Here is a 274,141-nt window from a genome sequence, read left to right as displayed (position 1 = left end):
GAGGGGTAACGGTAAACATTGTCTGCAGTTTGAAATGAAATCCCCTCCCACTTATCCTCCCTCCATTCCTCCTCCTCCTCTTCCAAACTTTAATTTCCCTCCCTCCCAGTCTCCATCTTCTGCACTCATGAAATCACTGCAAGACAGACCTCCTCCTACAAAGCAAATCACTGAGCTTTGAAGGATTTATGGCTCCCATTTTCAAAGCTCCATAAATCCTGAATTAAAACATGCACATGTTTGTGACTCTGCTTAACAGCTCGTTATAACAGAATAGCCAAACTAAACTGAGACAATTCTGTTATTCTTTCTACATAAAAAATAATATTTATTTCGGGTTACAAAGTGTGCTCATGTCTTTTTCTCTTCCCTCGTGCCTTAAGTCAAAAATTAACAATGACTCTTTTGAGATCCCGTGTCAATTATTAATTTATGACAAAGAAACCCTTGTCCTATAAATGGCAGCCTAAGCTGGCGAGTTGCTCTTTTATGACTTCCTGTCTGAAGCTCTCCTTAGATTGTTACAAATAGTCCATCTCTGATAAGTTTTAAAACTTATGGACCTTAGAAACAAGGAAAAGCAAATAAAGCTATTACATTTTGAAAATGTGCAGTTTTAACATCAAAATAGACAATATTGCTTGCTTTCATTTTATTTAGAGCTCAAGCCCTTTTTTTGGGCTTCCTAAGTCTACATATTTTTCATAAACTGCTTAAGGAATAAACTGAGTAGATAAAACACCCCTGTTTTAAAAATGTAAGTAAAAAAACCAACAAAGCACATGTTTTTTTTTTTACAAATGTATTTAAACTGAACACACCTATGTTATTCTTCAGTAACCTACCCGCAGGATTGATGCTGACAGGATTTCAAAGCTGCAGCTTTTCTGCAGGTCTCTGGCCAAAAAAACATTGTAACCTGATAGTTATAAGTGTTGGAGCCTTTGGTTAATATCACATATGAAGCAAAGGCAAAGCCAGCATAGTAAAGTTTAAAGCAAAGGAAAAAGCCTAGGCCTAAATTACCAACATGGGTCCTTACAGAACTGAACTGTCTCTGCTCCACATGTGTACAAAAACAAGCACATGGCAGCAATTTTATACATACTGGGGAAATGCTGTGACTTTTTCTCAGTAAAATAGTTTCAAATTTAGAAGTACAGTGTAATATTTGGTTCACAGCCAAGCACGATGTAGTTACATTAAGTCAAGGTGTTATAAGGTGCACATAAAACACAAGCAATGTTCATTTCTTAAAAAATGTCAGCCTTACTCAAGAACACTTGAAAAAGCAACTTTTTTTCATCCTGAAGTTTAAATTCATTTGATCCAAATTTTTGCAACTTTTCTTATATTCCAATGATAATTTTCCTCTGCATTAAACCTTTCCCTTAGAGATCAGTGGGCTGCCACTGTGGGCCACTGAGGCAAAGGGACCCAGATTGGCAGCTCTCTGCTCTAACCACTGGTTCACCAACCTTAACAATGGTCATGCACCAATCAGCCACTAATAGGAATCAGCCAGTTTTCCTTTGATCAGCTCAGATCTATACTTGGCAGGCAAATATGAATAAAATACGACTTTTTCCTGTTCATTAAATGCATCAAAGCTCCCTTTTCTTCTGGTCTTTATGACCATAAAAGAACAGCATGCTCACATACCTGTTCAGAAACTAGAGCACATTTTTAATGGTAAACATATGCAACTTTAGAATTGCAGGATTTTTTAAATAAACCTATGTTACCATTTTAGTACCTACAAACAAAATCGAAATATTTTAGTCAGAAAAATGAATATAAATATATATATAAACAAATGACATATCTTTTGAATAACTGGGCACACTTAAAATCTCACTGAATTTCCCAAACACCGTTGAGGTTTTGTGGCATGTATTCAGAGCTGCAAAGAAAAACATTTTAAAATAGCATTTTAATACCGTACAAGTTTTTGGGGATGTTAGCATTTGTTACATCTCATCCCTACTGGATAAAGGCTTGAGGTGTTCGCAAACTCTAAGCAGGCTAGGTTTTTGTTAACAACATGTAAATGAGAACTGATTGCATGTCCCAAGCTTTCTCTGAGGTCTTGTTTGCTGTCTGCATCATCACTAATAACGTTATTCTTCCCCGATGATATAAAAAAAAAGTTGCTTATACGGAGCTGGAAAAGAGTAGCTGCCACCTTACAGACTTCTTCAGTATTAATGTATTTGTAACATATATGTTTTAGAACTTGAAACCAATATCAGACAAATATAATCTATGTAAATTTCAAACTGCAGTTTTCAAATTATGATTAGATTTACTAAGGGAAAAAGGCCATCCAAACATAAATAGAATGTGTAAGAAAACCCTTAACAGAAATCAAATCTGCAAATATTGACATAGTTGCTCGTCCTACGGGACTTTCTGTCGAGACAGACCCAAATTTGGATTAAGTGTGAACACTATACACAACCTGCCTATATGCAGTCAGTGTGACATGGAAAGAAATCGGAGATTAAAACATTGTATAGTGTCACCCGGCCTTAAAGGTGCTTTAGGAGATCTTGGAAAAATGGTTCCAGCAAGCTATATTTTTGAACATACACAACCATGCCTCTCCCTTCAGGCCACCACCTGAAACCACCCCATCAAAACACGAACGCGCATGCTGTCTGCAGTGTGTCTAGAGCAGCTGAAGCAGCGCGTCGCTGATCTCGGAGCTGGCAGGGAGACAGGCAGCACTGATGATGCAGTACACTATGATCACTCCTCTGAAACAGTTTATTAACGCCTAATTTAACTTAAAATGCAGAAATCTGCAGGCAAAACATTTTTTGCTTTTATTATCCTGTTGCCTGCAGTTTTGGATTACGTAAAATGAAAAAGGGCGAATGGGCCAGAGGTTGCTGATGAAAGGGATTCCTAGCGACAGCGCACCGCCAGTGTACGGGGGTCTGAGCGGCTCTGACAGAAATTATTTTTAAAGGCAGGATGGTAATCTGGATGAACTGACTGCATTGAAGATGTTTTCAGGTGAACTTTCTCACTTCAATATATTTTCAAACTACTTTACCCACTGATCAGAGCAAATATGGCTGCCATTGTTACAGGCAAAGAAAGGATAGGGTAGCTCCGCCCAACGCGCAACAGACTCACTTTTTCCACAGCGCAGCCAGAGCAGCAGAGATGCTTCAGCCGCGCATCAGAACGAAACTTCTACAAGCATCAAAAATGAAGCAGCACACTTGTTTTTGCTGCTCTTGCTGCTTTAGGTGTGAATGTTGCATAACAATGGCTAGTTTCCAGCCATGGCGTCCTGCACAAGCATTGGCGGGTCGATTAGTTCATATGTAACGGTACGTGCACAGGGGGGAGGGACACCATGATTGACATGTCATGGAGCCATTGTTGTACAACGGACCGTCTTTTGTGATTAGTTGGGGTTATTCCTTGATTTCTCACTATAGCAGGTACAATTTATTTTAGTTTCACTTCCAGACCTTAATTTCATTAGTTGCTAAGCGGCTGTGGGGAGATCTTTAAAACACATGGTAAAAAATGCGTCAGAATAGATCTCCTACTGCACCTTTAACTGTCAGTGGGCTTATTTTGGTTGGCGGAGCTGCATGACATCTGTTGAGTCTCTGTCAGCTCCATTAATTATCTGAAGAAACCCCAATGCTGTTACTTTCTGGCTGTTTATTTGTAGCATTCACAGAAAAAGCCTTGTTTTAATAAGAAGAAATGGCTATTCAATCGAGGCTGCATGAAGCTAAACCAACAGCTGCATCTCTAAAATCAAATTAAAACTCTCGGTTTTTGTAAAAATAGTCTTGGTGTGTTGAGATTATTTTTAAACGGCTTAAACAGAAGAATTAAATTTTTTAATTCTTGGAGCATGAACATACGTTCTGAAACCGACTTCACCATCATAGCCTATAAGACATCAGATCTGGATGTTTAATTTCAAAGTGTATTTGCTCCCTCTTAACTTGCTATGAACATACACTATATTGCCAAAAGTATTTGCTCACCTGCCTTGACTCACATATGAGCTTAAGTGACATCCCGTTCCTAATCCATAGGGTTCAATATGACGTCGGTCCAGCCTTTGCAGCTAGAACAGCTTCAACTCTTCTGGGAAGGCTGTCCACAAGGTTTAGGAGTGTGTTTATGGGAATTTTTGACCATTCTTCCAGAAGCGCATTTGTGAGGTCGCACACTGATGTTGGACGAGAAGGCCTGGCTCTCAGTCTCCGCTCTAATTCATCCCAAAGGTGTTCTATCGGGTTGAGGTCAGGACTCTGTGCAGGCCAGTCAACTTCATCCACACCAGACTCTGTCATCCATGTCTTTATGGACCTTGCTTTGTGCACTGGTGCACAGTCATGTTGGAAGAGGAAGGGGCCAGCTCCAAACTGTTCCCACAAAGTTGGGAGCATGGAATTGTCCAAAATGTCTTGGTATGCTGAAGCATTCAGAGTTCCTTTCACTGGAACTAAGGGGCCAAGCCCAGCTCCTGAAAAACAACCCCACACCATAATCCCCCCTCCACCAAACTTTACACTTGGCACAATGCAGTCAGACAAGTACCGTTCTCCTGGCAACCGCCAAACCCAGACCCGTCCATCAGATTGCCAGATGGAGAAGCGCGATTCGTCACTCCAGAGAACGCGTCTCCACTGCTCTAGAGTTCAGTGGCGGCGTGCTTTACACCACCGCATCCGACGCTTTGCATTGCACTTGGTGATGTATGGCTTGGATGCAGCTGCTCGACCATGGAAACCCATTCCATGAAGCTCTCTGCGCACTGTTCTTGAGCTAATCTGAAGGCCACATGAAGTTTGGAGGTCTGTAGTGATTGACTCTGCAGAAAGTTGGCGACCTCTTCGCACTATGCGCGTCAGCATCCGCTGACCCCGCTCCGTCAGTTTACGTGGCCTACCACTTCGTGGCTGAGTTGCTGTCGTTCCCAAACACTTCCATTTTCTTATAATACAGCTGACAGTTGACTGTGGAATATTTAGGAGCGAGGAAATTTCACGACTGGATTTGTTGCACAGGTGGCATCCTATCACAGTTCCACGCTGGAATTCACTGAGCTCCTGAGAGCGACCCATTCTTTCACAAATGTTTGTAAAAACAGTCTGCATGCCTAGGTGCTTGAATTTATACACCTGTGGCCATGGAAGTGATTGGAACACCTGATTCCAATAATTTGGATGGGTGAGCAAATACTTTTGGCAATATAGTGTATCTTTGAAGTCTATTTCCAAATGTGCTGTGTGCACTGCATTACATTTTTTTTCTGCATTCTTAAACCCTAACTATGTTTTTATAGCACAATTTCCAAAACTATTAATGCTTGTACCAAAACCGTACACTGAGTTTGCAAAACTAAAAGGACAAACACTGCTTTGCACTCAGTTTGCAATTTTGTAACACACTTTTCAAAAACTGTAGGTACAATCCACTCTTTTTGCAGAACTTTGAACACAACTCATTGCTTTACACTCAATTTCCAAATAATCATTACACTCCTAGCAAACTATACACATATATGGCTATTATTTACACTATTTTGCCAACTTCCTGGCACATTGTCACAAGTTAAAACCATTTTTATATCATAAGTTCACATTGCAATCAGTCCAAGCACAATAAATAAGCCACAGGCGAGCTGTCAGTGTGGAGTACAATGGGTGGAGCAAAAAGAGTTAAGGCCAATTTATGCTTCTGAAGCATAGCCTCTGCAACCGTCAAACGTGTCTCCGTTGTCGGGCACCTCAAAAAAATCCTGACTAAGCGTCAGCAGCAGTGTGTCGCAGTGAGCTTGATGCAGACATTTTTGATTTATGCTCAATTTTGAAGAGTGGTCTGCGCTATACGCTGTGGGTCTAGATTAGGGGTGTGCAAAATAATCGTGATGATGATGCATCGTGATTCTAATTTTCGTGATCTACTGCATCGATTCTTGATGCCAAGAATCGATTATTAATTTTATAAAAATGAATAAATAAAATTGCATGAATGGTTGGCGAACATCAGCCAAAAACAAGTGTAATACAACTTCCAGTCCAGTAGATGTCGCTGCAAATGTGTTGACGCACGCTGCCTTGTGTCACAAGCATTTCCGGCCACGGGATACTGTGCCGAGGCATTCAAAAACAAAACATGGAGGATAAAATATTGCAATGCATCGCAATAATTCAAGTATCGTGATGCATCGTGATACAATCGCATCGTGGCCTGTGAATCATGATTCGAATCGAATCGTGACTTCTTTGGCAATACCCACCCCTAGTCTAGATACTGCTGAGGCAGTGAGAAAGTGGGGGCGAGTTTGTCCGACAACGGAGGGACATGAGGGTGAAAAATAACAAGGATTCAGGTGGAAAAAGGCTCTCAGCATTCTTGCGCACCTCGCTGTTCTAGCTGGTCCATCTTCACGAGTTGTTTTCCTCAATTTCAAAACAAACAAAAGAAGCCGGCCTCCTGTTTGCAGCTCTGTCTGCGTTCACCTACAATTTGGGGAGGTGCAGCAGAGTGTCTGTGGAGGGGGCGGAGATGTCTTTTTGTTCACTGCGACACCTACGCAGATGACCTGGTTTCAAAGTATAACTCAGACGGTCGCAATACCGCGCAGATCTCAAGCGGAAGTGCACAGACAAAAAGCAGCTGTGATTGATCCTTGGTATGCCTTTCCTGTGTGTTCGGTGGTCCTTCTCGATTCGGTGCGATCCGCCGAAGTTCTCGCAAGTTCTCTAATAGGCTCCCCCTTGCGCTTTTGCAGAGGCATACCAGCAAAACTGGTTCACGACATTTGATGTGTGAGGATGCAGAAGTATAATCTGCCCTTAAGACTTAAGGCTGATTTATACTTCGAAACAACTAGTCGCTGGGACCTTTTTTCCACCTGGATCCCAGCTATTTTTTCGCCCTCATGTCCCTCCATTGTCGGACAAACTTGCCCCCACTTCTTTACTGCCTCGGCCGTTTCTAGACTCACAGGGTATAGCGCAAACCACGCTTCAAAATTGAGAATAAATCAAAAATGTCTACGTCAAGCTCACTGCGACACACTGCTGCAGGGAGTATGACCAGCCCTTTAGAGCAGTACAAGGAAGAGGATGTGGAGGTGAAGAAGAGGGAGGAAGAGGAGAATGTTGGTTCAATGTTGCAATGTTAGTTTCCATAGGACTGCTTTGGTCAGCAACCGGTTTACAGATCAACCCATCCTTCAGCCCCCTCAACCTCCCACCGTGCTCTCCATTCTTGAATCAGATTGAAGAGTCTCTCTGCCTGGCGCTGGAGGATCTATAACTGTAATCCCCATCAACCAACAGCCCTTTTAAAGGCAATGGTGGACGCATTTCAGGATATTGACCAGGCATCATGTCAGGCCTGAATATGCAGAGGGGGTGAACAAAGAATTTGTGAATTTGTCATCCCTGTGTGTGTTGTATACACATTGATTTCTTATGGTTTCTTGTGTGTCTTGTGTTAACTGCTTGATAAAAAAATAACATAATTTTTACAAAGGTTTTAAGAGTTACTACAATGTTTTGCTGATTTTGAAAAAAAAAAAGTTTACTTATTTGTGTGTAGAGTTTTTCAATAATAGCCATTAGTTACAAAAATTGTGCAATCAGAAAACGCTGTAATAGCCATATATGTATATAGTTTTTCTAGGAATACGTTGATCATTTGGAAATTGAGGGTGAAGCAGTTGCTTGTGTTTACAGTTCCTCAAAAAGAGTGTTGTGCAAAGCAATGTTTTTGCTTTTAGCTTTGCAAACTTAGTGAATGGCTTTGCAATAAGTATTAATAGTTTTAGAAATTGTGCTAAAAAAATCACTTTTAGGGTTTAAGCATCAGAAAAAAAAATGCTACTAAGGTCAGATATTGGTATAATCCCTGTTTTTGTCAGGTCTTCAGAGGTGACTTCCTACTCTCCATCTGCCTTTATTTTTTTTTATAAAATAAGTACAGCAAGCTCCTGCTTGTGCCAATAATTCACGCTAGCTTCTTGCTTTTCTAGCCATATTGGGGTCTGGATTGCAATCTTCTTGTCAGAGCTCTCCAAGTCTGACCAAGATTTTTATCTTATGGGAAAGTAAGAATAATAAAATGCAAAGTGCTGTTTAACCTGTATTCACCCACTTGCTACTGAATAGCTGAATGCTATATATCTTCAGTGGTTCACCTTATGTAACACCTAAGTGCTCATTGGAATTCTTTTATAATAAGTATATTTAAGTGATTCTTGCTTCAAAAACGTTTAGTTTTCAGCTTAAGGATTTGGCAGCAAAAGAGCTACAATGTTTATGCTGTTTTGTGGAGGAATTAAGGGCAAACCTTTTTAAATTAATTGTATTTAATTACTTGGAACATTTTCATTATGAATTACCTTTAAGGTCAAGCCTGTCTATTTGTCTGTCTATGTATCTACAGTCATATGAAAAAGTTTGGACTCCCCTATTAATCTTTATTATTTTTATTCCTAAATATTTGGGTGTTTGCAAAAGCTATTTCAGTTTGATATATCTAATAAACAATGGACACAGTAATATCTCAGTATTGAATTGAGGTTTATGGACTAACAGAAAAGGTGCAATATGCATTAAAACAAGATTTGACAGGTGCAATAATATGGGCACCTCAGCAAAAAAGAGACATTAATGTTTAGTAGATCCTCCTTTTGCAAAAAACAACAGCCTTTAGTAGCTTCCTGTAGCATTTAATGAGTTCCTGTATCCTGGATGAAGGGATTTTTGACAATTCTTTGCAAAACTATTCCAGTTCAGTTAAGTTAGATGAATACCTGAGATTAGAGCAGTGTTTTGGACCATTGTCTTGCTAAAACATTAATCTCCGGCATAACTTCAACTTCATAACTGATTCTCGGCTGATTTTGAATGGAATCCATGCGACCCTCAACTTTAACAAGATTCCCAGTGCCAGCACTGGCAATGCAGTCCCAAAGCATGATGGATTCTCCACCAAATTTTACAATTGTTAGCAAGTGTTTTTCTTGGAACGCTGTGTTTTTTTTGCCGCCACTCATAACGCCTTTTTATGACCAAAATGTCTGTCTGTCTGTCTGTCTGTCTGTCTGCCTGTCTAAATGTTGGCTCTATTTGGGGGTTAATAGCTCTTGCTGTAGTTCGTTTGACTTTAAAACCCTGGAAAAGTCTTTGTAACCCTTTAGGGAACATATGAATACATTTTTATTTATTTATTTAAATTTAATTAATTAAATTTTTATATACATTTTTATATAGATCAGGACATGATTTTTTTGATTTTCGTGATCTTGCCCTAATTGATTTAGTCACAGAAGCTTTCTTTATGTGATGTCTTAATGCTACAGGTAAGTCAGTTATCAGTGCAAAAGAAACAAACAGAAAAAGTAAAAATCTGGAAGAAAAAAAAGTCAAATAAAAAATTACCATTATGATTTTTAATACTAACAAAGAGCAATTATTCAAAAGAACTTACAAAGCAGAAATGGTTAACTAACCATCTAATGTGTTACAAGTTTGACTGGAATAGGCACATCGGTGCTTTTTTTCTTAAGGATTTTAGCTGAGCTCATCTTAAATCACAGCCAGGAGCCAATTGCCCACCTAAACACCCTGCTGTTTGAGCAGCATCTTGATAAAGGGCTCATTTAAAAGAAACAGGAGAACTAGGAGGAAATACGATGACGGGGGGAAGGCCGGGGCCAAAAAAGGGGTCATGGGCATCAGGGTTGGTATTAAATTACATTACTGTTTCCTTAAGAATGTAGCACAACTCTTTTGGTACTGTTTACTACTCTGCATTTGCTGTTGGTTTCTTTCTAGAAAAGGGCGGGTATTTTCTTTTACAACTCATTTAGCATACCTTCACCAGTGGTTCCAGATGTGTAATTTATAGGGAGCATGAGAAGTGCAAGCACAATGGTGAACAAAGGCAAAGCTGAGATCCTCCGGTTTCAGTGGGCTGCTTTCAGGAGTCTGTAGAAGTGTGAAGGGTTTAAGGGGATCCTGTGGTGTCCGAACAAATGCCGTTGTTGATTGATGGCCCTGCTGAGGGACTGGGGGGGGCATCAGGCTACTGAAATGGATTAATACTATTAGCATAAGAGTGGATTCCACCTTTGTTTCGATTCTGATATTCTATGCTACGGTCTGTTTCCATAAGCCTATTAAGGAGCTGAATGTCACAGCTTATTGTCTGCTATCACCTATTATTGTGCGATGGATTACAGCTCACATCATATCCCAGCCTGCTTAAGGGAAGAAACAAGAAGCAGTGCTCAGCACACATTTTCTGTCACTTACTTTTGGACGACTGAGACACTGGAAATTCACCCACCAAGCAAAAAATTGGTTGAAAAGACATTTTAAGGAAAACATTATTTAGATTCAAACGATGTCTACATTTGGTTGAAAAGTGAAAGGGGAAAAGCTGTAATTTTAAGATAATTGAAAAGACGTTGAAGCCGGGTTTGCAACATGTTTTCAACTTCTATCGGATCAAAGTGGGACAAAATCAGACTGACCAAACCAGCCCAATTTTCAACAAGGATTTCTTTACTAAATCGAGATTATGAGGGACCGACCAGATCTCGCCTAAAAACTAATGTCTAAATGATGTGTGGTGTTTGGGGGGGACAATTTCATGTAAACCTAAAAAGGGAAAGTAATGCAAAGCACGAAAATATTTTTAAATAAGAAACACCCAAGGAAGAACTTATGTTCTTTCTTTACATTTTCATTGCTTCTTTTTTTCATAAAAAGGGTGGTGGCATAGAGGAAGGGTTAACGTAAACCAGTGGAATAAGGGGGTGTAGGGCTGGGTCTTTGTAAGAGAGGAAAGAGGGGGGGTGGCTATATAATAACTGACAGAACACAAGTGGTGCTTTATCCAGTCTTTCCCTCCCTGGGTAAGAGGAAACCCTAAACTGCTCTGGCCCTTTTCCTTGTGCTCTTTCTTCCCTCTCTTTTCTCTCACTACCCGTGAGTGCACTCAGGAAGAGAATGGCAGCATCATCTGGACAGAGAAAAAACAGGCCGTCCCAAATGTTGGCTTTAGCTCTGCTTCTCATCACCCAGCTTTTGAGCGGTAAGTAAAAATAACCGGTTCCAAGATGGTCAGCTCTGAGGGATTGAATAGCCATGCTTTAGGAGAGGGGGGCTTGGAATGGGTGGGGCTGGAATGGAGTAGTGTTTGTTTATATGGTCAGTTCAACTCAAGTTTTAACCCTACAACTATTTCACTCTCTGAAATCTGAGACTCTCTCAACAGATCATTTAGGGAAAAAAATAAAATAAAATTCAATCTTTTGTTTTGAAAGAAAAAGATTTACTATGAATTTCAAATTTTCATTTCTTTACAAATTATTTTATAGCAGTATTACCATTACAGGTTTTTTTAAAAATGTGGATCTAGAATGTATTGTTTGCTAACTCACTAAATGTTTTATGATTAGATATGTACAATTCTTTCCTGCCTGTTTGCAATTTTTTTTTTTATTAAACTGTTTTCTCATGACCTTCAAAGAAGTTAGAGGAATGTGTTTATATTTAGCTGGAAGGAATATGAGGCTGGCTGATGCATGCAAGAGAGAGAAGGGCGTGGAGCCTGGGTGTTAACGTTCATCTTGAATATGCCTGAACTGATGCAGAAGGAGTTTTAGGAACAAAAAGGATGCACACAAAGAAGACCTGGCTTACATAAATATGCATATTGTTTATGCATAATTCATTTTAAAGGAACAAATATCTATTATGAAAATAATAGAAATGATAGTATATGTTTGTAAAGTTAATGATTAAAAGTCATTTATATTTAATAAAAGTGTGATCAATATGTGGTCTATCAGAAAATTGGAAAAATAACTTAATTTGAAGAGAACTAAAAATAACCACAAACTCTCAAAAAAGTTATTAAACTATCTGACTTATACTTTTAATATAAAGCAAAATGTAAATGGGTCATTACAAAGGCCACCGCTCTGCTCTTTAAATTGCCTCCAATGGCAGAAGATCAAAAAGTCTGACTGGATGGATAATGGATTCAGAGACCCTACATATTACCTGAAGCTTATGATGTCCACAAAGTCATTATAAAAGTAAGGAAATATAGAAAAACAAAAATGTAGTGTTTAAATGACGGTGCAATTACAATATAGTTTGCAGCACTCTGTTGTGGCTGGAAATAAAAACATATCGGTCTCCCTAATTCAATCCTCCTGTCTTTTTCATGGAGGGTAGGCTGCAATAATGAGATCATCAACCAAGAGAGGCAGCTGTGTTCGATTTGTATAATGAAGCAGCACAGATACAATTACAACCTAAAGATTCATAATCAGCTGCAGAAAAACTTTTATATTTCTGATCAAATACATATTTTAAAAAATCTTGAATAGCACTACAGTTCATGTAGTTCCAACTATGTGACACGCCCCATCTGCATCAAATGTGTGGGAAAAATGCTGGAGGAGAGAATGTGAGATGTTAGGGCAAAGTATCAGTTTCCTTTAACTGAACATACCACAGGCTTCCCTCAATAGACACCGAGAAGCTATGAAAAGAGACAAGCAAATTATGTTCCTTAGGAAAAATGTTTTGTACAACTGGAGCAGGATTGAACCAAAGATGAAGATAAAATGGAACAAATGGAAACTATGTTGTTCTTAGTTTAAGATGCTGTTATGAAGTCGTTATAAACTCAAGACATAAAACAGTGAAGTACAAAACAACACAGAGCTTTATAAAAAGTTACCTATTTGCTGCCTTTGGAAAGCAATCTTGCTTATTTTGGTTGGTTGCTGAAAGGTTGTTTTCCTTTTTCCCCTTATATCCAAAATGCTTTCCACACACTCCCAAATTTAACTAGCGGTTCTGACAATGTGATAAAGGGCAATTATGCAATTTTAACATTTTACTTTATCGACACTTAGCTTCAACTTCCTTTTGTTTTCTAACAAGCTGCTGATGCATTAAGTGAAAAGTCATCTGAGTCTAAAAAGAAAATGCAGCTCTAACATAAAATAATGGATGTAACTGGTACCAAGTAATTGAATTAGGTTTGTCCAAGTTCATTTAAGTTTTCAGCTTATAAACTTAATGAAATAAGTTGGATCAACTTAATTCAATTACTTGTGACTTATTGAAGCCATTCATTTAAGTTGGATTTGCATTTTTGTTTTAGTGTATAAATCTCTCAGTGTATAAAAATGAATAAGCATCTTAACTCTGAGTTAGAAAATTCAACAGAAGCACAAATTAAAAACTATGACGTTCAAAGTGCTGACATTAAATTCATATTTAGGATATTGCTATCTGGAAAACTTTAGCATAAACACATGTGGACTGTACATAAACCAGCTTCTGCTCTGCCTATGCTGTGAAGTGGTTTAAGGAATTTCTCCAGTGAAGCAATGAACCCTGCCCAACCTCACTGCCAACCCCTGGGCATGTAATTATGGAAATCATTGTTTTCATAGCAGCCATTGAAGTAACAGATGTACTGAGGAATTACAGAAGAAATGTCAACAACATAGTGCTCATTCCATCGCATGAGGGAAAGAGCTTGTAATGCGCAAAGTCGAATTTCAGGTTCAAGCTGCAGAGGAGAGCACGAAAGTAGACAGAAACATCTAAAAGAAAATCTTTATTCACACCAGTGACTGTTTTTTTAGTTGCAAATAAAAATTCTTACTTTGAAATAAACTCAGTCTGTTTTCAGCAACTTCTTTGTGTTTAGTTCATTTTCTTTACGTACATTCAGCAATCCAGTATGGAAGTGTCTGACTCCATAATTTCCTATATAAACACGAGTAATTGCAAAGTCTTTCTCTGGATTTTGAGACAGATACAGGTTAGATAAAAATCATTTCTGGACATAATTAGTGTGGAGCCTCTGAGCAGTCAATGCGTGACTGCAACAAAATCTCCTCACTATCTACCAGCACACACTCACACAAGACAGGCTCATTCAGAGATAATGCATAAGGCAGTGAAACTTTAGGACTCAATTGTAAGTTTGTGTGTGTTTGAGCAGGAGAGGGGCGAGGAAGTGATACAACCCCCTCCCCCAAATTGAAAGCAGATGTCATGTTTCCTGATTGTGGCTCCTTAGAAACAGGCATCACGCTCTTGATAAAGAGCTGCAGAGGCCTCAGGGTTGGGTCGGGTGAAATCTGCAGCTGGGTAGGCGCTGGGTGAAGTCAGCTCTGGCTTTTTGGCCTGATTGAAACCATAAGATGAAGTTAGTTTTCAACCATTAAAGAAGAATAGCCTTGGTCCTTCTATTAATCGCTGTGACAGGAATGACAGGGGAGGGGCTGCGGGGGGGTTGGGTCGGCGCAGTGAGATGGTCAAGATGGCGAGGTCAGTGGTCTGTTGTTTCAAAGAGGGCAGGATTCCACAGCATGTTTAACCTCACGAAACCGTTCTCCAATGTCAAATTCCTCTGCACACTCTTAAAAATAGACTCTTTAAGAAGGCTGAGGTTTTAATTTATAGAAAACAGTCATTCTTTTAGAATAAAACCCCAGACATAAAACTTAATATAGTTGGGATTTTTTTGCAGGGAAAATAATAAGCTCTTTATAAAAAGTGATTAAAAATAATTATGTTAATCGTTTTTTATGGAATGGATCTTTCTTACTTAATTAAAGAAAAAAAATACTATCATATTTTGGTGTTTGTGATGATCTAGAACTGGTCCAGGGTATACCTTCTTACCTAGTGACCACCACCACCTTCAATCATCTGAAATATGACTGCAACAAATCAAACTCTCTAAAATGCTCTTTGGTATGAGTATACCTATTTGCTGCTCAAAGAGAATTGTTTGCCTTATTTTACCCTCAAAGTAAGGTGATTTTGGGAAAGAGGGGAAATTTTGGAGGTCATCACTTTTTTCACAATGTTAGTCATAGGAGTATGAGGGTCTAAGAAAGGCCAAAGAAATGTATGAAAAATGAATGAAAGTCTGTGTTACCTTGTGATGGGTGTCAACCTGTGATTGGTGCACCTGCCTCTTGCTTAATAATAAAGTGAGTTTTGTAGGTGTCTTTTCTGACACACTTTTCTAGTTCTACCTACTTATTTTCTATAGAATTTAATCAATGCTTTGTTATGCTCAATGTAAACTTTGCCTTGATTTCTTGGTAACTAATTTGACAGTATGTTTGGGACGAGTATATTTTTGTGGTGACCGTTGCTCAGTAGCAACAGTAGATACTTGCAAAAGTTGTAGGTTTGATTCCAGGCCTCCTTCCATGTACTTAGGTTAGAAAAGGTGACTATTGCTTTAGCCATTGGTGTCTGAATGTGGGCGTGTTTGAGAGTGAGATTGGGTGAATGCGGCTATAGTAAAGTGCGTTAGGGGGCTACGAATATGACTAGAAAAGCACTTTATAAATTCATTCATTCCATTTACAGTTAGGAAAAACCTATTTATCTCCAACCTTTGAATGGACCTCATGTACTATGACTGACCTCCTGGATTATTTTTTGAGACATTACTTTTATATTTCGGTGTAATATTCTTTCATAATGATTTCATCCAATCACCTTCCACTTCCTATATCTCACAGATGAGATGGTGTTTCCCAGGTTGCCAACTGCCTCTTTTTTCCTCCAGATTAAGTCATAGTTGTGGTAACACTTAAACTCTAGTTTTATCAGACCACAGAACATTTCTTATCTACACGTGTATGTGTACGATGTTGAATGTTAGCTATAAGCGAAATAAGTAAAACCTGCTGACAAACAGACTGTTTTATGGAACAGGCTGTCGTGTCGTAACCTTTGCAAGTTAGATGCAGCCATAAAGAGGAGTAGTTGCAAGGACTTTGACATGGTGGTCAGTTAATGTGTGCGGGCCATTATCACCTCACTATGCCCAATTACAGAGCACAGCTTGTTTTCTGTCCTGTAAAGAACCAGTTAGGGGCTTTGACCCTCGGTGACATCATGCACACATGGTGCAAACATTTGTCCCAGCTGATTACATCACAGTAGATAGCACTAAACGGAGGTGTAAAAGCATGTGATCCAATCGCTCAACCAAGATTCATAGGAGAACTAGATGTGTTTGTTTAGTTTAAAAACCAGGACTTCCGAAGTCACATTAAAGGTTTCCCTGCTGACCTGAGGTGGTTTGATTCAAACATTAAAGTTACTACGTTTTCACATGTTCCTAGACTCAGATAAAAATACATTCTGAAATGGTAATAATAGTTAATCTGAAAAGATGTAAAAGAAATCTGTGGGAATATTTCAAGGACACATTTTGAAATGTTTGGATTTTTTCAATAGTTATCATATTTTAACCATCCATCCATCAGGTGTTCTGGTTCATACAATATATATGAACCAGAACACCTTTACCCATTTATAAAGAAAACATCTTGGTAATCTAATAAGTGATTATTTAATTTAAGTGGTATTTGCCCACATTACCCAGATCAGGAAAAAGGCCAAGGAATAAAATAAACTATAGAAGCACCTAAATGCTGACCTACATGCTTCACATACATTCACTGACTGGTGTTAGGATTTTAACTGTAACTCTTAGCTAGAAAATATTAAATAGATGCCTCTTCCTACTTACTGAATAAGGTAGATCATATAAAGTAGATGCAGATGTATATAGATTTTAAGATGTAGCAGACATAGAAAGCATATGCTGCAGGGAAAGTAGAGTTGTGTATTAAGCAGTGAACACACCCTGAGAGGATTTTATGGGGATATTTTTATGGGCGACTCTGTGTGTTAGCAGTTGCTATCTCTTGGCTTTATGTTACAGGGTAGTGAGGAAGGTGTGAAGCCTGAAGACCATATCTCACTTCTATAGGCACTTTGGATTAACTGTTCTGTGCCTGACTGGGATAGGGTAAGGAGAGACAGGGAGCTGGGAGGGCGAAGGGTGTGGAGCAGAGAGCTTCTTCATTCTTCCAAAGTCTGTCACATTCCTTCATCCAGAGTCCCAGGAGATGGGGGGTGCAGAGGTGGAGCATTTCCAGACCACAGCCGATATCAAGAGGAATCTGCTGGGAAAATATTTAGGAGAGCAATAAAGTCAGGGCCTGTGACAAATAAACATATGAGGTTTTGTGTGTTTAGGACAGTTGAAGTCCTGATACATTCTCACAACTGCACAATGCCTCACAACTGGTACCTCAGCTGTTTAAAGCTTGGGTTGTTGGATTAAAATATGTGGCATGTGAATGTTCATTTCAGTGGAAACACCCTGTTCAATATTGTAGCACTTATTGAAGCAGAATTAAAAGGGTGGAGTGAAACTCTACTCTTTGCGTGGTGATTCATATAAGCATCTTTTTTTCATTTCTGGCTGTTAGAAGGGCTTTATGTTACAAATAACGAGAGGTTGCTTCATGCAGACTCTTGTTTATTTATTTTTATTTATAAGGCCCTCAGGCTACAGGAGCATGCATGGTCTTGTGTAAATATTGGAGTTTGGTTTTATTGTTGTTTTCAGTAACAAGACATTATTATTAGAAAGACATATAGTGAAATAATGTGGGAAGGTACAAAACTCCACATATTGCATCGGTAATATGCCCCAAAACAACAGATTTAATCATTAATAATAATAATAGACTTAATTTGCCAAACCACTGGCTGAGGTTTACCTTCCATTCAAGTAAAATTCCCCTAGATTAAAGATTAGTGAGCAGAAACTAGAGGTTTCAGACTCAGCATTCTGGCTGTCTTAGACGTCACTTTTGTATAAGAAACCTTAATTTACACTTAACAACATCACCCACTGTAAACCTTATCCATTGTAGTAAATAAACATACAGTCCACCAAGAATTCGGTAGGGATAGTAACTGTAACTCCAACAAAGAAAAGTCTTCCCTTTTCACTGCATCATAGGGAGCAACTGAAAATAAAAACTTCTGTCTCTAATAGGAAAGGAAATATCTATCATCTTATATTACATTAATTCTTTCCTTATTGCAAACTTGAAAATAGCATCATTATGTTTATTAAAACCAATGGACATTTACATTTTCTAGATTCTTCTTTGCAAAGCAGAGAAGACATTGTTCACTTTTTAATTTTTCACCTCTTTTTGCCTCCAAACAAATTAATCAGGAGCTTTTTAAAATGCCTCTTGGCAAAAAAAGGGGGTTCTTTGTACCTGATGTTAAAAACCAATTTTATTTTATGTGCTCTTATTGACATGTAAAGATTCATGAAAATTTCAAAGAACTATCTGAGACACAGTGCACATCTGCCATAAGAACCACAACTCTGATGTGTTTTCTGTCAGTATAAACAGCAAAGCTGCAGAGAGTTGCTCTCAAACACAAAGGATGCCAGTAGGCCCCCTGGAGATGATGTCCTGTATGATGATATGATGATAGGCACCATGTTTGCTCTATAGCTGTGGCACCTGTCTTTCACAATGATTTATCTAAGAAAGCAACTGGATATGTCTTTCCATATGTCTCACTTGTAAAGACCAGAAGTGATGACAGATACAGATATGCCTTTATGATGGGACTAGAGTGAATTCATGGAGAGAAGAGAAAAAAAAACAATTGGGAACTTATTTTTTGTTGAAGAAACAAATACTTTCAGTGATCAAAATCATAGAAGCTGTGAGGATTAATCAATTTCTACAACTTTTTTTGGTTTGTTTTTAATGTATAAATAGGAGTTCCTTGAAAGCATAATTAGGGCAAAATCATAAGGTTATTTCCACCAAGACAACAGCACACCGCGCCGATTGTGTCTGTTTTTTTTTTGTTGTTCCTGAAAAATATTCTATACTTATTTCCTTTGATTTGCTGGTCAAAATTTACATAATTCAAGAGGTATAATGGAGTTTTCTAATGATACTGCCACCTGTTGCCAAAACTCAGAACTGCAGCACTCTTCTTCTCATTCTCATAGTTCGCACTCATTTAGAAGTTTATTTATTTTTATTTTTTTTCACTATGCCTGAAGTTGCCACTGGTGTCTGAGTATAGTTGGATGTCAGGTGTTTTTGATTATCCACAACATCCATCTTGAATCTAAAGATTTGATCATTTGCCAGGTCGGACCCATTCAACATGGACGCGCATAACATCTCATCCACCGAACAGATAAAAATAAAAAGGTTATTTCAAAAATGGTTTTCAGTAAAACACTTACATAATGTCTCTTTAAGTACAATAACAGTTTATATCAATTTACAAAAGACAATCAGTCAAGTTGTTACTGACCCTTTTCATCTTGCATCTCCTAAAGCCTTTTCAAGTGCAATAGGAAAATGGTTAATACACATCTTATGCTGCTTAATTGTGATTATTTGTATTCAGGTGCAAACACAATATATTCTTTCATGCGGTGCTGTGCTTAGAGCTGCAGGGACATTAAAAGTAATTAAAACCTGGTATTTTGCATGTACTGCTGCCTTGCGGCAAGAAGGTTTCGGGTTCAATTCCCGACCTGGGGTCTTTCTGCAAGGAGTTTACATGTTCTCCCTGTGCATGCCTAGGTTCTCTCTTGGTATTCCAGCTTCCTACTACAGTACAAAATAATGACTTTTAGGTTAATTGGCTTCTCTAAATTCTCCTTAGGTGTGAGTGTTTTTGAATGGTTGTTTGTCTCTGTGTTGCCCTGTGATGGACTGGTGACCTTTCCAAGGTGTACCCCGCCTCATGCCTGTTGACAGCTGAAGATAGGCACCAGCACCCCTCGCATCCTCAGAAGGGATAAAACGTGACAGAAAATGGATGGATGGATTTAACCATTAAGACTTGATGACCATCTTAGGATGAAATACTTAACACAAAGTCAGAGTGTCCCCAAATAGCTATTAGATGATTTAATCAAAACTACACTTTGTTGCCAGAGATATTAGCTAACCTGCCTTAACTGACATATGACCTTAAAGGAATTCCCATTCCTAATCAATAGGGGCTTAATATGTCGTCAACCACCGTTGGCAGCAAGAACAGCTTCTACTCTTCTGGGAAGGCCATCCACAACGTTTAGGGGTATGTTTATGGGAATTTTTAGAGGCATATTTTTAAGGTCACAAACTGATGCTGGACTACAAAAGTCTGGCTCTTAAATTTCATCCCAACTGTGTTCAATCGGTTTGAGATCAGGTTTCCATGCATTCATCTTCACTCTGTCATCCATGTCTCTATCGACCTTTCTTTGTGTTGTGGTGCACAGTCATGTTGGTAGAGGAAGGGGCCGTTCAAAGCTGTTCCCACAAAGATGTTGAAGCATTCAGAGTTCCCTTCGCTCAAACTAAGGGGCCAAGCCCAGCTCCTGAAAAAACAACCCCAAACCATAATACCCCATCCACGATGCATCAAAAATACTTCCAGATGGAGAAGATCGTTTCATCAGACCAGAGAAAGCATCTACTGCTCTGGAGTCCAGTGGTGGCCTGCTTTACACCACTGCATCCAATGCTTTGCATTGCTCTTGGTGATGTATAGCTTGCTCGACCATGGAAACCTATTCCATGAAGTTCTCTGCTTACAGTTCTTGAGCTAACCTGAGGGCCACATAAACTTTGGAGGTGTCTAGTTATTGAATCTGCTAAAAGAGGACTTATTCACTCTATATGATTCAGCAACCGCTGACCCTGCTCCGTCAACTTATGTGGCCGAGTAGCTGTCGTTCCCAAAGACTTCCAGTTTCTTATGATACAGCTGACAATTGACTGTGGAATATTTAGGGGCTAGGAAATTTCCCGACGGTATTTGTTGCAAAGTTCCACACTGGAATTTACTGAGGTCCTGAGAGTGACCGATTCTTTTACAAATGTTTTAACGCTTAGCTGCTTGATTTTATACAACTTTGGCCATGGCACTGATTGGAACACCTGATAACAAGTTGGATGGATTAAGCATGCTGATGTCAGTGATGTTTATTATGCTGATGTCTGCATGGTGTAGCACTAGATTTGGCAATGGACATGAATTTAATTATGTGTTTAGGCCCATGTACACCTATAAAAAAAACAATATACTATGTATATATGGTACTGTTTACTCAAATGTTCTGTGTAATCCTTTCAAAAGACAAATGATGGCTTTGCATTTTGTACATATCGTACAACAACTAATTATCAAGCAATTTAAGTAAAACTTGCTCTTCATTAACCTTCTGTAGAAACTCTTCCACAGATCTCTTCTAATCATGTATGGGAGTATACGCTAATGTTTTTATAGCAATTAACATCCTACAACCAAAAAGAAGAGAAAATAAAGCAGAGGTTTACAAAATTACACAAGATTACCTTGGTTTAACATGAAATAAGGAATAACATAGTGAGAGAGTAGAGGTAATGTAATTTATGGAGGAAAGAGATCATGGGCATTTTTTGACTATGAAGTAATGTTATTTTCCTGCTAGGCAGAGTGAAGGAAAAAAAAAGGTTTGAATGCGACGGATCTGGTTCTGTTTCCTTGATCCATCAACTGCAACAGGACCTAAACAGTTCTCAGCTTTATTAACACCGGACTTAACAGAGGAAACAGCATGAATTGGCATATTAAATAATTACTTTACCCAAGAATCTAATCTATTCCTCAGGTAACTAAATATATGGCAGATTAAGACATTTCCCTTATAATAAAAAAAAAAATGAGAAAAAAAGAAAAAGCTGCCCGAGGACTTTGACCAGTTTTAGAATGTCCGCATATTTGATAGTGAAACCTAAAACAAAAAAAAACAAAACAGTTTTATTATTTCTATGGAGTTTTAAGTTCAACTGACTTGCAGAAAAAAATCCCAGGTCCCGAATTACTCCAGCGTAAAAGTCATGGGGTCCAAAGTGCAACCTTGTGACAAATTGATAAAAATTTCAAGAAATTGATTGCAGTAAGTTACAACAACATAAATTAATACCATTCGGCGATATATTACTGTTCACACACTAGGATCTCACAAATACAAATATCAAAAATACCTGTTTTTTAATCACGATACTCTTCAATCCTGGTTACATTATATAGTACTGATTTGACTCTATTAGTTGTGAAATATTTATATGCTGTAAAACAATCTATTTGAGCACATAAAATAAAACCATGATCTTAACCACACAATCAATTACAAATGTTATACATTATCAGTTACACTTTCTCATTATTCCAAGAATGATGTAGCACAATGAATTGTTCCCAATATTTTGCAATGATATGAAATTATCTAAAAATAAGCTATTCTGTCAGAGTTTGGTGGAAGTTGTTAAGGACTCAAATGCAGTAAAGAGGAGGCAGAAATGAGTTTGCTGATTAAATGGGAAATTGATGGCAACAGAAGCACAAATCAAACAACACTAAAAAGAAACCAAAAAAAAAACAGGAGATATCAGGGAGAAAAAACACACAGGGAGCAAAGCAATGAAGCAACAAGACACCTGCTCTGAGGAACTGCACAGGGAGAGTATATATGGGAGACAGAACAAAGACTGGGGTAATCAGCTGATATGGAACAGGTGTGGATAGAAGGGTGCCAAGGGGAAAGGAACCTGGCACAAGAGGAAACACAAAAATCACCACACTGCCAGAACACAATGACAAAGTCACAAAATTAAAGAGAAACTAAAAATAAAACTAAACAAAGGGCAGAACCCTGACATATTCTTTATATTATCCTAATTACAAGCTGTATTTACAAATGTGCATGCAAAGTCTCATTAAATACATTATATTTTTCCAAGTTTAAAGAATGTGACGTAGCTGTGATTTATATTTACTGTGGGTTCGAAATTAATACTTATGACCAGTTCTATGGTTGTGTATCTATGCATATTTTACATCAGGTCGATATTTCTAACAATACTGTTTGTTCTTATTTTATAGCAGGAGTGATGGCACAGGAAAATGTAAGAGGAGATGGAGTCCTGAAGACGACTGGAGCCCCTGGTAAGTCATAAGATATATTGGAAAAACAAACAATGAAAGAAAGAACGTTTGGTAGTTTCAAAAAAGGTGTTCCAAGCTGAAAATCTTGCCAAAGTGTCTCATTAGGCATACTTCAGTTTTTTTTGTAGACATATAGGGTATGTAGAGCTAACAGGACAACAGTAGAGTTGTCCTGTTAGCTTCTCTTAGAGGACCATAGCAAGGGGTGAAGTTGGAGTATAGCAGGGAGAGGATTAGCTCCCTAAAAGCTATTTGCTTTAGCTACAAAACGATGAATTTATCTCTCCAAGGCATTGATCAGTCTGTGCTTTAGGCTCAAAAATGTAAGTATATTTGTCCCTTTTTCAAAAGTGACAATAGGATGGAGAGAGGGATGGATAACAGGCCGGACCCTCATAAAAACTCCAAATTTACTTGTTTATCAATCGTCAAACACTCAGCTATTTTCAAAACATATTATATAATATAAAACATATTAAACATGACAGAAGTTATGAGCTATTGGTTATAAACAGATGAAAGAGGTTCCCTACATAGGCATGGAGATAGAAAGGAGGAGCACTGTTGTCCGAGGGACGGTGACGTAGAGCGGCTACTCCCATGCATCAAATGAAATCATAGGAAGCCAAGCCAACTTTCTTGAGGAAGGTTTTTTTGTGAAAAAGAAGGCACTGACCAAGGTTTTGAATATAAATTATAATATAATTTATATTCTTTACTACTTTAATATACTATAAATTATATTAAAGTAGTAAAGACAATAAAAGTTTTAAAGGGATGCAATGTACCTGTAGATGTCTCCCTTTGGAACGATTATGGATGCCACATCTTAAGGGGAGCTTAAGGCAGAGCCCAAAAAACTCTGGAAGAACAATATATAGGACTCGCATAGTAAGCACTTTCTGTGACTTTTTGTGAGGTTATATTTTTATCTAAGTAAAATTTGAGATATTTTAAAAGTTTAAAGTGGTTCTTTGTAACTCTTGCACTCTGCTTTAACTATTAGCTCAATTTTAGATATAATAAATGATTTTCTAAATCAGTATTCAAGTTTATAGATGTGTGGGCGGCCTTTATCAAAAACAGGCCTATGTAACTTGAGAGGGTGCGATTTGTTGCTGAATGGGTCATACGACCTAGAATGCTCTATGGCTCCCTTTAGACCAGTGGTCACGGATTAGCAGAGCGCGGTCCGGATCCGGACCCACCTGCTGGATAATCCGGACCCAACCTGATTTAAAGCATTTATAAATGACCGCACGTTGTCTGAAGGCAGCATCTATTTTCACTTGCACCGCCTCTCCTGTTTGTACGATAAAGCCCTGCAGAGCATCCAGCACCAGGCTGCACGTGATACAAATCAGCCAATGAGCTGTTAGTCAGGGTTGCTGCTGCGAGCCACTTTTTACACACAGCACTCAAACCTGTGGCAAGCCGGGAGATGGGAAAGAAGGAGAAGACGATGAGAAAAGGTGAAAGAAATTGTGGACTGCTGGAAGAACTGCAGTGAAGTGATAGAAAAGTGAAATGGTGTGCTCAAAGATGACCCTGCACATTTTGAGTATGTTTGACTCAACCTACTGCTGTACAGCAGGATTTCCCACCATGAACATTATCATAAATAAATATCGATCCTGGCTCAAAATGATATGTGCTTGAGAATGGCTTTTTCAAACCCAGGTTTAAAGCCTTGCAGGGCAGCTTAAAGCCCACTTCTTTCACTAAGCCATAAAAAAGAAAAACAAATAACAATCAGTTTAGCTGTTTTATAAAATATGTGAAACAGGAAGTTGTCTATATACCAAGCTGAACAATTGTTGTTCTCTATTTAAAAAAAACACTTTAGATTTTAAAATGGAAACATGTTCTTTTTTTTTAAGTCAATATATATACACTATATTGCCAAAAGTATTTGCTCACCCATCCAAATTATTGGAATCAGGTGTTCCAATCACTTCCATGGCCACAGGTGTATAAATTCAAGCACCTAGGCATGCAGACTGTTTTTACAAACATTTGTGAAAGAATGGGTCGCTCTCAGGAGCTCAGTGAATTCCAGCGTGGAACTGTGATAGGATGCCACCTGTGCAACAAATCCAGTCGTGAAATTTCCTCGCTCCTAAATATTCCACAGTCAACTGTCAGCTGTATTATAAGAAAATGGAAGTGTTTGGGAACGACAGCAACTCAGCCACGAAGTGGTAGGCCACGTAAACTGACGGAGCGGGGTCAGCGGATGCTGACGCGCATAGTGCGAAGAGGTCGCCAACTTTCTGCAGAGTCAATCACTACAGACCTCCAAACTTCATGTGGCCTTCAGATTAGCTCAAGAACAGTGCGCAGAGAGCTTCATGGAATGGGTTTCCATGGTCGAGCAGCTGCATCCAAGCCATACATCACCAAGTGCAATGCAAAGCGTCGGATGCGGTGGTGTAAAGCACGCCGCCACTGGACTCTAGAGCAGTGGAGACGCGTTCTCTGGAGTGACGAATCGCGCTTCTCCATCTGGCAATCTGATGGACAGGTCTGGGTTTGGCGGTTGCCAGGAGAACGGTACTTGTCTGACTGCATTGTGCCAAGTGTAAAGTTTGTTGGAGGGGGGATTATGGTGTGGGGTTGTTTTTCAGGAGCTGGGCTTGGCCCCTTAGTTCCAGTGAAAGGAACTCTGAATGCTTCAGCATCCCAAGACATTTTGGACAATTCCATGCTCCCAACTTTGTGGGAACAGTTTGGAGCTGGCCCCTTCCTCTTCCAACATGACTGTGCACCAGTGCACAAAGCAAGGTCCATAAAGACATGGATGACAGAGTCTGGTGTGGATGAACTTGACTGGCCTGCACAGAGTCCTGACCTCAACCCGATAGAACACCTTTGGGATGAATTAGAGCGGAGACTGAGAGCCAGGCCTTCTCGTCCAACATCAGTGTGCAACCTCACAAATGCGCTTCTGGAAGAATGGTCAAAAATTCCCATAAACACACTCCTAAACCTTGTGGACAGCCTTCCCAGAAGAGTTGAAGCTGTTCTAGCTGCAAAGGGTGGACCGACGTCATATTGAACCCTATGGATTAGGAACGGGATGTCACTTAAGCTCATATGTGAGTCAAGGCAGGTGAGCAAATACTTTTGGCAATATAGTGTATATACAGGTGCTGGTCATAAAATTAGAATATCATGAAAAAGTAGATTGATTTCAGTAATTCCATTTAAAAAGTGAAACTTGTATATTATATTCATACATTACATACAAACTCATATATTTCAGATGTTTATTTTGTTTAATTTTGATGATTACAAATGACAACAAATGAAAATCTCCAATTCATCATATCAGAAAATTAGAATATTGTGAAAAGGTTCAAAATTGATGGCCCCTGGTGCCACTCTCTAATCAGCTAATTAACTCAAACCACCTGCAAAAGCCTTTAAATGGTCTTTCAGTCTAGTTCTATAGGCTACACAATCATGGGGAAGACTGCTGACTTGACAGTTGTCCAAAAGACGACCATCGACACCTTGCACAAGGAGGGCAAGACACAAAAGGTCATCGCTAAAGAGGCTGGCTGTTCACAGAGCTCAGTGTCCAAGCACATTAATAGAGAGGCGAAGGGAAGGAAAAGATGTGGTCGAAAAAAGTGTACAAGCAAGAGAGATAACCGCACCCTGGAGAGGATTGTGAAACAAAACCCATTCAAAAATGTGGGGGAGATTCACAAAGAGTGGACTGCAGCTGGAGTGAGTGCTTCAAGAACCACCACACACAGACGTATGAAAGACATGGGTTTCTGCTGTCGCATTCCTTGTGTCAAGCCACTCTTGAACCACAGACAGCGTCAGAAGCGTCTTGCCTGGGCTAAAGAGAAACAGGACTGGACTGCTGGTGAGTGGTCCAAAGTCATGTTCTCTGATGAAAGTAAATTTTGCATTTCCTTTGGAAATCAATGTCCCAGAGTCTGGAGGAAAAGAAGAGAGGCACTTCATCCACATTGCTTGAAGTCCAGTGTAAAGTTTCCACAGTCAGTGATGGTTTGGGGTGCCATGTCATCTGCTGGTGTTGGTCCATTGTGTTTTCTGAGGTCCAGGGTCAACGCAGCCACATACCAGGAAGTTTTAGAGCACTTCATGCTTCCTGCAGCTGACCAACTTTTTGGAGATGCAGATTTCATTTTCCAACAGGACTTGGCACCTGCACACAGTGCCAAAGCTACCAGTACCTGGTTGAAGGACCATGGTATCCCTGTTCTTAATTGGCCAGCAAACTCTCCTGACCTTAACCCCATAGAAAATCTATGGGGTATTGTGAAGAAGAAGATGCAATACACCAGACCCAACAATTCAGAAGAGCTAAAAGCCACTATTAGAGCAACCTGGGCTATCATAACACCTGAGCAGTGCCACAGACTGATCGACTCCATGCCACGCCGCATTGCTGCAGTAATACAGGCCAAAGGAGGCCCAACTAAATACTGAGTGCTGTACATGCTCATACTTTTCATGTTCATACTTTTCAGTTGGCCAACATTTCTATAAATCCTTTGTTTTTATTGGTCTTCAGTAATATTCTAATTTTCTGATATGATGAATTTGAGATTTTCATTTGTTGTCATTTGTAATCATCAAAATTAAACAAAATAAACATCTGAAATATATGAGTTTGTATGTAATGTATGAATATAATATACAAGTTTCACTTTTTAAATGGAATTACTGAAATCAATCTACTTTTTCATGATATTCTAATTTTATGACCAGCACCTGTATATAATATATACATGGTTGCATAAACACCTAATTTTAGTGTTAAATGCTGTTTAAAGTGATGGATTATAATTAAAAATGTCTCTGGACCTTTACTGGTTGTTGATATTCTTTATTCAGACCCTACTGATTTCTAATTGGTTACCCCTGCTTTAGAGCTTATTAAGAGGTAGCTAAGCTTAATGTTGCTGTGAGGCAACAAAACTGTTTTATCATTGTAATGAACTCTCAAAGTTCTCATTCTAGTGGTCAAAAGGATCTGGCCATCAGATCCTAAACATGGAGGGAGATTCTTTCATTTTGTGGCAGTGTCGTGTTGTCAATGGCCTTCAGGGCTTCTAAATTGAGAAGCTCCAATTCCATAGTGGCTTAGAGTCACATAGTGCCACTTTGGTGAAGGTGATCGACAGTAAGACTGGGGGTAAATTTCTGGCCGACTTTTCACTGCTTGAATAACAATTTCCTCTGAATTAAACCAAAAACTATGTAACCCTTAATAAGAATGCATTGTTTCTATTCCTGTTCAGACATTAATTAGGCATTTTCTTTCAGCAACTACAGAGCCATCTGGTCAAGTGCTTATTTATCCCACCATGGAGGAAAATGAAATTTCTACAAAGACACCTGAAAGTCATGTCAGCACCTATCTTCATACAATCCAGCCCAATCCTTTAGAGGAAACAACAAATGAAACATTTCAGACAAAACTGCCTGTTCAACACCCAGATACTCCAGCACCCAGTACTACCAGAGGTGACAACCTACTAGAGGTAAAATAAGCTATACTCAGATATTTCACTACAAAGAATGAGCACTATTTCTGCATATGTGGACATGTTAAATACTCTCAGTACAAACTTAAAATCCACTACCTCTACACAACAGTAACATACTGCAGTAATATGTCTACTTGTAAGAAAGAGGTGTGATGAAACGTTTTGGTTTGCAGCCTCGGGACGTGACGTGTGGGAGTAAAGAGACCGTGGAGGGAAAAAACGCTGTTCTCTTGAAACTCAAGAGATCCAGCAACTGTGTAAGTTTAAACAAACTTCTTTTTAGTCTAAATTTTACATTTATTTCTAAGTGAAGTTGTTTTATTAGAAGCTAAATGACATGTATATATCATCACAACCTAAAAACCGGCACATAAATGAGAATTAATGCCTAACTCGCTTTATGTTTCCTAGCTACCAAATCGTTTTATCAAACCTAAACTAAAATATTCACCAATGGCTCAGAAGCCAGTGACCCAGGGATGTTATGCATGAATGTTAATTTCAAAGAGCCTGTGCAGTCCAAGAAATTTCTGTTGCATGTACTGTAAAGCTGGGGCACAGGCTGAGAAGACAGTGGGAGGGCAGCACAATGGGTGGGCCCATTGCTTCTGTAAAATATGTAATGTATAGCAGCCTGGGGGAGAAATGTGGACGTGTGTGTGTGATTGTATGTTTCTGTTTATAACAATAAATTCCTCCGTATCTCAGAATGACAGCTTTGGGGTTTGCTGCTTTCTTTTGTGGAGGTTTAAAGTTACCTCATATGCTTTCTTTTAGCTTTAGCTTTTATTTAGCATGAGGACAAAATGCATTATTTACTCTTTGAACAATGGAAACACAAGGAACAAATTCAGGAGATTTGTGCTGTTGAACAATAGATCAAACCACTGACATTGTTCTGTAAGTAAAACAGTGATGCCCATAGCAAAACATATTTAACTCTTCAAAAAAAAAAAACCTAATTGAATTTGAGAATCAGGATTTCCCAAGTTAGAGAACAGACATAAAGGAAATTGCTTTTAGATTCTAACTAAATCTGTAGGAGTATTCCTGATAGGATTCTCTGACATATGAATAAGTACACGTGTTTTTTTTTTCCTTTTTAAATGCAACTAGCTATGAATGTCCTGCTGGTGTGAATGATTTAAATCATTCAGACACTGTGATAAAAACACATCTGGATATAATGTGATACATTATTTGCAGGAAGACACACGGCAGGTCATTATAGATCATCTTCCACAACTGTGTCATGTAGACTGTAAGATGGAGCTTTATCAAGAAGACAACACAGATAGCGTCCTGGTGTCTGGAAAGTATGTGGAAGGTCAGTATTCTGAATAATGATAATCACACGCCTTCAAACTTTTTCATTGCTTTAGGCGGAGATAAATCATCTCTTTCAGGAATGTTTAATATGTGTGTGTCTTTTAACAGGAAAGCTGTGTTAACACAACCTGCATTCATGCATCCCTACTTTCAGATTTCTAATAGTTATGACTCCTTTGTTTAGATAATACTTTGAGATTAATTTAACTTTTTAGTTTTTACTGCACTAGTGGCTCGTTTTTTGGACAGTAGGCCGACAAGACAGGGGTATGAGAGAAGGGGAGAGACATGTGGCAAAAGACCACTGGTCAGATTCAAACCCGCATCTAGGACTAAGGCCTCCATACATGGGTTATGCGTGCTAACCACTGCTCCACCGAAGCGTGCCCCATTAATCTGACTTCTTTATTTGTTTACATTTGCAGATGATGTGACAGAAATGGTGGACAAATTCAACAGCCTCATCGGAAAAGATAATGTAAGCTTTTTTTTTTAAAGAGATCAAATTTATTTGATGCTTTCAAAAGGACTTTATTCAGCTCATCAAGCTGAGTCATAAGTTTGTCGCTATGTTTCTCCAACCTCTTTCCTGCTGAGAAGACCAACGCACAGCCAGAGAAATTACACATTTCTAACCAAAGCCGTAAATTACACCATTTGTCATGAAGGATCTATAATGGAGGAGTCACTCTAATTGACTCAATGAGCTAAATGCTGGTTGATTTAGGATCAAATTTGTAACACATTAAGGAGAAGGAAAAATGCTCCCCTTAGTCTGGGAATGCTCTCTGAGGCATCACATTGCCACACTGACGGCTGGTGTTAAAAACTAAAAGCCCCAAAACAAACAACATGTCAGCAGCAAAACATTTTACTTCCACCTTAGGACCAGTTTTTAGTCACATCCATCAGTGTCTTTTCTTTTAACATCCCAAGCTTTTCCCCATTACCTGTTTATGAATAAATGTAATCCTTAAATAATCATAACAGTTCACCTGTTTTTAAATATAATCAAACCCAGGAAGGAGTGCATACTGGTTGCAGTAGTAATAATAATGGATCAAAATACTTTTATGTGCTTTATAGAGAAGCTACTAGTAATTATGTAAATATATATTTACATTTGAACCACGTGATTACACACGGAATCAATGGAAGGATAAGGAACCTTTTTCCTCTAAAGTCTGACAATAATTTTTACTGTAATAAACTGATTCATTTTCTAATTTGAACTTAAACTTAACATTTTTAATGTTTACAGGCTTTTCCTAAGTAGATGATATAGCTCCATTAAATATTGTATGGCTTGCATCATGCAATTTCAATCTAGCACACAGAACACATCTTTTTGATTAGTATGATGAATGGATGACTTCATGCTTGTAAATTATTGTTTGAATGAATAATTAGGCACTTTCTGCCACCTGGGGAATTTCACCAAGAATCCTGGGGGGTCCATAGTTCTAGCTTTGGTATCTGGTCAAAATTGTGTTAATTTCTCCTTGTGATGTGATACAGGGAAGCCGCTTGAGGTGTTACCCCAAAGCCCTCTCAGAAATCTACCTGCATTTAACTACAATAATACACTCACAAAGTCACAGCATGACCACCTGAGCTTTACCAAAATGTTTAAAGGCACAGTAATATAAGTGTTTTATAAATATATAAGTTTGAACAGAGATAGACCAAAGAAAACTGCATAAAAGTTATATATTACTAAATATTCTTGCACTAACTAATAATCTCATCTGAACCTAAACTGACTGATTTGAAACTGTAGGAAACAAGAAATGTTAGAACCAAAGCGTAATATTTAAGCTTTATAGACTAAAACACCCAGCAATATTTATATATTTTTCATGATTCTGATCATTACAAGTTAAAATGGAAAAAGTTATTTTAATTTCAAACTGACAAAAATTATGAATCTCTACAATCAAATATTCTATTACTAGAACAAGTAGTAATAGCTAGTAATAAATAACATTGTCAGTCAATCTTGTTCAAATCAACTAAAAAAAGTTAAACAAAACAACAAAAGGTTGACGACCTAAATAATTAGGTGATGGTCTAGTGGTTAGAGCAGTGCGCTTTTGCTCTGAGAAAGTTGCAAGTACCTGGTTCAAACCCAACAGCCTGCACTCTGGGTTCCTGAGCAAAGACTTTCACCTGACACTGCTCCCCGAGTGCCGTGCAATGGCAGCCCGCTGCTCCCCAAGGGGATGGGTTAAAATGCAGGGGTAAAATTTGGGTAGGAAGTGTAGAAATTATTAGGAGCTAACATTACAGTGCACAGCAATACCTTTTGGGTGAGCAAACGTATTTAGCAATAAACAAAGGCACGGTTGGTGGTTTTTGGTGATTATCGACAGCCCTTTTTAAGGTGGATTAACGATCTAGCTTTTGCATAATAGCAGTTGGATCTGTCTGAGGTTGCTAGAGGATAAACAGGGATGCTTTTACAGTTAATAAATTCATTAATATCCTGTTGATTACAACAGATAGAGAATGCAAAAAAAAAAAAAAAAAACTAGTGATTCAACAGTACCGGTACTTTCACAGACTGTGAAACACATAAAATCTTACATGAATTTAGCACAGCCATCACAGAAAATGGAGAAAATGTTTAATAATGGATAAGAGAACTTTTCAAATGTCTGAACTTGAAGACATGTCAAGCTTAATGTGTCAGCATGGAGAGAGGAGTCTGCCCCTCCTGGCTCTCTGGTTGTATTTCAATCTAGAGATGAACTCTAAACTGGGACTTTAGGGAGCAATCGGATGACGGCTTGGTGAAAAATAATTTAGATTGATAGCTGATTGGAGAAGTGAAAGTTAATCAATACACCTGATAATGTTTTCTCTTTTGGCATCACAGGGACTGTGATGACAGTAGAAAATAACATCACTTCAGCCAGAAAAGTCATTCCCTCCATCTCAGAAATTGTTTTAAAGTTTTCTATATTTTCTAATTTCTTTTTAAAATTTTCCATCTCAGAGAAACTTTTATTGTTTTCAATCTTAGAACCTCATAATAACCCAGCAAGACTGTATCCTTATTATAATTAGAAACCCTGTGTTCCCAAATGAGTGGACAAGGATTTGCTTTGTCTTAGTTGCAGACGTGAATTATTTTGATAATTAAAAGGCATAGTAATTAAAAAAAATGCTTCTCAAGTTTAACTTAAATATTTACATATATCACTTGATTTTTTTCTGTCAGACTGATATCCAGTCAGCCACTCCTCGCTGGGGGAAGAACTCAAAGACGGTGCTGGTTTCCTTGCTGCTTGTTGGCTTGTTGCTGGCTGCACTGCTGGTCGGATTGTATTACTTCAAGACACATCGCAAGAACTCCAAAGGTGTCAGATTGGTAAGTTGTTTATTATTAATGCAGTGTTAAAAAAGCCTAAATACATCAGAGACTGCCACTGGTTTCACAACTTTTATCCTCGTCTTCTCAAAATGGGACAGATTGTATAAACGATAATGTAACATTCTGAGTAAACAGTGCAAAGAAAGTGTTTATCTGAAGCAAAGAGCCAAGAGGTTCAAAATTAAAATAAAAAAATACACATGGATGTCATTTTTCTAAAGTGATCCACTCAATTCATGACTAAAGGAGGACACGCCTGACTTTTATGTGGTTCGAATCACCATTAATTCCTTTAAGCTGGTTTTACTTTAGCTCCTTGCCAGGGATTGCACATGTTTCTGCTGTTTTTTATTTTTTTATTATGTAACGTCATCTTTTTAAACATTTACATATGGAGGCACACCTGCAAGATTATTTTACAGGGATGTTATCAAATGGGTGGCCCAACTATTTTCATTAGGTGTAGAATAACTGAAATAGGAACCAATGCTTATAAACCAAACACTCATATAGGTTTTCATCTGTGCATATTACTGTAGGTTTACCAAGAACCGTGTTTTCAAAAGTTAAAACAACCTCAAAGTAATCACAGCCAAATCCCATAAAACCCTAAAGAAAGGACTTATACACTTTCCATACACTCCTTCCTGCTATAGCTTAGAATATATCTTTGCCAATCTAATAGAAGATCCACATTAAAGCTGTGGCTTTGTTTCCTCCTTAGGCTGAGTCTTTCCAGGTGGATGAGGAAAACCAGGCCAACACTCTGGTATCTGTGGCCCCGCTGCCTCAGGAGCCCGCTGACAAACCCACCGCCAATGGAGAGTCTCCCCCTGAAAATGGGGCGAACAGCACCCCAACCACTAATGGACACTCTGCTGCCCAGACTCCAGTGGCTGATACCGAGATGTGAATCACCCTCCCATCTGCAGTATCTCAATGTGCCAGTCACCTACTAACCTCTCCGTTAATCTGAGACAAATTCAGCTTGAATTAATCACAAACATCCGTATCTCCTCCTGCTCTTCTACTAAAATAATAAGACTCCATATGAAGAAGCAAATGTTGATCAAATGATGTCAATGCCTGTAATGTGAAAAGTTTGGGAACACTCGCCTTTGCTGATGTCAAAACCTGCCTACACTGACAGAGAGGCTGGTTAATAGAGACCTGCTCTAACTTCAGTGTTTGCAGAATTATGAAGTCCTGACAATAACGTATTGCCGATCTCTAAAAAAGAAGCAAAAAAAGAAACATTTTTTGTACCAAATACGAAATTGTACTGCAATTAAACCATGTGATGCCTTAGTTTTGCTCTTGAGTTAGATAGAAGGCAGCATTTACAATCTTTTGCAGTACTAAGAAATAAACAATGTGCCAAAGTTTTAAAAATGTATAAATGTAAGTTGGAAGTAGTTAGTTTCTCAGTTGTTTGTTTTGTATACACTGTTTATACGAAATTACAATAAAAGTTGTCTAAGTTGGTTTAGCCTTCTTCCTGCCGAACAACCAAACCTCTGCAGCTAAGCTTTAATTAAAACTCATTGAAAGCAGGATCTAAAGCGTATTTTTATGATGTAATAATGTGGTTTCCAGTATTGTACATTTTTTTAAATATTTGTTTTACAATAAAATAGATTTTTCATTTTTTTACTACTGTCTTAGGTAACTATACAGAAAATTAGCTTGTTTACAAAATAGACTGGGAGTTTTTTAGTTGCCAGGATAAGAAAGAACATCGTTGCTGTGACGTTCTTTCATGGCTCAAAGCAGGTTCAGATTTCAACGTAGCATATTTGTTTACTTATTTTTGTAAAACATGTTTTCTACTCCAGTGTTAAACTTTTATTTTTTATTTTTCTGTTGCTGTGTGCTCCATGTATAAATATGCTTGCTTTCTTATTCATAAACTGTTGTTGTTGCAAACATGCAGGTGGTTCTCATCATATTTGTGCTGTGATGACTTGATAGATCAATAAAAGAAGAACATGCGACCACAAGCCTGAGAAAAAAATCTGGTTTAATATTGCTTTACTCAAAAACAGACACTAACCACAAACCCTATATCATGACCTACTTTGGAATTAGGCTTAAACCAAATCTTGATACTAAAGAGCCATAGCCAGTAGCAAATAGATTAAGCAGATTTAGGTCTCTAAAAGAGACGCAATCAGGACACAGACAGGAATATTTGCATTGATTTGTAAGGACTAATCAGCTATGGTTTCTGGTTCTACATGCAAATACAGTTTTATTTAAAATTTGAGGCAGATCAACATGTCCGACATTATTTTTCTCTTGATATTGTTGGGTTTGATGCTGTGTATATATAGTGTGGTTTCCTTAATATAACTAATCTACCAAACAAACAATCACTGATAAAGATTTTTGTGCTCAAAATTGTATAAACAGGGTGTAAATTTAGATATACTTAAACATTTTTTAAACACATTTTAATCCATTCCACATTCACAACATTATAAGCTTAAAAACTTTCCCATGTCCTAGTTTAGTTTGCCTTCCAAATTTCTTTATTTCCTCAAACCCATTGAATAGAAAAAAAAAAAAAGTTATTGAGTTTGTTTCTTACATATCCTATTAATAATTAATTGCCTGTAGTATTTATTTATTTATTTCATTTTTTTTTTCTTACTTAATATGTGACATGATTCAAATTTTGTTAAAGAAACAAACTGAAAATGCAGAACTACAGCACATTTGGTCATTTTGGACAAGAAAATACTACCTGAGTTTTTAACATTAAAACAAATTCCAAAAATTAGATTTTTTTTATTTGATCAGATCATTCTGTTGTATAACACCAATATACAATATAATTGCCATTTAAATAATTTAAAGTATATAACTTCTCAAACCCAAACACTTTAGAGTAACTTTCTTTATCAAATTGACTTACCATATTGTTTTACGTCACCTCAATTATGTGTGAAATTCAGTCTTGCTCATTGACAAAATTCAGTAATTAGACAACAATCTTAACAGATTAAATCATGATAATCTTATGGAAATTGAAAAGTCTACAGTCTAGTAAAAATGACACCAAGTAATTTTTTTTTATTGAACATAAGATCTGTCTCCTCAAATAGTTTATTAGGTAATGACTTGATTTGTAATAAGGAGGATGAGAAGCAATAAACGTTTAGTTTCTTGATTGGTCCAAAGGTAATTAAAACTTACAATTCTTTTGAACATTTAAATAAACTCTTCTGTTTGCAATCCTCTATTAAACAACAAACCCTCACACTTAGTTTTTAGGTCAGTTTTCAAGCTTTGATTCAGTGGCAAATTCTGACAAGATCATCATATCAGGGGGTTTATACCGACATTAAAGGGAATAGTTTAAATGCAACCTTTGATGCTATCTCACACTCAACTGGACCCCGTTTCATCATTCTGCTTCATTTTATCTCTATTCTCACATTCTGCAGTTTTTGTTCATTTAATCTCTAATGCTATGCTCTCTCTGGTTCTTATCTAGTAGCTTAATCTGGTCTGTTCCTGTTTGGCTGTGAAACCATCCTGGAGAGAAATATCAGCTGTGTTGCTGCCATCAACACCTTTGTTTATAGATGTTCGAGATCAACCTGTTTTTCAGATTAGTTCTGTTTCTCTGACTGTGACTAAATATATGTGCTCTCTTTCATCTTCTGACATGGGAGTTGGAGCTCATCTGCCTCGTTGTGTGTTTCCTGGATGGCGCTGCCTGCGGACCTGGCTGACAGTTGCCATTTGTATCTCTGCTTCTTGAAATATATGTCTTCTTGTCATGATCTGGCCTGTTTGCTCTCCCTTAATTAGTCATTCCTTTCACCTGTCGTTTTTCCCTCCCTGCCTCATTATAATTTATTCCTCTCACCTGTCTCCTCTAGTTTATATTCAGTTCAACCTGAGCATTCAGTGCCAGATCATTGCTTGTCTTTTTGTTAGTCTGTCTGTTCACTTTGCTTTGATGGTTTATGTCCTGGATCCTAGCAGCCAGTGGAAAGAGGGTTTTAGTGTTTGTCTTGTCTCCTGATCGTCCACTGTTCCTCCCCCACGGAGTCCTCTGGGTTTTGGCTCATTATGGGGGGAGGTTCAGTTTTTATCAAAGTAAGCCTGGCTCCAGGGTGGAGACCAGTTTAAAGTACTGCTTCAAGTTCCGGTTCCTACGTCCTGTCTCGGCTACCCTCTTCCACTGTGCCTGCCTGTCTGCACCTGATCCTGTCTGCTCCTGTGCGTGACCTGGTCATGCTTCTGGTCCCAGTCAGACTCTGAACCCTCCTGGAAGCCTGTGGATGCCTGGAAGTCTGGATCCTGCCACCTGTTTCTGTTCCTGCCTGATCTGGATCCTGCCTGTTCTGTCTGTTCCTTTCTGTTCTGGATCCCTCACCAGGATCGGCTTCCAGCATGACCTCTGGGACTGCAGTGCTGGGGACATTCGTGGTCTGGACTGTTAAACCAGAGTGTCTGAGATCGGGCGGTGCCCCGCCCCCCCGCCTGCAGTGTCCGCGAGCCACAGCTCCATTTTGTTTTATTTAATAAACATTTTGAACTTTCCTACTGACTGTCTCTCCTGAATACTGGGTCCATCTGTCCTCAGTTTCCTGACACTTCTTCTGTCTTCTTGAACCCCAGTCGGCCTCAGCAGGTGGCCCCTCACACTGAGCCTGGTTCTGCTGGAGGTTTCTTCTTGTTAAAAGGGAGTTTTTCCTCTCCACTCTCGCTACAAGTATGCTTAGTGAGAGGGATTGCCTTTGAGTCCATGAGTCGACGCAATCAACTGGTTTTCCTTAGATAGAAAATTATGAATACAAATAAAGTGAATTGAAATGAACTGGCTTTGATCAAAATGTGCATACACCCATGTATTTCCATCTTCATATGATGGACCTTGAGCTGACATACAGGACCTTCTGAAAATATTAGCATATTGTGATGAAGTTCATTATTTTCATAATGTAATGATAAAACTTGAACATTCATATATTTTAAATTCATTGCACACTAACTGAAATATTTCAGATCTTTTAATGTCTTAATATGGATGAATTTGGAATACAGCTCATGAAAACCCCAAATTCCTATCTCACAAAATTAGCATATTTCATCCGAACAATAAAAGAGTGTAATAAAGTGTTATTAATACAAAAAAGTCAACCTTCAAATAATGATGTACAGTCATGCTCTCAATACTTGGTGGGGAATCCTTTTGCAGAAATGGCTGCTTCTCTGCTGCGGGGCATGGAGGTAATCAGCCTGTGGCACTGCTGAGGTGTTATGAAGGACAGGATGCTTCGATAGCAGCCTTTAGCTCATTCAGAGTGTTTGTTCTTTTGTCTCAACTTTCTCTTCACAATATCCCACAGATTCTCTATGGGGTTCAGGTCAGGAGAGTTGGCAGGCCAATTGAGCACAGTGATACGATGGTCAGTGAATCATTTACCAGATGTTTTGGCACTGTGAGCAGGTGCCAGGTCGTGTTGAAAAATGAAATCTCAATAAAGCTTTTCAGCAGATGGAAGCATGAAGTGCTTCAAAATCTCCTGATAGCTAACTGCATTGACCCTGCCCTTGATAAAACACAGTGGACTAACAGCAGCAGCTGACATGGCACCCCAGACCATCACTGACTTTGGGTACTTGACACTGGACTTCTGGCATTTTGGCATTTCCTTTTCCCCAGTCTTCCACCAGACTCTGGTACCTTGATTTCCAAATGACATGCAAAACTGAGCAACAGTCCAGTGCTGCTTCTCAGTAGCCCAGGCCAGGGGCCTCTGCTGCTGTTTCTGGTTCAAAGGTGGCTTGACCTGGGGAATGCGGCACCTGTAGCCCATTTCCTGCACTTGCTTGTGTACGGTGGCTCTGGAAGTTTCTCCTCCAGACTCAGTCCACAGGTCCCCCAAGGTCTGGAATCAGCCCTTCACAGGGTGTCAATGATGGCCTTCTGGACAGCAGTCAGGTCGGCAGTCTTACCCATGATTGGGGTTTTAAGTAATAAACCAGGCTGGGAGATTTAAAGGCCTCAGGAATCTTTTGCAGGTGTTTAGAGCTAATTTGTTGATTCAGATAATTAGATGCATAGCTCGTTTAGGGACCTTTTTCATGATATGCTAATTTTGTGATATAGGAATTTGGGGTTTCATGAGCCGTTTGCCAAAATCATCCGTCTTATGACAATAAAAGACCTGAAATATTTCAGTTAGTGTGCAATGAATCTAAAGCCTATAAATGATTAATGTTTTTTCATTACATTATGGAAAATAATTAACTTTATCACAACATGCTAATATTTTGAGAAGGACCTGTATGTCATTGATTGTGAAGAAATAATATATTCTCAAAACCCTGTCTTATCAGACCACTTTTCTACTAACCTTCAAATTTAATTCAACAGAGTTCTCCTCCCCCAAGATAAAGTTTTACTTTAACATATTGCCAGGTTTCCACTACATGAATAAATGTTCAATCTAATGCATTTGATATAACATACTGCATATTTACACAGTTATTCTAATCATAATCAGAGCTTAACATGGATTTGAATATCATGAAACATTTGAATATAGTTTATTAAAAAAATAACAACACAGCCAGTTCCTTTGTTTCTTGCTGCAAAGCTTGGTAGTACTGGTGGCTACAGTGATCTGAGCTACTCACGTTAGTGAAGGAAAACTGAACACAACAGTCTTGCAATGATTGTGCCCTGGATTAAAAAGCAGGATATAAATATAGTTTTAAATCAAGTTGCTTCTTCCTTAATAGCGGAGATTAAGTATAATCCGAGATGCCTGTGTGAGTTGCCCACAGAGCCATGACTCTTTAAGCTATCTATTCCCCCAGTTCTGTGTAGTAATGGCTTTATTGAATTATTTAAATTAAATATGATTTATTCTATTAAAAAGTTTATCATTGCCACCATTCAAAATATTATTAATTCATCTGTAGAAAGTGAGACAGCGCTAGAAGTAAGTATAGAACCTGAAATGTGTTGGACTGCATTGATCTAGTTGAGCTATCTATGCCTAACCATCAACCTAATTAACACAACCATCAGTTTGTGAAGGGGGACAAATTAAATGGCAGCGCTCTACAATGTTCTGTAAGAAGGATGATGCTATGAGTTACTGAGCTGACAATATTCTCTCACTATCAGATGTGAAATGCAGAGAAAGAAAACATGTCAGTAAATCACTTGAACCGTGTGGTTATCCAAACTGGGCATTTGTTAGGTCAGCCAAAAAAACTAAGACAGAGAAGAAAACAGAGAGAGGCCAAAACAATGTAATTGCATATGTGTCAGAAGTTTTCGAGACACACTGGATTTTCTTTAAACTTAACACACCCAACAACACACTCAGCCAAAAACTGGTCATCCCAAAGACAGAGCACCTACACCAGAGCTGAGCTGTGTTGTTTATGCAGCCCAGTGCACTGAGTGCACCATTCACGCTTCTATGTTGGAGAAACAGAACAACAACTACACAACTGTATGGCACAGCAAAGGGTAACCAATAGAGCTGGACAAGATTCAGCTGGTTACTTGAACCTCAAGAACAAAGGACACACCTTTGACGACCAAATTGTTCTAATCTTGGACAGATAGGGAAAATAGTTTAAAAGAGAAGTCAAAGAAGCCATCTTCGTTAAAAGCCATCACTGAACAGAGCAAGAGTATTGTGGTTTCAGCATCTTAGCATCTAGAATTCTGTCCCATAACTTATTCTAAAAAAGTTACACATGCAAACTCATAACGATTCAAATAGCCAAACACATTAACATCACAACTAAAGACTCCAACAGCCTAGGAGAATGATGGGTGGGTCTTTAATTTGCATCTGACTTGGATTGTGCTTATGAGAATGTTGCTTAAAACATCAGCGCTCCAACTGCAGATTGCTCTAGTGAAAGCCAACAGTCCTGAATAAAACTCCTGGATAGGTAATAAAACAAAAAATATTAAAGACCAGTTGCCTCCAATTAAAGTCTGTTTTGTAGTTGTCATAACCTGGATGACTGAGAATTTACACAGGTATGCCTTGATATAAAACATACTATAAATTGCCACTATATAAATAACCTTACTTGATTCTAAATGTCTTTTGTCAAACACTTGGGAATTAGGAATTACATTTATTTATTTTACATTTATTTAACATCTATGTAGTTTAGAGAACCTAATATATACCGGTAGTATGGGGCGAGATAACTGTCAATCTACATATCTTAACTTGTAATTGTAAGTCAAAGGTGAATACATTTAAGATTTGTAATTGTTTCTCATTGTAAACTCATAAATCTGACATCACATGTTTCATCTGTAAGGATACAAGTTTGGAAATTAAAAATACAAGTTACAAAGTTACAACTTTCAAACAACACACAAATCTGAGTACAAATTACAAATACATTTCAATTTTACAAGTACAAATGTACAGCCCATGATGAACCTGTTACACTTCTAATCATCTGCGTTAAGGAGTGTTGTTTGAAAGTTGTTTGCTGACCACCTTTGAATGATATAATAGGACTTAAATGGAACCACTGATTGAAACATAAGGTCTGAGAGTCCCTTAGGTGCTTTTTGGCAAACTCCAGATGAGTAGCAATGTGCCTTTCATGAAGGAGTGGCTTCCATCTTGCCACTCCATCATACAGACCGGATTTGTGGATTGTTGCAGAGATGGTTGTTCTCTGCATCATCCAGACTGAAGTTCTGCAGACCAGCAGGACAGCTTCCAAAGCCAATGTGTCGACTGGCCTGCGCCGGCTTTCTGATAGCTGGCTGTGGGTGGATGGGAGGTTGATAGTGAACCAAACCTAAATCATCAAGTCAACAATGGCAAAAAAATAGAAAATAATAAATAAAAATAAATTCCACAAAAAAGCCTGAAAAATATAACTTTTCAAAATTCTGTCCAAAATATTTGGCCTTAGAAGGACAATGCGAAAATTAATTGTGTTGTACATTTTAAGAGAGATCTCATATGGAATTAAAATTGTATTCTTTTCAAAAGTTACCAATTATATTAAAGGAGAATTCCGGTTTTTAACACTTTTAGCCCATTTTCTGTAGTATCCAGGATGAAATCGAATGATCGACACCAAAATTTTGACAATTGGTCCTGTCTCTGCTTTTTGGCTCATGCAGAATCCCCCCCTGGCTGCTTCAGAATGGCTTCCATTGTGCATGCCGATAATGTCCTTAAAACAACCTTAAACGTTCTTTTTTAAAAATATGCTACTCACCGGGTCGTCAGCGCTGTTCAATGACGTTCCAAAAAAAGTTTCGTAAAGAAAAAACGTTCCTGTAGTGTTTTATTTAGCATTTTGTAAATCCCATTGAGTTCTGTTGGAATAGTCAATATCCCTCCGCCACAGGAAACGGAAATGGGGCCTGTTTACAATTAGTTGTAGTCTTTTCGCAAGGCCCAAGTGTTTATGCTTCACTCTGTGTACTCCGACGTCGAGGTGCTAACGTCTCTGTTAAACACTTTAAAAAACTCTGAAAATGGAATACGAAAGGTGGATTCTTGAGGAGGACATATTGGACTTTGAGATTGACGGTAGAGGATACCGTCGCCAACTAGTGGTCTGGAGTGTGCAACGCTTCAGATTCGAACGGGAAGTGGAAGTTTATAAGCGGTTGTGATGTATCGGAAAAAATAGTTCTGGGATTTACAAAATGCTAAATAAAACAAGACAGGAACGGTTTTTCTTCACGAAACTTTTTTTGGAACGTCATTGAACAGCGCTGACGACCCGGTGAGTAGCATATTTAAAAAAAAGAACGTTTAAGGTTGTTTTAAGGACATTATCGGACATGCACAATGGAAGCCATTCTGAAGCAGCCAGGGGGGGATTCTGCATGAGCCAAAAAGCAGAGACAGGACCAATTGTCAAAATTTTGGTGTCGATCATTCGATTTCATCCTGGACACTACAGAAAATGGGCTAAAAGTGTTAAAAACCGGAATTCTCCTTTAAATTCCAGCAATTCTCCCAGTCCCAAGAAATGTGTTAGGAGTGTGAACATTAGTGACCTACTGGCTCCAGATGACTGATGAAGGGTTTAGTCACTCACCATATGGTTACAAGTTCAGCTGTCTTTCCGTGTGAGGACACACTTGGTGTGTCTGAAGCCTGACTTGTTGTTTCTGTGTGTGTGCAGTTCATGTACCCGCAGAAAATTAGGCACTGCAGTCATACTATCTAAAGTGACCTTTATCAGCCCTTACTGTTACGTTTTGACAGGCGATACACGCCTGCCATAAGCGTTCACAGCCTGTTAGGCTAAAGGCTACAACTTTAGAGGGTTCAAAGGTCAAAGCCTTATCAGTCCAGAAGCAAAAATATTAAATGTCACAATTTTTACTGTTGAGTCATCACTATCTGCACACAACATGTTAGATGGTTGGATGCATTGATGGTCAGATGGAAAGAGAGACAGAGAGAAGGCTAGATAGATGTAATATTGAGTTGTTCCACCAGTCAATTTTATCCTGCAAATCACTAATTGTACTTTGACTCCATCTACTGGACATAACTGGCCAATGAAAACTTCAAGGTACAAATTTAGAGTTTAGTCCCCAAAATGAATAATAAAGAAGGACCTTTCTAAACATTTTTCTTTGAATGGGGCTTAATAATGGCAGTTTATGGAAATATTACTGTAAATACGGGAACAAAAAACAAACAAATGAAACAAAACAGAACAAAAATGACTGACGCTTCAAAATGGGAAAAAAACAAAACAAACAAAAACTTTCTGTAGGTTTTTACCAACATGAATATAGTTCCGAAATTCAATTAAATATCCCATTAAATATTCTTATTAAAATTGGGTAAAGGCAGCGATTAAAAAAAAGAAGATGAATGACGTCTGTAACGTTAGATACCGTAATTCACGTTAAAAAAGGGGCAGTAAGTTATCTAATAACTGTAAAAATTGTAAATAAACGCAAAGTTCATTATTTACCTGCAAAAACAAAAAAAAAAAAAAGAAAAGAAAAGAAAAGAAAAGAAAAGAAAAGAAAAGAAAAGAGGACCTGATAAATACAAAAAAAGAGTCGAAAATTATCTGGATATATAACTGTGGAAAAAAAAACATCAGAAGCAATCATTTATCTCTCTTTTTTGGATTCAAGTAAAATTCATTCAAACCAAATGTAGAACTCCGTCGTCCATTCATGATTTTTTGCTGCAGTAAACACCAGGACAAGGGATAAAGGGAGAAATAAAGAACATTTCGAAGCGTCTGTGTTGCACTGCCATCTGCTGTAAAAACTAAGGCATTGGACTTTTTTTATTTTATTTTTTTTTTTACCAAAATTAAAGCATGTTGTATAAAACATGTTGGCACCTTTATGCACAATGAAACGTCATGCTTGGTAATAAAAATGATTTCAAATAAAAAAAAAAACTGAAATAATTTGAGTAAAAGGGTTTAATAGCCATATTTTGTTTCAATAAAGTACATCTAATTACATCACTGCAATGATTAGGAGATAGATAGATAGATAGATAGATAGATAGATAGATAGATAGATAGATAGATAGATAGATAGATAGATAGATAGATAGATAGATAGATAGATAGATAGATAGATAGATAGATAGATAGATAGATAGATAGATAGATAGATAGAAAAACAAATACGCAACGACTCATTTTTTTTTCATGCAGATGCAAAAAAAAAAAAAGACTCTCAGCACGACATCTGGCCATTGCGTCAGAGGGATGTAGTTTACGGTAAATGGACGCTCATTACCATGTGATCTCAGCCGATGTTTGTAAACATGCGTCAGCCACATGTGAGTCCTTCGATGAGGAAATGCTCCGAAACCTCTCAGCCAATCAGTGAGCGGGGGAGTGTCAGGGGCGGGGTCCTTATGTTGCTCTATGGAAAATCGTTAGGGGATACAGTGAGGCAGAACATGCGCCCTGAGATTGATAATAACCAGAATAAGTCCGAAACAGGAACCAAACGCAGTCAATATTCTAGGAGGGCAGGGCCTGGGAGGTGCCGACCGGGACAAGGGACACATTTCTCTAGCATAAATGGAGAAAGGGCTTGGACTAAACACGTAAGTTATTTGGGTTTTTTTCATGGCTAAAGCCACATAATGCTGCGTAGGTTGCGTAGAGAATACCACTATGTAATTCATAACCATCGGAGCGCCAGATGAAAGGTAAGAGTCAGAGTCTGGAGGCGCCTGGGAAAGAGTAACTTTAAAAAATAACCTAAGTGAATAAAAGTATTGTTAGGAAAGGCGTTTATATGTAAGGGCTTCGTGGCGGAAACGGCTCTGAAGACTTTTTAAATAATCCAAATGTTTCATCATCGGTATGACAACAGGTAAATGAAACTGCGTCAGCGCGAAGTCCGACAAGCCAAATGAAATCCAGTGGGAATTTCCACCGCAGTGGATGAAACTCACAATGATGGCAGGAAGGCGGACTGGTGTTCGCTCTAAAACTTGACTTTTGTCCGATTTGAGCGACTAAATGTGGATGTAAACAAACCGTGGGACGAGGAGGGATGGCGTGTCAAAGGAAGAGCTCGGAATAGGATGCTGCGCAAGAGATGGATAGTGCGTAATCCTGTAGTGGGAGAGGACGATGTTACGCAGTACATTTTACCACAATCATTCACCATCCCGTTGCCTTTAATGCTCCAATCGACATTCCAGGACTCCGTCATTAAACACAAACACGCATATTCCTCAGATGCGCGTTTAAACGGCCTGGTTTCGATGTGAGACTCTGCTGCTGTTATTCAGAGGAAAAAGGAAAACAAACTCAGTGATGACGCAGCTTTATTTCAGTTTCCGTTGTCTAAAATAATTTTGCTGCGTCACACAGATCTCAGGAGACCGAAATAGTAATCAGGCTTTTATAGTGCGCACTTGATATGTTCAAAACAAGATGTGTTTCCCTGATGCAGGGGGCGCTGTTGAGTAAAACGCTCGCAAATGATCAGTTGAAGGGATGTTGACACAGTTTAATTTCTCCCTCCTCTTCATTGTTTTCCTTTATGTTTCTTTGGATTATTTATAATAATTGATTTTTATGACTTTATAAAGCAGATCTGGCTTCTTTAAGTTTTTTTTTCTTTTTTAGCAGAATCGCTTATTTTAAGCATTATGCTGTTTATTTTCATTATTAACTTAGACCTTGAAAAACATCCCTGCATTGCACAAAATGGGCCAGTAATCTCTGATGCAGCGTCACCATTGTGGGTGGCACATAGGCTCTAATCTAACTTGGTGAGATCGTGATGTTGGAAGGTGTTCCTCCTGCTGCTCACCTGCCAAAAAGAAGATAGGAGGCAAAGAGCTTCATCGCTTATCAAAGACCTGGAGGTGAAGAGGAGAAAGGCAGGGGAAGTTTCTTTCAAGTGGATTTGTTCAGTCATGGGGGGAATCACTGGAAGCTCATGAGTTGCAAAACCACTGGCAAATAAATGTAAAAAGAGAGGCTGAGAGAGAAAGGGGAGGGAAGAGCACCTTTAGAGCCTTAATTATGTTCACTGAATAGAAACTTGACTCCCAGAGGGAATGTTGTAATCGTAGTTTCAAAGCAAACATATGAAGGTCCATTTAAGAGGAAATAGACAAAATAAACAATGCATTTACATGTTTCCAAACTTATATATATATATTAGACTTTATATGAGGTGAGCTGCTCATGGTAAACTTAACCGTGCCACGTTTTAGATGGGCTGTTGGGATCAGTCGTCATGTTTACCAGGAGTTTCGAGGCTGACCAGTGGAACAACTGACCCAGTTTCACAAATAAAGAAACGTGACCTCAATAGTTATTTTGTCATCCTTTTTGGGGAGAGGTGCTGCCTCACAAGTCAAACAAACAGAGGCTTTCAATTTAGTTTTAGTCACAGATTTGAGGGATTTCTTTTGTTTTTTTTGGTTTGTTTTTTTCTTACCCTCAATAGAAAACCTGCAGCAAGAAAACAGCCCCTGCTTTTAGAACAAATCAGCTGATCCTTGGGGTTTAAAACGATCAAAGGCATCAAGAAGACAAAAGAGGGAGTGTGAGTCTACTGAAAAATTTGTTTTTTAGCCTGTGGCCAGCGTCACCTGTAGCTCACATAAACGATCAGAGAAGAAGATGAGCGACCCGCTGTCTCTCAAAGCGGATCCCTCCTACACTCAGATTATAGAATGGGAAGTGGCACAGGGCCGAGAGATGACGGTGCTAAAATTAAACCCGGTGCACTGTTGGCCTCGCTACATGACGGTGTATTAATAGACAAGTGTGAGGCAGCATTTGTTTGCAGGTAGACACCTTATGTGCTGCAGAACAGTTTGAAAAAAGGTGTAATGAGACTGTGATGTAACTGAAGAGGCTTCTCTATGCTCCAGTTTTTAGTGGCTTATTTTTTTTTTTAAATCTTTCTGTAGGCATCTCTGGGTACCTGATTGCACAGCAAGAAGCAGAATAGCTAAGTAGGATTTTATATATATCTTTTTACTTCTATATTTAAAAAGGTCCTCCTTGTTTCAGAAACAAGAGACTCAGTTTTCTTTTTTTTCCGGAGATGCCCTAAAGCAGCGAGCTTAACTCACCCTCATTATCAGGAAAAACATCAGATATTTTCCAGCAGGCAGCATAGGAGCCAAAAGATTGTGACAACGTGTAAATCAGCCACTCGGCATGTGGCAGTTATTTCCATCCATTGTGCATTGGGGTCGAATAAACAGTGTCAGGCTGTTCTGAGCGTGTCGAGGTTCTCACTTCTACAAATATTTCACAATCTGCCGCCCCTAAGGAGCAGATGATGCAATTCAGGAGGTTAAACCCCAAGATCCTTTTATGATCCAAACATTTGGTGTGTTTTTGGGTTTTTTCCAAATAGGAAGAGTCATCAGAAAGTGAGGTCTGATTGGTACTTTTTTGTCATGCTTTTATGTTTTTGTTAAGCAGTCTATTTAAAACAATATCTACACATGTGTACAGCTGAACATTCGCCAGATAAGGCTTTCAGATTCACATCTTATTTTAGTTTTCTCCACTGTTGTCAGGTAGTTTAAAAGCACATTACCTTCATAAGGTTGCCTCCCTCACTCCGGATAAATTAGGACCGATAATCTATAAGAGGATTAACCACCTACACTGTTTACACGTGCAGCCATGCACATAGCTCCGCCCCATGTTGTCACGCACACGTAACACAGGGTTGCACGTATGCAGGCATTCAGGGTTGATTTTACGTCACCTGCTCCATTGGGACCCAACCCAGTGGCTCACTACCAGTGACACTAAATACCAACTAACAGCCTGCACTGCTTTATGCAGAGATAGATTTGTTCATCTGACTAACAAGAAAAAGAATAGTTCACTTCTCTATAAAAAAAAAACAAAATAAACAGAAAATGTTTAGTTTGCTTCTAATATTTCTATTTATTGAGTTTCTTTTGTTTCATTTCCATCTGGTTTCTGTTAAAAGTGAACATTCTACACAGTATGATGTTGTTCCAGATCAAACTAATGGTTGCATAAGTCTTCTTTGTTTTGATTTTTAAAGGGGCTGATGTGCCTTTAACAAGCACTGGTCAGGTGACTCGGTAGAAAAAAAATAAATAAAGCAGCTTCGATGCAGTGAGGAGCCTCGGCTCGCACAGCACACAACGGTGAAAAGGCCTTGGAGTTAAAAGAGCAGGAGAGAGAGGCAGAGAGACAAACGTTCTCAGAGCCCAGTGTTTCTCGACTCGTCAGAATAAACGAGAAGGAGATGGATGTAAGAGGCGCTTCGGCCTTTAAACCACAATGGCTGCCTGAGTTATTCTTGAAGCTGACACCGCAGACATGTAAATAGTGGCAGATTCTGTGGAAAGGAGGATATTTCTGGCCAAAGCAAACATTCGTAAAGCTGCGTGGCCATTATGAAATGCCTAATTTGATTACCGCTGCTAAAAATACATCCTTGACATCCAGGGCAATAGCTTCATCTGAGAAGCCATGACAATAACTAACATTTAAGAGGATATTAGGAAGTGACGAACAGACACATAAGGGTAGAAGTTCCTGTTACATGCAGCAGGATAGAAAGGAATGGAGGCTGACAGGCCAGGATGATACCATGCATTTCATGCCAGACGTAATGCCAGTGAGTGTTCATAATAGTTGTTTATTGTTTCAAAATAAAAGCTTACCAGAATCAGATTCTCATTGAATGGGTGGTGATTAATGGCACTAACAGTTTTATCTGTTTTTTTTTTCTTTTTTTACAACTTTCAGCATCTGTTTTTTTTAGGTTCCACTGCAGCCTGTCCTGTTTGAAACAGGAGTGGGGCTGGATGACCGAGGGTGGCCGAGGAGAGGAAACAGTGTCCCATCGCGCTCGACAAAGAAATCTGCAGGGATAATGCTGACATCCATTTTTGTTTTACATTGTGATTCACTGACTGCTTTGATCTGTGTCTCCATCTTGCCACTTTGTCTTTCCATTCTCAGAGGTTGGCCCATCTGATGCATTACCAAGCTGTTATGAGCTGAGTGTCCATTTCCTTTTTAGGTTTTAGAAACTTAGCATCATCCGCTCTCAGAGACATCTGCTCTGACTCATCTACCTTTAAACAAAGATCTCTATGCTTCTTTGCTACAGTAGATATTCTGAACCTATTTTTTCTTGTGAAAAAAAACAGTTTGGTATTAATTTATTTTTTTCGTTATGTGTCATTCTTTGATAAAATTTCAGCTCTACATATAACCTTGAAGTCTGCCTGAAGGTACTGGCAGAATGTTTTGCATAGTTTACTGAGAGAGAAAAAATAGTTTACTGATCAGATAAAATAGTGTTTTTTGTTTGTTTTGTTTTTGGGTGGGGATGGGAGGGGGGTAAATGTGATTATTATTGTACAAGCGTTCTGAGCAAAAGCAGAAAACGAGGACTCAACAGTTGCATAACAGAGGACAGCTAGTCCGCAAAGTGAAATGAACGTCATCTACATTTTCTAGAAGAATTAAAAAACTTGTCATCTTAAAACAAAAGGATAAAATCACTGTTTCTTTCTCCAGGAGCTACTGCATGTGGTCATCAGAGTCCTCCTCCCCAGGGAACTGGTTTCAGATGGTGTCTTAGAGTCTAAAATCCCATCTAGCACCATTTGAAATCGGTGTTCTTGAGCGGGAACACACTTCACACAAGTTGATCCAGTTTAGGGTTGCAGCATATTTTGAGATATTCTATTATATAATTTAAGTTAGGCCCAGCGATGGGGTGTAAACTGGTTCATCATATGTCTCCATAAAGTGTGAGCTGCTAAGTAAGAGCATAGAAATCCATTCTTCAGACCCTCTAATCAAGGCTGACCGTTTTCCTCTGGTGTTCAGAGTTTCCATCATGTCTAGCACCATTTGAAATCGGTTACAATGTGGAGGGAAAATCAACGTTTTGGTGAAAGATCCACTTCGCGCCACAAGATGGCAGCATTAGATGTTAAGTCATTAACATCTAATGCTGCAGAGATGGACTCAAACTGCAGGAAAAAGGATCATGAGCAGGTGCAAAAACAAGAAGGTGTTTATTCTCACTAAGTTGCAGTGACTCAGCTATGGATAACTGTCTCTGTTTGGATTCCATTTTCAAAAATATTTAATAAAAGAGATTTTCTGGTTTTCTGGCTGTGCAGCATTTTATAATTTAAGCATGAAAAACTGATTTCTTCCCTTTAGGACCTTGATTTCACCTTTTAACCTGGTAGTTTCATTAACTATTACGCCTTACTTGGATTTCAAGAAACACAGACCTGGTATTGTTTTGTATAGTGTCTTTAGGGAAAGACCTACTATAAAAACAGATGGGTTAAACATTTTTCAGTGATTTTTCATCATCTGGGCTGGCTGTGGATACCTCTGTGCCTTTCCAGGATCCCCCCACCCAACCAGCCTTGCTTGCCTACAGACCTCACAAGAACATTTATTATAAAGGATAAAGGTCGATATATGTATACACGCTGGCTGTTTTACAAGCTGAAAGCAGCCTTTATGGTTGAACACATATAATAAAAGTCATAATTTAACAATCATTTGCTGTTTATGTTTGAGCTTGTGAAACATTTCTTGTAACGTAGGATGGTGCTACTAGATCAGGAGGTAAAGGGCTTTTTTATGAGTGCAGTTTTGAACTTGGCACAATAACCATATCCCTTAATCCAGGCAGAACTGATGCACTGGAAAAATTGATATCTAGATAAGTACATTTTCCTTAAAATAAGTGCATTTGTTCTTGAATTTAGGAGGTAAGTGAGACACTTTGCCAATGGTACAAGACAATTTAGATTTGAAATATGAAAAAACTATTGCGTTGTCTTATTACAAGTGCGTATTATTCAATTATCTTATTTTAGTGGTTAAAAATACTCATTCCATTGGCAAATCATCTTATTAGCCTACTCAAATGAAGGGTAAATACAGTACACCTAATTTAGGACATTTTTACTTATTTCTAGATTCTTTTTGCAGTGTGTAAACTAATCCTATGTGTCAACTGCTTTGCTTACACATTGTCAGCTTCTACAACAACTTTTCTATAAGAAAATACTGACTTCGTGCTGTAGATTTGACTTCCTGGGCTGATTTTCTCTGTTGCTGCTTCAGTAACATAATGCTGTTTTCTCATGAAGCCATATATTTCATTATATGAATATAAACACACCAAAAACCTGATGGTCACCCCTGTGCTTCACAGTCGGGATGATGACAAATAGAAGCCGTGCATTTGACGTCTCCCTTTAAATGCATCAAATTGCTCATATAAATCTGCCTTTTTGAAGCTTACAAAACAACATGATCACTCTCTGTACTTTCCTATAGTATTTAAAGGGACATTATATTAATGAAGGTAAATATCTGCATGAATAATAATAATAAAAATACTCCATAGAAATCGTCTCATTGTTCTACCATTTAGTAAAGAGTAATAGTAGTTTAGATTATTTGATTAAATCTGATGTGTGTAAACACCTGGCTTCAACTTGCAGTGATCATTTCAACTATAAAACACATTTTGCTGGCGTGAAGTAGATAATAGAGACTAAAGGTAGGTGGCACTGTTGTAGTTATTGGGTTAAGGTAGTTCACTAATAAAATTCTCCATGGGCCTTGTATGGCCTTGGAATGCTGTGACGTTGATGTCTATTTCAGAATGAAAGAGACAAAGACATAAACCTGAGAACATAGTGCATGTAAAAATCCTATTATATGATTTATCAGCCATGAGATTCAATGTTAATGCCTCCTATGGACCAAACAAAACTCTTGGTTGCAACCACTCATCTCTTATTCACTGGATTACTGATAGACCGAAAAAACTGAAGTCACCTGCTGCCATCTTGTTACTCCCAACTTTCAAGGAGTTGCGCCACAGGAATGCCTGTAATGTAATGTAATTACTATAACAATGTAATCAATACATGTATATTACATGTACATCATCAATTTAGTACTTTTAACACATCATGTGAGTGTGTGCATGTCTATGTTTTATATTCTTAATATCTGACCACAGCATTATTATGTTAACTCATCCATTAACACTAATTTTGTTGTGATGAATAATATGTTATATTACATGATTTATAGACTTCAAACTGAGTATGCAATCTGATGTGCCTATTTTTTTTTTACCTTAATTGACAGTAATCAACAGATGCTATGAAACAGCCTATCTGAAAATTAGAACATCATCTTTGTACTATGCTGTAGCACACATATTGCTTACATTTGTATCGGTCTTACTAGGGAGTACCAATATGGTGGGTGGTGACTTCACAGCACCATGTACTATCAATGGCCTATCAGCAATCCAGTAATTAAATAGAGATCAGTGGTTCCAATACGCTTTAAATGTTCTACCATTTTTCTTTTGGTTAGTTGCTGTCTTCCTTGGACAGCTGGGAACTTGAAAGCTCATCATTCCATTTAATACAGTCCAACCATATGTAAACATAACTGTTAACCTGTGTTTACCTTCAGGTTAAACATCGACTGACTTTTCTCTCTTTTTGGAGAATCTTCCATGTCTTTGGTCGCAGTATCAATTCTTAAGTATTAGAGATTATTTTAGCTGAGCAGTCTATCTTTTTCTACATGTCTCAATGTAACTTCCACTTTTTATCGACTTTTTAATCAGCTCTCAGCAGAAAACAGTATGTGGGGGGGAAAAAACCCCCAAAAAAGCATATTACTTGGTTGAACTCCACCCTGTCACTATTTTGGGCAAAGTGCTTTTAGGTAATGATTTAGTTACACGGAATCAGCAGAACACCATCCCTGTTGGGCCTGTTTTTCTAACTCTACCACACATAATCGTACACTACTTACAATAGAGAAATACATATTCCTACCAAAATAAGTGACCAATCTGGTTGGTAAAGGTGGAGTGCTGTTATTTTGAACAAAGTTGTGTTTGTATTTAAGTAGTGCTGCATTGCAATAATGCTGTCATCCAAATATAATCAGCTTTTTCCAAAAGGATTGTATCAACTGTCTTTATGGCCTTAACCTCTTTAAACCCACTGGGTCGCATATCCCACAGCTCTGGAACCGTTATAGCTAGATACCTGAAATTTTCTGCATTTGTGGTTGACATGATGTAGAACACATAATACAATAAAACCTGGCTTTTCTCAAGAATGTCTTTATTACGGCTGTTCAAAAAAGACCTATCATTTCCGAGAATAAAACCCCCCCAACTTTCAATCATTTTTGAACTGATGCAGGTTGATCTGTGTTCTAGTCACCCAATTTTAATTTATATATTAGGAAACTAGAGGCGGTTAGCTTTCAAATTATATATTGCACATGTAATTTCGGCTTACAGTTCCTAAGTTATTTGCTTTGGCGGGGACTACTCAAAATGTGGTGGATGTTAAGAGGTTAATCTGTTCTAAATAACCATATATTCCCTGAAATAAAGTTCAAATCATATTCATAAATGTATGCTCATTTGGAATCACATAACTGTTCAGAGACAAAGCACCACCCATCATTTCGACTATGCTTATGTTAATTTAATAATAATAAATCATTTTATGATGTTTCATACAAGCAATGGAAAAGTCACCTCTCAGATTTTCACCTCTGAGGTTCAGCCCAAACAATACACGGCCATTATTCAAGCATTTTTCTTAGTACAGATAATTTCTCATGACTTCATTCTGCCATCTGACTTTCTTCAACCTTGCTAAAAAATGATCATAGATAAAGGTTATAACATTTCAAAAAGATTGTATCTTTACTAGAGGCATCTGTTTGAGGCAATCCCACTAAACCTGAAGGAGTTGGTCTCTATATCAACCGTAAACATGACAGTTCGATGCATTCTGACGTTTCTTGGTAGACGCTGAGTGAGTCACAGGGAGTGGTTTGTTTAAACATGACCTCATCATGAGGTCTCCTGATCTTCCATGCTGTTAATCTGTGTTTCAGCCTGTGTTGCTGAGCTCACAGGTTGGGTCATTTTTAGGTTTGCTCTCAATTATGGGAGGGGAATTAGTACATGATTAAATTATAGACTTGCTCAATATTAAAATAAGTGAAATCATAACATTCTTTTGGGAAAGCAGGGATTGAGAAAGGCTGTCAGGCAGGGGCATCTGATGTAAAAAACATTACCAAGTCTGTAAGCAAGTTGTAATGACTTTCTGTACCCCTAAGCAGCCGCGTTGTAAAATTGACTAAACCAAAGACGAACAGGAGTCAATTCAATAATTCATTTCAACTTTAGTGAATAAGAAAAGTGAACAAACATAAAGTCAGAGCTGTGGAAAAAAAAAAAAAAAAACGATGAAAACTCTTCCCAAAAGCAACAATTTGAGCTGCACCTTTTTTCAGAACTCCTTTTTCTTCTGTTTCTCCAGTATTATGGGATATATAGACCCTTTTACTTAAAGGGTCTTTAAATATAGTCCATTTCAAACCAGATATTAACATTCTATATGAAATTATAACTCAAAATAGCCCATATTGAATTAATATCCCATATAATAAATCATAAACAAATTTTGGTTTAATAGCATCTTCTTAACTCTCGTACTCTATATCACTAAGTGTAAGACCTAATAAAAAACAGAACAAAATGCTTGTAATTGTTTACAGCATTCATAGTCCTGCATGTCACTGATAGGCGCAGTGGCAAAGCTGGAATATAAAAATTTGGCCGGCAGAAGATTATGTTCAATCAACTATAATACATTTCCACACATCAGATGCAGATTATTTTCAATTAGATTGTAAATGGTTTATTTTCCAAAAGTAGAAGAGTAACAACAACCCACCATTATCAAAATACTCAATTACAGATATATATTTTAACTTATAAGAATTCTGAATATTAATTATTACAATCAAAGTAACTTTGAAGTCTATCAATTTCATATACATAATGTATCAATGAAAAGTTGCCAAATTTCTACAAAAAATGTGCAGACAAAATGACCAGCAGCAAGCAGCAGGCATATATTGCAAGAGAGCTATAGATTTAAACTGACGTACATGTATCTATCACTAATGTAGGGAAATAATTTACTGCCTCTGCTTACTCACAGCAAAAGAAGACATTGATAAATATATATGTTTCTCAAATTAAGAATATTTACCCTTCTTTTGATTGATTTTGACTTGTCAAGTACATAAATCTGACAAAAGGGTAATTGTTGTACCCAGAGTTATGGGAAAGATGTGTCGTTACACGTTTAATTATGTGGGAAAATCCCAATTAACTGAAAATTGTACTTTTTCTAAGTTTAAGTTAAAAGTACTTTGATAGTTCAGAATCACTCCATTTATGGTTAAATATTACTGATTTGAGTACAATTTGCTTATCACTATTTCTTTTTTTGCAATACTGATTTCTGACCCGCTGGTGATACACTGAGTTATTTTGTTTCCTCATCTTTTTCTAGTTGATTTCCCTGTCCAGTTCATATATGGATTTGATTTTGGCTGCTGAGCCTGGGGCTCAGGTCTGTCTGACTCTGATTAGGATCTGATGTTTGTTTTTGTTTTGTTGTTTAATAGGTGACATCACCTGTTCTGTTCATGCTATCAGTAGTTAAAGCCCTGTTATACCACATCTGATGATGTAGTGAATCCCCTCTTTTTATTATGCTGGTGAACATTCTCAGTCATCCAGGTCATAGTCATTCCAAAAAAGTAAAAAAAAAAACACTGGACTTTGTTTTCAGAGTTTGAAGAGGTTTCCCTTCTCATCTAGGAAGCTTTTTGAATTCAAAATGTCAGGAATTGTGTTCCAAAGTAATTTAGAGTTTTTTTTATTCTGCATAAGCATAAACAAAACATTTGAATCAATTAGATAAATCTGTAGACATTTTTTCTTTCATTTTAAAGACTTGTATTTAAATAGAATTATTGTAAAAAATATTTAGTTCTATTTTGTTGTAAATAATTCCAAAATGTACTGGTAAATGTGTTTGCTTTTGACATTCTCACACTGTATATGTTTACAAATGACCATAATTGAAACTTATCCTTTAGTTTGACCATTTTTCATAAAAAAGACAAAGAAATTTAAATTAGCCTAAAAGTACAATCATATGGCTCTTCATATCAGAATAACAGAGATAAAATAAAAAATAGCCATGTTTGGCCAGTGTCATGAGATCCCCTAATTAAATTGTACCCACCCAGTGATATCTTCCTCTGTGATAAATATCAGAAGGAAGTTGGTCAAACTGAACAACCAAACCCGCAAAGATCATAAAAAGTTCAAGAGCTTTTAAACATTGGTTCTCGTATTACTACTGTACCCATTTGAGAGTTTCCATGCTTCACATCTGTCCTTAATCGTAAGTTCATAGTTTAAACTGTTTATGTTTAAGATGACCATCCTCTCCTCTCATGAGAACATGTTTAAAAGAGAAAACCCAGGACCATCTGCTCTAAGGGCTTTCCTCCCATTTCCAGACCTTTTCTTTTTGTTGTTTTTTTTCAAGCCACATCCAGATCCACCCAGTCACAGACTCTTTACGGGATACTGTGCAACCACCTTAATGATTCAGCGTGGACGTATGACTCACAGCTGCATTTCTTCCAGTTAGACTGGCATACGGACTTGCCAATCTGCATAGACTGCGTAGATGCTGCGTAATCACTTTGCTATCTGTGTGTTTGCATGTGAATGTAGCATAAATCCTTTTGTTTTTCCTTTGTGTAAAAGTGCATCACTTCCTCTGACCACACTGTAATTCCCTCCTCCTTCCTCAAATGTTCAACCCAAAGAGGGTTAAATGTAATAGAGCATTTCCTCCTCTTTAAACTCCATAAAAAAAAAAAAAAAAAAATCATATTAAGAGAATTTGCCATTTCCGAGTTTTAGTTTAAAACTGGCCTATTATACTTTTTTAATGGTAAGAAAACTTTTAAACATACCAAACTATCTTTAACCCTCAACCTTTCATCAATATATCTTCATGTGACATGTCATGTCAAAACGTCTGTACTTTTCTAATTCTTAAACACTTAAAAATATAAGATAGTATGTATTATACTTTGAAATAAGTTAGACACATAGTTGCTTGCCCATCACTTAGAACTACAGCAGCTCTTGTGCTTTATGAGTGTGGTTATGAGAATTTAAAAGCATTCTTTGAAGCAAGCCTTTGTTAGATCTGGTATGGATGTTTCACAATAAGGCTTAGGTTATTGTCTCTGCCACATGTCAGACAAGTTTCTTCACAAAACTGACTCATTCATTCAGCAGAGACCTTGAACAGTTTGATTTTGGAACAGGTAGGCTTCATATCTGAACTGCTTCTACAGGTGCGCTGGAAGCTGTTTCAAGCGAGGGGGGCTGAAGGGTGGGTTGGAAAACACGTGACGTCATTATCTTGAGGGCTGTGGCTGACGTTTTTAACCTAATATTGTAGGCCTACATTTGTCGCCAAAAACTGCCATTTAAAATGCATCGGAACAAAGCATGAACATTTTAAACTTTATTTCTTCTCTTTTAATCATTCAAAACAAACAACAGCTCCCAATCAACAGGATCAGGAATACTTGAATAAAACATGGCCTAAATATTGCCTAAACTGATCATTGAACGTCTTGAAAGTCCATTCGACTATGGATATGGGGAATAATTTCATATCTGAAACAAAAAACACACACACAAAAAAAAAAACTAATTTCATATTTTATCACTAATTAGCTTAATACAGACATAATATTTAGTGATATGCAGCCTTATTCTAGCGTAGACTTCTTCAGCCACAGGACTACGACGAATAGGCACAGCATATAGAAATAAATAACAAAATAAATAACGCTAAATAAATGCTCTGCGGCAGTATAGGGGAATTAAAACCATTTCTCACCTCGAAATAGTCAGAAATACGTTTCTGCTGCCTATTGCTAGCCATGCCTAAACGAATGTGAGGCGGCGGAAGCTTCCGGGGGAGTAGCCTAGTTTTTTATGAAATTTTAAAATAATGAATCATTAGTTTATATCTTATACACAGCCCATCATTTTAATCCCATATCAAACACAGTCTTTTAAAAAATAAATACATAAATGATTTCATGTTTTTAAGTACAATATTATGTTACTCCACAGTCTCCCACCATGGGGGGCTGATGCTATGACGAGGGAGGCTGCAGCCCCCGCAGCACCCCCCTTCCCGTGCCACTGTGCTTCTACAGAGTTAGTAACAAAAAAATGTCCAAAATAAAGGTTTCATTGGAAAGTATCTCTTAGTATCTCCATTGTCTACACTTGCTTATCTTTGGAGGTCAATGGTGCCTCTCCCCAGTAGCCATTAGACACACAATGGACAGGTCGCCTGCACTGCATCATCGGAAAATCAATGATTTAGATAAATTTGGGAGAAAGCTGAAGTACCCAAAGACAACACATGCTTGTACAGGGTGAAAATGAATAAAGACTTACATTCAAATCAGTTTATTTATATTGTGCCATTTCACAACACATGTCAACTCAAGGCACTTTACAGAGACAATTCAATCAGATCATAGATTCAAATTGGTTCTATCTAAGGAAAACCAGTTGATTGTATCAACTCGTTGACTTAAAGGCAATCTCTCACACCAAGCATGCTGGTAGGGCCAGAGGAAAGGGAAAAACTCCCTTTTAAAGCCGGACTTAAACTGTGCGATTTTTTGCCCTTTTTGGGCTGACTTTCCACACGTACGAGAATTTTTGGATCGGGCCAACTTTCAGTCTGATCGTGCGTCCTGCGTCGTGTGGTGTACAGGGAGTCACGAGGGGAGATCAGCCTCTCACGACCATCTCCCAATCAGAAATCGTAAGGTCGCGTAAGCCTCATATTCCTCTTGCACTCGTTTAGCTTCCAGATAGACGAGTGCAAGTAGGGCCATCTCACTGCGGAGCTCAGTCCCACGTGGTTTTGAAGATGTACAGTGTGAGAACATGCATCGCGAGCTGTGAACTCACAATTTACGACAAAACCTGCGGTTTCGTCGTACAGTGTCAGCTGTAGCTGCATGCACGGATTGAAAAAATTTGCACAGTGTATGCCCGGCTTAACTAGCCTGATAAACCAGACTAAATGTGAGATTAAATTTGTAATTTAGCCTGGCCCTGATGAAACAATCCGTTGTTTTTCGAACCATGTCTGAGCCTATTGGCCAACGTTCTGACCAATGAGTACAACTGACTGTGACGTAGTAAGCGCGACAGAAAGCCGGAGGGGGTGTGTAAACAAACAGCCTTTCGGTAAAACAGTGTATACGTCCTTCTTAAAAATGTATGAGCATAGAGCCTCTTCCTGCTCATTATTAAACGAAAACCCCAAGTCTAATCCTTCCAAAACTGATTCCAAAGCTGAGCCAAACGAGAACTGTTCAATATTTCTTGCCATCTTCCTTGTTGTGCTTTCTCCAGCATCACACAGCTTTGTCGTCCCACCTTCAAAATCCCGACCGCTTTGCATCCAAAAATTCAAAACACATCTCTGGGTTGTGATTGGCCTGCCAGTTCTAGGAACTGGGGCATTGATCAAGGCTAGAACAAACTTGCAGGCAAAAATGATTTTGGCTGTTGGCGGGTGGGGCTAGTTTGCAATGGCTTAAGAGGAAGAAAACTCCAGCAGAACCAGGCTCAGTGTGAGCGGCCATCTGAGAGGCCTACAGGGGTTTGAGGAGACAGAAGTAGATATACAGAAAGTGTTGGGATCTGGAGATTCTCCACCTTCTCCAGCAGAGTGCGCTGTGGATCCTCCTGGGCTGGAGCCCTCCAGCACAGCTGACGCTCATCAGCTCATCAGGAGACCGGCCTTTATAAGCAGCTGCCAGACCTTGCTTCGACGCCGCAGTGTTAGCCAAGTCTGGTTAGCGAACCTGAGCCTCTGAATTTACTAATAGTTATCTTCCTAGAGAAACCTTATTCTAATTTCCTCTGTCTTCTCGCTCCTAGGAAACCAGTCTCTCGAGAGAAGCTCTGGATGAGCTTAACCTGAATCTGCCTGCCTGCCCTAGAGAGCCAAACTTGAAGACTACATTCTGGAATCCACCTGCTGCTCTTGGGAAAGAGCTAATCACTTCAACCAAGGTCTGTTCACTGGGAGTCAGAAGTAAGACGCTGCTGCTGCCCAAGCACTCTGCTGAACCAACAGTCTCTGGACCCAACCGGTTCCCTCTCTCGGAACAAACCTGGACCTCTTCAAGGTATCCACTGAAATATCTGAAAACCCATTTAACTTATTTGCATACCCAGCTAACCAACTATCCGTCTCTGCAGACGCCAGAGAATCCTGCCCGGACCAGAACCTGAATCTTGTCTTGTTTGTGTGAAACTTTAATAAACTCTGTTAAACCTTTTACCAAGTCTCAGTGGTGTTCTGCATGTGGGTTTATCTCTAAACCGATCATGACAGAACACTGCGGCCAAACACAAAGCCCAGCAGAATCCCCTCCGGAGAAGGCTTGAGGAGCAGGAAACCCAAATCCATGGACAAGCGCACACCCTCCGTGAGTTAAACCACCAGCTAGAATATCAGAACCAAGTTTTACAGAATTATGCTTTCTACATGGCAAATGCTAATGCTACGCCTGCAGCCTGTCCAGTTCCGGAACCACTTCCGCCACTCAGGTCACCGTCTGTGACGTCATTTCCTGAGTTCCGTCCGAGTCCTCCTGAAAGATTTTCAGGTAATCAAAAGGATTGTAGAGGATTTTTGTTTCAATGCCGTTTACTTTTTGAACACTCACCTGGCAGTTTTCCCAATGACAGAAAAAAGATTTCTTTCATTCTCTCTCAGCTTACTGGATGAGCCCTAGAATGGGCGGAGGCAAGGTTCTCTTCTTAATCCAGTTTTTCATGTACTTTTTCTGAATTCATCTCTGAGTTTTCTCAGGTTTTCAACCATGACTCTGATAAAACCATTGATTCCTGAGCCCTGCTAGATTTGAAACAGGGAAAATCAACAGTAGCTGAATTTTCCATTGACTTCCGGGTTAAGGCTGCAGCCTCAGGTTGGAACGAGTGCGCACTTAAGAGTGCTTACTTTAAGGCCCTGAATGACAACATTAAAGCTGCAGTCTGTAACATTGAGGAGAGAGCAGACTTCGACTGAAAATTTGAAGAAAAACAGGTTTCACGCCACTCCCCCACCCTCTCTGCTTCACTCATGCCCTACCTCCAAGCTCCACCAGAAGGGGGGGGGGGGGGGGGGGGGGGGGGGGCGATTTAGCGTGTGTGAGCTGTGATTGACACTCCATCAGACGCTCCTCTGGCTGTGATTGGTTGTTTTGAATCGTCCCGAATTATTCTTTCCAGAGTGAAATACAGGCAGTAGGCGGGACCAATTGAAGCAGTTTTTTTTCACAGGTTACATATCACATGTACTGCTGTCTGGGCGTAGGGACAGTTTGATTTTTAAAAACTTACAGACTTCAGCTTTAAAGATGAACTCGCCACATTAGACGAACCAGCTAGTTTGGAGGATTTAATCCGTCTGACTATCAGGTTGGATAACAGGCTTCGGACTAGAAATCTCTGAAGACAGAAAGACCGAAATGTTTTTGTTTCAACCCCTGCATCTGATAATGTTTCTGTTTTTCCTGGCTCCCCAGAATCCGTTTCCAAGCCGAGGTCAAAGGATCTGTCTCGCCCAGCTCCCGTCAAGGTATCTTATTTCTCTCCTTCTGAAGGAGCCAAGGTGAACCCATGCAAATCGGACACACCAGGCTATCTCCTGAAGAAAGGCAACAAAGATTCAGAGCTAAACTGTGCCTGTACTGTGGTGAGACTGGACACTTTATTGCTTCTTGCCCGACTAAATCAAAAGCCTGGGCCCGTCAGAGGATGTGAGGAGTCTGACGGGCCACCTAAGATCTGAAAAAACTCCTCATTTGTTGTTACCAGCTACTCTGTTTTTTGATAACCAGAATCTCACCCTGTCAGCATTCATCGATTCAGGGTGTGAAAGAAACCTAATTGATTCTGAACTGGTCCAGCAGCTAAAGATTGAGACTGTTCCTTTAACTAAACCTCTCAGAGTTTCTGCCATCGATGGAAAGAAATTACATCAAGTTACTCATCAGACACAACCTTTGGAACTGTTGATCTCTGGAAACCATCGGGAAAAGCTAACCTTTTTCGTTTTTCCTTCAGCTTGTTCCCCCCTGGTGTTAGGATTTGAATGGCTGGAACGTCATAACCCCCACATCAACTGGGCTGAACGCCACATTGAATCCTGGTCAACTTCCTGTCACGAATCCTGTCTTCGTTCTGCGGCTCCTACTATTCAGTCCCCTAGAGGTAGGGGGGAGATGGACTCTCCTTACCTTACTTCTGTTCCCCCTGAGTATCATGATCTGGCTCCAGTTTTCAGCAAGGTCAGTGCTACGTCTCTTCCACCTCACAGACCATATGACTGCGCCATAGATCTATTACCTGGAGCCCCTCTTCCCAGCAGCAGGCTGTATAACATTTCCAAACCTGAACGAGAGACTATGGAAAAATACATTAACGAATCCCTGGCTGCTGGAATAATTCGTCCATCCTCATCCCCTCTCGGTGCTGGTTTTTTCTTTGTGGGGAAAAAGGATGGTTTCCTGCGCCCCTGTATAGATTACAGAGGTTTAAATCAGATCACTGTGAAAAATAAGTATCCTTTACCATTACTGGCCTCTGCTTTTGAACCTGTACAAGGTGCTACAGTGTTTACCAAACTCGATCTGAGAAACGCCTACCACCTCCTCAGAATAAGGGAAGGGGATGAGTGGAAAACAGCCTTTAAGACCCCCTTAGGGCAATTTGAGTATCTGGTCATGCCCTTTGGTCTCACTAACGCTCCTGCCTGTTTCCAAGCTCTGGTTAACGACGTCCTCAGAGACTTTTTGAACATTTTTGTTTTTGTTTACATCGATGACATTTTGATTTACTCCAAGAACCTCTCTGACCACAAAAAACATGTTCGTTTAGTCCTTCAGAGACTGCTGGAGAATAAGCTTTTTGTGAAAGCCGAAAAATGTGAATTTCATCAAAAATCTGTCACTTTCCTAGGGTTTGTGCTCGAGGGTGGGCAGGTGAAGTCATCAGAGGACAAGATAAAGGCAGTTCTGGAATGGCCTACACCTGAAAACCGCAAGCAACTTCAGAGATTCCTCGGTTTTGCAAACTTCTACAGGAGATTCATCAAAAATTATAGCCAGACAGCCCTACCTCTCTCAGCTCTTACTTCTGTTAAGAGAACTTTTCAATGGACTCCTGAAGCCGAAGAGGCCTTCAATAAATTAAAGAAACTATTTTCCAGCGCTCCCATTTTGGTTCAGCCAGATCCAACGAAGCAGTTCATCCTCGAGGTTGATGCATCTGATTCCGGTGTTGGAGCTGTGTTGTCTCAGAAGTCTGATTCTGATCATAAAACTCATCCTTGTGCTTTCTTTTCACGCAGACTCTCTCCAGCCGAGCAAAATTATGACGTTGGAGATCGAGAACTTCTGGCCATTAAGCTCGCCCTGGAGGAATGGAGACACTGGCTCGAGGAGGCTGAGCATCCAGTACTGGTTTGGACAGACCACAAGAACCTGGCCTATATTCAGTCAGCCAAAAGGTTCAATTCACGGCATTCAAGGTGGTCTTTATTCTTCTCTCGGTTTAATCTCATAATTTCATACAGATCTGGTTCCAAAAACGTCAAGCCCGACTCTCTCTCTCGTCTGTATTCGTCCGATCAACCTGAGACACCAGAACCTGTTCTTCCCGCCTCATGCACTGTAGGAGCCGTTTCCTGGGAGATCACTGATTTGATCAACTCTGCCCTGGCCTCAGAACCTGACCCAGGTAATGGTCCTCCTAATAAAATGTATGTTCCTTCTTCCGTCAGATCCCGCCTCATCCAGTGGATGCACGCAGCAAAATTTTCGGCCCATCCTGGAGTAAGCAGAACCATCACCCTCATAAGCAGGCGATTTGGGTGGCCGTCTTTACATAAGGACATTAAGGAGTATGTGCTGGCTTGTCCCATCTGCGCCCGAAATAAGACCTCTCACCAAAAACCTTCTGGCCTGTTACATCCTCTACCGGTTCCAACCCGTCCCTGGTCGCATATCGCCGTTGATTTTGTCACTGGTCTTCCGATTTCTCGAAGTATGACTACAATTCTAACCATAGTTGATCGATTCTCCAAGGCCTGTCATCTGATTCCCCTCAGAAAGCTCCCTACTGCATTCCAGATGGCTCAGCTTCTGGTGAAGCATGTTTTTCGCCTCCATGGTATCCCTCAGGAAATCCTCTCAGATCGTGGTCCCCAGTTCATCTCTCAGGTCTGGAAAGCTTTCTGTTCGGCTCTAAACTGCAAATCCTCCTTAACTTCTGGTTACCATCCTCAATCTAACGGGCAGACGGAGAGGATGAACCAGCAACCCGAGTCCGCTCTCCGCTGCCTGACCTCAAATAATCCTTCCGACTGGAGTCAATTTTTAACCTGGATTGAGTATGCACACAACTCTCTCAGATCTGCCTCCACTGGTTTGTCTCCCTTCCAAGTGTCTCTAGGTTATCAGCCTCCACTCTTTCCTGCAGACGAGAGAGAGATACTGTAAGATCTGTCCATCATCACATCCGTCGTTCCCAACGTATTTGGAAGGAGACCATCACTGCCCTCACCCGTTCCTAAACCGATCATGACAGAAAGTAACAAAAAAATAAAAGGTAACTGTCTTCCAGCTCCACAGGTGGCCCCGACCAGGAAACACACAGCCAGGCAGGCGAGCTCCGAGCCAGCTCCTTGACCAGACTTATTGGATTTACACCCGGAACCTTCTTGTAAGGTCTCTACTATTTCACTGTGCAGTCACAATGCAAACTAATCCATTTTATTACCATACAGAGAAACCAAACAAAAAATATTAAAACAATATTCGAATATTTTACATTGAAAAAACATTATTATAATGTTCCAAATATATATATGTATATTTATACATATATGCTGTCTAAAAGAAGCAATTATTTTATGGCAGCAGTCTGCATAGCTGCTGTTCATGAGAACAATTTGAACACTTGAATTAATTGATTTTGAAGAGCTACTGACTCAACCACAGCTAGATTCTCCATTCAGCTGTGCTAAGAAAGTGAACAGTTTTGTTCACATGAAGCTAGTTCTGTGACTTGAGGCAGTAGTCTATTTCTGCATCTCTATGGAGATGGAAAGATTTGCATCGAGGCCTTTAGAATTTTCTTTTTTTTTCTCTCTCACACTACCCCTCAAAATTGAGGTTAGGTATTAAAACTTTAAATTTGAGACACTTTCTTCTAAGTAAGACTGTAACTATTAGCCACTGACAACACTGCACTGTCGCAAAAAGAAATAGCCCTACTTTGTTTTGGAATTTGATAGATGAAGACCCCTTTGGACGGGCAGATTGAAAGGTCATTGAGTTACTTGTAAAGACAAAACCATTACCAGGCCTCTAGATTAAATCTTACATGACAGAACCAAATTATGCCTGATCAGGTCATTTTGTTGTGTATCAACAACTTTTACAGTTTTGTAAAAGGTTTCTTTCACAGATTGTTTACACACAAATATTGGTACTTGAAACACAATGACCACAAAATGTAACTCATGCACCAACCCCCTGAACCAATTCTCCTAAACTACAAGCACAATTCGTGCTTTACACTCAAATTGCAGTTCTAAAACACACTTTTTCCAAAACTCTACACACAATTGTCATGAAGAAAATCTTTTGTTTTCACAAGGAACACACTGTTATTCAAAACTCTAAAGTTAATTTCCCTACTATGCACACTGACTCCTCACATGGGCAAACACCTAACACACATGTTTCCACTCAGCAATCAGAGGTTTAGCATAAAAGGGCAACAGGTGAGCTCTTCTGTTTTGGAGCAATGGAGGCCAATGTTGTAAACAGAGGCAGAGCCAGAGCCAGAGGAGTGAGAGTAAGAGGATGACGATGGGGTGGACGAGGACGAGGAAGGCCAAGGACAATAATTTCTGATGAGATCCGAGCCACTTTGGTTGACCGTGTGGTCAACCATGGCCTAACAATGAGGGAGGCTGGGCAAAGAGTACAGCCAAATTTGAGCAGGTACACTGTAGCATCCATCATCCGGACTTTCCGCAATGAGAATAGGTAAGAAATCTACTCTCACTACAAAACTGCAGTACTGCATATCAATACAGTACTCAATGAGTACAGTAGTACAGTATTACCTGTGGACTGTTCTGTAGGACATTGTGTTTCGAGTATTTGGGAAATGTATTCCTACACAGTATTTACAGTATTGCACTCTTTGTATTGCAGAACTGAAAGATTACCAACAAGAGGTGGACGGGGCCGTCTTCTGTCTCCTGAACAGGAAACAGAGATCATGAACATGGTTCTTGAAAATAACGCCATTACCTTACGGCAAATACAAAGAAAAACAATAGAAAACAATGAGATTTCAAAATATTGATAGGGTAAGTTTATCAACGCTGGACCGTGTCTTGCACAGAAATAAACTGAGGATGAAGCAGGTCTACAGGGTGCCATTTGAGCGCAATTCAGAAAGAGTCAAAGAATTGGGATATAACTATGTGCAAGTACGTCCTATACATTCCCACCCTTGATGCATACTTTCAACATTGTATAAATCATACATATTTCTTTCTATTATATTGTAATCATAATGATTGTGCTTCACAATAGTGACCGCTCCATGTCTACTTCTGATATTGTCATGTGTGTTTCAGAGAGTCCTTGAGCTAGAGGTGGATGCAGTGGAGCACCAGTTCTTCTTCATTGATGCTTCCACCGGGCTGCTCTGGTTCATAACTGGTTCACTGACCACCCACGCTTTTCAGTTGTTTATCTCCCTCCATATTCTCCATTCCTCGATCCTATTAAGGAATTTTTTTCTGCCTGGAGATGGAAAGTGTACGACCTAAATTCAGAAACGCGTATACCCCTTTTCCAAGCTATGGAAGACGCATGTGGAGATATAGCAGTTGATGCTTTTCATGGCTGGATTCGCCATGCTAGGTGATATTTCCCCCGCTGCTTGGCCAGGGAAAACATTGCTTTTGATGTAGATGAGGTGCTGTGGCCAGACCGAAACAGAAGAGAGGATGCAGCATAGTTTATTTTGTTTTGTTTTTTTATTACTGTAACTGTATACAGTAAAATCTTCTGCACATGTGCAACTTTGTGTCGGTTGGGATGTACACTGTGTACATTGTTTTGTGGGAAAAATAAAACATGTTTGTTACAGTATATTTTTGTGTTCTGAGTATAAAAACAATATTCTAAAATATTTTACAACACACTTATGTATTTAATGTCTGTAGTAATTGTAACACTGAACAAAAAGTAATTATGATGAATTGAGAATGGTGTTTTACACTGAGCACATCAGTGTTTAAATGCTTTTTTTAATTGTCTGTTCATATGATAGTTTGTGTGTCATCTGAACACAAAATGGCCTTTTGTGAAGAGATAAAATTGTTTTGAATGTAAAGTTTCATTTTGCAGGAGAATTGAAGGGTTTTGCCCATTGTGTGTGTGTGTGTGTGTTGGATTTGTGTGTAGAGTTCTGAGAATACGAGGCATGTTTTCAGAAATGTGTGTAAACAATCCAGAAAAACTAACGTAGTCAGCTCTGTTATTTAAGAGAAACTCAGACTGTTTCAAAGCAGTGCTCAATGGTCACATGACCCATTCAGTGATGCATCCGATCCCCTCCAGTTACATAGCTCAGTTTTTGTGAAGAGCAGCCTGCATGGAGCATTGATACCTGCCAAGTGGCGAATACTGACCTGAAAGGTCTTTTAAAGTGTGAGAGAATGATCCATCCCATAACATACCATCTTTATTTATGAAGTACTTTATAGTAAAAAGGTCTGCAAAGTGGTGTACTGAAAGTAACAGTAAAATTAAGATCTAGACAAGCTAAGATAGACAAAGAGGATAGATAAAAAACTTAAAATAGTTGAAAAAATTTGAATAAAAAAAAGTCAACTTCTCAGGATGTGCAAAATGCTTCTGCAAACGTGTGTTTTAAGAAGAGTCTCAAACTCTGAAAGAGACGAAGCCTGCCTGATATCCAAGGGCCAATTATTCCACAGCTGTGGAGCCGTTACAGGGAATGCACAATCACCTCTGTTTCGATTTAGGGACAATGAGGAGCTGGTCAGCACAAAAGTAGGGTGCCAAATCATAAGACTTTTAAAAACAAAGGAATTAAAACTGATTTTAAAACTTACACATACACAATGAAGGGAAATTAAAATAGGGGTAATGTGGTCCAACCTTTTTTTTCCAAGTTAAAAGTTGTGCAGCAGCATTTTGCACAACCTGCAGGGACCTGAGTTATGTCACACTAACCCCAAGATGGAGCAAGTCTAGATGTTACAAAACAATGAATAATGTTTCAAAGAGCTGCCTTGTTATAAATGGCTTTACTTTAGTCAGCTAAAGGGTAATAATGGAAGTTAATACCATTCTGCTACAATAAACAACAAATCAATCTTTCAATTATTCCAGGGTATACAGTAGAAATAATATATATGAAGGGAAGCCTTTTTTTCTATTGGGTTTGCATAATTAATCAGTTGAAGAAAATGACACTAAATATCCCTAAGGCTTGGAATGATTAAAAATGCTTGAACTGTGTTTTTTTCCAATTTTGAGAGAACTTCCTTTGAAATGTAAAGAGGAAGCGGGGACATAAACTCCACCAAGGTTGGACTGATATTATTTTCCTGTCCTTCACAAACAGGATACAGACTTGCAAGGTTTCAGTGGTAGACAGACACTTAGTGATAAATTTCTGTTTTTAATTTACAACTTGCCTTTTTTTGACAACTTGCCAGTTTTTGTAGTTTGGATAAAGAATACAGTCTATATCTAAACTGAATCCCATAAAAATCTGGTATCCTAGAGTGGGTTTTCATTATATTTAGGAGTAGTAAAACTGTTGAGCAGGGCGGTTGTGGAACTGTACTCCAAACTGTGGAAACTATTTTGTAATACAAAGTAGTTAAGTCAGTGGAAAAAAATAGCTGGAAATGGGAGGAAACCCTGCAAAGTTCCTGTTATCACTCTGGATTCTGTTACTCTTCACTGTGCTTACAGAGTTTAGGGAACATTTGACTTACTGTTAGATAAAACTCTAAGCCTTATTCAACACCCTTTTCAAGATAATGACCATGGTTGTGTTAAGTACCTTAAGATTTTGCTTAAATAAGAGAAGCAATAATTTAGCACTTGGTTTTAACTCAAGTAAGAATAGAAAGTCTTAATTTAAAAGATTACTCCGGTTAAAGAAAAGGGTAATTTGTACTCAAGTGAGTAAATAAAGGTTGACTTGAAATATTTGGTGAAATTTTGGTATTGTATACAGTACTTTAAAAGAAAGAAGATCAAATGACATGATTACAAAATGGAAACATTTTTTTAATGATTTTTTTAAACATAAAGGTCTAAAACAAATCTTTACAGCAGTTATATCAAATTTTTATAGAGAACTTCCAAAAATACTTTGCTCTCTCCAATACCATTACTCATGGTGGGAAAAATAATAATATACAATTATATTACTTAAGCTAAATTAACAAGTATGTTAGAGTGCTACATTTTTACTAAAAGCTACTCCAGTTCGTAACTAGTGTAACTACTTACTACCCTCCTCTGGTAATGACTAAGATAGGGAACCTGAGTTAAAGTAAAATATTATCATTAAGTAAGTATACTGTATACTTCTTATTGAGAAGAGAAAGGTCTTAAATAATGAAAAAAAACAACCTAAAAAGCTATTCTATTTTGGAATTTGATCGACTTCTTACATTTTATAGACAGTGTTGGAAATCTGTTCAAGCTTTAGTAACTTAATGTTAACATTATGCTGTTCCTGGATTTCTTCATAGAATAAATGTGAGTGCTCTGAAAAAGAAAAAAACATTTTGAACAAAGCTGTAGAGGGTTGTGGACTCAACCACATTCCTAAGGCTAGAAATATATTATATATATCCAATATTTGACTGAAGATGTCGTCTGAATGCTGAACACCTTTTGCTGAAACAACTGGGAAAAATCCTTACTATTATAAAAACAAGTCTATACAAATATCAAGACCAAATAAAAAAATATATATAATAGGAGTTTAACTTAAAATAAATGCTAACGCAAAAAAACTAAATAAATAAACGATTGGAGGAGACTGTCAGGTTGGGTGGAGGTTTTGGAAGATCCAAATGCAGAGATGAGTTTGCAGATTTAATTAAGTTTCCACAGGCAACTGTGAAATTTTAATAAATGTGAAAATCAAAATCGACACTAGACACGACAAAGCAACAAGAAACCAGCACTGAGTGAAGGCTCTGCTGCTCTTTAAAACCCAGCACTCTAATGAGACTGATGAGCTCCACCTGTGTAGACTACCCAGGTTCTCCACAAAGATCCTCTCTTGAGAGATGCATAACTCTGACACAAATACGGGACCCTGACAAAGGTAGGGTTTTATTTTTTTTAGTCGTGATGGTTAATCCACCCACCCTCCTCCTAATACATTCTTTTTCTCTTCACCTACACATAACCAAAAGAAATAAAAATAAAATGTCCTTCATCAACAGATTAAATTCTGAACAGAGTTTCAACAAATCTGAGCTTTTAGTTGAGAGACGTGCTGCCATGGTATTTCAAATGTTTCTATTCATATTCTTACATAAAATGTCATACATTCTTCTATTATTTTTGCACTATGCTACTTTAAACTTTCTCTGTTTCTGTATGATTTAATCCAACATGGTGAGGTTAAAAAATAGTTTATAGAGATAGATTTAAACTTAACATAACATATTGAATATGGGCTTTCGGTGAGCTATGCAGTCAAGATGAATATCTTATAAAGCCCTTATTTAAAATGTGAAACATGGAGGGAGATCACAGTGATGATAATTTTGAGACGGAGCGATTGTAGGAGGTGGAGGAATTCTCTTCATCCAGAATGTTATGTGGAGGAGGCCTGCAGAAATAAGCGGTACCAGTCGGAGCCCTTGGCTCTAGAGATGAGCCTCCTGACATATCTGGCCTAAAACGGAACAGATTCTGTTTGGTTAGTTGGTGTTTTAAATGATAAAATACATGTAGATTAAACTGTTAAAAAGTATGGACTAGATCTAAACTGTCTCTAACTCGCCAAAGAGGCATGGGAGAGACAGCAGCAAAGCTACTCGTGTCCATTTTTTCTAGGTGACGTTCTAACAGTGGTAGAGCCAACAATAATACTGATTGAAAATAAGATTCCATACCTACACCCTTTAAAAATGAGGAGGGCACCCAAAAGGATTTAGACACAACAGCAGGGTGGCAGAAGAATTTGCAGCAAATTGTCCAAGTAATGCCCGGGACATGTGGACAAAACTATAAGATGTTGGGACAGCTTATTAGCAAAACAATCGATTTTGGGATGTGTTGTGTTTTAAACAACTGCTGGTTTAGATATTATAAATGCTGTAAAAACCACATATACAGCACCAAAGTGAAATAGATTGCAAGGGAGTACCATGGAGTGTTTTTCAATCCTGGTCCTCAAGGCAACCTGCCCTGCATGTTTTAGATGTTTCCCAACTTTCACACACCTGTTATCAATTGATAGCAGATTATCAGGCTTTGCTGATCTGCAATAATCTGAATCAGGTGTGCTGAACCTCAGAAACATCCAAAACGTGCAGAGCAGGGTGCCTTGAGGACCAGGATTGAAAAACACTGGTTTAGAGGGTTGGGATGTAGAATTACTGAAAGCTTTTCCCAGTAGAGCTGCTGTCCTCTCCTCCTCTTTGGAAATAAACTCTGTTCTCTTAACCAATGTAAACAGTTCAAATACATGCTCAAAATATCTGTGGTTTGGCTGATTATTTTCACACAAATATTCAACATATTTTCTGACAATAAAATATGATTGCTTAGATTTACACTGAAATAATTCTCAATGAGAAACCACTAAAGAGGCAGGGTACAATAATATATAATTACATTTTTTATAAGGGACTTTTCCACTTTTTTTGGCTCACACCCTTAACAGGATAATGGCTTAACCCCATTCTGTGCGGGCAGCAATTATATTAATTGAGTGTCTCCTAAACAGAACAAAAACTTCTACTTTTTAAGATGTAAGCAATAACTAAAGTGATTCCTCTATATGTTTTTCAGTGATTTTTGCTTATAAAGAACTTCAGGGTTTGATACACATTCTGCATATACATATCTCAATGTAAACATATGCATAGAAAACATTTTTACGTTTCGTTGTAAGTTTGCTCTTACTGCATACCTGATCTTATTTTGTTCTGATCATTTCTACCTCTTTGTGTGACTGCATATGCTTCCATTTGCATTTCATTTTGTTGCTGGGATACGTGAATTTCCCTGCTGAGCATAAAGAAGGTCACTCTGTTCTATTTTCTTCTATTATACTTATATTTCCAAGTGTTTTTTTTTTTATTGTCAAGAATAAAATATTTTGTTATCTTATTGAACTGAATACATGCTAACAATACTATTAAATATGTATAAGGAAAAAGATTCCCTGTTGATTTCCTGGGTAAATCAGGAAAACCTGAAATAATAAACAATCATGAAAAGAAAGTCAAGTCAGGGGCGGAGTAACAGATAGTATCTTTATCAGCCTCCTAAGCAGTCTGTAAACTGAATTAAAGTCGTTGTGTCCTTCCTGAATAACTTGTATTATGTCTCTGTCCTGAAGAAAGAAGAAAACATGGAAACCCACCAGCAGAAGAATTCTCAAGACTCTTGAACTGAATAGTTTTAAAATAATTTATAGCTCTAGTAGAAAAAAAACGTTTACAACATAAATAGTATATACAAAAATAATAATTGTCAAAAAAGTGATTTAACAGGATTCTAAAATAATCATCAAGTTTGGCCTTCTTTGAATAGAAGTGCAAAAATGAAAGGTATAAAAGTGAGCCTCTTGTTGGTTCATTGCTTGGTAATGCTTTGGCAGTCTTTCATCTTTATCCGTATCTGTTCGGTCCAGTTCCAACCAAGCTGAAGTTGATAAGAAACAAAAAAAGAAAATCAGATTTTTATTTTCATAATTGAGCAAAAAAAAAAAAAAAAAACACACTGCAGTGATATTTTTGACAGATTCATATTCATAACTGTACCTTATATATCACTCTGAACAAGAAGACAAATTAAGAAATCAAAAATGAGGACTGGTTTCCTGTTGGTGTTAGGTTATAAAATATACATGAAATGATGTATACCTGAATGAAGAGGGACACTTAAAGTGTTTGGAAGTGTAATAATTCCGGCTTCAGGTCTTCTCCAGTGTCATATGAGCTAAAGTGTCATCAAATAAGGAATGTATGTGAGAATTATTGGGAGGGAATATTTCAATAAAAAAGAAAATGTTAAAGTCAGGTTTTATTTGATTTAATTGCAATCAGCATCACTGGGAATTGATGATTAGTAATTATAAGGGGAATATTTTAGAGGATGAAAAAAATTTAAAGCACTGAAATCAATATGAGTTGATAGGAACAATGTTTTTTTGACTGATTGTACATTAGTGTAACTTAGCAAGAAAAGCCCAGTCGGTTGCAAACCTGTAAGTTAGTTATTATTTTGTCTTCCATCACTCCCCTTCTTGACCCTTTGTTTAGATTTTTTTTTTACTTGGCCAGAAGATACTGTGCAACCAGGATGTCTTCAGCCAAACCCTACACTTCATCATTTATTTAGGCTGCTTTGACTAAGAAGTGGCCCAAAATCCAAGATCACATAAAAAACTTAGATAAAGCACTTCAGGGCCAACTGGAATCAGTAAAGGTCAGGGACCGATCATGTGAGCGGAGCGAAGTGGAAGAAATATGGTGGAGCGCAGAACGGTTTTCAATTCAAAGGCTGGAGCGAGGATTTGGCTCTGCTCCAGTTCCATATGACTTTATTTAAATTCATGTTTGACTTAAAACCTAGGCCAATGTCTATGCTGTAGTCTGTGCCTATAATCTGTTATAGTCTATGTTTGAACTTTACCACGGAATTGCCAAGATGAGGATGGCATATTGTGTGATAAAATATCATAAAAAAATACACTTACTATACTTAACAATACGGAGTGAGTTTACATAAAGTGATTGTTGTGGTAAGAGCCTGTTTTTGAAAATGGATCACATTCATGCAATATATGCTATTTTCTCATTTGCAATGGGATTGACCTTTTCTTAGGCAGTCTAGTAAAAAAAATTATAATTAAATAGGAAACGCGGGGCAATATGAATGGAGCAAGGTGTTATGCTCACAGCTGGAAAAAAGTGCAATAATTTAAAAGACAATATACATGTATCAGTCGCATCGTTAAATCAAACCCTGTGTCTCCCAGGGCCGTGGTATAATAACATAAAGGAAAAATGTCAGAAAATGCCTTTTGAGCAAGCATGGAGCGATTTCGCCGGAGCGGCAGGAAAATTAAGGTGACTGCGGAGTAGGGTTGTCACGATACTAAACTTTTCAACTCGATACCGATACTAAGGAAAATATTGGATACTCAATACCATTTTCGATACCACAAGGATAAAAACAAAGACTCCAAAAGTCTACAGAAATATATTCATTAATAAATAAACCACAATAAATAAACACAATAAAGGTTGTATGCTGTGCATAATATTAAGCAAGCTTGATAAAAAACTTATAAAATTCAAATTAAGTGGTCCTTCCTTGGCTATGCTTTGCACACATAACAATGACACTAGCCAAACCGGTTAAGAAACAAAAATAATTCTCAGCAGCTGCACCTCTTACAAAAAAAAAGTCTGAAACTGAGAAGTGCACAGAATTATTCAATCACACAGTGTTCTGGAAGTGCATTGTCCTCTATTCTGCACTTTAGATGAATGACTGCTTAGGTGCCACTGGTGACGGCACTGTATCGATACTTTTAAAAACGAGTATTGTATCCGGATACAACATTTCAGTATCGATACTTTTTTGAGTTTCGATACTTTTGACAACCCTACTGCGGAGCGGATTTTGAGCGGCGGAGCGAATGAGCGAACATCCTCCTGAGCAGGGAGCGGGAATTGCGCGGCGCTCTGCTAGGTTAATAAAGAGAAAGTGACCAAGCATACTGATATGAAAGTTATGCTCAAGTAGGCTGTTAAATAGGCTAAATACTCCACGCTAAAAATGGGTCACATTGCACCCAAAAACAACGTAAAATACTTTATGCAAATCATCCAAATGCAACCTGGACCCATTTGATTTTCTTTTCAATTATTATGTGAAATTTTCATTTAAATTATAACTTGAAGGCTGCTTTGTAAATGTGTCTTGCCTGAATGTCTGCGTGTTATTCCCAAGGGGAACTCCCACAGACAGGCAGCCTCAAACCTGAATATTATTATAGTGCACTCAGAGTCTCACTTAACTGTTCAGTGAGAAAGGACCAGCTATCTTATCGCTTCCCAGGCGATAGCTGGATGCGACACACACTGATAGCTCAGCCAGTTGCTGCTCTGTCCCCCTAACAGGTGTGCAGTTGGAGAAGAACATGCGAGGCGCCCAACTAGACAGTGTTTTTTGTTTTCATAAAGTTAGGTGGCTAACAAACTTTTTTTTCCCCCAACATACCATATCGGTGTGAGAAGTAAAAATATTTGTTATGAGAACTGTAGGAATGGGAACGCTGGACTATGAGGTTTAAAACATGAGCGCAGACTCCGTGCAAGTACGCGGGGGCCTTTACTCTGATGATCTGAATCTTTAAGAGAATGAAGTTGCTTTATTAATTTTCTATCCAATCTTATATGGTAAAAACATAAACCGAAAAGATCACCAAACGTCCCAGAACATTAAAGCAGCTTGTATTGTGTTTCAATACATGTCAGTGAGTTTAACATATAACAGAGTTATTGAAGTCTATATGAAAGAATTCATAAAGGGGTTGAAGAGGGAACCCATGCAAAGATGAATAGCAGCAAGAAAAAAGGAGAACCAGATATAAGGCATGCTATTTTTAAGTAAACATTATGAAAAAATATAGCTCACCCTTTTCTTCTAACAAGGAACTTGTTCAACATGAATATAAATATGAGGCCAACTGTGAAGAAAATACTTTTTTAATAATTTTCCTTTAATCCCAGCAAGTAGTGATATTATTTCCAAAGGCATTTGAAATTCATGTTACCTATCGTGACAACGATCACACTGACTATAACAGGTAAATGTCCTGTAAAAAAGCAAATACATTTTTTAAAAGACCAACAAATGACAACAGGTTTTGAGATCATATGCAGGCATCAAAACAAATACTCACCATTGCCCTTATTTACATTTATAGTCTGAAGATTCTGGCCTGCAAGTACATAACAATATAGTTAGTGAGTTTATATTAAACACTAAAGATCAGAGGGCTGTTTCACAAAACAGAGATAGCAGATTAAGCTGGGACTTTCCCAGATATTCTGGCTTAATTGAGCCCTTACTTTTTCACAAAAGCAGTAACAGAAACTTTAACATAGAGTTTAACTACTTTAGAATGAATTATTTTGACTTAACTAAAGGAACAAAAAGGAGGGAACTCTATATACTTCCTATCAATGCCAGGGCATTTAACTTTAACTGGAGCTCAGATAAAAGCCTCTGTGCTGTCTTTCCCTCATCATGATTTGCACGGTTTAGAATGCACCTACACTTTATGTCTTACTGGTGGAATATAAGGGGTTAACTGGAGTTTACCATTAGCTCTACTAGTCTGCGAATTTTATGGCTTACTGTGCTGTGCTGTTGGCTACCAGCTTCCGCAATACACCACATGCATCAGTCCCCCTCTCTAGTCCCTGGCAACTCTTATAAGCCATCTTCTCCATTGTATAATGTTTAAGGCACGCATTGTAAATTTTTGGGTTATGAATAAGGCAAGCTGACGGCCTTGGACTGAAAAGATGTTCCGGTCTTTTCCAGATGGACACATTTCAGTATGGCTCTGTAGTTGTTTTGGTTTCTTTTGACTTGTTGTGTTAGTGGAGGTGGCAGGCAGTGACAAGTCTATTAATGTGCCTGGGTAAAACTGTATTAAACTATACCAAACAACAACCACACAAACACATTGTTTAGCAAAGGAGAGCCAGCAGCTTAGGGCAAGAGTCAGGTATAAACTTGCAACTCAAAAACAAAGGACACACCTTCCACGACTAAAATGCTCACATAATGGACAAAGAAGTCTGAAGGTTTCAAACAGGGGTAAAGAAAGACATATTTGGTAAAAGAGAAAAGCAATCACTGAATAGACGGGGAAATATTGCAGTTTCAGCTAGTAAGCATCTTCAGTTAGGTTACACTAAAACACTCATCACGATTCAAATGACCTAGCACATAAACCCTACAAATCAAAAAAATCCAACAACTAGGAGAGCTTCATCAGCATAGATGGATGGTGATTCCATGGTGCTTAAAGGTATTGTGGAGGATTTTCGCGAAAAAAAAAAAAAAAAATTCCACTTATGAAAAAAAGAGGGAAACCAAGAGGGAATTTATTAATCGCACAAGCCCATTTCTCCTCGTGCACACACTGTTTAAAAGTTGCTGTTTGCATCGCTCATGCAAGCTTACTTTCCAAAATAAGATTTGCAATTTTTAGGTTAAGGTTTTAGGTAAGTGAAAATGGGGATGAGCACGTAGGATGGCCTTACGTAAACATATCACCAGAATGATTGACAATTAGGACGACCACTTATTTTCATGATCCACCCGTATGAAGAACATCCTCCACCTTTAGAAAACATTGGCACTCCAGCTACCAATTGCTGTAGAGCAAGCTGAGAGAATTGAAGAAGGCGTCTGGGTGTTTTTTTAGGAAAACCGAGCAAAGGGCTGGTTTCCTCTGATTTAAGCCTGTTTTGCAGTTGCATGACATGGATGACTGAACATTTGCATATGCATGCACCAGTGCTGGCACTCACTTTGTCTGCAGTCTTACATTCACTTTTGCCAGCAAGGGCAACAACAGTGTAGATTCTAGGTGGAGAAAGAGTTGGTAGGATCATACTAAGTTTGGGGGGGGATTACATTACAAATATATCACAGATGATTAAATATGCTATAATTTAGATTCGCAGTAAAAAATTAGAGTAAAAATCAGCAAGCTATACAGAAACATGTTTGGAAATCACAGTTATATGATTTATTTTGTACGGGGCAGGGGTTACTTTCTGATACAGGACTCCCTAATGTTATTGGTGTATTGGCTTGCAGACATTACAATGAAATGCCCCCCTTGGTGCACCCCTTGGTGCACATGAAGGTGATTTTGATTTAACAAAAGTCTTTCATCGTATCGCTGCTGAGGTAGAAGTAAGTTACGGTGAGGCCTGTCTCCATCTTCAGCAACAACAAAGCAAAGTGGTCTGGATCAGTCCAGTATGTTAAAAAATACTTTTATTGAACAGCAACAGAATAGAGAGCTTTTAACTTAATACTCTGAGCTCTGTGAGGGCTACATTGAAAGCTGCTGCTGCAGCAGTGCATGCTGGGACAGCTGTCAATCTCAAGAAAGAGAAGTCTGCTCTTATGCATACTCCGTGAAGAGGGAGGGGCGAGAACAACATCCGGCGACTTTGTCCATTCTCTGTCTGCTGTTCTTATGAATTGGAACAGTTCTAGGGTTGAGGCTGAAGACGTTTTTCATACGAGAATGCACAAGTAGGACATATTGAGAAACGGCTATTGACTGACTCAAACCCCAAACAATATGGATACCAAAATAGTTCAATGCTCAATATCTTCTGATTAACATTTACAGCACTTGCTTTTTATGTATTTAATTTTGATAGCTGGAAAAAATATCGCAATATATTGTCATATTTCAAAATTGCAATAATACTGCATTGTATTGTGACACGTGTCATATTACAGTACAACACCGATGCCAATACTCTTCATCAAGTCCTTTTTGGTTCAGTCATTTAAGTTGTGTGAATGTTACTAAAATGTGTATTAAAAAAACCCAAAACGAAAGATTATAATTATAAGCCATATTTGAACCCTGGATCCCTGTATTCAAGTAAAAAACTAGAAAAACATTACCAAAGAGGGTCTGTGTGGGATTTCAAAAAAGTAGTAGACATCCATCAGCTGTCAAATTCACACATTACTAAATTAGCTTTGATTTATTTAGGTTTATGGCTGTTCATGTGAGCAAAATGATGATAATGACAATTGTCAATTAAGAGAAGTAGTTTAATTTAGACTATTTAGGCCTTCAGTCAATCCATTTCTGTGATCTACATATTTCTGTGATCGACATCATAATTTCATGAACAAAGCTTCAGGCGCACATTTAACTAGATTACTTAAACCTGGCTTGACTTAGCAGCACTTGTTGAGCATAGACTGGCCTTTGTGATGAAGCCAGGATGCACTGTTCACACTAGGTCTGCCTGGCTTTATCTCTTTTTTTAGATTTTTAAACTCTGCTTTTGTGAAATACCACTTAGATTTAGTATTTTAGGATAAACATCCTAAAACATGCACAACCCTTAAGAAAATCTAAAATGACTATTTCTGACACAATTGAAATGTAACTTAAGTTTTACCATAAAAAAAAAAAAACACCACAAGCTAAACAGCTTAGTTACTATATATCATTTTAAGTTCCCTCCCAATAAATAAAACAATTTCTACCATTAGGCCTCCTTTTTCACAACAATTTTAAGGAAAAGTGAACCAAACATTTGTAGTAGCAAATACTATGGCAAAGACTTATTGTGCTGTTTCCCACTTCTTATATGAGGTTCAATATTCTTCACATTTAAAGTTTTGACGTGTTCTTTTTTTTGTCCACTAACTTGTATCAACCTTGAAGACATTTAGCAACTGTTTTTAAAAACAAACATGTAAAACCATTATGAACTATCTATTAATAGTCTGCAATATTTTCTACTACAAGCAGATGTACAGTACTAAATAGAGAATTTTCTTTCACTAGGGGATCATAAACTTTTCTGCTTTTTAACTAATTAATTTAAATTAATTAATTAATTTAATTAAAGCAGAACCACAACCAGTGGAAATAGAGTATGATAAAATGCCTTTAGTCAATAATAGTCACTCAAAGCTCATTATATATGATAATGTGATATATCAATATTTATTCTACAATCCACTAAAAATACATTATTTAAAAAGAAATAAACTAAAATACAACTGTTAGGAGTCTAGTTAATAAAATGGTTAAATGTTTAGAGGTATAAAAGAAACTGGTTAATTACTTAGTTAATTGGCAAAGGGATGGGCTGACCCTAAGCAAGAGAAATATGCTAACAAAAATACACACTTAAAAAACTTTAACTGCAAAAACAAAATGTAATATAAACCAAAACTTGCTTACCATCTTGAAATAAAAAGAAATTTAGAAGGTGTCTTAATGAAATAAAAGGAAAGGTTATATACCTTTATAAACAGAGGATGTAGAATACGGTAAAATGGTTGTACCAGCTGTTCTCTTGGGTAGCGATGATCTGTTATCTTTAAATGACATACAGTAGTTAGATTAATCCTTCTTTATTTTCTCAGTTATAAAAAAAAACTAAACAACGATTGCTCAATAATTCAAAGTAATGAACGGTAACATGCATTTATCATTAGAGAGCATGTCTGTACCTTGTTTCTGTGTGGAGCTACGCATTGATACCAAAGTTGTGATGGTTTTGGGTCTGGGAGTGGAGGTCGAAACTTAAGAAGAGAAGGATTTGGTGACAGAAAAAAAAATAATTACTTTACCTCTCTTTATTGAAAGGGGTAGACTTAAAATAGAAATACAGTGTTTGTCCCTTGAAGATTTCTGCTTCTGTTGCATTTAAGACATGTTTTAGAAACTGAGTGCAATAAAAGCGAAACATAATCGGAGTAAACAAAAAGCTATTTAAATATATATCTGTTAGGGGCAAAAATCTTTTTTTTTTAAACAAATTGTCTATTTCAATAACGACTGCCTCTTTTTCTGTCTCCATTTGCAGCAAAATTTGCATTTTAAACGTCTTTGGAAGAACATACCCAGTAACACTAAAGTATTTCAATTGGGTTAAGGGGAGTCCTTTGACTATGGGAATCTAGAACCTTGATTTACCTTTTATAGCCACTTAGACATAAACTTTTTTGAATTCTTTAGAGCTTTTCCTGCTGCTGAACTAAAAATTATTTGACCTTAAAGTCATAAACTGATGGTTGGTACATTATACAAGCCCCATGGCAGATACAACAGAACACAAATATCTTCTATTTTCATCCTATTAGGTTCTGTAACCATAACGATTTTTGCTTAGTAAAAGTAAGACATGATTTTTACATTAAATTATTCGTGTTCTTCTGGAATTTCTCCATGTTTATAACAATTCTTATCTTTATTGATGAATCTTGAATGTTGATCTAGTGGAGCAAGTTAATCTGTCGGTTAAGGTTAATTTGTCACTTGTGTTTCACAAGAATAGTAAAACCTTGGAAAAAAACCTTTAAAACTGACAGACGTTATAATTCGTTCTCTAATTTCTTTAAATTTGATCATATGTTACTTTTCGAGATATTTTAATCTAGTCCATCCTGTCAGGCAGTTTCGAATTGAATGACGTCTTGATCCTTCATATCTTGGCATCAATCAAGCCATGGTAAGAAAGGGGAAACTTTAATAAAATATGATAAATTAAGATAGTTTAATTATCTCAAAAATCTCATAAATTAATTTCCCCCATTGGGCCAGGTAGATTCTGGTAGATATTTCCTTAAAAAAGAAAATATCATATGGAAATGTCTTTTTTTAACCTGGCGCTACTTATCTTTAACTAATACTTAAAAAGTATTCAATGATGTTAAACATTTAGGTGTTAAACTAATCCTTCAGGGGGGATATACTTTTTTCATAGCTCTTTATATACTGTAGCTCCTCTTTTTATTTGCATGTGAATGTGTAAGAAAGCAAAATATTGGTTAGACATTGAACTTTGACACAATTTGTATACCTTGTTCTGTTGTTGCAGCAGAAGATGTAATAATTTTTGTTGTAATACTGTCTTCTGTGGTCACACCTATGAATGAGGATTTAACTTAAGATCATCCTGAATACATTTTTTGGCCTTTTATATAGACTGAATGTTGGGCAGCAGCATGCAACTAAATCTGACATGAAGAAGGCCTTTATTTATGACTGACAGCCATGCATTTATGAGTCAGTTTAATTCTCATTGTGAGTGAAAAGAGAACATTATGAAGGATCATCTATTAATGTTAAACGCTCTTGTGTTAAACTGCTCCTCTGTACTTAAATGACGTGTTAGCAAAATACATGTTGACAAATGACCAACATGTATTTTGGGGTATTTTGGGGTAAAGTATCTATTATATCCAAGTATTCGGAAGTGGTTTAGGAAGAAATGGATGGTTAATAAAGAACCCACAGTGGGTAAGCTCAGGCATAAATAAGTAAAACTTAATATTTGTGTAATTCTTTACACTTTGAACATAGACGCTGTTTTTTTTAGATCAGGTTTCGATGGTGATGGCAAGTTATGTTATAAAGTATTTGGACTTTCTTCAATGTAACAAAATAGACTTAACATTTTAGATGATGAATTGGATTACAAGAGAGAAAACCAAAGGTAAATGGTCTGTTGATGCCAGTTTACAACATGTTCGGACACATCGTCTGTAAACCGAGGAGACATTCCAAAAAGAACTTACAAGGAATAAACTGCATTCCATTCAGCCACTATGTTGACCACTTTTCAAGGCTCAAAGTAAACAAACTCAGAAATCCTTGAAGTGGTCTTGTATGGAACACAATCACAATTCTTAGCCTTGCTTTATTACTGTGTAGAGACATTATTGCATGAAATAAAAGTCTTGACTGGCAGTTTTACTACTTGTTAAGATGAAAAGATGTTTGCGTCTTTTAAGGAAAAAATGGATTGATATTCATTCAAATTTTTGATTTTTCTGATCATTTTGGAACCCTAATAAATGCAGTTTAAAGAGTTTTATTACAAACAACAAAATCATTCAAACTGAACTGTTAGTGCAGGTGAGGTTAAATTTAATAGTCTAGATGGAACATTAATATTTTTTTAAGGTAGTGAAATAAATGGCTGGAAAAGTTATTTTAATAATGATTTGTGTTATTTGCAAATGTATTATCAAAAAGTTAGTATGTATTTTGTCTGGCAAATCTTCTAAGAAGCCTAAAAAAAAAACATCAAAAGTGCTTACCAATGCATGTTGGAGGCAAGGGATCATATTTCCCGGTTTTGGAGCAGATAGTGCTTTTACTCCCATTTAACCTGTATCCTGGGTTACAAGTGAAGTTTATAATTTGACCATATTCTGGTTTTTTGTCAGATTTCCAAGAAATTGTTCCATTTTCCACTTCGGTTGGTTTGGGACAAGTAACAACTAGGAAAGTTAGAAAAGAATATTGCAGTTAGATATCAGAAAAGTTATACCATATTTTCACGACTATAAGGCGCATATAAACGTCTTTTTTTCCCCCTCAAAATGTGCAGCGAGCCCTATAGTGCGGTGCGCCCTATGTGTGTTGTTACTGCGGACGTTGAGACCACCATGAGAACGTTAAAGGGGGAAGTGTGGGCGTGGATTGTGTATAAAAGAACAGGTATGTGCTTTATGCAGAACTCCTCATCTCCTCATTGAGGGAGGTGTATGTAAGGAGACCAGGTGGTTTTTTCTATGCATCACCATCGCTGTAAATCTGTGACTCCATGCTTGCCCATCTCACAGGTGAAACAAATGAATGCTGTGCTGACAAAGGAACTTCAACCGCTCGACATCGGTGTGAACCGGTCGTTCAAAGTAATGCTACATTCAACCGTCTGCTGCTTCATTTTTGCTGCTTGTACCAGTTAGTTTTGACGCGCGGCTGAAGCAGCTTTGCTGCTCTGACTGCGCGGTGCAAAAGTGTGTCTGACGCGCGTTGGGCGGAGCTACTCTATCCTTTCTTGGCCTTGCAGCTATATTTGCTGTGATCAGTGGGAATAAAGTAGTTTTAAGATGTTTTTAAGTGAGAAATCCACTTGAAAACTTAATCATTGCAGTCAGTTCATCCAGATTACAATCCCACCTTCCAATATTATTTCTGTCGGAGCCGCTCAGACCCCCACATACCAGCGGTGCACTGTCAGTAGGAATCCCATTCAACAGCAGCCTCTGGCCGGGTCGCCTCCTCGCGGTTCACCGCGGCAGCTGGTAGGTGTTTTTCATCTAAATAATCTAAACTGCAGGCACCAGGATAATAAAAGCGAACATATTCTGCCGGCAGATTTTTGCATTTTAAGTTAATTTATGTGTCAATTAACTGTTTCAGAGGAGTGATCACAGCGCTCTGTGTCATCAGCGATGTGTCTGTCTCACGGCCAGCTCCCAGGTTTGATTAATACTTTGTAATAAATACATGAATAAAGCACAATCATACTCAGTTTTGCTCCCGCTCTATTTTCAAATACGCAGTAGAGGTATTTAAACGTAGTAGAGGACATGTACCTGTATATAAAAAAACGCACCCTATAGCCTGGTGCGCCTTATGTGTGTGTTAAATACAGTAATGGCACACATAACTGAGACTGTGCCTTTTAGTATGGTGCGCCTTATGGTCATAAAAATACGGTAGGTAAGACAAGAAAAAAACAACTAGTTGAAGCATAACACTTACTGTTACATGATCCCCTTCCAAACCATCCAGAAGCATAGCAATGTCTAAAGCTAGATCCAGAAATACGGTACCTGCATAAAGACAAAAGTAATCAAGTAAGAAGGTTTACTGGCACAAAAAAGGGTGTATGTACCCCTTTTAAAATTCACAATACAATGTTCCTAAATACATTTTACACTGTATTTAGTGCACATATAAACACTATTTTATTGTACTTTAGGTTTTAAGAGTGCAGAAAAGATTAATTTCACCTCTCCAGGTGCTGCGGAGAGATATTTATATTCTATCAGGGTTCAATTTTTCAATCTGCTTTTCCTACTAAATTTTTTGAGCAATAACATCACAGTATCTGCTGGGGAGCTGCTAAACAAGGACCTCTGACTTACCCACTTCGTAAAACCGCCATTTTTTATTTTCCTCAGCGTCCAATTCTAAGCTCAAGGATGCAGAGGCTCCAAGTCGATAAGACAAAATGTTTGGTCGTTGGGTGTATTGACACAATTCATGACACTGTCTACCAGTTTCAAGGCCCCTAGATAATTATATCTCTGCTATCAAATGACAAAAATGTCTAACTGGGGTGGGGCAATACTCTGTGACCTCAGGCTGCAGCCACAAAAAGTAGAATGTGGTATCCGCACAGAAGACTTCCCTGTAGAAAGAGCAGCGGAGCTGTAATAGGCTTTCTAATGTCACACAAGTTGGTAGCACACTAGCATTTCCACACATGTAAAGAAGGTAGAATAATAAAAGGAGAAGCAGGACGTGAACAATCAATGCTAGAAAAGAGATGTTTGTGTGAACCTGACCTGTGGAAGAGGAGCATTATGGTAGTAAGTGTAAAAATCTACCATAAATTCAACAGTCATTTTAGCTTCCACCGCCTTCAGTACAGCGTCCGCACAGACAGAGGAAAATTGGCAACTACAAGGACATCTGGTGGAAGTGGTGGACGAGCAACAACTACGACCAGTGAGGGTTCGCAAATGTATCTGATTTAGCCCGCGTATATCAAAAGATTGTGAAAACTCTTGTAAAGAAATTACTTTCACTTTTCAAGAAATTGGATATATAAATAAAAAAAGCTGTGTTTTCCACTTCCTCATTTAGCATGGTGTTGTTAGCTTGCAGATTGTGCTGTACACACAGCACAAACAGTGCTGCATGTCTCATTATCCGTTCAGAGGATAGGTGCGTCAAACATGCCCACATGCACAAACATGGCAGGTTGTGGACGGTTATGCAGATAGGGGTATTGTGACAGACACACTGTCTGTTTTCAAATGTGGTCAATTTTGTGGCCCCTTCGTCTGGGACCCCTACAACCAAAAAGGTTGGTGTATACATCTAAACTAGGCCTTGCCTGGACAAAATGTCAGACCTACCTCAAAACAGGGATAAATGAGGGGCCTGAGTTGCAACAATAACCGGGAATTAAGCCAGTTTCACTTTCTGTAGACAACTACATTTTTCAAATATTTGAAGGAAGGATTGCGAAGGGTTAAGGGCGCCTATATTTAGCACTCATGGGAAATAGTCAGGGAATTCTCTGAACTGGTCACCAATCCATCACAGAATATGTCCCATTGGATAGACAATATTGAAAAGACAAAAAACATTCCCTTTTTTTTTATTTTAACAATTTTTTAACAAAGATAATTACTGCTCTAAGTGGTTCTCTCTGTCACCTAAAGGCATGTTTTATAGTCTCTATGCTACATTTAATGATTAATCTATTAATAAAATAGTTATTTAAGATCAATCCAATTAATTGTTTCACCCTTGTATAATGGATTTGCTTTGGGCTTGTAGATCATTTTACTGTTAATCCAAAAAAATGGAAAAAACAAAAACAAACAACTAACTCAACAGCCACAAATTGATCTAAACAAAGTTAAATTCCACAAATATAAACAGTTGTATATATCCTGGAGGACAAGGAAGCCATATTTTAAGTATTTTTAAAGTAATATGTTTTTCAATTTGATATTTATCAATTTTAATATATAGCCCTTTTTTTCAACTGTAGGTACAGTTCCAGTTGGATAACTTGCCAGTGGGATCTGACTGAGCCGCTTCGCTGGTAGGAGATAAATGCTGGTATTGTAGCAATAAACAATAACAGGCGTCAGAACTGAACGTGACAATATTAGTGTCTCATGATAGAGCCACGTTGCAGCTTATCAAATCAAACACTTGATTTTGTGAGATAGCAGCATGGCATTTAAGAAATTAGCTATGGAACAAGAATGTGTGCGATCATACATACCCTTCTTCACACAAGGTTCTAACTTTTGAACCAAACAGAGTACCCTCACTGTATTCAAACGTCATGTGCGGCTCTGGAGGAGGGGGGCCACAGTCCTTCTCTGTGATTTGAAGAAAAGAAAAATAAATATCAATACAGAAGATAGAATAAATCAAGATGATGACATAAAGCATTTTGGGTGGCTTTAAAATGGAAGTTAGAAGGAACTCACTCTTGCAGACGATGTCGGATTCGCTCCATTTGCCATTAATGCAGTTTATGGTCACAGAGCCACTTTCTTTTTCATATCCATTGTCACATTCTAAAGTTGCCTCAGAACCCTCTGGGAAATCATTTTTTAGGAGGGTTTCTTCTGTGAGAATCCAATTCTCTCCAACTTCAGGTCTGAGGCATTGAGCTAAGAGAAAATAAGATTCATATATATATAAACTGTTGTTGTTGTTGTTTTGTTTTTTTTTATAAGAGCTTCTATAAAACAGTAAAAAAGGATAAAAATTTTAATATTTTGTTTTAACAAAAAAAAAAAGTATTCAGACAGGTCTGTGAGCAAGACCCTCAACCCCACACTGCTCCCCAGGAGTCACACAATGGCAGCCCACTGCTCCCCAAGGGAATGGGTTAAAATGCAGTTAGTTAATGAAGTTAACTTCTCCATTGTGAGATCAATAAAGTTAAATTTAAATGTCTATTTCTACTTCATAGAATTATTTGCTTATTGACTTTACAAGCTTTACAAGCATAATGTCATCATATGGCAGGACATTATAATATTATAATATTTGTATTAATACTATTATCAAAATATATTTTTAAGTTTTTGGATTCAACTTAAGTAGTTTTTCAGATGTTTTTCATTCTAATCTTTATTTATCCTTTTGTTTTTCAAACAGCAGGTTTTTCTATGTGCCTTATGTCTTCTGAGTCACATTTCCATTATGTTTAATTATAATACTAATTAATTCAATAAAAAAAACCTAAAACTTCAGGTTCAAGTTTCTCTTTTTCTATTTAGCTTCATGGATGAAGAGCTGATCTCGCTTATAAAGCAGCAGTAAATGCGCTCAATCAAATCCTTGGTTTCGCTGTAATACTGACCTGCAGCACTAAAGACAAAGAGGTGGAGAAGCAGGGCCAACCTGCATGTTTCCCGTCTGCTGATGTCCAGTAAAGCCTCCATGGCAACTCTTAGAAAACCTCTGGAAGTATCCGGTTGAAGCGCAGGTCAACAACTAAAGAGTAAAAGCACAAGTGTGAAGACGATCCCCAGACTATCAACGATTCTCCTCCCACTGACGATCGCTTTAATTCTCCACAGTCTGGTCAAGTTAACGCGTTTACAGAATACATACTGATTTCAAAATAAAAGCATAGGTTCTATTATAGAAGTTTAAATTAATATAGTTAGTTTCTTCTCCAACTTCATTGATCAATTAAATAATTATTTCTTCCGTAAATAATAACCCATATATGTTTATTGACACAGTGCCCCCTTAATAGATTTTAAATATGGGCAAGTCACATTATTTTGAAATATAAACCTACATTTGGACACATTTCGAGTTTTTTCCCCCATGCTTTTAAAGGGACGTTTTATCATCTGTTTTTACTCTATCAATAAAACAAAATAAATAAAACCAATAGTGTGAAGAATCAAATCAGTAAAAAAACAAAAGAAATAAAGAGATTTCATTAGTACTAAACTTTCCTCACCACTCAGCCCCACATGTGCCTTCAGTGAACTTTACTCCAAATGCTGTAACAGGAAAAAAAGTGGAAATCCATTGGGTGTGACCTGTCATTTATTAACTGAAAGATTTTTATTATGAGCTGCTCTTGACATGTCTGCGTGTCAACAGAGATAATATCACAATAGTTAAATCATTATTGCTTTATTATTGATTTTGGACAGAAATGTATTTTTAATGTATCCACCCTCCCTCTTCTCTTTGAACCAAAACAATTAGAGTGAGTCACTGTCTGTAGTTTTGTGATATTGTTATGGATACAGCAGATTTTTTTCCTTTTCTTTTTAAAGGGGATAGTGCCTAATTGCACACACTTGCACAGGAACACACAAACATTCCAATGAATCCAGCACCCGCTTTAAACCACAACTGCTTTGACAGGGGTAATTTTTCCCCTCCACCCACTGTTACCAGAGGAACCCTTATATAAATCCTAGAGTAACCAAGCAACAATGCATTCTGGCCTCTTGCATACACTTTAAATGATACTATTTTTCCAAAACAGCACCAAAACAGGTTTTATGTCTGTTTTTTATCTAATGTGTAATGTATAATTCTAAAAATGTGTAGAGCTAGTCTAAAGTTTAAATAGCTTGAACTCTGGTTTAGAAGTTGAAAAAATATGAGGTCAAGCAAGAAAAATGGGACCTGTAACAAACACTAAGCACTTTCTTCCATTTTTAGGTGCTGATATAGCAGCATAAGTATGAGCAGGTTGAGTTGGTCCAAGGCGGGCTTTTCTTATCTTTCTGAACCGCCTGTCCAAGTGAAGCTTGAAGATACCTCCCTTTCCCAAAAACTTACTAAAATGCAGCCGTCTCCCCTTGCCAATAGTGAGGAAAGATGTTTCCAGAGTAGGCTATTGATATCTGGTTGCTTAATTCACATGTTTTTAAGACACATCACATAAGTAACATGCACATCTAACTTAATAAACACAACTTTTCTACACCTCCCTTGTATTTTTTATTTGCAAAATGCTACATTAAAAGCTCTGTTTTTCAGATAACCATTTTTTGCTAATGCATTTTCCACAAAACAGGATAAAAAGGAAGGAATTAGAATACAAATATTACTGTGGCTGCATTCCTTTTTATCTGGGAAAACAAAAACAAGGAATGCCAAATATTTAAATGGTCTACTTTACATAAATGATTGTATTATTACTGTGATGTATTTCAAAAAATATTAAGGGTAGTAGCCTATCAACAAGAAACTTAAAGCCAGGAAAAACAAATGAATATATAGGTGCAAGGTTCAAAGGCAGCCTCAGGTTTTCCTTCCCCAAGGCTCATACACTGAACTCTTCATGGAAGTTGGCGACATCTGGAGCTGAAAAAGATAAATTGCGTGAAAAAAAAAATGAAAATATGCCAAAAGCATTTCAAAATATGATGTTAAAAAGGAAAAATACCAAAATTTTAAACCAGTAGTATCTTACACGCATGGAAAACAATTGTTGGTACCAGAGATGGCAAAAGTACTCTCTTTCCGTACTTGAGTAAAAGTACAGATACTTGTGTTAAAAATACTCTGGTAAAAGTGGAAGTACTGATTAAACTTCTTTACTCAAGTAAAAGTAACAAAGTACAGGCTTGTAAATTTACTTAAAGTATAAAAGTAAAAGTAGAAACCACTTTTTTCATGCCGTTGCCTACATTTTAAATGGATGTCTGCCAATAGGACTAGATCTCCGTTGTGTTCATTTTCAATCATCTCGTCGTCAATGCTACTATGCTAACGCCACCGCCACCAAGCTGCAATGATTTGCCGCCAATGAATACCGCCGAATCTGTCGATTCATCTTGTAGTGGTGCGTCAAATGCAACGTAGATTCCCATCCAATTAGATTGAATTTGGTATTGATGACGTGAAAAATAATAACGGTAACTCCATTGAAATGATTCAAAACTAAAGTAACGAGACAATTTTTTAAAATGTAAGGAGTAGAAAGTACAGATATTTGTGTAAAAATGTAAGGAGTAGAAGTAAAAAGTCGCCATAAAAATAAGTAGTAAAGTAAAGTAAAAATATCAGAAAATTCTACTTGAGTACAGTAACGAAGTATTTGTACTTTGTTACTTCCCATCTCTGGTTGGTACACAGGGTTTGATCAAATGAAAGCATTATTATGCATTATTTTTTCTGAGAAGTAAAAGGATATATCAGTAATGAGACATGAGAATCAACCTATATTTTCCATTTGTTTTAGGATCAAAATTTAGATTGACTTGAATTTTGCAATTGACGAATACGTTTTTACTTCATACTTTCATTGAATAAATGCATGTTTTTTTTTTAAGGTAACTTCTAAAGAATAAAACTTTAATAGTTCTAATATGATAGAAGCTGAAAATTGACAATTTTTTGCCTTGAATGCATCCCTGTAAATGAAACTTTACAAAAAAGACTTCTACACAATGTTGAACTTGCATTAGAATACATTTATTTACAACATTTCAGTATTAGACCTTCATCAGATGAAGAGAAAATGAAATTTAAAAGTAGAAACGTTATTGCATTAAATCTGAGGTCTAGTTTCTTGAGAAGATTGTTTCTTTTTTTATTTGGTTGGTGACGATGTATGTATTAACACATTGTAGCGTTCTGCCCTGCAAAGTGGTTGCATGTTTTAAAGAACTTACTTTTTCCCACAATTTTTTTTTTTGGATGTTGTTTTCCACTGACGTTTGATTCTGTGCAGCTGAAAGGATCTTTACTAGTATCTATTTAGTTTGGGACACTTGTTATGATGCATAACTATAGAAAGTTTCTTTTTCACAGCCAGGAAGAGCTAAATAACATTTCAAAATCTGAAGACATACAACATTTACATCTAACAACCAGATAAGTTGAAAGAAATGTGCAGACGATGCAGAGCAGGAGCAAGGAGAGAAAAGGGAAGTAGAAAATATCATTATATATTATGTGTGGGGCCTTCTGACTGAACAAGCAGGAAGATATTTATAGAAGGCTGGGAAAAATTATTTATACTGTGTGTGTCTTTTTACTGGGGCGTGTTCAGCACAAGCTGCAACCTGATAACACCACACTCAAGGAAGTAGAAGACACAGCCGTGTGCAACTTTACCAAAGTCTTTTTGTACTTTCTAGTCATTTCTTTCCAGAACTCCTTCCACAGTCTGTTAATAGGGCTGATAGGAGCTAAATCAAATGACGTCTTACTTGCCATGTTTTCGATGCAGACTGTCTGCATTATACCTAATAGAACTCAACTCAAAATGTTTTCTACTCCATTCTTTGCACCATATACATTTATTTATGTTTGCACTGCTCTGAACCTTCCATATCAATGCCTTTTTGCACCATTATTTCAGTCATGCCTTTTGCCTCGACTTTCTAAGGTTTTCGCAGTGGCTGAACAAAGCTTTTGACTTGTTTTATGTAAATGTCAGGGTGGTATATATCTCTAAAGCAAGACCTCCTCTTAGGAATTATATCCAAATATTTGACTCTGCTCACATTATATGCTAGCCTGGGTGCCAGTCCGAACTTAGTCCCGCCCACAAGGTTTGAGTTCGGGGAAGTTCGGTCTGGCTCTGCTCCATAGTAGCGCGAGTATTAAAGCCCACTGTCAGGCGATCCAATCAAATTGTCAGGGCGGGCTTTATACGATGATGGACAGATGATCAAGAGTAACGTTATCAACCACGTGACCAAAGTGCGCTTGGGTGACAACAATAATGGCTGCCGCTGGAGAGTTTGGGTGAGTAGATTCTGCTATTAGGTCTGTTCTAGAAGATATCGACAGCAAATTAATTTTAAAAGAGGAACAGAGAAACGCGATCAAGGCTCATCTTCTTATTCTAGGCGTGAAACTGCACGCTTTGATTTTTGTGGACAACAACTATGCCTCGCTTAAGATACGTCACGCACTCCGTTGCTCTTATTGGTTGTAGGTCTATCCAATTGAGTATAGAGGCATTTTTTTCCTGGTTCGTTCAAAACACGCCCCATAATCACAGCTCTATGGTGCAGTATCAGACTCATATTCTGACTAGAATTGAGTCGGACTACGTCAGGCTAATTATATGCCCCTTTATCAGAGGCAATGGTGCAGACCAGGAAGCAGAGTTGTAGTTTAACACACATCTCTGCAGCTTCTCTACTGTTACCCACTCTTTACTCCATCCAGACAGTGTCTTGCCCACGACCAAAATCTAATAAATTAGCAAAGATTCCGAAAGGAGTAAATCATGATAATCTAATTAAAATCAAAATAACTGAAGCATCCTCTTGGAACAACAACACAAAAGCTTCTTTAGAGCCACTGTAAGACATATAGCTACAGGGATCCTGCCGTCTTTCAGCTATCAACATCTACAACAATTACTTGAAAAGAATCTGAAAGGGCTAAGACACCATTTCATTTGACCTTGGAATCAATAAGGTATTTTGGAAAGGAATTAAATGCCAACTAAAATATAGTTCAATGTTGTTGTTTTTTTAATGAAAAAAATTATCACCTGGACCCATTAGTCTGAAATCTCAGTTCTCAACCAAATGTGATTTGCAGATGTTTTTGTGTAGAAAAATGAATCAGAAGAAGGACACAGTAAATAATATTTTCGGTAAAGTTTTATTTTTAGTGCATGAACAGAATACTATGTCAAGGTCATAGCCTACCCCTTTCAATCCATTTTAAATATTTTCTCTTTTTTATTGTTTTTATACATAAAAAAATAACAGAGCAATTTTAATATACCTCTATTTTTCTCCCCAAAAGAGCACTCAGCAGGTTGGTATATAAAGGTGCTGTACAATGTACAAACATTTACATCTACTGGTCCTACAGAATGTAGAAGGTAGCACAAGGAATATTTTTTTTCTAATGAACTGATGCAAGGCCACAGTATGATGTAGAGATGACAAAGAAAATGATCGGAACAGAATCAGCCAGTATAGGCGCAGACAGGCGCAGAAAGAGTGTTTTCCTTCTCAGGACCAGAGTGAGGAGTCTGTACCTGGTAGTCAGAGCTGGATTTACTCAAACACATTTACCAAACTATTGCACAAAACTCATAGTCTAAGCAGTACTGTAAACTGAAAACCGCTTGATACAATCAAAGTTTACCCTCCATTGGACTGTCTTTAACATTGCCTTTATCACATTTGCTACAACACTGTTCCCTGAGCTCATCTGAATTTTTTTATTAGTTATTTATTCTAATATCTCAGATTTTATTCTAACCTCTGATTTATTGTTTCTACATGCAACTCATTTCAAACCATTTTTCTTATACCTGCCTGCCTGCTTTACAACACAATATATATGCTGATGGCTTGTCTAAACACAAGCCTTGCATCAGCAGCATGGACAGTCTCTCAGTAAACAATACGTCACTCTGGCCTTTATCATCCTTCATGCTAGCCTGATGCACGACTGACCACACAGCAGGATAGACGGACAGCATACAGTAGTCAGCTTCTCAGTAGATAAACATAAACAACCAGGGACATAACTCAAATATGGTAAAGCTTTACATAAACTACCTTGAACCCTTTAGAAAACATGAAATGTAAATTTAAAATAAATAATAATACCAATACAACATAAAAAAATGAACTGGTACTAAGTGAACATCAGTAGTTAAATACAGCTCTTTCTGTTATGCTACAGGGCATATGCAGTGCAATGGAATTCAATAGATATTTGTACATTTTGACACATTCAAATATTTATATATATATATATATATAACTATATGATATATTTCACAATGAGACACATTTTGAGAGATTGCAAACATTTGGTACAGCAGTTTGAATGTCTTGAACTACTATGAAAAGTCCAAGAGAAATCCGATCATTCAAGAACATTAGGAAACAGAAGAATGCTCCAGTAACTGGGACATTTTTCAAAACCCATATTAAAACATGGGATGGTTTATTCCATAAAAACACATGAATAAATATACCCTCCATTTGCGTTTGTGTATAATTTATTCTATTTTTTATAATGTATTATCTCAATATATTACAGCCTCTGTTATTTTACACATGGTAAACAAGATATGAAACCACAAGTTTCTGGTCTTTTTTTAATGATGCTGAAGGAGTGTCTTGACAAAATCCTCCGAAACAGTCAGAAGTAACCATTAGAGTAAACACTTTGACACCACTCTTTCAACTCACCCAGTGCTAAGAATGAGAATTATAAACTAGGAAGCGGTTTAACCTGGGTGATGTGCAGAACACGTGCAGTAAACAAAATCAAGGACTAACAGCATGCAGTTAAGCAAGCCTGTAAGTAAAAAAAAAAGTCTACATGTCTCCCAATGAGGCAAAATTAATCCTTTTGACAGCCATGTGGGAAGTTAACTACAAATCAAAGGCAGGGCCTCGCTCCTTTGTTTGCATAAGAGTCATTGCATTGCTATGGGTGGAAATTGTGGTCATTGTCCGACAGGAGACTCCTAGGATTGGCACATTTTCACATTTTAAGATGTCTAGTTGTGACAAGGCCCCGAGCGTGCGGCATGTGCTGAAGTTCCACACCGAAGATGCTGAAGCAGCGAACAAGGCAGAGGGAAGTGCTACATGTAAAATGTGATATCATTCTACTCCCAAAATATAAATCTGACCTCAACCTAAAGATGATGAAAATGGTCAGCATGTTGCACATCTCTATTCATGGAAGATCTCTGAAAAAGAATGCTCTACTCTGTTGATATTGTGACGATTCAATGGCACAGTTTATGTCTAGGTGATTTAATGTTCTTTTACAGAGGGTCACGAAGGACTTCAGCTTTAGTAAGGATTTTGGCAGAGCTTGGTACTTTCCAAGGACCAGGGCCAAAAAATCCTTTTTGTCTCTGGGTGGTCCCTGGAATACTGTCTGTAGAGGCCACAAAGTCCTCTTTATTATGCTGTTTTTTGAATTTGGAGGATTTAGGTTCTCTTCCTTTTGTCTCCTGTGCTGAATCTACAGAGTCTTTTCTGCTCCACATATCTTTGAAAAATGACAACGAGTCTCTTTTGTTAGCAGTGTCTTTAGTTTTTCTCTTGTTTTCTGCAGGGTTGCCATTAACTGCTCTGAGCTCAGAGTCTTTGTTTCTACTTGTTTCACTCTCCCTTACCGTAACAGACTGCGTCCTGTGGCGGGCAAACCCTCCCTCTCTTCTTTTAAAGCTTTCTTGCTCAAGGCCTGGCCTCATTCTTTTCTCACTTCCTAGCGTGTATCTTCTGATCTGAGGAGTTCCCTTCTCACCACTTTTATTTTCATTACCTAAGCTCTCTCTGATGGAAGAGTCCTTTAATCTCCAGTGATGCCCTTGTTGATGCTCCGTCTGCTTCAGGCTTGATAGCGCTTGATGCTGGATTGGAGCCTTCTCCTGGTTCACAGTTTGAATTTTTGTATTACTCATCTGAGGCATTTTGCTCCTGCTCAGTGCTGCTTCCTCTGCATGACTCTCAGTCTTTTGGGGACTCTGATGTTGCTCTTTGGCTTTAGGAAAAGTCTCCTCTGTTATCTTTGGACTGCTTAGCTCTCTTGAGTCATTTGTAGACCTGCTTCTCTGGGAGAACTTCATTTGATCATAAAGAAGGGGAGAGAGCTGGTTGATCTTCTTTTCTGTCCACTCATCACTCTCCTCCAGTGAGTCCAAACCCCTGCTGTGACGGGGCTCATGGCCTCGCAGGGATTTAGTGCTCCCATTTCGGGAATGTTTCAGTTTTCTAGATAAAGTTGAGGAAATAAAAACGGAGGCCCCCGTGGGATGAGGGGAGGACTGAGGTGATGTGCCAGAAAAGAACACCTCCTCAGAAAAGCCTGTGGGTGAAATGAGTTTTTGACGACGTCGATCTGGAAGAGAAGCACACATTTTTACATGTCAGAACGATAACATTGCAAGCGGCAATCAATAATCTAATTTTCAGAATGTAAGGGGAATAACTTTAATCGTTGAGGTTAATAAAAGTGAGAAAATGTGAGTAAGAAAAGAATTACCAAGGTTAAAGAGAAGAGACCAGCAAAAGCAGTGACGGTGTTAGTGTTGGTACTCAGTGTAATAGCATGCAGAAGAGGAGGCTGTGTTACCTGCATCAGGAGCAATGAAAGAGCCAAGGGGAAACAAATGATTACTGGTTATTTGACAAATGAAAACACAGCAGTTTTCTATTCTATATATTTTCTGTTTAAATTAACATAAATGTTTATTTTTTCATTGTATGTCTTTGAATATTTTGGACATGCAAATGCACTGTAATTGTTTTATGTAATTAGTTTGTTAAAGGGACCCCAGGAAGAGTAGCTGTCAAGCTTATGACAACTAATGGGGATCCAAATAGTAATACCATAAACTATACAAATCTGTGAAGTATGGAGCAACAAACATATTCCCAGAAAACATTATTTTTAGCCAAATGAATGTAATATTTCCTACACCTAAGTATTATGTGCAGAAACGTGAGCAACGAAACTGAATTTGAAGTACCCTGACTGAATCTGTATTCATTTGACATGTTAAAAACATTTCATGGCATTTTAAGCTCCAGCTGATGGGCATGTATGAGCTTGCTAGATGTCATTGACGATGGCAAATTATCATCTATAATAAGTGTCGTGTAGAAGGAAAACAAGATGGGTGTGGGATAACTTAGAGCTATAGCTGTTGGCTAAAGATGCTAATGTAGAATAGGGCGCAGTCTGTTTCATTGTTTTGTGTTTTTCCATCTATCTACCTCATGAACACTTCAGCTCAAAATGTGGTAAAAATAAGTTTAATCTGATGTGAAATGTCAATCCACCAATCTTTGCTTGATTACTGTGTGGCCAAAGGATCTGGTTGTCTGAAACAAAAGGCAGTGGCTCCATTGAAATACATCAAATTTGGTCCTACCTTCTGGAACTAAACCTTAGATCAAAGATTATATCAGATATTAGTTCTTTTGCAATCTTCTATTTCATGACTGAATCTTTCATACACATTAAAATGTGAGGTTTGATTAAAAATCCTTAAAAAAAAAAGAAAACAACCAAATATCACAGTTGCTTTTTAATCTTTCTATCATAATTTTTCCTTCGCTCTACTATGCAGTCCTCTGTGGTCTACCAGCTTCTTAACCCCTAGTGATTAGTTTGCTGATGGTGTCACTGAGTCTCAGCTGGACCATAGTCAAATCAGGAGTCTTATTAGTGTGTGAGCTATTACCCAAAAGCAAAAAAAACAATCAATATCACGAAGAAGTAAAAACCTGAAATACATTACTTTGCAATGTATTAAAAAAAAAATAAAATCAGTGTTTGATACAGTGCAAACTAACGGAAATACCAAGACATTTCATTTTCAATTCTAATCCAGCAACATTTGTGTCATTAGAATGCTTCATACACTCTCTATGACCTTTATCTTCCATCTAGAGCCCAGATATCTGTATCAGGTGTAAGCATCTGGTTCACAGAGATTCTGTCCAACAGGCTTAAATGATCATCAGTAAGCTATGTGGAAATGCATGACACTGAGAGCTGGAATATAACAGCAAAGAAATACTAGATTTCAAACAATCTCTTACTATGTAGTCAAGTTCGGGGTTTATAGAGAAAGAAATGTTTTTCTGCATATTTACTGAAAATTAGAAATAAGAAAAACTGTGGTAGAAAGTGCACAGGAAAGTCAACACAGAGATATATCCAGGATATATGTGCGTAATAAGTGTCACATTCCTTGTGTTGAGCTATTGCTGAACAGGGGTCTACATCATAGGCCTTTTTTCTTTGGTAAACGGGAAACAGAAATGGACTTTCCCTCGTCTCAAATTCTCTTTTCAGGGGAAAGTGAATTTTGCATTTCATTCACATACCAGGCAGGAATTCTGTAACACATATGATTGGAAGCAGCATGACCTTCAATAAAAGAAATGCCAAAAAGCAATGGCAAAAAAAAAAAAAAAACTCTGACCACCTCCGACAGATGCAGCTATTCATGCAGAGGGGGCCAAACACTTTTTATAGTATATGGACATTATTTTTAGATGGTGATATTTTTAGTATAATGGGTTTTTTTTTTGGGTCCCTCATCTAAGAAATTTTACAAGACATTTCAATTTGTGTTTTCATTCAGCTGTAAGCTTTATCAGTCTGTGTCCAATAAATCTATACATTACCTTAAATTTTCACCTATTTCCAAATAGATATGATTTTTGACTAAAAGGTTGAAAACATTAGTAATCAGAGCACGACTGCTCCGTAAATCTTTGCAAAGTGCACAGGGAGAGAGATAACAGGGAACTTTCCCTAAATAACTCAGAGGCGGTGAGGTGGAATTTGCAAAGCTATAATTTCACGCAATTTGCAAATTAGAAGGAGATAAAAAGTTGAGCATTTATAGAGACTTTATTGAAAGCAATCAGAAAGAGTGTACACATATTTCCTGACATGCATAGGGAAGAAAAAAATAATTAAAAACTGATTTAATCCAAATGTTCCATACGTTTAAGAACATTGTCTCATAGTGAATTTATACTGTGATTAAATAAAGTGGGTTAGTACTTAAGTTTCCAAATGAACACAAAACAAAGTTCATTAAAGAGGAAAACTGAACAAATATCTCACTTCCATCCTGGGCCAGACCTGCTCCGGGTCGCAGCAGCAGGACTACTTTGTTTCCTCCAGCTTGAATCAGATCAATCGCCCGTGTATGGGAAATACCACGAGCCGGCTCTCCATTAATCTCCACTATCTCATCACCAACCTGTCACCAATGCAGAAAAACACCAATGAGCATCTAACATACTTTGCAACATGTTTGTTCACACAGAGCTGATCTAAATCTTATGTTGCGCACAGATCCTGATTTATAACACCCTATAGGCTCTTTCTTTCAGTGGTGACAAAACAACTCTGGCTAAAGCCTGAAGACATGTCAGGCTGCTTGGCTCTAATCAATGCTGACATTCTTTACCATCCTTTGAAATGCAAAGTCAAGACCAGGGATCACAGTCTGACAGGCTCTAAGGTTTGTCCGCACAAAGACCCTCATTCAAATCTTGATAATCTAATATTTTGTCTCCCTTTGGGAAATAAAATGAAGGGAGACAATATGCTGTCAGTTATGATACCAACTTCTGGGAAAGGATTTAGTCAGCTGCATGCTTTGGTAGAAAAAAATTATTTGGACCTTTCTTTTATTGAGGTTTATTATTTTATTTCCCTTTAATGGTGTTAAACAGACAAGGAATTAATGGAAACTGTAATTTCATACAGAAAACAGTAAAATCTTTTTAAAAGGTAATGTCATAAAAACATCCCCCTTACAAAGATATGTTAAAGGAGCACTTACATGGATTCTCCCATCCTGCTCAGCTGGTCCGTCTTCAGCGAGCCTCAGGATATACAAGCCCATGTTGTACTCGGTTCCCCCGCGCAAACTAAAACCAAAGCCTACGGGACCTCTCTCCAGCTCCACAGTCAGACAACCCTTCAACAGATGATAGCACTCAGAATGCACACACATGCTACACAAGATACATTCTAAATACTATGCATGCAGTTATTGCACAGCTTTGCAGTAAGTAGTGAGTTTTAATGCACTCAAAGGATTTAATAATTACCTGATTGGGTCCTGTCACACACAGTGTCCCCACCTCACCAGGTGGAAGAGTTTTATGGTCAGACCAGTTGACTGCATCCCTTTTGTCCTCCAAATCCAGGTTAAAACTAAACAGACAGTTAACAGTTATTTATTATTGCTCACTTCAAACTGAATGCATCAGCACACCAGCTAAAAAAGCTTTTATTGAAATTACAGCTTTGAATGTTCTGCTTGATGCCAGCAGGGAGGGAAACATTCATAACAGAATGTGGGTATAGTTATTTAGATAGGATTTATTATAAATGTACAACAGACTCTTATCTGACACACTCCTCAGTTCAGTGGTTACTTCCTTGCATTTTATAATCCCTCTGTGTTGTTTTGTTTGTTAATTGGGTTTTGTTCAGGTTGACATCCCAGGGATTATTATAACAATATTTCTGAGAAACAATAAAACCACAAATGTATGTAATTTAATTTATAATGATAATTTTCTTTTACTTTCTCCTCTACCTCATAGGTCCAAAGCGTGTCTGTGAGCAGAGAGTAAAGTTTTAACTCTTTCCTTTGGTTTCTTACCGTTCATCTTGCAGAGCTGACCTTTGTCCAATGGCCCTGTGTTGAAGAGCTGGACTCTGTTTAGCAGAACTTGCTCCTGATGGGGGGCCCTTGTACTCTAAAATATATAAATATTACACTGATCAATGATTTCATTTCGTAGTCATTTATTTCAAACAAATGTTAAAAGTAAAAACAGAAAGGAAAATAACATAAATAATCATAAATTTTGGTTGTACTCATACATTGACTTTTAAAATGTCTGTCTTCTCTTAGATATTAACTCCTCTCTCTGTAACAAATCAGTTTTTTCATATTGTATTACTAGTTCCTTACTTTGATCATGAATTGTGTAGTTTTAAATAATGCAAGCTCTCAAAATTTCCATATATTTGATAAAAAAAATAATGGATGTTCGTAATATCCCATTTTATGTAGCATTCTTATTATTTTTCTTTTGTATTACGTACAGTTGCAGTACATCAGTTTAAAATGTATTGTCGCAAACTTCCACAAAATAAGTCAAATACATTGAAATGAGAATATTATATAAGATAAGCACAGATTTGTGGTCCAATATAAATCCTATTCGCCTGGAAAAAAACAACACTTCTTTGCTAGTCTAGATTTTACTTGGCAGATGATGAAACAGCGTGTTTTATAATAACCTCATCTGCAGAGTTTTTAAGACATACCCAGAAAAACAGCCTGATACTATAAAGAAAAAGCTGAAGAGAAAACAAAGAGTGGAATAGCTTAGTAAATCAAATGATCCATGTTCAGGCTTATACACCAAAGCAGTTCATAAGGAAACTGATACAAGTTAAAACTTCCTGTGTCAGACTGGTGTTAATAGTGGGTATAACAACATCTGAGCTTAAAAATGAGTCACAATGAAACGTATTATGTGCACGCCGTCTTTAAGCAATGGTAATAGCATAATGCTATGAATGACAAGTCTGTAGTGAGTTTGACTGCAGCCTCCCCCACTGCACACTGAAAGGTCCTTGAACAAGATTCTGGCCCCTCAGTTTGCTCCTAATCTGCAAATCAGTGTAAGAGGTTGCATGTGAATGGGTGACTGCGGCTTCTAGTCAAAAAGCTTTTCTAATGGAAAGCATGATTAAATAAAAGGATTATTTGAATTTCTTAAAATAACTTATTACATCCAAATTACATCTTACTTTAAAAAATCCATTTATGTTTGAAAAAGACCAACACAACTCTAAGTGTATTACAACAGCATAACATGGTAAGTGCCATTCATGACTACGGTTTAAAAGATATCCTTGGTCTGCTGGAAAAGTTTAGCTCCTTATTGATTAAAACTCAACTAAAAAGGCCCACTATATAATTTTAGAAAAAATAGAGCAGAAAGCAAAAACAATTGTAGAAATGTAAAAAGTTCCAGGTTGCAGAGTGTTGTTAGAGCTAATGCAGCAGTGCTAACTTTGTAAGCTTCAAAAATCCTCCTACCAATCAGATTGATAATAAGCAGCATCCATCCATCCATCCATCCATCCATCCATCCATCCATCCATCCATCCATCCATCCATCCATCCATCCATCCATCCATCCATCATATATCATTATAATAATCTATCATATAATAATTATATATATATATATATATATATATATATATATATATATATATATATATATATATATATATATATATATATATATATATATAAACATATTAATTAATTAGCAAAACTATTAGCATATAGACATCTTAATTAGCTGTATCCCTATTATTATTATTTGATTTCTTTAAACATGTCATGATTTAAAATGGAAAACATTTTTCTATTACATTCACACACTATCATAATTAGCTTATTTGTAAAAAAATTATGTCCCACTTCTTTTATGGATGAGGTAAAGGTTAATTTTTGATTTTCTGAATACCTTGGTTTGAAATTGACCTTAGAATTTGATTTTAATATATGTAGATATTCTGATTAGACGAAAACTTGATTACCTTTTAAAACAGAAAAACCTACATCTAATTTCCAAACTAATGATTAGAAACAGACTCAAAAATGTGATTATAACAAACAAAAGTTATTATGGAGAGTACCCACCGTCCTCAGGAACCACGGTGAGGGTGACGACAGTGCCAGCTTCTTTGATAAGCTGAACAATGTCATTGTGAGAGAGCTCAATGATGGAGCGGCCATTGACTGCCGAGATACGATCTCCAACATGGAGCAGGCCGCAGCGATCAGTCGGACTCCCTTCAATGATACGTCCAATTTTGTGAGGGATAACTGAAACGACAGATATTAAGAATACTGAGGTATTAAAATTCAGCTCAAGTATCTATTTTAGATTTATCAAGATCAAATTTATTTTATTGGGATTTATATTTGCATTTTCTATAATTATGTGTTTAGGTTTCAGAAATGTAAACGCACAGGTTTCAGATTTTTACAGATTTTTCATTAAAAAACACAAACTTGGAAGTTGGATCCTTACCTCCATAAGGGGGTTTGCTCTTGGATGTGAGGATGACAAAGCCAAAACCCTCATTCTCCCTGCGGTGGAGTGTGATATCGAAGGACTCGTGATCCAGTGCGCTGGGCATAGGTAGGCGAGGTAGCTTTGGAGAACCGTTCACCAACACAGGAGCCATTTCCTGAATTTCTTCATCTGTTGCTTCTGAAATAAAAGAAAACAGTTTGTTGTTTGCAAAAAAATTGTAGTTTGCATTTTTTTTTGGTTCTATTTCACCCTTTTTTCACAAAGTGCCATATTCAATCCAAACATAGTCAAGGTGGTGAAAAAAATTGACAAATTTGTACTAAATCTCAAATCAATTGGTGTGGCTTCGTATTAACCTCTGTAGATGACCTTTCGACGAACAGTCAGCATGACTTGACCGTTACGAGCCGCATTGGTCATGAGGTCCAACACCTGCTTGTGTGAGCGACCTTTGACCATCACTCCGTCGATGCCGATCAGCTCATCTCCGGCTCTGAGGCGACCATCCTTCTCAGCAGCTCCATTGGGCACGATGGCCCCGATGTAAACCTGGGGAAACACATTCTGATATGGGGTTAATTACTGAGAAGTGGCCAGAGAGAAGGCAGACAATGCTGGAGCTATAAATAAAATGGGACAACAGAAAGTTTCCCGTTTCCACCACTAATTTGTCTTAATTTGACTCCAGTAAAGAAGATGCTTTGCTTCTAACTGTTAAAGTCAGATAAGCAACACAGCTTCACATCAACATGCATTCAAGAAATCCCTTTTTCTTACTAAGAGGTTTAGACTGTAACAATTTCATTGTATCTGAATTATTCTGAAACTCTTTCATACCAGTTAGTTTTTCATGTTTTTTTTTTATGGATTTTAAGTTGCATGACCTAATTTTAAGGTCAACTTAAAACAATGATTTCTTATCAAAAAGGTGCACTGTTTACATTTTAGTAGTGTTGCACCGATACTGTTACCAGTATCAGGCAGGGCCCCGATTCAGCACTAAAATGGTGGTATCGATTTTTGTATCGGCGAGTACCAACAAATAGCGCACTGATACAATTTAGAGAGCCAGATATTTATTCAACTATTGTCACCCATTCCAGGTAGGCAATAAAAGTTCTACTGGATTCACTTTGTATTAGTCTTTTTCCTGCTTCACAAAGGTAGGCAGCAGCTTGACATGATGGCAATTATTTTACATCCAAGTAGTATGTAGTTCTTCATAACACACACACACCCACACATCATTTTCAAACAAATGGTATAAATGGCTCAGTGGCGCAGTGGATAGCACTGCTGCCTTGCAGGAAGAAGGTTTTTTTCCCGGCCATGGGGTCTTTCTGCATAGGGTTTGCATGTTCTCCCTGAGCATGTGTGGGTTCTCGACCTGTCCAGGGTGTACCCCGCCTCTCGCCCGTAGACCGCTTGGGATTAAGCGTGTAAATAAAAAAAAATGGATGGGTATCGGTATGGTTTCAGTATCGGTCAATACTGCACAGCCAGGTATCGGGGCCAAGAAATGGCATCGGCGCAACACTAGATTTAAGATAACTAGATTATTGCTCTATTAATACATGTTTGGTCATACTTCATAAAGGGTAATTTGTGAAATGTATGCTATTCAAAGATATATACATTTTTAAAAACATAATTGGCTGCAAAGTTTTGGATTCAGGACACACCTCCACTTTTCAGGCATAACATTTTGACCACCGGTGTTATAACTGTTTTGAGGCTTTCTGCTGCTAAAACAGGCCTGACCCATTGAGGTATGTCATCCCATCCCAGTTATGTTAGTTTGGACTGATATCTGGAAAATTCTTGGACCCCTAACTGTTGTTTTTTTCTATATGGATGTTTTCATCAATTTGCAGAAAGAGGCCACAGCTGTCAGGAAACTGCAAGGTGGAATCCATACAATATAAAAAAAAAATGTGACTCATCAAAGGCCACTTTTTTAAATTCCTCAGTGATTGATTGATACTCATGTCTCCGTTGTTGCTCTCTTTTGGTGGTATACAGGGTTCTCCTAGATGATCTGCAGCTATTCAGCATCATGCAAACACCCCATAACATGATGACTATGACCTCCAGTCATCACAATGAGGAGCTTATTAGAGTTGCAATAATCTTAAGCCTTCACATTTTGGTAGAGGTTGTTCTTCTGACACAGCAGCTTAGAGGTCATTTACCATTCCAATATAACTCACCTACTTCAATAAAACGATGAAGAAATAATCATTGTTATTGCTTAAGTGGTAATTATGGGTATCCTGATCAATGTGCGGTGAGAGTCCTTATGGTAGTAGCAGTCTTTGTTTGGAGTATTTGTTCTATTAGAGGCCCAACATGTTTAAAAATATCTATTTAATCTGTTGAGGTTTATACAGTAGCAGACATATAAACAATGCCTCTAAGATCCACAATGCAATTAAAATCACAAAATTTGTTTCATCCAATTCTTTCTTTAAAAACCTTAAAACAAAAGACTGCAGCTACAAATACTGTCAACAGCTCCTATCAGTTTCAATACTCTTTACTCAGAGTAGGTGAGTTTTATGGACTTACTGGCTGTTGTGGACCTTCTCCTCCCAGAACTCGAAACCCGAAGCCCGTTTCAATGTCTCTCTTCAGAAAAACATCTATGTCTTTGGTGTGAGGCTCTGTGGAAGAGAGGAGTTTTAGCGCTACCTTTATTCAGTGTTGAAAGAATGTTAAAAGCAGCATATATCTGTCAACACTCACGCCTGCTCTCCAGCAGGGCTTTGGACTTCAGGTACATCTCTGAGGCCTCTCGCTTGGGGGAGTCAGAGGAGCGCAGTGTGCTCGTGTTCGAATGGTAAGGCAAAGCCTGGGGAGTCGCATCTGCAATGGCGTCTAAAGTCTCTGTGCTGGACGTCATTTCCTGCCGCTGACGACAAATACATAATCGTTATCTCATGCTGATTTATGCTTGGCTATTCCATGAAAGGATAAGCTCAATGCATACACTTCTTTTGTATCATTGTCTTTTTTGTATCTCAAAAAAACATTTAATGAAAGTCTGAGCACCTCGTTTTCTTTGACAAGTGTCTAAGCATCACACAGCGTTGGATAACAAAAGCTGGAAAGGTCACTTTTAATAACGTACATCAGTCCCCACCTCCCACTCCGTCCTAATATTCCTTCTATTGTTTCTGGGGGTAAGTAATAGGATCCTACAGAGAAAGTGAAGATTTCCCCGAGGCTGTGATAGGCCTTCTCAGCATGAAAAGAGAACCGTCTTTATCTAAAACTGTTGTATTAATAACACCTCCAAAACTAAACAGGCTCATCCAATCCTCATTACCCCTGCAATCCCCAGACAATAGACCAAAGAATATGAATAGCAAAAGATAGGTAATTAAGACTGTTTTTGAAAGCAGACAAAAGAAGGCGGTCTGAAAGATAATCAATATTCAAATTTATTGCTATGATTTAATTCAACTCAGCAGAGGATTAGTGGTTAAGCTGAAGGACAAAATCTTTTGATTTCAAATTGAAGTATATTCCCCCACAGGGAGAAACAAGTAAGGAAGATACAATAATTCACTTCTACTCACAGGCTTCAAAGATTTCACAGGAGATGTCTGACCTGTTGTAACAAAAAGACAGACAAAAAGAAACATGTTAAAATCTATTATGTTCCTATTTGAAACAACATAAGCTCCAGCAGATGGCACTGTCTCTCTGACTAAGACACAGCGGCAGGAAGTGTAAAAATAAACCAGTGAGCTACTTAAAACTCAAGAGCTGTCTTCACTAAAGAATGCTCCATTAGGGAATATTGAGCCATCCATAAGATTAAAGATACATATGGAATATAGTGTTAGTTCATCATATTCTGTGCTGCAGCCCAACTGTATAGCTGAGAAAGCAGGTAATGGCTTTTGTGTTTAATGCCTATAATTCCACGGCTGATAATTCTTCCCTTTGCTTTGGAGCACACCCACATGTTCCATCTAAAGCACTCAGATAGTTCCCTATAGAACATCTCACACAGCCCAGCGCTCTTCCCCCATCCTCCTCAATTCTCTGTATTAATCAAGTTAACAAATACTTGCAACCCTCAGGCCACATGATGACCAATTGGCCTGATCTGAGGTTAATGGAACCTGATGCACTGTAACGAGGGAGATATTTTCATGCATCACCATTAAAATTCCTAACCCAACATCATCACCAAAAACTGAAAATGAAACGTTTGCTTTCCACCCAAACACTCCCTACTGCGCCCTACTGTCACCTCCACCCAGCTCTCTGATCTTTTTGTTTTAAGCAAAACTCACCAACAATAAACACACAGTGCAAGAGGGAGCCTCCCATAAGCTACAGGCCATTGTCTAATTAGGGTTTAGGATGGCATTAATTCTTTAGTCTGGTGAAGCCAAGCCCATTTATGCTTCAACAGTGGTAATCATGCAGTGGAGCAGGACAAAACTATGGTGGCACAGCAGTAAGTGTTAGTAGTATGGGTGTTTGGACAACAAGGGAAGACAGTTCAGGCATAGCTTGGGGCATGGAGGACCCAGTGGACCTCCCCTCCTTAGCAGTTTAGCCGTGGATCTTTTAGAGGCCACGGATAAAGAGGCATGCAGAGATCCCCTGCGCTCTGTTGATGATCAAAGCTAATCGGGGTTCAACAACTTGCACAGCGTGTCCCTCAGGCGGCTATGGCGAGATGTAGGAGACATTTGAAGGGTGCCTCCCCTTCTCAACACTGTGGAATCAAGCGCTTCTCCACACTTATGTAATTCCCTCTCTCAGACTTGTACCTTGCATTACGCCTCTTTTACAAGTTGCCATAAACAGGCAGAAAGAGTTGAGCTGTATGGAGTGAATGTTTGAGAAATACTTGCGATGCGCCATCGGGATATGTAAAGCATTGGCAAGAAATTAAACTCATGAACTGGCTTTGAACAGCATCTACAGTAGCTAGAGTGGTGAACTTGGACTTATCCAGCAAAAACTATTCAGCTTTTCCAGTGGAAGCTTTAAAACCCACTGCAGACATGGTGTCTGCAGTGGGTTTTAAAACATGTGATATCACTCAGTGTCCCTAAACTGGCCACAGCACAACCTCACCTCCCATCAGTATCAGCACTCTGACCTCACCTCCAAGCATCACTGTAGAAGTAGTTTTAACAACTGGTGTAAATAATGTGAAAAAACAGAAAAGGAAAAAGATGAATGTGCAAAAGGTAAAATGAATGATATAATTACAAGAAAAGCCTGTTTATTACACATCAGGGATTATGGATCAGTGTGACTACACCATACTTTATTAAGCCATGTTCCCTATGCTGAGTGGAAATACCCTTAAAATTTGTTTCAGTAATATAAGAACACAAAAGGTATATTTTAAGGTAAAATCCGAAATGCAGAATCGATGCAATTTGCAAGAGACATATTAACTCCAATGAACAGATAAGAAGCATATGTCAGAAACCATGGGCATAAAATTACATATTAGCACAGAGTTTCACTGGAAAGATACATCTTGCATCATTTTTGTGTTTACACCATAAATATTATGGAAACAAAACAATGCAGATATTGCTACCTCTCTGTAAAGTGATAGCCAAGATAATACATTTTACTTAATTTTTTAGAAAGGAAAGCCTTTGAATAGCATTTGTGTTTATTGAAATGAAAGCTTAAAAGCTTTCATTTTACTGACTTTTGTTATTTTTAACATGTTTATATTGTTAAACACTGTGCAAAAGATTAAAACTATGTTTTTCTGGCAAAGAGACCCCATCCTGATCAATTTTTCTTTGACCATTGACTGCTTTCATTCTTTATCTTTTTGTTATCTTTTTATCTGTTTCCATTTACAGCTCTCCTGTCCTTGTAGACGTATCCCTCCTGTTGTTTCAGACACACACACAGTCAAATGACCTGTATGTTTGTGTTTTTGAAATGAGGAAAATTGAGAGCAGTGGATGAAAGAACTGACAGGGTATAGAAATCTATCTATAGCAGCTCAGGAGTCGTTTGTTAAAGAAAAAGGCCGGGTACTGAACTGATAATTACAATGAAAAATAATGAAGAAAAAAAAAAGAATCTGTCAAACACACCCTGTCAGGCTGTTCATGGTCGAGACCATAACTCATGGTCATTTTTAATGATTGCAGGTAAGTCTAGCTGCCTGGAGGCAAAATATAAATGACTTAAATTTCCTGTGCAGTGCAGAGCATTAAATAAAGATAAAAAAGATATCTAGATAGATGGAAGAGATGCAGAGATGTATGACTGTTTTACTCTCACCTCCTCTCAGTACCAGCACGTTGACCTCACTGCCCACAGGAAATTCTTTCAGGATGTCCACCACCTGTGCGTGACTAAGGGTTTGGACATTTTGTCTGTTGATCTCCTTGATAACATCTCCTTTTTGAAGCCCACGGCACCATTGGGCATCCAGGATCATCTTCACCTTCTGCCCCAGAGGACAGTCTGCAATGGCGAACCCAAATCCTCCAGGCCCTTTCACCAGTGGGACACTCACCAGCTCGGGCTGCAGCATACCCGTGGCCCCCTGCTCAGGCTGCCTCCCATTGGGCAAAGCAGCTACGACAGGCCGACCGCTGGCGTCTGTTGTTACGTAGTGAAGTTCCTGTGATGAGCCATGTAGGACATCACCTTTCACTAGCAGGGGTTGGCCATTAATGAGCGGCACAGCTGTCACCACTTCCCCACCATGGAGAGGCTGTGTGGCCGGTGGAGGAGGAGGAGGGGGTAGAGGGTCGTCACTTTCTAGATCTACATCCGGAGGAAGTGGGTACCCACGGCAAAGAACCATGTCCACGTATTGGTTGATGGGGATCGATTGAAACATCTGCACCACCTCTGGATGAGTCTTTCCCAGCACACATGTCCCATTAATTTCAACAATCACATCCCCTGTGACAAATGAGAAAAGACAAAAAAGAAATCAAAATATATTTTATTCATTCTTAACCCAGACACCAACTGTTCACAACTCAAAACCTTTGAATTACCGTCATCACATGCTTCCCCCAGAATCTCATCACCACCTACCCTTTTCTCATTTCATCAATTTCCTTTACTGCTTTTATTTCTTTTTATCTCATTCAGTCATGTTTTATCCCACCTACACTTTCTACATTGCACGCCTGAGCAGTGCTCTTGTTACAAATGAAAAGAACTGGAGAAAAAAGATTTCCGCCACATAATACTATTCAAATAATTACACACACCACACACCTTACCAGACTGACAGCTCACAGTGTCAAAGTAAAATCAATGTCACTGTAATCACGTAATGCGTTTGAAGACAAACATTTCCAAAGTTCTTCATAACATGAAAAAATGGCTCCTTTTTTTCTGTTTTTTTTACTCAATCTCGTCCCAATTAAGGACATTAAATTTTTTTTAAGGGAAATTAGGCCTGCAGTGCTTTTTAGATATTCTGTTTTTATTTGTGATCTCCTTGATAAATTGTGGACACACTCTCACAGTGATTTGTTAGGCTACCCACCCCTGAAAATGTATAGCACTGTTCCATATCTCTTCTATTTATAGAAGAGAACCCTTCACTTTGGTTACCCTAAAGCCTTAGAAACAGCTCTGCACTCTGCCTGACAGATGTCAGGGACTTTATTCAACATCTTTTTTGGGGAATTTCCTTATACCAGAGTAAGAGTGATAAAGATGTGTTTTTTCCCTCTTAGTAGATCTAATATTCATTTTGAGAGTGCTGTTTGGAAAATTGGGGGTTATGCATGCATGAAATAAAAATGTAGTGTTAGAAAAAAAAAAAAGCCAGAGAAAACATAAAACATCCAATTTTTATGGAGAACAAAAGGGGACTTTTGTTTTGTAAAATGTAAGTTGTAATGTACTGTAGAATATATTTAGCTTATAAATATGTGAAAGTATAAAAGACGTATACTAAACTTAAAATTGTGTATCCTCTGCATAGTGTTAAAACAGACATTCTTTAATGTAAGATGTTGAGGCCGCACATGCAATAATAAGAAGGCAAAAACAATCTTGTTGCACACTGCAGAAATACCAGAAGAGCGGGAAAACCTGGATAACAAAAACCTCCCAGTATATGCATTACTGTATGTCTAAGAAATTTTCAAGAGTCTAACTTTAAAACATTTTCTGTACCAGTGTGGTCTTCCTGACAGCGACATTGCATTTTAATTTAAAGTATTTTCCCCTTTTGCCCTGTCTTTTGAAATGAAGTTGCTCACCAGATGCCATCTTGTTGTCCTGTGCTGCAGGGCCATCACTCAGCACATTTTTCACCTGGAGAAACTCATCTGTGCGGTCTCCTCCTATGATAGTAAATCCAAAGCCTTGGGAGCTTTTTTTCAGAGCTGTGTGGTACATCTCCCCCTTCAGCTGGTTGGGGTCTGCAGTGAAGCCGAGCATACTCCCTTTACCTGTGCAAAAGTTAGACATTTCACACTCATTTCTGATAATCAACCAGCACATAATAAAATAGTGAAGAAATGCAACCTCTGAACAGTAAAGCACTCCAACTGCAGCAACAAAAGATTAAAAAATTGACATTCCTCTTGAAATAATAAACAGTGTGTACAAAAATGTAATTATACGCATTATCTGAAAAAAAAAATCAACACATTAATCAGTCATTATCCAAATAATAGATGCAATGTATATTTAAACACAATAAACCCATTGACAGAAAGGTTTTTTGCAGCCATGTTGTAAAGAAAAGCCCACACACAGATGAGGTGACAAAATTATAGCTTTAGAAGCTAATCTACTTGCCTCTATTCATTATAAAACTATAGCGCAGAACGTGCAAACAGTACCTCTGACACTATCTAATTTAGCGTATTGTCCTTTTATCTCCTACTCTATTTAATAAATGGCTTAGGAAAAGTGAAGCTTTGAGACTGTTGTGATTGCAGGCTTTATGTAACTTGAGTCAGGAACAACTAAAGGTCAGCAGCAACATCAATAAGGACCAGCATCTCTGTTGTGGCATAAGAAATACACAAAATAGCCCACTCTCATTGGTTTGCATTAAGCTGCAGCTTCTCCTTATCTTACAGTTCTACACTTTGGATCATGAAAATACTGAAACGGTAAAACATCTGATTACTTTGAGGTAATTCAGTAGTAAAATACTGTTTTCCAACTATCAGCAACAGTTTCTTGAAAAGGTCAATACAAATCCTTCTCACATTCTGTCATGGTAAGACGGCATCTACTAAATTTATTTTGGGGGATTTTCAGGTGACACACCAACACAGAGAAACTCATGATTATGAGCGCGGTTGGGGTGATATATATTTTTTATATTTAATATTTTTTAACTAAAAACAAGAAGCAAATCAATAAAACAATCAAAAACTAAATGTGTATTTATTCCCCTGTTTTTTTGTTTTTTTTTTATTACAGCAGCAAGTTTTAGGGATTTTTGTCTCTTCCAGTTTTTCACCTGTAAAGGCAGATATTTTCTTTGCATAACAGTTCAAGCTTAGCCACATTAGATTGAAAACAGGTTAGTTATCTGGCTGCTAGAACGTACAACTATACATTCTAGCAGCTGCTTTTTGTGTTTTGCTAGAATAAAGTGAAACTCGGCAACATGTTGTAGTTTTTTAGAGGTATCCATCCAACATTTATATTTATTTTCATCCATTCAATGTTCCATCAACTCGGATCAGCTCTTTTTCCTGCAGAAAATGATTATCCCCATAGCATGATGCTGTCACCGTTATATTTTCACAGTAAGGATGGTGTGTTCAGAAAATTGTGTTCTTTTGTATGTTGGCAAAAATGTAACTTCAGTCTAAATTGACCAGAACAGATTATTCGATATGTTTGCTGTTTCTCCTACATGGCTAATGGAAACCTGCAAATGTTACTTGACAATGTTATTTTTAAACCATTTCTCTTTCACTAGTTTTCAGTGAAGGTTGGCTCTATGGACTGTACTAATAATACCTATTCTGTAGCTGAGTGAAGTTGATGAAATTGTCTGATTTGAAGAAGGTGGGGGGGCTGTTTGACCTTTGATGACCTCTAGAAACATTTCCTTATATCTTTAAAATGATACAGCACAGACGAAAATATTTGTCGCACAAACGTAGCACAAATGTTTGACACCAATTTCTTCGGATTTGAAGAAGGTGGGGGGGCTGGTTGACCTTTTCACCTTTACCCTATCATTAATATCTTCAAAGCCAAAGCAGCACAAACGAACATTTTTGCTGCACAAACCATCACAAACAGAGTCGAGTTAATTGACACCCATTGTGTCTGAATTGAAGAAGGTGGGGGGGCTGGTTGACCTTTGATGACCTCTAGAAACATTTCTTTATATCTTTAAAATTATAGCGGCACAAATGAAAATTTTTGTTGCACAAACCAGCACAAACGTTTGACACTAATTTCGTCTGACTTGAATAAGGTGTGTGTGTGTGTGAGTGTGTGTGTGTGTGTGTGTGTGGGGGGGGGGGGGGGGGGGTGTCTATTCTTCCAACTTAGTTAATCCTTTTTTTTCTTTTATTTAATTACTGATGAACAGTTTATACAGATATTGCAGTAAATTACATACAGGCTTAGTTTTCACTAATTAGGTGACTCTTAAACCTTGTTCAGAACATTACTTAAATAAATTAACTACTTACATTTACTCGGTATATCTCTAAAAAAGCTAATTCTTTTTTTAGGAACACGTTCAACTGAATCGGAGGCTCTGCGCCATCGTCTCTGCTCTCAGTCTGTGTTCAACGCATGATTAACGTCAACCCAATTTACAGATCCTCAGCCAATCGGCATCACTTATGACTCTAACTCAGTTCCCTGCTTGTCACTGAAGTAAAAATCTCTCCCCCTCTACAGAGTCTGATATTAAAAGTCTCTTTGATCAATCTGTAGTAACAAACTGCATTAGAATGCAGCATTACCAATATGTGAAAAGCAATTATTTTGATTAGTTTTCAATGGAACAACTAATGCACTTTTTAACACTCCCAACACTGCCATTAAAGGTAATACGTTGCACTGATTTCTATTTAAGGTTTCAAAGAAAAGGGCTGAAAACATATGCACGCCACACTTTCCAGATTTTTACTGCATATAAAGTAGCTGTTGAAAATCATGCACTGTTTCCAATCCAGCACTAAACTATACAGTCCTTGTGTGGCTTTATCTTATAAATCCAAATAAAATACATTGTTAGTTGCAAGGGGTTATGTATACTTAATATTGCAAACCTGCCAATTATAATGTCAGTTTGTGACTGAAACTAAATTAAATAAAAAGATTAAAAGAAGTCCAATTAATCAAAGAAAATACAATAATTCTACCTAAAGACTCTAAGACCAATGTGTTTTTTCCTGATAAGAGTACAGGCTCAGGTAGTTTACACATTCCTGCACAAACAACATGAAAGGATGTCATATCACTCCTCCCTCCTTCAACAAAACCCGCATTAGTCTGTCTTAAGCCCATCGCTCCTACTGAAGATGTAAGCTTGTATATAAATGTCATAAGTATAAGAACTAAAAGGCTGAAGAATTAAAGTTAATATTTGTTATCATGCTTAGTTTCAAATGTAATAGAAATAACAGAATTTGATGCATTTTTTGTTTTCTAACAATAAGTAGTAACAAAATAATTATATATGAAGACGTTATTATTTTAGACATTATAAATTAGAATTTGTGGATAAAATTAAATATTAGGAAAAAATGCCCTGTCTGAAAATCAGCTGTTGGTCTCTGGGAATTGTAAGCTCCATGTCCTTCCAGTTTGTTTTGGGTATATCTGTTCTCATGGCCTGAACCCACTTCAAATGATTGCTTTCCCATATTTAGTTATCAACTTCCTGTTCTGGCTGGTTTAAATAAGAACTCCACACCTCCCTCTCACTTCCCCTGCCTTTTATAAACACTCCATAACTTTCAGTGTGAGAGGAATTTAAATCAAGGCACTCTCAAACTCTCATATGGTTCATCAGGCTAAAAACGTCCAGGGCAGAGTGGCTTGAAGTGTAAATTATCACAGCCAGTGAGGACTCCAGATGTCCACCGCTGGTTTACGGATCAAGCATAGCTTATTTACATAATGACATTGAAATTGCTTGATAAACTCCAAATGAAATACTTCCCTATTGCTCCTCACAGGGAAACCTGAAACATGCATTTGATAACACACGTTAGAAAAAACAAAACATCGAGATATAAAGAAAGTCAACAGAGAAGGGAACAGAAGAAGAAGGTGGTGTGGCATGTGTGTGTCTGGAAGCCAAAAGAGGGTTTAAAGGCCTCTTGATTGGAATGTGTTGATTATAAACCAAAAGGAGATAAACAATAATGTCCACCTTGGCAGCCATGCTTTTTTATGCTGTTTGTGTGTAAGAGGTCAGAGTAGTAGTCCTTCTAAGACTTTATTGATCATACATACAGTATATCTAATGACAACTGCATCAGGTAGACCTTTTCATATATCAGGCATACCTTTTAATCAGCTTGTTATCCCAAATAAATAGACCATTTAATTGCAGGAACTCAGTACATTTTGGTATATAGATTTGTAGATGGACACTTGCTAAGGGTAGGGTTGACACCATCATTGAGAGAAATACCAGCTGACCTGCTCCCGTCAACACCTTTGTTTATAGATGTTGGAGCTTGGCCTGTTTTTTTAGTGTAGTCCTGTTTCTCTGAATGTGACTAACTCTCTTCATCCTCTGACATGGGGGCTGGCTTGGAGCTGGTATGCCTGTCTCTGGGTTTCCTGGAGAGGGCTGGTTGACAGTTGCCTTTTGTATCTCTGTGTGTCTGCTTCTGTTTCCTTGAACCCCAGTCGACCTCAGCAGATGGCCGCTCACACTGAGCTTGGTTCTGCTGGAGGTTTCTTCATGTTAAAAGGGAGTTTTTCCTCTCCACTGTCTCTACAAGGATTTTTGGTTGATTGCTGTAAGGATTCAAGGATTGCCTTCAAGTCAAAGAGTCAATTCAATCGGCTGATTTTCCTTAGATTTGAACAAATCTGAGTGGTTGAATCTGGTTGAATAGTCTCTGTAAAGTACCATGAGATGACGTGTTATGAATTGGTGCTACATAAATAAACTGAATTGAATTGAAATATAAAGTAAACATAATAAAAATAGAATATTTAGGTCACTTTGAATGTGGCATGCCTGTCCCAAATGGGTAACTCCGCAAAAAGATAAATTTTCACATAGTTTAGAAAGTAAAACGAATAATATAGGTTTGTCACAGGTAGAATGATATATTTCAAGACTATATTTCTTCTAAATTGTATGAGCCTATAATGGATAACAGAAAACCAAAATTCAACACATGAGAACATTTGAACTGTAAAAGATTTAAAGACTGGAAACTGAAAACGCCAGCACAAGTTTCTAAAGTCTGTAAACAGTCTATTAGTTAAGGTGAGTATCCTTCACCATCATGGGGTAGACTGCTGACATGACAAAAGTCCAGAAGTCAGTAATTGAGAACCTCCACAAAATGTTGTCACTAACCAGTGTTCTGTTCCTGCACCTGAATCACCATGTGACATTGCAGCTGAACCATTACTGAGAGAATGGCTCTAAGGTGGGTAGTTAAGGCTGCACAGAGGGCCTTTGGGGGCAGCATTCCCTTCACCTCAGACCTCTCCACATGCACTGCACTCCAACCATCCTATTTTTTGTGTGTGCATCCAGTTTTGCATATATAGCTTTGGGAATTGATGTCCCAGAGCTAGATGATAACTCAATAGATTTGCTTTCACAATTGTATTCTATTCTATTCTATTCTATTCTATTCTATTCTATTCTATTCTATTCTATTCTAATACCAACACTGTCTTTCACCAAATAAAACACTAAGGAAACTAAAAGCAGAAAAACAGATGAAAGGAAGATTGACCTGAAATCTTGCCACATTTTATTCCACCTGGAGCTTCATAGACATCCTCAAACAACATTTGGTAATAAAACTGGCAGAAGTTCTGCTAGAAATTTAACTTTTCCAGCATTTTGTGTTCATTAGATTGTCACAAGCACAGAGCAACGAAATAAACTCTCTGCATTTAACCCATCCCCTTGGGGAGCAGTGGGCTGCCATTGTGCGGTGCCCGGGAAGCAGTGTGGAGGTTATGGGTCTTTGCTCAGGGACCCAAAGTGGCAATTCGAGAGGGGCTCGATTTCAGAACCTCAGAATTCCAAGCGCAATGCCCTAACCACTTGGTTAGCATGAAGGGTCTTGCCTAAGGACCCACACTGGCTGGTAATTCCCCCCCAGCTGGGATACAAACCCAGGACTCCTGTTTGCGTACCGGTGAGCTCGCAGCTGGCTAACTCAAGTGGTAAGTCAAATTTCCATCAGCAGGTCATATCTCTGTGATACTTTCTGCTTAAGAAACATTTTATCTGGGACTGTTAGATGCGTGAAATTACTCTCCGGGGATTGTGCATGAGCTTGAGGTGCATGTTTATGTTGAAGTGGAAGAGAAGCAGTGTTTCAGAAGGAAAAATACATTTGCGGGCGGGGCAGCTTACAGGTCTTAAAAAAAAGTATATATATATATATATATATATATATATTCATGTTTTGATGTATACAACACCCTCCTTTTATTTATGGTATTTCTTTTCAGGATTGATAATTTCCCAAGAAAAAATGTGCTTGGACTTTTTTGGAACACTAGTAGTCTGTGTTGTGGCCTGAGGTGTAACCGCTGATCATAGCAACTGTCTGACAGCTCAGCAGGTTGTGTAATCAGTAATCAGCAGTGAGATGGCGGTTTACTCTGTCCCCATACACCTGAGCAGAGAGACGCCTGATTATGCTCAGCCTCTTTAACGGGATGTTCCACCAGCTGTTGACACAAGCACCGCTAAAAGGCAGCCTCCTCCCTCTGCATGCCTTCTTTTACATCTCTGAAACCCTGCCAGCACTAGGAGCCCATCTCGCTCCACACTGATCTGCAGCTTGATCTTCCGTTATACTTCCTTGTAAGAGAAAAATGCTTATATTGTTGCAAACTAAAAGACCTAACAACTTGTTTGTATATAAGGTTTCCTAATGACTGACATTCAGCTTACTTGTTTCTACCGTGTACTTAACTCTAAAATTAAGGTTTTGATTTAAAAAAATATCCTTATAAAAACAGTTCTATGACCATAGAAAAGAGTAAATTTTCCCGCGTTGCTCAATGTTGGTAGAAAACCATAAAAAAATACCAATTCAATCTAATTTGGTTCCAATAAAAATTTAAGATCGTATGAATTGAAATGATGGGCCGCTTAGTGGCGCAATGGGTAGCACTGCTGCCTTGCAGCAAGAAGGTTCTGGGTCTTTCTGCATGGAGTTTGCATGTTCTCCCTGAGCATGCATGGGTTCTCTGCGGGTACTCCGGCTTCCTCCCACAGTCCAAAAAACATGACTGTTAGGTTAATTGGCTTCTCTAAATTCTCCTTAGGTGTGAGTGAATGATTGTTTGTCTCTATGTTGCCCTGTGATGGATTGCAACAGCGACCTGTCCTCTTGCCCATTGAGCACCCCTCACGACCCCACTTGGGATTAAGCGTGTAAAGAAAATGGATGGAAACATAATCATTCTTTAAAAATGAAATTTAATAAATGTGTCAGAATTTTATCCGTTTGCAACATTACCCAGCCCCCTGAATTCTCTATTTAATTTAAACAAACTGAGCAGCAAATGGACAGAGTCTCATTATGCTTCATCTATTTTGTTAGAGCTGTTACATTATGTCATTATCAGGATAAAAGTAACATACAGATAGTAAGGAATCAAAAGTACAAATATCTTCAGTCAAATGTAGTAAGTAAAAGAAAAAAGTCATTAAATATTCTCAAGTAGAGATACCAAAATAGCTGCTTAATAACAGCCGCAAAGTAGTTACTAATTGATACCTCTGATCAAAGGAGAATTATATTGCTGTCACTTTCTAAAAAGAGAGAAAAAAAGGAATTAAAATAAAAATGACCAAAATGAAACAAAATTACTTCTCTTCCTTTCTAGCTTAAAAAGTAAAAATAAAAAGTCAAAGACGTTTACTCATTAAAGAATTAAACTAAAATGCTTCATGCATAAAGTAGCTCTTACCATAAAAGCTACAATTAGCAGTTTGATCATCTCAGGTGAGTCGAGTCTAACAGGAATTTCTACATTTTTTGTAAAAGTGACAATGGCAGTGCACGTTTGAACTTGTGCTAAACTGCTTATTAGTGGACATGAATGTGCACGTCTTAAACGGCGAGGGTGTTTTCAGGGCTCAACAGAAAAAGTTGAAGAGTGCAGAATCACACAAAGGTCTCAGGATAACTTGTTAGACATTATTCTAAAAGCACGGGCATGCTTGAATAAGATATTTTAAATATTAAAGATTTGTTTAGTCGTTATTATTTTAAGTGTATTTTAATATAAAAGAAAATTGCAGCAGCAATTACAAGTTTTCACAAAAGATCATCCAAGCATCTTCCATTATGCTAAGCTGGATGCAGTATTTTACATATGTATCATTTACATACTTTGCCATGGTTTATATTTCCCTCAGGTGTTTTAGAGAGAAATACCTTAGCCACTGTTAAATACAGGCTAAAGGTAATGAGTCATAATAGTCGGTATAAAACTGCTTGTATAAGCGACATTTGTGGAGTAATTATATAAGGGTGCTGTTGTGTTTTTGTTTACTTCAGCAGAAAAAAAGAAGACAGCAGGTGGAGATTGCCTACCAGCATCAGCCCATGTCAAGTCAGAGTAAAAAACCTCAAAGAGCTAAGAGTCAGATAGCAGTAAGCATCAGAACCTAATCCCCTTAATTTGTGTCACGCCCCACCTCTGAAAATATTCAAGTTGGTCTACCTGTTTTTTTAAATCAGTCTGCTTACAGACAGGGAGACTGGAGCAAGCTTGAAACCGCACTGGGAATGGACATAAAATTCATGTAAATGAACTTACTTGCCTTTATTATAAGCAAAGTAAAATGTAGTACCTAGAGTCTAGGTACTACATTTTGAGAGAGTACGGTGCTAAAACAGTTTTTAGTTCACTGGTATCGTCATGTCATGGTATCATCTGCACAATCCGAGACTGTTTAAAGCCATGCTTGCAAACATCTGGCTTTTTACTGAAGGCTGTAATAACAGAAAAAAAACCCTGACAGAGTATATCTCTCATGATTGTTGCACTTAGCAAATGCAAATAAACAAATATAAATAGAGGAATAACTGTTAGAATTTGAGGAAAAATGTTAACCACCCCAAAGTTAACGATACAACAGAACTAAGATCTTGCTATTGATTAACTTAGTTGTTTTGTGTAGATTCTTGAATGTGTCTTTAAACATTTAGATGTTGTAACTGAATTGTAGGCTTTAGGTTTTCATGCAGGACTGGCATGCCCCATTTACACTACCCCTCTGGAACCGATCCGTGCTGAGTTCGGACCCATCTTTCATCAGTTAACCGTGTTGAGCTCGGTTCGTACGACCATTTACACATTACACTAGCAAGGTTCCTTGCCTCCTATCGGCGGTCCACAACATTACAACTCTTAAGGTGGAACGCAAGCAAAAATGGCACCGCCCATAATCTTCAGGAACATTCATGTACCTGGATAGTGTCTTCCACCTAGATTTCAATGAGAGCCTCGGCATCTGTATCATCCTAGGTCCACGCGATTTTGATGCCATTTATTTTTAATAGGCGGAGAAGAAGTTCATGTTGTGAACAGGTTAAGAGATCTGTGGATTACAAAGCCGGACAAACTGGAAAATCCAATTAATGAGTCAGATGACTGTAAATAGGAGATGACACGGTCTGTGGATCAGCATTTAGATATGGACTCATTTTGGTTCTCCTTATGTTCTCTCTTTAGGTTTTATTGTAAAGAGCATCCTATAACTATTTTCAGTGATTCCCTGTTAAAATTATCCAAATTGCTTTTCATGCAAATTGCCACAAATTGAACTTTATGTGCAACTGTGGAGTTCTACTCAACTACTAAAATCCTAAAAAAAAAACATTGTATTTTGTTTTTTGTCTGCCAGATAATCATTAGTCTCCCATTTGATTGGCCATAACAGTAAAACAGTTTCTTAGTTTTTTTGTCATAAAAATCTTGTATTAGTTTTGGGTTTTTCATTTTCTGAAAGTCATAATCTTTAAAGGAAAAATAAGAAAAATATAGTAATATATATCCACTTGCATTTAAAAAATCTATACAAGACACGTTTCACTGTTCAAACCACATTTTTGCCATAAATGAGCTTTCTGATGTTTTCCCTAATTTGTTGTAGGTGTAGAGGATGTAGAGACATGAACTTATCCGCTGTTGTTACCTTGAGATGGTGCAGCTGCAGCTTGCTTGGTTGCAGTCGTGTCTTTGTTTAGCTTCTTCTTTGCCTCCAGGACTGGGTTTTCAAACTGGGTCCTCTGATTGATGTGGCTAAAACAAACAGATTTGCTGTTAAATCAGGAGGGATTGGTAAAGCAGAACCAAAACATCTTAAAAACAGCTCACATACAGTATAGGAACCAACTAATAATGTAGGAAATGAAGGTCAGACAGGGAGTAGCATCTTTTCCTCTACAACAAGCTAAACATCTTGTTGCCCCTTTGGCATACAAACCAGGACCATTGTTTCAAAGGAACTCATTTTAAGCTAAACACTGGCAGCTACAAACTCCATCAATATGACATCGACTCTCTGTGTCCAGAGTGTCGCGTTTCCATCTCTTGTCATTTCTACCTTGAAGGCTTTTATCTGCAGCCTGAGCAATAAAACAACAAAAGCTTTTCCTGCACTCATTTCGTTACAGCAGTGAGCCGCTCTTCCTTCAGTCCTTATTCTACTGCCTCAATGTGTTCTGGTTAAGAATCTCTCTATTCCATTCCCTCCAAATGGCTGTAAAACATAATTGCTATTCCACTCATATCCTACTGTGATGCTGAATGCAAACACATATCACACCCATGTAAGCAGCATACACATTCAGTATTGTTCTATAATCATAAACTGCCATGAGATAGTGAGACCCCATGCGATATTGTGCTTCCGGGCAGCTTCACTTTGCCACTAACTGATAAATCAAAGGAAAATCCTTATAAACCTCTTTCAGGTAAAATATGTCTCTCTGTGTGTTATATAACTTGGCACCTTCTCACCCAAGATGATGCTAAATCCATTTGTTTTATTTTTAGACAGAACAGATTCTTGCCGGTCTGCTGATAATAAACACAAAGCAGCTAAATAGTCACATTTGCTCTGATGCTTCATATACATCTGAGTGAAAAATCACAAAGCACTAATTCAACTTACTCCACATAGTATGTGCCGTATTGTGGATCATCAATTTCCTCCCAGCCGTAGGGTAACTCTGGAAAAAGAAATCAATATGTCAATTCTTTTGTGAGAAATGTCAGTAACAAGCTGAAAGGACAAACTGAATACAAAGACAGAATATTTATGACTTATCTCGTAATTACAACCTGTAGTTTAAAGTCAGCTACAATCATACGATGTCAAATAATACATTGATTACTTTCATACTGTCTAACAAGTAATCATACACAGTGCAGACATTGTATCAGACTTAAAGTTTTGTGTTTTTAAGTCTTGTTATTTCAAAAATCATTCAAAACTGAGTTCAGAGTTTTGGGTTCCCTTCCAAAAGTTTCTCTCAACTTTGAACTAAAATTAGACCAGTTTTGTCGGAAGGTTGAGATATAAGTTAATCAGTTTTTTTAGGCAGTCTTACTGGCAAAAACCTTTTAAACATTGCCCCTCAAATGTTCTGTATGCTGGGATCAGGATTTTGAGACAACCAAGTCTGAACTTAAAGTTTGGTGTTTTGGAACCAGTCTGAAACTAAATTGGTGTTATTATTATTATTATTATTAATATTATTATTATTATTATTATTATTATTATTATTATTATTATAAGCGCCATTATCTAATTTGAAGAGCCAAGCTTTAAAGGTATAGTAGAGGACTATACATTGAAAAGACCCGTCATCTCCACTTTAAAAGTAAAATACACATGCACAACCCTGCACCCATTCCCGAGAGGGAAAGTCCATGCTCAAGCCCATTTCTCCTCGTGCACGCTCTGTTTAAAAGTGACTGTTTGCATCGCTCATGCAAGCTTCCTTTCGTAAAGATTAGCAATTTTGCCAATATGTTAGAATCACCACCGGTTAGTGAAAATGGGGATGAGCATGTAGGATGGCCCTACATTAACATATCACCAGAATAATTGACAATTAGGAGGACCCCTTTCACCAGGAAAAATCCCATCCTCCACTATACCTTTAACTTTCTGGTTTTCCACAGGATGCTGCCACTCCTGTACGTCACAGTTTGGATACTGTTGAAAGATCCCCCTCTTTGTGCTCTCAATTTAATAATAGACAAAATGGAAAAAAATGTTTTATCATTTAACTGTATAATTATCTAAAATATTAAGGTACTTGTCAATTTACAAACTATAATAGGGTTTTTAATGCTTCTGGATTTACCTATTCTTCCCTTTTAAGTGGTATCAGCCTATATTTGCTTAGGACCCATTTTATTTTGCATAGTCACTCCAAAAAAGCCACCACTGGACTTTTTTTCCCAACATTTTTGGAATGACTATGACCTGGATGACATTCCCCAACCACTTCCATCCAGCATCTTCAGTTGTTCTTCTGGTTCTGGTGCAAATACAGACATCCACACCAAAACTGGAATCTCTGGGGCACAAAAGCTGTCTTTTTCCTGATTTCTAGTATTACTGAGGCTCTATAATTCCTATATTTTCATGTAACTTCTTAAACAGATGAAAATAGCAGTTCAGAGTGAAAGCCAAAATTTTCTTTGTGATATTTTGTCATATTTCTTAGATTTCTTTCTATTATGTCACGTAAACATTGCTTAAACAGAACTAATGTTTAATATGTCGAATGTTGTAATGTCATGGTATACTCTGGGCTATTTGAGACTGTTTAAAGCCATGCATGCAAACATCTGAGGCTGTGATAACAAAAAAAGAAAAAGAAAACCCTGACAGAGTAAATCTGTCATGATTGTTGCACTTATCAAATGTAAATAAACAAATATAAATAGAGGAATAACTGTTACAATTTGAGGAAAGTTAATGATACAAAAGACTTCCTGTAGAAAATAAACAAATGAATGTTAAACTCGCCTGCGTGTTCACATTGAATTATTGCAGAAACATAAATGACACATCAGAGTGTGCTGATGACTTGTGGCATTCGCTGGTTGAAAACGGTGCCATTAGGAGACAGTTTTCTTTTTCTGAAAACAGCTACTAGATAAAATGCTGCAATTTGAACTCACCATGGCAACCTGAACTCACAGCAGATGGACAGTTGATAATCAGCGTCTCTCAGCTATGTTTAGCGTACACAGAGTTCAATTGTTTTTAGGTGAAACTTTTAAGCACAGAGCAAAAACAAATGGGTAATTCTTCTTATCAGAAATCCCATCTCCCCCAGGTATGAAGGCTACCTCTTTTATTCTCTAGATTTAAAAGATTAGCATAAAAAGCTACACTTATGTAGAGTGCATTTGTGTGGCTTTTAATAAACAATACTTCACTGAATGATACTCATCATTTCCTGTTAAAAATATCAGGCAGACGGAGAGAAAAAGGGGGAAAAAAATAACTTAATGCAAAAGAAAGCTGGAGGAGTTGCCTTTCACGAGCACCATGTAAGTTTTGTTGTAAAAATCCATTAAAAACTTGCTGAAGGGTCCCACTCTGTCAGAAGAGGCCACTCTTGGTTTCTGTCTGCACTTAAACCAACATTATCATCCTTAGGATACAAAAGAACCAAATATATGACATTCCTTTAGGGAGATACATGCTTCCAGATTTCATGCTATTTAGGTCAAGATCCTAAAGAGTACTTTAAGAGGTCATGAGATTTCTCTATTAAGTACCGATATTGTATTATTATATTAAAATATTAGTAATGGATTATATAAATATGCATAAGAGCATTTAGACAGATATTGGCTACTGCATTTTTCAAATCCTATAATGGTTTACAGATTATAATATGCTTGAATAGCACACAACATACCGCCATCCTCGCACTTCTCTGGGGGCTTTGCCTTCTTTGCTAAGCGGGGGTCCAACCATGTAGTTGTTTTCGTATTGTGACTGTGGAGCACAAAAGCAACAAACATAAAATATCAACAGTATGGACTCATTCCAGAGAGGATATCAGAGCAGATGCAAAATAGTTGGATTCCCCACTAAAATATGGACAAGAGTTGGTGCCCTTAGCACAGGGAAACGCACTGGTCTCTTTTAAGCTTCCATTGTGTTTATGGTAAGATGGCCTTTTCTTGCAAAAAACAACTAAATCCTCTAAATGTGAAACATGTCTTGTTTATCCTCAAATGGATTAGACATCTGGAGTGTGTAATCAACAGGAAAATCACAATAGTCTTCTGATATTTCCATAGATAAGCAGCTTATAGTCCAGTTTGATTGAAATACGATTGAACACTAATAACTACGCTTTAGAAATAGATGTTTACTTTTTAATAACATCAAAAGAAAATAAACTGTTTTTTTTTTTTTTTTTACAAAGAGCTTAAAACTTATCTTCCAAGAAAATCATTTATCTAAACCCTAACAGAACAAAAAAAAAAAAACACTGAATGGTTGAGCTATTTGGTTTAAATCTATCAAATTCTCAAAGATATTTCTTTGCTATCAAGAACGAACAAAAGCAAATGTTACAAAAGTGACCTTTTTTTATTCTTGGAACTCCAGTAATGTTAAAAGAAATGAAATAAAGGTGACTAAAATATAACTATACAGTTAGAATTAAACCTTACATTTCATGCCTTCTCTCGCTGATCGAAAAAGTTATTCATACTGAAAAGTATGACTAATGCCCTTTTTATTCATATTTATTTTATTCATAGTGTTTAAATTCATCCAAGTACTAAATGAGATTAAAAACATAAAATCCATACAAATAACATAAAATCCATATGATTTTTTTTATTTTTTTTTTTACATCACATCTTGTGCAGAACTCTATTATTTCACCTTGACAGAAAGTCTATCCAAATATCCTTTCATTATCAGTTACACAAACTGGGGTTGCCTGGTGTAAGTTAGGTGACTGCAAAGATTGTTAAGTATTGCGAAGTTCCCATTAATTAACTCACATTTACCATAATCACAAAGGCTCCTGCACTCACCATGACTTTTAGCATCTAAACCACTATCATCTAAATCGGTTGTAGAGAGTCCATATAACTGGTCAAATGTATTTACATCTAGACAGTAATAGTTTTTAGAGCTCTTTAAATACAACGGCAGACAAAATGCTGTTTCCAAACAGTTCTTTGCCATTTATATACTGCATTCATTGATATTACAGTGATAAATGGACACTAATGTACAGACACTGACCACTTTTTAAGACGCACATTGCTAGTGGTAGGACCAACTTATTATATTATTAATGGCATAGATAAACAAGGTTTTAGATACTATATTTTTACTGTTGGATTTAAATCTGGTGACTGTGGAGGCAACATAAGGGATCAACTCAGAACGTTTAAGAAAAAAGCTTAAAATTATCAAAAGGTTTCAATGAAAACTGCATGTTGGATTTGACCAACATGCAATTTTCAATTATCATTCAGTAGACTGGGCCTGCACCTGCCGTAGCCCCAGCTTTCCTATCTTTTCTGATGACACCTGGTGTGGTCCTCTGCAGCTGTTAATCTCCTTCAAGTTTTGATGCACCGTGTGTTACGAGGAAGTGATGTACATACCTTATATTTTACTGTTGCCTTCCTATCATCAAAAACTGGACCCTTCTCCTCTGACATCAGAACTACAATTTTGTTCACACAACAGCTGCATACCACATATTCCTATGGCTGCATGCGGAGATCCCATAAATCACTTTCTGTAATGCTCAGAATAGCACATCTGTCATCAAAAACCGTTGGTTTAAAATCACTTTAAAGCTTTGAGCAAGCTTCTCTCACCATGTCTACATACCCAGATACATGTATTGCTGCCATATAATGGGTCGATTACAAACACTTGAAGAAGTGAACCTTAATAAGTAGCAATACATTTAGTGACGGTCTTTATTACAGACTGAATTACTGAGCCATCCTTGTAATAGACTTAAGCATGGATTTCTCTGATAACAGCTTTTATTTTTCTAGATTAGTTGATCTATAGCAGGAGTTTTAAAACACAGCCTTTTTCTGTTCCCTGGAATGTTTTTGAGCAGCACTTTACTGAATTAAAGAGTGGTATATATTTAACTGACTCGCACAGTTAACTTAAGAAATTAAACAAGACTCTTTCAAGACTCATGGACCTATCCTGATATTGTTGAGAAAAAAGTAAACAAAAACTGTAGCTATATTTTTTTTAATTATATGCCTCTTTTTTATTGAGAAAAATTATGAGGGCATTTTTAAATATAAGGATCCAACACAACTTATACGTACTTCTTAACCATAGCTGTATATAAACTGTAACTCTTTCATCTGCTATTATCTGTCATTATATATCTTGTATTATAACCCCACTAATACATATATATTATCCATATCCTAACCTTCCTGTATAATCTGTATATAGTTTTTCATATTTATTTATTTTACAGCCTCTTATAATTTTGTCTCTGTTTATATATTCCATTTATAGTCAATACATATATTGTGTCTGTGCACATGTAAATAAATATTCATATCCCATATAGTATTTCTGGATAGATGCAAACTACATTTCGTTTCTTTGTACTTGTGACAGTGTAATGACCATAAAGTTTAAATCTATTCTATCTGTTTTATATTTTGGATATAACATAAATAACCATTTTTTTGTATTAATATATAATGGGTTTAGTTTGCTGTTGAATGTGTTAAAGAGAAAAAAGTAGCAACGAATATGCATATTTTTCTTTATTCCATTTTTTCAAATCCATTTCTACCTCAAAATTAGCAATTTTGCCCCTTAGTAAAAAGTTTTGGACACCACTGATCAACATGATATGAATAAATAACATATTCAAATGTCTGAGCCTTTGTTCCAGTGTTACATTTGCAAATGGATACTTATAGCCATGTTCTGGGGCTGACACATTGAACAGAAATAATTATATTAGACTTTTAATGAGATAATTAGGGCAGATCTATTCACTCTTAAAGCAACTTAATAAATGTGTAGAGTTTCAAGTTAACCGTACATTTTACTACAAGAAGAAGCTAGACTCCGCTTCTCTAATCTAAAAGACCAAATTCTGAACCAATGACATTGTTGCTATGAGCCAGCAGACCTGAACATAGTTCAACCATGCAGCCCTCAGCTTGAAAGTGTTAGGACAAAATGTTTATATTAGTTATAACTGTTTCCATGGGCGTAGGTTTGCATAGGGACCATAGGGACATGTCCCTACCAAAATTTAGGACGGACCTATTTGTCCCTACCAATAATTGGATGTAAACAACATGTTTATAATTTACTATACAGCAGCCGCTTCTTTTCCTCTCGCAGCTTCTCTGCCTGGTAGCTGCAGCTCCCTGCTCTTTCCTGTCCCTTTCACATAGCAGCGCATCAACTGTGCTGCGCGGTTTAACTCTCTGATTATTCTGCCTTAAGTTCCGCCTTCTCTCTTTCTGATTGCGTGTTTTCTAGACTGTATGTGCGCGTGCGCGGGTGCTTGGAGCGCGAAAAAAAAAAGACGCTAAAATAAATGAATATTGGGCTACGAAACTAGTCCAAATTAAAAACTATATTATCTACGATAAAACAGGCAAAAGCTTCTGATTGGAGTTCTGTAAAGAAGCAGGAGAGAGTTTTTTGATTTGACGAAACAGAAACGTTTAAAAGTTTCCTTTGGAGGAGTTCTGGATGGAGAATATTGACAGACAAAAACTTTTTTTTTTTACTTCTTAAATGCAAAATGTTTACATATTTTTTTACAATCTTGGTATAATTCCTGCTCTAAGTGGGTCGCTCTGTCGGCTAAAGGCACATTTTAGTGGCCCTATACTCCAGTTAACGATTAATCAATTACATAGTTCACGATTATTTAAATAATTTGTTAATATGATTAATTGTTTCAGCCATAGATAAAATACATGAAATTAGCTACACAGAGTAACTACAGCCCAGATGTACAACTTCTAATATTAATATTTTAAATGCTCAGTGTCAGTTCCTCTTATAGTTCCAGTGCACATGTAAATACAATACATTTATTTGCTGTCCCTTGAATGTATTATTTTGCATGATCCAGAGAGAGCATATTAGTTAAAAAAAAATAAGAGTCGGTTTTACCTCTGCACAATTCTATATCTTCAGAAGAAAACACAGGATAAATCCACATATTATAGACTATGTTTGGTTAAACAGACATTGTCTTAGTCGCAGGTAAATTTAAATGCAATCCTTTTCAAAGTGGAACAAGTCCTAATTCCACATTCATCAGAGCCAGTGATGCTTTAAATATTGATAAACAGCATCTAGTGCATGTAGTGCTTATAAGATTTGTATTAATGTAGCAAGAAATGCTGCTGTTCTCTTTAAACAAAATGAGCCTTGAAGCTCACATTAAGCATAAAAAAGAGCATGCATATTTTTGCAAAGGACCAATGAAACTGAAGAATAGTGTCCCTACCAAAGTTGAAATCAAACCTACGCCCTTGACTGTTTCTAATTATATGAAAAGCAAAATAAAATCAATCCTGTGTTTGTGACTTTTTTAATGAATAATCTATTTATATAAATTAAATACTTTAGTCATTTTATCATACAGTCTTTTAAAATAGGACCACTTATACTGACTCTCATCAGTATGTAAGATGACAGCATTTTCTCAGCAGCCAATGTCTCCTAAGCCCTGTCTCACTTACTCTATGAAGTAGACCATGCCAGTCTCGGTGTAAGCCATCTCCCAGTTGTAAGGCAGGGGCTCCAGGCTGTCATCGCGGGGAAGAGAGCTCCATGTACGGAAGTCCATGGTGCTGCTGGACTGAGTGTAGCTGGGCACTGTTTTCCTCCAGTCTTTGTGCTCTAGAGAGAATGGATGGACATGTTAGAAAAAGGGATAAAAATAGAAAAAGGCAGTTAGAGGATATACCTCCAAAGTACAGGCAAGCTACGTTATAACACCTGCTACAGGGTCAGTAAAGGAAGAAGATATTCTGCTGATTGAATTTGCATGGAAGTGATGATGTAGGTGTGTGAGTAGGTCTGCCAAAGGGTTGTTTTGCATTTCCTACTGAGAAACTACACTATAAAGAAAATGAAACAAGCAACAAAGACACAGCTAATTCACTTAGCACTAAATCCTTTGTCTCAGGAGATGGTTATAAAAGATGAAAGACAAGAGCTTTTCTGCCTTTCCTTTTTAACCTCCCAACAATAGCAAATAATGTTGAAAGATTTAACGTCCAACACACACACACCTCAAACAGTTCTACAGCATTAGTTTTTGCAAAATAAATTATTTCTCCTCAATCCTAAGATTATTTTTAAAACTCTCAACACGCTGTTTTTCAGCTGCATTCTGGTAATACGCCACTTTTTTGAACGGCCTTCTTTTCCCTCTTAAGATCAAAAGCACACCCTCTTGCTTCATCTTTACAGAGACAAAATGCGCATGGCATGTTTGAAGATGCACGCTTGTCATGTAGACACTTTGAAAAGCAGCCTGAGGGAACGGCCCAAAGGAAAGCTGAGTTCATCAGCAAGGTTCAAAGCAGGGTGAGGGCCCACTTGACAGTAGGACTGTAGTTGATAACGACAATTTGAGCTCTGATGAGGAGTTTAGAGACAGAGAGCTCACATTTTCCATTAACCCTCTTTCTTTTTATTCCACCATGCTTGTTCTGTCCATCTATGGTTGGTCTGGGACCGCTCTGCAGCTTCCCCTCAGCAAAGCAGTCATTTGTAACTAGTCTCCTTCCATAAAAAGAACTCCTGGATCATTTAGTGTTTGATTTCAATATGATGGAGCCGTTGGGTAAACAGACATTGGATCCCTGTGAATCCTTTGTGCAGCTGAGCAAGTAGCGCTTGAGCCTTGTCTGTCAAAACAATGTTTCATTCAGGAGAAATTATTTCAGCTTGGACTTGCTTCACTGTTAACCCCCATTCTCCTGCTAAAAAAAGGCTAGGTATGTTGCAAAGCATGTAACCTACTTCTGTCATAGAGGTTTTCTCCTTGAAAGCTTTAAGGGGATATTTACTCCTCAGAGAGACGAGAAGCTGAGCTGATTGAACTCTAAGACTCTGTCAAGGTGACCTGTAAAAAAGCTGCCTGGACACAGTAGCAGTTTTATTCCGTTTGGAGATGCACCAATTATATGTTTTTGGCGAATACTGATTTAAGCCAAGGCTGTTCAGTGGTGAAGTGGGTAGCCCTGCTGCCTTGCAGCAATAAGTTTAGGGGTTCAATTCCATTCTGGGGTCTTTCTGCATGGAGTTTGCATGTTCTCCCTGAGCATACGTGAGTTCTCTCCGGGTACTCCGGCTTCCTCCCACAGGCCAAAAACATGACTCTTGGGTTAATTGACTTTCCTAAATTCTCCTTAGGTGTGAGTGTGTGTGTGAATAGTCGTCTGTCCTGTTTGTCTCTGTGTTACACTGCGATGGACTGATGACTTGTCCAGGGTGTACCCTGCCTCTTGTCTGTAGACAGCTGGAGATAGGCACCATCGCGACTCCATTTTGCATAAGCGTGTAAAAAATGTGTTGGATTTAAGCTAGTGATTTTAATTCTATGATTTTTTAAAGGAGTAATATTGACAAAAGCAGAAAAAAAATGCTCCAGGTTTTTTTTATAGAGGTAGTATTCACGAATTAAACAGAAGTTCAACCAATCTATATCAACTGCTCTTTTGTATTTGACTCCATATAACAGGAAATGTTGCTGTGAAACCATCCTGGATAGAAATATTAGCTATGCTGCTGCCATCATCATCTTTGTTTATAGATGTTGTAGCTTGGCATATTTTTTTATTGTAGTCCTGTTTCTCTGACTGTAACTAACTGTTTGTGCTCTCTTTCATCCTCTGACATGGGAGCTGGCTCGGAGCACCTTTGCCCAACTGTGTCTTTATTGGACAGGGCCACCTGTGGAGCTGGTTAACAGCAATCTTTTCTATCTTGGCTTCTTTCTGTATTTCTGCCTTTGTCTCCCCGAACACCAGTCAGCCTCGGCAGAAGGCAGCTCTTACTTAGGCAGGTTTTTCATCCTGTTAAAAGGGAGTTTTCCTCTCCACTGTCATTACATGCATGAGAGGGATTGGTGAAGAGTCAATAAGTCGATGCAATCAGCTGGTTTTCCTTAGATAGAAACCTTTGAATCATCTGACTGTATGATCTGGTTGAAAACATAGTTCATAACAGAAAAAAAGGCTTAAGAAGACCATCACAACAGGTGAACAATAGCAGAAAGATTGCTGTTTAAGAAAAACAGTCTGTGGTTGAAATTGACTGACCGGGCAATCCATTGACCAGCGGGGGCCTCTCATCATCATCCTCCTCCTCAGGTACGGCGCTATCCTTCCTATCCATCTTACTGACTGAGGTGGTCCGCTTCCTGGGGACTTCACTGTGGAAATCCTCATCAAACAGCACCTGATCCACCAGGTCGGGCTGCACCAGATTGGGCTCTGCAGGCGGCTTTGGGGTCCCATAGTAGTTACCTTTGAGAAAAAAAAAGCATGATGGAAAAAAAACATGATCGATGGTGCAACCATGAATACGGAAAGATGGGTTCAAATGAACAATTAAAAAGGGTCTATAAATATATTGTATTTACTGTATATATATATATATATATATATATATATATATATATATATATATATATATATATATATATATATATATATATATATATATATATATATATATATATATATATATATATATATATAGCTTACTGATCTGACATTGATCAAATAAACCAATTATATTGCATTATACAGCCAAGTTCAATGTTTTGGGACTCCCTCCTCTGCATGATTTTCACGTCTCTTAACCTTCTGCCTTGTTTTCCCTCGATAACTGCACCACAGGGCTGTCATGACTCATATAACATTAAAATCACTTCACTTAAAATTCTCCAGCAACTAATTACACTGATCATTGAATACAGCAATTATCTATCTTTCTGTTTTTTCCTTAATGAAGAAGGACCTTGTGTATGATGAGTATAAATATTCAAAGAGAGCACAGCCCGCTGAAAAAGAAAGGGATGGAGTGCAAAACTTTGTTAAATTATTTTCTCATTTAACTCATGGGGTGATCCATCTATCTATGGGCTGGTGAGCAGTATGCAGAATGCAATTTGGGCACAGAATAAGTAATTATTGCACCTCCATTAGGACTATAAATAATGTGCCTACTAATTTATATGCCCACCATTTATTATGATTATTTGCTTTGTAAATGTTGCTCTGTCAGATGTGTTTACACTAAAACCACCAGATTATTTTCTGGCAATCCATTTGCGAGATAAAATATTTACATAGTTCATACAATAAGTGATCTCAGCTAAAACAAGAAATGTAATTGGATTAATTAAAGTATGTAGAGTAATACCATAGGGAAATATGAATCTCTGGCAGTTTAATTAGCTCCCATAATTTTGATCATACTTCAATTTAGTCCCAGTTGTTAATGGAACGATGATATTATGTGCTTTTGATGTACTTAAGCGTTAACACACTATCAAAACAAAATGCATTTTTTTTCTTGGAAGCAGCATTTATTAGATCTAGATCTTTTTTATGGCATGGAGGGGAAGAATAAGAAAATAAAGCCATGGTGTGCAAAGAACTGTGGAGAACATCACAGTCATTCCAATGGCTTTACAGCACTAACCCTGACACTTAAACAGCTTTTCTGAAAATTGAGCTCATCTTGAAGCCGGCCTCATTTCTAAAAGCATGCTAACAACAACACCCAGCGTACAAGGGTAATGCAACGACAGCAGATCTCCCTCAAAGCGGCAAGAAGATTGAGGAGGAGAGAAAGGCTGGATGAAAGCCGGCCCCTCCCTATTTGACATGCAACTCTGTGTTTACCAAATGACACTCATCCGCATTTGTCAAAGATGGCTTCATTAACAGGAGTTGCATAATGATAGCAGGGAGAGATTTGGGTGTGCTGCCTAATCCCTGACTGCCTCCTGCTGCAGAATGACATTTATCAGCCAGACGCTACCTCTGTGATTAATTACTTACAAACATGTGTCTTGGCCCCTGATGAATGTGTGCCGTACATATAGAAGCGTGTGAAAGCAGTGTGTCAGTGAAGATGTGTGGCACCATTTGCCATTACAACCGCCGTGAAGCCTCATACACAGATGAGCCTGGGAAGCTTGTCCTGCGGTACGTGTGAACCTCATATCAGAGGGTTGATGAGCCAGGGTAGAGTGAGCCGACTCTTTCAAAGGGTGTGCAAGCCATTTTATGGTGGTGGGCTCAACTACAGAAAATGAAAAGATTCCTCTTGCCAATGTCACTCTACAGGCTAAACAAGGTCATGTGCTCCTTCATCCTGCTACAGCCACTCAGAGCAGACAAACACAGGGAAGGAGACGTTGGGACTTGAAGCTCCATTCATATTCTAATCAAATTTAGTCTCATTCTCCCTTTTTTTCCTTATAAAATGGCAAGAAAATTTCATCATGGGGGCTCCAGAAGTGTTTGATTGAATTTTTGTATTTCTAGGCAACAAAATAGAGATTATTGGTGAAAGGAACTTTCTCTGTCTTATCAATATCATCTTTTGGTCCATGGACATGTTAGAAAAATCAGGTACACAGCAACACTGAGATGGAGAACAGACCAAAACATCTAGAAAAGCCCAATATGAGTGCCAAATTTTCCATGTTATTAACTGCTGCTCGTTTGACATCTTGCCAGTAGTTTGTGTGGAAAACAGCGACGGGCTAGGTTCACCAGGACCTCAAATACGATAAGCCTCTCTGTGCTTGCCTGTTGTCTAAACAGGGTTGACTTTTAATGAGCGAATCATGATGAAGTATTTATGGCAACGCTGTGTATATTTAACCCAAGTATAATCTGAATTAGAGATATATGAAATTATCTTTTAGGTCGGTATACAACACTTTTTTTTGCTTTTCAGTTGGCTGCTCTTCTCAAAAATAATCATATGTATCTTGATTTGGTCAAGAGTGCCAATTTAAAGCAAATCAAGTTTCCCTTAAACACAACACCTAAATAAGCTAGAAGTTGTTGCTGGCCAACAAAGCAGATATGATATTTAACTCATAAGATATATCTTTGGTTCTGTAGTTAAGATTTTAATCTAGAGAGATGAATGTGGCTTTGTCTTTACTACGACTTCTCAATCTGCTTGTCTACGGTGTTTGAGTTTGCATTAGTGCAGTGTCAGCCTTTAGGGGTGCTAAACCTGGAATATGCTGGTGAAGATTCTCAGTCATCCAGGTCACAGTCATTCCAAAAAAAAGAAAATGAAAAACAATCCACTGGACTTTGTTTCCAAGTTTGAAGACATTTCGCTTCCCATCCAGGAAGCTTTCTCAATTCAAAATATCAAGAATAGCGTTGTGTTCGAGGTTTCATACAGTAACCCAACAAAGCCTTGTTTTTGTTTAGAAAAAATGCTAATTGAAACAGTCGAAACAGTGTTGCTTTAATGCAGAAAGCCCAATAATGGCATTTGCATGCCTGGGTCCACCAGATCCTCCAGAGATTCAAGTCCAGGAGCCACTGTTGAATCACGATTATTTCCTGTGGTACTTCTGTCTGAAAAGGGCCCAAAACTATTATCCGTCTTTGGGGATGGATCACCCAGACAACAGATGTAGACAAGGTACTCTGACAGGTAGAGCAAAAGCCCTGACACAGGTGTCAGGCCAGGACCAGCTTTGAAACTACAAGAGGAGGACAAATGAAGATTAATTTAACAGTCTTTGTAAAGGGCTAAATCAAAACAGATTGTTAAAAAGAAACCAGCCTCTACAGAGCATTCATAACTTCATCCAATGTTAACATTTCTCAAATTTCCATTTTGATTGAAAAAAGCTTTGTCTTCACTGCGCTCCTTCATCCTACCCCACAACCATATCCAGTCCTTATTTGTTTGATGCAACATAAATTGACAGCGGATTTCACATCACGTCCACCCTGGGTTTCGCTTCACATTGCTTCACTCCTGAATACGCCTCTAGATAGTGACAACATGCAACTCACTCAATCCAATTGCCATTTTGAACATTCTGTATGGATGCATCTTTAGAAAGTATTTGACCCTTTGGCCGAAACAAGCATATACGAAAAAACCAAGTATATTCTTTATCAAGATCAGCATGGAAATCCAAAGAGCTTCTCTGAATAGGCACGCAAAGTTGTATGGGCTGGATGGTATGAAGAAAAAATGACATGTTGATTTTATCAATGAACATTTTGAATAGGAATTTTCCTCTTGCCTCTGTCTTTCATTAAATTATTAAGATCATTACCAAGCACAGGTGTAAGTCACAATATGGGGCAAAATGTAGCGCTTGGCAGAGGTCTGCGATTCTTCTAGTTTACACTAAAATTATTTAAAATGACACAAATTAATTTTGACAGCCCACCAAGAATTGAATCTAATCAGTCCTTTGTTGTTGCCAAATTATTACTCACACTGATTTGCAATGACCATTGTGGTTTAATACATTTTGCAGCCCAAGTTGTATGCCTGACCGTTACTTCAAATAAAAGATGAATAGGACCATTTATTACAGATTCATTGACCACGGTAGGTGAAAAAAAAATCTACAAAATTACTGCAATAAAATTTTTTTCAAGTGAAGAAAAAATGCAGGATCTATTAGCATAATAAGCATTCAGGCAACTCATTTGGGACTATTAGTGAAAGCATTATGATTAGTTAAGCATCCCATTAGCTCAGTACCTTGAGCACAGCTCACTTACTGTACACTAATAAACTGAAGGTAATTCATGAGCTCTTCAATGAAGAACTGAAACCCATGTGAGCCATAAAAGGGGACAAATGACCTTGTTTGTTCTTTCCTTTTCACAGAAAAATAGGCTGCACTTCAAGCCCTACCAAATTAAATAAGTACCATTCTGTGGTTCGATTACTTCCAACTCCTCGCTTGGTTCCCTGTGCAGCTGGAAGATCAACCACAAAAGCCATTCAGTGCCTTCTGCTGACTGGGCTTAAGCGGAGTAGCGACTGCTATCAGAGTATTCCCTATGGAATAGTGTACCAAAACCTCCCAACTTTGAAAAGCTAATCCACACGCCTGCACTGAGCCAGCCGGTCCTGCTTACACTGCAAAGAGTGTGTTCAATGGGAGCTGAGAAGCTCAGTATGCTTTTATATCAACTACTGTATTATTGTCATCTGCTTACTCTTGATTTATCTTCCTCTGCCGAAGGTCAACATTTTAAACCCAGACTGGCTCTGGTTAAAGAGGACTTGCATCCTCTTGGTAGTTTGTCAATTCCTGAAATATTTTCCTTTTAGCAGAAAAAGAGATTTCTGATAAAGATTATGTGGGATTGTGTAAATTACAAGTGTCTATAGGAAAAAGGTTTTGGATTGAAAATTACATTTTATGAAATACTTTTAGTAGATTTCATCCCAACATCTTACAGTTGTATCTCAGGTTTCGATAAACTAACAGAGATTACACAGTACAATTACACAGCAGCCTAACACACCTGTGCAGACCAAGCAAATAGCAGATCTCACTTTTAAGGCTTCCTCACTTTGGAAAAGGATTACACTTCATCTTATAAATCTTATAGGAACCAGAGGATGCAGAAAAAAGGGAATGTCAGAACAGCGCAATGATGCTAGATTTGATGCAACCAGAGATTTTCCCCTCAGACTTTTAGCAAAATCCCTTCCCATTTTAAAGTAGTTTGGATTTGCCACAAAAAAAAAAATGCTTAAAGAGAATGGGGAAGATTATTGTTTCATTGCCATAATCACTGTGCAATGAGATACATCCCCCTTTCCAGTTCCTTTATGACATAAAAATATTTAGACCCTCTTACTTCCTAAGATATACCAATGAAGAGAAACAGCTCATGCTCCTTTGTATCAAAAGAAAAGATTATGATGTGGTCATTCTGAGAACAAATATCTATGGCTATTTAAACTTTTTATCAAAAATAGCTCTAAATAATACGGGTGAATTTTTAAGATACACTGCTTTTCAAAAACATTATACACATTCAAACTTTTTTTAATTTATGCACATAACACCCAAAAATGCTACTATAATTGTTTTATCTGTATTTTGTATCTTATCTTTGTTTTTAAGTGTTTAAATGACCTTACCCCATTTGACCTCTCTGCGCTTCTTCCCCCCTACTTGCCTCCTCAGTCTCTCAGGTCAGCAGAACAGCAGCTCCTGCAGGTACCGCAGTTTAAGAGGAAGCTCACAGGGGAGAGAGCTTTCTCTATCGCTGCTCCTCTTTTATGGAATAAAACATTTTAAAGCTCGGCTTAAGACTTACTTTTATTCGCTGGCTTTTAACACTGGCAGGACTTAGTTGTTGTGACCTTGTTTATTTAGCTCACATAAATTCTTATTATTGCCTTATTCTAGATATTTATGGTGTATTTTATTTTCTTATTGAGTTTTATTATTCTTAGCTATGTTCATTTGCTAGCTGTTTTAAAGCGCTCTATTAATAAAGTTGATGATGATCATGAAGTATATATTTTGGATTGTTTCTGACACAAAATAGTGTATAATTAAGAATTAAGAAAAAAAATATTTCATTTTTTCTTAATAAAAACCTTAAATGTTTGATGATTTTACTCCTTTTGATCCAGTGCCTTTAAAAGTCACTTGATCAGAAAAAAATGTCCACTTTGAATGAATTAATCTCAGTATAAAACACCAGAAAAATCAAGGACGAAATGAGTGGTGGAATCATACAAGCTTTGATTATGAAACAATCCATTCACTCATTTCAAAAGGAAAAAAACTCCTAATATACTAAGATAACAGCAGCGTAGCTAAACGGGCAAAAAGAACATTCATTTGAAAGGCTACCAAGTGGTCCAAGGTGACTTCAGGGATGTAGAGATCAACACCTAATGAAGGGCAGTCTGTTGACTGGACAACTATTAGCTGTGACCTCTACAATCGTTCCACTCTAGAAGAGGGAAAAGACTTTGAAAATGTCACAGAAAGTCAATATATTTCACAGAGGGATTTCCCCACTAGTGTTGGACAAAGCAGAAATGTGTAAGAAATTGCCCTGGTCACATGCAACGTAAAGAGGCACTCTGAGTGCACACAATGTGTCATGGTGGTGCATCCATCATAATTATGGGATCCTTGATTTCAGTATGTACAGAAAAAGGCTGTCTTTCTGGAGGCTGGGAGATTATCTGAATGTGAAGGAGGTTCAAGCCCCAAGACGACAACCCTACATGGGAATGGAACCAAAAATATTCAGCTGATAGAATAACAAAAAGTCCATACAAAACTCTGATTGAGAATCTGCAGCAATAACTAAATACAATCACATAAACTCCATCCACGCATCCATTCTTACTGGATCTAAGCTGTTTCTTTAAAAAAGGAGGGGTAAAGACTTCAGCCTGTAGATGACATGCTCTGGAGACACAAACTTCCCAGAAATGCTTTTGTTTCTCCTGCAAAATGTAGAATAACTCCTTTCCTTTTTTATTTGTTAAAGAAAATAGTATATGTGTACTTTAATGCAAATCTATGACACATTGTCTTTACACTTAAAAAATATGTGCTGTTTTGTGTTGGTCTGTCACAAAAACTCAAATTCTGTTGTGGTTAAATAAATCATTTTGCACAGACCTCCACCTTCTGTTTACCTCATTAAAGTGCTGCTTCATAAACATTTATAAACAGCTTAAGATGGAAAAGACGGGGTACCACTCTTAAAGCTGCTGTTTTGGATGCTTCATGATGAGCTAAGCATACTGGTTGTGTCTGTGAGCTGGGAAGAAAAATAAGGCTGCTGATTTCTCCCATGAATAAAGCATGACTTGAAAGTAAGAACACAAGTCTGTCCTCCTGATGTGTGGCTGTGTAAACAGCCGCTGGGATCAAGGGGTTGGCTGGTTTACAGAAGGTCACCAGCAGGCTCTACATCTGCTTACACTTTCTCACATTGTTGACTGAATGTTAATAGTTTATGGGCAAACTTCCACCTGAATATGCCGACAGAGACAATAAGTGTACAAATAAGGGCTCAAACCTAAAGATGAAATCTCAATCTACAAAGGTACCACGATACAATGAAAGCACTAGTAAATGTGCATTGTGTCAAGCAGGAAATAAAGGATTTCTTTTCACCTTCTTTATGAGATGGTTTTGCCAGGATTAAGAACAACTGATTAACATGCAACAAACATCTTCCTCCGCTGTTGGCGGAAATTACTGTTCCACCAGCACAACGCTTTCATCATATTAGAATATTTCACCCCAGCTGTCGCAGAGATTTTACAGAGGTCATGCAGCGCTGTTGACAACTATCGTGTTTGCCTTGGGGTTATGACTGAAGGGGGAAAAAGGGTGAAAACAACTGAGAGAAGAAGACGTGTTTACTCTCGCACTGTGTCATCATCTGTAAATGTGGTGTTGTGAGAAAGGCACGGCGAACCTGAGAAATGGGGAGAGAAAAAAAATATTCTGATCACGGAGTGATGCACAGAACTGCTAGCATTATGGGATGTTATTTCCCGTTACTTATGCAAAATGACAGCACCTTATTTACCTGTCTCTTATTTGTTCTCAGTAGTCCTAAATACATCTACAAAACCATCCTAGTTGATTTACCTAAAACTTTTCTCACCCATATTCTAAATCTGATAGTTATAATTAATGTGGGATTAAATTTGTAAGGGTGTTGCTTTAAATTCAAGTAACATAGTAACTCAAACTATGTTCTAAACAAAGGTGCTCACAATACTTGAAGCTGTGACACTGTCAGTGTTTTTTTCTAAAAGGACCATAGCAGAATAGATGGCTGAAACAAACACCCTAAAGCACCCGAACAATGCAGTGTCCTTTTCAAAGAGAGAAGCCTGACCTTCCAGCTTAGGAGTGTGATGTACTGTAGTTATGATCTACCTTCTGTGTAATCAGCTGACTGCAAGATGTGAAGAAGAAAATAATAACTGTTGAGTTAAACTCAGAGAAAAAGAAGATTTTGTTGTATTTATTTCTTATGTGTGATTTATTCATTAAGCGTTTGGATTTGAAAGATGAAAATCAGTTTTTATTTTAATATCTAATGATGTACTGATTTTGCTTTCATACTTTCTAGGTCGGAGGTCTTCAACAGGGGGTCCGCGACCCCTAGGGGGTCCACAGAGGTACTGCATGGGGGTCGTGAAAGTTTTGGTTGATTTGACTTTTTTTTCTTTTTTTATATTCCCCCCTGCTATTTTTTCTTACTAATTAAATGTCTTTAAATCCACATTAACATGAATTCAACACACTGTAGTAAACAGATAAATGGAGGCAGAAGATAACTTTTAGTCATCAATGCACACATTCAGTGACACACAAGAGCCCTTTCAAGCCGGGCACAGTTTCATTCACAACACCTGTCCCATCAACCAGGAATCAGAAATACTTTAATAATCCCAGGGAAAATTACTTTTGTGACATGACTCCATCTGTAATAGACTGACTATAGGACCACTGATGGCCAGATGGAGTAGGAACCCCCTAATTAAATATATATATATATATATATATATATATATATATATATATATATATATATATATATATATATATATATATATATATATATATATATATATATATATATATTTTAGGGCTGCAACAACGAATCGATAAAATCGATAAAAATCGACTTTTAAAAGCGTTGGCAACGAATTTAATCATCGATTAGTTGTGTCGCGCGATTAATGCGTCATCCTAGGGCTGGGCGATAATTCAATAACGATATATATCGATCGATAGACGTGTGGCGCAATAGAAAAAAAGAGGGTCGATAAAAGTTCGATAAAAAAGAAACGCAGTTTTCCTTCCTTTTCATTGTAGCCTAGCATGTAGGTTTATGCTAGTCACTGCTTCCTCCCAACCAATCACAATCGCGGACCAAGGCACGCCGTCACAAAGCCCCGCCCTCTCAAACCACAACACAGAGCACATGAAGATGCAGCAAGGAGAGGCGGAGGAAACTGTTACAAAGAAAGGTTTTTGTAGTTCGGCAGTCTGGCAGTATTTCGGTCACGGCAAGTCGGACAAAAAACAAACCACAGTCATCTGGAAAATGTGTCGGGAACCAGTGAAAACCAAGTCTGATAACACAACCAACTTTTTTTTTTTTTTTTTTTTTTATCATCTCAGCCGCTCACAGCCGCAGGAGTACGAGCTGTGTAGGCCCCGGCGCGGCTCTCCTCCGAGGAATCTTCGGAAAATATATATATATTTTCAGTTCTGGGCAGTTTCCCACGTAGTTCTAACAATTGAGATAAAAATGCTGAGGGGCCAGAAACTTCAAAGTAATAACTCAGGTTAAAGCAGGAACAGGGGTGGCGGCGGCGGCGGTGGGGGGGCATTTATTTATTTGTTATATTTATTTTGGTCACTTTTCTGTTCACTTTAGTTTATTCTTTGTCAGTATTTAATAACATAACTCAGGTCTCTTAAGTTATTTTTCTTTAAAACAATTCTGTTATGGTTAAAAAAGTTGGTTAAATAAAGATTTAATTGGAAGTCTGTGTTTGTGTTTTTTATTAAAATTAAATCATTTAGCATTATAAAAAGTCCAGGCAGAGCTGCACATAAAATATGGTTTCAAATCTTTTCAATAATTATCGATATCGATCAATATGCATTTTTTTTTATCGATAAGCTTTTTTTCTATATCGCCCAGCCCTACGTCATCCGCCGCCGCCGTCATTCCGGGGAAGAAAAAAAAATATGGCGGAGCGAGTCAGAGCCGCAGTTGCAGTGTTGCCAACTCAGCGACTTTTCAGACCCCTCCAGCGACTATTTTTTTAAAAAGCGACTAGCGACAAATCTGGCGACTTTTTACGGTGTCACTGGCGGCTTTTGGAGACTCTTACGTGAAAGCATGCATCATTCCTACTCTTGTCCTCCAGCGGCAGCTGCTGCCGTGGGGCGCCTCCCCCATCCCAACGCCTTTCTCCCTCTCCCACATAGGGTTGTCACGATACTACATTTTTCAACTCGATACCGATACTAAGGAAAATACTCGATACTCGATACCATTTTCGATACCACAAGGATAAAAACAAAGACTCCAAAATTCTACAGAAATATTTTCATTAATAAATAAAATACAATAAATAAATACAATAAAGGTTGTATGCTGTGCACAATATTAAGCAAGCTTGATAAAAAACTTATAAAATTAAAATGAAGTGTTCCTTCCTTGGCTATGCTTTGCACACATAACAATGACGCTAGCCAAACCAGTTAAGAAACAAAAATAATTCTCAGCAGCTGCACCTCTTACAAAAAAAAAACTCTGAAACTGAAAAGTGCACAGAATTATTCAATCACACAGTTTTCTGAATGTGCATTTTCCTCTATTCTGCACTTTAGATGAATGACTGCTTAGGTGCCCCTGGTGGTAGCACTGTATCGATACTTTTAAAAACAAGTATTGTATCCGGATACAATGTTTCAGTATCGATACTTTTTTGAGTTTCGATACTTTTGACAACCCTACTCCCACAGGAATCCCTCTCAGCGCTGCAGTCCGAGCCGCAGGATTTTAGTGAGGAGTTTACCCTCAGCGTCCAGACTGCTAATGAAGCGCGCATGCCCCGGGATTGACGGCGCAAATTGATCACAATAATTAAAATAGCCTGCGCTTTGTAAAGTGAAAAAAGTCGTAACATGCAACTTTTGTAAAAAACAAATGAACATGGCACGGAAGCACCACTGTTATGACGCAGCACCTGAAAAGAAACCACGTTGGAGCCTTCAATGGCAGTGAAGAGAGCTGATCAGCAGGATGAGTAACCATGTTTGTTTCATTTTAAAGTGGGGAAACGTAAGTTAGTTTCTCAGGTAGCTCATCTGATGCTTTCCTTACCGTGTTAGTAGGTTACAGACAGTGATAAGGTCGGCTTCTTATTTTACTTTTAATTTCATTTGAATTAGCTTAAGCAGCGTTTATATTTTCTTTATAAATAAATTAATTTGCAAATTATGAGGGCAAGGCTTTTAAAGTTTAAATCTTCTGGCAAAGATAAAGTAAAGAAGATCCTGCAATTTATGGAAGTAAAGCAGAATAAAATCCAGCAAGATCAGTAATATGTCAATAAATTATATACCACATTTCCATGTAAATATCTGTCTTTGGAGGATGTGTTTTTTTTAACACCCCTAGTTCTCTCATTTTTATTCCAAAAACAATTTATAATTTGAATCACAGGGCTATTTTTATCTCTATGGTTCAGTATTTTCTCAAGTAGCAACTTTAACTGCTATACTTTCCTGTCTTAAAAGGCAGAACTCTTCTAGTCTAAAAAAAACAAATTTGTTGAAATGGGGGGACCTATTGTTTGAACCCCTTAGGGGCTTTTAAAAACAAAAATGCCTGTCTTTTTTGCGCTTTATGAAACAAAGTACCCTATATTTTGTGGATGTACAGCTACATTTCTCATGTAAGTTTGCGTAGTTTTAAAACAAACATTTATTTTTCATATTGCACCAGTACAGTTAATGAGAAACCTGTACTTGTGTGCTTGTTTGTTCTGTCTAAAATGTTTATTTTGGAATAAAGAAGTTAATATAAAAAAAATATTTTGTGTCCGATTCATCGATTAATCGAAAAAATAATCGGCCGATTCATCGATTTTCAAAATAATCGTTAGTTGCAGCCCTAATATATATATATATATATATATATATATATATATATATATATATATTTAATTAGGGGGTTCCTACTCCATCTGGCCATCAGTTTAGGGGTCCTTGGCCTGGAACACGTTGAACACCAATGTTCTAGTTGAAGGTTCAACTTTAATTTAAAGGTATAATAGGACTTCAGCACTAAAAGTAAATGAGGAACAGCTGGGATTGTCTGAAGGAATACACCCCATGGCTGATTAGTTACTTCTAATTCTTATACTCAAATAATATGAGTTGCCATTAATGAATAATGTATAATGACATATAGAGAGACATGAGAATGACTGTATACAGGATTGCATGCCTTTATTTATAAGTGTCTCTAGTATCAGCTGCCTACCATCATAGGTCCCACTCTCCAAAAGGAGTCCACTTTCCTCCAGGATCCTGAAGTCTCCAACACTTATAAAGTTGTAATCTACTCCTGGCACCTCCCCCTCTCGAGGAAGCCGTGTGGTACCTGGGAAAGCATAGAGATAAGAGACCGGGTTTAAAAACACAGCTCCTAAGAAACAACCGTGCATTCAAGTGATATGATAATACAAAAAAATGCTGCCGTTAGATGCAAAGATTAGCTCGTGGTATTTTTTTGTACTGTGTCACTTCTCAGCTTCTGAAACCATATATAGTGAGTCTGAATCCAAACATTTAAAAGTCACAGAAAATCAAACATTCAGACATCTAATACTTCCTTGAGGTCTGTCTCTCTTGCCACGAGATGTGTATTAATTCTTTGTTATCTGTTCGCTGTGTAAATGCAAAGTTGTTTGTCACATTTTGTTTTGCAAATCTTTGGCGCTCAAAGAAAAGTTATGAATCTGTCTAAACTTAGATTAGATTAGCTTTATTGATCTCACAGCGGAGAAATTCACCGGTCACATATTGGCCTAGTACTTAAAGAAGGTGCAAACAAGGAAGAAAAAGGTGCATTAAGTCCATTTTTTCTAGCTGGTGGACTCTGGCTTTGATTTCAGACCAAAATCCTAGGAGTTTGGAGGCATTTTCTAAATATGAGCAGCCTGTTGAACGCTAATAGATCCAGTCTGTCATCTCCGATGAGTGCCTGCAGCTTTTATACATTATAAATGGGACTCTCTTGATGTACATGGCAACAGCTACAATCAGAAAACAGCTATGTTAATTATAGATGTGAATTATGATGGAAGTAATGAGTTGTGTAACCTCCCGGAGTGATATAGGTTCACTCCACAACCACAAAGAACAACCTGAATGCAAATGATACGAGGCCCTCCTGCAAGCAGCTTTTCCTCCCGTGGTGAAGCCACAGCCTGTGTAAGTACTGATAGGAGAGATATTTTCTTCTAGGATGAACTTCCAAATGTGATCATGATTTTTTTTTCTACGTATTGAGCAGAACAATAAACAGAGCACACAAAATTGAACTGTGAGGCCATGTGGCTATTTTTTTTATTTGAATAAAGGAAAAAAAAAAAAGGTGTCCTTTTGACTATGGACCAGGATAGGCTTTACTTAACAAGGGATTTTTAACACTTAAGACAAAGTTTCAGGAAGGATAATTACAGAGGGAAACATTCATTAATTTGGAATTCAGTTTAAATACAAGAAAAAAATGTGGTTTTTAGATCTTTAAAATATAAGAAAATACATCTTCTAACCTTCCGCTTTTAAGTCCCTCTTCAGACAATACGACAAAGCTACATAACAATACACCAGAGGGTAGATTGTCTATGAAGAGTCTCTGAGAGTTTTTTTAATGTACACCATTGTGCTGTTAATAGAGTGTGAAAGATCCTTGATGGAACTGATTATGGCATAAATTTGATTCTCCGTCACTGTTATGCTCAGCGTGTGATTGGTGTTTTGAGTTTTCATTTTATGCTTTTATTTCCTGAGTCTCAGATTTATTTCTTTTACCTAGTCCACACAAAGATAATCACAATATCTTTTCAAAATCGGATCAGAAAAACATTGCGTCCACACATGTGTACACAGCGCCAATGAAGCAGCTGTATTACATATGCTGGGCCCTCTGGTGGCGCTGTGACACTGCCAGTGCTGACAAAACGACTGGGTTTTTGCAGACATAGCAGTAAAGAAGCGTAGGCAGATTACAGAAGTAGACTGAGCTACATTGTCATCGTATAAAACAGATGCGGCTCCCGTGTACACACTGAAACATTAAAACCGAACACTCTATAAAAACTATCGTTTGTGCTCTCCCAAAACATGACCTCTGATTAGGTGTCCAGGTTCAACGACAGAAATCCATTTTTTTCTACATGCGAACAACATATAGCAGTAAATATGTAGATCATTCTAATACAATGAAGTAGCACTAATCGGTTTGAGAAGACTATTCTGTCCAAATGAACTGAACTGACATTGAAGCCTTAAAATAGAAGTATTTTGAAATAGTATCAGAAGAGCATCTCTAAGGTTGATTTTTCTTTTTCTTTTTTTTAAGTGTAGAGTCTGTGCCAATTAGCAGTGCAAAGATTTCCGGCTGCTCAATGGCCTATTAACCAGATTTATGTAGCAGCTTCCTTTTATTTTTTCCCTCTTACATTTTCTCTCTAATTGGACTGTGACAGCTCCTCTGCTCAGGTACAGAGCAGTAAAAAACACAAGCACCCAGCAACACCAAAATTACTAACACCTTAATTTAAAGCCTTTGTTAGTAAAAGCAGGTAATATTACATTGTGTAAAAGAATGCCAGCCTGTACTGCCTCTCATTAACAACTTGTTTTCATGTTGGTGCCGGCTAACATCCCACGAACTTTCCCTTGTAGGCCAATTACTTGCCAAGCAGTCATGTATCTGTCAAATATCTTCATGAGAAATCATCCTAGATGTCAAACCAATATTTACCATAAGCTTACATTAAGGGAGTCATTTTGGAAGGCAAGATGAAAGCAACAAATAAAAAAAATGTCTCTTAAACATCTTTTCTTACTTTATTTTTTTTATTTATAATTGGCTTTTTTAGACTGGTCCTTTAGGAAAAAATAGAGCATTTTTGCAGAAACTCCAGTTAAATGCCAGACAAAAGAAATGTGACGTTTAGAGGATTTATTAAAGAAGGAGATATTTTCCGAGTGCATGCAGGCCTGAGTTTAATGTTTGTTAACTGTAGCAGGTAAAGTGAGTGCAGGTCTTCTGGAGTTACACAGGATCAGTGAAATTTATGTCTAGAGATATTTTATTATGCATGGCAACCAACCTGTTTTCATCTGCATAAATACTGGAAACAGATGGGCAAAGCTAGCAGGTATCTTTTCAAGGAACCCAGTAAGCACACTAAAGTGTTTCATCTTTCTGAGGCATACAAATTGTAATTTGAAAACAGTGGTTGGCAGTCATCCATACAATTATGACAACGTTTGAAAGTAAATACGAATTTTTCTTGGAACTTTCCCAGCTAATTTTTCTTCTGGGTGAAAGAAAACAACTCGTTTTCTAGCTTTGATGTAATTGTAATTTTCAAACTTGTTAGAAGTCAGGTTTAAACTTTATCATCATCATTATCATCATCATCTATTTACAAAGTACTTTATACGTATACTTTAGAACTTTATAACGTGTTGCACAGGTACTGTACATAGAACTGAAAAAAGAGACAAAAAATGATATTTATAAAAAAGCAATAATCAAAATAAAATACAAGGTTAATAGTATATGCAAGAGATTAAGTAAAAATATGATATCCAGCAGTAAAAGCTCTTTGGGACATAAAGACCATTATGACATTTAAACATTAAGAGTAAAATTTTAACATAATTATTAAAGAAGATAGGTTTCAGATATTACAGGCTAACAATGGAACTAACGACCCATTCATCGGTTACCATTTGCATGTTTCCGAACGATACAAGGCTTTGTCTATATCAGACTCAAACTCACTGCGGATCTAGACATTTGAATTGAGAAAGCTTCTTGGATAGGTGGCAAAACGTCTTCAAATCTTGGAAACCAAGTCCAGTGGATTGTTTTTTTTATTTTTGGAATTTTTATGGAATGACTATGACCTGGATGACTGAGAATCTTCATCAGCTATTTCATTTCATTTATTGAAAGGGGACAGTGTACATTAATCAACATTAAGGAAGGAAGGAAGGAAGGAAGGAAGGAAGGAAGGAAGGAAGGAAGGAAGGAAGGAAGGAAGGAAGGAAGGAAGGAAGGAAGGAAGGAAGGAAGGAAGGAAGGAAGGAAGGAAGGAAGGAAGGAAGGAAGGAAGGAACTGCATCAGCTTGTTAAAATGTTGGATTCTGCAAATTCTAGCCTGAGCATCCATTATAGCAAACATCAAACATAACTTTTAACAGCAACAGAATGGCTTCCTATTTTCCCTTTTCTACTTGAAATCCATTAAACCTGCACTGCAAACTGGATTGTCGCGAGATCTGTGTCTTCAGTCTCACAACAAATCCATCTTGAAAGACTCCTGCTAATACGTCTGCATGTAACGACAAGCGAGTCGGACCAATGAAATGCCAGAAGCTAAAATAGCCACACTTTCTCATTTTAAAAAGGAGCAAAGAGAAGCACTTTTTTTTTTTAAACATCCAACAATGGTTTCAGTAAACACGTTCCACCTGTCATTCCGGGTACAAATCTGAAACGTCATGATTCGCTGCTATGATTGAATAAAAGTATATTATGAAAGGCGGGTACTAGCTGGCACATCACCCAATCAGCCTGAAGTATTGTACTATATGTCCCTCCTTTTCACGGACAGACCGAACGGCAGCCTTCCCAGATATGTGTTGAACTCAGTTCTACACATATCAACCTGGCTACTGCTAGGGTAGAAATTCATGGCCTCAGATCTAAATCACATCCAAGTAAAAAGTCTTCAATAATTTCAAATAAGCTTTGAACTAAACACAAATATCCCTTTGGTCCTGCAAAATTCCTCTGCAATCCTTTCTGTCTGCACTGAGAATATGTCAAAACAGGAACACCGGAAGTCGACAGTCAGAAGAGAAGTAAGATCAACATGGAGAAACAGAGCACAGTTTTATGATGGTACTTCAAACATAAAGGCAAGGAGCCTTAGATGCTGGGAATTCAGATGGTCTTCTCCTAAGCAATTTCTGAGAAAAAAAAAAATAAGAAAGGCATTCTCAAGAAGTTTAACAGATTAATGTCAAAGGGATCACATCGTCTTTCCACAGAAATTCCAAGCATTTTGCATATCTCCTGTATGCAATATTTTTTATTTCATCCTATGATAAGATGCAATGGTTATCAAATCTAAAGAAAAGGAAGATTAGCTTCTAATGTTCTCTTCTTAGAGATACGCAACTCTCCATATCATCAAGGAAAGGGTTCATAGTGTAAAGATCTATGCCTGTTTGACACGTGATTTGAACAGAATTACTAAGGAGTTGAACTTGTAGAGATTTTATAAGTAAATCAGTTATTGTCAGGAGACACTTTTCCCTTCAATCTTTTATCACAGTGGGAAGGCCAAATGAAAAAAGCTAGCGTTGTGTTCTTAATGCTCAGAATTAATCCACCCCCTCACAACACAGGTTTGTTTTCAACTGGTTCCAGAAGAGTACAGAAGATCTGAAAAAACTGCCACATAAGGACAGTTTTAGACACCTGCATTCCCTGTCCCACTACTCCTTAATCACTGAGTCATTAATTGCATAATGTTATTTTGTTTAGAGTTCAATCACTTTTTTGAAAGCAAGACTGATCTGAGATATCAGTTAAAATATACTTTGGTTAAGCCGGACCAACCGTGGCATACAAACATACAAAACACATGTTGCAGGGATATGAGAGGAAGACAGTGGGCCCCTCGACTTTTTTTTAAATTTCTTTTTCAACTTTCATTATCATTACATTGTGAGTACAGATCAATTCTCTGCATTTAACTGACTGTGACTGGCTGGATGTGCTCTCTTCATCCTCTGACATGGGAGTTGGCTCGGAGCTTGTCTGCCTGGCTGTGTGTTTCCTGGACGGGGCCGCCTTTCACAGCTGCTTTTTGTATCTCTGCTTCTGTCTCCTTGAACCCCAGTCGGCCTCAGCAGATGGCCGCTCACACTGAGCCTGGTCCTGCTGGAGGTTTCTTCCAATTAAAAAGGTGTTTTTCCTCCCCACTGTCGCTACAAGCATGCTTAGTGTGAGGGATTGTATTTGAGTCAATGAGTCGATGCAATCAACTGGTTTTCCTTAGATAGAAAACTTTAAATCAATTTGGCTGTATGATGTGGTGAACTCTAAAGTGCATTGAGATGACATGTGTTGTGAATTGGCGCTATATAAATAAACTTATCTAAATTGAATATATCCCACTGGGGAGCAGCAGCAAAACAGGCCCGCTTATCTTATTAGTGTCTGTATGGATAATACAAACATTTGTGGTTAAGTTTATTTTTAGGTCAGCTTGTGTATCATCAGCTTTAATTTTCAACAAACTTTGTGTCTGACTTTCTAATCCCTTGTTAAGAAGAAAAGAAGCATTGATTTGTCACAATGAGAAAATTACCACTCAAGTTTTAGCACTAGAAAGGTGTGAGGTTGGGCCATTTTCCTGTATCGGTGTAATAACTGTCAAGCACAAGAGGTATTGAGTTTTCAGAGTGGAAAAGTCACAACTGACGTCTCCATTTTCAAAAATTGACCTCTATCGTGGGTGTTCGCCAGTCCACCAACTTGTCACGCTCAGATTCTTGTTACTGACCCCATTTGAGTTTTTTTCCTAACGAACAAGGTAGCCTTCAGCATCAATTTTCAATGAGCCAGAAATTCTGATAGATTTGAACTGAAATCGCTTAAAGCCATGAAATTGTTGCCAAACGTTTTCTGCCACTGGACTCTGAGCTCTTTAAAACTGTAAACAGAAACATGAGGAGATTGGCTTCTGTTTATAGATGTTTAAAGATGAGTTATTACTGAAACTGATGGTTTTCAGGATTAGTAATGGTTTAATATGATAGTCTCACCAAACATAAGGTAATAAAAGTATTAAAAAGCTGAGTAAAAGGTAGCAGTACACAATAAAACTAAATAACGAGCTCTGAAATATTCAAGAACCAGATGTCAGCACAAGACTAATGAGCGTTGACTCTGTCCTGTTTTTTCCCTGGTGGGAAGTCTGGAAAATGCACAGCAAGCATTTTGGTGACAAGAGATGTTTATTGTTTGGGGAATTCACTGCATGCGAGTGTGTCTGCTTCTCACTACTGTTCCTATGTCAGATATCCAAATAAACACTAACTTTTAATAATGAAGCAAAGTTAAACAATGTCATCCAAAATCCTTTAATGGGTTGTCCATTAAAACACTTTTGGTATACAACCCATCCTTTTATCTGCTGCATATGAAATACCGAAAATAAAATGAGCTTTCTGAATTGTTCTAAGTGTATGTTGAAAGGTGAAGTCGAGAGATTACTGGGTTTGAAAGTGATTCTAAGGGCTCTTGACAGTGTGTGGTCAATGTCACTTTCAGCACACATAAGAATACTCAACTGATGTTCCAAAAAGAACCTTAACTCCAAATGTACAGTCGATAACATAAAAGCCTAATTAACATATTCTTCACAAGTATCTTGACATGCAAAGGATGAAAAGAAAGTACAATGTTAATTTTAAATACTTTGCCTATCAGACATCAGTTCAAACATTTTAATTGAACCCGAACTTGACAAGACGACAACAGATCACATAAGATGTTTCAGAATAATAAAGCCAATATCAAAAACCTGAGAAAAAATAAAGACACTTTAAAATTTGAGGACATGCAGAAACACCTTCAGCCATAATAACTTAAAAAGTCAAAACGTTCTCAGTCTCTCCAAGTCTCTCAAATCTCAATGAAGTGGAGCACCTAATTTGGTAGACATTTTTTATGCTCATAAGATTCTATAACACGTTTCATTTGTGTTGGGGTTTAAACTTTGACTAGGCCCTTGCAGCATCTCATTTCTTTTTGTCCCTTTTTCTTTTTTTTTCCTTTAAGAAATCCTTTTGTTTTAGACCAGCTTGTATATTTTTATGACCATGTCTTTTGCGACTGTTAATGTAAATTTATTTTTATTTGTATTATAATTTTGTGAAGCCTTTTGTGAACTCTATGTCTGTGAAAGGTGCTATATAAATAAACATTACTTATTCACTTACGGCTCAACCTCAAGTTGATGAACTCATTTAGGTCCAGTTATACAGTAGCTGTCATACACATAGCTTAGTTTTTTATATCAGAATTTAAAAGAAGAAAATTACCAACAACACATGTAACTCATCAATAAACAATGATTGGTTCATACTAAAGGCTGTTTAACGCTGCAAGTTTTTAAAATTGTTGGGTGATTTTCTAAAAAACTAGTTTGGTAGTACATTGTGTTGTCTCCAACCACACTACAAGGACATCAAAGACGGGCCATTTTGATTCAGGATATTTAGCTGTCAGAGGGGAAATCTTGCCAAACCCCTCCAGATCAAGCATGACTTTGCATTAAACACACATAGCGGATGAAGCAGATGCAACTACAGTTAGTGAGTGGGCATATTTTATCAGAGAAAATAAGGAATAACAGGGAAAGGTATTGGGTAATGGAGTGCAGACAGCATTAACAGGAATATCACTTGGAACACTTTTATTTGGGGGCGAGTTGGGTTCTTTTTGGGTTTTCTTAAAGGACTCACAAGTCCAGGAGGCTTTTGAAATGGTGATAACTGCTGTCTAAATGGGTCGGGTCTTGGTTCTCAGCTCTGTGGGTGTATGTAGAGACAGGACTCACTGGGACAGCTCATAATGGGGAGTATATAAATGAATAGTCTAAGATGTTGTTAGCTTGGTTGTCCTCTGGAGGACACCACACACGATAGGATATCGAGCCAAGAGAAACCAAATTGCTGGATTTCCCAGATTTGATGTTTTTCCGATGAGACCCGATCACTCTTATAATACACAGCAAGATTATCCCCCCAATATCATGCCTGCAGAGCTTATTTATAGTTGCTTTTTGTATCTCTGATCCCTTCTGTACGTCTTCTGTCTCCTTGAACTGCCTCGGCAGATGGCAGCTCACACTGAGCCTCATTCTGCTAAAGGTTTCCTCCAGTTAAAAGGGAGGTTTTTCTCTCCACTGTCGCTACAAGCATGCTCGGTGTAATTACCTGCGAGTCAATGAGTCGATGCAATCAGCTGGTTTTCCTTAGAAAACTTTTAATCAATCTGACTGTATGATCTGGTTGGATTGTCTCTGTAAAGTGCCTTGAAATGACATATGTTGTGAATTGGCGCTATATAAATACACTGAATTGAAACATGCTTTATATTAGGGCTAAAAGTTGACCAGGTCTGTCCAAAGAACTATGGGAATTCTTTATAAATAACGAATCACTCTTATCTGGATCATTAGTTTTAGGTATCAGAGGTATTCTCCTGACATCCTTTTCAAACAGGTATCTCTTATTCAGCCTTTATCCATTTCTGCTGCAATGAATATTTAATGTCTTAACCGCAGCCTATAGAGTCTGAGAGGGAACAGCTGTCTGTTTTGTAGCGTCTCTGACCACAGCAGATCTGATGTTGGGGTGAATCTTTAGGATGTCCACTCAGGGGGGAGATTGGAAAATGCTTTCAAACTGTAAAAACAATCTCCCAATTATAGAATGATAAAATTCTGGTTGTTTGGAAATCCCAGTTATATTCGCAGCCCATGATCCTTTATTTCTTTCTGGCTTTGTGTTATTTTAAACAGATCGGTAAACACCAGAGGTTAAGAACTGCACAAAAAAACTCATTTTAAAAAGTGGGCAGGCCTGCTGGTAATCAGTTTATCAAGTGAACCTAATTAGCAGCGCCTGAAGGCAACTTTCCTATTCTCAACTCATATGACCACAGAATGGTTCACTTTTACTCTTAGCTTTTCAATTTCTACTTAAATAAAAAAAAAAAAAAAATATATATATATATATATATATATATATATATATATATATATATATATATATATATATATATATATATATATATATATATATATATATATATACTCTATATATACATATAGATTTAATAAATTATAGCAGCAGATCAAATAATTTCATGTGCATATTACATACAACCCAATAAATCTGAGAATTATTTCTATTCATAATGACAACATAAACAGCTGAATACTATGTTTGTGTAACTGTCATAAGCATTCAAGTTCAAGTTGCCGATGGGGTTATTTTTAGAAAATAATAACTTAAGAATGTGGAATAGTCTCTACATTGAATACTTACATCTGTTGACATTCTGGTTTCAGGTGTTTTTGTCTCCTTTAAACATTATTTGAATTTTTGTCTTTATATTCAATTCATAATGCACAAATACAGCTGAAAATATGACTGAGGTGGAATGAACAGAGAGAGAGATAGCCAAAGTGAAACAGATAGGTTGAAGGATGGGAGAAGGAAAGTGAGAAGCAGAATGATGGAGGTGCCGTCACTGTGCCAGTCCTCGTCTCTTGCTCATTAAGACAGTAATTCAAGCAGGGGATTAGAGAGCCAGACTCATGCAGCTAGCCCACTGACGCTGCTGATGAATTGTGGTTATAGGCTACAGCCAAAATGCAAAGCTGTTATAAGTAGCAGATATGTGAGCAACAGAAGGCAATGTGTGCAGGTGTGTTTAAACCATAGAGGAGGTGAAAATGACAGGCAGCAGCGGCAGAGAAATCCCTCTGTAATCATGTTGTGTCCAAACGCTGTAGCTGACCCAAAAAACTCCCCTTGCAACTGAGCTCTAAGAGGAAAAATCAAATAACTATTCAGTTTAAAGCCAACAGCTCAGGAAAAAAAACACGTGTCAGAGCACAGCTAACAGGTATGTAAAGATACAGGAGTCAAACAGGGATTTGACAGAAAGGCAGTGAGAGGAAGAAAGAAAAAGAAAGACTGTGAATGGTGTTTAAAAGAAAGAACAATAACTTAAGAATAAGAAGAGAGGGATTATAAATTAAAATGTAAAGTAAACATTTCATTTTGTAAAAAAAATCTCACACTATCACATATATCAGAGACAGTGCTGTATAAAAATGTGGGGCCAAATTCCCTAAAACCTAGGCAATCCAGTTTGTGGGGAATAGACAATACTTCAGGGATATCTGTGTATATGAAAAGCATGTAATAATCCCCATGTGTAATCTAATCTGGATCAAAATCATTACAATCTACTGTAGGGACAATCATTTATCTGTTTTGGGAACAGAAGTAGATTCTACTCTTTATTTACTTCTCTGTTGGAAATAAATAGTGCAATAACCTGTTTTTTAATCTATCTATCTATCTATCTATCTATCTATCTATCTATCTATCTATCTATCTATCTATCTATCTATCTATCTATCTATCTATCTATCTATCTATCTATCTATCTATATGTATATATATGAGTGTGTGTGTGTGTGTGGACACACCGTATATGCTGTATATATCCCCATGCACTTTTTCTTCCTTTGGCACCTTCTCCTTCTCTTTGACAATTTGAGCTGATGTAACGAGTCAATTTCCCGACTGTGAGCAATGGCGTAACTATCGGTAAGCAGAGACTGCAATTGCTTAGGGGCCCCGACCTGTTAGGGGTCACTGACACCTGGTTGGCCCCCTACACAATTATGGACCATACATCATACTTCATATGGGGCCCACTCAGATAATATTGCTTATGGGCCTATTGTTGTGTCGTTACGCTATTGACTGTGAGATCAATAAAGTCAATCAATCAATCAAACTGTAATATTAACAGTGAATTCTGGTTTTGTTTATCATAAAATATAAAAAATATTACTACCATTTTAGATCTGAATTAAATCTGGGTATCCTCTTTACACTTTTTGCTGCATCCTTATCTTTTCCACAACATCAATGATTTTCCTTTTAAGGACTGAAATGCTAAAGCTAAGGAAAAACAATTTTATCAGTTCTACTGATTAAAGAAATAGCTTTTTTCATCCATGGCGTTTTATCAATAACATTCTTCTCACTGTGAAAAAGAGATGTATACATTTTCACTCCATCCAAACATTGTCATCATGCAGTATTTCCATCTCTGCAAAAATAAAAGGAAAGTTTTCATCTTCAACATATCGGAACCCCATGGTTGTTTAACACTTATAGAAAATGGAAACAGCCAGACATATTTTCATTAAGCATAAATTGCTATCAGCAACACAGTTGACATTATTTGTGGCAGTTCTGTTGGCTTTCAATTTCAACCTTATTCAGCCGCCTCATTATTGATTTCAGGGAATTGATAGTGATGACCTCACAGACTACAGAGAAAATTACAACTGGAGTGGTAAAAAAAAAAACTGTGTTATTTATGGATGGAGTATGACTTTGATCACTTTGATGATACCATACGGAAGTAAATAAGTTACATGGGGGTTCAAGTGATATCCTTGGCTGCGTTGCCATAGTGACAGTAAAATGGTTGCTTTTTAGTCTGCCCGACAAAGTGCTGTGGAAGACAATGCAGGAGTAGCATATGTGTCTCAGTGACCTTGATTTGTGTGAGTGCAGAACCTGTTTAATGGAAAGCAAGCAAGTTATTGCATAATGGATTTCTGCAGCATCTGATTTTGTTCCAAGAGGTAGTTCCCATTAAAGCATATGTGGACTGAAAAATGGGTGAGGAAACACATGCCTGGGCTGGCTAAGTTTAAAAAGCATTAAAAAGGAGGTTATTCAAAGCACTTACAGGGTATGGTGCGTAGGTAGAGGTTGTCTCGTATGATCTGCTGGAGTTTGTGGTCGAGAGAGCCCTTCTGAAACTGCAGACTGAGGTAGTGGCGCAGGTCTGTGTTCAACACTTTTCCTGCAAAAACAGAGAAGAGAGGGAGAAGGTCAGCAAAACATGTCTGCACTTTGTTTAAGAAACAGAGTTTATCTGTGTGTTATGTAGTAATACAAGGTAAACATCTCTGTTCAGCATACATACATACAGTACAAACAACAGTGGGCCAAAATTGCAGCAAGGTATTATGAGAAGTCTGTTGAAGGATACAAGAAATGTCTGATGCAAGTCGAAAAGGTATGGGAATCTATGTAAGTCACCCTAATGGACATAAATCAGTAAAGTTTGACACTTAGTGAAAAACGGACACATTTCAGGATTTATTTTTAATTAAGAATATAAATATCAGAAAATGCAATGTTCTACTGCATTTTGCACCATATTTATTTATTTGTATGGCACTGAACCTTTCCATATTAATGCCTTTTGCACCATGACTTTAAACTGGTTTTCCTTTTCTCCTACACTGTTTACATTCTGATCACTGCTGCACTTTATAAATGGAAATGTCCATTTCACTGTTGTAAGCTGCTCATTCGCTGTAGAAAAGCTGAATGAATTGAAATTTTGTTTTGTACAAACTCTGTGTATACAAGATGACAATAAAGTTAGTCCAAGTCATCTAGTCTCAGTTGCGTGCGATACAGTTTTTTTTTCGCTTATTTAAATATTTGTATGTATTATAACTTTGTGCAGGATTTTACAGCTTAATATAAGATGAGTTTTAGCAACAAAACTAATTTTATAAAGGGACGATGTAACATTTACATCCTCAAATTGGTGTTAACAAATTTAACATCAGCAATCCAGTACTCAGCATTTTGTTTTGGGTTCGTTCTTACTTTTTTTCTGATTACATGACTTTGGAATATTAACATGCATCTCCTGGATTAAATAGAGACTGAGTGACAAAACAGTCTCAGCGGGAATTTGGATAAACTCCAACTCCACAGAGGAACAAACAAATTAGGAAGCTATTTTAAGTTCCTGAACAAATCTCTTTGTTTCTGTCCTGACTCCTGACCAGCTTTCCTCTCAATTTTGGTTTAAATCTTTTCCAGTTCAGTTTAATATTTCAGTCACAGGAGGAAAGCGTAGTGGGGGGTGGAAGTCAAAAGGTAAGACTAATGGTTTAAAGTCCTTTATTAGACCTTAAAAAAAACCTAAAAATAAAAAATAAAATTAAACTGAAAGAGATTAGATTGTGACACTTCACCGATAAAATTTAAATACTATTGTACAACCAGGTGCTTATATTGTTCAGAAAATGCATTGAAGATTGTTTTGCTTCCACATAGGAAAAGAGCAAAGTGGTCTGAGCTGACTTTATTCCCTCTCTGCCTTCTTTCATGTTACACAGAAAATCTAAACCCCCAACTCTGTTAATGGATCCTGAGTTCATACTCCTTCATGATCCCATATAAGCCTAAAAAAGAGGAAAACACGTACTCCTGATATGCACAAACCCAGAACCGAGGGAGGGACTAGAGGTTTCCATGCAAAAATAAAAAGAAACCTTAAACGGATCTGCATCTGCTTTTAACTCCCAGAAGTCTTTGTAAAAACAAAGGAATTCATGCAAAGTTTGACGCAGAGGGAGATTGTTAGAGCTGTCAAACACAAGTTGGAAGAAAAAGATTATCTACTGAAGAAGATGAGGAGTTTGGAAAACAGATCTTCATTTTCTGCCTGCCATACGCTTCCTCATCTCTAGTCTGAATAACAAGAGGGAGCTTTGTGAAAGATTGACGAAGGTCGAAGATTTCATCTCACTCTCATCATCTTTGCAGTAAGAACAAACTGCCAAACAAAACTCTGTTTCAGTAACGGTATCCACTTCTGAAAAAGGAGACATGTACATGATTAACTGATCACAAAAGAAAAGAGAGACAAAAATCATCACAGTAATCCTAGAATTTTCTCCTAAAAATATAAGCCCTCCCTTTACTTTTGGAGCCAGAAGGTATCCTCTATTTAGACATCTCAATGCCCCTCTATGTTTTGGGTGGATCAGTAAAACTGATTAACCTATTTTTCTATTATTGTAATTGCTGGTCCTCTAAAGAAAACTGCATACATTCATAGCTATCATATAGAGCTCAGGGTAAAAAAAGATGAATCCTTTTAAAACCGCCTCTGTTTCAGTTCAAGTTGGCGTGAGCGCAGCACATATTGGGTGATTAAAAAACTATTGCCATTTATCTATTCTCACAGTTGGGTTGGGAGCTGGGTCTATACTAATGATGACTTTCACCTTAATATTTTAGTGCGGATGTGTATGTGGGGGCGTGAACGAATCAGTCTTCCAACCTGTGTAGGCCTACTGTGAAATTACCACATCGAATGTGACGTGCTGACAACAATGCAGCTATAAAGCCGCTGGGTTTGCTTCAGGGAAAATTTTAATTTTAAGAAACTTCCCAATGGAAATCTCAACAAGACTCAAGCTGTTTGCACCTCGTGCAATGTAGAATTAGTTTACTGCAGGAATCCTTCCAGTCTCAAGTAACACCTAAACGCAAATACATCCCTTAACCAATACGAAAGATGGTGGGGCAAACACTGATGTAGTGCAGGAGTTGTTTTAATAAAACTATAATGTTTGAGTGTAACTGAGGCAAGCCCATTAGCAGAGCTCTATCAGGCAAGCTAACCAATCTCCTCACCCAGTAGATAGCCACAAGCCTCAAGCGACCTGGATATGATCTTTTCATGGCTGTCTGAACAACACAGATCAGATTTTTTCCAATCCAACCCAGGCCGCTTGGCTCTGTGGTCCTGAATCCGATATGAATCTGATCTTTTCAAATGCGACCTGTGTCTGAACGGCCAGGTTGGATGAATCCGACCTGAACGTCATTAATACCCAACAAAGGTCCTTATTCTGCATCTTGCTACGCAGAAGTGGCATGAAAAGCAACAACCATGGCAGATTATGATGCGGAGAGCAGTATTTATGTTTAACTATATTGAAAAGATTTTTTATGGTTGGAAAAGACCGCTAGATACGGGGCAGTACTACCATCCATGCTTAGTTCCCTAAACATAGAGCATGCTGACCTGTGACATCATTGCGTCCTCTACTGCGCATGCAGGACACTTGTGTTGTATGACTGCAGTTCACACAGGAGATCACATACAAGTCGCATATAGTTGGAAATATGAACGGCAACGCAAAAAAAAACAAAACATATTTCACAAAAAAAATCAGAATTGAGCATCAAGGCCTGCAGTGTGAACGTAGCCAGAGTGGCTGATGGGCTCGAGCTTGTTCTCCAGGCGGCAACAGGTGACCCATCTTACAAACTACCTGCAGCGTGAACTATCATGAGAAGAATTCATTACCAGCACTCCACGGAGAAAGCCACAAAAGATAAGAATCTGGTAGAGTTGACTGTTCAGCACTGACAGTTGACCACAGGACATCTGTGAATAACGATAACCAACTGGGAACTTCACTCCTTTGCTTAAGGTAGGTGATGTTATGCAATTTCAAATATCATTTTACCACGACACCACGAATAATTACCGCAACATTATGTGTGTTTCTTGATGATTTCTTTGATTAATATGGGTAACGTGGGACGCTTTTTGAAAATGTAGCTTCAGTGGTATTTGTTTAGCCCATTTCATTGCTAGCTCTAGAGTCGTGGTGCATTCAAAACCTCGGGAACTTCACATCATAAGAGACATTCTAAACACAGATTTTAGTTTTATCTTCAAACATTGTTGCCCCAAAGTCTCTTTTTTGGAGACACCACAGTATATTATTAAAGTGGGACATCTATAATTAGAAGTGGGACACTATTTTTGCAGCAAAAACACAGTAACAAATGAGCCAAAAAAATGAACTTTGTCAAAGTCTTAAGTAAGATGATGAAATTACGTGTGAATTTGCAAACATAAAAAAAGTAAACCTGATATGCAATATTCTGGAGGTAGCACACACATATGAATGCCTTTGGCAGAATTCAAATGAACAATTTTAATCTAGATTAATTTCAAGATTACAGTGAGATGAATCTAGATCAAAACAATGAATCTATGCCCACCACTAAAAAAAATAAAATAAAAAAAAGGACTCTTGTTTTATCCTGACTTGTAGATTTATTCGAGTAACTTAACCACTGATATAAACGCTGTAACGACTGCTATGCTTTTTCAAATTTGAGAGTCAACATTTAAACCGTTAATCTGTTAGGGTTACTATAATAACTTCTGATCTATTCTTACTGAGTTTCTCTAAGTATTGCTGCCATATATCCCTTTTCTTTTCCACCTTAAATAAAAATACTTATTTTGTAGCTCTTTCCCTTCTCTGACAAATAAAGCTAAAAATCCTGACCTAGCCTAAATACATTGATAAGGTAGTATTTTGAAGCATGCTAAATATAAAGACCTGACTTGCATCTATTTTTAATTAATTTTAATTTCTTAGTGTGCAGAATTAATATTTTCTAAATATATGGATTAAGGGTTATATACGTATGGATTTAGAAGTAGCATTTAGTTCCTATGCTCCAATTACCTGGAACAAATTCCCATAAGACTAGAAAAAAAAAAAGTCAAAAAACAATTATTAAAACTTCCTTTGACTGTTGAAGTAAAACTTAACTTACAGTAGGTGTTATTAGTTTAAGGTTGTGGTCCAACTGTTTTATTTGTTTTACTACCCATTTTTATTGAGTTCATGTCACACTTTGAATTCTCTTGTACCAAATTGAACTATACAAATAAACTGTCCTTGTCTTGCCTTATAGGCTTATAGAAATAATCTTTGATAAAAAAAGAAGGATTTCTCTGGAAAGTAAAATTGTGCCCACCACACCGTATTGTACACCATATGCAGCTGCAGGACAGAAAGTGGTAATAGTCAACCAGAAGGCCAATTAAAAAATATATGCATGGAAAGTGACAAACACTCAAATCCGACCCTTTCATTGCAGTACAGCACAGTGAGGTATTTGTAGCCTCCTGGGTCCTGTCACAGACAGTAAGTGGGATCATCACATCCAAATATTTTATTTCTTTTTCCCCCATCTACTAAAAACTCTGCTGCTGAAAGAACTCATTTTCTCAGCTGGTGACAATTTATTTTTCTTACCAACATATATCTTTAACAACATCACCAAAAAATAACAATATTAAACTGAAACTAGAAACTCAAGTGATGTGGTTTAATTTCATTATGCACACAAAAAAAAAACATTCAGATTTGACTAAAACATCAACCAGAAAGTAAAGGTATTAAGAAGTGGTCTGTGGTCCCCCCCTGCAGAACCACTCCTTTATTGAGTGTATCTTGCTAACAGCCAATCATTTCCACCTGTTTTCTATTCCATTGGCACAGCAGCATGTGAAGTTAATTCTCAATCAGTGTTTCTTCCTAAGTGGACAGTTTGATTTCACAGAAGATTGATTTAATTGAACTTATTTTTTACATGTTTCCTTAATATATTTCGAGCAGTGTATATACTTGTCTTTCTGTTATTAGCTTAGAATATTTCTTAATAAAGCAAATAATGCTATGTATTTTTCCTTTTTACTTTATGGTATACTGCTCTTGGTGATGTCTCACTATCTTGTGCTACCTCGACTCTTTTGCAGAAAGCAATGTCAGGGAATGTGTCAGAAAGGTCACCCACGGGAATCCCTTAGCAACATGTTGCCATTTCACTGAGCATAAGAAGCACTCTTCTTTCCCAAGCCTGGAAGTCAGAGAAAATAGCTGCACTTGCTCTGCAGTGATGGAGGCTGTGGCTGGCACCCTTTTGAAGCGACAGACTGTTAACATAGTCACTTAGACCAACACCTTTCTTTGGAGCCACAGAATTAGACTAACACTTGAAGCTGTAGATTTAACTCCTTCACACATGCATAATTCATTTGTCTATTTTAAGACATTTCAGAGAAAAGCAGTCTTCAAATTACACACAAAAAATGAAAACTTTATGTAACACAGACAAAAGAAAAGTAGAATGAAACTAAAAAAAATATTTCCCTTTGACTTCTAGCATAACCTTATCAATTCACCTAGCAAGACATCCCTGATTTATTTTTCCACCTTTACTAAACTGCAATCAGAAGACATTTTTTTTTTAGTTAATTGAAAATAAAATGAAACAAACCCAAAAATTTGGCTCTTTTTTATTTATTAAAAAGCAAAACTAAAAGTGGAGGGGTGATTCTTCATATGCCAGACTGTTTCCTGGACCATGTTGCTGGGATTATTCTAAGGCTGAAGCTATTAATTGGACTAATCGCGATTAATTGATTATTGAAATAATTGTCAACTAATTTAGTATTCGATTAATCATTAACTGGTGTAAAGAGACTCTAAATCATGCCTTTAGCTGACAAAGCAACCCACTTAGAGCAGCAATTGCACCAAAATTGTAAAATAAATATGTAAACATTTTGCACTTAAGACAAAAATCTATCCAATATCCTATATCCAGAAATCCTCAAGTGGAAAAGTTTTAGGTTCACCTGGTTTCATTTCCACAAAAGTCCTCTTTAAGGAACCTTTTGCTATCAGATTATTAATAGACAGATTCATCGGTTTGCAAAATAATTGTTACTTGCAGCCCTAGATTATTCTCAATTTCAAAAGATGCATGGAAACAAATGCCTCCTTGAACTTTTAGCATGAAGGCGAATCAGCACTGATGTCAAAATCTTAGAACATAAATTTGGTGTGCACATTTACGAATGGCAACTCTTTCTTCCCTCTTTCTCTAAACCGTGAAAATTGAGCAAATTCCTTGTGTCAATTTTGACATTTTGTTCAGAGACATTCTCCCTCAAGCAGGTGGACATCCACTGGGAGGTCATTATCTCTGTTGTCTGACAGTCAATTAACAGTCCTCCGAATTGGAAATATGATTGGTCGGGACATGTGCCCTGATACTTTTGCAGTGAACTGGGTTATATCAGAGAGACCAAAGGGAGAGATTGTACTAATTGTGCACAAAAGTCCAGATGTGGCCTGGAAGTTTATATGCTGAGGACTGATGTCTAGTTTGCCAAATTTAAACCATTATTTTACTTTTTTCATTAATGAATATATGATGTTCATTGCAGTTGCAGGTAGTATTTTTCAATTCATTTATCTATTTTGTCATGAACAGGTTATTTGTTTGAGTAAATGAGATACCGAATAAAGGATAGCTGAAAATACTTTTGTTTTCACAGGAATAAAATCTGACCAGCTGTTGCAATATATATTAAAATATGCACAATATTATAACCATATCCTTTCATTTTAATAAAACGTCTTAGTAATAAAGACAGAGCCAATTCGCCACCGGCAGCTTCAGTATGAGGCCTGGACACTGTCATTGGGCGACAGCAGGCCTAAAGAGCCGGTCTCATTAATGATTTATTTCCAGCTGAATATATTTTTTAGAATGTAAAATTATAAATCATGTCAACATTTATGATATGCAGAGCACAATTCAACAAAAATAAATAAAGGGCTGAAATTAGCTTTATCCACTGAGCACAAGACTTGTATAAAGTGAGGAATTCTGTTATCTCCAATCTCTTTCTCCACATCACCGTAAAAAAAAAAAAAGAGTGCGCAGATGCTCACTGTCGGCCTTCACCAGAATGTCTACTTATTGCCTGTAAAAAGTTAATTACAATGATTATGTGAACCACCTGCCTGCCTGCTGCTTCCTGTGCTCACCCTGCTCTCTTGATCATCATTACAAACTCTTGATAAATGTTTAAAGTGCAAAACCATGTCTAGCTTGGTACTGGGTTTTTAGAAACTTCTTCAAATGTGTGGTCCAAAAGGTGGACCACACTTTTGAAGAAGGCTTAGCAGGATTGCTGGTGAAGATTCTCGGTCATTAGGTCACAGTCAGTCCATAAAAGTTAGATGTACAGCCAAGTCTTTTCTGGAGGAGGTAGAGACTCCAGCAACATATGAGACTCAATCCCATATGTTGCTGGAGTCTCAAGATTTTCTCCAAAAACAAAATTCCTGTAAATTTCAAACCAAACAAGACCCTTAAACAAAGACTAGTGCATCATAAAGACAAAACCCCCAGACCTAATATGAGCGAGGGGTGTATGCAGTTCAATGCAGTGAGGAATGCTCTGATCTTTATATAGAGAAACCAAACAACCTCCCCACAGACAAATTGACCAACACAGAGCCTCCTCCTCCTCCAGACAAGGCTCTGCTGTCCACCTACACCTTATGGACAAATGGCATTCTTTCGAGGACCACAATGTTCACAATTTGGACAGAGAAGACTGATGGTTTGAAAGGGGTGTGATGGAAGCCATCTATGTAAAGAGAGAAAAAACAACCTTAAACAGAGGGGGTAGACTCAGGTTTCGGTTCTCAAAAATCTACAACGCCGCAATAGAGTTGATTCCTTCCCGCTATCATCTCAACACCTACCCCTATGCAGGGACCAAAGCCTCTCGCCTGGTCAGCCAGGCCAACAGTGCCCCTAATGACCCCCCTTTCAGAGGCATAGACCAGTATCAGGTATTGCAGGCTAAAAAAGAACCCAAATAACTCCCCATTTCTAAGTCTAAACAGGTCTTGTTTTGATTCCACTCTATAAAGCTTCGAGCTCAACGCTAGTTCTGACATTTTGAATTGAAAAAGCTTACTGGATGGGAAGCAAAACATCTTTAAACTTAGAAATAAAAGTCCAGTGGATTGTTTTTTTAACTTTTTTGGAAGAATCTAAGGAGCATTTTTAGACTGTGACAGTTTGGTCTAACAATTCAGCCTTCAAAGGATGCAACCCCTGAAATGAGACGCACCAATTCACACAGTCATGGTGGCAGGTTGCAATACAGCCACAGCTACCCCGATGGCACACTGACCACCATCAGTAGGCAAGGCGAGTGAAGTGTTTTTCCCAAAGACACAAAGACTGCGACAGACAGAGCTGGGATTTGAACTAGCGCCTTTAAGGTGGACAAATTAGCTTAATATTAATGCTATATAATATGCAGGGGCAACTAGTGACTCCAATCCCTAGCAAATCTGTTACCAGCTGTTTTATGAAGTTGTGTTTTTGTGTTTTAAACATTAGTATGATTGGAACCACATCCAACCAGCGATAAAAATAGTGATGGTTCGTTAATAATAATGCAAATAAAGGTTCTAGCATTTTCTCTTTGATTAATAATCTCCAGGTTCTTTCATTTCTCAGACGTGTGCAAAAATTAATTACCCAAAATGATGAACAATTTGGAATCATATTTCAGCTTAAACACTTTAGCTCCCCTATCAGGTTACTAAAGAGCCCAGGATCAATCATGTGACTATAAAACCATAAAAAGGTCTTTACTGTAAAAGCAAGGGCCCTAGGAATGTGTCTGTAATTTAATTTTACCCACTCTCCTGCAGATTGTTTACAGAATATCCGGTCATAAATCTTACAGTCTTCTGGTGGCTGCTTTTATAAATATTGCAAATCCTAATTAACTTTATGTCTAATACAAATGAAAAAGGGCCATACAGATACCAGGGGTATCCATAACAATTTAACTGTAAGGTTAACTCCACAAAGACAAGATTTCTTTCATCACTAAGAGACCAACTGAAGAAATACACAGTGGGCAAAGAATCTTACCAGCTCTTTTTCTCATTTATATGTTTCACTCGCTTCCATAGATCCATTGTCCACCAAGCTAAGTGAATTGAAACACCATTTAATATAGAGCACTATGTCTTAGATGTAACACAAGGTTTGTCATTTTTCTTTGTGCTAGTAACAGGCTCAGATTTGCAGCTAAAATGAATGAAAATGTCTAATGGATGTAGAGGCAGTCTGCTTAGAAGGTTCAGGTGCTCAAAGTATACGTACCAAGACATAAAGACTCTCAAATATTCACTTAAAGCTACTGGTTACCAAATATTAGACATCTTTGGTCATTTTTATGAGCCTTGTTTGCTGTAGAACTTTTTTTTAAATATTAGTAGTCTTCCCTTTTTGAACCAAGGTTCTAATTCCAAGGTTTGCTATAGTGTTATTTTTCTCTTTATAATAAGAAAGGGTTTACATTTATAGAAAAGCATGGATGGTCTGGTTGTTGTGATTGCCTTGTGAGCTAGAAGAAGCAGTCTAGAAGTGTAGATGGGCCCACTGTGTGCGGTCAATACACCACAGGTCTGCTACAGAGTGTTCAAGTTAACACAGTTGCTTTAGATTGAGGACCCATCAAAGTTACAAATTTATGTTTGTTCCTGTGTATAAGCTGGTAGCAGTAGGGGTGGGTTTCCGATATGGGCCAGCAAGACAGGGGCTTATGAGTGAGAGATATTGCCACTGGTAATTAGAATGGCAAAAAGTAGCCATTATTGTAAATTGTATTTAATTATTTTCTAGAACTTATGAAAATCTTCACTTTTCAAAAAAATGGTTTGTCATCATCTTTGCTTTGATGGCTGCTGGTTAAAAAGCCTGATTTCCAGAAGAACCCACCAGAAATTAAAGAATACTTGCAAGATGCAAAAATAAGAACAAATGTAGCATGCAGTGTTTACATAAAATGCAACTTGTGCTAAAGCAGTCTACTAAATGGACTGAGGGTTTCTTTGATCTTCAGCAAGGATATCTAGCCCTCCGTTCCACTGAATGTTGAAGTGGTTCTGAAGGGCAGCAATGCAGCTGCCCCTTTGCAGCTGTTAGCAGCAACTCTGATGAGCCAAAGCTTTTCCACCCAGTGCGCCATAGTGCGTTTCTGAAGTATCCCAGATGCGCTGGTGTTTGCCACTTCTCTAAAATACGCTGTTCTATTTTTGCTAACTGAGTCCTCATCAATCTAGAGCAGAGTAGAACTTTATGGCAGGAAGTCAGTTAATGAAAAGCAAATCAGATTTGGTTCATTTTAAAAGTAAAAGATTGAATGTCCATACTTTGGATCTAATTTTTCTGACTTTTATGTAATTGTAAATTCTGTCCATACAGTCATTCAACAGCCCTAATACTGAAAAAATAGAAATAATAACCGTAAACAGATTTTGTTTAACTCACTGACCCATGATAGATCCAAAGAAAAGAAGGTAAGGTGACTAAATAAAGACCAAGCACATGGAATATGTGTAGTACTGGCTAAATAACCCCGTAACTGGTTTATTGTTCGAGTTCAAGCGTACAAGTACACTACTATCATGCAATCCTTAACCTTAATTAGAGTGAAACCATGCATAGACACTCTTCTCTAAAACACACCCTGTGGAAGAGGGTACCTGTCTGATAGCACACTACAGTTGCACCACTTCAACATTCAGTGGAACGGAAGGGTTAGTGTCTGCATGCAGGTAAAATAACTGTTTCTGGGTTATTTGTTTTGGATCTTATTTCCTAAATCGTTTTATTGAGAGAACAAAGAGAGCATTGCCTAAGTGAGTGGGATCAATAGCAATGCGTCTGGCTATTTTCAGGATTCATACAGCATAGACGGAGTCCAAATCTTGTTCAATTACATCCCACAATCACCTGTGCTGTCCCCACAACCAATGCTAAGTCCTTCTTTTCCTAAGCTGTGCAGCCCCGATACCACACTGTCACACTATAACACAGGATACCTATATTTGTGCCACTATGAACATTTGTAAGAAGTCTATTTCTGAATCGAATGAAGTGGGTTTTCCTTGAAACCAGGACCTCAACAACCAAATCTTGTATCAACTGTAGATAATGACCGACTTAAATAAGGTAAGTTTTTTGTTTTCATACTAACCAATCAACAGCTTTAATCAGAATCATCAATCTGGCAGAACCAACTTTTAAAATGATATATGTGCTTTAACAACTTGATCAGAAATAAAACAATGTGTTAACAATAAGTATATGGTTTTATAATGACAATAAAAGTTACTTGCTCTTTTAGCATCATCAGTAATCAGAGGTCAAGTCAAGTTGTGTGGTGATGTTTTATTTGTATGGGCAAATACTGTTATTTACACAAAGATGAACCCCATATCTATTTTAGAAATCATTTGCATCCATCCAAGTGTACAAAGCACCACTAAGGATACTGTATTAGATATTCATTTGATACGGATTGGACCCAAAATAACACCAAAAGCAGTGAAAAATACAGGGCATGCAAGGAAAGCTTATGCAAGTTTAACACAGCAAAGATATACATAGAGGTTAAAGAGTTAGGTTTAGCTATGACATCACTGTATAAAAAGACATGGCTAACATGTTCACAATAAAACATTAAAAAATGCATTTTACTTTTTTTTCACTTTTGAAACCATTTGTTTTTTTTTTTACATATCATTTGTTTTCCCCCGAAATGTCAGATTTGTTTGGATGCCTAGGCTTAACAAGGATACACCTTATCCCATCTCAATGTTTAATGGGGCCTAGGCCAATAAAACTAGTTACGATCAGCAGTTTGACTTTATCGTTGCTCCCTTACCAGGTCTTAAGAATGTGATCTAATCGCCTGTTTCCCTAATCTCTTTAATTTCATGCTTGCACCTCCTCTGCCTTACCTCACCAATATTATAAGTAACAGAACATCTACAATTCTATGACATCTTTATGCTGTTTTTCCATCGGCATGAGCAATCTTTTAAATAGACTCAGCTTCAGCCCAAGCAAAGATGCTATCAAAATATCCATTGCTACATGAAATAGAAATTATTTGCACTGAGAGTCGAAGCAGAGAAAAACAGCAAGTCAGGGTATCATAAATTATTCTTTAACTCTACCAGTTGTCACACATCGAGGGAGAGCTGCATCTGGGACATGCCCTGTTTTTTTTTCTGAAAAGCTGAATTATTTCAATACGTTTTGAACAAGTATGCAACTTGATTTCAGTTCTTATTTACTAGTTAAGAAAAGTTTACTTGCTCTATTTTAGAACTGCAAATCCATTCCATGGACCACATATTCAGCCATAACATTATGTTTCAGATTTAAGAGTGTCCCACTTTCGCTCCCAGAAAAGACTTCCAACCCATCGGGGTTTTTAAAGATTATCACAGAATGACATGGTTGATTGATGCCCACTGTTGTCCTGCTAAGAGTTGTCTGGGCTCTTTGTGTCTGGAAACATGATTGGTCTTGTTTATACTCACAAAACTTTCATTTTAACAAGTTGAACATATATGATGAAATGTGTTCACTGTATTGTTCTGCTATTTCTTTGTAAATACTGTATCTAAACTTGAATAAAATGATAAATAGGTTTGTATATTTTGAAGTCTCACTCTGATGGGTTTTCTTTTCCTATACTCCTTTGCTTAAAGCTTTCCTTTGCCTATACCGCAGTGAAAGCAGACAAATGCTGCTTATACCTCAAACTTGTTCTCCCTCGACATTCAACATAAAACGTAATGATGGGTCACAAACATCCTCTTTGTCAGGGACCGCTCTTCCCCTACGGCCTTTAGTCAAACCGGGCGCTAACACCTCTAAGACCTTCAATCATTCTCCTCTAGTGACAGCACACCACCTAACTCTCTCCGTCCCGCTCTCAACTTTCAACTTGATGTGGACATTTAAGGGGGATAAAACCGCTCCAGGGTGGACACCTTTGCATCAGAATTTTACCAAAGTTCATATTTTCAGACAGCTGCACATGAAACTGGGATCAAGGCACAGGGTGCTGACTCCGTTGAGAAAAGCAGAGAGTGGTGTGCTCTAAGCCTGGCTTATAATCTCACACCTCACACAGCGCCGTCAGATGAATTCTCTTCACTTATATAACTGGCATGTGGAGCGTTACTGTGGCTGGAGGCTTCTGCAACAGAGGAGCGTGATGGGCCGATGTTATGTTTTTCAGTCTGTTTGCTTGACTGGCTGGACACAGAGCTATGCAAAGTTAAACAAGCGGTGGCCTAACAGGTCCAGACCGCTCACTGCATACTTAATTTCCTCTCATTTTAGCAGCAAGCCCTCATTGGGACCTATGTCCTGTAAAAGCATCTTAGATGACCAAAGAAATATGAATAAAAGACAAGGTGAGGCTTATTATATAGGTGGAATATAAATGCCTGATCGTTATTTGGTGTTTTATAAAACTTCTAGAGTTAAATACATGGAACATAATTAAATATCTGAGGTCATGAGTAATTACTTTTTTAATTAAAAAGAAGCTGAAAAAAATGGCTTCAATCTCATTTTAGTATTATTCTAAGCTCCACATGAATAGGTTTAGAGCAGCACCCCTCCCCAACATTACAAACCAGACAGGGCATGATCATAGCACGACATGTTTTCAACCCTCTGATCTCTAAGGTAGAGAGATATCTGGCCTTACATTAAAAGTTCACTAACCCCATACTCTCTTCTCCTCTGCCAGCAACCTCTCCCCTCGGTCCATAGATGCTGTGGAGATGAAGGTTTGACCTTCTTCCTTTAAAGTAAAGGCAGGATTTGCCCACCTCATCAGAGTTAGAGATGTTCCGGCTTGTTTAAGGGTTGTTTTTTTTATTTTATTTTGTGGGTCAGACTCCAACTTTGTTTTCTTTTCTTAAATTTAAACACAACATGTTTATGCTCCTTATTGATTTATAAACATTATGAGCAATGCTTCTCCTCAATACTAGATTTTGTGCTGTCAGAATAAAAATAAGTCTAACAGAAACAACCAGCATCATAACCCAGATCAGTTCCTACTTATACTAACTTATATCACTAGCAATGTGTGACAACTTTTCATCATAACTAGGATCCAACTGGAATGTAACATTAATTTGAGCTTGCCAAAATGATTAGTTGTGTTAGATTGTTTTAAACTAAAAGTTGTTCTTGAATGTATCTTCTGATTAGTCTTCAACTGGTTATATTACAACAAAAACCAAAACAGCTTTTCAGGTTTTCCAATCACATAGTTATAAATAAAAACCTAAGATTTGAAAATAAAGGATGGATGGATGGATGGATGGATGGATGGATGGATGGATGGATGGATGGATGGATGGATGGATGGATGGATGTTTCATAGATTTTACAATTTTTTTTTTTTTCAAAAGGGTCCTGACTTTGACAGGCAGTTACATGTCTATCAGAGAATTTATTCCACATTCTTTATAGACAGTTATAAGATTTCAAAAATGTATGTTATTCATGCATCTACATAAAATTACTCTTGCATTAATCGTAACTTTTGCCACATTTCTGTCTTGACTCAGTGGAGAGTGATATCCTGCCCTATTCTACCTCTCTACCACTGAGCTTGCCTGTTCCCATCTTAATGTTCTGCCTGAGCTCTCTCTGGACTCCTAGAACCCTGGACCAACCTGTTCTTGTTCTGATTAGCATCCCTGACCAGGCTACGGACTTCTGGACCTCTGAGCCTTACTGTTCTGATCTGTTTCCCTGACCTGGCTTGGTCTCCTGCTTGCCCTCCGGGACTGCAATCACTGGTTCACTCAGGGCAGCACCTGCCGCATCTAATTGGCAGCCCACGGGCTGGATCTTAGAGCATTTTACGTAGGTAGACTGAACTGTCAAACCGGGTAAGTGACTCTCATAGACAATCATCCTCCGTCAGATTATCAAGGTCACTTACCTGTGTTTTTCTCCTATTAGAGCTTTCTAATGATGGGTGTTGCCCAGCCAGAGCAGCTGCTGATCCCTAGATCCAATCTTATGTTTTTCATTAACACCTTAAAATTATCCCACTGTATGTCTCGCCTGAATACCGAGTCCTTCTGTCCTGCTTTATGACGCTTTAGCTCAATTTCTATTTTAAGTGTAGTAGAAATAAGGTCAGCCAAGAAATGCTTGATCCATGCATCTCAAATTGAGAAAATACACCAAATTCAACATTTAAAATGTCTGCACAATGTCATTAAGTGAAAAAGTTTTTTTTTTTTGTTTTTTTTTACATATATTTATCTCTGCAAGTTTTTCTTCCCAGGGTCATCCTTTTTATTTAAAATCTGAAAATATTGAGGCTTTAATTTGCAAGAGCTCACCAGTCTGCTTAAATTTTAAATATTGTGATAAAGGGCCTTCGGTTTTCTTCTATGACAAAAAAACCTGTCCACTACTTTCTGCTCAGTTTTTCTTAGCCAAAACTTGAAGGTCTCACAAGTATTGCAGCAGTTAAGTTGCTTCACACTCCTGGATGAATCAGATGCTCTCAATCCCTTTCTTATGCCAATTTACATTTTTGTTACATGCATCTTCCTCGGCTGTAAACCTTTCAGTTTGTAAAGAAGTACTGTGACTGCTGAGCATCTCTTATTTACTCCCACTCCTCACTTCCACCTGTTTCACAGCCAACAACATGCTTCACATAAAAATATTTAAAAAAAAACAGTACAAATGCACCCAGTCCATTTCTGGGAGGGAGAGAAGCAAGTTTTCAGGTCATATTTAAAGAACAAGTGTGACTCAACGGGGCCGCATTGTTCCATGCTTGTGAAAGGGTCGGCCTGATCCCAAGCTTGTTGTCAAATCGTGTCTCCATAAAAGTGAAGTCATGTTTTTTCGAGGGAGTAAGAATCCAACCAGAAGTTTTCAATTATTTAAAGAGAGAGAAAAGTGTTAAAGAGGGGAATGTATTAGTAGTTGAACATAGGCAAGTGGACTGCCATGTTCAGGGATCAGGAACCTGCAACAAAAGCTTTGTTTTTTTTTAAGATCCTTACTGTGACATCAGAAACACAGGTAGCTCAAAACCTTTGAAAGGCATAAACAAAGCCTCAGCAGTAAGGCTTAAAACTTTACAAAAAACTCTGGGCATTATTGCATCAACTGAGTTTATCAAGTAACCCTTTTAATGTGGAAAATGTCTGCAATGAGCTAAAATAGTCAGTCGCAGCCTAAGATGGCTGGCAGATGTCATAGTCTAAAGCTCAGCCATTTATCACTCCATCCAGTGTAGAGGGAGGAGAGAAAAATAGTCTATCACAGTCATCTGCCTCAATTGCAGCGGATAGGAATGAACTTACAAAGTGCTCTTTAATGGCTACAATCACAGCAGAGGCAGAGAAAATCCCTGGCTCACAGTTTCTCTATCTGTTCGCACAGGGACACGATATTAATAATTCAACCAAATGCATAGTTAGGCAATGATACCTTTGGAATAGAGCCATAATTGTTGCTGTGGGGATGACACGTGCTATCCTGGTTGTTTTCAGGCAGCAGCTGCTTGGCCAGATTTTGCACAGGAATAAAACGAACAGGGCTTTGTTTGCCAGAAAACACGCACAGACCTGTGAGACTGAGAATTTGTGTGTCACTCTGCTCTTCTACTCTGTAGAGCATCTCCCTCGGATGTCATTAAAAGTTATTTTACTAGGTCTGTCATTGTATACTGGCTGAACAAAAGGTGCAGATCACTTCAAATTTTACTCTCCAGGAAAAAAAAATAGCTACTATTCTGTCTCTTTTATTATCATGACCTCTTGTGGAATGAGAGGGACGTCATTTCAATACAACTCAAAAGTAAAGCCAGTCCATTGCTTCCAGTATGATGCAGTTTATTGTTGAGTGAGCAAAGAGCATCCTAAGGGCAACAGAGCATCTTATGAAAGTGCACTGTGTAAAGAGAGCTACATTTACCCAGTAAACACCCATGAACATGCTCTGAACGATGATCAGGTAATCTATGTGAAATCTCTGTCCACTTGGATGGGAAGATACCGAAAATTATGCAGCCTCTGCCTCATACATTTACATTTCATTAATCAGCTGAATGGAATCCATATTGGAAGATGACAAAGAAAGACATTCTTAGGAATCTGGTCGGATAGTTTGACCGGATATTTAAAGACAAGGGTTTCCTTTAGCATATTGGTTTCTAACAATGGAAGGTCATTAGGAGAGATGCATCAATCAAATCGTATATGTGTCAGTCTCGATATTGAAGAAAATTCTAGGGTCTTAGTAAGAAAGGGACCAATCCATCAAAGCAGATGTATTCAGTCTAATCTTGTTATAAATTTGGGTTTAAAATCCTTTTTGGATATGATTTATATAAATAACTATATCTATCTGTCTATATCTATTTAGTTATCTGTATAGATATACTTGCTTGCAGACAGTCTTTAAAATAAAAACAGTAATAATAATAACATTAAAGCAAGCAGAACTTAGTTTGGGTACTTGGATATCAGAAAATAAATAAAGTAAAAGAATGTAGTCCCTTCCTAACTAGTCTAACTCTACTAGTCTTTAGAAATCATCATCATATGAACACAGCAAACTGAGCTATTGCCTACATGTACATTTTTTTTCTCCAATATTGTCAGATTAATTCAATATAATGTATAACAACAGTTCTTAAATAGTCATTATTAAATGATCCGAAATAAAATGAAATGGCATTTTTGTCTATTTTTTGAAACATTAACAAAAAAAAAGATGTAAGATGGTAGACGGCTAAGAATTTATCTGAGCTCTGGAGGTCTGAGGAGAGCATTCCTGACCTCTAAGATTACATCTGAACTCTGGATGTGTTGCCACTCAACATACTTGGAGGAGAAATTAAATAAAATCGACCTCAACATGCAATCAGTGAGTTTATCCACATGTATTGTTATAAATATGTTAATTATCGCTGTTTAAAACTGATTAGCATTTCATGAGATGTGTAACGTATGTATCTGGTGTCAGTTTCATGTTAACATGCACATTAGAAATTGACAGAAAAATTTAAATTTCTTAAATATTAACACTATTTTCCTTGCTGAATAAAAATCAAAGAAGAAGTGATAAAAGATTGCTTTGTAAAATTCATCAAAAGCAATATATGCCTTTTTTTGTTTCTATCTCTTTAATTACAGAGCCAGTCATAAATAAATTTTTTTTTTTTTTTTTTTAGCATTTTTTGTTATCATTAAATCCTAGACATTGGTAAACACTACAGTACCTCAGAAGACAAATAAATCTCTTCTACAGAAATATGATAAAAGCTGTATAACGGATAGGGGCTTTGGTAAAGGGTATGATTACAGTCAGCTATTTCTACCTCAGATAAAAACCCATCATTATGCTTTATAAACCACAAGAAAACATCAAAGTCATTTTTAGAAATGAAGACAGAAAGGGTTGCAAAAGTTCAGCCAACCCATTTCTAAAGAGCGATACCTCATCAACAGCTGTACTTTTAACATTTTTCAGCTGTGTTCATTCAGCAACTGCTGCATGCAGTGCTGCTGAGGGAGCTTGGAGGTGATAAGGTCATGATGAGAGATACAGAGGATAATGATGGCAATTCCAATAACTCTTCCCGCTCACTGCGCGCCCACTCACTCATGAAGCAGAATCTTAATCCTGGGCTCTAATCCTGCTGACTGAGAGGTCCCTCAGAGCCATTTATAACAATGAAAGTAATAAAAAAGGAAGCCCAACATCCATCCGCCCAGTGTTTATGACAGGACACTCAGATTACATCAGCTCTGACACTGGAAATATCTAAAGAGGAACACAGATGAATCCCCGGCCTTGTTACTTTATGTTATAACCTGCCAAGCTTCTTGTTGACTTACTGCAGCAAATATACAATGGATTGGGTTTAATACACAAAAAGTGGAAAGTGGTAATTTTCCCACCATTTGGGGGTTTTAAGCTGGTCCAAAAGTGATCTAGTATCTTCAGTCTGCACTCAAGTATTACACAATATCAAATATGGCAAAACCTTTAGTAATTTTAACAGCTTTCAATAAATATTTTCCACTTCTGACTGAAAAATGTCTTTAAAATAGCCCTTTATTTGACCCTTTATGACTAAAACATTGCTTGATGAGCAGACTGACGCCTCAATAGCTCAGTGCAGATGTATCTATAAGCTTGTAGCCTATTTTCCTGAATTTACTTCTGGTCAGAAGTTCCTGCTCTGTTTCTGCTGATGTGACTTCAAAATTCATCCACGGTAACTGGGCCTGACCTAGCAAACAATTGAAGCTTTATATTCAAGAAGAATTTTGTAGACACTCAGAAGTGACCAGCATCCAGGTCAACTCAGACACCCATGGCATCTCCACGTAAGGTGAGAAAAGTAAAAACAATCAAAACATTGTCCAGTATGAGCAGAAGAGTGCTGCAGTTCTGCTATTTTGCGACAGTTGGCAGTATCATTAGAAAACTCCATAATACCTCTAACTTTTTTTAACGAAATGTTTGAAGTTTTTCCCTTCAAAATTTGTCAATTTGTCTTAACTGAACAACGAATACACATTGAAAAATAAGTCATTTTCACGTCTCTAGAGATGCTCGTTAAAGTCTATATTCAAGCAGAATCTCACCAAAACCTTTAAAATCCTGTTTTTCTTTCTTTTTTTTTTAAATGTGCTTTTGAAGCACTCTTGTAAAAATCTGACACTTCACCTCTACATCAGATCTAACAGTCTCTGTAAATGGCTTTGTCTGCTGATTGCTCTATATTTTTCTGCTTTTATTTTTCCATTTTCCCTAAGAGATCCTTGGCTGAGGAAAATCCTTACAATGATCTCCAAGCTTCAAGTGTGAGTGCAAAAGTGCAGTTATTAGGGGGATTTTTCAACAGACACAGTCAAAACCGGTCAAATGGCTTAATTTTTGTACCTTGTCAGATGCGTTTCCTTCATGTTGTCTGCAAGATGTTATATTTTTGCACTTGCTGTTTCCTCTATCGTTGTGCTTCATTAGTAGCATAATTTGTTGATACACAGGTTTTTCCAACCTATGAGCAGATATCTTTACCTCAATTCAAATGACCATTAATGGATTGAATGGATGGGAGGATAGATGGGAGGAAGGATTGATGGATGGATGGATGGATGGATGGATGGATGGATGGATGGATGGATGGATGGATGGATGGATGGATGGATGGATGGATGGATGGATGGATGGACGGACGGACGAACGGATGGATGAACGAATGGACCGACGGACAGATGCTGAAATGTAAGCCGGATGTCCCCTCCCCTATTTTGACTGGCAGAACAAAGCTCTTGAGCTGACTGTAGCCTCCGAAAACAGCTTTAGCTTAATTGACCATTAAGGTTAACTGTGCTGTGACTGCAGAGAACTTAGCTAAGCGGTCTGTTTCAAAACAGTATGAAGCTAAACAAAATGTCTCAACTCTGAAGAAAAAAATATGAGCGCACCATTTGATCTCATGGCTGCATCACGGCTGGGATTTTAGCTGCATATGGGGATAGTACACAGATAGGAAGTGAAAATAAATTCACCTTAAAGATTCCAGCTGGTGTTGATTGGACGCTAGAGTGGGTTTACTGATCTGCAGGCAGGGATTAGCTTTTTAACCCAATTATAAGCCTTTGGCTATAAGCACTGGTCAGAACATGGGTGTTTACAGAAAATTGGTTTAGAAACAATAAGTGCTTCAATGGAATTAGCAAAATTTTATTTATAAAAATGAAGGTTCTCAATGACAGAAAAAAAGTTACAATGTTTGGACCATTGGAAAAATTGTAAGTGAAGAAAGAAGATTTTTTTTTTTTTAGCAATTACTAATAAAAATGTAAACTTTTTTTGCTTTAAATATTTTTTGAGAAATATCATCAAAACAGGTCTAGAGCGGGGCCATAACATTCAGAGTCTCAGAATCAGAAGAAAAGTTCCAGTAGAACTGGACTCATGCAGCAGCAGCAGCAGACCATGTTGTGTTCATGATCCTGGGAGGTTGGCTGACATATTTTGAGTGACAATGAAAATGTCAGTTAGTTTTACGCTTAGCTTAGTTACAATTTAGTTTAGGCTGAGTTTACTTTGAAATAAAGGAGCACAATATTTCATCCAGTCATTTCTTTTAGCACAAATGCAGGCGAGACTAAAACTAGATATTTCCAAGTGGCTTCACTTTAATTAGCTTTGGTTTAGGGGACATATAGGTCTAAAACTAGTGATCTGGGATGTATATAATTTCATATTTTTAGAAACTGTAGTTTTTAATGAGCACAATCAATTACGTTATGCATCATCAAACAAGCCTGCATGTACAGCTTAGAAGCCTGGCTGTAGTTTTACTCAGGAGACTTTATAAAAGGTGTCTTTGTTTACCTTCAACTCATAAGGGTTATTCACTCCAGATATAATAATTTAAAAACAACTTTCCTAAAGAGAACTCCTAATTCCTAAGCTAATTCATAAAATCAAATTTATATGGACACATCTGGCTTTTTTTATTAGAAAAAAAAAATAAAGTATTGCTTTTTTAATAAATATAATCTGCAAAGTTGAATAACATCACATCGAAAATATAGGCGGTGCACCTAATGGAACACGCCATGGTGCAATGCCATTTTTTAATAGAATAGGCCAAAGAGGACTTGTCAGCCTTAATGTCTTACCTGTATATAAAAAATGAGTTGGTGGTAGAGGAGTTTAAACAAGCAAAAATAACCATAGATCATTCTACCCTCCACTATTCGTTGCAACGGAGCACCATCCGTACTCTTTGATCCGGGGAGAGGCAAGAGAAACAAACCCAAATAAGAAAACTACAATATGTTTGTAGTTTTTTTTCTTAGTTCCCCCCACCCAAAATTAAACCTAACTATGACTTTAGAGATTATTCAGAAACTTCTAAATAACTCAATTTAGGGCAGTAATCATTATACCATTAACTGTAAATACGTGATAGTTTTTTTTGCATTACCTTAACTTCAGAATTAATGCCAGCCCATGTCTGCTATCATCTTCCATAAACATCAGGTTTATAGAGTGCAAAAATACATAAAGAATAATATCTAGGTTTTCTCTTAGCAGGTTGTTCCTCCTGAGCTCTTGATCTCTGTTGCCCCTCCAGAGTAACCCTGAGTGTTTTAACAGTTCCTCTGGTTTATTCTGCTGAGAAAGACCCAGTCACCCTGTGTAAGCTAAAACAATGGGGCAGCTTTCATAGCAAAATTATGGGTTTGAAGGTTCATTTCTAGATCGCATGACAAGTGGAGAAAGTTCAGTGCGGCAAAAGGGGATATATAACAGAAAGGACATGAGGATATAAATGGATAAGAAAAGAGTCCTTAGAAGAGGCGAAGGAATCACTGCCAGTTGCATTTGGACTCAGCAAGCAAATGTCGATAAGCATAGAGGGTAGGCTTTGACATCTCTGTGGCTTTAACAAAACTTCGCTTTCATACTCTGTCAGGACAGAGGGGCATGTGAGTCCGCAGAGTCTAAAATTGAAGATGAAATAAAATGTGAGAGGAGAAAAGCTCTTAGCGGAGGCTGGGGATGTGAGGAGTACCCATGACATTCCAGTGACAATCTGGCTCAGGTGTGTGCTTTGACCTGCTAATAATCACACATGGGCTCTTTGTGACAAATGGGAGAACCTCAACATGAGCACTGGCAGACTGAATGGGAAACATAAGAGAAAGCAAAAGATTAGGTAGAGAATAAATACTTAGGTGAATTTTCTGTTACTATTTAACTAATCGACTAGATGAGGTAGAACAATAAACATGTTTCTATCCAAATAAAGCAGTACGTCATACACACCCATAATAAAGCTACTAACTGCAGTCATCTCTGAAGTAGAAGCAATGTGTTTTCATAACCCCTGTTAACCAGCGGCTCTGCACAAGAGGCTATTTTTTTCCTCTCCTATTTGCACATGGCCCACTTCAAAGCACATGCAAATCTAGTGCAATCTGAGTGTCGTCTCTATAGTTAACTGTGAAATCTGCTAAAGATACATTGATTCTGTAAGACAGGCATCCTCAGGTAAGTGAACGGAGTTAAAAGTAGAGAAGGAAAGAAAGGAGGCCATGTATTTCCTGCAGACAAATTATGTAACAGTCAGATCACGGTATCCAGACCTGAGAAGCCAAACCTAAAAGGCATTTCAGGCAGGATGTCTGCTGAGCAAGTGGATCATGATGTAATGTGATGAATCTCCGGAGACAATGGAGCATGGATGGTATAGAGCACGGATGCCATTTTTCAGAGTAACCTGCACTCCAGTTGGTATGCATAAAACATTAAGTACACAAAGCAAAGATGTAAAATAATCAATATGTTATAGTTTTATGTTCAGCATTATGATAAAATGTATTTCATAAAATACTGTAACTAATTGAAAAGTCAGTAGATGATTAAGTATTGTCTTTACAGTTGTTTTTCCTTTACATCATCATGAACTGTTACAAAAGCAACACCAGGAAAAGATTTCAGGTAAAAAATGGCGTACAGTGTGAGGGGGAAAAAAGCAATTCCTGTCAAAATTCTTGATGCACATTTTTTATGTTGCTTGAATATTTATACTCAGTGTAATCTGAATATAGTATTGTTAATTACAGTGCATTATACTGTTATGTTTTATATTAGTCAGTACTCTATGATCTGTTAGTTTTATCTTTATTTTTGGCTCTTCGATACTTATATTCATATATCATATTCACATATATTAAAACATATGAATGACATGAAATTAAAACAAAGAAAAAACTAATCCAATAATTATGTAATCCTAGAGTGAAATAACAGTCAATTACTAAACTCGTTCATATAATACTTGAATATAATACTTTTTTGTATTAGTTTCAAGATATACTTGTATCCTAAAACTAGTTGAATGTATCATTCTTGTGTGATTTGGATCCTTTCTTCATCAAACTCTAAAAAGAAGACATCTCCTTCTCTATGCACTCTGCTCTTTGTTTTTTTATACCTATTTTCAAGCTGATTCACATTTGATTATTGGCTGTACCTGTCAAAAAACTTTTTCTTCTTTGTCTAAAACCAATTGAGAGTTTCCAGTTTTCTTGCTTAAAAATCCTGCCTTGTTTTATGTTAAGTTTCTACTAAATATTTTAGCTCATTTATCTGAGTTATTCTTCCTATTACATAAAGACTGCCAATACAACAGAAAAACACCCACGTCCAACACTTTACTGGTGGTATAGGGAACTATAGTGAACCTGTAACATGCTTTATAATTATTCATGCAAATATAGCATGTGCAATTATAACTAAAGAGTTCAGATTTGGTCCAACTATTACAGACAATATTCAAGAGCTTAGATAAATGTTGTTTTGCAAATTATTGTTACAGTAAAAACAGCTTTTGAAGAGTGGTGATTGAACCTTGCGTAAATCTTTGGTTGTTCTTTGGAGTTTTTCGTCAGAAATCTTTTTTCAGGAAAGCCCTTCTAGTGTCAAGTGTATTATAAAATCAAGTTATTTCCTTTACTGGATAATGGTTCCAAGGTTGCTCACTGGGAGACACTGCTCACCAGATGTTTACATCTGTATATTTTGGTAAAATTAGGTCTTGAGAAATGTCTTTGCTTTTGCCCATCATGGTATTCTGCTTTGCTATGCTTCCTTAATTTGGTCATTTCTGTCTTTGCATGCATGGAATACTTTACCAGTTATGAACAGGAAGTGGGGGTTTCAAATCAGACAGTGTTAACATGTTTGATACGTATCATTTTTTTAGAAACATTTTCAGTGACACACATAGCACTCATATCCTTTTGACAAAAGCTATAAACAGACATAATCCCCTGTTGATTATTAACAAAAATCTCAGACATTTCCAATAATCATATCCAAATAAGTTCTTGACACCCAAGATGATCACAAGTCTAATCCCCACACTCATGTGGGGTAAAGCTACCTATTGTTCCTCTAAAGTAATTTCTCTGCATAGTCATTATCCACCATAAACACCATTGCTAAATGCCCCCACTGAGGAAATGGCTGTAATTATTTTCTTTGAAAGGGGATTTTTCATAGTGTTCATTGAAATTCACTCAGCGGATGGTGACTTTTAAGGTTCCGCCATTGCGTAATGATGGGATATTCTTCTTTAATCGAGCCTCAGTGCACTTCGTTTTCAAAGGACCGTCCTTACTTGAGAGAAATGGAGATGGCTACAGGCAAGGAAGTGGGAGGTTTATTGTCTCCCAAGGTTATGTTGTATCCTATTCACCTGTGAAGCTCCATTGACCACACTGCTCTTCATGGACTATCAACAACAAACTAACAACTGCCTGTTGGCAAAACACACTTACACACCCAACCGCACACATTTCTACACTAATTCCCCGCTCTAATGTGTTCTGCAGTGGAGGCATGACGCATGCTGACACCTCTGTATGAATTATGAAAGCAAAGACCAAATCAGGCATTAGTCTCTGTCAGGCTTAACAAAAGAAGCAGTGGCCACCTTTAAGAAATTCAACGGTGAGTAATATACTTAGGCTAAATCCAGCCACCTGAAAAGCACCAGATTTTTGCTGCGCCCAATAAAACGTTCTGCCAGTGGTCTATGGACAGCTCTGTCACCAACTCTTTGTGCTTCACCAGCAACAAACCAATCTGCCAACCCAGCTCTCCATGCTAAAGAGCAAGCAAGCCATGCTTAATCAATTAAAGCTGAAATATGCAATTTGAGAACTGCTATTTATCTTCAACAATATCCACAACAGTCCACAACGGGTTTGGAGGACAATGATTAATTTAATCAAGTGTGAGTGAACTTTCTCCAGAAATCATGCTGCTCCGAAAGATAATCCGCTTTCCCTGAAACGTTTCCAACAGGATTAGCCCCTGAGGGAAGCTTGGATGCATTTTACAGAGTAGAAAGGAAGCAACACCAAGAGAAAAAGAAAAAGGAAGTAGAAAAGGAAATGGAGTGATGAAGATATTTAGGAAAAGTTAGACAGATGGAGAGAAATGACAGGAGTGTAGGTAGAGAGCAACTAAGGACTGACATTGCTTGAATTGTGACTTTACTTAATTCAAAAGGTATTTTAAAAACTGTGTTAAAACAGTGTTTTTCACTGAAGCAGAGGATGTCACCTTATTGCACATTACTGATGAGAGAAACTTAAGTACTTGCTATTTTTCTAATAAATAAAAGCATTTCCTTTACAGGAATTATTTTCCCTTTAAACTGAACTTAGTTTTTATGAAGGTCTTGAACTAAAGCTTGTATTTATTTGACAGAACCATAGAGTGGGAGTTTACATTGGCATAACTAGGTAGCACATGAACCAACAAAACATGTCATGGAAACGCACACAAAGCAGATTTAATGACTAATATTATACTAAAAACCTACTCTTTGACAACATTATGTTTTCTCAATCACCTGCAGTGATAATGAAGAACATATGGGACATACAGCATAGATGAGTTAGGTAACTGCTTATATTAACCTAATCGTACACAACCGTATCATGTAAGTGTGAACAAAAATTGTACAAAGAATAAAGCTGTGTGTAGGATTAAAAACACCCCTCACACACACACACTAAAAATAAAACTGTGTAAAAGGTTTGCAAATATGATGTGGCTTCAAAAGAACAACAACTTATATTTGAAAAATACAACAAATTTGCCCCATGACCCGTAACATGTATTTAAAGATTGGACCAGATCTTTAGGTTTTAATTAGATAGTCCAAATAATCCATGTTTAAAGAAGGTACATTTCTTTTTTTTTATTTATCTTTATAAGAAAGCATAAAAACAAAGCAAAAAAATGTGAATTGGGGTTAAAAGTTTTGGTTTTCTTCCATCAGACTCAGAATGTGCAGGACAAAATGTTCTGATGACAAATAATATATTTATTCTTCTTTGCAGAACTTTTGAATTTAGCTGTGAACTGATGAGTCTCTCAAACAAAATTCCCATAAATCTGCCCTTAGCCTGATTATTTCATGTTTTTAGTTATGATCTACTTGGTGACAAACTTGAGATTGTAATTTCCAATAAGGGAATGCTTAGCAAAGCCTTTTATTAAGTTCTGCTCTCCCTAGCCTAATGCATGGGGTGCGAATTGTTAGACTAAAACAAAAAACTGTAATGCAATAAAGCTCATCCATACATAATGGTTAAATGGCCAGGGCTGGGCAGTCTCTGTCACAAGAAGGCAGAATTAAAGAGAGAGGGGATCAGGGAGGCAGATGATGATGCCAAATCGGTGTCCTCCAAAGCCACAGCAGTCTCCAGCCAAAGCCCCTCCTTTCCTATCTGCTTCTTTCCATCCAGTAAAGCTTTAGCTGAACTTCTCTCAAGTTCCAGGGAAATAACAAGTGTAGGACATCAATACACAAAGAATTATAAAGTCAACAGAGGCCAGAGTGGAGTAAGCACAACAACAAAACAGGATTACATCTAGGATTTAGGAATTTGGCAAACCTAAGCAGGATCGTAAAACATTTAGCTGTATATAATTAATTCTAATACACCAGGATAATCATCTCTGTGTCACATGATTGCATGCGGCGTATTGTGTAATCAACATATCTCTGGTTTAAGCATGCCAGCACAACTCTCCATATTTACAATTAAGGAACTGATTATCCCTGGGGTACTGCATGTCATGCAAGCTCATTTGAGGCATCCCAGTGCGGCATCACTCTGAAAGTGCAATTTACACTTCCAGCATCCATCACACACACAGATAATTCCTCAGAGGCCTGTAATATTCAAGGTTAAACAGTCTCTAGGCAGAAAGCTGATGAATAACTTGAATTAAGCCTCAGCATAGTGAGTTTCCATGCAAGAGTTTCAAGGATGTCATCTTTTCTTCAACAGTGATGAAGCATACCCGGTTTTAATCAGAGAATGGTGACAGTTTGCTGTTTTGCTTCCTCTCTATACCAAACATACAATAAAGAAGACGCAAAACAGAACACTGTCACCATTCTCTGACAATGGCTCTCTCTAAGAATTGGACTTCTTTGTTGCTCGCTTTAAAGATTTTCCACCTGAGCTGTAGATCTCTGGCGGAAAATGATCAAATGTTTTCTCCTTGTGCAACCTGTTGGTTTATGTGGCTGGCTATATCTTGATAAATGAGCAGCTGTGTCATGGGATATTGTTTTTTAACCAACCCCTGCTTGCCTGCCATTTGCCTTGGTTTTCCTAAAGCTGTTTGTTTACTGATGTTATTTCATAAACCTTTAAAGGTTTCACAGAGGAGATCTACTTATATTTAGGAGTGGGTACCAGCATGGTTGTTGCGATACGTGTCACTCTACTCGGGTGACAATACGATATTATCAGGATATTGCAATATCACTATATATTGCGGTATTTTTCCCAGCTATCAAAATCAAATGTTTAGATAAAAAAGCAAGTGCTGTATATGTTCATCAGAAGATATTAATTATAAAGATATTCAACATATTCTCATTATGAAATCGTACGAAAAGTTATGCACACTATTTCGTACGTTTTGGACGTTTTTCCTCAAAAAACCACATCAGTGCGCATGCGCTGGCAGACAGAAAAAAAAAGCAGATCCGCGGACGGACGTAAAAATGGGAAAAACAGTGCAATCATCACTTATTCATGTCTCTAACTACATTGCTTGCTGTTTTATGTCTTAGGGTTAGGGTTAGGGTCAGGGTCAGGGTTAGGGCTAATTGTAATTTATATTCTATATTCATGAATGGTGCTTCAGATGCGCATGCGCATACGACGAAAAAAACGTACGAAATTACGGTGCATAACTTTTCGTACGATTTCGTACGATTTTCATAATGAGAATAGGTTGAGATATTTTGGTATCTATATTGTTTGGGGTTTGTGACTGCCTCAACTACAGATATGGTGTTGCTTGCAAGGCAAAGGGGATCCACAGCGCCATCTTCTGGAGTGGTGGTGCAAAGGTAGCCCATTTTCCCTCATTATTTTAGGTAAATAACTTTTTTTTAATTTTTTATCAACATTAGGAACTGAAAGATATATATTATATCGAGCAGCCGATAATCACGATACGTTGCCAAATAAATGTTTTTCCCACACCCCTACTTATAATGAGATTAAGCTACATGTTGGCCTCTTTAACTAATGAAGTGGCTTATTTGATTTTACTTAGGGGTATCGGAATAAAAATGGCTGTATAGAAATGGATATATTTTTATTTTATTTGTACCTGTAAAAACTTTAGAAAAAAAACACACATCATGTTTCTTGCATTTTAAATCCCCATAAAATTGCTGTATGTTGTTATAGAGAAACAAAGGGCATTGATGTTAAAGGAGGAAAAATACCCCAGTAAGGGAGTCCATAAGCTAAATCAGCTGTTATGTTCTAGTGAATACTTAAGAATAGGGCTAATTCTTACTTTTCCCTTTTTTTTTAAGAGCTCAGGAAAGTCCTTATTTTAATCTGGTAATCAAGTTTGATTTGTAGATTGTTGAGCCCACGCAGGAATCTTTTAAGAAGCAGAGTGTCCCTAAATAAACAGTTTAGTGACTTTGTTTGACAGGTTAATGTTTAAAAATGTTAAGCGCTTTGGCAGGGTCACTGCCGCGGCTCAACAGGGAGCAGCACATAAAAGGACAAGCCATTTTCATTTCCACTTCCATGCATGTGTCCTTGAGCAGGACACTTAACTTCACTGCCAATCTCATAATGTATAAATTTGAAGAGTAATTACCCCATTTTCTGCCTCTTTTTCTGCACAAATAAATGTTCTGGAACTAATATAAAAGGGTTATGAGAACAATTTTGTCTGAGTTCAAACTGCTTTCCATTTGTGGTCTGAGGTCGGTGTGGAAACAGAAAGAGAGCATTATGCACACAGATACAGTGTGTAAATAAACTACTAAAACCAAGCAGAGTGCTGTTAAGCATGCATAAGCCTTTTGAATTAGTCTTCCTGATCTGCCTTGGATGACAGCCGCTCACGCCGGCAGAATACAATATGAGAGCATATCACCACAACACAGACTTCTCTCTTATGTCTACCCTTCCACTCCACACAGAAACCCATCTTTAATCACTCATTATTCCACACTGCAGCTAACATGCAAACTCATAGAAGGAAATGAAGAAAAAAATCCCACCATAGTTGGACGATGGCTGAGTGATTTGAAAAAGGAGAAGTGATGAGCTACTCTTATCAAGACACACTGTCCCTTCAGGGTTTGTCTTCGATGCCATAACAGTAAATTTCCTCGGAGACACTTGAAAGCTCTTTTTCTCTATATGCTCTGTTCACTACTTGACAGCATGTAAATGGCTTCAGGATTCATTAGGCAGTGCGTCTCATAAACCAGACTTCTGTCTTTTTACAGCTGACTTACTACTGACGGAAAAGTATAAAAGCATTCTAAACATCCCTTAAATCCCCTTAAAAACGGCAGGGGGTAAATCTCCATTAAAAAAATTAACAAAATGGCTATAATTAAATATTTAGATCCTCTTTCTTGTGCATAAACATTATTTTCACTTCAACTTTTTTTGTTGTGCAGTGTTTACAATTATCAACATGGGGAATTTAATGTCGACAGGTCAAAACATATAGTAAGTTTAAAACCCCAAATAATTTCTGTCATCTTCTTTGAATCATTTGCTTCAAAAAAAGCAAGTGTGATTGGAGCTGTATGAAAATAAAAGTAAGGCGGCTCTGCTCCTCCATTAATCTACCCGTTTTTAAAGAGTTCTAGTCAGCTAGTTAACAGAAGATCACTACAATTTTCTATTGCTAACACATATAAAAAGATTTTTATCTACAGATTTTCAGTTGCTATAGTTACTGTCACGTTTATGTTGCATAAACTAAAAAAAAAGAATTACTGTGGCAGAACGATGCTGTGGGGCTTCCATCCCTCACTTCCAAACACAAAGTTGGAAAACAATGAATATTGTCTTAATTTAGGAAAATACAGTGTTTTCTGTTTTCAAAATAAAAATCGCAATAAAAAAGCACTACACATACATAAATGGTATCAATAACTTTGGTACCAAAATTAAACTTTAGAAATAGGGCTATTTTTCAGTTGGACAAAGGTCTTTAGTCCTAAAAAGTAAAAATTATTTCATCTGGCTTTCATGTTATTTTCTCTCAATCATTCACGTCAATGAATTCCTAATGGGGAAAAAAGAAAACGGATTTCTGTCTTTCAGCATAACAGGATTGTTGAAATGCCTAAGCAAGGTCTTTTGCAAAGCTCCATGGCTGCAGAGGTGGAACCAATATAACAGTCTTTCTAAAGTGCATTTAAAAAAATCATTTGGGACAAAAACAAAATGTCTAAAAAGTGGTAGAACCAAAGAGTTTTTACCTGTGCTGAGTCAGAGTAACTTATGGGTTGTTTTGGATCCAGGAAGTTTGTTTGCCATTTCAATGATTCTGACTGCGGCCTAAACGCCATAAGGGACCATCTGTGAATAGAGGCTTTGGAGGAAGAACTCAAAAGTCTTGTCTCCTTCCTCCTGCTTTAATGATCTCTGGATGTCCTTAATTTAGATTGTATGAATTTACATAATGAATGTGAAACTCTTTATATTTTAGCATTATGTACAAGTTGCTGTCTATTGCATTAAACAATGACTGTCTCTGTTTAGTAAATATGTAGAGACAGGAGTGTACATGAATATGCTTGTTTTTTGGGGGGTGGGTTTATGTGTGTTTTGTTTGGTTGCATGTTTGCTCTAGTTATGTTTTGGTTTAGGAGGGAGGGAGGTAGGGTTGCACTAAGAGTTAACAGAATGATTAAAGATCTACGCTTAATTTGTATGATATTTTATTTCCAATTGTGAAATAAAAATAAAGTAAAAAAAAAAAAAAAAAAAAAAAAAAACTGTCCCAACAGCACTTCCATGTCACAAGATCCTGCCAGAGAAGTTTTCTGCATTGGACAAAAGAGATCATGATCTGGGAAAACTTTTACTTTAATAACAGTGAATCTTAATGGGTTTTAAATAAACCTAACCCTACTGATTGAATGTCCTTATCTGCGCGGTGTAGACTGGGCCTTTTAATAGGTCAGGACTCCAGTTTTTATCGTTGCCGTTGTTAACAGTAGAGCTTCTCACTCTTGAGTCTGCTTAATGACAGTTTTTGTGGGAGGGTCTCAAACTTTTGATCAACAGCAACATTTTTGTCACATGTTTCTATTTTAATGGTATATTTAATCAAGGGTTTTAAAATATGCGGATCACATAACAGCCCTTTCCAAGTCAGGACATAACATTTTGAGGGGTTTATATAGCAGAAACAGAAAATGAGTCGGAGAAGAAACAGATAAAATAAGCTCGCAGCATAAGATCCTCTGTATTTCCTGTGCTGTGCTGCTGATGTTGTCAGACAATTGTGGTTGCCAGGCAGCCCAGTATTTGTCACTTGCGGATGTGTGCGGTGGAGAGAGCTGGCGTGTGACACTGCACTGCGCCCGAGGGGGAGAAGAATGACACACAAGGATTTAAAAAGTCGTTATCTTTGATTGACTGTGCATTTTCCTGTCACCGCAAGTCATTATGAGTGTTTATGCTAATGTTTTGTACAGTTTTCCACATTTGGCCTTTGCATGTTTACGTCTTCATGAGAATGTGTAAATCGTGGCCTGCTATGGGGCCGTGACACAGCGTGTTATTGTGTCACAGCGAGAGGCTGGTTGCCCTGCAAAATATAGACCCAAGAGAGGAAACAAGATGTCATGGCCTTTCAGATGTTTAAGCCTTGTCCTGCTGGTCATATGCACTTTTGAAGAACAATAGTCATAATAAATGTCTGTTAAGCTTCTCACTTACCTTAAAATGTACCCATTTGCATGGATAGACATTCTTGAAGTATTCGGGGGGGGTGTAATTAAAAGGAATGAGGAATAAATCATATAAAATGGAGTAAACAATCTAAGTCATTACAGGTGTTTGGGTGAAAGTAATTTACCTTAAATAGCTAATGTGTGATAGAGCAAGAGGCTAATAGCCTGCGGAAGAAAGCAAAGGGCTCAAGCAGATACAAGCTGTCATGTTTGTGATTACAATCTTCACTATAAGAAAAACCTAAAAAAATAAAATAAAGTCCACTTCCTTCGCAGGCTATTAGTGATAAGACATCATTGTCAACAGGATCTCTGCAAGTATGGGTTGGACAGTATAGACAAACTACTGAAAGATGAGGGCTTGTTTGCTCTCCCATTGTGTCATCATCTGTGGCTGTGTGATTATAAAACAGAAGGAAATAAGGAGTCAACAGATGTGGAAAAAAAGACATTAGTATGAACGGAGGGGAGGCTGATAATTTAGTTTCTACTCAAAATGTGTTTTCTTTTTTAAAATCACTTCTGGGAAAAAAGAAAATCTATGTTATAGGCTACGTTTACAAAATAAACCTTAGATCTAGAAAAGACTAAATAGCAATAATCTAGAAAACAAGAATAAAGCTTGAAAATGTAGGACTAATCTATTAGATGTAGAAAGACATATTTATGAAAATTTATTTATGAAAACACATTAATCTGGAGTCAAATATTAAATTAGCCTAAACAAAAATGCAGGTGATTAGGAAATACATTAATCTTAAATACAAATCGGGTTGATTCTATTATTTGTGGAGATAAGACATTAACATAGGTTAAGATTAGAGGATAATCATCCTTGGCTGTCTTCCCAATTACGAGTAAATAAATACTTCATGTTTGCAGAACCGTAGAAGATTTCCATACCTTTGTTTAAAAATGTGGATCACATCAGGGAATAAAAAACAAAATTACAAACAACACAGAGGTCTCCCTTTATTTAGGTGCATCGAACTGTGATAAACTTTCTGCACAGGTCAACTGATAGGTCAGAATTACCAGGTCAACACTTTGGTGAACTGTATGGTAGCTTTAGCTAAATGCCAATATTGCTGGGAAAGATAAATGTGTGACAGAAAAGGTGTGTCCCCAAGTGAAACCTTTGCCCTGGGAAGTCTTTTTTCAGAACACAGCAGGCAAATATATCTAGACCTACAAAGTAACCAGAATATTGCAAAGGGAAGATTTAATGTAAACTTATAATAACTTTATAAATTCAGTGAATGGAAACCGTTGTTGCCTTGCAAAGTATTTAAACCTTTCAAATCTTTTCACACAATTTGTCAACTGAAAACCACAAACAGATCTTATTCAGATCTGGCATAATAGACCAAAAAAATGGTGCATGGTTTTCACATGTGTTTAAAAATGCCACAAAAAAAAAACATTGTTTCATTGTATTTAATCCCATTTTGCTATTTGTCATCTAATTCCTCTGGAACCAATTGTCTTCTATCGGCACAAAAAGAAATTTGAATGTGCCTGTGAGTAATTTAATTCATATACAGTCATTCTGTGAAGGCCTTGGAGGGTTGTAAGGTAAAAGTAGTGAAGAAAAAGCTTCACAAAGACCAAGGAACTCCTCAGATAGGTCTGGGGGGAAGTCAATTCAAATTCAATTCTATTACTTTATAGATCCCAAAGGAAAACTAAATGCTGTAGTATCTCATGGATATTCTCAACAATTCGTTGTAGATGATGATAGCTGAAGGCAGGAAGCGTCTTCTGTAACCATCTCTCTTCTAACGGATCTTAAAAAGCTTGGACTGAAGACACTCTGTTGTTGTTTAAATGTCATCCGATGAAGATGTCCAGGTTTTTTATGATGCTCTTAATTTTGTGGGTAATTCCTCTTTCAAAAAATAATCTCTAGAGATTCTAAAGGAGTTCCTAGACAGAGCCGGCCTTCTTCATCAGCATGCCGAGCTTCTGCTCTCATGCTGTTACCCCAGCAGACGATGGCAGAAAGATCATGCAATCCACAACAGACTTAAAGAAGATATGCAGCAAATGCTGAAGATCCTTAGTTTCTTCAAGAAGGAAAACAAGATGAAAGGTTTAGGAAGAGTGAGATCTTAAAGCAGATACTGTAATCTGAATATGAAAAGAGATTGGGCCAAATGCAAACATATACAAATACAAACACCTGGCCACAGGATTCAGCTAACAGGGGACATAAATGTGAGAAAGAAGCTAAAGCCACATGGTAACCCTTCAGGAGCTGCATGAATCCAACGCTCAGCTGGGAACATTGTTACAACAATATCAATGACAATATCCCTGCTCTACACAGTGTTTTGAGAATATAAACGTCGCTAAAACATTTAGTTTTATATAAAATGAAACTAACTAAATGCTACCTAATAACGAACTGCTAAAAAACAGCTAAAGTAGGAAAGTTCGACTACTTTGTTTAAACAAGTAGCAGCCATCTTCAATGTAGAAATCTGGTATGGTTCTGTATCTATGACTGTTTCCACTGTTTCTAATTCCAACTTCTGAGTAAAAAATGGTAGGCAGCATACAGTAACACTACATATCACCCAATCTGGCCTTGGAGGAAGAGGAGCAAGACTGCCAAAGTTGGTAAGAAAGATTTAAAGACGACGCACTGGTCAGATGAAGCAAAAACTGAATTTTCAGCCTACAAGAACATAAAGCTTTTTGTCAGGAAAAAACTGAGTCCACCATCTTCACCATAAGCAGGGTTTGCAAACTGCACAGAAACCCTGGTTCTTACTTTAGGTCTACCCATAAAAGTGTTTATTCTTCTCCAAAATCCAGTTTCTTTGTTTTTACCATAGCTTTCATTGTCTGAGACATACAATAAATCATGGCAGTGAGGCATGTAGCCAAACAAAGGACTGCAGTGCTGCACTTTAACCCAACCTCATCACACAGAGCAGGTTACGTTGCTGCAGCTGGCCTTCTCTCTCACATTTTCACCTCCTCATCTTGATTAGCAGCAGCAAACCTTACGTGCATGTGCTTCATCATCATCTGCAATGGTCAGACATCCTGCCTTCACTCCTCCTATTTCATTCTCCTCTCCATCCCTTCCACCTTTAAGGCCCTTCACTCCCCTCCATTACACTAATAAGGCTAATCACCCCTCCAGCTGGTGGAGCCAAGGGCCTGGGAGAACATGTCAGCAAGGAGAGATCAATGGAGTACATCAAAGGACCCGAGCAACATACAAACCACCCCAGCATAGGGCCCTGAGAGATAAGACTGCTGCTCCCCTACATTTTTCATGAGATTTTCCACTATTGCTCTGTTCTTGCCTGTGGTTTGAGCATAGGGCGTTTTTAATGAGCGGGGCTGCAGCAGATACTACCCCTGATGGTGATATGCAACAGCTTAGAACTGCAGACACGATGACGCACTTGTGCATTGGATGTGAGCATCTGCATAGGGATAGCATTGCATGCATGGCCGATACGGCCTGATTCCTACAGACACCCACACAGGGACGGACATGTAGTTGGTTCCTCTGATCCATTAGAACCTCATCTATTATACATCATTTGCTAATTAGAGGGTAGTTTTCTGGTGCTAAAGTAATTTTGTGGGCATCAAGAGGAGTAAGAGTAGATGACGTTGCCAACGAGCTCAGTAGCCCACTTTCACTTCCACTTCCTGAAGGCTGAACAGGCATTTTCCATTTCTCTGAGGCTGCAGTTTCAGCCTGCTTGGAAGAGCTAGCTGGCTGAGATGTGAGCAAAATGTGAACCAGAGGCTGCTTTTCCTTCCGTTGAGAGCTGGAAATGAGAGGATAAAAGAACCTCTTAAGCTTTTGCTAAGAAAAGTCTAAAAGAGAAGCAGGGATGAATATGTATTAGGGGATTTGTTATGGAGGTGACCTTTAAGCCCAACTAAGGTGTTAACTGGCTGATACTGGCTGAAATGGGCTGAGACCCACAACTTGCATGTTTTTGTGACATTTTCTTTTCTAAAAGACAAAATAACAGCCATTAGATAGAAGTTGTAAAAGGGTGCCTGTGGCTTAACATGGAAAAACTGTAAGGGGGGGTATTTTGATGCAATTTATATGCCAAAGAAATGTTGCTCAGAAAGTTATGATTATGCTCTGTCTAGACAGCTGTTTGCTTCAAACTGAAATGCCAAACTTTTTAAAGAAGTGTTCAGAGGACTGTACATGTGGTCTGTGCCTCGTACAAAAAGCTCTCAATCAATTACAGCTGTCTTCCCTAGAATGCAGGGCAAAAACAAAAGACAAAAAGCTGTGAGGAAAATCTTGTGCTCCATCAAAAATAATCCAGCTCAAGGAAATCTTTCTCATAGGTTTGGTATCGAGTCCCTCAAAACAACATTTGTCATTAACTCTAGAGACTGAAGTTGGAAAAAAGACAAGCAGAAAGAAGGTTTTCCTTTGGAGTTAAATTGACTGTAGACGAACAGGAAAATTATGTGTGATGAATCTTCAGTTCCATCACACATAATGGAACTGAAGATTCCATTATGTGTTATGTGTCAAGTTTTCCTAAACACGTCTCTTTTAAGTGACCTGGCCAATCAAAGGTTGCAAAACCAACACAAAGCTTCTAATTTATAGATCTGTGCTAAAAAAAATGTGTGACAACAAACAACATTCATTACTGCAGTAAAATATTTCCCGTGAAATATCAGAATTTCTTTATTTAAGAAATACTAATATCTCCACGTAACATCGGTCCCTTCCACTTTAGCCTTTGGGTTCCGGGTCACTTTTCTTTGCTGCTTCTGCAGCTTAAAGAAAATATGAAAGCCCTCTTTGTTTATATACTTTAAGACTTTAAATTACATCCCAAGCATCAAGTGCATCGCAAATAAACAGCTTTTAATCAGAAAGAGATTTATTCTTGTAGAGTGGAAACATATGTTGAGCGAATGTCTTGAAAAAAATATTTTATCTTGTTGCTTTGCAGAAGTGTTCTCCAGAGTGTAAGTAGTTATGATGTGTACATTTATGGGGCAGGATTACAGTTTCAAAAGATGCAAGCAGTTTACTGCTCCCTGATATTGTGCTGAAACACAAAAACAGAATGTTGGTCAACATTTGAGATTGTATTAAGAAGCTGGCTGAATAATACAACACCTCTGTAAATTTAAACTTTATATTGTTGTTGTTTTTGAGTAAATCTATTCTGTAAAAGCTGCCATAATGTCTGTTATTGTAAACAGCATTTTGCAGTATTCTTTGTTACATTTAGAGAACTTAAAAAAATTATCCCATTCTCAAACAGAAATACGGGAAAATGCCTTATTCAAGTGAAAGGATATGACGCATTTTAAAGTCTGCAGAAGGGATTTAAGGTAAATTAATATATTTTCCATACATATAGCAATATATGCCTCCCAATAGAAATGTCTAAATGGTAAAAAAAACAACAACCAAGAAACAATTAGAGGGGGAAAAAAAGGAGTTCAAAAGTCCACCGAAGCTTTTTTTGTAACAACAGACACTTTAGACAAGTCGCAACAAGAAAAGCTCAAGTGTACTCTAACAGCTGCATTCCACCTGAGGGAGGTCCTGTTTTCTGCCGGTGGTTTACTGTCCTGACTGATGTGGGACAGACTTTGGGGATGATGCAGCTGTCCTGTCTCTGGAGCAGGAAGTAAAGATGTCAACAATGAAAATGTCCTTTTTTTTCTATGCTTATAAAACCAGATCCACATAAGATGACACAATAGGTTAAGATCTTCAGCCTTTGTAAATACTATTACTTCTGTTTAAACATTTTGTATGCATTTTTTAACGTTTTTATGAAGTAAATGTTTTATATCATTAATCTTTGAAAAATGTATTTTTAATGTTCTATTTTTGCTTAATTTAAGATTGTAATATGTTACGATATGGAAAAATCTGTTTTGTTTTTGCACCCTTGAAGTTATATTTGAATCGTGTTAGAACCTGGCAATGCTCGGCTCAAACTATATAATTAAAACAACTCTGGAGTTGTTGTACCTTCTTTTCACAATAACTTCACGTGTAAAAACAAGCATGAGATTCTCATGGTGGGGTGGTCTTACATAAAAATTATCTAAATCATTTAGACAAATTTTTCCAAACAGACCAAAAACACATATTATTATTGCTAAAATATACAAAACAGGTTTTTATTGTAATGATATTTTTAACATGTATCTATTATTATGATTCTAATACATAGTATTACCAAAATTACATACATTTAATAAAAGTTTTCATGTGCTTATTGGGTTTAATGTTGTTTTTTTAACTCATCACAGCCTTTTTGGCATAAAGTTTGTTGCGGATTACAATCAGAGTAGATCTTCAGAAAGGTATTCATTACTAAATAAGCCCCATAAACACCCTAGTTACATTTAATAGCATGGCTGGTAAATGCAACTCATATTCTCATTCAATGATCATTTGAAGCACATTGATGGTGAATGACTTTCTCATCAAACCAAACCTCGGGTAGCCAACAGGTGCAAATGCACAGCCTACAACTAAACAAAGAACAAACTGAGAAAAGTGGTGCAACGACACAATGGATGCCAACTCCAAAACACAAAAAAATGAAATGCAACTGAAAAAAACTCAATAACACAAAATAGAAGCAAAGAGAAAAATAAGGTAATTACCAAAAAGAATTGCAAATAAACAGAAGCTTCAAAATTGTTCAACAAAATGTTCACCTGACTACTAGGGAGAGTTTATGTGATCATATGGGACAGTAACCTGGCAGTAGCCAGACTGATATGTGTAGAACTGAGTTGAGTTCTACATTATCATTTTTTATGAGACTGATCTGGCGACAATCCAGCCTGCAGCACAAGGTTAATGGGACTGGACCCTCAGTAAAATAATTTGGTGTTTGGGAGAGATATGTACCCACTTAATGTGCTGCCATCCTATCTGACTAAGTGGTAGACTTCCCCTAGAGATCTGGTGCACTTTGGTTTTGTAGATCGAGTTTTTAGTTTTTTATTAACCTTCACCATCTGTAGCTCATTAGACAGTTTGCTGCAGGTTGCAGCATAAGCGACTATGCAAAAAGAGCAAGAATCTTAAAAGAGCCATGCTAACACCCCAGTCGTATTGTCAGTTTTAAGGGTTTGAGAGCAGTAGCATCTAATCACATCAATGGTAAACATAACAAAAACTTTTTTTTTTTTTTTTTTGCCCAAATGCGACCTATATCCTGCTTTTTCCTGGCAGTTGGAAAGGTCCAATTGTGATATTTTTCCCATCCAAAAAAAATCCAAATAGTGCCACTTACTCAGGGGAGTGTTGGCCTAGGGGGTTAGAGCAGTAAGCTTGTGATCTGAGAAGGTTGCAAGTACCCAGTTCAATCACCACCGCTTCCACTGTGGGTCCCTGAGCAAGACCCTTAACCGCACACTGCTCCTCGGGCTCCCCAAAAGAGGAAGTGTAAAATGTAGAGTTACTTTCTCCATTGTGAGATCAATAAAGTTCAATTTCTTTTTTTCTTTCTTCTTCTTTTCTTTCTACATCAATATGTGGCGTTAAATTGTATACTTATCATATAGTTTTTAAAGCATCTGTGGTCTAAACATGTAGACACATCTGAGACTCACCATGAGTCAGAGCCTGCCTTTGACTACTCAATGACTCCTCTCAAGCACGACAGTCACTGCTCAACAAAAACAAATATTAAATTCTTCTACTCTCTTTTATCTTACTTTTGTTCTTCTTGTTATGATGTGATCATAATATTGTTGCCTCCCAACACTATGATAATAAAACTGAGATGACATCTTTTAGAACCTCAATAAACAGTGCACTACTGGATGAAGTCTACACCACCCTTCTTCACATGCTGGTTATGTTAGGGAAGTGAGCCCTGAAGTAGTAGTCTGGATGACCATGCAAAAAATATCGGATTACAGAAAAAAAAATGGAGCATCAAGACTTGCAGTATGAACGTAGCTCTCTTGCTGCATAAATCTGAATTTACAAAAGACAATAAAACCGGTAATTTTTCTTTGGATTACTGAAATAGTTTCAGAACAACCAAATAGTTTCTATAAGAAAGAGATTTGCATCAGAGGCTTGTTTAAGCCAGCTTATTGCTGGCAGTGTGCAGCAGTAGGGGTGTCTGTTTTTACATATTAACGTTTCCCTGAAATGTCATTAAAAGAAAGTTAATTTATTGGAATAGTCTGATGGAACACAACATTTCTATATCTTGAAACATTTCTCTGTCTTTTTCCTGTTTGAGATTGAGCCCAGTACTCTGTCCTGCTCTCTCTCACCCCGGAATCTGTAGTCTTTATTTTCCCTGCAACACATTAATAGATAACACCTCTTCCATGATGCAACCTTTTCTTATCCCAGTACTTATCTGGTTTCCAGCAACTCATCTACTTTGAAACTACAGCTTTATATATTTATTTTATGAACCCTACGGGATGTAAAATTGTTTCTGGCCATCATCAACAAGCGCTGCTTGCCACTTATTTAATGGATTCCATAAAGACTACAAAATAACTGAGAAATATACAGTTACCCAGACACAGAACAGCAACTGCCTGCACATGCACAAAAGCACACTCCTGAAGCAAGTAGCCACACTGCTCACTTTTGTGGTAATTGGAAAACATTTTTCTGTACTGAGGATAGAACTGAACTCATTTTTGTGACTTAAACTGAATCAGAATTTATTATTTTCTCACTCTCGATGCATGACCTACATTCTCTCTCTCTCTCCCTCTCTCTTTCTCTCTCTCTTTTACACACACACATATACACACATATATATCTGCTATTACAGCAAGGTGCAGCATTTTTTAGCATGTGTACGTCACCTGTAGACGTAGGCTTTCCCATTTGTGAAAGAACGAACAAGTATATGCACGCCGCCCTCGTTTTTCTGCGCTCCCAGGGAAAGTAGCAGTGTAGCTCCTGCAAGGCCTCTCCTGGGACTCAGATACATGCTCACATACACACCAATACACTAATACACCCACACAACACGTACACACAAGTGGGAAAAGCAGTGCTTAATATTGCCATCAAAGTTTCCCTGCTTGTCTGTCACCCACAGTTTTCTTCAGTTGTTAACAATCATCGTAGCAAAGTCAGGGCGTCTGACTGCCAGAACAGACTCAGAAAAGAGAAATAGAACTGAGATGTATTTTTTGATGTGAGAATCAAAATGCGCTTCAGGAAGTCAGAAGCGTCTAATTAAGGGGCAAAGTGTAATTGAAATATAGAATGATTGCAGGTAAAGGGTTGAACTGAAAATCCTATTGAAAGGGCAATTAATGCAAACTATGGTTAATAAAAGCAATCTGTAAAAGGGATGGCATGTGGATGAGTGTTCAGTCTAATCATCATTGGTAACCTTAGCTTGGAGGAGAAAGAGATTGTGTTTAAATGTTGCAAAAATATTTAACACTTCTTTATAACATTTCTACATGCAGCACTCCTCATAGTCTTGATCTCTTTTTGCTTCTCGAACCGGAGGCTCGCTCATATCTCCTGCCTTAAAGCAGTGGTCCGTGACATTATCCATCCATGACATTATCACCCCCCACCTAAAAAGGAAAGCCATATTGGCTGCCACTCTCTACAGGGACTCAATTTCTTTCTTTTTTTTTTTTTTTTTCTTCTGGTGAACGTCTTCTACAAATGGAGAAATGACAAGCACAAAATGCGTGCTGACTATTTGCACAGGTCAGAAAAAAAAGATGTCACAGTCGGGTAAACTGAAAAAAAGGACCTCGCCTCATAAATAAAAAGTAGTGATCCCTTCAAAATCACAGATTTGCTGGGAAACACTTGGGGGGGTGTTTTTGGCTGATCTACTTTTTTGGCAGCACCAACAGAGGGAATAGCTACGCCTGCAAGAGGAGGCTGAGGTCAGCTGACATCTGCCCAGAGGTCATTACTTCTCTTCTGACCCATAACGGCATATGAGATATAATATTTAAGAAGACCTGTAGCGCTATCCTGGCTCTGGAGCAGTTAGCACAAGCTAGATAAACCTTTTACACATTCGTGTTAAGTTGCTTCCAAAGAACCAAGCCACCAGATGCATATTAATAAATCTAACAGCATGTACTCAGAATAAGACAGAATCAGTTCCCACAGAAATGCTTGATGTGTGAATAAAACTATTGTTTATGATAGAGAATAAATTTGATGTAAGGCAGTAATAATAGCATTAATGTTGTTACTGTTATCCTATCAACCAGTTACTGTTAAAGCTGCTATTGCACAGAAATTAATGCCATCTTAGAACCAACTCTCCTAAGCTAGAGTGAGATAGAGCTAAATCTCTCAGTAATCAGCCTTTATTTAGTTTATATTGGGACAGAGAAAGAGAAAATACAGGGATTTAATGTTAGTAACAATTTGGGTTATCACTGGGATAAAACAAGATCTCTGTCTCAGATTTTTTTCAGCTTCTTTTTGTAAGCCATTGCCAATCAGAGTGAAAGTAGGTCAAACAATTGCATCCAAGAGATATCCATCTATGAACTTTGACCTTTCAACGATGACAGCTGGTGTTTCCTATTTGTTTGAAACCAAGTGTGTAAATTATGTTTACAGTGTTACTTTTAATAATATGTGAATCACAAATACAAAACATCTGATTAATAAGGATAATATGAATAACAACCCCTTCCTGCACTGCAATACCATGCAGAAACTGAAAATAAAGGGATAATCAAAGGTTTATTGAAAAAGATTTTGTTTATTTTGTGTTGTTTTTTGTTTGTTTATTGTGTACCTAGGTAGTGTTCGGAGTTCAAGTTTTTAGTTCCTGTTTGTGTCAGTTTTCCTTTTTGCACTGTCATCCATTTCATTCTTGTCATATTTATTTCAGACTGAGTTTTTTTATTTCGTTTATTCTGTTTAGGAATTGCTTCCATGTTTTTTAGCTATTAAGCTGATCTGTTTTCCTTCATCTCTTCACAGCTCCATTGCTCTCATCCAATCCTCACATGATACTCACCACAACAGCCTAAATACCTCTCAGCTTGGTCAGTAACATGTAAGAAGCGTCCATTTGATCTGCCGCACAAGCTTCTAAACCCATCTGGTGTCTCTAGGTTTGTGCACTTTTGTTTGATGTCCTCTTAACATGATTCTGCCTTCATCTTGCTTGAGTTTGGGTCCTCCATCACCACCTCTCATGTCATTCTGGATGTGAATAAAAAAAATATGTCTTTCTTTTTTAAAATAACCAGTTAGGACTCAGCTAAAAGCCCAGATTTGGTGTAGAGCTGGAACCTCTAAATGAAAAAAAAAAAAAATCACTAATCCTGTCAGGCTTGGAGGTTCTATTATCATCACTACTAATTACTCTATAGAAGTCTACAATATAGCCACCATGGTGCAGGCTGTGCATAATGTATAGCCATTACTTATATAACCTTTCATACAGTGTGTTCCTATCAGGTGGAGTGTAGAGCAAGCAATTGTTCAATCAATGAAAGGCAGCGATAGAAAATGTTTCTTCTTTAAAGTCACACAAAGAACAACTTCACTTAGAAGCATGAGTTGAGCAGCTGTGCATAGGGCGACCTGATGTCATGATTTGTGCGCTTTTTTTCTTCCACGGCCCCATGAACTGAAGCAGTGCATTTGACTGGGTCAAAATATAAACAAACAAAAAACATCAAGTATACTTACAGGCACCTTAAATGTGAAGAATAAAGAGCTGCAGTTATTACCAAAGCTGCGACAGTGTTCCACAGGGGTGCTCTTAAAACTTAACTGGGAAATAATTTTTTATACATAATATGATGGAAACTATGGTTAAAGAAAATAAAACACAGCCATAACAAAGACTTTGGAACGTTTTATAACTTGGTGAGGTAGTAATGACAGATTTCCACAGAGCTTTTGTGAAGTTTGGCCAAAGTTACTTTAACATTTGATACAAGGGGAGCTGATAAAAGCAACGTGAGTCATAACAGACACGCAAAGCTGAAAAAGCCGCCTCTGTCCCACATTGTCTCTCATAAGCATCCTAGTTGTCACACATTTGTTTTAGATCTGATCACCTTAGCTGCGAGGGCCAAGAAAAACATCCTAATTTTGAATCCTTTACTCTCTGGTTTAGTTTGGTTTAAAATGCATGCTTGCAATTAACTGTTTTATACACTACCAGGGTTATTCTTTTTCTTTGCAGGATTCTACAGTATCCATTGGCTGATGTTATACTTCCATGCAACAAAAAACTGCTAATTTTGCATTTTTGAAAACTAAAATATCCACAATGCCTGTACTGATACCTTTTTTTCATATACAAACACGTCTTCACCATTGTTGAAGTTATTATGCAGTTTATTTAGTCAACCTTTAATTTTGTACGACTGAACTGCAAACTACCAATTTATTATTTTACAGTTGGGAAAATGGGTGTTTGATAAATGCCCTTTTTTTAAAGCCTGGAGACGTCTTTAATTGTTATCTTAGAGACACTTTGACTGTGGGAGAGAGAATCTAAAATGAGAAATCAAAATTGTACGTTATTAATATTATTAGGTTGTTTATTAGATGACAATATTTAGTCACCTACCAACAAGAAAGAATTTGGGCTTCAACAGAACAAATTTTATTTTAATAGCTCTCAATTACTACTATTATTACCAGTATTAATTGGAATAAAACTTTTGTGTATGAAATTCATTGGTGAAAAATGCAAATAAAAACAATCCCAACACACTATGGGGGCATGAGGGTGAAGTAAAGAGGTAAAGAGGTCAACATATCTATCTTTGGGGTTATTTTTCTACAGAGGGAACAGGATGGCTCCACTGTTTTTAGGGGAGGATGGATGAGCCCAAGGGTAGGGTTAGGCTAGTGACTAGGATTAGGAAAAACAACAGATAGTCAAAATAAAAAAAAAGCCCAAAATAAGGCAAGGAAACACTGTCTGCAGGCGTCAAAGACACATTTCTTGTAGTATTTTTCTGGAAACTGGGCAGAAATGATGACACATTTGGTTACAAACAGACAGGCAGGCATGATATCACCTATGCTACTGTATCCACACATCATACCTCAGATGGTAAAACACTGGCATGCTGTTTGAAAACACAGACTGAACCAGAGCTATGGAGCTCTGTTTGGTTATTATAAATGAGCCAAGGTAAACTATGACAGGATATCATATTTAGAGGGTTATTTTAGCTTATTCATTGTGGAGTCTTTGTTTTAAAAGTCCTAGAAAGAATGATGGATCGAATGGGACCAGAAAACAAGGACGATGGTTAAGTGTGGGCTCCCTGTGGAGATTGCACAAGCTTGAGTTGATAATGTGTGGGCAGAGAAGAGACTGGAGATTTTCTAAGGAAGCATTTATGGCCAGATTTGGATTCACAGTTCCCCCACGTAAATCCAGGAAAATCCAAATTTGTGCAAAAGCCAGGAAGATTTGGCAGTGTTAAGGATGAAGAAGCAGAGCAGCACAACTCAAATTAACGTGACAAACTGTGTGACCCATCAACAAAAATAGTCAAAATCCTACTTTTTTTGCTTCTCCAAACACCTACCTAAAAAGATAATTTCAACTAAATTAAAGTGCATAAGCACTTTTTTTTCTATTTTGCAATTTTACATATAAATTATCTCAAGAAGGGTAAAACAGTCAGATGTAGAAATTACAGATCAGAAATTAACCACTACAACTACTTAAAATGAAACACTAATTTTACATTACTTTTTGCAATGGAGTGACATTTATTTGACACAATCAGTGGTGAAATAGGGGGAGGTAAAAAATCAGTAAGAGCTGCTGACAAACACGATATTTCACGTGTGATTAAACTTTGATACATGCTGGGCTGTTATGTGTCTAAACCCCCCTTTGGCACGGCTTTCACTTTATTTCTGAAGTTTTTATCTTGACAGGCTAATTTGGTTTTAAGTTTGCATGTAGATATTTTTAATAGCAACCTCTCATTATTAATCAATATTTGTGTATGTTGGGGTGAGGGGACTTCAGCCAATCCATTCGAACAAGAACCTGCAGACATGCTAATAGCCATATATGCTGCAATTACTGACATGCATTGAAGTAGTAAAGGTTTTCAATATAAAAAATAAATAATAAATAAATAATAAATTATGTGATTCTATCTGAGATCCTCTTTGCTGATGGAAGATAATAAATTGGGTGAATACCAACAAATAGGAGCTGGATTCTTTTCCCTGTGAACCAATCATTAGGTGATATGGCAGTCTGCTATTGTATTTGCAGTGAAATGCAAACGGATGGTTCACTGTTAACACCAGCTGTCTCTGCTGACCAACACATTCTTCACTATCTGATTCACCACCATCAGAAATGTATTGGTCTTCACTCAGTGCAGGCGTTACTTCATAATAACAGATGTCTATTCAGAATGTGAGATTTGCTCCATCTGCCATTTTAAAGCCCTTGGTTTTATGAATTAAAATATTTCACCCATTTTAGTTTATAATGTCTGACAGATTGACAGTCCATGTGTGTGGAAGTTGCAACAGTGCATGTCAATTAGGCTTTAACAAAACTGGGCATTCAAAACATTTCAACACTTCGTTTTTAGGGGTACACATCATATCATATTTTTCCTCCCTTATGTTTCTGTTATAAAGTGATCTGGTTTTCCAGTGGCAGTACTATTTGTCATGCTGCCGTTTGCCTCAGCAATAAAGCAGATTGCTGTCCACAGGATACATCAATCACCTGCTCACAGATGCTACAAATACATATTGCATACATCCGACTTAGAAATTTGGAATCAAGTAATCAATACAATTTAATCCCTACGATATTTCTCTTCAAAATAAAGCGATATATTGAATACATCCTGAAGATAATGCTTCTGTAGCAACAGCAGACATAAATGTATGCTGAATGAGTCCTGCAGGATTCCTTTAGTTCAGCCCAGCAAAAGGAAGAAAAAAAGACAGAACTTTTACTTTAAGTAGGTCATTAAAAAAATCTAAAGGGATGATTTTACAAAAACTGAAATTGTGAGGGTGTACGGAGGATTCTAATGTACATTGATCATATTTTTGTGTCCTTCTGAATTATACCCTCATTGATCTTCTAAGCTCATGTGATTTTATGCAGTTCAGACTTCAAAAGGCAACAGAAAAGTCGTGTTATTTCTCTGCAACATGTTTTTTTTTTTTTTTGGTCTAAGGCATAAAAAAGCCCTAGAAGAGAAAAAAACTGCACAAAATTCAAGTAGAGTCAAAAAATGTTTACAAAAAGAGAAAAAGGTCCCAACAGCTGTGTGAAATTACAGCTATATCTATCATTTATTGCAACACAGCAGCAGACGACCTCTTCCTGGTCCTCTCCTTGTCGCATCTGTGATTCAGCATGGCTACAACAGATGCAAGTGATGTAGAATGACAGTTATCAGCCTTGACACATAACGCATTAAGGGCGAAAAGGTCACGGGCATCTACTGCAGCATCATCTGTAGTATGTAGCCTGCAGGAGGAGCCGCAACCGATCTAAGTATTAAGCCTTAATATTTGGTATCAAGAGTAACATTAATTGTATTTTAAAGTGGAAGCAGAAACAAAAAATCTTTTAATTAAGATTCGGACCTGAGGAATTTGCATAATTTGATTTTTCCCATGTTTAGCAGATGTCTTGTCGCTATAGGATACAGCTGACCTTTTATTACATGTTGGACATATTAACAATTGTTGGATTATAGAAAACATTTTCTATTTGATTGCATAGACCATTACTCATTCATTAGACAGAGCACAAGTTAAAGGTGCAAATCCTGAGGGAGCGTACTATAATTGCTGCAGCAAAAATCCAGCATGTGTGCAAACCTATGAAACAGTAAATAACACATAAATAATACTAATTTATAATGACCCAAGCTCAGATAAGACTAAAAATCTTTTCTAGCTCTTGACTTTCTCACTGAAGATTTTACACCTAATTTATTTTATAGGCTTTCCCTGTGGAGAACTGGAAATGATGTATATATTGCTGCCACTGGTAAACAGGCCAAACTGGACTGCAAACATTACACGGCCCTTAGCAAGGGCAATCTCCTTTGTATGATGTATTGAACTGAGAAAACAGCTAGAAGGTAAATACATTTATATGGTGGGTGTTAATGCTTTCATGTGCAAGTAATTTCCTTTTTTTTCCCCTTGAGAGTGCAAGCAGTGGAGAGTAACTTTGAGAGCGTTGGTCCTCAGTAGACATGCCCCTGAATGCTGGGGGATGCAATGTAAATTTTTTTCAGCAATCTGAAATCGTACTGAATGTAATTATCTCTCTTTTCATTTTTAATTATTCATGGTGCAGTTATTAAGAAGGTTTCGGTGGGACACATTCAGCGCATCCATGCTTTGTACTCCAGCTTTATTGCATATTTGCATTATCCTGGATGATTTTAATTTTAGAGGCTGCACCAGGTTTAATTTAATCTTTAAAGTGAACGTTACATTAGATATTAATTCCTTGCCAGAGTGCTGCTGTCCAGTTATCTGTATGTCTGACATGAGAGTCAGAGGCTTTTCGAAGCAGGGACTACCAAGAAGTGTTTAAAGCTGTCAACTTATAATAACTCAAATATTTAAATTTTAAATTACACTGTAACCTAAATCAACAAAGTGTAACTTTTAGGAGTGCTAGCCTTGTACCCTTCAGGTTTGGCACCCATAAAGGCCATTGGCAGCACTGCACTGTTGCAAAATTAAACCGTCTCCTTGTTTTTGGGGGATTTAGCAGACCACTTTGCGCCAGCAGATTGAAAGGTCATGGAACTACTTGTAAAGAGAAGAACACATTCACCCCTCTAGATTAAATCCTACAACAGAGAACCAAACAGGGGTATTGGAGACAGTGAAACAAACTGAGTCGCAGAGCGACTGAATAGGGGAATTCTTGTTGATGCGCTTGCTGTTCAAAACTTCAGTCTAAGTTGCAGCTGAGATCCTTTTATTGGTATTGATCTTCAAACAACAGTTGCAATGCAGCATAAAATGGATCCACAGGTTCAAGTGGTGATCAAAGGCAAAAAAAGGAACAAAAACATACATCCCAAGCTTGAAGCAGTCAGCAAAAAGTAGACATCCCCCATCACCCACTTACCGAAACTCCTCAGGCGAGCACAACAGGTGATCTTACAATCATTTCCCACACCGTGTTATCAGAACTATGCCTATCCACCACAGTGAGTGTTACATCTGTTTTGTTTGCAAACAATAACTCTCATGTCTGTGCAAATTCTCAGTCAACCAGATCACAGAAACCACAAAAGCAGGTTTAAATCATTCTTAAATTTGGTCCTTAAACTTATCCTGAAGAAGTTAATCAAGCACACTCATCAAGATTTAAATGACCGTACATAAAATCCATATAAAACAAAAGACCCATCAATAGGAGAACAAAAGTGGGTATTACAAATCTGCTCAGTTTATTAAAATCCTGTTCAATTGCATAAGTGCTCTTATTTTCTGAGATCCTTGATCCTAGTGCACAGACACAATTTTTTAGTGCCAACATTATAATCCACTCGACTAGATAAAGTTAGCTCTTCAAAACTACTTTGGTAGACTTTCATAACATAAACAAAGCATAATTTATTAACTTTTTTTTACACCTTACCTCCCACTTATCACGCAGATTTAAAAAGTTCTTTATCAATTATCAAAAACAAGGCAAGGACAAATGTCTTATTACAAAAAAGAAAAAAGATAATAACTTTTAAACAATCTGATGGTTGAATATCCTAAATAATGGGTAAATAAATTGATTAAAAACATTAAGTATTTATGTTCCTGTGGCCATATGTTTAATTCAGTTCTATTCAAATTAGCTATTTAGCCCCAATTCACAACACATGTCCTCTAATGTTTTTTAATAAAATGTGATTCATTGCAATTAAGGAATTACAGACCCCATAATAAACTTAAATAAAAATGATGGAGTACATATTGGAGTTTTATATCAAATCAAATCCTTTTCTGTTTTAGCACAAAAATTTTGTTTTCTTTTGTGAGTACTAAGGATTCTTAGAGTATACAAGTCTGAATCAGGGATAGAGGTATGATGTTGATAAGCTTCTCAAAGTTTGGCTCAATAATCCAAATGTATCATTTTTGTTAATGCACAATTATATGTGCTTCATTTTTATATTTTGATTTACCTCCAAAAAACCTGTTTTTCTCACACTCTGGAGATGGGAACCATCATATGTTCAACATGTGAATCAATGTTTAGTTTTAGCCACTGAATCATATAAGTTCCATCAGTAGATAGCAGGCTGCTCCGGGCAGTGTTGGGAAAGTTCTCTTTCTACGTGAACTAGTTCAAAGTTCAGTTCACACATTTTAAAATGAACTAGTTCAGTTCATAGTTCACAATTCCAAAAAACGAACTAGTTCATAGTTCTTTTTTTTTTTTTTCATATATTGCTCAATTACACCCTAGCCTACTGTAGAACCACAGACAGCAATTATTTTATCAGTTGTAACTCTGAAACTGTGTGTCAGATTTCATCTTCATATCCAGTTTTGAATCCTTATCCAACCAGGGTTTACATTAGCATTGAGGGGACAGCATTTCCCCATTGTTGCTTTAACGCTTTGTTGCTGTCCATTCACTTCACACTAGTAGCAGCTGCAGCTTTCACCCCTACAGTATATTCTCAAAAACATCAGGAAAATGTGCTGCTTGAATGGTCTTTTTTATGAGTAATTATTAAAAGAAAAATAGGAAAGTAGTCTTTAAGGTGCAAATGTTTTTTTTTATTTTAATAATTTTTTCCATTTGAAATTCCATTTCAATACATACTAAAAAGGAATACTAGAATCCTGGAAAATTATACCAGGCAGGTTTAACAAACAAGTTACATGGATAGTAAAACCCTCAAGAACAGGGGTCTTCTATGTTTTCCAGACCAAGGACCCCCAAACTGATGGCGAGATGGAGCGGGGACCCCCTAACTATATATATTGTATGAAATTGTGTCCTATAGTCACTCTATTACAGATGGAGTAATGTAAAGAAATTAATTTCTCCCTGGGATTATTAAAGTTTTTCTGATTCTGATTCCTGGTTGATGGGACAGGTGTTGTGAAGGAAACGGTGCCCAGCTTGAAAGAGCTCCTGTGTGTCGCTGAATGTGAGCATTGATGACTGAAAGACATCTTCTGCCTCCATTTATCTGTTTACTACAGTGTGTTGATTTCATGTTAATGAGTATTTAAAGACATTTCAATTAGTGGGGGAAAGAAATGCAGGGGGGGAATATAAAAATATCAACTAACCATGCAGACCCTCATGCAGTACCTCCGTAGACCCCCTAGGGGTCGCGGATCCCCTGTTGAAGACCTCCGCTCAAGAAGATTTTACTAACACAAACTGAGGGACCAGGCTGAGGTAGGAATTTAAGGTTACTGAAGTGCGGATTTTTTTACTGAAAGCCGGCGGGCAAACTTGTTGCCATCATCCTCACAGACCACCTGGTCATAAACCTGTTTTAAGTCACCTCCATGCTGCTGTGGATTCCACGCTGCATTTTGTTTTGATGACGCACGCGGCTGTAGGCTACGACGCTGGTAGCTGGTGTTGCCAGATTGGGTGTTTTTCCCGCTACATATTAAGGCCTGTTTACGGTGTGATTTAGCCGGGGTTTCGCCTGGAGGGCTTTATAGAAATCTGGCAACCTATTGAACGGAGCTGAACTGAGAGAGCGTGCCGTTCACAGACACCAGAATGAACGAGTTCACAATAACGTTCATCAGGCAGTAATGCAGTACGTTCAGTTCACGTTCGCCCAAAATATGAACGCGTTCATGAACTTTCGTTCAATGAACGCGTTCAGGCACAACACTGGCTCCGGGATCCAACAGAACCAGCTACATCAAGAGTTAGCTAAATATTCTAAATATGGTTTCATGCCTGACCCTTCTTTTTAATTTTCCTACAACATCAAAGCATCCATACAATTTTTCTTATGTTATTCATCCTATCTACTTCACACTTGGCAGGTGTTTTGTTTAGACCTGAGGAAGCGACTCTGAAGCTGTGTGAGAGGTTCAAATATTTTGGCTCCGAGTTGTTTTCTGGCACACTTTCTCAGACAGTGTTTCCTTGCATGTGGGGCACTTAAGGGATATTTTCACACTGGTTGTGATATCCACCATCATCAGAAAACAATCTTTACCTACAGGGTAAACATATCTACAAAATCTCATTTCAGTTTTTATAACAGGCTGACTGAGTAAAGCTCTATTCCCAATGTTTCATCTGGATTATTTGTCACATTTTTAATCAGAATTCACCAAAAAAGCAGTAGATTCATTGTCTTTTGGAAAGGATTTCCACCACACAGCCTTTTCACACCATAAGCGGTTTAACCATTGATTGTAAGTGAAGTTAGCATGTGAGTAGGAGTCTGAGAATGAATGAGACGGAGGTGGAAGGAGAAGAGAAGGCAGAAAGTCGTAAGAGACGCAGCTAGAGGGAAACAACAGCACCGACGCCTGCTGCTCAGAACTCAGTCCATTGAAAAAGATATATCGTCCTCGCAGCGGAAAACTGCAGGATGCCTGCCTTGTTAGCCAGACATGCAGCAGGCTACATCCCAGCAGCCTCTGTTACATATTCATTTAGCCTGATTAATGGATGTACTTTCTAGGGGTGTTGTGCTTCTCTATATGTTCTCAGTCTTTCCTAATTCTCCCCAGAGAGAAAGGGATGTGCATCTGGTTTATTCAGAGCTAGAAGGGGAGATAAAATTGCATTCTACCCTTCCACCCAATAACAAATCAATGTTTTTCTCTCCCTCTGCTCACTTGCTTCAAGAGCTTTTTACAAATTAGATTGAGATCATGTATAATTCAAATATCGTAACAGCTTAGGTTGTTGTCCTTTTAAACACGTATTTAAGTCTTGTACCCAGCTTCCGGTCATAACTCAACACCAATGCTGGTTTTGAAGTTGAGTTAAACTTGCAACCAAAGCCCATTTTTTTCTGCAGAATATATTTCTACTTTAGTTAAGATTGCAACAGCACAAAAACTCATATTTCTGCAGTTTGTGGGATGAAAGCTAAGTTATTTGGTTTTTATTTATATTTAAAATACATGAAGGAATTATTTTCAATGAAGAGATATTATGTTTATGAAATCAATCCCAACAAAAAAGTAAAAACACAGTTAAAGAAAATTGAGACAGAATAATAAATCCATTTTCAAAACAAGTCTGCAGCATCTTTGTTTCTTAAGCCCAGGGCTAGCAAAATAACCAGAACTTATATCACAATATATTTCTTATATCAGTTGATACAGTCTATTTCTGATGTACATATAAACAATATAGAAGCCTCATGAAAACTGCCAATTTATATGCAAAGTCCATGAAACTCCTCAAGTAGAGTATATCTTTTTTTTAGAAACTATTGTTTAAAAAAGAAAGAAAATCTAACCTATGAAATGCACATTTAACCAGGTGATTAGCTCTCCCTCTTCATATTTCTTGCCTCATTTCTTTATTGCCACCTTTTATTTCATGATTGACTTTCATATGTTTAAGAAACCAAACACGCATACGCCTGAAAGATGTTCAAAAATCATTATAATAAATTGGAAAAACAACTCATAACTAGCTCTGAAAATACAATTCAAAGCTCCCCCAATTAATTCTCAGAAAGGATCCAGCCTCTACCCCCTCACTCTAGTCTTGCTTTATGGAGTTCCTTTCTTTTTAAATAAAAGATTGGTTCATTTTCCACCTCTCATCTGATGTAAAAACAAAACAGATCTCGACCCCATTTTCTTTTTTTAACCTGGGCACAGCGACGGCTGTCAACACTTATAAGGTTTGAGCCAAACCTTTATCGCAGGGAGGATCAGCTCAATGAAAAAACAAAATGAATCAATTCACATATCAAATAATGTCACAGTACAGCTCCTTGTTAGTGGTGACAAGCTTGGGTTCTCCTCTCTAAAGTCTGTGCTCAGGTTTTCTACCCTGACTATCATAAGACTACAGGACCAGTTGCTGCTTTAAGAGCAAAATGCTTTCTACTCTGTCTGCACACAACAGTCTTTTTCTCTTTCATTAGATGCTAAAGTCATTTGCGGGCAGATTTGGTCATAGGGCAGGGCGATACGACCTCAAATCAATATCACGATAAACTGTGTAGTTTTACTTCGATAATGATAAATGCACAACAAATGCTCTGGCTCCTATATAAAAATAAAGGCACGTGCAGGAAATGCAGCTGATCTATTTATAATTTATTCATTGAATAAATTACATTACATATTAATTTAAAATAAATATTAAAGTCTTGTACCTATTTAGGTTTAAACATTCAACAATGTCTCATTGAACAGGAGAAAATGTTACCTCTTTTGCAAACATTTCTCCACAAAGGCAATGGAGCCTTTTGCACATCTTTGAACTCAACAGAGTGGTTGTGCTGTAGGAGGTTGGATGTGTTACTTTGGGTATTCCCGATGATTCAGACAAACTTTGCATTTCGTGTTGTTTTGCTCAACATCTGAGCATGCAGTGAGAATACACTGCATGGTTTAAACTTGCACACCATCATTAAAAATCAGTCTGCCTCACGCTCAACTCTGATAATGCTGTCTCGACTTCTGCTCTGCTAGCTCAGCTTCATCTCTGTTCTTGCTTGGCTCCACAGGAGTTACTGACATCATTTCTTTTACGGCTGTGTTAGACGCTTCTTCACTGGGCTAATCTGCCATTTTCTTTCTTTACGCTTCTGACTGGATCAGGGGAGTCACATGATTACACGCCTGCTGCCGTTCTTAAAGGGGAATGGTAATACTGGCCACCCTCGCGCACAGGAAAAAAACAGCAGAATTAGTTCATTTCTTTAACCGTTGCGGGAAAATTGTTGCCGGTTATCGGGTATTGCAGGCTAACAAAGAACCCAAAACCACTCCCCATTCCTAAAGGGCGGACCCGTTATTCTGGTTTCATTTGGATTTTTCTAAGCCAAAACAAGTTTTTGGGTAAAAAAATGTTGAACTCAACGCTAATTCTGACATTTTAACTTCAATAAGCTTCCTGGATGGGAAGCGAAACGTCCTGAAACTTGGAAACCAAGTCCAGTGGATTGTTCTTTAACTTTTTTGGAATACCGGTTATCGTAGTGAATCAATCAATCAATCAAGTTTATTTGTATAGCCCTTTACAATAGCCAAATGGTACCCAAAATGCTTTACAACAAAGCCATAAAACAATACATAACACATACAAAACAAACAGATGCAATTAAAAGACACAGAAAGAGGACATCTAAGAGACAGTATTATCCTAGTCAGAATTAAACGCTAGTTTAAAAAAGTGGGTCTGAATCACAATAATGGTAAAAATCCGGTTTATCGCCCAGGCCTATTATCAATAGCAAGTGTCATATCACCGTTACTAAATAAAATTATATTGCGATATATGTAGAGATTTAGTTTTTGTCCGGCTGTACTTGGTCTCTGCATCATCTCCAGTCACCAAGCTTACATACAGCTTACGAAAAACAATGTTTACATCCAAGCATCAACTCCAATAAGCAAGGTGAAGATCCTCTGAAGACCCAGAACAGCCAGATTCCAAAAGGCAATAATATAGTTTTATTTAAACTTTTTGCTCCAGTAGCAACAGCTGATCTTTAGACGCAGAACATTGTGCCTTGAAGTCTAATGCCTGTTGTGATTTCTTTAGAATTATTTAATTAGACCTAAAAAATGTGTTTTATCAGACATGTGTCCTGAGTTATATTCCTGCTATATTCCACTATTTCTCAGAGTATGTTCTTTGTTCTTCTGAGAAAATATCACCCAAATGACCCCAGATGACATAAACAAAGAGTCTTCTGGGCATCCGACCAGGTCTCTCTGCATCACCGTGTTTTACCTATCTGAATCACCAGGTGTGTTTCTGCTCTCTGAGGACCTGCCAAGGTTTTGCTTGAACATGGCTTGTGCATGTCAGAGAGTAAGCAGAAGCAGCTATGTACTTAAAAGCCAGGAATTAGATTTTTGTAACAGTGCCCAGCATAACTTGGCACATTGCAGGGTGCTTGCCAGGTTTCAAAGTAGGAACCTGAGCGTTGCAGAGGTGTCAGAAAGGCTACTGATGGATGTGCTGTTTTTAGTCTGGTGGGTCTCATCCTGTGACTGTGACACTCTTTTGGGCTTTGCACTTCACAAGCATCAGCACTTCTTTAAAACAGAAATCTTTAAGCTTTTCCTTTTAGACTCCCTGCAGTGACAGCACGGTGGGTACATTTGCTTTTTCACCAAGCGCCATTTTTCCATTTGAAAAGGTAAACAATTGCTGTGCAACACAAGGGGCATGCAAGGAGAAAATAAAATGACGGAAATAATGCAGGAAGAAAAGGTAAGCCAGAGGTACCACACAGGAAAAGGAAAGCACAAGAGAAAAATGAGCAACTCACAAAATGACACACGTTGAGAGACAAAACCTTATTGGATTTATTTGCCTCGCTCAACTCATTTATTCCGGCTGACAGTGGGGCCAGTGTACAGCAAAGACGAGCACAGTGAAGACAAACGTCTATTTATACATAATGAACTAGATACAGGTCCGTTTAGTAAAAGCCACAATGCCCATTTCCTTAAAAATAAAGTTGCAATAAAGTTATGTTAACACATGAACATCCATGACAAAAAACTTTTTTAACAATTTTATTTGTGGAAGAGACTTCACCTCCAGTATAATCTCTTCAGGTAGGTAGTAATTATGGGGTATATCTGTCTTATTTTGTGAATGATACAGTAAAAGAACCTGTATCAGGCCTAGATAATAAAGGCCCTGGTTACTGTGTCATGAAATTAGAGTACCAGCATAATTTCCTAGTAAATTTAATAAAAAATTCCTGTTGTTATCATGTAGCTTATTTGCTTTAAACAGCACATTTAGGAAAACAATCTTTATATGTTAAGTCATTCGGTTACGACTGCATTCTTGGTATGGAGTCTGTCATTTCTTAGACTTACACAAACTTTATTGTCGTTTTGTATACACAGAGTGTATACAAAACGAAACTACATTGCTCACAGCTTACAACAGTGAAATGAATATTACCATTTATAAAGTGCAGCAGCGATCAGAATGTAAACAGTGTGGGAGAAAAGGAATCCAGTTTAACAAAAATGGTGCAAAATTGCAAAATAAATATGAGGCAAAATGCAGTAGAACATTGAGTTATGTCCTATTTAAAAGGATTATAAGCTTTCAACCCTTTTCCTCTTTTTAATAGAGTTGTTATGATATTTTCAGGCTTAAAATAGTCAGAACTTTTAACCATGAGTAAAGTGATCTTACTGTTAGCTTCCAGTACTGTGGTGTTTAACCCCTGAATGATGGCAAAGCTAATATTTTAGTTTGTGGGAAATGGATTAGTGAAACAAACTTTTTGGATGGCTGCGTTCAAAGCTGCTTAGGTGTGTAAAGAAAAACAAATCACAAAACAGGAGGATGAGGATAATCTGTTCTATTGATATTCTTATGATTTCTGATTTGCATCATAAATGTTTTTAAAATTGTTCATATATCGATTAGTTTAATCTCACAAACATCAATGGCAGAAAACGCTCCTCTGTAAAAGTCTCTACATCTGGTAACACTGGCTATTGTTCATTTTTTTAATGCTAACTTTAAACATACAAAAAACCACAAAATATCTAAGTTAGCTCATTAGAGTTGATTTTATTTCAGTTTATTTTCAGTTTTCCATGGTTTGACAACAGTAATAAAATATTTTTACAAAAATAGTTTAGGCTTAAGTGCACTGAACCTTATAAACGTATACAAAAAGGAGAAAAAAAAAACCATCATGTTTTTAACAGCAACATATTCAAGTGTTGGTAAGAGCACATCTTTCAGCAAGGTCTCTTAAAATGTGACTATGATCCAAGAACTGCTGGCAGTTTACCAGTATTTATTTTCCGCCCTGTTGCAACAGTAACACACGGCCCTTCATGATTCAACGTGAATCAATGCTCAGCAACACAAGCAGGCAGCCAGTCTTTAGGTCTGCCAAGGAAAGCATAAACTTAATTAAAACACCTCTTACAAGGTGTGTGTGTTTGGAGGTCTGTAATGAAAGCCTAATGCAAGTCACAAATTGGTCCAACAAGCAGCTAAAACAGATGCCTGTGAAGAGTGCCGCACAGCCCCGGAGGGGAGAGTACGGGATTTCACAGCTAATAAAGAGATTGCACATTAAGAAAGCAACATGCTCTCAGACATCCTCTAAAGTACAATACTGAGGTACATACAGTATATAGAGGGACAAGAATTTGTAAGAGATTGTTGTGATTTTTTAAAGTATGCTGTTGTAGTTTAGGTTTCTCAAATCAGTTATTTAGCCTTTTGCTCTTAACCCTAACATTCAAATCCAAGGCTTTGCAGTTGGTGATTATAATATGCTATAATATAATATATTATATTATGCCTTGCTGTTATTCAAAGGGCTTTAGCCTTAAAAACGATCTGCCTCAAAAAAGCACGTGTATCTTCTGGGTGACAAAAACTGAAAATGATTAAGCTTACCAGATAAAAACGATTTAGAGATCTACATTTAATATATACTGTATATATATATTTTTTTTTTAAATTGCTGAATGATCAATTTTGTCCATTCTGCTAACAGCTGAAGGAAATTGTTTTAAACTCCCATAGGTCAACATTAGTAGGAGCCTGAACATGTGGCAACAACGGTCACGTTTAACTCATAGTCACCATGGAAACATGAGGTCAACATCTGTTTCCCTAAGCCAGGCAAATACTAAACTAATGTCACTTTAGATTGTATTACATTTCAGGAGAATTTGACTACAGATAACAGTGAGTGGTACAGGTATAAACAAGTTAGCGCCAGATCCCAAGAATGCAGTCTGGTAACATTCAGTCATGCATACACCGGCATCCAGGATTACAGCACAGAAGACTAACCTAATGAGGGCACAACTTTGAAAAAATACTTAATTAACAATCAGATAAAAAAATCTAATCTAAAACGCACAAAGCAGTCTTTCATTTATTCACCTTTTCTTTTTAGTTTAGTTGCTCTTGAAGCACTAATAATAATAATAATAGTTCCTGTACTTTACCTGTACCTAATGGCTCCTGTACCTTACAAGAAAAACAGAGGAACCCTGAGAACATGACAGCGCTCCTTGCACTATACTGTAGCTTACGTAATCAACGCCAAATCATTACAAAGACTGATAACCTGGAAGAGCAAAACAAGCAATTCAGTCTGTTCAAACCCAATCACAATGCAACTCAATAACAGTAGACCCACATCCTAAAGTACAGCCAAGCTGTAAAGACAGAATCTAAACAAACCTTATACTTATTGATCATTAGAAAGCATATTTTCTTAATTCACAAAAATATTAAATACCGGTACTATCTTGGGGGGTTACAGCTGATAAATTCATTTCAGAAATAGAAATAACTACTGTAACACTCACAATGTGTTAAATAGAAAATGTATTGCCCAGAATGTTTTGCAGTATGAACAAGGTAAATATTAAATATTAATCTGCTTCAGGTGAGTAGTATGGGTAGAGAAAACTGGGATGAAGTCCCCCGGGTCTATGTACTGCTGTTTTAGAGTGAAAATTCTGCACCAACAACTTCATATTATCTGCATCAGGAGCCTATCAGATTCATTAAAATGGCTATAACAATAATAATGAGGCAGTATTGATACACAAACCTATCTATCTATCTATCTATCTATCTATCTATCTATCTATCTATCTATCTATCTATCTATCTATCTATCTATCTATCTATCTGCAGATGCATCATCCAGGCTGAGGCAACTAAATAAATAAACTAAAAAAGAAACAGTACAGTACAGCCCAGTCTAAACCCTACAGCTGCAGTAGCAATAATAGAGGCAATGTTCACAATGTAACTTAATCCAGACCAACACATCCCTCTGTATACACACTTTACTGCAAAATCTTCTCCAGTCCTCCAAGGTTTTGTACTATTTTGTATACCAACAGGACTGTGTAATATTTGTACAAGAAACAGCTCAGTAATTCTGCAGAAAAACTACAGTGTAGAAGTATGCTTTATTTGGAATAAGCCAGATTTTAAAAGACGTTTTCCAAATAAGTGGGGACCGCTAAAATATTACTGCTCCATCAGCATGATGATTAAATCAGATCATGCTTATGGTGAACGCAACATAGCCAGGAAAGGTGAAGCAATTAGGACTATGTCTAAATTAATAAACAGCTTGACCCATTAACAAACGTAAAAGTAAACATTGAACTTCTGTGAACTTCTCATTGAAGTAAGAAGTTCACATACAGTAGAGGGAGGTTTAATGTCCTCAAATTTAATTCAACATGAAGATAACTGGAATCAACCACTTAACCTCTCAGCCATCATTGCGCCACTAAGTCGTTTTCATTAAAAGGACTTTTTTCTGTTTTGACTGCTCACCTACGTTCTGACTTGCTGCTTAGGCTCTCTCTGTATCTAAGTTACTCAAACTTTCCAGAGCTTCTAATCCTGCACTTTTCTACAGGGCACTTATTGTGTTCATATTTATTTCTAGTGGTAAGGGGTACAGTAGCTACCCTAACCAAATGCTATCTTAGCAATCATATGGCTTCTCTTTCTCTCTTTCTTGACTCTTTTACGACATTCTCTGAATATCCCTCTCCTCTCCCCTGCTGTTTGTGTCAGATGTTCAGTTATTCATCTGCCTCCTTTAGTGACAATGGTATGTGTATTAAATTTAGTACTTCCGTTTTGGAGGCGAGGGTGTCAGAGTCCGAGCTTTGGGCTATTGAACTATTAGACTAAGCCCACTAGTTAACAACCTGGAGCCGCTGAGGCCTGGGAAACATCCATGTAGTGGTCCTCCAACAGTTCCAGCCATAATGAGACTGGGTTAGGGTATGCAGAAAGTGTAGTCATGGATCTCTGCCCACTGGTCACCACACTAACCCGTCAATGTTTCTAACCAATTTTCCCCGCTCAGTGATTCACCAACGCTAATTACCAAGCTCAATCTTGTAATGAGCAGCTCCATATTCAGAAGCGTGGCATTAGAGGCACCAGGGACCATAGCCAAATATTTGCTGGGGGCTAGAACGGGCGATATCAAATCCTACTTGAAACTGCTGGCTAAGGATAAGGTTAAATACAGTAAGATTATTACTCACACTGGTGGTAATGACAGCCGGTTACGCCGAACGGAGGTCACTAAAATTAGTTGCCTCGGCGTGTAACTTTGCCGAAACAATGTTGGACTCAATTTTGGAGTCAATTTTGGACTTAATTTTTTTTTTTTGTCCCCTCCCGTTAAAACTCTCATCTGAGCATACAAGACACTAATCTAGTTTTATGGAAAAATATAATTAACAAAAAAATTTTATTACCTTTGGGCCCAACAACGCGATTAAACAAGGACTGATATTGACACAGAAACAAAACAAATTGCTAAAATCTCTAAATCCTGAAATCTAAGGTATTCATCTATTTTCATTACAGCTTCCAGGAGGAACAACTGGTATCCTGGGGAATTCACAGAGGTATATAAGCATAAGCAAAGCAGTGTTCTTCTTTCCCCTCGAGCGCTAGGCAGGCTGCATTGCGGACTCCTCATGCATAATCGTTTTGATCTAACGGCCAAGTAAATGACAGAATATCTAAAGAGACACCTTGGTTCTAAATAAAGCACAGAAAGCTGATTGTGTACTTGGTGACTGCAGAAAATAATCTGAGCCAAAGTTTATCCAAGAAAAGATCGATTATCTCTAATTACAAAGCTGTTTTTCTGCCACTGCTCTAAAAAGGACACACACCTGACATGTCTGAGAAGAAGCTCATCCACCTTCTAGACTGAGTGAACCTGCTAAAATATTCTCTATGCACTGGACATGTTTCACTCAAGAGTCTCACATTTTCTGGGGGTCACAGTAAGAAGTTCCGTCAGGGCAAAAATCGATTTTAATTAATTGGATATTTAAATTTTTGTATTGAAACTTTGTTGGATAAAAGCAAGCTGGATGAAGGATGAGTGGTTTGAGCTTATTCTTCTTTCGCTATTCTCTTTTTTCTCCTTTTTACTATTCCGCATAAACTTTCTCCTAAAAATGCTTATAAATGTTCAAATTGTGTCTCTCGTGTACCAGCTGCTAATGCTAAGACGGTAAACAGCATTAGTTCTGCTGTGCTTACGACATAGCTTTCTCATATTGTCCTGAGATCAGCCGTAGCACGCTTTCATTATATATTTATACACTGCGTCATAAGTTCTACCATAATTTCACATAAGTTTTGCCATTGTTTGTTTTGTTTTTTCTCTGCTAATCAGAGTAAGAAGATGCAGCTGCAACTTGCCTATTTATACCTGCCTCTCTCAGTTACTCCCTGCCAGAATGTCTTTCTCCTAGCTTGTGTGAGGAAGTGTGCGAGTGTTAGTGTGCACCAACAGCAATGAGTTCCAGTGTTCAGCTTTCTCTCAATGTATTCTCATTGGTTTCTGACTCCGATAACATTCTTGACTGTTTTTTGCCTGTTCTGTTTTCTAAAAGCTTTCCATACTCTGATCAGAAATCACCTACCTTTCCTGGTCACAGTCAGACTGTCATCAGCAGATTCTGCCTTCATCTGCCCTTTTAGACATCTTCACAATCAGTCTGCCTGCACCAGCTTGCCACCTCTTCAAGCCTGATTCTGGTTTCCTTGCCTGAATTCCCCATTATTTTACAAAATTTCAATAAATGTTTTAAACTCACTGGGTATTTAGCTTGAATCCTGGATTCTCTCATCAGTTGTTAGCTGAATCACTAATCATGGATGTCAAATCATTTACTCCTGCATTCATTCCTAAATTAGCATTCTTTAATCAAAATAGCAATTTGATTAAAGAACCTTTTCTGTTGTTAAAAATTTGTTTTTGATGCAGAAATTATTTGTGTATATTCTGTAAGTTTGTGTAACATTTGCCTTTGAAACTGCTGATGTAAGAATTAATTTGCTATTGTAATATAATACCACACATCATCAGGATAATGCTGACTGAGATCAGGAGCAGAATGGCTTTTAATTTCTGATAATGGATCTCTAACACGTTAATTTTGATTAAAAGTACTAACTTTATTAATTGCCTACAGCACTTATTAAACGTTATTCATTGCCAAACCAAAATGTATTAAATATATATTCACTGCTCACTCTAACATAAGAGTTAAACTTTCAAACACTTTTTTTTCTAGCAAACACTGTCAGCCTAAATTTAAAATGCTCTTATAAGTGTGATAAGGCTGTAGTTACCATGGTAACAGCACACTCCTTCAGATGTGGAACGGAAGAAAGAGAGACATCCCCGTGTGATTGTAGCCTCTTATGGTAAATGTAGTGCATCTGATTTAGAGATTTAATAATAATCAGAGGTTGATTATGGTGTGTGCATAATTAAAAGAGGGAATATTAAATAAATCACTGCTCAAAGCTTTGGTAAAATAATGCTTCAGTAATGGTGATGAACTATGTAAGTGGATTACATGTAACAAATCTGTGCCAATTATCATTGCATTTCCTTACAGACATGTTTTTGGACATTTTTGCATTAAAATAAAGATAGCAGATTATTTGTTTTTTAAAAGCGGTGAGAAAAGAAATTCCCTGAATTAAAAAATAGCTAAATAATTGAAATGTGTCTGTTTACCCAACTTATCTCTCTTATCTTACCTTACTAGGGTCAATACATTTTAATTTCTGATCTTAAAAGAAAAAAGACTCCAGACTGCAACTTTCTATCTCTAAAAAGTATTATTGTAATTCATCATAATGCAGTTATATTGGAAATTTAAGAAGTAGCATATGGGTGGTAGCAGAGAGCCTGCAGCAAAAAGGGAGGACTGTTGTTTGCTGAGCAACTGATAAATCCCATTAAGGTACCAATGTTTTAGCAGCCGCTGTCAGTTAGAGCCAAGCAATAAACACTGCAGAAAAAAGGTTTGTTTGTATCCAGATACAGGTTGCCTTTTCATCTCTGCTGAAAGAGAGCACAGCTTTCTGTCCATCCTTCCTGTCAAGCAGCGAGAAGTCTAATTAGGTAGATGACTCACTGGCAGAGTCCTTTGCGTACAATAATGAAGCCAAAAATCTGGAGCTCTTCAGCACTGGGGCAACACAGGCTGCAAGTTATTAACACCTCCTCATATAAGAGCTCAATCAATTAAAAACAAGATGTTAAAAAAAAGGAATACTGGCATCAGATCTAATTGAGCAGGTAGGTGATGGCAAACAGAGATTTAATGCCCTCATATGATGAGCGGGAGGTGAAGAGGAGATATCTTGTGAAGGCTTCTATCAGAGCTGATTAGATTGAAAGCCAAAGGCTGAACACTCAAAATGCTGTTGACAAGTACCCTAATAGCTTCCATTGATAGTTAGACTTGCTGGCTGAGACAGTGATCAGCGATAATGACGATGGTCTTGTTTCATTGGCATCACACTGACCTGGTTGAACAAGTTGAAGAGGAGCTTCATTAGAAATAAGCGCTAGATATCATAATATAACTCTAAGTTATTGGATCTTCACAAGAAGCAGGGCTGAAAATTGAGTACGGCCTTACTACATAGAGCACCTTTATGAAATAAATAATGGGAAATTCAAGAGGTGGTTTATTAAGGTGGAATCAGAAGAAGTTAAGTTTTAGGAGCAAATGAAGTAAGCAGAGGGATAATAATTGGATTTGAACCTGATCTCAAGAAAATAAATTTCCATTCCATATTTTACATTATTGGGTAAGGCACCATCTACATTCTGTTGCAGCGGTTGCACGTTCAGTAGGATGTCTCACTGGTCTGTTATTTACTGCTTGAGTCTAAGTCTAAAAAAACTACAAAACCACTCACATAGACACAGCTATTTCCTAATTTGGGTAAAGAAAATGTATATCTATGCTGTTTATAGTGATAAAGAGTATAACCCCGGAAAGCCATGAGGTGTCTCACGAAGAGAGCACATAGCACAAAAAACAAGATTTGACTAGACTTTGAGCAAGAATGCAACATCTTAAAAAACTACGGTCTCAAATAACAACATTTACTGTTCCTGTGGTTAAAAGTATTAATTTCTGAGAACATCCTGGGTGTGCAGCACTGCAACAACTCCTGCTGCCGACTGCTGGTCAGCTGGGTTAATATGACATGAAAAGTTTAAGCAAACCACTAATCTTCCCAATGAATGTAACACTTTTAAAAAGACGGTTTTAAATGTTTAAGTAATGTGTGAGTCAAAGAGCTGACTGGCTGTCCTAAACTATGCACTACTTCAATCAAATCCAGCTAAGTATTTAGTTACTCATGCAGCAGGTTGTTCTGGGTTATTTTCATTTTTTTAGACATTTCATAGACTGAGTGCATTGCCCAATGTAACAGCAGCAGCAGTTTTGGAAAGATTTGCTTATAGATGAGAGCAAAAGTAATCAGTATGGCAACAGCACACTGAATGCTGGAAAAAAGTTCATATTTTTTTCATAAAGATCTGCAGAGCTTTCTACATCTAAACTCACAGATCTGCAGAGCTTTCTACATCTAAACTCACAGACAACAAATGTTGTACTATTAATGCTTGCTGAAATTTGTTTTCCATAGGAGGATTTCTTTGATTTATTGTAAGGCTGGTTCAGTGTTGACCAAGAGATGCTACCCCCCACCCCACCCAACACAGTGAAGCAATTGCTGCTCACATAATAAGATTAAGCCAACTCCTGGAACATCGATTCAAGAGTGAATGTGACCAATTAGTCTGCTGTCTTCCCCAAAGAGAGACAATTACCATTTCTCAAATGTGTCAGACATCTAGGTAATAACAAACATGTTTTTTGTGAAATAATGAGAAAGCCTTTTATTTTGCAACCTTTTCACAAAATATCATGTCATAGAAATATAGTCTGGATTACGTGATAAAACCTAAATACTTAAGGCAATGAGGCTCTATTTTCCTATCCAGAAGATTCAGCACCGTTAGGCCCTATATGGTCTGCATATGTGGGGTATTTTAACTGACAAGGTGTGCAGAATAAAGCAAATAAAGAAGGGCTAAATTTTAAGAATGACACAATAACTGAATCTCAATGTTGAATACTTAAAGGAATAGTACACCCAAAACATGATTAGCCTTCATTTTCTACTCACCCCCATGCTGAACAACACTCTGGAGTACTTTTTTGATATCTCAAATGCATCTGGAGATCTGGGAGGCTTCTTGCTGTCTGCTGACATTCAAATAATGGAGGTCCATGGCGCCCGAGACAGAAAGGTCCATAAAAGTCCACAAAAACGTGTCAATATTCCTCCATACTGCTCGTCCAATGTAATCCAAGTGTCCTGAGTGGGTAGCATCCAGAATTTACTCAAAACGAAGTAATTTAGAATGTTTTTAGAGCATAAACAGTAGTGTATAGGATTTCCTAATAGCGCCCCCATGCGCGCTCACGACGCTACGGAAGCCGGCAGACCAAACCGGAAGAAAGTGCGCATTCAGCGTCTGGTCTGCCGATAATGCAAGCGTAGAAGAAGAAATGTGCTGTTTACCTGTGCAAAGAAAGAAACAACGAAAGAAAAATGTCTGAGGACTTCAGTGTTGAGGAAGAGCATGAGTTCTTTGCCGAGCTGAATGCGCTGGTTTGGTCTGCCGGCTTCCGTAGAATCGCGAGCGCGCATGGGGGCGCTATTAGGAAATCCTATACACTACTGTTTATGCTCTAAAAACATTCTAAATGACTTCGTTTCGAGTAAATTCTGGATGCTACCCACTCAGGACACTTGGATTACATTGGACGAGCAGTATGGAGGAATATTGACACGTTTTTGTGGACTTTTATGGACCTTTCTGTCTCGGGCGCCATGGACCTCCATTATTTGAATGTCAGCAGACAGCAAGAAGCCTCCCAGATCTCCAGATGCATTTGAGATATCAAAAAAGTACTCCAGAGTGTTGTTCAGCATGGAGGTGAGTAGAAAATGAAGGCTAATCATGTTTTGGGTGTACTATTCCTTTAATACCTAATAATCTTTTGCATTAAACAGGCTATTGAATAGCAACTGAAGAATAATCTAATTTGATATTTTAATGTAGCTGATGCAGAGTAAATAAAGTGAACAAATTAAGTTATTATAAAAAGTCTTAAATTAGATTGATGGGGACGTTAAAGATTAAAATGCAATGAAACAGAAACCATCAAGATGTGTCTAGGAGAATAAATGTCCTTCAGTTCACAGAAATCACTGAAGCTTAAAACTTGCAGGACTTCTTTATACTGCAGGGCTCCATCAAAACGCAGTCCCACTTTAACAAGTCCTTCAAACTAAATCGCAGACCTGTGATCAATACCCAAAGGTTTAATGCATGTGTGTTATTTTGAATAAAGAGCAGCTTTTTAGGACATTTGGAGCATCAATAATCCATTGTAAGCATCTGTGTCATGCAGAGAATTGATCAGATTGAACAAGCCTGGTCTGAATGTGTTTAGAAATATTTATTCTTCTAATTAATCGATCAGTCTTTGTTGTTGTCAGAACACCTGTGGTCCTGTGCTTCGGTGCTGCAGTCACCAGCAGGGCTTCAAACTCATGCCTTTTCCTCTGGAGCAAAGCTCTGCATGGACACCAATTCAAAAAACTCACAGTACATCTAAAAGGAGTGTGTGTTTCTTGGTAAATATGGCTTTTTGATACACCTAGGATGTGTGTTTTAACGTGTTTCCCTGTTTTTTTTTTTTATTAATGTGTCTGAAACTTGATCCAGAGAGCCAAGTCAGTCATATCTTCTTCAACCTGTTTGACAGTCTGTGTGTCTTCGCTCCCCCGATGCCCTCCCACTGCTCATAGCCCGGCTTTGGTGAATAGCAGATACAGGCTCTCAGCAGGGCTTCGTGTGGTTTCAGTTTAACCAGGCGTATCTCTGCCAGCACTTCTTTGACTGTGGACATCACTCACCGCCTCAGTCTAAGAGCCAAAGCCATCTGCTCTATTCTGAGCCGCATGCATGGCTAGTCTGTCTGGGAGAGTCTGATAGCCTGACACAACGCCGTCACCTCTGTGTGACGCACCGTAGCAGAGACCTGACGAATTTCTGAATAAAGTTGGGATCCATTTGTAGGAAGAAAGACCGCTTCCTTTTTTACTTTATTGAAATAGCAGCAGCCCTATCCTGTCACTGACTTTGTAGTATGTCTGTAAACAGCTTAAGATATTTAGTTACATTTTAACAATCATATTTAATACATTATTTACTTTGTGACAATCATCTCATCTGAAATCTGAATAAAGTGAGAGAAGCTGGACTGGAGATGCAACTGTTAAGGAACTCAAAGATGCAATTATGCTGGATATCTTCTATACTACAGTTGTTGAGAGCAAGACCTCTTCTACTATTGTCTGCTGGGGTACCAGCATCAGAGAAAATTAGTAAAAAAAAGTGGAACAAATTGAAAAAAGAAGAGGGGTTGAGTTCAGGGAACTCATCTATAACTTCTGCTTATAGATTAACTCATAAAATGAATTCCAGAACTGTTGTACTCCAGAACTGCTGTAAAACAGACTGTTACAGAAGATTATTGCTGCCTACGGCTACCACCATCTACAACGACTCATTGAGCTTTAATATGAGCTAAAACAACGTTTATATTCAGGTGTGAAAATAAGCCAGAACGGTCCGATACTGCGTACCAGTTAAGATTTAGAGACGGTAAAGCATTTCTGAGAAGACCTGCTGCCGGAGATTTTTTTGTTCGACCACCTTAAGTGCACAGTTACTAATCTGAGCGACAGTTGTGCAGCATTTAAATCTCACATGCTCGTTCAAAAAGTGTGATGCGGTTTAAACTCGGATAAATTCTTCTTAGCCAGCTTTGCTTGAGCCCAGATTAGTATATGTTGTGCTTAGATCCATGCCTGCAGATGAATCCATATATTACATCCATAATAAAATATTGAATTATCTTACTGATTATTTTTGGATAAAGACCCAGATGAAAGGAAACAAAGACCTTTGAGTATTAATCCAATTAGGATATTGCTTTTGATTGACTTGTGTTTTTCTATTTTCTTTGAATATTTTTAACAGTTTTTAGATTCCCTATTACATTATAAGGCGATTTTTGTGTTTTTTTGTATTTTTAGGATTGTATGAACTGATAAAAAAAAATAAGTGGATGGCACCATGGGTGGAAGTGTTTTAACCATTATTTTTGTTTTTCAAGAGTTTAAATAACTGTTTCATTTATTACCCTGGTTAAAGCTAAAAATAAATTTTAAAATCCCTGGTAAAGTTTAATTGACATAATATCAATTAAGATTTTCCATCTACTAAGGGGTATATATATATATATATATAAATAGAGAAAGAGGCATTTTTAAAAAAAAATATTTAACAAATGAATTAAAGATGGCTCAAGAAATTTTATGCATTTTCCTTTTGAAATAATCATCAGCTATTTAGTTTCAATGTATTCTTTTTTAATAATCAAAATAAAGGTTCAAAGTCTAAAATACAAAAACATAATTAAGTTGTTATATTTAGGATATAGTGATCTGTATACAAAAAAAAAAAAAAAATCTATTATAAAAAAAATGCATGAAGAAAACAATATGAGCCAAGAATTTAAAACTAATTAATTCCACTCAGGCTTATATTCCCTTGGGAATAATCTTCTGAACATCTAACACCTCGCAGAATATCTACAGGTGCTGGTCATAAAATTAGAATATCATGAAAAAGTAGATTGATTTCAGTAATTCCATTTAAAAAGTGAAACTTGTATATTATATTCATACATTACATACAAACTCATATATTTCAGATGTTTATTTTGTTTAATTTTGATGATTACAAATGACAACAAATGAAAATCTCAAATTCATCATATCAGAAAATTAGAATATTACTGAAGACCAATAAAAACAAAGGATTTATAGAAATGTTGGCCAACTGAAAAGTATGAACATGAAAAGCATGAGCATGTATAGCACTCAGTATTTAGTTGGGCCTCCTTTGGCCTGTATTACTGCAGCAATGCGGCGTGGCATGGAGTCGATCAGTCTGTGGCACTGCTCAGGTGTTATGATAGCCCAGGTTGCTCTAATAGTGGCTTTTAGCTCTTCTGAATTGTTGGGTCTGGTGTATTGCATCTTCTTCTTCACAATACCCCATAGATTTTCTATGGGGTTAAGGTCAGGAGAGTTTGCTGGCCAATTAAGAACAGGGATACCATGGTCCTTCAACCAGGTACTGGTAGCTTTGGCACTGTGTGCAGGTGCCAAGTCCTGTTGGAAAATGAAATCTGCATCTCCAAAAAGTTGGTCAGCTGCAGGAAGCATGAAGTGCTCTAAAACTTCCTGGTATGTGGCTGCGTTGACCCTGGACCTCAGAAAACACAATGGACCAACACCAGCAGATGACATGGCACCCCAAACCATCACTGACTGTGGAAACTTTACACTGGACTTCAAGCAACGTGGATGAAGTGCCTCTCTTCTTTTCCTCCAGACTCTGGGACCTTGATTTCCAAAGGAAATGCAAAATTTACTTTCATCAGAGAACATGACTTTGGACCACTCACCAGCAGTCCAGTCCTGTTTCTTTTTAGACGCTTCTGACGCTGTCTGTGGTTCAAGAGTGGCTTGACACAAGGAATGCGACAGCAGAAACCCATGTCTTTCATACGTCTGTGTGTGGTGGTTCTTGAAGCACTCACTCCAGCTGCAGTCCACTCTTTGTGAATCTCCCCCACATTTTTGAATGGGTTTTGTTTCACAATCCTTTCCAGGGTGCGGTTATCTCTCTTGCTTGTACACTTTTTTCGACCACATCTTTTCCTTCCCTTCGCCTCTCTATTAATGTGCTTGGACACTGAGCTCTGTGAACAGCCAGCCTCTTTAGCGATGACCTTTTGTGTCTTGCCCTCCTTGTGCAAGGTGTCGATGGTCGTCTTTTGGACAACTGTCAAGTCAGCAGTCTTCCCCATGATTGTGTAGCCTATAGAACTAGACTGAAAGACCATTTAAAGGCTTTTGCAGGTGGTTTGAGTTAATTAGCTGATTAGAGTGTGGCACCAGGGGCCATCAATTTTGAACCTTTTCACAATATTCTAATCTTCTGATATGATGAATTTGAGATTTTCATTTGTTGTCCTTTGTAATCATCAAAATTAAACAAAATAAACATCTGAAATATATGAGTTTGTATGTAATGTATGAATATAATATACAAGTTTCACTTTTTAAATGGAATTACTGAAATCAATCTACTTTTTCATGATATTCTAATTTTATGACCAGCACCTGTATATCCCTTCACCATTCATGCAATGCTTATTATTAGCATTTTGCTAAAGACAAACATATAGTAGAACATAAATGTGAATTGTAAAGGCATTATATGGTTTCAAATTTGTTAAAGAATGAAAATTATTTGTGTTTTTAAATGCAGCATTCTGAATATAAATACTGTGAAAAACCACCTTTCACTGCAATTACAGCTCTAACTTTATAGGGTATTTTTCCAGTTTTGCACATCTTAACATAAAACGATGGTGTTTGATAAACAAACGTGTTCATATTTTGGATTCCGGCCTAAGACCTGAAAATGTCAAATATATGTAAGCTGTGAATCTCCGCAGTTCCTCTGAAGTCAGGCCTCTTCACTTTTTCTCTAATGAATAATATCCCTGCCTGGCCTGGCTGTTTATGCTAATGGCTCTTTCCTTTTAGGTTTGCAACTCGGCTCCATGCCTTCCATTTTTGTATGATGGATCAAACAGGACACCACAAGCATATCAGTTTAGGATGTGTTTTATGGCCTACCATCTCTTTGTATATCACAAAACATTCCACGAAAGAAAAATAAAACATTGAAGTAAGAGGCTGTGACATGACAAAATGAGAAAATGTTCAAGTATTCATACTTCTGCATGGCATTGCATCTCACAAACATTAGAAATGAAGGATGAGCCATTGTGATGCTGGAAAATTGTCAGAGTTTGAAAAATGCTAGCTACTCTGTGTCTTGCTTTATTCATCCACAGTCAGCTTCTCCGTTTGTTTATGCAGCACATCCAAGAACCCCTTGGATAATTCAGGGCTCAGGGATTTTCTCTCAAGCAAAGTTGAAGGAGTTGCTTCGGTTTCCATCTGTCTATAGTTTTGTAAGCGACGCTATGGCCTCAGAGGGCATTGTTTTCCTCACACAGTATAAACTTCCAAATGATAGAGGCTTTATTTTCTCTATTTTTTTCAGACATAATTACAATTGTTAGTTGTGGTACTTCTGCCAACTCAAGCGTTAATCTAACACCTATTTTATCTTGTCTCCTAAGTGCCATAAAGCCTCTGGATATAAGAAACCTTTCCAAACACCCCTTTTCTTTCGACATTGTAATGCAAAATAGGATTAGTGTTCGTTGGGCCGATATCTCTGCACCTCACTGTTTCTTTACTCCTTTGCCAATGCTGTGTTTTTATTTTTTTATCGAGCTGTTATTCAGACCTTTTTGGAAATGGTCTGGTGTCTAAAAATTTCTGTCGCTGTTGTCTCAGTCCTGTAGGGCACATTGCGTATCTATGGCAACCACAAAGGGGACAAGAACAGAATGTTTTCTTCTATATTTAAGAACTACATCTCTTATTAAAAGAGATGTAGTTTTTCTAAAACGAAAAAACAAAAAAAACATGCATCTGTAATACACTTGTTGAAATTAAATTTACCTTGTGTTTCCACAATAATAAAAGGCTTGTTATTTTGTTCATTAGAAGCTCTAAAGATTTGAGGAATGTTAAACATTTTAGCGTAAGCACAAGGATGTTTTTTTTTGGCCTCTTTCCACATCACGCCCCTGGATAGTGGAGTCTGGGTAAAGAGATTTTAATACGAAAAGCTGGTCACTGTAACTGAGACCAGTTAATCTCTTCTTATGGTATTAAGACATTAAGTTAGTAGCCAGATACACTAGGATGTTATCATAGGGTAAGTAGATTAAAGCCCCAAATATCCTCATGAACACTTAAGCTAGAACCCTACAAGGTAATAATACATGAGATGCATTTCTTTTTACAGCTGAAACTGTCTTTGGAATAGCCGTTGCTAAGGGACGTTTTTCATTTGCATCTTTAAGTTTTAAATTCTTTATGAGTAAGAAGAATATCTATAAGTATTAATAAACTAAAGAAATAGAAGTTTTTAAAGGAAAAAAATACCTACAAAAATGTTGCATTTTTAATAAAAATGTTATCCCCCCCCCGAAACTAGGATTATCAGGACTCCACTGCTGGTGCTAATGCGAAGGAGGTCAGATGCAAGTGTTTAGCTTGGACTAGTGAGCTTTTACGGTGGCAAAGAGCCCTTTGGACAAGGTCAGGCCTTCTCAATAACTAAAGTGCTGACATGAGGATAATAAAAGAAGATAACTTTAGGGACAAACCTCTGAATCAGAAGTTCAAAGTGTGGAATTAATTAGGAAACAAGAGAGGAAGAAGCATCTTTAACATACAAACCGCTGTTTGCACAAGAGAAGAAAAAAAAAATTCATATTTTTCAATCAGGGAAAGTATTCTTTTCTATTAAAGGGGAAATTTGGTTTCATTATTTCAGATTTCATCCCTGCTTTGTTCCTTTAACATGCAATGTTACCTATCCGTGTCCTGGTGGACAGGAAAGTTTCTATTTGCTTCTTACGATGTAAAACATAAGGACTGAGTATTGATTTAGCACATAGCAACAGGTTTAAAAGAATTGAAAAGAATCACTGAGAGATGTTTAAATATGTCCCTTGGTAGGAAGAGATAGATTTCAGATGAGATAGCAGGAAGATTGAGGTCTGATTTTTGCTCAACATGGATGGATGGATGGATGGATGGATGGATGGATGGATGGATGGATGGATGGATGGATGGATGGATGGATGGATGGATGGATGGATGGATGGATGGATGGATGGGAAAAAGAGGAAATCAGAGGAATCTAGCTGGTGCTTTGCCATTTCTTCTTTATGAAAAATATTTTTTTTTTGTAAAAAGTGACAATTTAGGACATCATAACAATTTCTGAAGGTTTAAGAAACAGGACAAGACTACAGTACGTTTGTATAGGTCCCTCAGTTAAGACCAGAAATATCAAAAAGATTAACAAAGAATCCTGAAAGTAGTCAAACAACTGCGATTATCCACATAAAAAGAGGAACAAAACTTAGTCTAGACAAAGAAAGGGTAAATATATATATATATATATATATATATATATATATATATATATATATATATATATATATATATATATATATATATATATATATATATATATATATATATATATATATATATTTTTTTTTTTTTTTTTTTTTTTTTTTTTTTTTTTGTGAAGCAAGTAGTTCATTAAAATTTGTAGAGACTAGGCCTGCCAGACTTTCTGTGGCCGATGGCTTGGCAACCGTCACAAATCAATCAAAAATAATACTTTCAGCTTAAAATAAAGATAGAATCTTGGCACAAAAACAACACAAAAGGAGTTTTGTCTGACAGTTGAATGCTCTCTGTATCTCTCTCACACACACACACACCCATCCGCACACTGACACACACACACACACCTATCAGGTTTAAGGACACTGTATTGACTTGCAGTCACTTCCAGGAGAAAACCAACTATTTCTGCCTTGTCACTACCCATAAATGTTATACTTTTCCAAATAGCAACCAAATCTTGACATAGGATGTTTTCATATCTAAAAATAAAAACAGGGTTTTTATGTCCATTACAAGGAGAAAACCATAATATAACTGAGTCAACAGATGTTTGCCCCCACAGCATGTGCAAAACAAGCATACACACACACACACACACACACACACACACACACACACACACACACACACACAGGCAGTGCTCCCACAGAGCCAGTAGAACCACCTCTGATCCCTTTCCCCCAGTACTGACTAATGAGCTCATGATGAGAGATTTACCAAATCTCAGCTTGTCTTTTGCAGCATCCAAATCAGAGTGGAGCACTCAACAGGGGTTTTTACATTCTCAGAAACCTGAAGCAAGAGCAGGTAGGGGAAAAATGCAACGCTCTGGTAATGCTACTGTGGGGAAAATTACACTATCTAGGTAAGACATTTCTCACAAGCCAGCAGACTTAAATCCTCCAGAAAATAACTATAAAGTGGTGTTTATGCAGTGCTGGAAGTATAGCTAACTGCCATTTTCAATCCCAGTATGTTTTAATGAGGGCCCTTCTGCCTGTGTAGTCATGTCTTCAGCTTTCCACGCAAAGCAGCACACACCTACTAACAGACACTGTTCATATGCAGACTGCACTGGAGACTTTCCTTCCATTCATTCCTCCTGTAACAATTCTCATCATGCATCTTCCCCTCACATCGCCCACAGGTCTACAGGATCTGTATAATCTGATCCTTCATCACTCAGCGGCTGATCTGTGCACACGAAGGTGGTGCAACATGATTGATTGGAATTGCCTTGCAATTTCTATTTAAAAACAGCCTTGCTGACACAGACAAACAATGCACATCCTTGTGGTGAGGAAAATATTCAAGATGTGGCAGTTATACAATAAGAAACTGGCAAAGTCCATTTAGGCTCTCTGTGTGGGAAAGGAAACAAGCCTGCTACAGAATGCAACATTTATGAGAGGTTGTTTTGTGTTCCTTTGTAGTAAATACCATGTATAATAAATTTCCTATTCTTACCTGAGGATAATGTTGGAATTTTTGCTTAAGTTAAAAAAAAGAAGAAAAGAGTAACTCTATCAAAAAAAATAATTGTTTTCTCTTTCATGTGCTACAGTCCATAAGAAGATCCTGAATTGTTCATCTCTAGATAACAAATTTGTTATTTACTTACTTAGCACAATATCTTTAATTAGCTTCAAAGAAAATAATTTTCAGTTTGCTAAATAATAAACAAAAAGGAATTCAAAGAGAAAAACAAAAAAATGCCTCCTAATGTTATTTTTATTTTTTTTGTGGTTTCTAATTTAGGGAAAGAGAAGCTGTTTACCAGAAGTTTTTTTTTTTTTTTTCATATTTCCTAAAACATATCAGCTGTCATAATTATTGAGTCTGCTTTATCTAAAGGGGTCCCAATAGATAGCAATTGTTCCTCAGAGGCCACACTGAGCAGGATCCACACAGCGTGCAAACATCTGCACAAAGCTGCATGGTGTGCAGATGTTTATGCACTGTAAGAAAAATAAAAAAAACAGCTGATTTTGTGCAAAAACAGGCCTGCAATTATAATCAGAAAAACAAATTATCATTCCATTCAGCTTCAGGGCAGGAATAGTACATAGTACATCTAATAAACACATAGTCCCAATGCATCTTAAGGCTGTTGTTTATTCTGTTAATTGCTATTTAATTAATTAAACTATGGCATTATTATCATGTCTGACCGAAACACCCAACAGAACTTAGGTACCAGGTTGTTTTTTTTGCAATTACACATCAACAAATAGGGTTTTTAGTCTGTAAAATACCAATTAAATGACTGTCTGTCCATCCATCCATCCATCCATCCATCCATCCATCCATCCATCCATCCATCCATCCATCCATCCATCCATCCATCCATCCATCCATCCATTATTTCAGTTCAATTCAATTTATCTCAATTATATTTGAATCTCAGTAAAATTAGATCCAAAAATACTTTATTAATCCCAAAGGGGAATTACATATTGTTGTTAATTATATCTTAGTAGTTTCTCAAAGTTTTTGTAGACACTGCTGACTGTAGGCAGCAAAGATCTGCCACAGCTGTCTGTTCTACAGTGGCTCAGCAGATGTCTCTGATCTGTGTTGTAAAACATTCTGATGAAAGTAATATTTTGTATGACCCCCTATTGAGCAAAGTCAATGCAAAAGCTCCTTTCAATGCAAGAATCGCCTCTTTTTCAGCCTCTTAGATACATTTTAGTCCTGTTCAAAAAAAAATATCCTAACTGGTTTAAGATTTAGACCTTGACTTGGCAAAAAAGTAGCTAGCTTTTTCCGTAGCTTTTACTCTCAACAAAAGTCAGTGAATCTGCCTAATTATAGTGTAATTTTGACAAACATGAGCAGAAACAGCATTTGTGCTGAAATATTCTGGACGTCCATCGAGGAGGGAACCGGGATGTCAGTCAAAGTGCTGATATGCTCAAAAAATGAATCTAAAGTTCAGCGTTGCAGCGACAATTTCAGCGTAGTGGCCCACTACTCTGAAATAGGCTGCAGGAATGCTGTGAATCGTATGGTTCAAATGCATTTTGTAATTATGTAGCAAAAACATGTATGTATATTTTAACAGAGTTGGTTGTTATTCCAGACTAGCCTGTTTTAAATGCAACAGGTGATGTTCCACCTCTCTTTATTTGAACTCATTAAGCTTCTGTGCTTCTATTCCTGCATCACCTGCAATGTCCAGTACAATGAAACACAACCCTTAACAACATTTTTATTACAGGGACATACAGTACATACATACCTTGAGTTATTTATTCTCTGTTGTAAGATAAATTTTTCATTGGCATTAATTTGCTGCTGTCTCATTTTTAAGTAAAGGTAACCTAAGTAAGTGGATCGCCTTACTGGGTACAAAAAAAACTACTGCTACAATACTATTGCAGAAGAAACTGTGCTCTTTAATGATAGCTCTTATATAATAAGGAGTTATTTGTTATACTAGCATCTGTATTTCCTGATAATGGGCCAGTGTCTAGTGGAAAAAAGTAGTAGTATAGAAGTAGCTATTTTAACCCCGATTGTTGACCAAATCATACTAAACTTAAAGTTATCTATCAAACTGTTGGGATATTTTTTTTCTTGAGTCTTGAGCACTATTGGCTTGTTTTTCTGACATTAGGCTGACAGGAAAGAGGGTATGAGAGAGGGGGAGAGACATGCGGCAAAAACACCCCAGGTCGGAATCGAACCCGGGTCGGCCACGTCGAGGACTAAGGCCTCCGTACATTGGGTAGTGCGCACTAATCACTGCGCCACCTGCATGCCCCTGTTGGGGTATTTTTACTTTTTTTTTTTTTTTTTTCATTTATCATAAAGTCTTTGTAATATGGACAAAACAGAAGTAGAGTTTAAAAAAAAAAACATTGGTTTCATGTTAAAATGCCAAATTAAACATATTAAATGTTCAGACTTAGGACTAAAAAGGAACAAGACTATTTTTAGAGATGTCCGAGTGCTCCTGTATGCAGAGCAGGTTTCACAGTGCAATGACCCTGTCTTCCTTTAGAGAAAAAATTTGTTTCAAGTCAAATTTCGTGGCTTAAGAACTGGATGCAGTTTGTCGAATGGGGTTGTGCAGCCACACAGTCCTGAAGTTAACTGCACACACTACACTTAACATCCCACCACTGGGAGGCTAATATAAAAACACACAGACTGTCATTCTTAAACAATACATTTTAAAATAAAGGAAGCCATCTTGAACTTCCAGAGCATAAATACTACAAAAACTATGTTCAACTGTTAAATCATTGTACACAAATCAAGTCACAATCTTTTTTTTTTGTCTCTGGGACCAACTTGCTATGACAGCCCAACCCAAATTGAGATAATAAAAAAGGAAACAACACAAATCGTGTACAGTGGATGGTTAGAGGTGAGTCGAGTCAGGCTTAGATCCGGATCAAAAATGGCTAGCAGGGAAATGCATGCATACACACAAAAAATATTATTTAAATCAACCTAACAATCTTTTTTTGAGTGAAACCATATATTAAGACATATATTAGGTAAAGAAATCTACACTCCACACAGAAAGGCAACCTTTTACAGTAGATGTGAGGTAAGAGGTTGATTTTTATTCTCTAAATCCTAAATCAAAAAGGAAGTGAAAATAATAGAACATATGGTGATTTGAAAAGTTGTGCTAAACTACAAAAGTGCATTAAAGTCACATGAAAAGCACCATTATTCAAAAGCAGATAAAGTCAATAACTGAATTTCAATGAGACCTTTCAGTGAGCTTTTGCCATTTCTTCTGACAGCTGGTGACAGGATGCAGCTTGTTGCTTTGGTGAAGGGTAGGAACCCTTCCTCCTTCTTCTCACGCACAAGAAGAACAGGTACGCAGAGAGGAAAAGGGGAAAGTTTGGAAGCTGGGGTCCTAGCAGTCTTTCAGGAATTCATTATTTAGTCTGTCTAAAAATACATCAGAGACTGCCTCCCTTCCAGCTCAGGGTGAATATGAATTTCACAGCAAACTCAAAGCCGCCTGGTCTGATGTGAGGAGCTGCTTCATCTACTGTACATCAAGGTAACATATATGTGTGCAACTACACTTGCACCTCAGTTCTCACAGACGCTATAAAACCCACAAAAAACTGCAGGGGATACTTTGAATCATAACAAGAAACGATGAAACAGAGGTGGAAAGTCTCATTTATATTACCTTAGAAACTAATTTTAAAAAATTCTCCCTGACACTCTGACCTGATTTTGATAAACGTGTTCTGGCACTTGTGTAAGCCAGCTAAACTGCAGTAACAGCCCAGCATTATGGCAGTAACTTCTACACAAGGAACCCTCAGAGCACCTCAGGAAAAACAGATAAGGGGAGCCGATCCACCTCAGAGGCAGCATCCTCTTAACACCACATATCCCTGATGAGTTTTTCATATTGCCTCCTGTTGGAAGGTACGCTGCGTTATGAGCATGAAATCAAACATCTAACAGGTCCAAGATTGGACAGCTCTCTCTGCTAATTGCATTGGGGACAGAAAGTCAACTTAATTATTTCAGCCGTAGCTGGAAACGATGCCTTGCAAATCTATTAGACACATATGCTATGCGAATCATGTTCAGAGTCTCACAAGTCAATAAGCAGCACATGCAGCAGCATAGGTCCCAGCAAACCAACCATCATTTAAACATCTACAATACTAAATCTACTGCAGTTTGGGAGAGTTTAACATATAAGCATTTCTGGACTAAAAAAAAAAACTCTGCAGGGGATTTCTGTTCTGCACAAAAGAGCTGGAACTATTAAATTTTAATACTGAATTATCTTTTCGTCAATATACTGTTGAGCTCATCCAAGAAAGAAAAGAACAGAAGGGCATTTATTTCAGAACAAATTGCAATCTGTCTCTGATTATTATTCTTTTTTTTTTTTACTGAATAGATAACTACTAATTTCTACAAATTAATCCCAAAGGTTTCTTTTTTTGTTTTTTCTTAAGTGTGAAAACAGGTTACACCGTTATAAATAAATTAAAGATGAAGGCAACATTACTATACCCAAAAAAAGATATATAAAACACTTTCTAAGACGGTGTAGAAGTTGGATGTCTAAAAGATGAAATTGTGGAGGAATCTGTAGATTTTTCTGTCTTTTCGTTCTTCAAACATCTCTGAATTAGGCTGGTTTATGATTGATATGATTGCATCCATGAGGACGCACATGGTCATACGGCTAAATTACGCCATTTTAGCATCCATGCAATGCAGATAAACATGGCGGATGAGCAACAGCTCCTACTGGTAAAGGGTTTGCATTTATAATAGTTTACAGTATAGATATCTTAAGGTTTTCCCTAATATCACCACCATCTACAGATACTGAACATTTCCTGAAAAAATTACTCTTGGATGAAATGAAGAAGCATAAAAAATGTTAGAAACAACTGTGTTTATAAAATGCTTAAAAATGCAGTATGATCAACGTTGACCCATAAAACATAAACCAGCTTTTACTGATTAAAATATTTAGGGCATCTTAAATTACAATAACAACATTGTTTTACTGGAAAGTTATTTGGCTGCTAATTTGGCAATGATGCCGTTTTGTTGTATAACACAATTAATTCTATTGCAGTTTCTTAAAGACTCAACAGTTTTATTCTGCATAAAACAGAAGACATTATGGATTAGACTCAAGGCAAATGCTTTACACCAATGGTGGCATAAACACCCAGGTTCCCTTTGGTAGCTTTTTATGTTGAATCAACACAATCGATATACATGAAACTTTTTGTTTTTATGAAATATTCAAGAGTGTCAAAAAAAAAAAAAAAAACAGATGTACAAATCATGTTTCAGAAACCTGAGTGTGTACTAGTGCAGTCAGTTGTTTGACACCCCCAAATGTTAAATATGTTTTCATTTTTTAATAATAAATAAACATTAAATAGCTGTATATAATACACTTTTTTTGGAGTTGTCATTTTCTTCTTAATTCATAGTATTTTTAAACATTTTTAAAATAATGTTATGTTCACGTTATGTTCGCATTTATGTGGTATGCAGAAAATGCCAAATTCAGCTTGAAAATCTGTATTTGTCAGAATAAAAAAAAACTTTAGGTGATCAAGTGGGGATTTATGCTTATTTGCTGATTAAAATACTTAATTTGATGAGCCAACATGGTTCCATTAACTACGATAACATAAACAAATCATTATTACAGGGTTAAAATAAATCATAAAAATCATCAAATTAAAAAGACCTTTAACTTTATTTACACTACAAATAAATCCAGTATGGCCTTTGCTCTTGCTGTCCAAATCAGCATTCAAAATGTTTCAGTGAGGAGTCAGGGTAATTGGATTATTCTCAGATTCTGCCCACATTTCTGCACAGATGATGTGCTGAGGCTAAAAACTGCGTACATGTACATAAGAGAATATCCTGTTATATGTGCTTACAACAAAAGTCAGCATTATACTCCATTAAGTGCAGCACAACAATTGCAGCCATGCCCCAGTTTTAAGCGTGGACTGATGGGAGCTCAGCTTTGAGGGAGGTTAAAAAAGAAATCCGCATGGGAGAAGGAAATCGGGGAAAGGAAAAGCAGACTACTTCAAAGTGTGCATGTGAGCCAGTGGCTCAAGTGTGCTGATTGTACGTGATGTGAAGTCTACAACAAGATCACCCTGACAGAGAAGATGGAGGGATTTTTTTTTCTTTTAGCAGCTCTTTGAAGAATAAGGAGTCTGAACAAAATGTAACCTGAGGTTGTCACTTACTAGTTAATAAGAAAATGTAATGTCTTCCTTTGTGTCTTTGGTTTAAAAAAACAAACAAATGATAACTATACATAATAGTTATAATACTGTTAACATTAACTTACAAATAGTATTCAACAACTGTTCATAGACTTTATTGATTGCAACTTTAGATAGATAGATAGATAGATAGATAGATAGATAGATAGATAGATAGATAGATAGATAGATAGATAGATAGATAGATAGATAGATAGATAGATAGATAGATAGATAGATAGATAGATAGATAGATAGATAGATAGATAGATAGATAGATAGATAGATAGATAGATAGATAGATAGATAGATAGATAGATAGATAGATAGATAGATAGATAGATAGATAGATAGATAGATAGATAGATAGATAGATAGATAGATAGATAGATAGATAGATAGATAGATAGATAGATAGATAGATAGATAGATAGATAGATAGATAGATAGATAGATAGATAGATAGATAGATAGATAGATAGATAGATAGATAGATAGATAGATAGATAGATAGATAGATAGATAGATAGATAGATAGATAGATAGATAGATAGATAGATAGATAGATAGATAGATAGATAGATAGATAGATAGATAGATAGATAGATAGATAGATAGATAGATAGATAGATAGATAGATAGATAGATAGATAGATAGATAGATAGATAGATAGATAGATAGATAGATAGATAGATATCCCTAAATTAAAAAGATTAGATTTCAGTTATGGAAAAAAAATGGTCATCTCAGGTATTTGACTCAATATTAAAATCTATATTATTCAGTGCTGCCAATCAATAAGCTTGAAAAAAAATGAATTTGGTGCACGTACAGAACAAAATAAAAATGTACTTGCAAACTAATGGGGGTATTTCAAAAATGATTATATCTTTTGTCGCTTGCATTGTTTTGTGGATTTTGGGGAGTTTAAATAGAGGTTTGATTATTAATTAATTTAACTCATATTTAATATGCAACATTAATTTCTTTCTTTGGTTAACTTTAGAATTAAATATTGACTCATCAATTCAACAAATGACCAGATGTTAATTATGCTGTATTGAAATCTCCGGTGGGGGAAAAAGTGCCTTTTGATTCACTTTAACTTTTAACTCTTAACACATGTTCTGCACTCACATTTGGCCATGTAGCAGAAAAAGAGAAAATTTTTCCTTGAGCATTTTGCCTACTGACTCCAAAGGACATATATGGGTCTTTTTTTACCCACCTTCAGCTGTTTGCATTTTGACTCCATCTATGTCAGCACACTGCCAGCATACAATAGAGGCTACAAGTAAATACGGAAATACCGCTTTCCTTTTCAGAATGATGCCTGAGTGATCTTTGTCTCCAGGGCAGACATGCACCTCCATAGAGTTCTCTGTGGCATTGTGAGAATGCATGCCTGCACATTTATAACATGCAGTAGAGTCAGCTGTTAGGCACAGAGTGCTTGTTTTCATACTGTGCAATGCATTAATATGTAAATCAATAATAACTAAGGCCAGGCTTATGTAAACTCATGGTAATGTCAAGGATATTTTGCTTTGACGTTATGGTGGGGTATTAGTGAGACAGAAATTTATATAAGACAATGTTCTTTGAAGTGATCGAAGAACAGCTGCGTGAATAAAAGTCCGCTGAGTGCAATGTGAATATCTGTCTGCTCCTTAGAGGCCAGATGGGCAAAAAAGACAAAAGAGCCAAATGAAAAGGATAATAGCAACGAAAAGAGAAAAAAACAAACAAGAGAATTAAGAAGAGAGGGTACTTGGAGCGGAAATGTTTCCGTGCCTCTGCAGCCTGCCACCTCATATCACAGAGCATCCGCTGACAAATGAATGCAGGAGGGCCCAATAATAGAAATGTTCAGAAATAAACGCCTTGATAAAAAGGAGGATCTCCATCCTGCAAACTGATGTGAAAGGTTGGAGGGGGGGCATCAGTATTCTTAACATCAGTCATCCTTCTCAGCAACTTGCATCAAAGCACAAGTTAAAAACAGCATAAAAACTGATTTCTCTTTAAGGTTAACCTTTCTGTTCCACATAGCACGCCTCAGCACTGTTACTATAGGGACCCAGACTTCTTATCTGAGGTTGTATCATTTAGATTGTTACTTTTACTTTGCTTCCCCGCCCAATCTCTGCCAAGACAAGAGCTGAGGTGGGGTTTCCAGATAGATCCTCTGTTTGCCTTCACCTAATATAAGCAAAGAGTAAACAAGCAGACTAAAGCAATCGATTAATGATTCTCTCAGGAAACAGGATAGTAAATGATGGGTTTTGGTAAACTGAAATTAATGAAAAACTCTCATATTTTGCACTCTTTTTAAATGTAAAGTTTTTTGGAAAGATTTAGACATCTAAGTTACTTGGTTATGCTTAGGCTTTAAGAAATACAGATAGACATGAGACAGTCAAGCTTCAAAACAAAACATAAAAAATAGAAGAAAGAAATTATCTGTGCATACACATATTTACATAATTCTATCCTATTTTATGTTGTTTGCTATATTCTAAAAAGCTTAATCAAAAAAACTATTTATATTAATGATATGTGTATGAAAGGGTCTGGTTTGTCCCCAGTAGAGTGTAAACCTGTAACCTTTATGAGATTTGCATTCTAGCATTGTTTATTTTCTATAAACCAGCGGGGAAAAAAATTGGTCCAAAGTAGAGTGAGGCTGCATGGTATTAGTATTTCAGGCTGGGTTTGCGTAAATTGAAAGCAGGTAGGGGTAATAGGCTGCTGAGACTCTTCCTATGTCTGTGCAAAGCTATTATACCGGCGTCAAAGCGAAAGAAGTGATAAGAAGGCATTTGGCTGCTGTTGGAAAATGAAAGCCACCTCCATCACAGATGGAACTGATTCTTCTACGCACAAATGGCTTTACTAATGTTCAGATTTTACAACGATCCTAAGAAAGCATACAAATGTAGAGTATGTCATTAAGTGGGTTTTAACATGTTAAAATAAAAAATAAAAAAGCATAGCCTAGAGGGAATTTGTGGACTTTATTTCTTTTTATTTGATGCTCCAAACCCTTATTGGCGTAGCTGAGTGGATCTGAATACCAATACCTTAATCCCCAGCTTTGCATAACAGAATAGTTCAATTCATCCAATAAACAGATAGCAAGCGGGATGTTGGGGTGACAGCTTGCTCCTCTGCACACCTGTGATGTGCAGATATATTTTGGACTTGCATTCCCTATTCACACTCTCTTCCCAGTGTTGCACAAATTATGATATGAATAGATTTGTTCACCAATATTAAAGATTAAAGCTCTGCTCTTTGTTCCTTATTTCGTTTGAGATTAAATTAGTGTTAACGGTTCCTTGATAGTGATTTTGACAGTTTGGGGGATAGGTTAATTCTTTTATCTATTCTGAAGTTATTTCATGCATGCTGTTCCCATGAGGAGAAATACTTGACATAAAAAAGAAAGAACACATCCTAATAAATAAATAAAAAGAGCAGAATAGCTTAAATTTTTGTAAACAACTAAAAGTGCAGACATCAGTTGTTCTTCCTCCTTTCACTGCAGCAAGCAGTAAAAAGGAGCGTAAAGTGTCCACACAAAAATGAAGATTAAAATTGACAAGTAACCCACGGCTAACAGTGTCCTGCATGTTAGGATTATACAGAATGTCAGGTTGGAGTTCAGATCCCAGAGGGGGGACATGAAAAGCAGTGTGATTATTCATCCATGATCAAATCAAAAACACCTCAAATACTTGATGCTGACATGATTTTTTACAGTCTAATATTTTCTTCCACATATGATTCCTAGGTGAAATAAAAATGTGCAGGCTGAATAACTGGAATATAACAGAGAAGTTTTTTATTACCAATATTCAGATTAATATTTAAACATGATATAAAAAGAGTTTTTAACTTTGCTCATTAGGATTATTGTATTTTTTTTTTTTTTTTAGAAAATTGTACTATATAACACCAATAAAAACAGAAACACAGGTCTGTTGAAATAGAAATTTACTCACTTGTTGGTCAGGGCTCTTTTTGCATGAATTGCTGCTTAATGTAGCAAGGTATGGAGGTAATCAATCTGTGGCTCCACTGATGTCATTAGGAAGTGCAGTTTGCTTTAAGCTTCAGCTACTCTGCATTGCTGCTTCTGCTGTTTCTCACATTTCTCTTACAATCACCCACAGATCTTTTGGAGGTTTAGTTTGCTGGCCAGTAAAGCACAATAACAACTAATTATTAGAGGAGATATAGGTATGGCTGGCTGATTAATAATTTTTATCAATAAACTAAATTTTTTGTTAATGAAGATTTTATTTTTGTAGCTCAGAGAGTTATCAGTTAATTACTTTCTGTTCTATGTGTACTTGTACCTGTTAAACTAGCTAACAAGCTGCAAACATTTGATTTTTTTAATGTTTTTGTAAACATGATCATTTTACAAACATGTTTCACGGCTTAAATTTATTTTTTTGCCTTTTAAACTAAGGTCACATCCCAGAGGGAAGCGCTACCTTTATAAAGTATTATTTACCATTCTTATCATGAAACTTAAATGAGAAACAAAAAAATGCAAATCAGTTTTAAAAACAATTATTTGACTTTTAAGCCAAGTCGCCCAGCCCGATGTATGAGTGTTTTTCCTATGTGTAGGAAAATAATGCACACAGAATTGAATAAACTTTTTTTATGGGGAGTGTCGGCCTGGTGGGTTAGAGCAGTGAGCTTGTACTCTGAGAGGGTTGCAAGTTCCCAATTCGACCCCCACATACTCCAGTCTGGGTCTCTCTTAACCCCACACTGCTCCCTGTGCGCTGCACGATGGCACCAAACATCCAAGGGGATGGTTTAAATGCAGAAAGTGAGATCATTAAAGTTCAATTATTATTAGAATTGTTATTATTTTTATAAAACTTGTCCACAGAGGAAAGCATGAGGAATTTCAGTGAACATGACAGTGAATCAAAATAGAACATGAAATTTCTTTTTTTTTTTACTTTAGGTTTTATGCAATATTCTCATTTCTAGGTAAACTTTCTAGGTAGGAAAAACTGAAATAAAGAAATCCAGTGTGCACAGTTGAGCGGATGCATTTGGTAGCACTAAAGCCTGCTCTAGCTATGCAAGTTTGTATTTTCTTAAGGCCTCCGGTTTCCTTCCGCAGTTTAAAACTCCATCATTAGGTTAATTGGTCTCTAGAGTGCTGTAAGGTACCAAAGCACATGTGCATGGTAGTTTGCCAGCAGTGGCTCTATGCTCCTCAGCAATGGACTGACAACCTGTCCAGGTTTGACCCCTGCCCAATCCTGCAAGGACAAGCATTCATAAACAATGGATGGACAGCTGCATGGCTGGGCCTAACATCTCCTTTTTTGTAAACTAATCTGATACAATTCATTCGTTTTATCAGCCGTCCACTCTAAACAAATCAGCTCCAGAGTCAAATTAATTCATCTAACAGCCTTTTCTTTCAATTTTAAAGGTCGGGAAAGCAATTAAATCAACTCACACACATCTACCCTTCTCTCCTGGACAACAGAGATAAGTGAGAAGGTTGCTAACAGCAACCTTGCATGTCCAAAGGTGTTACTGGTTCAACTGGTTTTTATCGAAACATTTCGCTCCGTCGAGGCGCAACCAAGTGGATTCCAAACGTGCTGCTGAGGTGTGTTCAGCCTGTTGACAGCATGTACGCCTTACTCTCCACATCAGCCTGACAAGCACTCATGTCGTCCTCCTCTCCCACAATTCGAAGCTCCTCTCTGGCCTGTCAATGAGCCTGTCACAGTGAGCAACATCCCTGTCAGGAAAACCAATAGCTGGCTGGCTGAATGGGCAGATGGATGGATGGACGGACAGATGGATAAGTGGATATTTTGTCTGGGCTACTCTACTGCGGGAGTACCACAGTAATTCAGTCAATTTAAACTAATCAATTTTTGTTTCTGTGCTTCACTGAAACAAAAAGCTGGTTTCTGTATGTGAGTCTGAGCCCCTTGGCAAATGGACGATTTTCCTGTGCTGAGGTGTTTTCCGTGGGCTTTCAAACTTAAAAAATCAGAAAAAATTAACTGCTCAGCTTTTTTTTTCAAAAGCCAATCCCGAAAAATACTCATGACTGCTGATTTTTAATCCGACAAATTGTATTATTTATTTGAACAAAATCAGCATAAAGGCAATTCAAGCACATTTATCTTTTGATAAACTGAATCAAATCATTGTGGTGTACTGCTTTTTTAAAGGTTTTCTCTTATTTCTTAAGTGTACAATGCCCATTTAGAGCTGTCGCTAGGAAGACCAAAGGAAAGGGACAATCATTTTGCTCAATTTTAACTTACTTTATTTGCTTCAACTTTAGTCTATTATTAAAGAGCCTTTTCTGTTGTATTAACTATTCAAATGTCAGCTTCCAGACAGAAACATCATGAAATGCATATAGATAACTACTCAACTTTGATTATAATCAATAATTCTATCATTTTACCAAAAGTAGTTGGATTGTTGGAGCAGAAACTTTCTACTTTGCCACATTCAGCCAAACGTGAGCTCATTTTTGTTTCTGCAAGAGAGGATGTCTTTCTGGATTTGTCTGAAGCTAATTTCATGTGTGGGAGAATGCCAATGGCAGTGCTGTTCAGCCAGGTATAAAAACAGCCATGCAGACAAATCGAGGCTCAGGGTCAGAGTCAGGCATGTCAAAACACAAACTGGCTCAGTCTGTAATGAATCAGAGGAGAAACCGTGATGTCCTGGAAAATCAAATGTACAACCCCAACAGCACATGGTTTATAGAATAACGACTCTTAAAGGTTGTTTTTTCTTTTGCTAGTTTTTTTTTTTTTTTTTTGATGAAGCACAAATAAAAATTTAAATAAATGTGATTTAACATGTAACATACAAACTGTTCGAAAAGACAAGAACCTATGATTTATTCTAGATTAATGTTTGCACATTCATTACAGAAATAGCAGATAAGAAATGGATAAACTGGAGAAAACAAACAACATTATTTTTGGTGTATTTGTCTGTAGAGCTGTAGCCATTAGACTGAGTTTATGGGCCAAGTTTTCCACCAAAAACCTGTTCTTCTACTTCAAATGACTGTGGGTTATTTGGTCTAGCAGAGTTGGAAGTGCAGGAAGCTCTGGTTAGGAGTAGCCCCTGACAACAAGAAGTTTTATTACTTGAATGTCAACTAGAGTCTGTATATGTACAAGTCTTTCAGCCTTTAACAGCACCCGAGGAGCTGAGAATGGGCGGTCCTAGACAGGGGCCAATAGGGGCCAATGCCCCTGCAGATCTGGTTCTGGCACAATCTATGTCCCCTCTACTGAAGAATAATATATATAATATATATAATAGAAACTCTTTACAGGTTTACTTTAAAGATGCATTATTTTACAATGATACTGCCACCTGTGGCCAAAACACAGAACTGCAACACACCTCTGCTCACTCTAGTAGTGCTTGTACCAGAGAAGGTTTAGTTCACTTTTTTCACCTTCCCTGGATTTACGATTTGTATCTGAGTTTAGCTGGATACCAGTCGCTTGGGACTATCCACAAAATCCATCTTGAATATAATGCTTTGGTTGTTTGCCAGGTTGGACCCATTTAACATGGACATGCTTGACGTCACATTCACAGAACAGCGTGGGAACTTCCGACCCGAAGTAAATGCAGGAAAAGAAAAGAAAATATTTTTTTCAGTGAAAACTTACAAAATGTGAGTTATATTGGACCTTTAAATTAAGATGTATTTTCTCTAAGTCCTTTTTTTGGATCATTTTATATATTAAATAATGAACTAAAGCCCTGTTTTATTCCTTTGTGCTGCTATGAACATAAATAATTGGCCTTAACCTGTGTCTCTGCTACTACAGGTCAGCTTATCTCATTTACATCATTAACAGTCCTCCCTCAAAAGGCTGTGAGATCAAATGATTTTATCAGTGAATAAAATTTTCTGTTTAAATTTTATGGTTTTCTTTTTTAATGTTGTTGTGTGAATTACAATTAGATGATCTAATAATAAATATCTCCAGTCTCCTAATACTACATTTGGTAAATATCATACTAATACTCTATGCATTAAAAAAAACTAAAGATTAAGTCATAAAGAAAATGTAATTAGGTCAATTATAAAGTTAATTCAGAAGTGACTGTGCGGTCCTTTTCATTTGTATACTAGTCCATGCATGAAGACCTTTCAGTGTGTTATTTCTGCTCAGATGTTCAAATGCCTAACCTAACTCCTCATTAAATGTCTCTGTAGCAAAATGGTTTCCGCTTGAACAAATGGAGAGATGAGACATTGGAGGTATAGAACCGACAGAGACAGAGAAAATGTATGAAACTTTCAAGAGTAAAACCACAATCTCTGCTCAATCTGAAATGCATTTTCTGCATGAAAAAGCTCACGGAGACCAAAGTGCAACTCACAGAAGAGCAGCAGGGGCTCAAAAAAACAGATTTGACAGCAGAAAATGTTTGGTTTTTACATTCAAACATCTCATTTTTCTTTCCAAGAAAGAATAAAGACTAGTCGTCAAACCTGCCATGTTTGAGTCCACGAATATGTTTTATTATAAAGCCTGTATTTCCTGACTCCTCTGTCCTCTCACTAAATGCATAAACCCATCTGAAATTTCATTTTAACATGACAGCAACAACATTATGACTGTTTGAAATATGGACCAATAAAAGAAGCTGTATTCCGATGTGAAATATACTACTTTATAGCTCCTCCGCACTGCAAGAGAAGAAGCAGCAGCCTGGTGACAAACAAGGCTTTGATTAATGACCAACTATAATTTAATCTTCGCTCTTTATGCTGAATCTGTAATCAAAACAGTTATAATACAATTTGTTAAAATATAAATATATATTTGATCAATTTTACGCATCATGATGGGGTTAATTTGTTGTTACCTTTTGAAAGCAATGGCATTTAAGCAGGAGTTGAGTTTTTTGTTCTTTTGGGGGGTATAAAAATTTAACATTCTATACCTCATTGGTTCCAAATGTAAAATCAAAGACAGTATGTAAGTAATCTCTAATACGGATTATTAAGAAGATCTTTTGTCACTAATGGAAATCGTTAAATTCAGACATTACAATCACTCCTATGTTCACAGATGTACACAAACCAGCACCTTAGCATGCAGAGTGCTTAGTGAATGATATGATGTCAACCATGCACTGAGTGCTTTTATTGGGATTTTTCTTGAGAGTAAATATTCCACAGTCAATTGTTAGTGATAGTACTACAAAGTGGAAGTGATTAGGAATGTCAGCAACTCAGCCGCAAAATAGTAGGCCACACAAAATCCCACAGCAAGGCCAGCAGATGCTGAGGCACCAAGTGTGCAAGGGTAACCGATTTTCTAAAGGGTCATTAGGTACAGAACTACAAACCTCATGTGGTCTTCAGATTAGCTCTAGATCAGTGTGCATAGAGTTTGGCCAAGCAGCATCATATCCTTACGTCGTCATGTGAATTGTAAAACAGTGGATGCAGGAGTGTAGAGCATTCCATCATTGGAGTCTAGGGCTCAGAAATGTGTCTCTCAGTCAGGAGATCCAAAGGATTTGTCTGGGTTTGGCACTTGCCTTGAGAACAGCACTTGTCTCGCTGCACTGTGTCAAGTTTGATGTTTACTGCAGAGGGGGTTGTGTTGTGTAGTGTTTTTTTAGACATTGGGTTCCGGCTTTAAGATTCAGCAAAATAAAAAGTCCATGCTAACTGATCATATGTATTTGATATTTTCTTGCACTAAACTTTGTTAAAAAAAAAAAAAAAAGAAAAAAAAAAGGTTGGGGATGGCCTTTTCTTTTAAACATGACTTATGGAGTTTAGTGTCATGCATATTTTCTGCCCTGCACAGAACCCTCAGCTCAACCTGATGGAATACCTTAATGATAAATTGCAGTGACTGAAAGCTGCCCTTCTTCATCCCACATCAGTTTCAGTCCTCATCAATGGAAGAACAGGCAAAACTGCCCCAAAACATCCTTCTAGCTCCTGTAGAAAGCCTGCTCTGAAGAACTGGAGCTGTCTCAGCCGCAGGAGATGGACTGAATGTTGGATTGAATGCAACTTTTTACAATAAAACTATTTTGTTTGTTGTTTTACAATGGACCCTAAATGGTTCAGACATTTTAAATCCTTTTGGATGTCAGACATTGTTTATTTTTTTATGCATTCAGATTAAATTTTTCACAAACTGTAAGTAGGTGATTCATCGTTGTATGCTGACTGTTGGACTGCTTCCCTGGCCATTTTCTTGGCTTAGTCATGTTATTTACTTTTAAAAAAAGCAACTGTGGAGGAGATTTCTCCAGTTTAAAATTAAAGTTCCAGGATTCATTGCTATTATTTTTTAACGTTTTGCAAAGCACAAATATGCAACAAATCCGAATCATAATTTGAAAAAAAAATTTAATTGACAAATTTAATAAGGACTCCATTATTTAAACTTAAATTCAACTATATTGTCTCAGATTCTCTGCACGCCAAACATTACACAGTGCTGTGATTAATTTGTTGTTTTTGTTGTTTTTGCTGCTTACTCTAGGTTTCAGTAAACAGCCACGGTCTCAAACTGATTTAGAAAACATGTAAGCTGTAAAGCCTCATTATAACATGACCCCTGCGTCAACCCAGCAGCTTGATTAGGAGAAATTGTTCCCTCTCAAATCGTTACAACAAACAAAGTTTAAGAAAGCGTATCATCATAATACAGAATAAAAGCTTTATACATAAGAAATGAGTCACAATTTCTTTTTGCATTTTAAACAGACTGCAGGGAATTGACCTAAACACCTCAAACAGCAACCAGAGAAGGAATAGATCTGTTTCATCACAGTAACTGATGTTAACACCTAAACTTTTCCAGCAGGCTGCTGCTACAGATGTTTAACTATGACCCCAAAACACAAATTAGCACTAACAACAACCAGGGAAAAATACACTGAAGAACCAGTTCAGTGCAAAACATTCACGTGATTGCATCACACTAATTAACTTGATGAAAGCATCATAAAGTGCATATTGACTGACAAAAGCAAAGCGCTGTAATCTGTTAAAAGAAAGCCAACAGCGGCAGTGGAGAGCAGGAGATGAGCAAACAGCAACAGCATCATTATTCAAGATCTGCAGGAGAGCAATTTAACAGTCAACCTTATGCTGATATCAATCTGAACACTGAAAAAAACTAAATCTACTCATGTTGGATATCTGAGGAGGACCAGAATACGTTTTCAGTTTGATTTGAAGAGTGGCCGTTGATCCCTGAATCACCTCTCAAGGAAATGAACTTGTTGGATGAAAAGTTGCTGGGCTAAGCTGCCAAGAGCTTGACAAGGAGCTACTACTTCTGCCTTTAAATGCCAAGTATGCGGCAAAAACTCAGCAATACAGCTCTTATTATGATTACATTGTGCATGGTTATAAAAAGCCCTATTTAAAAATAGAACATTACATCAGAAGTTTATGTTGCCATTTTACAGCGCTGTTAAGAAATCAGTAAAGACATTGAAACAGGTTTCAATCATTCATTTTGTCAGAAAGAAAGGTTGCTGATTCAGTACTGTATATTTTCAGCAATATAATTAAAATCAACTTTATTTGCCAAGTTCTGACAAACAAGGGATTTGCCTTCAGTTTCCATTGCTCACATCATAAATCACCATGAATTCAAACAACGAGCACAATATAAACACTTTGAATGGATAAAATAAGGACAAGGAGAGGTACAAACCGGTGTATGTCTTCAGAGGCCACCATCTTTTTTCCACTGTTATGACTGAAATTTAATAAAGTAAAGCTCTCTTCCATATTGCATCTTACAAAGCTCCTGCCATGCAAATTTGACAGCGATGCGTTCCCTGCACCAGCTGCCAGCACTCATCTCTACTTGCTGCTGGTTCAAACTGATGTTAAGTCATGTTTTTGACAGGGGGTGACTAAAGAGGCAGGGGAGCATATGGAATAAGGCATCAATCAGTCTTTTTTTCCTAATTATTTAACAATAACAAAGAAATCGCAGAGCACTTTTGGAACTTTATTCATTCAGACATTGAGGTGACATTTCATATCGCATAAAATGAGCTCTCATTTAAAATAAGCTTAAATGACAAAGTTCAAATATAAACTGAACAAAATGTATTTACCGACTGAGCGTTACAGAAAAAGGCTGAGAACCACTCTGTAAAAGAAACCCTGATACCAAATTAGAAAATGTAAAAATATGAAATAAATGTGGCTAAAAGACTTATAATGTTTTTAAATAACTGGTGTGATTTCTTTCACACATATAAATACAGAAATCACTTCACTTCAGTTTATTTCTATAGTGCAAATTCACAACATATGTCATCTCAAGGCAATTTACAGTTCACCAGATCATACCGTCAAATTGATTCAAAGTTTTCTATCTAAGGAAAACCAGTTGATTGCATCGACTCATTGACTCAAATGCAATCCCTCACACTAAGCCTGCCTGTAGTGACAGTGGAGAGGAAAACACCCTTTTAACAGGAAGAAACCTCCAGCAGAACAAGGCTCAGTGTGAGCGGCCATCTGCTGAGGCCGACTGGGGTTCATGGAGACAGAAGCCATACATAAAGAAGCAGATAAAAATGCAACTGTCAACCAGCACCACAGGCGGCCCTGTCCATAGCCCACGTCAGAGGGCAAAAAGAGCACATTCAACAGGACTGAGTCAGAGAAACAGGACTACACTGAAAAACAGGCAGATCTCCAACATCTATAAACAAAGGTGTTGATGGCAGCAGCACAGCTGATATTTCTCTCCAGGATGGGGTCACGGCCAAACAGGTCCTAATTTAGCCCAGGAGGACTGTTTCATTGTCCTACCACTAGCACAGACAAGCTGCCGCCTTCTCTCCACCACTCGGCCACTCTGTCTGCCCAGCAAGTTTCTCCAATGTACTAAGGTCCTCCTTCCACCTCCAGCAGTTAGCCTCTAAAGGCTAGCACCAGAAAGCTGCCACCTCTACACTGCACTGTTGCGCTGTCTGCTTCCACTATTCTAACATGCTGTTCTTATGTCACATCCTTTCTTGGTGCTTTTGGTCTACTGGCACCTGCCACATATTCACACTGCAAGCAAACTACACCAGGGGTTTGAACAAAGTGTGCCTAGACCAACAGCGGTGACTGTGCAAGAGTAAGGCTCTCTGGTTCATTTCAGGGTCAGAGATGGGTCAGCAACCTCAGAAACTACACCCTGGAGTGGAAGTGTTCAAAGGGTTTGATGTAAAAATAGTGCAAGCTTGGATATGTGAAAGCAGCGAAGGCGTATGTTCTAAATGGCCACTTTGGAGCAAATAAAAACAAATGTTGAACTTTGCCCCAAACAATAGAAACTGTGGACATAAGAGCGTATTTTGACAAGAACTAAAATCCAGTGGAATCATTCAAAGTTACGTGATAGACTACAGCTCCTGCTGAAGAAAAATCTAATCCAAAGTGTGTGCATGGACAACATGCAAATGCAATCCCACAAAGGACCACTGAATGATGTGATAACCCTACAACGAAATGCACTACAAAGCTAGCACATGCTTCTTGAAATCCTCTCCTCACTGTACATTACACAACAGAGTCAATAGCAGCTGGTAACAACCAAGGCTTGTCCATCTGCCCCCTTCCCAATGCCTGCCCTTGAACAGTCATGACGACTGCATGGAACTGTCTGTAATCAGATTAAGCAATGACTGGGTAACTGGGCGTTCTGCATCCTCCCATCTTTCCATCCCACTGCTAACAACATCTGCGTCATGTGGAGACCCACGTGCATGCTGCGAAAGAGACAGATTAATGTACCAGAGAGAGTGTGAGGATGTGTCTCTGTGTGTGTGTGTATGCAATTTTGCATGTACAAGAAACCAAAGAATCACAGAGCTCCATTAACAATGTTTTCTTCAAATGCTAAAACACATTTCTAAAAGCCATTCATCCCTTTCTCTAAACTGTAACCACAGAATCCAATGTTTAAACTACTTTTACCAAACATCTGAGTCTTCCTGCAAAACCAAACTATTGCCTCAAGCAGCTCAAACAGTGCTAAGACCAAACAATGTTCTCAGATCAGTCTCCCTGTCAATCACAATACAAAACACAGCAGAGCAGTATTACACACACCAAAGAAAACAATGAAAAGCATATTATATTTACTTCAGTTCAATTCAGTTTATTTATATAGCGCCAATTCACAACACATGTCATCTCAAGGTACTTTACAGTTCACCAGATCATTCACTCAAATTGATTCAAAGTTTTATATCTAAGGAAAACCAATTGATTGCATCAACTCATTGACCCGAATGCAAACCCTCACACTAAGCATTGTTGTAGCGACAGTGGAGAGAAAAAACTTCCTTTTAACAGGAAGGAACCTCATCTGCCGAGGCCAACTGGGGTTCAAGGAGACATCTATCTATCTATCTATCTATCTATCTATCTATCTATCTATCTATCTATCTATCTATCTATCTATCTATCTATCTATCTATCTAGATTTCCCCTTTAAGGTGAACCTCGTACAGTCATGTTGAAAACCGTTCAGTTATACCCTAATTTTTGGCAGTAAACTTGTTTAAAAGCAGTGTTCTGGGGGTTGTAATTTTTGTCCTGAAGTCTTCTATAAATGCAATTGATTAAATATCATGTCGTTGCTTTTGATCCATCTTTAGTACACTCATAATGTGTCAAAGAACACAATCTTTGTTCAAAACCTTGACTGAAATATCTGATGTATTTCCAACAGCCAGAACTGATCACAGGAAAACTGACAGACTGGGTGATGCATTGCTAGTCATAAAAACCAGACACCACATACATCATGGGAGAGGAGAGGAGAGGAGAGGAGAGGAGAGGAGAGGAGAGGAGAGGAGAGGAGAGGAGAGGAGAGGAGAGGAGAGGAGAGGAGAGGAGAGGAGAGGAGAGGAGAGGAGAGGAGAGGAGAGGAGAGGAGAGGAGAGGAGAGGAGAGGAGAGGAGGAGACTACCAGTGTATCATTACTGAATCAAGATCTATCAGGTTTAATCTAATATCCCTTCTCTCAGGGTCAGTGTGTTATACACAAATAGACAAGAGTCAAAGAACAGAATGCTCTTAGATTATCTCCCTCTTGACAGAGAAGCACAAGAGAGGGCGCACACCAACGATGAGGTGTGCTGAGATAACCCTGAGACACAGAGTGCCTCATGCTGTGCCACCTCTGGGAGCCGACATGCACACTTCTCACTCCGTAAAGGGCTCTCCAGCCACTGAGATCCAGCCTGCCATTGCCTGATCCGATCCATCCTGCTTCAGCCCTAATGTCTCATTGGCATTCCGCTGCACACCCCAAGCAAACGGCGAATGGAAAGCTTGGCACCAGCTCGCCGTTATTAAAATTCCAGAAAGCCAGCCGTTCCCCTGCCGCCACGAGCACACAGCGAATCACACAACCAAAGAATAATAAAGAAGCAGGAGTGGGGATGAACATAACAGCTGGCCCAGCCGCTAACACAGCGCGGACGCAGAGAAACTGAGAAAAAGATGCAGTTTTAAATCTGAGCCCTGTGCTTTCTGCAAAGTTTATGCTGGCAATAGCCTGGTTTGCTGTTTAGACAGCTGTATCCAAAGTGTAAACACATAATTAAAGTTGTCCCAAACATGCATCACCCTCCGATGTTCCTTCTACCATCTGTGAATGCATACTGTGACCGCTTCCTTATTGACCATATTTTTGGGAAGCATCCCATCAGTGCTGCTGGAATAGCACCCCTCAGACCCATCACTCCCACTGCTGTTTACGTCCGCCTGTGAGCATCGCCCTCAGCCTCCAAAGCTCTCACTAAATGTCTCTTGCTAGAGCAGACTAATTCAGATGTCAAGGCCCATTACCCATGAGCTGTCTAGAGGTGACCTGAGCACATTCCTTGCAATGATAAACACCCATTGAAGCATAAAGCACATCTGGATAATAGGAAGGTGGGAAGAGACCAGTGCCATCACTAAATGCAGCTGAACATGAGGTGCAAAGATTATTGCTTAGAGTCGTCGCTGTTAAATAAACTACATCATTAGCGGGTTAGGTCAGTCAGCTGGTGCATGACTGCTGTGATTCTGGTAAAACAAATGAGAGTACCTGATGAAGAAGTTAAACCAGTCAAATCATCCTCACCAATATGCTGACCAAACACTCACAAAGATACAAATGCGGTTTACCTCCCAAAAAAAAGAATGTTATCCCACAGAATGTGACTGATGCCGTTAAAGAGAAGACAAATGACATGGAGATTTTCTGATTGCCCATCTATCACATAAAATCATCTTAGGAGGTATTATTATATTTTGCCATTTTAAGGGTTTTAATGTGTTGCAGGCAGAGATTATATTTGCAAATTGTCCAAGGCTAGTCTTATGCCTGTAATGACTAAAATTAAAAAGGATTAATAACATCTGGTCCTCCGTGAACACTGCATTCCTCTAGGCCATGAATTCAATTTTGTTTTTCTTTCGATTTATGAAAAATAAAACCTTAAGCTTTTTTAGAACATGCAGAAAAACACTGATTAAATGCTGTCAATTTTAAACATACATCTGAATGTGGATTTATTTACAAAAGGCAGTAGACATACTTTATCATTTGCTAATATTGAGTTGCTAAATTAAACAAATAGGAAGTGGTTCTAATTTAAAAAGCAGAGGCATTATGTAGTGGTTGGGATCATCACAGAGAGAGAATAAGATCAGAGTTAAGTTAGAGGATATTTTATTACCATGTTACAATCTGAACAAAACTGATTAGTAGTCAATGGTCCTTAAACATCCATGTTTAATAAACTGACTGATGATGCTTGCTCAGCGGCATCAGTAAGTAGATAAAAAACTTTGTTGGATTGTCAGTTGACTTTGTTTATTGGCACATGCTATTCCAAATGCCTTACAGAGTAGGCAATGCTACTACTCTGTAGGTTACTATGACAACCATTAATCAGTATACAATACAGCCTATCCGAAAGGACGTCATTGCACAATCTTTTTCCCCTGATTGCATGGAAAAAATATTGTAGACGAGGCCTCAAGTTTGTGATATCTACAGTCATTTTTCATAAATTAAACACGACTTGAGACAAATATTTAGTTTGTAGTCAAACTTTCTAGTTCCAGGTAATGAAACTGAGATTGCCTATGGTTAAACTATTTTTATGGCACTAACTAGAACATTTTATCTAAAAAAAAACATTTGACATGTGGACATCAAGCCCAGTACGTATGCTCAGTGATGGGCAAAGAGGAGACAACTGTGAGAAATGGTGGGTAGCAAGGCATTGCCCATTATTGACTGCAGGTCAAAGCTGCCCATTATTACCCATTATTCTCAAACTTCTCAGTAAACAACGAAAACTCCATTTTAAAATGTATCGCAATTAGAGCATGCAAAATATGGCCAAAAATATAACTAAATACCTAATAAACACTTGTTTAAAAGGTCTGCATTAGAAACAGCCATTACATTGTCATTTGCACACTAAAGCACATTTAAGATAAGATGAGTGTTTAATTGGAACAGGGACTCAGGGCACACAGGAAGATAAATCCACCAGAGCCCCCACTGATGAAAAGAAATATATCCCTGAGGAAACAGTGTAAACACCCAAATGCTATTTGTATGCTTTATGGTTTCATGGCCACTGCTATTGTGAGTTGCTGTAGAAAATGCAATTAAAGAGACAAATCTCTAACACTGAAGATGCAATGTGCCATAATGAGCTTTCTCTCCACGTAGTTTAGATATGACTTGCAGAGATTATGTTCTTTGCTCTTGCTGATCTCCCACACTCTGATTGTTCATTAAGCTCTAGCTATGTAACCACTGTCCACTATTCCCTGCTTCCATAGGACCCAAACCTCAATGAAATATCCAGGGTATTGAGCAAAATCCTGTTTATAACCTTAACATGTTGCAAATACTCTCAGCATTCTTTATCAAAATCAGCATCTGATCTCTGAATAATATATTGTCCCTTTTCCCCCAATTGCCTAAGAATTTTATAGTTTATGTTTTTAAACAATTTTTCACAAAAAAAATTAATTTTTCAGGTTCCACAACTTCCTAGATAGAAGGTCTTAGTCTTATGGTAGGAATTTAAGACGACCCGAGGATTGATAGAGATGAGCAACGATAAGTGGTGGACTCTTTCTTGCAGAGTTCTGACTTTTAAGTTTGATCTGTTTTACATATTATGTAAAAAATGTGTTTATGTCAGAATGAAGCTGAGTAAATTTACAATATACGATTGAGTTATCAAGATATTGCTTAATTGCCAACAGGCTCTACGTCTTTTTCCATATTTCTGTTTCCTGCTGCTCTTACAGCCAAGTCGCCTCACCTGCTATCATCTAACCAAGACATAATTCAGTCAGGTGATATCTAACTGTTAATGTTTAGTTAATTATAGTTTAATCTGTCACTAAGCAATCAGTTTAGCTTAAATTAAAGTTACGCTTTATAAGGTAGCTTTATTTAACTTTCATATTCGACAAAAGAGTAGGAAAGTAAAGCTGAAAATAAACCCTTATCTCTATATTTGCCTGCAACAACTGCACGACTACTGGAGTTCTTTAATTACTTAAACAAAAAAATAATTAGAGCAAACATTTGGGGCCGCGATTTTGATGGTTGTCATAGTTGCAAGGCAACCGAAGTTTTACTAATTCTCCTTTGTGATAAGAAGCGATGTGTGCACTGCTAAGCTTTGAAACCCAAATGGGTTTCTATGTTTTTTTACCAGCAAAAGAATGGTTTAGCATCTCTTCGGGCAATAAGCAATGCAACGCTTGTCGAGCTCGCGTTCAAACGAGCAAACCTTTATTCAGATGTGCAGTGACGAAAACAGCAGAGATAACAGATACAGAGCCATCCAGCCATAAGCTGAAAATCAGGGAGCAAAATGAAGAATGGAATGTGTCTCAATTCCCCAAACAATATGGCCCAAGTCTGTGATTGTAGTTAATGTCATAAACTAAAAGTTTTCAACTGATGGAACTTTGCTTTTTCTGAGGCATAACGTAATTGCATGAACAGCTGAGAAGGCTAGTCTCTCTAATTTCTAATCTGCTCGTTTCAAGATTTTAGGGTCCTACCGCTGCCACCCAGTGGACTGGAGGTGTAGTACAGTGTTCCTTGCCACTTCCCTGTACATCACTAGCTAGATTTTAATAAAATTTCTGTCATTTGCGAGGATACAGTTAAAACGGAAAACAGAAAAATTACCTATGATTCTGGAAACCGTAAAATAAAAAATCCCAGGTAGTTAATGGGACTTTCATAGGAAAGAAATAATCTGGAATTTAGGTTGACATTAACATCTAAGCAGACGAAAGGTTGCCGAATAGGGAACATATTTTTATTATAATTATGCAATTATTAATATAATTATTCAATAATAATTCATTTTATATGTAAATTGTAATTTAGAGGGAGTTTATGCCATCCCCAGCCACTTGGGCCAGCTCCATGGGAACCCCAAGGCGTTCCCAGGTCATCCGAGAAACATAATCCCTCCAGCGTGTCCTGGGTCTCCCAATGGGCATCCTCCAGTGGGACGTGCCCAAAACACTTCACCAGGGAGACATCCAGGGAGTTTATGAATGTTTAAAAATATATTATTGCTATTTCTAAAAAAAAAATGGAAAGTAGTTCTTTTTTAATTGTCCTGCACTAATTTCAGATTTCAGGTTGTGATATACTCAACCTCCCGTGTCCCATGAGCACAAACTTAGCCACATAGATTTTTACACATAGAGCTCATTTTCACCACCATGTGGCAATCACGATAAAACACATTTCATCATTGATCTCAAAACACCCAGTGCCAGCTCCAAGCTGCCTCATCAAGCATGCTGTTTACGTTGAGATTGTTGCAGGTGCTGGTGGAGTGTGTGACAAGAGCTGCGCCAATTTGATTAAAGTGGTAATAATGAAAGGGGGTTGGGAACAGGGAGTCACGCTGTGCTTTTTCACTCTAGCCCACCGCTTTACTCTAATTCCAGCAGTTATCACGCAAATCCACATGCACATCGATTTAGTACACAGCTCAAAAACCAAACAAAAAAATAATGAATTAATAAGGTATGTGAGTGTGGGGGGGGGGGGCAACTCTGATCTTGTTTTGTAGTTTCATCACAGCACCTCCTACTTGCAAAAGCCAAACTCCCCACCTTCCTAGCCTTGACACCTTCTGGAAGCCTTTGGAGTTAAGGCTCTCAGCTATCATGCAGTTGGATTTTTATAAGAATGCACTCTGCATTTTAAGTATAGGACTGTTAGAACAATATTATCAGAAGCTACAACCTGCATAACCGTTCTATTCAACATTTAAGAATAATCTAAATCTGCATATCTTTTGTATTTAAGCCTTTCAAACTGGAAATATCTAAAGAAAAAAAGCAAAGCTTAACAAACCATATTCCACAATGGAGTAAGGTAAAATTTAACAATTTCAGGAAACTATTATTTTTTATTTAGATAAGAGTTTAATTCATGTGCATTTCAGTGTTGACTCCACTTTCTTCGGTTTAACCAGCCATGATAAGTTTTTGCCAAAGGCCTGAGTTAAAAAAAATTTAGAAAATTGATTTGGTTGAGGAAAATTCTGCAATAAAGTTAATACAGCCATTTGTGGTACGTTTTGTACCAATGTTGTCAATGCTTTGGTCAGCCCTCTTTTGCAAGTTAGAAATTTAGTCATTCCTCTTTGCACAATCTCTCCAGATTTTTCAGAGTCCTGGATCCTCAATTATACTTTTCAGACCATCTCCGAGGTTATCAATAGGATTTAGGTCTAGGGACTGAGTTGGCCATAAAAGGAAAACAGATTTTGTGTCCAGCAAACTGTTACTGTGTTGCTTTGAGCAGATGTTTTGGATCATTAGCCTGCTGAAAGACCCAATGATAAGTCAGTTCCCTTGGACTTTAAAAGAAAAACAGCATAACATCATCAGATGCTCAGCTGTGAGTAACACTGTGTACAATATATATATATATATATATATATATATATATATATATATATATATATATATATATATATATATATATATATATATATATATATATATATATATATATATATATATGCCAAAACTCACCTGTACTTTTGTTGATTGAAAAGCTCATGTCACTAAAGCATGCAGGTCTAGTTGAAGTCAGTACAATTTAGCAAATTCTGCATGTTTACATTTGTGACGGTGCAACAGAAAAGGCTCTTCCTGGCATCTCTCCCTGATTGCTGTGCTTTTTTATTAGTTCTCCTACATTTTGAACTCATGTCTGCCACATTATAGTTAAAGCCTTTAACTGCTTCACAACAGGGACTTTTAAAGCTACTGTGAGTGAATAATTGGCACAGGAGTGATTTGGGTAAAAACTATTACTTCACTTTTTTTTTTTTTTTTTTCTTGCTCATAAAAAAACAACAACAAATCAATGGTTGATATTTCTTCGTTCTTAAGTGGAGAACTATAATACTTCTCAAAAAAGAAAAATCAATTTTATGGCTTTTCTATGCATATCCATAAGTGGTTCCAACAAATACTGTATCTTCCTAGTTGGAAGTCACCATTAGGTGATGGACTTCCAAGTTGTTTTGTTGAAATGTTAAGTTTAGATTAAAAGTGTGCACTCTTTTATAATACTTAAGGTCAGACTAAGAGGCCAAAGCATCCAGCAAACCCCACTGGGATAGAGTGTGTTGTAGTGAGTGTGTGAGGTAGGACTGCAGCACTTCGCCACTTGCCTGACAACCGCCTCAGGCACATTCTGGAGTTGCTTGATGAGAGACACAAAGGACTAACAAGCTGCACATCAACAAAACGTGTTGTAGGATTACATACTGAGAAGCAAACAAACACAAAATTTACAGGGATATTAAGAGAACAAAGCGAGGAAATACCATATTGTTCATACATATGTATATATACATATACATATACATATATATATATATATATATACATATACATATATATATATACATACATATATATACATATATATATATATATATATACATATATTCATATATATATATATATATATATTCATATATATATTCATATATATATATATATATATATTCATATATATATATATATATATATATATATATATATATACATATATATATATATATACATATATATATATATATACATATATATATATATATATATATACATATATATATATATATACATATATATATACATATATATATATATACATATATATATATATATACATATATATATATATATATACATATATATATATATATACATATATATATATATACATATATATATATATATATATATATATACATATATATATATATATATATACATATATATATATATATATATACATATATATATATATATATACATATATATATATATATATACATATATATATATATATATATATATATATATATATATATATATATATATATATATATATATATATATATATATATATATGGATGCTCAAACACATATTTCTACCCATTGCCTTTAAATGTGTAAAAATAAACATTCGGGAATGGCAATCGAACATAATCTGAAGGATATGTGATATACCAGCGGGAAAAATTAGGAGGATGGCTATTTAGTGTTTTAACTGCTGCGCTTTCAAAAATCTAAGCATGTTTTTAAAGCATTAGTACATTTCAGAGCAAATCGAGTCTATTTTAGTTAACTAATCTTAAACAATATAGCAGCTTTTATGGTCGTAAGGGTTCCATGACAGAAAGCTGAATCTTTTTGCCACACTTATTTCTATAAAAGAGAATCACTTTAGACAAAGTAGATCAATAAAATCTGGATTGTACTTCACATACCTTTTTTATAGCTAAATGAATTGAATACAGGGAAACCCTGCAAGCCACAAGAAATCCTCTCAAACTTTAAACACTCAACTTGGCAGTAGTAATCGAGGAAACACATTTGCATCTGTTGGGTTAAAACATGCAAACTTACAAGGATGGGGGTTTTTTTGTCTATGAAAGGCAATGCAGAGCTCTGGTTTCCATATACACAGCAGGAGGATACAAACTGATGCAATATTCTGAAAGTATTCTAAAAAAAACATTAACATCCTCTATATTTTCAGTAATCTGCATTTTTAATTATTCATAAGTTTTCTTTACAAATTCCAGCAGTCTCTTTCTTTTTATGTAAAATTAATTTCACTCTAAGGGTGCGGAAAACTCTCTAAATGCACAACATATTGCATGAACTTTTAAGTTTATTACAAGTAAAATTTGTATAAAACAATCAGTGACAAAATATAAACAGCTGAACAGGCAATGTCCTACTAAATCTAAAAAAAGAAGACATAATTGCTTTAAAGTCTATAAGAAAAAGCTCCTTTAGCTTCAAATCACTTTCTTATGAGCGCCAGAGGAGCAGTATATAAAATGGCTGTGCTGCTTTTCTCATCCTACTGTGAGAAATATCTGAGGCAAGAACAAGTCTTCGCTGATTTGACCGGAGATCTTTCAGTCTATATTCCATCTCTTATCCTCATCCCTTCTTTTTTAACAGCCGACTGCAAATCTCTACTCTGTGACAAAGCATCGCCTGTCAAGAGCGTGATTCCAATGAGAGGCACTTTGTGATATGAGCGGTGCATTAATGTGATTAACCCACACTCTCTATTGCTGTTTGATACATTGGCTCGGAGGCTCATGTCGGTCTGTATTCTTCTTTATTGGCATGATCAACAGGTAATGGAAAACACACTGCTGTGTGAGCAAAGCCAGGTAAATACAGCTGCAATCAAGAGTAGGGAATACACGGTGGTACCTAATAGAATTAGCGCAGGCTTAAATAAACTAATCCTGCAATTTGAATTCAGAATTAAGGACAATTAACAGTCAAATTAGCCAAGAAAACTGTTACATGCATATTAGTAGGCTTGCTGAAAATTATATACAGTTCCTGCAAACTGTTAATATGCATACTTTATTAGATTCACCTGTTCAATAGCTGGCTTTTACAAATAGCTAAAAGGCTGATCACGTCGAAGCATTTAAAGAATCTTACTGTGGTTAAGATGATTTCTTGCAACTTGAACAAAGCGTCTGAATGAGATAGAAAGGAGGTTAAAACTGTTTTCGATGTGGCTTTTGCTGCCAAATGGGTTGGTCTGAGTCCTTCCGAAACTATTCTTCCTAAAGGTTTTTATACAAAACTAACTGTTGAAATGACAAATAATTGTTAGAAAAAGAGAAATTGTTATGAGCAGCAATAATTTAGACAATGGCACCTTGCTGAAATGCCGCTTCAGAGGGAGAATGAGGGGACTGGTTTTAGACACTTCTTGTTAAAGGTGCCATTACCTGGAAATCTGACGCTTTCTTTTCTTTATGTTTAAATGTGTGTGTTGACCTTCAGTCAAAACCAGCCACAGAATAAGGAATGTAAAAGTGGCTTATTTTCATCTTGTTTGGGCTCTTCTTATAATCAGAAAAGCCCACAACAGTTTGCTCTCCACAGAGAGTGATGTTTGTTCTCCACCTTGATTTAGATAATTCGTGAAAGGTTGCCAACATTACCCCACATTGCTATCACCACGTTCATCTTTATTCCACCAGAAAGACTGATTCCAACAATAAGAGCCTCAAACAAACCATAGCAAACTGCTAATGTTGCTAACGCTACATCCACATGAACCCCATACATGGAATTCAAATTCTCATGCGTACACTTGCAAGAAAAAAAAGGAGAAATAAAAAGGGATCAGAATTAAATCTATTTAAGTATTTTAGTCTCCTAAACATTTTTAAGATTAATTTAAAGACACTTTCAGAAGGATTTTATATGTGAAGTAACAGGTTATGACTTCTTTAAATCAAAGATTTGTGGGATACAGTCTCTGAAAACATCTTATTTTTAACTTTGGAGCAGATGTGCTACTGCAGCAGAGGGCTATACAAAAGAATATTAAAATCTTAATCCCAATGGGAGCTATGCATTAGGGACGATCTGCAGACAAATTAGCATCAAATCAGTGAAAGACCAGAACCTCAAAAGAATGTTTCCTACATGCATAATTGTGGATCCTAGCAGGTCTGAAGTCAAAAGGTGATCTAATAAAGTAGCTTTAAACGTATATGAGCAACAGTCTGACTGGGTCTGTAAAGGAAGCAGAATTCATAAGGACAAATAAGACATCTTGTTTACATGTGTTTCATATATTCACACAGCTAATATTAGCCTACCAAAAGACAAAAGAACCCTTGTTGTGCCGGCTCCACCATGCACCGCAATGTGAAATTATTTATTTGCCGTCAGAGTCATCATCCTTTCAGCTTTACATAAATGACTGTGCCTACGTTTTTCAGCTCCACAGTGATTGCAGCTGTGCAGACATATACGAGACAGAGCAAAGCGTAAATATGAGAAGGAAGGATTTTTGGGAACCCAGTCATTAAGATTTTCGTTTGAATGTTTAGCCTGGGTTGTTTGCAAAAGCAGAGATGTGCTCAGAGCTTTAAATCGAAATTTGATCAAAGACAACAGAAAAATAGGCAAATCAACATATTTTCCATGACAAGTGATCAAGCTGGCTAAGTTTGAACTATTTTATTTTAGAGAAGGAAAAGGGATTATGAAAACAACAATAAATGAGTCATTATAGTAAGTGTATTAGTGTCAATGTAGGTAAGGAGTTGAAAACAAAACCTGTGAGCTATATGGAGCTGCTACATGACCCACTGATCCACATCTGCCCCACATGGAAGTACGAGGAACCTTTTAGCAGCCAACAGAGTATATATGATACACTAAAGGAATCGAAATGAAACTAGAGGAAAGACCAAGTGCAACTCTTTCACCTCACACTCACTCCATTTCGATCAATAGCAGAGAGATAATAGCCCATGTAGTGACTCGCATCATGCATCCTCTCTCTTCATCCTTGCCCAAACTCCCAATTCCAGTCTTTGCGTCGACACACCCTCTCCATCTTCCCTCCAAGCTCCGCCCCAGACAGCAGCAGCACAGGAAGCCCATCATCTCCAGAGCTTAATTCAGAAAGAACACAAGAGAATACTGGGAAAGGCACGGCGGAACATCTGGGGGACCAAGAGACTTTCTCCCTGTTGCAGTCTGCGGAACCGTGTTATTGGCAGCTCTGTGGGCTTCCTGGTAACAGCTGATCCCCCAGGCCCCCCAGCCTCCAACTGGTTGGAGAAAATCCACTCACTGACTCAATTATGCAAGAGGTGTGAATAAAACATGAGGTTACCACACAGGAATGTATACTCATAATGCAGATGTGCAAGAAATGTAATAAGGCAATGTAGCAGGCTCACTTCTACACTGATAAAAGGGAATCTGGAAGAGCTTTTTTTGGGAATCCCATCATTGACAATCTGAGTAACAGTTAATTTAGGCTTCTAAGCATGAAAGTGAAATGTTATGTAGGGTATTTTACAGACGTTGTCACTATTATTTCCCTGGGAACTTAAATGGGAAAAAACAGCCTTGTGTGGGAGTACAGCCCGGAGCCAAAGGCAGGGTGGATTTTTCTCCCAGTCTCTCTGTTCCTTTGTGTCTCTCTCCCCGCCTTGCACTCTCATTCCTCCATGCCCTTTATTAATCATCCTTGGTTAGTCGGGCAGAGCATGGTGTTAGGAGCTCTGAGGAGTGCATAGCCATGAAAAGACACACACCTTAATAAGCATGCACAACCAACACGGACCAGACTTGTTTATTTCAGCTTTTTTTCTCTCTCTTTTCTTTCCTCCTTGCAAAATATGTTTAAAAAAATCAATACTTTAATAAATAAATTATAGGGAAGCTGCTGGTAAACATACAGTCTGATGTGAGTCCACTCATGCAGCTAATATTCGGGGATTCTGGCCTGAGGTTTGGAGACTCAGCTGCTGCCACTGATGATGCTGATGTAACCTTTTCAGCAACCTCAGCTGGTGTTCAGACATTCCAGCTCTAGCATATATTTAAAGAAAAGTACGTCCAGCATAAAACTAAAAAGAGACTCATTAATCTTAAAGTTGGACCCAAATCTGATGAGTGCATCTGCTTAATTCCTGAGAAACTCCACATATTTCAGCCAACAGTCGAGACTCTGAAGCCCAATTATTGGAGAGGCTGATTGGGACCACCCACCAATATGCATGTGTGATCAATGGGCAAAGGGGCTGGGTGAATAATAGAAGGGTGAAACTGACCCTTATTTTTATGCTTGTAAGTGCACTTAGCTGAGATGGCTCCAACTGGGCTACATGCCATTATGGCCATTATCACTCTTCGATCTGCCTGAGAAAGTGCTGAGAGAACTGGTCATTAGAGTTTATGGGACAGGAGGCAGTAACAGAAGTCTGGGTTATCCTGCAGAAAAAGAAGTGCTGGGTGCTCCCACATAAGATTTTGTTGTATTTTTAAATAACTGAATTTAAATTAATGTAATAATATATGGATATTATTGTCATGCACTGCAAAAACCATCTAGAAATGAGCAAAAATGTCTTAAATTAAGTTTATTTACTCTTAATTTGAGCAGGTAAATAAGATAGTTTAACAATGGAATTTGTATTTTAACTCTTAAAATAAGATAATTAGATAATATGCAGTTGAAATAAGAGAATGCAAAAGTTTATTCTTATTTTAAATGTAAATTGTCTTGTTCTATTGGCAAAGTGTCTCACTTACCACCTCAACTCAAGAAAAAAATCCTTTATTTTAAGAAAATTTGACTTCTTTAGATTTCAGTTTTTGCAGTGTTTAAAAGAGAAAACCCTTATTGAGCACAGTCATGTGGGTTGTTTTGCTTTGTGGATGGCACATATCAGAACGCTCATCTTCCAAGCAGAGCTCAGGTGACAGGCCGATGGGAGCAGAGGGGCTGAGGACGCACCTGGTTTGACGGTCTTCAAGCGAATCGGCTCCCGAAAGTGGCGGATGACCGCCAGGGTGTCCCGGTTGGTGAGCCCGCTGACGGGCGTGCCGTTCACCTCCAGCAGGACGTCCCCGTAGTAGGGCAGCTTCCCGACGTGACACACCAGCACGTCCAGCTTCATCTGGCCGATGTAGGGGAACTGTCCGAGCTCCGCTCCTCCCAGGATCTCCACCATGGAGCCGAAGTCCTCCAGGTTCCCCCATGACACCGCGCACTCCACCACTTTGCTGGACCAGTGTTTCTTCTTCTTCAGTGTTCTGGACATGATCGCTTCTCCTTTTATTGGAGAAATAAAGAATCAAAAGTGACGGGAGGCTCCTTTGCGTTTGTTGTTAAATGAGCGTGAAGTGACGCAGCCTGATTGACCCCCAGGAGTTATTCTGTCGACCTGCGGGGGATTTCATCCTCTTGACATTTCTGATGGTCACCTGCTGCTCTGATGCTGATGCGTCAAAGGGCTCCGGTTTCTCCCGTAGTGATTCCAACCGCGTCTTGTGCGTAAAGATAGAGAATGGACAACGTCGGGATGGATGATAAGAAAACAGGCGTCCGCGCGTCGATTGGCTGCTTTAATAAGTCAGAATCGGAGACGGAAAAATAATAATCACGCACTTTCCGGTGGGTTGAGGAGCGTCTGAAGCGTCGAAGAGGATCCCTCATACCTGTGGGCAGGCTGAGAGCAGCCTTCACCGGGTTGGCTGTTTGCGCAGCTCAGATCCTCCCGGTAGTGAGTGAGTGGAGAGACATCTGCTAAACGTTTGTCTGCTACAGGTTTGAACACACCTGGCACCGCCAGGAAAGATGTTCCGCTCCGATCCAGCCCCCTCCTTTTACGCTCAGCAGCAGAGCCTCTTATGCTGGCTCCATCCATCGGTGTGTTGTGGTATTAAACGACAATGGGGAGGCAAAAAATAAATAACGCAGATATACAGTATGAATTACTCACTGCTTCTATGTCCATTAATTCCTCTTAATCCCTCGCTGACATTTTATTTTATTATTATTATTGTTTGCTCCACTTTAAGTTGATTTGTCTTGGATAGACCTTCTAGAATAATGCGCATCACTTTTAAGATTTTCTAAAAATACCAAATATAATCCTGATATTAAGCCTAATTAGAGCCCAGGTTTCCTGCCTTTAATCTGTCTGTTTATTGGAGGAATATCAAAGATTATGTTTGATGTTTACACAGCGCCACCTGCTGATGGGAATATAAAACCGATTGTGTTCGATCACCTTCATCCATAACTGAGTATTGACATAGAAAATACCATTTATATATATATATATATATATATATATATATATATATATATATATATATATATATATATATATATATATATATTTATTTACAGGTCAGTCCTCCTTAATCAATCCCTTTAAGAACCATAGAACTAGAGGACTGTTTTGCATATTTTTTTATTCTTTGCAGATAAGCTCTTATTCCATCAGATGATTTTGTTTTTAATCTTTGCTGCAGACTATCTGTCTAATGGAGGCTTTGACTGTGACAGGGCCATTCTAACTTATGCAAATGCTTTGATATTCCTTCCTGCCAAGCTGGCACTCCAGACTGAAGGTTTTTACTGCCTCTAACAGCCTTGCTTCCATGATTAACATGTGTTTATTTATGCACTTATCCTACTATTTACTATTTATGACTACTATCCTATTATTCGTAACTATTTTAACTGTCACTGCTAAAGAAAAGCAACTTCACAGCATTATACTGCCTATCTGGAATCATGGGGATAATGCATCCTTGGAATTTCTTTTTTTTAACACATATTTTTCATGTTGGCCAAATATTTTTATTTTGCAAACCATCTATCCACTGTGTCTTCCACCTGCTTCGTGGAAAACTGAAAATGAGGCTTTTTTTATTTTTATTTCCTGCTTTTCCAATACAGCTCTGGGAAGCGACGTCCCAGAGCAAGATAATAGCCCAACAGATTTGCAATTACGGCTGTTTCTGTAAGGTTCTGCCTGTTAATTATACATGAAACTTAATTGAAAATGATTTAGGGAATATAATTGTAAGCAAAGGACACAGATGGAAAGATAGGTGAGAAAGAAAGAGGGGATAAGAATGAATCAATTGATCAAAAAAGCAAAATAAACAACGTAGAAGATAAACAGGTGTCTGCTTCCTTTACCTGCATGAGACAAGAGGGCAAAAATGACATAACAGCAAAGAGTAAACAAAGGACAACCAAAGTAAACATCAAACTAGCTGAAACCGCTTATTCTTTACATACCCATTTAGTACATGTGTTCTTATATTGGCTTTTCTTCTGGCCGCTTTCCAATAAAGGCCAGATTTGTAAATAATGTGTCATCAGATCCTGCACTCATGAGCTGCTGCGTCTCTGCAGCTCCTCCAAAGCCTTGGTTGTTTCTAGGGGTGTAAATCACACCCATCATGGCGATTTGAATCAGTATCGACTCCCTGACCCAATGATTTGATTATTTTCTATACTCAAGAATACACCCCGAAATACTTCCACACAAATGACTTGAACCCGCAAGGGGTGTGTAAGTCACCTTTTTCCCTCCGCCATGTCTGTCTTGCCTACTGTTTATGCAGGTGTGTGAAAAAGAATCAATACTCTTGTGGACATGTCGATGCATCGGATTGTCGGCTGTTGGATCGATGCATTGATACAAAGCGATTGTTATTTACACCCCTAGTTGTTTCTCTGTGCAGATTTATGACCTATAAATACTTATCCTGCAGCATTGAATAAATGTCAATTAAATGCTAACAAACAAACTTTGCTCCACAAAGGACCGTCGATTTAAACTGGTTTCATTTTTGTTCTTTTATCTGCGGATCCAATATAACATTGAATAAAAAACCACACACTGTAAGCTGTGAAACATAAGCGAAGATGTGAAAAGATTCAGATTTATAGAGTATCTGGACTAAAGCTCCAACATTAACATAATGAGGTCAAACTGGTATAACTTTATAAGATACATATTTAAATAGTGGATTTTGAAAACTCTTGTCATGTCATGAGCATGTAGAGTGATCAGGGCAGCTATAAACATAAAAATGGACAGGAAACTTGGGTTTTCAACTCCTTATTTAAATAGGCACCTTGGACTGAATAATTCATTAGCATGTAGGGACTGATTAGCACAGCCACCATCTCCTTGATGGGAAGTGAATTTCTACATTTTTAAACATTTAAGCACCATCTGATTGATCTTTTTTCGAGGGGATTTACATGGGAGAGACTTGATTGGGTCTTTTTTTCTACACCAGGCCCCATGTCGGGTGACATTGTGCTGGTTTGATGTGATTAGGCCCCGATTTAACCGTTGTGCCCTTTTAAAAACTGCTCCATGGTGTGATCAGAACCTGTGCTGCATAGATCTCCAACTCAAATCAAACATTTCAATTGACTTGCTCTTGTTTTATCAAAGTTTTCAAAGGCAAACACAAGATTAACATGTTTTAAGTTCAGGAGGCTAGTATGAGGTTGTTTTAAGTTCTATAAAGAGCTTTTTTTTCTCCATCCTAATTGGCATTGATTTTATTTTCTTCAAAGACAAAAGTAAATAAATTTACATAAAAAATGAAGTCTTGCTTTGTAAAGTCAAAAGTCAACGGAGATTATGAGAACTAATGTTTAATGTTGGAACAATTGTAACAAAAAGACTCTTTAGTCATGCTTTACAGAATGTACAGTCAAACAAGGTCCAACATACAATACAAAAACATTTTACAAGAGGGGACAAAACTTCAACAAATCAGCATTGAATGCCGCCAGAGAAACCACTGTTGAACTTTGGTATAATTCATAACGGATGCGATAGGCTGCACTTCGATATAAGAATAAAAAAACAAGTTTGAACACTCCAGACATAAATCAATCCAAATCACTTATGACTGCAAGCTTTCCATTG

The 274,141-nt window shown here is 37.5% G+C and overlaps 3 protein-coding genes and 1 long non-coding RNA gene across 7 annotated transcripts; 1 reads left to right on the top strand and 3 right to left on the bottom strand.

Moving 5' to 3' along the window:
- The first annotated feature begins 10,888 nt into the window (after nucleotides 1-10,888).
- si:ch211-286o17.1 (hematopoietic progenitor cell antigen CD34) lies at nucleotides 10,889-34,393 on the top strand. 2 transcript variants are annotated; one of them, XM_038291228.1, is made up of 8 exons: nucleotides 10,889-11,100; nucleotides 22,845-22,904; nucleotides 28,215-28,432; nucleotides 28,612-28,695; nucleotides 29,645-29,765; nucleotides 30,193-30,245; nucleotides 32,991-33,140; nucleotides 33,868-34,393. In XM_038291228.1, exons 1-8 carry the CDS (start codon nucleotides 11,016-11,018, stop codon nucleotides 34,054-34,056), a joined length of 960 nt encoding a protein of 319 aa, XP_038147156.1. In that variant the 5' UTR covers nucleotides 10,889-11,015; the 3' UTR covers nucleotides 34,057-34,393. The 2 variants fall into 2 exon arrangements, with proteins under 2 accessions (XP_038147156.1, XP_038147155.1); XM_038291227.1 differs by having other exon boundaries at nucleotides 22,842-22,904.
- Nucleotides 34,394-73,280: 38,887 nt separating this feature from the next.
- LOC119787381 lies at nucleotides 73,281-74,758 on the bottom strand. Its single transcript, XR_005281317.1, has 2 exons — nucleotides 73,907-74,758; nucleotides 73,281-73,685 (listed from the first exon to the last, which is right to left on the bottom strand). It is a non-coding gene; the product is annotated as an uncharacterized LOC119787381 (long non-coding RNA).
- Nucleotides 74,759-81,012: 6,254 nt separating this feature from the next.
- On the bottom strand, nucleotides 81,013-88,919 carry im:7151449 (complement factor H). Of its 2 annotated transcripts, XM_038291208.1 has the most exons (8): nucleotides 88,718-88,919; nucleotides 87,834-88,019; nucleotides 87,623-87,722; nucleotides 85,354-85,424; nucleotides 83,898-84,080; nucleotides 82,655-82,720; nucleotides 81,303-81,374; nucleotides 81,013-81,167 (listed from the first exon to the last, which is right to left on the bottom strand). In XM_038291208.1, the coding sequence occupies exons 1-8, from the start codon at nucleotides 88,797-88,799 to the stop codon at nucleotides 81,085-81,087; spliced, it is 843 nt and encodes a 280-aa protein (XP_038147136.1). In that variant the 5' UTR covers nucleotides 88,800-88,919; the 3' UTR covers nucleotides 81,013-81,084. The 2 variants fall into 2 exon arrangements, with proteins under 2 accessions (XP_038147136.1, XP_038147137.1); XM_038291209.1 differs by lacking the exon at nucleotides 82,655-82,720 and having other exon boundaries at nucleotides 88,718-88,918.
- Nucleotides 88,920-93,947: 5,028 nt separating this feature from the next.
- Nucleotides 93,948-270,862, bottom strand: LOC119787387 (membrane-associated guanylate kinase, WW and PDZ domain-containing protein 3-like). 2 transcript variants are annotated; one of them, XM_038291225.1, is made up of 22 exons: nucleotides 270,181-270,862; nucleotides 158,631-158,747; nucleotides 146,277-146,396; nucleotides 133,494-133,700; nucleotides 130,902-131,061; nucleotides 126,077-126,156; nucleotides 123,301-123,358; nucleotides 122,320-122,426; nucleotides 112,211-112,402; nucleotides 110,256-110,888; nucleotides 107,549-107,580; nucleotides 106,713-106,878; nucleotides 106,536-106,630; nucleotides 104,324-104,531; nucleotides 103,962-104,144; nucleotides 103,568-103,753; nucleotides 101,498-101,594; nucleotides 100,938-101,043; nucleotides 100,667-100,804; nucleotides 99,940-100,078; nucleotides 97,336-97,425; nucleotides 97,049-97,191 (listed from the first exon to the last, which is right to left on the bottom strand). In XM_038291225.1, the coding sequence occupies exons 1-21, from the start codon at nucleotides 270,485-270,487 to the stop codon at nucleotides 97,376-97,378; spliced, it is 3,381 nt and encodes a 1,126-aa protein (XP_038147153.1). In that variant the 5' UTR covers nucleotides 270,488-270,862; the 3' UTR covers nucleotides 97,049-97,191; nucleotides 97,336-97,375. The 2 variants fall into 2 exon arrangements, with proteins under 2 accessions (XP_038147152.1, XP_038147153.1); XM_038291224.1 differs by lacking the exon at nucleotides 97,336-97,425 and having other exon boundaries at nucleotides 93,948-97,191.
- Nucleotides 270,863-274,141: the final 3,279 nt, after the last annotated feature.

Source organism: Cyprinodon tularosa, unplaced genomic scaffold (assembly GCF_016077235.1).
Source record: "Cyprinodon tularosa strain WSP-4 unplaced genomic scaffold, ASM1607723v1 ctg297, whole genome shotgun sequence".
NCBI classification, from domain to species: Eukaryota; Metazoa; Chordata; class Actinopteri; order Cyprinodontiformes; family Cyprinodontidae; genus Cyprinodon; species Cyprinodon tularosa.
Note: the sequence above shows the minus strand (reverse complement) of the source record. Positions and strands in the feature narration are given on the sequence as shown.

Coding starts and splice junctions, on each gene's coding strand:
- si:ch211-286o17.1 (XM_038291227.1), top strand. CDS start 11,016: ATGGCAGCATCATCTGGACAGAGAAAAAACAGGCCGTCCCAAATGTTG. Junction 28,433..28,611: donor GAGGTGACAACCTACTAGAG/GTAAAATAAGCT, acceptor TTTGGTTTGCAG/CCTCGGGACGTGACGTGTGG. Junction 29,766..30,192: donor GTCTGGAAAGTATGTGGAAG/GTCAGTATTCTG, acceptor TTACATTTGCAG/ATGATGTGACAGAAATGGTG.
- im:7151449 (XM_038291208.1), bottom strand. CDS start 88,799: ATGGAGGCTTTACTGGACATCAGCAGACGGGAAACATGCAGGTTGGCC. Junction 88,020..88,717: donor CTTTGTCTTTAGTGCTGCAG/GTCAGTATTACA, acceptor ATTTTCTCTTAG/CTCAATGCCTCAGACCTGAA. Junction 84,081..85,353: donor TGGAAGGGGATCATGTAACA/GTAAGTGTTATG, acceptor TAACTTTCCTAG/TTGTTACTTGTCCCAAACCA.
- LOC119787387 (XM_038291224.1), bottom strand. CDS start 270,487: ATGTCCAGAACACTGAAGAAGAAGAAACACTGGTCCAGCAAAGTGGTG. Junction 104,145..104,323: donor TCGAAAGGTCATCTACAGAG/GTTAATACGAAG, acceptor CTTTTATTTCAG/AAGCAACAGATGAAGAAATT. Junction 100,805..100,937: donor GTGTGACAGGACCCAATCAG/GTAATTATTAAA, acceptor CATCTGTTGAAG/GGTTGTCTGACTGTGGAGCT.